At 42.5% G+C, this 243,793-nt stretch overlaps 2 protein-coding genes across 5 annotated transcripts; one reads left to right on the top strand and one right to left on the bottom strand.

Annotated features, from left to right (window-relative positions):
- Nucleotides 1-3,156: 3,156 nt before the first annotated feature.
- Nucleotides 3,157-170,440, top strand: fbxo11b (F-box protein 11b). Of its 4 annotated transcripts, none has more exons than XM_048535720.2 (23): nt 3,157-3,696; nt 68,665-68,792; nt 90,556-90,637; nt 108,017-108,161; nt 110,115-110,244; nt 115,307-115,390; nt 115,476-115,608; nt 116,883-116,989; nt 117,086-117,197; nt 119,290-119,396; nt 119,484-119,621; nt 134,423-134,640; nt 134,728-134,813; nt 134,898-134,992; nt 135,822-135,944; nt 136,032-136,117; nt 137,149-137,225; nt 137,336-137,479; nt 159,068-159,178; nt 161,330-161,437; nt 167,207-167,315; nt 167,413-167,511; nt 169,228-170,440. In XM_048535720.2, the coding sequence occupies exons 1-23, from the start codon at nt 3,615-3,617 to the stop codon at nt 169,355-169,357; spliced, it is 2,634 nt and encodes an 877-aa protein (XP_048391677.1). In that variant the 5' UTR covers nt 3,157-3,614; the 3' UTR covers nt 169,358-170,440. The 4 variants fall into 4 exon arrangements, with proteins under 4 accessions (XP_048391677.1, XP_048391679.1, XP_048391678.1 ...); XM_048535721.2 differs by lacking the exon at nt 3,157-3,696 and adding an exon at nt 4,275-4,425; XM_048535722.2 differs by lacking the exon at nt 137,336-137,479.
- Nucleotides 170,441-170,459: 19 nt separating this feature from the next.
- On the bottom strand, nt 170,460-188,233 carry msh6 (mutS homolog 6 (E. coli)). Its single transcript, XM_048535719.2, has 10 exons — nt 187,937-188,233; nt 186,970-187,172; nt 184,464-184,651; nt 178,011-180,552; nt 174,699-174,979; nt 173,981-174,098; nt 173,256-173,345; nt 171,601-171,755; nt 171,149-171,348; nt 170,460-170,625 (listed from the first exon to the last, which is right to left on the bottom strand). Exons 1-10 carry the CDS (start codon nt 188,170-188,172, stop codon nt 170,544-170,546), a joined length of 4,095 nt encoding a protein of 1,364 aa, XP_048391676.1. The 5' UTR covers nt 188,173-188,233; the 3' UTR covers nt 170,460-170,543.
- Between the last annotated feature and the right edge of the window lie 55,560 nt (nt 188,234-243,793).

Genomic DNA, 243,793 nt, shown 5'->3' with positions numbered 1-243,793 from the left:
AATCAATCTGGTAAACCTCCAGTGGACTCCCTCTATAGCCTTCCTTGGAAAAGGAGACCAATATGGCACGCAGTGTTCCAGGTGCGGCCTTATCAATGCCCTGTCTAATTGAAGCAAGACATCCTTGTTCCTGTACTCGAATCCCCTCACTATGAAGACCAACACACCGTTTGCCTTCTTTACTACTTGTTGCACCTACATGTTTACTTGCAATGACTGTTGAACGAGGACATGCAGGTCTCATTGAACATTTCCCTTTTGAAATTTACAGCCATTCAAATAGTAATCTGCCTTCCTATTTTTGCTGCCAAAGTAAATAATCTCATTTGTTCTCATAACTCAGCATCTGCCATGTGTTTGCCCACTTACTCAGCCTGTTCAAATTACACTGCATCATCTTTGCATCCTCCTCACAGCTCGCCCTTCCAACCAGCTTTGAGTCATTTGCAAATTTTGAGAAATTAAATTTAGTTCCCTCATCTAAATCAGAAACATATAATGGGTATAGCTGGGGACACATTACCAATCCCAGCAATAACCCACCTGTCAGTGCCTGCCATTCTGAAAAAGACCCACTTATTCCTCCTCTATTCTTCTAGTCTGCTAACCAATTTTCTATCCATCTCAATACATTACTTCCAATCCATGACATTTTGTATCTTTAAATTAGCATGGAGGGCCAGGGCAGGCAAAACCACATAGGTTCTGTAGCAGAGATAATGGGAACTGCAGATGCTGGAGAATTCCAAGATAATAAAATGTGAGGCTGGATGAACACAGCAGGCCAAGCAGCATCTCAGGAGCACAAAAGCTGACGTTTCGGGCCTAGACCCTTCATCAGAGAGGGGGATGGGGGGAGGGAACTGGAATAAATAGGGAGAGAGGGGGAGGCGGACCGAAGATGGAGAGTAAAGAAGATAGGTGGAGAGAGTGTAGGTGGGGAGGTAGGGAGGGGATAGGTCAGTCCAGGGAAGACGGACAGGTCAAGGAGGTGGGATGAGGTTAGTAGGTAGCTGGGGGTGCGGCTTGGGGTGGGAGGAAGGGATGGGTGAGAGGAAGAACCGGTTGGGGATCTGTAGCACACTGAATATCTGTTTCCTTCTAAAATTGACAGATTAGGGTACAGAATTGGCACTTTAGTAGGGCACCTCCCACCTTGCCTGGCCTAAAAGCAGTCATTTGGAGCTGCATTTTCTTTCCCATTGTGCTTACAGAAGAATTTCAAAACATCTGAATCAATGTTGATCTCAGACACTTGAGGTCAGGAGCAGAGTTCAATAGCCCTTATTACCTACTTTACATTTCTGCCAGCCGAGCAGTGGGAGATCATCTGGTGATGTCTGATTATGTAAGCTATAGTGGGCATTGCAAACTCCAAATGGGCAAATTCTCCATGAGAGGCATTGTCAACACACGGGGCTCATCCACACAGACTAAACTCACTTTAGAAAATAGGGCACGAGCTGCACTAGAGAAGGTGAACATTCAGGAATCTAAACACATATATTTATAGCCTTTCCAGAAGTGGAAGCGTTTTCTCCTCATGTGCCTCATCAAAGCCTTTCACTGTATCTTAACCATCTCTGTCATGTCCCTCCTCAGGCTGTTTAGTATTTATTGTGATAGTTATCATGTCAGTAATGCAGACGCCATAATACTTGTTTAATATGACTTCCCTGCTTTCAATTTGATATCTCTTGAAATGAAATTAGTTTGTATTGTTTTGAATTAATTAACCCGTATTGTCTCTTCAGAAATGTTGGTATCTATACACTTCTGCTGCTCTTAACCCTTCCCATCTTCTGCTTTGTAACTAGCTCCCTAGCAAACAGCTACCTGTACCCTGACTTCACATGTTGTGACCTAGAATATTCTGACCCCAGTCATGAATATGCCATATCAAGGACCTTTTGAAAATCCAAATATATTAATATTACAGAGATAACAAGGTGTAGAGATGGATGAACACAGCAGGCCAAGCAGCATCAGAGGAGCAGAAAGGCTGACGTTTTGGGCCCAGACCTTTCTTCAGAAAACATATAAATATACACTTGTGGCAACTGTACAAGAACTTCTATGATCTTAAATCTTGGATTGTAATACATTACATGGCAATAATTGATATATTTTCTAAGATTTTTTTATTCACTCATGGTTCATGGGCATCACTGGCTAGCTAGCATTTATTACCTGCTCCTAGTTGTCATAGAGAAGGTGTTGGTGATCAGTGTTCTTGAGTTGCTGCAGTCCAAATGCTTGTTGGTAGACCCACACTGCCCTTAGGGATGGAATTCCAGAATTCTGACCCAACAACAGTGAAGGACTTCTAAGTCAGGATGGAGAGTGGCTTGGAGGGGAAGTCTTGGTACGAATGGGAGATGTAATAATTCATTTTTATCTTAGAAGAAAGATGTTATCCAGACATTCAGCATTGTCAGCTTAACAATAAAACAATTACCATGGACTGACAATTGATGCACTCTTTGATATGGTACAGAAAGGTGAAGGTGGAGTTGTTATACTTTTTATCTTTGTGTAAATCATATTTCTTAAATGTGTCTTTCCCCCTCTTTCACAGTAACCCCATCCCATAATGAGAAGTATTTTAAGACAAACAAATGTAATTTACTGTAAGGCAACTTAACATGTGCAAAGAACCCCGAGAAAATGCTGGCGATACTCAGCTGGTCTGGCAGCATCTGCAGAGAGTAATATTTTGAACCCAATTTGACTTATTCGCGCTTTCCAAAGACTAAAGAAATCTTTGGACTCAAAATGTTAACTCCTGTTTATATCTCCACAAAAGCTGTCAGAGACCTGCAGAGTTTCTCCAGCACATTTCGTTCATATTTCAGATTGTCAACACCAGCAATATTTTGATTTAAAAGTGTTGTTCGGGTACAGTAACCCAGAAAAAGGAGGTGCATGCGTGGGTTTTTGTACTAGATGAACAGTCCACAGACATCCAGAACCTCTTGTTCCCAGTCGCTTAAGAATCTAAACCCTGGACCGCGTCCCTCTCCATACCGCCCCCTGGCGCCAGCAACCTTAGCTTGGCCAACCGCTGGAGAAAGAGAAGCGCGTTTCTATTGGGCGCCGGCTAGCGGAGGTTTTGTAAGGTGGGTTGCGATTGGGTGTGGGCTGGGTTGTGATGCCGGAGCCTCGTTCCCGTGCTCTGGTGGCTGCCTGGTCTCCGGACGCCGAGGGAGAGACATGGCAGCGGTTGGATGCGAGGGCGACCGTGTGGAGCCGGTCTGAAAGCTGCAGGAGGAGCACGAAGAAGTAGCCCCGAAGGACTCGGAAGACCGGCCGGGAAGGCGAGACCACGGCGTCCGATCCCATCGAAGGAGGGTGCGGGTGGATTAGCCGCTGGGTAACGGCCCGACGGAGGCGGATTGTTATTGGGGGAGAGAGCGAGCAAGAGAGAGAGCGGTGCCGGCGGGCGCTTCAAACCAACGTATTTAACTCATAAATATTTCTCCACGTCCAGGCAGGAGGGTGGATGAGGGAGGGGCGGCCGGAATTTTTTTTCTGATATAGTCCCACCGGCAAGAAACCCCCATCCCCCCTCCCTTCCCCCTCCTCCCCGGATCCTCCAAACCGCCTTCCGCAGGATGAACTCGGTCAGGGCAGCCAACAGGCGACCGAGGCGACTATCGAGGCCGCGCCCCGTACAGGAGAGAAACAACGTCGCGGGTAAGGAGGCGAGACCGGGGGCATGGAGGGAGGGAGGGAGGGTGATGCTGGTTTAGTGATCGTGTGTGTGTGTGTTTACCTTCTCCCCCTTTCCCCCTCTTCTCTGCTCCCCAGGAGTGGAGGATTGTGGTGGGGGTGGGCTAGTGAAAATGAACCCCCCCCATTACCCCGTGAAAGGCCTGGCCGCCGCCGCCTCCCCCACCCCCCCCCCCCCCCCCCCCCGCCAGTTCTCCACAAGCGACTAGAGAGACTGAGGCTTCCCCACCACCTCGGGCAGCCCAGGCCGCGCTTTGTTTGTATCTTGGCATAATCCAGTGCTTGGGCGCATGTTTGGTCTTTCCACCACTACCACCTCATCTCTGCGCCTCTCTGTTGGATATAAAATGGAGCCGGTCGATTGACATCTTTTTATTTGTCCGGAGATTGGGAGAGAAGGATAAAGGGGTATTTTGTAAATGGCTCACCGTTTTAAAAAATGTTTCAACTCAAATGTTTGAAGGCTGGCTAGTACAATTCTTTCCCCTTGTTCTCTTTTCTCCCCCCCCCCACCCAAAAAAACCCAACATCGACATGTATTTGAAGAGTGCTGGATTGGATCCTTTTTTTGCCCCTCTCCTTTTGCCACTTTCACTCTAATTGATCTGTGGGTGCCTGATGTTTGCTGCGCAGTTGGACTGAACGCGTGTCGATGATAAGCGACCAACTGTAAGCGTCGACTGTCACTATAACGTATGTCAACTACATATATTATGTCAAATACATAATCTGCGTATGGACTCGAAGTGGGTTTTTTTCGTTGGTTTTTAAAAGCCGATTGTATTGAAGTTTTTATTTGCAAAGTTTCGGTACTTTTTTTCATGACAAGGCCCTTTGCGTAAACCCAAAACATTTTTGGGTTGATCTCGAGGGGCATTGTACGCGTCTGTTACTTTTTAATCTCTACATATCACTTGTATATAAACATGCTTGTATGCATGCAGTGAATTTAAATTTTCTTGGAAACATTTTGGAATGTGTTCCAAAGTGGCTACAACATTCTGAATATCAGCTTGTTAATGATTATCATAATGATTATCATAGAATCATCATAGAATCCCTACAGTGTGGTACAGGCCCTTTGGCCCAATAAGTCCACACCGACATTCAAACCATCCCACCCACACCCTTTCCCCTGTAACACACCTAAGCCACACATCCCTGCACATCTTTGGACTGTGGTAGGAAACCCACATGGGGTGAATGTGCAAACTCCACAGACAATCACCTGAGGCTGGAATTGAACATGGGCCCCTGCTGCTGTGAGGCAGCAATGCTAACCACTGAGTCACCATACCGCCCAGATATGCTAGCATACTATTTTGTCAGGTCTGTATCATGCATGTTTTATAAACTTTCATGGTACTGGAGAACTAAAGGTTCAGGTTTGTCTGTAATAACCAATGCATAACAAATGGTGTTGCTCACCAGATTACAAAATCGTGCCAAGTGCAAAGTTGGAACATATATGAAATAAACTATATAAATTGTTAATTCAGCTAACTCAAAATTATCAAGGGCCCACATACCTAGTTGTTTTATATACAGATACAGAATTAGTGTAAACAATAAAGCTCAATCAAACTTCTATCCTGGAAACATTTAATATTTGGAAGATCTCGCTGAAGAGTGGCAGAGTTTAATTTGGATAAATGTGAGATATTGCATTTCGGTAAAGCACACAAGGGCTGGACCTGCTCAATTAAAAGTAAAGCCTGTGGAAGTTTTCTGAAGGAGGGTCCTGACCTGAAACGTTAACTTGCCTGCTCCTCTGATACTGTCTGGCCCACTGTGCTCCTCCAGCTTCGTACTGTGTTGTATCTGCCTTTGGAAGCGTTCTAGAAGAGACGCCTAGGGATTCGGGAACATTATTCTTTGAAGTTTGCATCACACGTAGATAGGATGGTTAAGGCGTTTAGTATGTTTATGTTTCTCACTTCATTAAGCACAGGCGTTTGGATGTGATGTTAAGATTGTATAAGATGTTGATGGGGCCTCTTCTGTACAGTGTCTGGCTCTGGTTGCCCTGCTGTAGGAAGGATATTATTAAGCTGGAGAGGGTTCAGAAGAGATTTACCAGAATGTTGCCAGGAATAGAGGGTTTGAGTTATAGGAGGGACTGGATTGGCTGGGCCGCCTTGCAGTGGAGTGTAGGTGGTTGAGGAATGACCATAATGGGATTGATTAAAATCATGAGAGGTATAGGTAAGGTGAATGGCAGTTGTCTTTTACATGGGTGGGGGATTTTGAGACTGGAGGGCATATTTTTAAGGTGGGGGGGTTCTAAAAAACATGAGGGGCAATTTATTTACACAGTGGTTCATCTATGGAATGAACTTCCAAAGGAAGTGATGAATGTGGGTATAATGTTTAAAAGATATTTAGATAAGTACGTGAATAAGAAATGCTTGGAGGAATATCGGCCAAGCACAGGCAGGTGGGACTAGTTTATTTATGGTCAGCATAGACTGGTTGGAACAATTAGTTTGTTGCAGTGCAGTATAACTCCATCTTCAATTATGTGGATGGATTCAAGAAACTGGGATTGCACTTGGTGGACAAGGGAAGATGAGAGGAGATCTGGTAGTGATTCTTGGAATCATGAGTATGGGCATAATGGCTAGAAACTTAGAATTGGTGGAAAGGTTGAGAATCTGATGACACTGATTTAGTGATTGGTAAAGGAAAATGCTTTTACACATCTGAAATGCTTTGCATGAGTGTCGTGGAGGCAGGTTTGATTTATAGCTTGCCAAAGGGAATTGGATAAACCTGTGAAGAGAGAATATTTATAGGACTATGAGAGATGGGGTGTGGGGTTAGCTAAATTATTCTTGCGCAGAGCAGGGTGGGCTGAATGGACTGCTGTGCTATAACTGTTTTGATGCTGCATCATGTTTTTCACATGAGCGGATGACAAGTTAGGCAGAAGTTTTGAGTTGTTTTCCTGGAGGTGTCAAACTAAATGACAGCTTTCAAATGCTGATTGCTATATTTCTTAATGCTTTACATAAGGAACACTTTGAAAAGTTAGTGTGTATAGTATATTTAGGAAATCACATGGTATAAGGGTTAAATGGTTGTTATTATTGTGCACCGTATATATGATTTAGTAGGTTTATCCATTGAACAGTACCCAAACCAAGCAATCAAGTTACATCACAGGACTGCATTGTTAGTTTGTCTCCTTTCCAGCCAAAGCAGGGTAATGTTTTTGGTTTTGTTTTTCCTGCGGGTAAAATTAAATGGAGTTTGATTCACTAACTAGTGACACTCTGGAATTAGCTTGGTCCTGGCACTATGCATGTTTTGCTGCTGAAATGAACGATGCATGTATAAAAGGCCTTTCATACAAATTCATCAGTATCCTTCCATTTATGAAGGATGATGGAGGCAGCAAGCAATTTAATTCAGTTGAGATTGTTTCGTTTGGTTTTGGGCAGAGAGAAGAGAATTTTTGATGGCTGAAGAAGCTAATTCTTAAGAAGCAGCTCCTGCCATCAATGCAGCACATAAAGCTATCAGGTGTTGTGGGTTGTTTTTCAGCATTGATGTCTGTTGCCAAGCTGCTGTAGCTATTGGCCATGGAGGTGCTGCACACCAGTCTGGAGGTGTTTGCATTTTTCTGTTTAATCAGACACTCCCAAATGAGATAATTGATACTTATGGTCTCCTTGTCCTGTTTGTAACCATCCTTGAAGCAAAACATTTGAGCCAGCTGGCCAGCAGGATACCCAGTCATATTGCTGTACAGTAGGTCCTTAGATATCTGACCGTCTTCTATCTTGCTAATGTGTTGGAGCCATTGAAGTGGCCTCTGTTTGAGTGGTTAAAGATTTAGGAACTCTGCCTGAGAGAGGACTTTGTATTTGTGATTTGGTTCTGTCAGGCTTTACTGATAATGCACTGTACACCATAAAGATGGTAATTATTGAGCTGCTTGTCTTGAATTGTGAATTAGAGCTATCATAGCCATATTACAAGCTGCTGAGAACCAAGCTTTGTAAACTAGCAGCTTGGTCCCAAGGATCAGCATATTGTTCCATGTGTCTTTCGTGAGTTAGCCAAAGTAAAAGGGGGGGGGGGGGGGTTCTTTTTAAGCTTCTGTCAAATTATGCATCAAGGGGTAGGTTGTCTGTAGCCGTGAACGTGCCGTAGCTGTTTGCATGTGGTTGACTAGCACAGTCAGCATAGAGATGTTCCTTCATCAGGATGCGCTAGATAATTGTCTGTTTTCAGTCTGATAGGTTGTAGAACCTGTCTTTTGATCTAATGTGCAAGTAAACCCATCTGCTAGGATGGCAGACGTCAGGTGCATGGAGATGATGTCAAACAGAAAAGGAGTTAGGACGTAACCTGTTGCAATCTGATGCTCCCTTTTGAAATGGTTGACAGTAGAGCCATCAACCTGTAGAGTGAATGCTGTCATGGAAAGAGCAGATGAAACAGGACCTTCGGATAGCCAACTTTCCACAAAACTCTGGCAGAGCCTTGTCCTACTGACTTTATTGAATGACTTTACTGAGGTGATCCATGAAAGTAAAGAAATACACCTTGATCCCTACACTAGTTCCAAGAGGTCATAAGCCACTGTAGACTATCAGCAAAGAAACCAAATACTGCTTTTTGGTGTGAGTCGGCAGGGTGGCTCAATGATTAGCACTACTGCCCCATAGCACCAGGGTCTCAGGTTTGAGTTCAACCATGGCTGACTGTGTAAAGTTTGCATGTTCTCCCCCTGTCTGCGTGACTTTCCGCTAGGTGATCAGGTTTTCTCCTACAATGCAGGTTGGCGGATTAGCAATCATAAATTGATCCATGTGTGACCGGGGCTGTTCAAGCTGGGTGGATTAGTCATGGTTAAAAAGTGGGGATTGGTTGGGATGTTCTTTGAATCTGTACTAACCCTGGATGGGCCAAATGACCTTTTTTCGCACTGTAGGAAGTCTTGATTCTTTGTCTGAAACTGGAAGTCTTCAGTGTGACCCCCGCAGTGTCGTTCTCTGTAATGCTGAAGAGTGAGATATGCTTGTAATTGTTGCAGTCTCCTCTCTAATCTTTGTTTTTGTATAGTTTTATTTTCATATTTTTGCATTACTCATTGATTCTGGCCTTTGCTGACACAAGGAATTTGTATGTTGCCTCACTGTCTCGTGGTTTTCCTCTGGGTGCTCCGGTTTCCTTCCACGGTCCAAAAATGTGCAGTTTGTGATTGGCCATGCTAAATTATCTGTAGCGTCCAGGGTTGTGTCGGCTAGATGCATTAGCCGTGGAAAGTGCAGGGTTACAGGGATAGGGTAGGGGTCAGAGTCTGGGTTGGATGCTGTTTAGAGAGTTGGTACAGACTTCACGGGCCAAATGGCCCCTCTCTGCACTCCAGGGTTTTTGTGATCTTGTGGAATTGCTAGTCTGCTTCCAGTGATGAAGATCACAAAGATACATTTGGAGCTGGATAGGGTAGAACTATCCACCACTTGAAACCTTTACATGGAGATTGTAGATGGAGATTTCCATTGTTATGGACAGTTTGAATTTTAGGTGTAAGTAGATCCAATGTACTTCTGTACAGGCTCCCCATTTTCTGCACAGCCGTCTTGGCTATGTGCATTGTACAGCTATTTGGGTTTACGTTGTGCATCTGGTAGGCTTTTGTTTTATTTTGATGGCAGATATAATGTTAGCTGAGTAGGTCTGAAACCAGTCTTGTTTTTACAGGTGCTGACTTTACCAATTGATGCTTCTGCTGTTTCGTAGATGGTGCTTAGTGGGGTTCAAGCTTCATTGTTACTCCCTGGTAAACTTTGGGTAGCAATAATTCTAGCAATAACACTGCATAGTGCTTTTGTTTAGTGAAAGGTATGGTGGGCTGTCATGTTAATGGTTCTGAAACTTTGGGGTATGCCGTTGCTCTGACTTGTCTTTAGCAGTGCTTTCTGCGCTGTGGTGGGAGTGTGGAGACTACTTGGTTGATTATGCTTTCTTCCAATGATAATGTTGAGGTGGTGCAATATTCAGACCTTGTGTGATGCCATGATAATCTATTGTAAAGTCTGCCTTGGAAAAGGTGGTGTTGATGCAGAGTTGATTTAGGTCATAAGGCTTTAGCCAAAATGGATTTTTTTTTAATGTTGCCCACCCCATAATGACCAAAAAAGTTTAGCCATGAATTGCCAACTTCAGCACATGCTCTGAAGTTACTCAGACTGAAATTGAAATGTTGTCCAAATATTGCCTCGGAAGTTGTAAAGATGCTCTTTATTTAAGGAACTGGGATATGGAGTTAATATGAGGGCACAATGATGTAAATTGCATCTCTATTAAACAGTACCTGCAAGGAGGTGAGGTGCTGTGAAGTTAATATAGTCAGTTGACTGGATGTGAGTTTGCTCGCTGAGCTGGAAGGTTAGTTTTCAGATGTTTCGTCACCATTCTAGGTAACATCATCAGTGAGCCGCTGACAAAGCGCTGGTGTTATGTCCTGCTTTCTATTTATCTGTTTTGGTTTCCTAGAGTTGGTGATGTCATTTCCTGTGTTGTCATTTCCTGTTCTTTTTCTCAGGGGATAACTGTTAGCCAGTTGCTCCCACAAAACCTGTGCCAAACTGTTGGTCTTCAGTGCTCATTTAATGGTAGTTGAAGGTGTGATTAGCCTTTGGAAAGAGCGTGTGCTGGTGTTATGGTTTATTATAGAAGAGTAATGTCAACAGGAAGGTAGTGTAGCTCAGTCAGTTAGATCTTGTGCTCACTGTGGAATGTGGTTGCTCGTGCAAGGGGCACATTCTCCATGCTCAGGCTTTCAAGCTAAATGATTATCTTTCTCTGTGTAGCATAGACATGGCTTTAGATGGTGTAGACTCGCCTTTGATCTCTCCCCCTCCCAGCCTGTAGGATGGTATCTCAAAGAAAGCCAATATGTCTTGAGGCCTAATTGGTCACGAGAATAGCTAGAAAATATTAACTTAAGGGAAATGCTATCGCCTGTTGTAGTGACTTGGATGTTTTCTGCTACTCCATTAGACATTATATGCATGATCCATGGACTAACATATGAGTTAATGGTTGTGGGTGATTTCACCATCTTTTTAATTATTTAAAATATCTATTGAGTTCTTCGCTGCACTTCAGCCCCATGCTCCTGATCTTTGGATATCCAGCGCAGTGGGGTGTAGGCAAGTGGGAGAACCTCTTTGTGGGTCTGCTTCTGGGCCTGGCCAAGTTGGCAATTAATAGGTCCAGGCAGTAGGTTGCGATGGAGATCATTTCTGTTGACTGTCTGCCCTTCTTCAGTTGTGTCTGGGTGCTGTTAGAGAGGGAGCAGTTCATCAATACTTCAGAGAGGTGGGCACTGCAGGATGTGGGGTGCTTCTTTTCCCATTTGTTCCATTTTGATTTAGCTGCTTTCCACACTCCCTATCTTCATCTCGCCTGTTGATGGTCAGCAATACTCTCAGTGGGCTTTGCATGTAAATATTCAGTTGGCTATGTGAATGATTTCTTGGTGGCAGTAATAGATTAAAGGAAAAATATTGTGATTTGGTAGGGGGGAAAACATTCAGTTGTGTGTAAGAGCACCTCTGGATTTTAAAAACTAAGTCTTAATGTTGAGAAGCATCAGCCAGCAAGATTCAGGTTGCCACAGTCATAGATCAGATCTTGTCCGCTGGGTGTGTCATTCCCAGCTCCTCCGCAGGTGGACAGGGCATTGTCCATCATCTCCCCGTGTGCCCACCTCCAAGTCATTGCCAGCTAGTGAAACCCACTGTAGCTTCTAATTTACCAGAGTGTCCCACTTCAGTTGACATGAAATTAAAAACAAAAACAGAATTTGCTGGAAAATCTCAGCAGGTCTGGCAGCATCTGTGGAGGGAAATCAGACTCAACGCTTTGGCCCTGGTGACCCCCCCCTTCAGAACTAATGGTTGCTGGGACAAAATTACTGCAAGTGCTGGAATCTGTACTGAAAACCAACAAATACTGGAGATCACAGCGGTCCGGCAGCATCCATAAAGAGAAAGCAAGCTAATGTTTCAAATCTAGATGACTTTTCATTAGAGTTTCAGCTTTGCTGAGTTATCTAGAATCAGCAGTAGCTTGTCTTCTCCATGGATGCTGCTGGACCAGCTGTGATCTCCAGCATTTGTTGCTTTCAGTAGCTTGGAAAAGTTTTTCTGCAGAAGATGGGTGGGTGGTGGCGTTAGGGTTAAGGAGTAAATGAAAGTTGGGGATAGAGCCCTGATGAAGAGGAGAACAGTTGGACAGGTAAGGTAATCGATAATGGTTGGCCTCTGCAAATAAATAGCTCCTAATGTGTTCTATTAGTGGCTTAGAATGGGTAGTGTGAAATAGCAGTTTGTGTTAACAAGGCCTGGTGTATGGGGGTGGGGGTAAGGACATGGGAGAATGTGCCTCAAGCCCTAAAATTATCTGTCAAGTCCAGAAGGCAGTAGAGTTTCCAAAAGGAAAATGAGATGTTGTTCTTCCAGCTTGCTCTGAGCTTCACTGGAGCATTGCAGGGAGCCTGAGACAGATGTGGGCCAGGAAACAAGCTGATGTGTTGAAATGGTAGGCACCTGGAAGCTCAGGGTATTTTTTGTGGACAGAACATAGGCAATGTGTGAAGCAGTCAACAGTCTGTGCTTCATTTCCCCAGTGCACAGGAGACGACATTGTGAGCAGCAAGTGAAGTAGACTAAATTGAGTAAAGCGCAGGTAAAGCACTGCTTCACTTGGAAGGTGTGTTCGGGCCCTTGGCTACTGAGGATGGAGGAAGTAGACAGGCAGATAGTGCACATTCTGCAGTTGCAGGGGAAAGTACCATGGAAGTCTTGGGAGCGGGGAGGAGTGGATTGCGGTGTCCTGAGGCGACAGTCCTTGCAGAAAGTTGACAATGGAGGGGAGGGGAATAGGTGTCTGGAGGTGGTGGAATAGGTGTCTGGAGGTGGTGGAAACAGTGGCTAATGATCCTCTGGACGTGATTGCTGGTGAGGTGATTGCTGAAGACAAGGGGTGCCCTACCACTGTTGTGGGAGGGAAGAGAGGGGGTAAGGGCTGATATGTGGGAGATTGGCCAGACCTGGCTGAGGGCCCTGTCACCAGTGGTGATGGAGAATCCTCGGTTGAGGAAGATGATGGACATCTCTGAGGTCCCTTACCGAAGTTGGTATCAGCAAATTGGTTGTTGCAAGATGGTGGCGGAGTAGGCACTCCAGCAGGAGCTTGTCTACTTCGCCTGTTCTATTCTTTCTCATCCATTTAATGCTTCTTTTTCCCTTTTATTTTCTTGATGACTCCCAGCCAGGACCATGTGCTTCCTCCCATGGGGGTCTTCTGGCATGGTGTGGTGACCAATCAGCCTCCTGGCATGGCTTGTTGCTGGGCTGGGATGGTGTGGGAGCTAGTGCCTGGTGCAGACTAGAAGTTAAGTGCCATTGTGGTCTGTTGTACTGAACTTTCTTCTGTAATGCTCGACGTTATTTCTCTAAGATCTTGTAACTAAAGAAGCCGTGCCCAGTACTTTTGTATCTAAATTGGCACAGTAATTGGTGATGTAAAGACATATACTCATTGAGTATAAGTGGCAATAAAGGCTATTCTATTCAGAACAGATGTGACTGAGACAGAAGAACTGGGAGAATGGAATAGAATCTTTGCGGGAAGTCGGGAGAGAGGATGTATTGTCAAGGTAACTGTGGCAGTCAGTTGGTTTCTCGTGGATATTGGTGGCCAGCCTATCCACAGTGATGGAAACAGGAAGGAGTCGGGTGAAGGTCAGAGCAGGGTGGAAATTGGGTGCAAAACGGATAAATGTTTTCAATTCTGGATGAGAAGGTAGCAGCACCAATGATATCATTGATATACTGGAGAAAGGAGTTGTGGGTAGGGGTCTGAATAGGACTGGAACAAGAAATCTTTCGTGTACCTCACAAAGAGACAGCCATGACTGGGACCCATGCGGGTACCCGTGGCCACCCCTTTGACCTGAAGTGAAATTAAACCCCTCTTACAAAACCGTATAACACTGAGTAACACATGGCCCCCAACATAGCAGCAATTTATAAGGTCCAGCACACTAAATCTCCAGAAAAAAACTCCTTTGCAAAATCCTGCCAAATTAAATGACCTCTTACTGATGCCCTTCAGTTGCTGTTAAAAGCAGCCTGGAAAGCGAATGCCCGTTTGGTTGAACAGTGAGACCTCCCGCAGGGTAGCTACCCCAGGTGCTGGAGGAAAGGACACACCCTCATTCTGCACAGGCGCCAATTCCCAATGCATTCAATCAGGCCTTGTTTCAGACCTTTGGCCGCGCCAAGTCTTAGGCTCCCTCCTGCATCCACGTTGCATAAATAAAACATAAAAATGAAAGAAAATAGCATTGGAATGGAGAGCAGACTACACAGCCTTTTTGAGCCTCCCCTGCTATGATCATGGCTGATCTTCTGCTTTGAAGTTCATTGATAAGTTTTGTGGAAATGCAGCCAAAGGGCAGGAGATCATTAATTAGGCTAGCTCAGAGCACTGAAGTACAGATGGGAGAGAGCTGAAGTGTGCGAGGATAATACAAGAGATCTAGCTGGCTGGGGAAGCAGCACAATGGTTTCAACCTACATGATGAAGTTTGTGAACTCTCAGTTATTTGGTGAGAATGGAAGAGGTCTTTCAAGAGTTGGATGGTGTTACAGAAATAAGGCCAACACTGTCCCTTTCCAACAAGACGCAACTGGTGGAACCTGTTCAGTCCTGACAGTTGGCAAAACCAGTTGTGGCAGATGTGCTGAAATTGCAGTTGGATGCAAATCTGGAGAACATACAGCTTGAAACAGTTCTTTTGGGGACTGGAATGTAGGTGAGAGATCTGTGAATGAGTAGCTGCAGAGATTGCAAACTTGAGAGCGAAAGGTACCCAATTATAGGCTTGCAAATGCAGATCTTTGTAATGGGGAAAAGTCATTATTGGGATGGTTGAAAAAAAGTAGTTGGATTCTTAGGGCTTGGACTGTTTGGCTAGGCATTCTGCGGCAATAACTTACCGCCTGTCTTGAACAAGTCACAAATGAGCAGTGTGGCGGAATATTTTCTATACTCCTGAATGAGTGCAGCTCCAATAACATTAAAGAAGTTTGATGCTATCCAAGACAAAGCAACCTGCTTCATTGTTGCCCCATTCATCATCATTGAATGAATTCCTTTCAACATCAGTGCACAGTGGTAGCTGTGTATGCCACTTACATGGTGCACTGCAGCAACTAACCAAGCTGCCTTTGACAGCATCTTCCAAGTTAATGACCTTTGTCACCTAGAAGGACAAATAAAACAGATGCAGTGAAAACAACACAACTTGTAGATTTCCCTCTGAATTGCAGGTGGTCTTGACAGTAAATTGTCTTTTTTGTTCACTGTTTTAAAATCTGGAATTCTCTAATGGTGCTGTTGGTACTCTTACACTACAGCAACTGCAGCAAGACGATAGCTTACCTTTACCTTCTCCAGAGCAATTAAGAATGAGCAATAAATATGGGTTTGATTAAATAGATTTCAAAAAAATCCAAATTGTCATAAACAGGGAAATTAAGGTTGACTTAGGTGATGACAATTTCAATACTTTAATATTGTTTCTGGAGGATTCATGTTTCAACAAAGCATTCGTGTTCCTCTGATTGGAATGGTGATTATTTTGGAATAATTGTGCAGACATTGAACCTGTGCAAGCGTATTGAGGGAACCTTTTCACCTAAACATAATCAGTCATAGGATTAATACTTGGGAACTATTGAAGACTGTGTTTTCACAACAATGAATATAATTGCAGCAAGACATGCTTTTAGCCCTTGTATGATTCTGGTGAATATACACTTAGTCATCCAAGGCTATTGGGTGCAATTTCAAGAAATTAACGTTAAAGTTCAGATAAAGACTGACCAAAGTTTTGGACAACGAGGCCTAATTTGCTCACGTCTTGATTTCAACCTAAGTGATCGATTTAGTTCCTCCACAACTCCTAATCCCACAAATAAAGATAATATTTGAATATCATGCCTGTCACTTGGTAATTTAGCTATGCACTTAACTGTGCATCACGGGTGTCATTTGCAAACTTGAATATGTAACTCTACTCATTCAAAATCATTTCATTTCTTCTTTTTCTTCGTTATTAAGTTACTGTCCCTCATACATGGTCCTAAAGATGCACCGTCGGCATCCTCTAATTGTAACGGTTGCACAGCCAGTCTGAACTTGCCCTCACATGCAGTTTCCAGCAGGCAGTTTACTGGAGCTTTCAGGAGTAAACATCTGGGTGTGTTTTTAATCCCCCAAGTAGTTTGGGCATGTAAGCGTTGGAATTTAGACGAATGTGGCGTAATCTTACAGGGAACTTGACAGGATAAGTGCAGAGAGGTTGTTTCCCCTTGTGGGACAGCCCATGACCAGAGGGCGTGATGTCTGAACAGGTGGCTACTATTTAAGAAAGAGATCAAGAGGAATTTCTTTGTTCAGAGGATGGTGAATTTGTTGACTTCTTGACTGTAGGGGCTTGTCGAGGCTAGATCATTAAGCATATTCAGGGCTGAGATAAACACGTTTTAATCAGTAAGTGAAGCAAGGGTTATGGGAAAAAGGCAGGAAATTGGAATTGAGGATCATCAGATCAACCACAATCTAATTGAATGGCAAAGCAGACTGTATGGGCCGAAAGGCCTACTTCTGTTCCATTGTCTTAAGCTCAGTGGCACTGAGGCTAAACTGAAGCTTCGCTGTCAGTTGGCAACAGAGTTTGACATTCAATGATATAACCTTCGTGGTCAGAGATCTCAGTCACAATCTAGAAACAATGTTTAACCAGAACTAAAAAGAAACCAAAGAACATGAAGTTTAAAAACCTATGCTTATCCTTCACACAAGCAATCAACCTTGGCCATGTGCTTGTCCTGTTCCTATTTCTCTTCACACCAATCACCATGGAACTACTTATTTATATCAGCAAACACTTGTTTTGTTCCAGTACCCAAAGTGCAGAGGAGGCCATCGTGGTCTTGTGAGGAAAGGTTGAGAGAGCTAGGGCTTTTCTCTTTAGAATGACAAAGGATGAGAGATGACTTGGTAGAGGTGTAGATAGTATGAACAGCCAGCGACTTTTTCCTAGCGTGGAGGTAGCAGTTATGAGGGGGCATAGTTTTAATGTGAGTGGAGGTAGATAGGCTCTTTACTCAGAGTGGTAGGGGCGTGGAATGCATTGCCAGAGGGGGTAGTGGAGTCGTCCTCATTTGGAGCATTTAAGCAGCTGCGAGATAGGCATATGGATGGTGGTATAAGGTAGGGTTGGAGGTTAGATAGACCTTAGGATTAGGGTAAAAGTTCAGCACAATGTCGTGGGCTGAAGGGCCTATACTGTGCAATACTGTTCTGTATTGCTTTCTGCTTGTCTTTACCTTCTTTGTCCTGTATTAGTCACAACTTATTCCAATAAAGAGTTGTCTCCACTCCTGTCCCTATGCGATGCGCTTGATTTAGTTTTTTCTGTAAATGTAATAGCTGGCCTAGCCCCAAATTTGAAATGTAAAATGTAATTTAGTTTTGATTCTGTTGTGATTGTAGAATACATTGAAATTAAAGTTGTGTGTCGTTAATGTTCCAATAACAGCACAGAATTTACCTTGAACTAACTAACTAGCTAACTCAGCAATATAGAATTAGGGACTGCCATTGGTATAATTGCACAATATACTTTTGTCAATTACTGTAAGTTACCTATGCATGAATGCTGTTTAACTTCGGAAACCTGGCTTGCCACCAAGTTTTGAATATATGTGCAAGAAGATTTATGGAAGCAGGCTTTAATACATATAATTTTATGTTGGAAGTTGCTGAACTGAAATACTTTGTTGCAAAAATGCCAGACATTTGTGCATTGTTTATGGAGATTTACAGTACATCTTGATTGAAGAATAAGAAAAATATGAGGATGATTTCATTTTGGATTTGTGTGTGAGAAGAGATTCTTTGCAGTTATATTTTGATAAGTGTTTCTTAGAAACAAGCTGATTTTGAGTTTGATTCTGATCATTCATCAGAAGGATGTTTGGCCTGCTAGAGGGCTCTCTACTTTCACACCAAATAAGTGAAAAATCTGTTATAACTAAAGGTTTGTTGTTTGAAAGAATTTGAGAACTTGTTTCACAGGTACCAGCGCAGTTCTGTGTTGGAATAGGATATTTCTGCGTTCTGGCAGATGTTAATAGAACAAATGATAATTTGAATCTAGCACTTCACTGAAGATAAAACTATGTTCATAATGGTAGATGCGCTGTGTTGTTAATATCATGGGAATTCAGTGCAGCCATCTTCTGATGGTGTTGTGGAAATACTAATGCAGATGAGAACTCTGGAACTCGACCAAGGATAGTTTTTCTTTTAATGTTTTTGATAACAATGGCTGATTTAAGTCGGTGAAACGTAACCCTGCAAGGATTTCATGCTTAGCTGTATCTGGTGTAAACTTAGCAGCCATTCTTCAATTCGATTTACTTCCCACAGTGTGCTAGTGATACCTTATCAAATGTTGCATTTCAATATATGTAGTGTTGCTGAGGGGTGAAGAGGGTCAATTATTTCACCGAGACAGTGGAAACATTTTGAAGAGAATTATGGAACAGCAATGGATGCAAGGCCCTGATACCTGTGTTCCAGTTATGGTGATGAACCATGAAAATAACATTAGCTTTCTGCTTACTGTCAGATTTTAATTTTAGTTCACAATTTGATCATGAAAGTAAGTCTTACAAGTCATGACCATCCTATTATTGGATTTGATATTAGGTTTAAGATAGAGAAGACAGAGTTTACTGCTAAACTATTAGATTTAAGGTAAGTTTTAAAGCAGGGAGAAAGGAATTGATCACAGTAAACTGTGCTGAAAAGAAAATAGACAAATTTACCAAGTCAGTTTAAATGTATTAGAAATATTTAATACAGTACAAAACTGATATTTACTGAGACAATAAAGGCTCTGTTTGTACAGTTAACTGTGGCCTACAAATGAGTTGAAGCACTATCAGGAAAAGAAATGGCTAACACGGAGAGTGTTATATATTTATAGAAAGTTGCTAAGACATTCAAAAGAAAAGTAATGATGCAAAAACGATAATGAAACAAATTTTTGAGAGGTACTAAAGCCAAAAGCATTTTAATCTTAATAAATGGAAGTGTGGTAAAAAATGTTGGTGGGCCTGCTAAAACAAAGATGCAGACTGGACTAACGTGGAAAATAAAGAAATGGCAGACTTATTAATTGAATGCTGGCCTGTTCTCACTGTGGAGAATGGATGTAATAGCAGTGAGACAAAGCCTAATAAAATAATGCAAGGAATGGAAACTTGGTAGATTTTTTTTCAACAGATGGCACTAAACCTATATGGACTTCGCTAAGGTGCTCGACAGGGTTCCTCATGGTAGACTGGTTAGCAAGGTTAGATCACTTGCTAACCTTAAGTAATTGAGAGGTCTCAAGTTCTAGCCATATGGAACGGTCTCGAAGGTAGAAGACAGTGATGGTGGAGAGTTGCTTTTCAGATTGGAGGCCACTGACCAGAGGTGTTCCACAAGGGTTGGTGCTGGATCCACTGCTCTTCTTCATTTATATAAATGATTTGGATGTGAACATGGGAGGTCTGGTTAGTAAGTTCACATGTGACACCAAAATTCGAGGTTCAGTGGATAGCGAACAACTTTGATTACAATGAGATCTTGGTCAGGTGGGCCTACGGGCTGAGGAGTGGCAGATGGAGTTTAATTTACGTAAGTGTGAGGTGCAGCATTTTGGAAAGGCCAATTAGGTTGGTCTTACATGCTTAATTGTAAGATCCTCGGGACAGCCGCTGAACAAAGAGACGTTGGAGTGCAGGTGCATAGTTTCTTGAAAATGGAGTTGCAGGAAGACAGTATAGTGAAGAAGACATTTGGTACACTTTTCTTTATTGGTCAGAGCATTGACTGTAGGAGTTGGAAGGTCATGATGTGGCTGTGTTGGATATTCGGTTAGGGCACATTTGGAATACTGTGTGCAGTTCAGGTGTCCCTCCTATAGGAACGTTGTTGTGAAACTTGAAAGGGTTCAGAAAAGATTTACAAGGAAGTTGTCATTCGGCTTGAGCTATAGGGAAAGGCTCGGTAGGCTGCGGCTATTTTCCCTGGAATGTCAGAGGCTGAGGGCTGACTTTTTAGATGTTTATAAAATCATGAAGGGCATGGATAGGGTGAACAGACAACACCTTTTCCCTGGGGGTGGGGAAGTCGAAAAGCAGAGGGCATAGATTTAAGGTAAGAAGGGAAAGATTTAACAGGGACCTGAGGGGCAACGTTTTCAAGCTGAGCGTGGTGTGTGTATGAAATGAGCTGTCAGAGGAAGTGGTAGAAGCTGATACAATTACAACATTTAAAAGGCATCTGGATAGGTGAGTAGGAAGGGTTTAGAGGAATGTGGGCCAGCTGTTGGCAAGTGGGGCTAGATTTATTTAGGATATCTGGTCAGCATGGATGAGTTGGACTGAAGTGCCTGTTTCTGTGCTGTATGACTTGATGACTTTAAGAAAGCACTTTGAAGGGCCTGACCGTTTTCATTCCAAAGTCTATTTTAAAAAAAAGTGAATAAATTGAGTGTGTTGTGTAGAATCCAAAGTGTTTTGGAATCAGAGATTTTGCATTTGGATTGAAAAACTGCAAATGTCCTTTAATTAAGAAGTGAACATGAGAAAACCAGTTAAATTTGGGCCCACCATTGAGTATGGGAAGTTCCTGTTCATCTTAAACTCATCTTGAATAGACATGAGCTGATTAGGAAGTTTGCTTGAATTTTTTTTTGAGCTCACCAGATTGAAGGATGTTGTCTGTCATTGTTTTGTCATGGATTGTCAGAAGGTTTTCCTGATTGCACACCAGGTTATTAGCAAATACTTTTTTTTAAATCAAACTGTGCAGACATGTCATGACACACCGCTGTAATAGGTAGGACTTGAGCCCAGCCTTCTGGCTCAGAGGTAGGGGCACGAACAACTTAGAAGTGTTAGTAAATAAATGAAAATACAGTGAATTGGAAGCAGTCCTGTTATGTAATTGATGGAAAGTGAGATAGGTGAAGAGATTGCAGATGGAAGCAGGAAATTACATTAATAGATTGGATGATAAGTCAAAAAATTACAATTTGATGATTCAGATTTTAATAATTAGTTAATTTTCCTGATCAATATTTCAAGACTTAAGTATTTTTAAGCCACTCAATAAAGTGCAATAAAATATAAACAGAGGAACTGCAGTTGCTGGAAATCTGAAACAAAAACAGAAATTGTTGATTCAGTTCTGAAGAAGAGTCATTGGACCAGAAACATTAACTCTGCTTTTTTTCCGCAGATGCTGCCAGACCTATCGGTTTCTCTATCACTTTTTTTGTTTTAATAAAGTTTGATGCTTGATATGAATTAGCTCGTCATGTATTTTACTTTCTGATCAAGATATACAAAAGTTAAATCCTGTGGTGTCCTAATGGCTAGTGGTTGCTATTTTCCTGTCCTCTAAAATTCTCCAGGAAAGGAGATTAAGCTTTGTGCATATCTGAGACAACAAGATGTAGAGCTGGATGAACAGAGCAGGCCTGACAGCATCAGAGGAGCAGGAAGGCTGACGTTTCAGGCCTAGACCCTTTTTCAGTCTGGTCCCGAAACATCAGCCTTCCTGCTCCTCTGTTGCTTGGCCTACTGCGTTCATCCAGCTTTACATCTTGTTATCTCAGGATCTGCAGATGCTGGAGAATCTACTATCTTTGTGCATATCTGTTCAGTTTTGTGCTTCTGCAGGTAGAAATACATTGCATAGAAAAGCAGCAAATTTACCTTTTGTCCTGAATGATAACTTGCACTAAGCTTAAACCTTTCATATCATCCATTTATACAGCACAAAAGCAGACCCCTTGGTCTAACTCAACCGTGCTGACCAGGTATCCTAATCTGACCTAGTTCCAATGGCCAGCATTTGGCCCATATCCTTCTAGCCCTTCCTATTCATTTACTCATCCACATACCTTTTAAGTGTTGTAATTATTTCTCGCATGCACTACTTCCTTTGGCAACTTGTTACGTGCGCCGCCCTCTGCGTGGAAAAAGTCACCCCTCTGGTTTCGACTCCTCCAGCCTGGGAAAAAGACCATGGCTATTTACCCTGTCCATGCCCCTCATGATTTTGTAAATCTCTAAGGTCACTGTTCTGCCTCTGCACTCCAGTGAAAAAAGCCCCAGCCTATTTAACCCCTCCCTATAACTCAAACCCTCCAGTCCTGTCAAATCCTTTGAATCTTCTCTGCACCCTCAAGTTTAGCAACATCCTTCCTATGTAAGGGTGTTTAAGTGCAGACCAGTTTAGAAAGTTATTATTGGGACACTTTTCTTGCCTTGTGCTGATGCTGCTGATCCGTTTATGGCGTACAAATAACAGTACTGAAAATGTAGGCCTGCTTCTTTGACAAATTGATGCTTCAACTTGCTCATATGTTCCTCAATGCTTTTCCAGTGGTATAAAGTTTAGGAGAGTGTTGTTGTCAGTTTAGTGTGCTTATGTCCCCTTCTCACAATTTTCTCCCAAAAGGAATGTTTCCTGTAGAGGTTTGATTAAGGGTGTTTTTTAGTTAGTTTTTTTTAAAAAGGAGATCATGCATGATAAATCTAATGACAATTTTCAAGGAGGTGACCGAGTGGGTAGATGAGCACAGGGCAGTTGATGTAGTTTTATATGGATTTCAGCAAGGCCTTTGGAAAGTTTTCATACGGGGAAAATGATAAAAAAGAGAAAAGTTCATAGGATCGAGAGTAACTTGGCAATTGGATCCAAAATTACTTCAGTGGCAGGAGACTGAGGGTGCTGGTAAAAGGCTTATTGTCCCCCTGGAGCCCACTGTGCAGTGCCGTGCCACAGGGATCAGTTCTGAGTCCCTTATTAGTTTTGATTTTCATAAATATTGTAGATGATAATGTGGAAGGGATGATGTATAAGTTTGTGGATGATGCAAAGATTCTCTGGGTGGTTGACAGTGCGGAAGAAGGTTTTAGGTTACAAAAGGATGTAAAAGAATTGATCACATGGGCAGATGGAACGTAATCCTGGTAAATGTGAAGTGATGTATTTTGGAACAAGGCACAAGACAAGGAAGTAATTAGTGAATGGGAGGACACAAGGAAGTTCAGAAGAGCATAGGGGTCTCTGCTTGTCCTGCAATATTGTGGATCTGTGAACATGTTAATATGGTGTTAAGGCATGGGGGCACTTGCCTTTGTCTATGGCATGGATTATAACAGCAGGGAGGTCATGTTGAAGCTGTACAGAACTTTGGATGAGACATAGCTGAAGTACATTGTGCAGTTCTGGTCATCACACTGTGGGAAGGATGTGATTGCACTGCAGGGTGTGCAAAAAGAGATTCACCTGGATGTTGGCTGGGATAGAACACTTCGGCTGTGTAGGTAGACTGGATAAGCTCAATTTTTGTTTTCTTTGGTGCAGGGAAGGCTGAAGGGGAACATCAGGGGTGTATATAATTAAGGAGCGTGTACAGGGTGAATCAGAGCAGTTGTTCGCCTTAGTTGAAGGATCATTGAGAAGGGGTTATAATTTTAAAGTGAAAGGCAAGAGGTTCGGACTGGTTTTAAGCAAAAATCTTTTTCTCCCAAAGGGTGATGGGGATCTGGAGAGACCCGCCTGGGGAGTCTAATTGAGGTGGGTAACCTCACAGCCTTTAAAAAGTACTTGGATGAGCATTTAAAGTGTTATAACGTTCAAGGCTTATGGCCTAGTGTGAGAAAATGGGATGAATGTAGATTGATTCTATGCCACCAAAAATACATAATGGGCTAGAGGGTCACTTCTGTGCTGTACGACTCTATGACATGAAATGTCATCCAGTATGGTCAGAAGTTTTTGTGATGATAACGTTCACCCTTTTAATGAGAATCAAGGGCGTCTGAGGTAATGCCAAAAGTTATTTTTTCTGCTGTGCACCATTTGATGACATGAGGGCTTATTTTACCCTCCCTGAACTGTTGTACCTTTGCTCCTTTCAAGCACTCATACAAACCTACCTTTGCTCATTGGTCCTAATATTCCCTTATGTAACATAATGACAAATTTGGTTTGATAATATTTCTGTGAAGTGCCTTGGGGCATATTAGCATCTCATAGAATTGAAATTTAAAATGCCAAAGTCACTGTGCATGTGCACATTATTCTGATGCTTTTCCTATTGACTCATTTGTCCTTTTTCTCTGGCATGGGGTACTCTGCAGATTTGTAGACATTGTGGTATTTCAGCTCAAATAAGGTTATTAAATTGATAATGCGGCTAGACATCAAGTGCCTGCATCCATAGGGGTATTGTGACTTTTTTTTTCTCGTCAGCGCGCGTCCCACATCTCCCCTCCCGAGTCCTTGCCCCTTCTCACCCTTTCCTTAGTTGAAGTGTCCTATCCAAATGAGATTAAAATAGGTTTTGATTCAAGCCTAGAATTGTATGCTTTTAATAATGTATAGAATGACACTATATCTGTTGGCCATTTGGCAATGACTTGCTCCTTCTTGATTCAGTATTTTATAGAATCATGAGTTTTGATCAGCAATACTGCAATATTAATTCTGTTGCTAGTTGTAAGAAGAATCTTATGGTTCGTCTGAGTGGAGTTCATTTTGGACAATAATGAAAGATTTTTGAGCTCTGTTAGCAATTTTTTTTGTTTTCTTTCTCTCCAAAGGTAGCGGGTAAGTTGAAAAGTAAATCGAGGCTTTATCCAGATACTCCTTTTTTTATTCAAGTCAAACCCTGTAGTATATTCATTCCTTTAGAATAACTTAATAGGTCTTAAATATCTTAAATCATAAATTTGTTGAAATAATAGGTGCCGAGTCTGTAATCATTTGGAAAAAAGTATGATTATGATACGTGTACTAGTCATAAGTACATGAACAAGGTATTAGTACTGTTAAATTGAAGCAATTATCAATATTTCTAATCAGCTGTTTATATGCACGGTATATATTGAATCTAATATGCTTTAATCTTTTAATACAATAATCCTCCATTGATGTATTAACTCCAGATTTTTAATGCACTTGTCTTTCTGATGTCATGTGTTCTATTCACGATAAGCCTTCTACTGAAACACATCTTGGTTTGACTTCTAATAATTCATCACCACCATCCTTGAAAACTCACTGGTTTCCTCCTTTTCTTTCTGCATCACATTAAAACTCAATGTTCTCATCTTTAGATTCCTGCAACCTTTACTTATTAATTTTTGCCTTAATGATTTACTATCCTTTATACAGCTTTCTCCCTCTTATCTTCGGCTATTTTCTTTTCTGTCTCTAAACATGATCTTGAAATTCAGTGTTAATAATTTGTTCTTGGCTCAAAAGGCATTTCATAGAAGGCCATTTATAGTTCATCCTTAGTTCTTGAAGGAAGTCATGAGCTTCCAAAATGCACTTAAGTATGGAGTTCCAGGGTTTTGACTTAGTACGACAAAATGTGAATACTATTTGTAATTTATGATGGCATGTGATTTGGAAATAATTGAATTATCATGTTTTTGCAGCCTTTTTCCTCCCAGGTTAGGTTAGGTTAGGTTAGGTTAGATTCCCTACAGTGTGAAAACAGGCCCTTCGGCCCAACAGGTCCACACCGCCCCTTGGAGCATCCCACCCAGATCCGTTCCCTGTATAACCCACACACCACTGAACACTATGGGCAATTTAGCATGGCCGATACACGTAGGCTGCACATCTTTGGACTGTGGGAGGAAACCGGAGCACCTGGAGACGGTGGGAATGTGCAAACTCCACACAGACAGTTACCCAAGGCTGGAATCGAACCCAGGTCCCTGGTGCTGTGAGGCTGCAGTGCTAAGAACTGAACCACCTTGCCGCCCTCCATCATGCTGCCCTAAGGTGATCAAAGTTGCATGTTTAGGAAATGGGTTGAAGAATGTTTGGCAAACTTAATTCTTCCTGTGGATGGGATATAGTTGCAGCAAAAATATGACAGTGGTGAAGGGGGTGGATTAATTGCCATTCATTTGGTTTGTTTTGGCATGAAGATGTTAAGCATCTTGAGAGGTCTATGAAATCTTCACTCCTGCCTTGTCGAGAGACATGGGAAAACTGAGGGTGATACATTTGCCACACGTTATCCAGCATGCATTTGTTGTTACAGTATCTATGTGGTGAATCTTGTTGCGTTTCTGGATAATGGCAACTTGCAAGAAATTAATAATATAGCACTGGCAATGCCACTGAATGTCCAAGGCACATGAATAAACCTGTTAGATGCCGATGCAGTGCAAATATTACATTTTAATGATGAACCTGAATGTTGTGTAGGAATTACTGCCAGTAGCTCGGGCTGCTTCATCAGTTGAAGAATTGTCAATGGAACCGAACCCTGTAATTTTCAGAACATCTCCACTTTTGACCTTCAGATAGAGCACAAGTTATTAATGAAGCAGCTGAACATGCTGGAACCAAGATTTTTGGTCTCCATACAGCAGCATATAGATAGACTGGAGAGTTGGGCAGATAAATGGCAGATGGAGTTCAATCCGGGCAAACGCGAGGTGATGCATTTTGGAAGATCAAATTCAAGGGTGAACTATACAGTAAATGAAAAAGTCCTAGGGAAAATTGATGAACGGAGAGATCTGGGTGTTCAGGTCCATTGTTCCCTGAAGGTGACAACGCAGGTCAATAGGGTGGTCAAGAAGGCATATGGCATGCTTTCCTTCATTGGGCGGGGTATTGAGTACAAGAGTTGGCAGGTCACGTTGCAGTTGTATAGGACTTTGGTTCGGCCACATTTGGAGTATTGTATACAGTTCTGGTTGCCACATTACCAAAAGGATGTGGATGCTTTGGAGAGGGTGCCAAGGAGGTTCACTAGGATGTTGCCTGGTACTGAGGGTGCTAGCTATGAAGAGAGGTTGAGTAGGTTAGGATTATTTTCATTAGAAAGACAGAGATTGAGGGGGGAACCTGATTGAGGTCTACAAAATCATGAGGGGCATAGACAGGGTGGATAGCAAAAATCTTTTTCCCAGAGTGGGGGACTCAATTACTAGGGGCCATGAGTTCAAAGTGAGAGGAGGAAAGTTTAAGGGAGATATGCGTGGAAAGTTCTTTACACAGAGGGTGGTGGGCGCCTGGAACGTGTTGCCGGCGGAGGTGGTAGACGCAGACACATTAGTATCTTTTAAGATATATTTGGACAGGTACATGGATGGGCAGGGAGCAAATGGACACAGACCGTTAGAAAATAGATGACAGGTTAGACAGAGGATCTTGATCGGCGCAGGCTTGGAGGGCCGAAGGGCCTGTTCCTGTCCTGTAGGTTTCTTAGTTTCTTTGCATACCACAGCAAATATTGCCATATGAGTTGGATTCTGCTGATTGGGTGTTCCCTCTTTGAACAGTGGACAGCCCCCACTTTTTATACTCTATGTATGAATTGTCTAATACAAAAAAAATTACTACATTCAGAACATAGAGAACAGGATACAGTATTGATGATTCGTGAAGTGACTCACGGCAGGATGTGTCTTCAAGTCGCCGAAGTGATAGAATGCGATTTCAAGCCATCGAAGTGTCTGGCTTAACAAAAGGTCACTGACCTGGCTGCTTTAGTGTAAACAGAAGTTTCATTCCTTTACAGAAGTTTTACCTTCTTACCGAAGTTTCATCCCTTTACAAAATCACAGATGTCTCACGCCTTTAGAAACGTTTCCCACCCAATCCTATTCAGGCCGGAAGTTTAAGACAGTTTCCACATACCCCTGTGTAGGAAGATAAGGAGCATAAATATTAATGGCATGTTATCCCATTAACATCTCTGTAGGTAGCGTGTAAACAAAACCTTTTAAAGGAAAAAATGTTTTACGTAGTTTTGATTTGCGGGCTCGGTCCGCGGTTTGCTGTAGTCACTGGCTCACGTGGAGACAAATGTGGAAACTTGTTTCAGTATGTATTAATACCGTTGATGTCAACGTGTGATAGTAGTCGTGCCCAGAGAAATGCCAGAAGAATGCACTGTCCGAGTGTCCCCCAAGTACCAACAACAATACTGTGAATTGCCAGTTTGAAAACATCTATGCCAATCCTGTATTGGACTCCTGAAAATCTGGAAATGATGATAATGATGATTATCATATAGCTTTAGCATACTTCAACAAGGAATCTACCCTGAGAGATGTCTAGTTAACGCAGAGGTGTTTACTGAAAATGTATGTTGGGGAAATGAGCTAAGCAAATCCATACTGATCAAAGAGAAGGTGAGTTACCTCTGGCGTTTTGAACAATATTTATCCCACAATGAGCATTCATCAAAAAACTACCTGGTCATTTGACAGTGTTGTGTGGCTAACATGTCTGTCCATTCTGTAACACAGAACATGAATCTGCTCTGAAACAAGTTGTGATATCTAATCAGGAAGGTACTTCTATGAGCGATAACAAGGTGTAGAGCTGGATGAAGACAGCAGGCCAGGCAGCATCAGAGGAGCAGGAAAGCTGATGTTTCAGGCCTAGACCCTTCTTCAGAAAATGGTTTTATTACTCAGATTTTTTTGCTGAAATAAAGCTTAAAATGGAGAGGCACTACTTGGCAGAAAGATGAATGAGGCCTTACAATGGGTTGACTGTCAAGTTCATGAGTCGGCAAGAGCAGAGAAAGTGAAGTTAAAAATACTGAGGGAAGTGTGTATGGAAATTATAGAGGAGTTGGCCATAATCTTGCATCTTTTTTCATGGGGTGATGTCAGAAGATTGAAGAATTGCAAAAGGCCCACCTTTGTTCACAATCAGGTGCATGGATAATCCCCAACCAAGTGTCTACAACTGTATAGCAATTAGTTTAACTTAGAGGCTTTTAAAATTGGTTGTTTTGGGCTCAATAAAAAGTCAGGTGAACAAATACGGATTAAGTAAGGAAAACCAAGATGGGTTTAAGGGCAAGTTGCATTTAACTTTTTCTCTGTTAGGAGAGGGTCATTGAGGGTAAGACAGTTTATGTGAAATATGGGTTTAAGATATATTTGGAAAATACCTCACATAACAGGCTTGCCAACAAAATATGGAGTCTGTAGCAGAACAGTTCCATAATTATCAGAGAGATGGGTCTTATAACCTCGTAGAGACCAATAACTAAAAAAGAAAGGTAACCTTGTGACACCAAAGCAAATGCATGGACAAGGTTGAAGGATATTTCAAATAAAGCATTAAGTTTACTTTTTGATGCAACAAATATATGCCTCATACTTTAAGCAATCACGTTGCTTTCTACGCAAATGTAGCACAAGGTTTTTCCAACTCTGCATCTGTTACTCAAGACCTTTGCTTGCGCCTCAATTGTTTTGGCTCTTGTTGCATTCATCAGCAGTTTTGTTCCATCTAATGTCTGGATATAGTTGCCACTGACACGGTGTACACTTATGAATGTTTTCTCACTTAAACCAACACAATCCTGATGAACAAGATTATCTGGCAGTTTGTCAACTTTGTTTGACAATGGGTGATGTGTACTATGTTTTGAAATGGACAGAAATATATCTGCGAAAGTAATACATCCGTTTTAAAACAAGTTGTGATATCTGATCGTAGAAGGTGCTTTCCTTAATCAAGCTTTATTAATTCTTCACTGTTCTTACTGTCGTCTTCTTGCCACTCAAATCAATTATGTAACAATCTCTGCTCTGTTTTTACAGACTTGCTTTAAACACCAGAATCAGGACGTAAGTTTGCTCGCTGAGCTGGAAGGTTCGTTTTCAGATGTTTCGTCACCATTCTAGGTAACATCATGAGTGAGCCTCTGGTGAAGCGCTGGTGTTATGTTCCACTTTCTATTTGTGTGTTTAGGTTTCCTTGGGTTGGCGATGTCATTTCCTGTGATGTCATTTCCGGTTCTTTTTCTCAGAGGGTGATAGATGGGCTCCAAGTTAGTGTGTTTGTTGATGGAGTTCCGGTTGGAATGCCATGCTTCTAGGAATGACATCACCAACCCAAGGAAACCTAAACACATAAATAGAAATCGGAACATAACACCAGTGCTTCACCGGAGGCTCACTGATGATCTTACCTAGAATGGTGACGAAACGTCTGAAAACGAACCTTCGAGCTCAGCGAGCAAACTTACATCCAGAACCTCAATCTGAGCTAGAAATCTTCTCAAAACTTGCTAACACCAGAATCTGCTTGCTTAACCCACTGCGATTGACTCTTGACACACCTGTTGCTTTTTAACCCTTCATTCCTGTGGTAATATTTGAAACCAAATAATGTAATCTCAAAATCAGTTAACTTCATTCAGAATTCTCCCCATCCCACTTTTTAAAGGAGCATTGCATGAAACAAAATACATGTGTTTCCTAAAACTAATAATTTTCCAAAGCACATTGGTTATCACAGTGAAGGGTAGTGGTGAGCATGATAACCACCTTTTTATTTTGACTGGTGGGAGGATTAAAATAGGCGTCCCTACTGCTTGGTGTTAAGGCCTCTAAATATGTATTGATGAGTTAAATGTTTGTGTGAGACAACTTGGAAGTGCTGTATATAATGAGATGGTTAGTTATAGACTTCATAAGGATTTAAACAGACTGAAGCAATGGGTGAACGTATTGCCAATTGAACTTAATGCAGAGAAGAATGAAATAAGTAATTTTAATGGCAAGAACCAAGAGAGGCAAAACAGAAAGGATATTAATGGTGCAAGAGCAGAGGCACTTACGTCCTTAAGTGTATAATCATTGAATGTAGTCAGGCAAGTTGAGAAAGCAATCAGTAGGACACAGGATCAGCAAAGCAAGAAAGCTGTCAACATGCCCCATGTTTTGGCCACACCTGGAATACTGTCTACTTCTATACACTGTACTTCAGAAAAGATGGGAAGGAATTGGAAGGTACAGGGATGATTACAGGTTTGGGAATCTGGACCCATACTTGGGGAAGAAAGGAAGATTCAACAGTAAGTTTGATTTCTGTATATAGTAACTGGGGAGAAACCTATAGTTGGTGGGGAATCAAGCTGAGCATTGATTTGAGAGGATTGATAGAAGAAGTACTTGCAAAATGAGAGGAACTTTATTATGAAGTAGGATTTGAAATGCACTGCATGAAATTGTGGAGGCAGACTCACTTGAAGTCTTCAGAAGAGAATTAAATAACTATCTAGTGAGAGAAAACATGTAGATCTGAGGTGAGAGCAAGTGAAATTGGATGAGATTCATTGCTTTGCAGAGTTGGTATAGAAACCATGTGCTGAATGTCCTTTGTACTTGCATTTCAACCATAATGGAACTGGTTAAAAGGGAGGAAGGAACATACTAGTGTTTTCCAGGAGTCTTTCATTTATAGTCATTAATAATTTGGTTGTATAGCACAGTATTGGAATTGGTTGGTGACAGTTTTCAAATGAAACCAATAAATAGTCTTACAGCCACAGATCTACAGCCTTTGGACCATTGTCTCTGCCTGTCAAAAACAACCATCTGACTATTCTTATCCCATTTTCCATAACTTGGCCCTTCGCCTTCTATGCCTTGACATCACAAGTACACATCTAAGTATTACTCAAATGTGATGAAGGTTTTTTTGCCACTACCATTTTTGCAGCTGCTGAGTTTCACGTTCCCGCCACTCCTGATGTGGGAAAGAAAAATTCCGCATCTCTTCTAAACCTTTTAAATCTATGCTATGAACAATAATTGGCCATGTGTAATTTTAAAATGAAAATACTGTAAAAACTAAACATCCAAGGATCCTGTCTTTAACATTTCCAATGAGTATCAAATGTCCAGTCACTTGGGGGTTAATGAATTTGTGTGGAGTGGATCTTCTAGATTATAAAAATGGGAATTGGAACTGATTAAGCAGCATGTAGGATGGTAGGAAGGCAAAGATAATAGAGATTTGCTATGGATCCACTGTCCAGTATGACCTGTGTATTGTAATGGACATATTGAGTCCCTGAAATGTGTTTCATTAAATTCAAACCCATCAGTCAATAATGTGCTCCCTCAGATACGGAAACACTGCTTTTGAAAATTGCGATGTGGTTAAATGATGAGCACACTTTGTTGCCAAAGACTAGATGCTTATTTCTTTTGACCAACATCCCATTTTAACAGATGAACAAATCCTACGAATTGCAGGGTAAGAATATTTCTGATTTTGAATGAAATGGTAGTAAGGTGCAAAAAAATTACTGAGAGGCATGTGGGGAGCTGGTCTGCTGTAGTTCGCATAATTAACAGTTGAGTCTGCGATATTTTCTAATCATCCAGTTCGAAGATGAAATTGCACACCTTTGAAGCAGGTGGGACTTGAATCTCAACCTGCTCCAGAAGTGGGGCAATACCACTGTCACAAGAGCCTTAATTGATGCTATCCCAAATAATGTCGAAATGTTTCAGCTGGTGTATCGGAGTTGCTGAATGCAGACTTCCCTGACCCAACAAACTCTTCAGCTATGTGGCATTTCACTTGTAAAGTTCAGCTGTTCTTCCAGTGCGCGCACAAATGTTGAGCTGTTTTGCAGCCTTCTGAAGCTGTAATAAGCTGAGCAGATTGCTGAGTGTGGAAATTACAAATGGATATGCGGGTTGATAATTGGTAACGAATTGGGAGATATAGGAAAGATACAAAGAATGGATCCTGGCAGGATGTTGCTTGTGTTTTGCAGACATCTAGGGGCACAACTTTATACTTGATATGTTAATGAGTTGAACAAAGATTTGTTGGAAAATGCAGTTTACTTAGTGTGGGTTCAGAACCACTTGTACAGGAGAGCTTTGTAGTTTTGTTGTTAAAAATTTTGGTATGCAGGAACTTAGTTCAACATTGCCTCCAATGTTTCACTTGGGGTCTAACCTTCACTAGGTATGTTGATATCAGTTACTTGGAAATGACTTTTTTTGCATCGGACAGGAAAATGGAAGGAAGGGAAGAAAGAACAGTTAAATATCATTAACTTAAAATAACAACCTTGATTTTTTTTTAATTAGAGGACACTGGGCAGTGGTTTGTCTTGTTTGGCATTGTGCATTCTCTTCAAGGGGCAAGAGACCTGTTTAAACTGTGGCATCAAATGCCTTCTGCCCAATTCCATCCATTAGAGGTCTGTATAAATTCAAAAGCAATCTTGGTTTGCTTGAGTTCTCATTGTGGAGAGGCACATAAATTGTAACTTATAGTCCTGCAGCCCCAAGTAAAGTTTAGTTTACGATGTGGACTTAAAACAACATCATATTTAAAACAGATGGGGTGTTAAACAGCCTATGTTGTAAAGGCATCTTTTTGAGGCTTAGTATCTGCCAAATTTGTAAAATATCATACTTCCTTTTGAAAATGTAACTAAAACCTTTACTCTGAGAAGAGGAATTAGCATAAGAAGTAGGAACAGAAGTAGGCCATTTGGCTTATTGAATCTGCTGTATCATCAATTGAGATCATGCCTGACCTGATCCTCAAGTCCATTTCCCCATGATTCTGGATTGCTTCACTATTTAAAAATTTGACAGCCTTGCCTTTGAATATACTTAACAACTTAGCTGTGTGGTAGAGTACTCCATAGACTTGCTACCCTTTGAGAGAATAAATTCATCTATTTCTTAAATGGATGATCCCATGTTTTGGGATTATGCTCTCTGGTCTCTTTCAAAAAGGGAAATGATTTGTGTGAACTCCTTAAGTCCCGGAAGAATGTTGCATGTTTCAATATGGTTGCTTCTTCAAGCTCCTAACATGCAGGTCCCACCTACTAAACCTCTTCCTGTAAGACAGTCCCTCTGCACGTGGTCAACCTAGTGAACCTCCTTTGGACTGCCTTCAATGCCATTATATCTTTCCTTGGAGACTAGAGCTATTCACAGTATTCCAACTGTAGTCTAATTAGAGCCACCCTACATTTATTCTCTATTTCCTTTGAAATAAAGACCAACATTCCATTTGCCTTCCCTATTATCCACTGAACTTAGTATACTAAATTTTTGTGATTTAAATATGAGTACTAGCAGTGCTGTAACTTTCTGCGAATCTCTTCCAATTAAAATATTATTCAGCATCTCCAATTCTTCCTGCTAAAGTGCATATTTTTCATTTTCCCACTCTTTGTTCCATCTGCCAAGTTTTTGCTCCCTTACATAACTGTTTTAATATTCCTCTACGTACTGTAACCCTCACCACTTGCCTACCCTCTATTTCATCTCTTCCCCAAACTTGGTGATAGTACATTCACCCTCCCCATCCAAGTCTTTAATATCTATTCTAAATAATTGTGGCCACAGCACTGATTCTAGTGACATGCCACTAATTATAGATCACCATCGTGAGAATGCGACCCCCCCCATCCCAATTATAGTTTCTTTTTAGCTGTTCCTACATCCAATGCCCAGAGGCTACTTAATAAGATGACCCAAGTCTAGCCTTATCAAGCACCTCCGGAAACCCAAATATATTACATCTGCTTCCCCTTTATCTTGCTTGTTACTTCTTTAAAGAATTCGAATGAATTTGTGACATTATTTCTTCTTCATGAGCCATTTTGACTCTCCGTGATTATATTATGCATTTCTAATTGTGCTGTTACTGCATTTGTAAGACTGATCTTTTCTCAGGAATGCCTTGAGCTAACTTCCCTATGGTTAACTGTTCTTTGTCTCCTTTCTATTTTAATAAATGTGTTATATTGGCTGTTTTTCAATCCCCAGGCATTTTTCCAGAATCCTAGGATTCTTGGACAATTACTAGCAGTACATCCACAGTCTCTGCTGCTACTTCAAGGTCATTTCTTGCTGTCAGTTATTCTGTCCTGTACAAACATGGTGCACCACTGCACTTTTTTCAGTTTGAAAAACCACGTGCCTGAATATTTAGTACCCAACTTAGATTACCTTATAGCTTTTATGGAGATGTGGCTACAAGATTATATCCATTAACCTTGCTTTGTCCTGTTAATTAATTTATTTTGTTTCAAATGCTGTGTTCAAGTTAAGAGTCAGAAGTGTTTTCTCCTGTTGGACCCTATTTAGTCCTCCTTTTCTGTTTATGTATACTGTCCATTCCTGTCACACCCTGGGTGATGTTATCCAAATAACTATCCGATAATGCTGGTGCATATTTTACTTTGTAACTCTACATTTTCCCTCCCAAAAATTTCCCCCTCAATTTGCCAAAATTAGTTTAAAGCCCTCTCCAAAGTCTCAGTTTATGGATGCGCCATAGCACTGATCCCAGCATGAGGGACAATGTTTTCACACAGAGTAGTTTGTATGTGGAATGAACTGCCAGGGGAAGTGGTAGATGCAGGTATAGACATTTGAATAGGTACATGAATAGTAAAAGGTTACAAGGATATGGCGTTAGTTTTGTTTGGACAACTTGGTGTGGATGAGATGGACCAAAGGGCCTGTTTCCCAGTGATTGACTCTCTGAGCAGTTAGGAGCTTTCGGCAGAATCTTTTTTATTAGTCCTTTCAGTGTCCTCTGTACCATTGTGGATGATGACTACTAGATCCCTCCTCTCCTCCCAAGTTCTTTTCTAACTCTGTTAAGATGTTCTAAATGATGATGCTGGGGAAATAACACAGCCTTTGGACTTCATGGCTGCAGAGGGCATTATCTGTCCCTCTGATTATACTGTCGCTGTCACTACTGCTTACCTACTTCTCCCCGGCCTCTCCCAAACTGGATGCCTCCCTGCAGTCCCCACTCTTTTCTATGCAGCTTCCAAGAACATTGTATTTGGTCATTTGTGGGGCCAAGGCACTTCAAATGCAAGCTCCTGTGTCCCCAGAACTGCATCACCTGCAGTCTCCCTAATCACAGGCCAGATTTGAATTACCTGGTCTGAATGGTGTAACCCCCTCTGGAATAAGGTGTGTAGGAAACCTTTACCTTCCCTGATGTGGGCAGTGTCTGCAGCTGAGACTCTGCCTCCTTAACTTGGATCCCAAGTTCCTGAAGCTGCAAGCAGTTACTAGAGATGTGTTCACTCTGAATCACCTTGATGCCTTGCAGCATTCACATGTTGCAGCACCACATCACTCATCCTGCCATTACTATCATTTAATTTAATTTGTAAATTAATTACTCTGGATTCCCTACTCATTACACTTGCTTTCATAGAAAAAAAATGCAGTAAAATCACTAGCATTCATCTTACTATTAGCCAGCTATTTTTAAGAAAAGAAAGTTCAAAAACACTGGGGAACTTCTTTTTACTTAAAGATTAGAAATATTCATGACTTCTTGCCAGTTGGCTTCTTTCCTTTCACTCATGTAACATTGTGGTTTGTGATGTTGCTGTGCCACTGATCTTACTGCAAGTAGGTGCCTTAATCTACGTTTTTTGACTTCTCCCAGTTACCCCTCATTCTGGAGCATTTACTCCAGTAAATCTTAGTTAAGGCACCTCTCTGTCTCTCTTTTGCATTGAATTTCCACTTGAATCAAATTTCCAATTCACTCACTCAGTCGTTCATATTCAGCTGAAGTTTCCTTCATACTGAACATGAACTTTTTTTTGCCCTGTTTCTAATTTTGTGTATAACAAAGTTTATCTAGAGAGAGCTATTTCAGGGAAAAAGCCTTCCAATCATTTATTTCTGTGCGTAGCGTTTAAATTTTGCACTCCTGTGGAAATAGTTTCATCTTCAGAATCACTTAATGCTCAGTTGTCAAATGTTTTGTGGGATTGACTTGGATAAAAGTAAATAAATCATTTTCAAGACGCACTAACAGATTGTTCTTAGGGGTGGCATGTTGGCTTAGTGGTTACCATTGCTGCCTCACAATGCCAAAGATCCGGATTGAATTTCACCCTTGGGCAACTGTCTGTGGTGAGTTTGCCCACACTCCCTTTGTCTGTGTGGGTTTTCTCTTTCTCTAGGTGCTCTAGTTTCCTCCCATAGTCCAAAGATGTACAGGATAGGTGCATATCTTCAGAGGGTCACTGTGCACTCAATGGGCCAAATGGCCTGCTTCCAAACTGTAGGGATTCTGTGCTGCATTTTAAAAAAGTTAAGGTGGCACAGCAGCTTGGTTGTTAGCACTGCTGCCTCATTGTGCCAGGACCCCAAGTTCGATTCCGCCGTTGGGCAACTCTGGTTGGAGTTTGCATGTTCTCCCCATGTCTGCGTGGGTTTACTCCCATGGTCCACAGATGTGCAGGCTAGATGGATCAGCCATGCTAAATTGCCCATTACATTCAGGAATGTGTAGATTGTGGGTTACAGGGGAATAGGTCTGGGTGGGATGCTTTGAGGGTCACTGTGAACTTGTTGGGTGAAGGGCCTGTTTCCACGCTCTTTAGGGATTCAATGATATAAGCTATTCAGTCTGTGGATATACAAGAATTTAATTAAGTTGTCGTTATTTCAACTCTTAGCAGAGAATCACTTTTGCAGAACCAAGCTTCCTGTAAGTTTCACAATAGCTGGTAAATTTCGTATTATCAGAATGTTAGCAACACATGAAGAAGAAGAAGATAAATCATCTCAAATCAGTTTTCTCAGTCATAGAATCATAGAATTGTTACTATGCAAAGGGAAGCCTTTTGGCCCATCACACTTGCTCTGGTTCAGTTACCTAGTGCCATTTTTCCATACCTCTGCTCACCATTTCTTTCCAGATTATTATCCAGTGTCCTCTTGAATGCCTCAGTTGAACCTGCCTCCACCATATTTCCTGTGATTCATTCAACAGCCTTTTCTCTCGTCACCCTTGCTTTCTTTGCGCATCCCTTTAAAATCTGTCTTTTATTATCAGGAACAGCATCTATCTTTTCTGTTGATCCCACTCATGATTTGAAAAACTTTATCAAATTTTCTCTCAACTTTCTCCCCAAGGAGAGCAGTCCAACTTCAATCTATCCTTATAACTGAAGTTTCTCATTGCTAGAGCCATTCTTGTAAATCACTTCTGTACTCTTCCCCAATGCATTCACACCCTTCCTATGGTACTCAATTATACACAGTACCCCAGCTGAGGTTTTACAAGTATCTTTTAAAAGTTTTAAAAGTTCAACATTGCCTATTTGCTGTTGTACACTATACTTCTGTTAATAAAGCATTTAATGTCTTCAGCTTTACCAACTGCTGTTTCCACCTGTTTGCCCCCTTCAGTGATCTGTTTCACTTAGGTGCCTCACTTCCTGAACCCTCTTAAGACTTGTATCCTCTATTTTATATTGTCTTTCAACGTTCTGACCAAATTGCAAAACCCCCCACTTTTGTGCATTGAGCCTCATGGCACTGAGTTTGTAAACTTTGGGCCTAACTTCCTGGCTTAAGTTAGCAGTAAGATCTATTTTGATCCAAGTTTTACAGACAAAACAGCAAAGATCAGTGCATTCATTTTAATTAATTTGTAGCTTGTGCAAAAATTTTGTGTGAAAAGGTATCGTTTGTGCAAAAAAAAATTGAGGTGAAGTCAGCATGACTTTAAACTTCAGGTGGCATACTTGAATCATAGATAAATTCAAGTCATTTGAAATCAGGGAAGGGGATTTGGGGAATTGGCAAGGGGAACAATCTGTGCAATGACTAGACCAACCTAGCACACAGGATCATGGTTGTTGTTGGAACCAAATCATCTCAGCCCTTTTTGGTGTTCCTCAGGGCAACATCATTGTCCAAGTTAAGCTCAGCTACTCAACGAGTCACCTTGCTTCTATCCTAACTTCAGAAGTGCAGAATTTAGGCTTATGCTGATGAGTGACAATTAGTATTGCTATATTTGGCAGGTGATAATTTACAACAAGAATCTAACTATCTCCCCTTGACATTTATCAGCATTATCACTGCAGTCCGTCATCAACATCCTGGGGTTGCTGTTGATCAAAAACTCAACTGTTAGGGGATTAGCAAGGATGGCAGTGCAGGTAGAGGAATGTTCCTCCTGCATGATGTATGAGGTGAGGGACGCTATTAGTGTCCCATCCAAATAAGTCTGCAGGAAGTGCACCCAACTCTTGCTCCTCCAAGGCCTTGTTAGGGAACTGGAACTGGAGCGGCAGCTGGATGAACTTTGGATCATTTGGGAGGCAGAGTCAGTGATAGACAAAAGTTACAGGGAAGTAGTTACTCCTAAGCGTGAAGGAAGCTGGGTAACTGTTAGAAGAGGGGGAAAGCAATCAGTGCAGGGATCCCCTGTGGTCGTTGCCCTGGAAAACAAGTATACCGTTTTGGATACTGTTGGGGGGGGACGACTTAGCAGGAGCATGCAGTACGGTGCAGATCTCTGGCACAGAGTCTGTGCCTCTTGCACAGAAGGGAAGGGGGGATAGGAAGACAGTGATAGTCATTGGGGACTCAATAGTTAGAGGGACTGATAGAAGGTTTGCCGGGAGCGAAAGAGATGAAAGGTGTGTTGCCTCCCAGGTGCCAGGATCCGTGATGTCTCGGATCGTGTCTTTGGGGTCCTGAAGGGAGAGGGCGACCAGCCCCAAGTCGTGATCCACGTAGGCATCAACAACATAGGTAGAAAGAGGGATAGGGATGCCAGGCAGGATTTCGGGGAGCTAGGGTGGAAGCTGAGAGCTCAAACAAAGAGTAGTTGTCTCTGGTTTATTACCCATGCCATGTGATAGTGAGGCAAAGAACAGGGAGAGATTTCAGCTGAACACATGGCTGCAGGGATGGTGCAGGAGGGAGGTCTTCAGGTACATGGACAATTGGGGCTCATTCTGGGGAAGGTGGGACCTCTACAAACAGGATGGTCTCCACTTGAACCAGAGGGGCACTGATACCCTGGGTGGGAAATTTGTTAGTGCTATTCAAGTGGATTTAAACTAGCTCAGAAGGGGGATGGGAAACTGAGGTGTAGTTCTAGTGCACAGGAGCATGAGCATAGGGAGGACATGGACAGGACCTCACTGTCACAGGAGTGTGCTGGCAGACAGCAAGCAAGTGTGTCTACTTTTACGCCAGGAGTATCCGGAATAAGGTAGGTGAACTTGCAGCTTGGATAGGTACCTGGGACTTGGATGTTGTGGTCATTTTGGAGACATGGATAGAGCAGGGTCAGAAATGGATGTTGCAGGTTCCAGGGTTTAGATCTTTCATTAAGGTCAGGGAAGGTGGTGAAAGAGAGGGAGGTGTGGCTTTGTTAGTCAAGGACAGTTTAACGGTGGCTGAAAGAACTTGTCATGAGGACTCGTCTACTGAGGTGGTATGGGCTGAGGTCAGAAACAGGAGAGGAGAGATAACACTGCTGGGAGTTTTTTTATAGGCCCCTGCAAAGTTCCAGGGATGTGGAGGAGAGGATCGGCAAAACTATTCTGGGCAGGAGTGAAACGAACAGGGTGGTCGTTATGGGAGACTTTAACTTACCTAACATTGACTGGAAATGCTATAACTCTAGTAGTCAGATGGTTCAGTTTTTGTCCAGTGTGTGCAGGAGGGTTTCTTGACTCAGTGTGTCAAAGGACCAACAAGAGGGGAGGCCACACTGGATCTGGTACTTGGTAATGAACCAGGCCAGGTGTTTGATTTAGTGGTAGGTGAGCACTTTGGAGAGAGTGACCATAATTCAGTTATGCTTACTTTAGCAATGGAAAGGGATAGGAACATTCCACAGGGCAAGAGTTATAAATGGGGGAAGGGCAATAATAATGCGATTAGGCAAGACTTAAGAGGCATAGAATGGGTTAGCAAAATGCTGGGGATGGGGACAATTGAAATGTGGACCTGGTTTAAGGAACAGATATTGCGTGTCCTTGATAGGTATGTCCCTGTCAGGCAAAGAGGAAGCGATAAGGCAAGGGAACCGTGGTTTACTAAAGAAATTGTCTCTTGCTGAGCGGAAGAGGAAGGCTTATGAGACGAGATGGTTCAGATGAGGCGATGGAGAGTTACAGATTAGCGAGGAAGGATTTAAAGAAAGAGTTAAGAAGAGCAAGGAGGGGACATGAACTGACTTTGGCAGGTACAATAAAGAAGAACCCTAAAGCTTTCTATAGGTTTGTGAGGAATAAGAGGACGACTAGGGTAGGAATAGGGCCAGTCAGAGACAGAGAGGGAAATTGTGTGTGGACCCTGTGGAGATTGGAGAGGTGCTAAATGATTTCTCATCTGTTTCCACTGAGGAACAGGAGAATGTCATAGAAGAGATGACTGAGTTATGGGCTACTAGAATTGAAAGGATTAAGGTTAGTAAGGAGGAGGTGTTATCAATTCCAGAAGGTGTGAAGGTAGATAAATCCCCTGGGCCAGATGGGATTTTTCCAAGGATTGTCTGGGAAGCTAGGGAGGAGGTGGCGGAGCCTTTGACCTTGATCTTTGAGCCCTCATTGTCTACAGGTTTAGTACCAGAGGATTGAAGGATTGCAAATGTTGTGCCCATGTTCACAAAGTAGGGATGACCCAGGTAATTGTAGACCTGTGAGCCTTACGTCTGTTGTAGGAAAAATTTTGGAAAGGATTATAAGAGATAGGATTTATAATCATCTAGCAAGCAACAATTTGATTGGAGATAGTCAGCATGGATTGATCAAGGGCAGGTTGTGTCTCACAAACCTCATTGAGTTTTTTGAGAAGGTGACCAAGCATGTGGATAAGGGAAGGGCAGTTGATGTGGTGTATATGGACTTCAGTAAAGCCTTTGATAAGGTTCCACATGGTAGGCTGTTGGAGAAAATAGAGGCACAGGATTGAGGGAGGTTTAGCAGTTTGGATTAGAAACTGGTTTTCTGTAAGAAGGCAACGAGTGGTGGTTGATGGAAAATATTCAGCCTGGAGTCAGATCACTAGTGGTGTGCCTCAAGGATCTGTTTTGGGACCACTTCTGTTTGTCATTTTTATAAATGACTGGGACACAGGCATAGGTGGATGGGTTAGTAAGTTTGCAGATGACACTAAAGTCGGTGGAGTGGTGGACTGTGTGGAAGAATGTTGCAGGAAGACTTGGATAAACTGCAGAATTGGGCTGAAAGGTGGCAAACGGAGTTTAATATGGATAAATGTGAGGTGATTCACTTTGGGAGGAATAATAGGAACGCAAAATAATGGGTCAGTGGAAAGATTCTGGGTAGTGTAGATGTGCAGAGGGATCTTGGTGTCCATGTACATAGGTCCCTGAAAGTTGCCACCCAGGTTGATAGTACTGTTAAGAAGGCTTTACGGTGTGTTAGATTTTATTGGTAGAGGGATTGAGTTCCGGAGCTGCTGTGTCATGCTGCAACTGTACAAAACGCTAGTGCGGCCTCATGTGGAATATTGCATGCGGTTGTGGTCGCCCCATTACAGGAAGGATGTGGAAGCATTGGAAAAGGTGCAGAGGAGATTTCCAGGATGTTGCCTGGTCTGGAGCGCAGGCCCTATGAAAAAAGGCTGAGGGACTTGGGTCTGTTCTCATTGGAGAGAAGGAGGCTAAGAGGGGATTTAATAGAGACATACAAGATGATCAGAGGATTAGATAGGGTGGACAGTGAGAGTCTTTTTCCTAGGTTGATGACTTCAGCTTGTATAGGGGGGCATAGCTACAAATTGAGGGGTGATAGATTTAAGACAGATGTGAGAGGCAGGTTCTTTACTCAGGGCGTTCTACGCCCTTACCACTATGTGCCATTGTAGTTAACACAGCCCCATTAGGGGCATTTAAACAGTCCTTGGATATGCATATGGATGATGATGGTATAGTGTAGGGGAAGGGCTTAGATTAGTTCATAGGTCAGCGCAACATCGAGGGCCAAAGGGCCTGTTCTGCGCTGTATTGTTCTATGTTCTATGTATCAGTCACACACATACTGTGGTTACGAGAGTGGGTCAGAGACTGGTATTCTGCCATGATTTACTTTCTCGTGTGCCCCAGAACGATTTCTACGATCATTGAGATAGAGGTTAGGTCTGTAGTGGATATATTCCTGTCTTGCTTGGCATAGCATTCAACTTGCCACCTTCCATAACAAATCAGCCTTGCTGATTGACATTCCATCCACCATGTCAAATAAATACTTTCTCCTCCACGATGTGCCATAGCACTACAGGATGCAGTGGATTAACTCAGCAAAACTTCAATAGCACCTTCCAAATCCCAGCTCTCCAGAAAAGGTCAAGCTGAGCAGACAGACGGGAACATCATTTCTTAGTTTCCCTTCGAGTTGGATGCTGTCCTAATTTAGAAATACTATATTGCTGTTATTTCATTCACACTCCGAAACCTTGAATCCCTTTTGCAGTAAGGTACTGTGTGAGTACCTTCACTGTGCAGACAGCACAAGTTCAAGAAAGTGGCTCAACAACCGCCTCTCCAGGGTTTTTAAGGAATAGATAGTGCATGTAGGCTGGCTACGTTGTTTTTAAAAAACAGTAAAAGAAACACCTGTGAATTTTGAATTTCTCCCTGTTGGTGGAAGAATCGCACCCCTCTGCCATTGTTAACCATGTGAAAGTGACAGGCTGGCCTCAGTCTCCCATACATTCAAAGAATTGGCATGGTTGTATATAAATACCTAACTTGTACTTTGTGCACAAAGATAGGCCTGGTAAAATGTAGTATAAGGACCTTTTAGTGAGATTCTTGTATTCCTAAAATGCTGCTCACTTCTCTAGTCTAACAAGGAAAATGTGAAATGAACATTTGTGCATGTAATAGTAAATTAATCAGAATGCGGTAAATTTTTGTTTTCCTTTTGTCTCCACTTCTGCCACTTTTTCCTTTCTGTATATTATTTGACTAATAGAGTCAAAGTCCTACAGCATGGAGACAGACCCTTCGGCCCAATCTTGGTCTGTGCCAACCAAAATGTCTGTCCACGCTAATCTCATTTTCCTGCACTTGGCCTATATCCTTCGAAACCTTTCCTATCTATGTATTCATCGAAATGCCTTTTAAATGTTGTTAATGTACCCATCTCAACTATTTCTGCTGGCAACTCATTCCATATGTGTACCAAAAAATGTTGGCCCTCAGGTTCCCATGTATTCTTTCCCTTCTTCGCTTAAACTGAAGCCCTCCAGTCCTCGATTCCCCAACCCTGGGAAAAGATTGAGTGCATTCATTCATCCTATCTATGCCACTTATGATCTTATACACTTGTACGAGATTGCCCCTCAGTTTCCTACACTCAAAAGAAAGTAGTCCTGGCTCATCCAACGTCTCCCTGTAACTCCATCCCTTTTGTCCTGGCAATATCTTTGTAAATTTCCTCTGCACTTGTTCCATTTTAATAACACCCTTCGTATAGCAAGGTGAACAAAACTGAACACAATACTCCAAATGCATCCGCATCAACATGTACAACTGCAACGTAACTTTCCATGTCTGGACTATCTCCAACACATCCCTCACCTTCCTGGACCTTTCTCTCTCCATCTCGGGCAACCGCCTGCAAACCGAAGTCCGTTTCAAGCCCACCGACTCCCACAGCTACCTGGAATACACCACCTCACGCCTACCTTCCTGCAAAAATTCCATCCCCTATTCCCAATTTCTTCGCCTCCGCTGCATCTGCTCCCAGGATGAGGCATTCCACCCCTGTACATCCCAGATGTCCTCGTTCTTCAAGGACCGCAGCTACCCCCCTGCAGCGGTCGAGAACGCCCTTGACCGTGTCTTCCGCATTTCCCGCATCTCATCCCTCACACCCCGCCCCCGCAATAACAGCCAAAAGAGAATCCCCTTCATCCTCACATACCACCCCATCAACCTCCGGATACAACGCATCATCCTCCCACACTTCTGCCATCTACAATCCGACCTCACCACTAAAGGCATTTTTCCTACCCCACCCTTGTCTGCCTTCTGGAGAGACCACTGTCTCCATGATTCCCTTGTCTGCTCCACGCTCCCCTCCAACCCCACCACACCCAGCACTTACCCCTGCAACCACAGAAAGTGCTACACCTGCCTCCACACCATCTCCCTCACCCCTGTCCCAGGCCCCAAGATGACTTTCCACATCAAGCAGATGTTCACCTCTACATCCGCTAATGTAGTATACTGCATCCGCTGTACCCAGTGTGGCTTCCTCTACATTGGGGAAACTAAACAGAGACTTGGGGACCGCTTTGTAGCGAATCTACACTCGGTTCGCAATCAACAACTGCACCTCCCAGTCGCGAACCTGTAGGTTGCAGGAACAACAATTCATTCTGCTTGGGAACCTTTCAGCCCAATGGTATCAGTGTGGATTTCACCAGCTTCGAAATCTCCTCTACCCCCACTGCATCCCAAAACCAGCTCAGCTCGTCCCCTCCTCCCTAACGTGTTCTTCCCCTCACCTGTAACCTCCTCCCACCTCAAGCTGCAGCTCCATTTCCTACCTACCAACCTCATCCCGCCCTCTTGACTTGTCCGTCCTCCCTGGACTGACCTATCCCCTCCCCACCTCCCAACCCGTAGTCTCCTCTCCACCTATCTTCTCCTCTCTCCATCTTCAGTCCATCTCCCCCGTCTTCCTATTTATTTCAGAATCCTCTCCCCATCCCCCTTTTCTGATGAAGTGTCCATGCCCGAAATGTCAGCTTTTGTGCTCTTAAGATGCTACTTGGCCTGCTGTGTTCATCCAGCTCCACACTTTGTTATCTCGGATTCTTCCCCATCGGCAGTTCCCATTATCTCTAGACTGTATACTGTCCTGCCCTCACCAACCTTCCTAATTACTTCATCAGAGAACTTGAACAAATTTGTGAGGCATGATTTCCCATGAAAACATGCTGACTACCCTTCATCAAACCCTGTCTTTCTAAATGCAAGTATATCTTAACCCTCAGAATCTTCTCAAATAACTAGGCTACCGCAAATGTTAGGCTTACTGGACTATGATTTCCAGGTTTTTCTTTGCAGCCCTTCTTGAATAATGGCACAATGTTCACTACCTCCAAGTCTTCTTGGACCTCACCCCATACCTTATGATGTAAATATATCAGCCAGTGACCCCGCAATTTCTTCTGCAGCCTCTTGCAGAGTTCTTAGATATTTCTGATCAGGACCAGGAGATTTATTCACCTTTATACATTTCTAATACACCACCTCTACCATGATGTGGACTGTCCTGAAGATATCACCACATTGGCAAGATGTCTTGTCTTTGTCCACGATAAATACAGGAGTAGTATTCATTGATGATCTCGTCCATCCCCTGTAGTTCCACATATACGTGTCCACTTTGGCTCTTGAGGGGTCCTATTCTCTCTCTAGTTCTTTTTCTTTTAATATACTTGAATCTCTTTGGGTTCACCCTAATCTTCTCAGCCAAAGCTATCTTGTGCTCCCTTTTCATCCTCCTGATTTCCTCCTTCACGAACCAGTGTATCCCCTGTATATATCCAGGGATTCCCGTGATCCCAGCTGCCTGTTCTTGAGCCATGCCTCATTTTTTCTGGTCAACGCCTGAATATCTCCTGACATCCAGGGTTCCTTACTCCTACCAGTGTTGCCCTTCACCCTCCCAGGAACATATAGACATTGAACTCTAGCTGTCGCTTTGAAAGGCCTCCCACTTGCCAGAGGTCCCTTTGCCTGCAAACAAACTACTCCAATCAATGCCTGCAAGCTCCTGTCTAATTGCATCAAAATTTGCCTTGTCCCAATTTGGAACTTGAACCTGTGGACCAGTTTTGTCCTTCTCTGTTACTATCTTAAAATTAATAGAACTATGGTCACCGGTCCCGAACTGCTCTCCCACTGTCATCTCTTGTCCTGCCCCATTTCTTAACAGTAGGTCGAATTTTGCCTCTTCGTGAGTTGGACCCTCTATAGGAGCTTGAGGAAACTATACTGAACACATTGAATAAATTCCACTCCATCTGAGCCCTTAACACTATGGCCAACCCAGTCTGTGTTTGGAAGATTTACTCTGACAACCCTATTTCTCCTGCAAGTCTCTGCAATCTCACTGCATATTTGTTCCTCTCATTCCTGTTGACTCTTTAGGGGTATATAGTACAACCCTAATAGCATTACCATCCCCTCCTTATCTCTCCGCTCCACCAGTGAAGCCTCACTGGATGATCTTACAGTTATTTCATCTCCAACTACTGCTGTAATACTCCCCATAATCAAAAATGCAACTCCCTTCTGCTCTTTTCTCCATATCTGTGCTGCCTAAAAGCACCTGTACCCTGGCGCGTTAAGCTGCCAGTCCAGTCTCTCCCTTAGCTGTATTTCTGTAATGGCTGTAATATCCCAGACCCATTTACCTATCCATGCCATGAGTTCATCAGCCTTACCTGTCAGCCCTCTTGCATTGAAATAGATGCAATTTAATGCAGTAGGCATTTCTTGCTCCCTGTCCTGTTCCAGCCTAACCTGCCTCTTGAGTTTGCTGTTTCTGATTACAGTATCTTCTTCTAGCCTCTCACTTGCCTCCTTGCTGTTGAGGATCATCCCCCCACCCCCCCCACTCTTGCCAATCTAGTTTAAACCCTCCCTTGCAGCACCAGCAAATCTGTGCACCAGGATATTGGTCTTCGTCCAGTACAGGCACAACCTGTTACCCTCAAAAAGGACACCTCTGCCCCAGAAAAGATCCCAATGATCCAGAAATCTGATTCCCTGCCCCCGCACCGATTCTTTAATCATACATTCATCTACCATATCCTCCTGTTCTTACTGTCACAAGCATGTGGCACCGGAAGTAATCCGGAGATTACAACTGTCAATGTCCTCGTTTTTAACTTATTTCCTCGCTTTCTGTAATGACTCGCGGGATCTCATCCCTATTTCTACTTCTGTCATTTTGTGCCAACATGCACGATGACTTCTGGCTGCTCATCCTTCCCCTTGAGAGCATTCTGCAGCTGCTCCCTGGCACCCAGGAAGTAACACACCATCTTCGATTCCTGTCTGTGGCTACAGAATCTCCTGTCTGTCCCCCTAACTATTGAGCCTCCTTTCACTAAAGCCCTATTTACCATTACCCTTTCCCACTGTGCCCCAGAGTCAGTCATAGTGCCGCCAACCTGGCTACTACTGCTTTCCCCGATACGTCATTTACGCGCCCCCCCCCCCCCAAAAAAATATCCAAAATGGTATAATTGTTTAAGGGACATGGCTAGGAGGGATTCCTGCGTGCTCTGCCGACTCCCTTTTTTCTTTTTTGCTGGTCACTCAGCTACTCTGTCTGCACCTTAGGTGTGACCACCCTACTAAAACTCTGATCTGTGATGCGCTTTGTATCCTTGGATGATCCTGTGTGCATCCAGCTCCCTAGTCTCCCAGGAGCTGCAGCTAGATGCACTCCCCCCAGGTGAAGTCATCAGAGACAATGAAAGTCTCTCAGGGCTTTCACCTCCTTCAGGAGGAGCAGACCACTGCCCTAACTACCATTGGAAATGCTCTTAAGACTAAAGAAGAAAGTTAGAAGGACTTGACCTGACTTTTGCTGAGCTGCTGCTCGCCAATGCCTTACTCAGCTATCAACAAATTTTTAATAACATGTCTCTCTTTTCCCCTTAATAACAAAGTGTGGAGCTGATGAACACAGCAGGCCAAGCAGCATCTCAGGAGCACAAAAGCTGACGTTTTGGGCCTAGACCCTCCTTCATCTCTGATCTCTCACCCAGCTCCACACTTTATTGTCTTGGATTCTCCAGCATCTACAGTTCCCATTATCACTCTCTCTTTCCCCCTTATTTTGGTTTTGTTTATTGGGGGTAGGAAGGAAGAAAACACTATAATGATGTAATGCTTGGGGTTTAAGTACTCTTTTGATACCAGGCCCACAACAATCCACTCCTCAATGCAGGTGACTGCTTCCAGGTTCGAATGTATGCGCCAAAGTGATGCTTCTCTCTCCTCCTCCCCCCCCCCCCCCCCCCCCCCCCTCTCAGTTCTCTGCTGGGTGCTCTTCCTCCTGCTCATCACAGGGATTTTTGCCAGACAGTCCACTCAGTGCACGTGATTACTTCCAGGCTCTGATATATGCGCCAAAGTGATGCCTGTCCTCCTCAGTTGCCCTCTGCTGGACTTGCTCCATCTTTTAAATCCTACTAGTTTAGGAGGGAGTGTTTACCCTGTTTGCCAAGATCCCATTGATCTCTCTCTGCTATTATTAGTCCCCTTCCAGATGTAGGGTAAAATGTTTTCAAGCTTAAGGATGAAAACAGAATTCCTAACTGACTGGACACGTTTATATGTTCCTCTATAGCAGATTGTGGACATTTGTTTTCAGCTTGCAGCTCCAGCATTCCTTTAGACTAGGATTGTATAATACACAACTGTAGTACTATATTTTAGGGAAAAATCTGTCTGTTGATTATCCTGATCTTGAAATTAATGTTCAGAGTTTGGAATTATTCTGTCTAGACCAGAGATATAACAGTTCCATCAATGAAAAAGACCTCTTTCTCAAGGGCAGAGCTTAACAGCGCATAAGGTTAATACCTCAAGAACGTGGATGCGTTGACATGACTTCGGCAAATAGGTTGCACTGTTGACCAATGAGTTAGAGACAGGGGGTGGTCCTGCAGGATTCTTGATAAACTTCTTAGTTTTATGAGCAAGCAAAGTCCATTAAAGCAGGAGTTAATTAAAATGCTCACTATCAGATTGTGCACAGATCCTATTTAGAGTCTCAATGAGCACTGCAATATATCAGAACGGTGATTTCTCTAACAAAGTGCTCTGAGTGAAAAGTATTTATACAGTATTTGAATAAAATTAATTCTAATCACTTGAAACAGTAGTTATTAGTGAATTACTCAATCATTGGGGCGGCACGGTGGCTCAGTGGTTAGCACTGCAGCCTCACAGCGCCAGGGACTCGGGTTCAATTCCAGCCTCGGCTAACTGTCTGTGTGGAGTTTGCACATTCTCCGCGTGTCTGCATGGGCTTTCTCTGGGTGCTCTGGTTTCCCCCCACATTCCAAAGATGTGCAGGCTGGGTGGATTGGCCATGCTAAATTGCCTGTAGTGTTCAGGGGTGTGGGGGTTTAGGGGGATGGGTCTGGGTGGGATGCTTCAAGGGGCAGTGTGGACTTGCTGGGCCGAAGGGCCTGTGTCTATTCTGGTCAGGGATAGTGGTGTCTTTAAGTGCTTTGTTAAAGAGTGGAGTGCTACCACCTTTCCTGTAACCGACAATGTAAGACTATTAATGCTATAGTCAGACCATGGAAATAGACCATTCAGTCCAACCAGTCCACGCTCATCAAGTTCCAAAACTAAACTAGTCCACCTGCCTGCGCTTGACCAATATTCCTCTAAACCTTTCTTATTCATGAACTTAGCCAAATGTCTTTTAAATGTTGTAACTGTACCTGCATCCACCACTTTCTCTGGCAGTTCATTCCACATACGAACCACATTGTGTAATAGTCGCCCTTCATGTCCCCTTTTTCTCCTCCCACCTTAAAAATATTCACCCTAGTTTTGAACTCCCCCACCCTAGGGAAAAGACTCCAGCTATTCACCTTATCTAAGTCCCTTGTGATTTTATAAACGTCAATAAGGTTATACCTCAACTTAAATGCTCCAGTGAAAAAAAGTCCCAGTCTATTTTTATATCTGAAACCCTTCATTCCTGGCAACATCCTGGTAAATCTTTGCTGAACCCTCTCCAATTTAATAATATCCTTCGTATAACAGGGTGACCTGAGCTGCGCACAGTACTGCAGAAAGAGGCCGCCTCATTGTCCTGGAAAAGCTCAACATGATGTCGCAACTCATATGCTCAAAAGTCAAAATAAATGACTGCATTTTAGCGAGACCTTTTCATTGCTGCATGACAACTCTGGTTTGTATTTTAATAGTATTCATTTGCCAGAAAGGAAAAGGAGGAAAAGCCTGAAGTTTGTGTTTGTGTTTGTCAATGCATTATGTGGTTAACCATGAGCAATGTCCAGGCTCATTGAGCAACATATTGGCTGAAGGCTGCAAAGTCTATAAGTGGCCCATACTTGTTTATTGTTGTTTTTATTTTTCTTGTTATTTTCTGTTTCTAGCCCCTGAACAACAAAGCTTTTAAAATTCTATTCCATGTGTCATGGTGAAAATTAAACTTGGGAGTCTATTAGTTAGCAATTTAGGATCATAAGCCATGTAGCTTCTGTAAATAGTTACATGGGTGGCCTTACATGGATGATCGTTCTTGCTATTTGTGCTGGCAGGCTATACAACCGTAGGGCAATACAATCAACTTGTTCCAGCTTGTGCCTAACATCCACAAGTATGAATACTCATGAATTAGGAGACCAGTTAATGCACCCTAGTTACTTCCATAATTGAGACTTGCTGAATCAACGAAGGTGTTCTTGATTGTGTAACTGTCTGCTGTGACATTCTTACATGGTAGACTTCTTAGTGTCCAGCGCCTAGTGTGATGTATTGCAATCAGTGTCTAGTTTATGAAGTGCACTTAATGTTGTGGCTGCTATTTTTGTCACGCTGAAAAGTAAACTTGGTTATATTTCCCTAGCATTTGCAACTAGACTTAAATATTTGGTTTCTAGTGTTAACTTGACTCTTCAGTAAAGATTTACAAAGCCAAGATCTGATTGTATCTTCAAATCAACCTGTTCAGAAATAGTATTACAACCTTGGGATCAGGTGAGACATGAAACCCAGGCTCACTGCCTCAAAGGTCAGGATGCTACCACTGTGCCACAAAGCCCATTGCTGCAGCTTTAAGCATAATTTTTAGGCTCGTATTTAAGTGCAGAATTAGGTGAGGGCTCTTGTATTTTTTAACTGTGATGTTAGGCAGTAATTGCATGTATGTAATCAAATGGGCACTTAGAATCTCACAGCATTATTTGAAGAGGAATGCAGAGTTCTCTCAATATTTCTGATGAAGTCATTCCTTGGGCAAAAATGGATCAACTGGGTTTTAGTTGATTGCCATTCATTGGCCAAGGTGTGACCACAAGGTCCTATGTAATTGGTCCTCAAATTGATTGCAGAGCACTTTAGATGTGCTGTAGGCCCAATGAGGTGTTGTATAAGTCCACTTGTACTACTGAGTCCAATGTTTCCTTAGTGTTACGTCTTTCAAAACAGTTTTTCGAAATCTTCAGCTAACAACTTGGAAACGTATTGTGGTTTCAAAACTGCAAATTAAATTTCCTGTGGCATCAACAGCTGTTGAGATGCTTAACACATAATTTTACATGATCTTTCAGAAATGACACTGCTTGATCATAGGTGATATCTTATCAGCTGTAAAATGTGGATTTCTAGCTATCAAATTGCTATTGCAAGAGCCTTGTCAGAAAATGTGTTGCGATTAGATCACCCCAGAAATTCAGTTGCCGGATAGTTTCTTGGGAGAACTACTTGAACTAAACCATTGTGTAGTTTTGGAAATGTGTGTATTGCATTTGTTTGTTTGCAAGTTAGCTATTTGAAAACTAGGCTAAATTGAAATTAATTCTTTAGTCCTGACTTTATAATGAATTATATGTTGTTGAAATTCCATAAACTTAGATAAATTAACATTTTTGACTAGTTTTCCTTATCAGTTACAATTTTTTATGATTGTGATGTTAATGGTGTCTGTGCTTTGCCAAAATGACGTATCCTGTTCATTTGGCTGTGTTTAGTGCATAAAACTAGCTTTTCAAAGATGCTGTTGTTAAAAAGCCAAGGAGAGCAATTGACAATACACTTAACTGTCTTGACAGACTTAATACAAGAAGCTTGGTAATCAGTTTGAGAATCCCTTCCTGGAAATTACAGATATTCTGGAAACTAGTGTTTCCTGTGGCACTTGATGTAACCTTCAGATGTTGAAAAGCTTATACTGAACTGTTTTAGAGAGCAAGATAACAAAGTGTGTAGCTGGATGAACACAGCAGGCCAGGCAGCATCTCAGGAGCCCTCTCTGAAGGGTCCAGGCCCGAAACGTCAGCTTTTGTTCTCCTGAGATGCTGCCTGGCCTGCTGTGTTCATCCAGCTACACACTTTGTTATCTTGGATTCTCCAGCATCTGCAGTTCCCATTATCTCTGTTTTAGAGAGCAAGTTGAATTTAGTAGTCTTTGTAGAGCCCACGTTCTTCTAGGCTAGTAAATTGGGCTGTTCAATCCCTTTAGCTAACTCTACCATTCAGTAAGGTACTTGATACCTTCCATTCCTACCTGCTGCCAATTTTATCAGGTTCTTGACTAATAAGTAATCTTATCTACTTCTGCTTTAAAGGTATTTAATGCCACCTCCGTGGCTGTCTGGGGAAGTGTTTCAAAGACTCATAACCCTCAGTAAACTCATTTGCCTTAAATGGGGAACCTCTTTATTTAACTGTCTTCCCAGATTGAGAACCATCCTTTTAGCATCCACAGCGGCAACATATTACAAGATCATGTGTTCAATTTGATCATCTGTTACTGTCCTAACCTCTGAAGCTTAGATGCGGTATGTCTGACCTGGCCTCAAGATACGTAAGCCCCTCCCCATTCTAGGTACCAGCCATGTATACATTTGAACTGAATTTAACATACGTCTATCCTTTTAAATAAAGAAACTGTGATTTGGAAAAGGACTCTAGATATAGCCTTGGCAATACTCAATATAACTGCAGCAAAACCTCTGCTTCTATTTTCTTCTGAATACTTGGAAGTGTATATGAACCTTTTGAGTAATATACCAGGACACCCTCATCGCTTGTACCTTTAGAGCTTTGCAGTGTTTTTGTTTAAATAGCATACACTTCTATTCTTTGTGCCAGAGTGTGCAAGTTTTGCCATATTATTCTCTATCTGGCAAATCTTTGCCCCTTACTTTACCTACTAACTTTGTGAACAACTTATGCTCCTATCTAGCTTCATATCATCAGTAAATTTAGCAAATATGCACTTGACCCATTCATCCAAGTTATGGATTTAAAAAAAAAACTCGTGCCAATATTTCTGTAGTACAACACACACGCATACAGACACTTATCAACCGTTAAGACATGTCATGACACAGCTCTTGACCAAATGGGACTTAAAAACTTGGCCTACCTTGGCTGGATTAGTGAACATACAGGATGTGAGTGTTGATGCTCTGACAACTTAATGGTTCAGATGCTACTATGGAACAACCTGTTCTTGACTCCTGGGCCCAGAGATTTTTTTTGGGTTATATGCTCCTAGTACATGGATGCAAAGCTATATCAAAAGTCGCATATACATTTTCATTTACTGCATATGGCAGAATCGGTCTGAGACTGCTGACGATAGCCAGTGCTTTGTTGTTAGGCAACAGATCAAGAATGCTTGCAGCAAAGTTGGAAGGGGAAAATTGATGAAACCATTTCATTTTATCACCCTTCAGGGCCTGTATTCCCAAAGGCCTGAAGATTTGAAGCGGTAGAATAAGCGTACTCGAAGGTCTCCTCGCTGAAATAAACTGGAATTTGTGTTGATTCCAAAGGGTAAAGTGTGTTTGAGTCCTAATTTAATCAGGCTGTTTCACTGCAGGTGAATGTATATGAGTAACATTTGTGATTGCCCCTGCCCACAGTGTCCATCATTCTTCACTATTTGAGGTAAGAATATCCCTAAAGTGCCAATTTAAAAGAAAAACCTGGCACATTGGAAAAGGAATTGGAACTGATGTGAAATAAAAATCCTAATTTTTCTGTTTCAAAAATTACATTCGACTTGTTTCATAACTGCAGTTTCAAACATTTGTGTATCAGCACAGGTAGTGGTTATTACCCGTTTATTGTTGCCTTCAAAACACAGCGGACCGTTGCCTCTTTGAATTGCTGCACCCCAAACTGTTGTAGAGTCATCGAGTCACACAGCATGAAAACAGACCCTTCGTCTCAACTAGTCCATGCCAACCATGTACCCAAATTAAACTAGTCCCACTTGCCTGCATTTGGCCTGTATCCCTCAACCTTTCCTATTCACGAACTTATCCAAATGTCTTTTAAATGTTGTAACTGTACTTGCATCCACTTCCTCGGCAGTTCATTCCACACACAAACTACTCTGTTTAAAAACAAAAGTTACCCCTCGTCCTTTTGAAATCTCTTTCCTGTCAACTTCTGCCCACACCCTGGGGAAAAGATCTTTCCTACTCGCCTTATCTATACCTTTTATGACCTTCAATCTGTGTAAGGTGACCCCTCAACCTCCTATGGTCTAGTGGGGAAAAAAAACCCAACCAACCCAACCTCTCCTTTTAATTCAAACTCTCCAGTTCAGGCAATCATCTTGTATATCTTTTCTGAATCTTCCAATTTAATCATAAGCTTTCTATAGCAGCGTGACCAGAACTGCACGCAGTACTCCACAAGAGACTTCAACATCCCATACAACTTCAACATGACATCCCAACTCCTATACTCGATGGTCTGAGCAGTGAAGGCAAGCATGTTAAACAGTGCCTTAACCATCCTGTCTACCTGTGATGCAAATTTCAAAGGAACACGTAGCTGAAACCCTAGGTGTGTCTGTTCTACGGCATTACGCAGGGCCCTACTATTACCTGTGTAAGTTTTACCAATGTTTGTTTGGTTTGAGCTTTGTTTACAAGTGATACAGATAGATATCAGCGAGCAAAAGATGTATAGATCAAAAAAACCTTAGAGGCTTGCAGGTTACATTATTTGAGGCTAGAATCCATTCAATAGTATGATAATGGTCAGAAAGAAGCTGTTCCTGAATCTGCTTGTGCATGTGTTCAGGCTTCTGTATCTTCTGCCTGACCGAAGAGGTTATGAGGGATCATTACCAGGGTGCAATGGATTTTTGATGATGAAGGCCACCTTTCTGTGTCAGCGAGCCATGTAAGCAGAGTAGATGGGTGGAAAGTTGGCTTTCATGACGGTTGGACTCTGCACACCGCCTTCAGTAGCTTCTTCCAGTCCTGGGAAGAGCAGTTGCCATACCAGGCCGTTATGCACCTGGACAGTACACTTTCAGTGCTGCATCTGTAGAAGTTGGTGAGGGACCTTATGGACATGCTAATTTTTCTGAACCACCTGAGGAAGAAGTGTTGTGCTGCCTTGGCTGTCGCATATACGTGGGAGGTCCAGGACAGTAGTTGCTTATCATTCACCCCGAGGAACTTGATGCTTGTTAATTTTTTAACCTCAGTTCTGTTGGTGTAGATTGAGGCGTTCTCCTCCTTTCTTTCCGAAGTCAATGATCGGACCTTTAGCTGATGTTGAGAGATTTTTTTGTTGCACCACATCACCTAACCCTCTATCTCCCTTCTGAATTTTAATTTGTTATTAGGTATCCGTTCCACTATAGTGTCATTTGCAAACTTGCAGATAGCACTCGTTCAGAATTTGTTTGTTTGTAATACCTTGCATTTATCCAAATTAAGCTCCAATTAATCAAGATCTCTTTGAAATCTTAGGTAACCTTCCTCACTGATTATAGCACCAATTTTGGTATCATTCACAAACTTACTAACCGTGCTTACTGTATTCTTAGCCAAAATCGTTTGTATGAATGACAGACACAGGTGGACCCAAACACTGGTGGTCACAGGCCTCTAATTGGAAAAACAAACCTCTGCTAACCCACTCTTTCTCTGACCATCAAGCCAATTTTGTATTTTTTTGGCAAGCCCACCCTGAATTCCATATAATCGTAAGTTTCCCAAATAGTCTACCATTCAGAACTGTCAAAGGCTTTACTTAAGGTCGATGTAAACAGCGTCTATTGCTCTGCTCTTGTCTTAAACGTATCTTTCAAACAACCTGTTGGCTTTATACACTGCTTCTGAAGGCAAAAATAAACCAGCCACGTGGCTGTGAGTATAGTACGAGTATTCAACTTGTTTTCGAACCTTTGTTAGCTCTTGGCCACTTGCTGCTGCCAGATTATTTCAGATTTCAGTTTTTTTTTTCATTCAAGGATGTTGGCCTTTCTGGCTTGGCCAGTATTTATTGCCTGTCTCCTTGCCCTAGAGATGGTGGTGGTGACCAATTGACTTGAACTGTTGATGTCCACTGGCAGAAGTATGCCCTCAATGCTGTCAAGGAAGTTGACATGATGGGATTTCTGATTATTTCAGATGTCTGAATTATTCATCCCGTATATAACCTGTATGCAACTGTACCCCAAAATTGCTGTTTTTTTTTTATTTTTGAGTGATAAATCATTTCTTTAAGAAGTAGTAAAACAGATTTTTAATAGGTGTAAGTCTACTTACCAGTAGGTGCTTTGGTGAGGCCACACCTCTTTAGTTGTGTGCTATCTAAAAGAATACACTTGGCATGGAATGGAGCTCTCCAGCCTGATAGTGGGAATGACTAGACGATCCAGTGAGGGGAGATTGGTTTGACTGGGCCTGTATTCGCTTGAGTTTAGGGATGAGAAGGGTTCTCATTGAAACGTATAAAACTTTAATGGGCCTGGACAGACTAGGTGCAAGGAGGATGTTTTCTTGCCTGGGGAGTTTACAATCAAGGACTGCAGTCTCTAGCACTAAATGGTCTATTCTGTAGCTAAGTTTCTTCACTCAGAGTAGTGAACCTTTTGACTGAATACATTGAAGAAGGAGAAATTTTAAAAGCATAAAGGGATATGTGGAGTTATCAGCAGTGTGGCAATGAGATAGACAATCAGACATGATCTTATTGGGTGGTTAAGCAGGCTTGAAAGGCCAAAAATTCAGTCCAGTTTTTATGCTTTTTGCCAGCGTACATGACACAGCTAATCTTGTTCTCAAGTAGGCTACTGTTTAGTCCATTTTGTAATTATGGAGATGGGCCACAGTTGTACCATGGTTTATACGTGCAGTTTCAGAAAGGGGCTCTGCAATGGTTTCCTGTGGTTGATCTGCCTCAATGCTAGGCAACAGCTGACATTGCATGCAGATCAGCATTGCATATACCTGCTGGTGGAAATTGAACAATTTAGAGTCCTTTTCTTCAACAGACAATCTCAGTAAGGGTGTGCACTAGAAGACTTCAAGGAACCTGCCAAAAATTACTGTGAAATATGCAGAAGAAAAAGTTCACCTGGGGCATAGACCAATCAGATATCAGTGTTGTGCAAAGAGCTAAGGTGCTTTGTTAACGAAGGATGCTGTGGACGACAATCAGAAATCCAGAGGCAAATCAGAGCAAGACTCTGTGTATGCAAGTTGTTGTTTAAATGTGTATAAATGTTCAAAAAAATTGGAAAGTTGGGATGGAGGCCTAAAAGATGAGTTGAGCATCAGTTCCTTGGAACTATTTGAAGTTTTCAAGGCATTAATGGGAATAGGGCAAGAAAAATGCTGCTTATGTTGATCGGGGATGATAGGAATATGGGGCATGCTTAATGCGAGACAGAGTGAAATTAGGCATTGTCTGAATAAAAGAGTAGAGAGCTTGGAATTGTTACAGACTATGCTTAATTCTAGACTAATTATTTTAAATCTGAGATTTAACATTGAAGAATGTGGGACCAATGTGAGTTGAAGTCCCATGATCTCATTGGCTGAACAGACTGTAAGGAGTAAATTGGCCTTACCACTTTCACTGTGGATGAGAGTCTTGAGCAGAGATGATCAGCAATGATTTAAAGGCTTACATTTCATTCCCCAATGATGATGGTGGACATCACAGCGCAGTTCTTCATATGTTTGCAATTTTGGTTTTGCTACGTTGGAAAAATGCAATCATCTATCTGTGACATGAAGTGCCTGTCTACTGTGCCATTGGAAGTTAGAATTGTGTTCGGGTCCTTATTTCTATCAAAATAAATCCTTCAAAAGAAAAAGAAAGCTTGCTTAAGGGAGAAAGTAGTAAAATGTGCGGTAACTATGCAGTGTATCTCCAGATGGCCGGAGTGGAGGAAAGGGAACAATTGAGGAAAAAGTCAAATGGTGTCAAAATAGCGTTTGATAAGCAGTTTCTGTACTTTGTTGTGGCCCCTGGCGATCTTTTATGATATGTGAGTGAAAGTATAAGCAAAAATGCTTGGAAGTGTGTTCTATAATCAAGTTGCCGTATCCCTGCTGGAGTGCAGAGCTGTGCTGTCACTCGAGGGATGACGAGTGGTGGTTTATTTTGAAAGCCATCCCTCAAGTGAAGAGAAAGATTGAGGAAAATCCTTCGTGCTGGTGTGGGAATTGAACCCATGCTATTAGCATTACTGTGCAATACAAACCAGCTGTCCAGCCAGCTGAATTAATTTCAGGGTAACTGAAACTGACAGCACTTGGTCAGAGTATAGTGAAGGTCTCTTGAAGAAAATGAAATAAATGGCAAAAATTCTTATTTTAGAAATGTGGAAATTTATTAACCGTATCAAGAGAGACCAACTTGTTTTTATACATTTTTGGGTATAAATCTACACTAGTATGTTGTTATTCTAGGTAACTCTGTTTTGCTTCTCCATTTTGCATAGTTAGTAAGCTATTCAAATGTGTACTTGTGTTTCACTGGTGCTGTTGTCAGTGGAGCAAGTGAGCTAGGGAATTTTCACATTGTGATCAGATTTTATGCTTCAGTAGTTTCCCATAGCACTTTTTCATAAAATGATAGCTAGATGCATTTCGGTAGAGTCATACCTTACATTTGCTTGCTCCCTCTCTCCTTCCCCATCCTCTTCCTCTTTTGCATTTCTATATGAACCATTGACCTCATGGTCCACTGATGCAACCAACCTAGTGTAGCGTTTCATTAAGGAAACTGTAAGGTGTGGATCAAAACTATTTGCAAGTGTGCCCATGTTTCACCTTTCAGGGGATATTTTCAGTCAAGATAGAAACCAAGAAAATTGAAGCAGAGAAGTCTGAGTCTGCTGAGCCATTTGGTATGATGATTGAACATCTAACCCGGTGCCCTGTATCTAATTTCCTTAATCTGGACTCTTTGTCACTGGGAAAGTCCTGTGTTAACCCTGTTTAGCCCTATTAGAATTAAGTTTTGGAGGCCAAGATTCCCCACCATCCTATTTTTAAAAAATCTCTAGTGAATATTGTCCAATCCAGTCTCCCTCTGTATGTCAGTTCTGCAATCTCAGGAATCAGTCTGGTAAATCTCCAGTGCACTCCCTGCATAGCCAGAACATTATCTCTCATAAAGAGACTAAAACTGCGCGCAGCACTCCCAGGTGTGGTCTCGTCAAGGCTTTGTCATTGCAGCAAGACATCCCTGCACTTGTACACAAACCCTATTACAATGAAAGCCAGCTTATCATTTGCTGCCTGCTGTACGTGGGTGCTTTCACCGATTTACTTTGAGGATACCCAGGTTTCATTGCACCTTGTCTTTTCCCAGTCTCACTATTCATGTAATCTGCTTTCCTGTTTTTTTACTACCAAAAGCATTTATCTACATTATACTACATCTGCCATGCATTTATCTGCATTGCATTGCGCTATGCATTTGCCCACTCAACTTTTCCATTCTGCATCCCCCTCAGAGCTGGCTTTCCCATCAGCTTTGTTCGTCTACAGGCTTGGAGATATTATATGTAGTTCCTTTTGTCTAAATCATTGATATATTTTGTGACTAACTAGGGTTCAGGCACTAGTCCCTGCTGTACTGCACTGTTCATTGGTTGCCACTCAGAAAATGACACATTATACCTCCTGTTTATGTCCTGTCTGCTTACCAGTTCTCTATCCATGTCCATCCATTACATCCCGTCAAAATTCTGGTGGATTTATCGAGCATGATTTCATGTATTGTAAATTCATGTTGACTCAGTCTAATTCTGTTACTATTTTGCAATTGCTTCGCTAGTGAGTCTTCTATGTCTGTCAATATCAGGCTAGCCCGTATATAATTGTGAAATCTTTTTTTAAAACGGTGAGGTTATGTTACCTACTCTCCAATTTGTAAGTCTATAGAATGCACCAATGCATCAGGTATTTTGGGGTGTAGCTGTAGCTGGAGCTGGAAATCAGCCTTGAATCTCATCAATTTCCCTAGCGGTTTCCTACTAATAGGTTTATTTCAGATCCTCCCTCCCTCTCTTGATCTTGTGTTCCTCAATTTTGCACTTTTGCGTCCTCCTTTGTGAAGACAGGACCAAAGTATGTCTTTAACTGATCTGCCATCTCTTTCTTCCCCATTATATTCCCTTGCTTGATTGCAAAGGACCTGTATATGCCATCGCATGCCTACAGAAGCTTTTATGATTAGTTTATATATTCTCGGTAAGCTGACTTTCATGCTCCGACTTCATCCCTTTGTCCTGTCCTGAAATCTAGACTGTTCCCAGTACTCTGTTTTGTTGTTTTTGCCAAATTTGTAGGATCTAATTTCTCTTGTTTATCATGTGGCCAGGTCACCTTTCCCATTTGAATTTTGCAAGGTGGAAATCAGTAATTATTGCTGTTGTTCCATATTGTATTTAAATGTTTACATTGCCTTTCCACTGTCATCCCTTTGAAGTAATATTCCCTGATTTATCATAGGCAGCTTGCATCTCATATGTTTCATCGTTGTTTACTTTATTTAGGTACAATACCGTAGTTTCAGAATTTGCTGTTATTCTTCATATTCACAAAGATTTCTATTATTGTGGTCACTGTTAAGGGTCAATTGTTCATTCTTCTGTTTTTGTTACAACGTGCCCAGTATAGCAGGACCTCGTCTCCAGTTGGTTCCTCGATTATATTGATCCAGTAAACCATCTCCTGTGCAGTCAGAATAAGTCTTCTATGGCTTCGTTATGTTTGATTTTCTAAATCGTATGCAGATTAAAGTCGCATAATTGCAGTGTGCTGAATTTATTGCTTGCGTCTCTCACTTCCTGTTTATTACATTCCCTAATAATAGTATGACATTTAGGGGTCAATATACAAACCGCACTACCATTTTTTGCCCCTTGGTGTTTCTAAGATCTGTGCATACAGATTCTACTTCACTGGAGCTAATGTCCTTCCTCACTGTTGTCTGGCTGATTTCTTTAGTCAGCAATGCTACCTGACCTCATGTTTTCCCTTTGTCCTTTCTAAAAACTGAACAAGTACCTCTGGATATTCTCTGAATAGTCAGCCTACAACCACACCTCCATGATCCCAAACATAGAACATAGAACATTACAGCACAGCACAAGCCCTTCGGCCCTCAATGTTGTGCTGACCTGTCATACCGATCTCAAGCCCATCTAACCTACACTATTCCATGTATGTCCATATGCTCATCCAATGACGACTTAAATGTACCTAAAGTTGGTGAATCTACAACCTTTGCGGGCAAAGCGTTCCATTCCCTTACTACTCTCTGAGTAAAGAAACTACCTCTGACATCTGACCTATATCTTTCACCCCTCAATTTAAAGCTATGCCCCCTCGTGCTCGCAATCACCATCCTAGGAAAAAGGCTCTCCCTATCCACCCTATCTAACCCTCTGATTATTTTATATGTTTCAATTAAGTCACCTCTCAACCACCTTCTCTCTAATGAAAACAGCCTCAAGTCCCACAGCCTTTCCTCGTAAGACCTTCCCTCCATACCAGGCGACATCCTAGTAAATCTCCTCTGCACCCTTTCCAAAGCTTCCACATCCTTCTCATATTGCGGTGACCAGAATTGTACGCAATACTCCAAGTGCAGCCGCACCAGAGTTTTGTACAGCAGCTGCATAACCTCTTGGTTCCGGAACTCGACCCCTCTATTAATAAAAGCTAAAACACTATATTCCACCTTAACAGCCCTGTCAACCTGGGTGGCAACTTTCAGTGATCTGGGTACATGGACACCAAGATCTCACTGCTCATCTGCACTACTAAGAATCTTACCATTAGCCCAGTACTCTGCCTTCCGGTTACTCCTACCAAAGTGCATCACCTCACACTTGTCTGCATTAAACTTCATTTGCCACCTCTCAGCCCAGCTCTGCAGCTTATCTATGTCTCTCTGCAACCTACAGCATCCTTGGTCACTATCCACAACTCCACTGACCTTAGTGTTGTCTGCAAATTTACTAACCCATCCTTCTACACCCTCATCCAGGTCATTTATAAAAATGACAAATAGCAGTGGACCCAACACCGACCCTTGGGGTACACCACTAGTAACATGTCATTATCTGTTTATAAGATTTGTGTGACTAATTCTTCTACTTCATTGTGAATGTTCCACTAAGACACCAAGCCTTAAGGCCTATCTTTTTAACATTCTTAGTCCTGTTTGCATTATTTTGCACTGTGACCCCGTTTGATTCTCTGCCTCTCACTTGTCATCTTTCCAATTCTGTCTTGTGTAACTGGTCCCAGTGTTCCTAGAATAAAACTGTTCACATTTGCAACAGCTGTCCATCACCTTTTGGTCTGAGATGTTCTTCTATTTCTACTCTGACTCACAGGATTACTACCAGCATAATGTGCAAGTACTACCTTTTGAGATCCTACTTTTTAACGTGCAGTCGCATTCCTTGTATTATACTTTTAGGACCTCCTCCCTTTTTTTGTTAACCTGTGATGTTGGCACGAATGCACACCATGACCACCTGAATGCTTATCACCTGAATGCAAAATGTCCTGAAGTTGCTCCAAGATATCCTTGAGCTGAGTATCTGGAAGTAATATGCCGTCCTGGAGTCCCATTTGCCACTACTGGACTCTGCTGTATGGTCCATTCCCTGGAGTGCGCAGAGTCAAACATCAGCTGCACCCGGAGGATATCAACTTGATGACAGATGTTCTTTGGTCCATTCCCCTTACAATTAAATCCCCTGTTACACAATTGGCTTTGCGACGGTTATTCTTCCTTTCTCATGTAGCAGAGCTAGTTGTGGTGTAATGACTATGGCTGTTGCTACTTTGCTTTGAGAGGCCATTTCCTCTATCAGTATCCAAAGTGATCCATCTGTTTTTCAGGAGAATAACCGCAGTGAATTTCAGCATGGCCTGCTTAGTCGTTTTGCATTGCCTATTGGACATCTGTTCTCTGCCTGCCAATGGAGTGACCACCTCTCTGTATATAATGCCCTTAATACACTCAGCCCCTGTTTCCAGCCACTGCTCCTGCTCTGAAATTCTGGCTTCCAGGTGTTACATCTAGAGAAAGTTCATGCTGTGGCCTTTGAGCTCTCCTCCTGTGAATTTAGCCTTTGAATGAGATACTTAGATTGCCTTTAAAATGAAATTAATCATCCTGGACATCTGCACTATTGCCCTTCCAAACTACAAATCCCAAGATAAAGAAGGTACAATCTATAAGTGATGAAAATAGTGTAAATACTTATCTGATATTATTCTCCCAATTGGCTGCTTCCTGTCTCCCTTCATCACTTTTTGATACTCTTCCCAGAGTGCTTCACTGTGATGCTGTTGTATAACATCGTTCTTTGACTGTTTCGTTGTGGTGTTCACTATGGGACACACTTCCTGCCCGGTTTCATTTGTGAGTTGGAAAAAAAAAACAAATTGGAGAAACTCATCAGGACTGGCAACATATACAGAAAGAAAGCAATGTTAACTTGTTTCCATTTTACAAATATGCTTTTCATGAAAAAACTTTATATACATATGTCGTCACTATAGCACTTTGATTTTTTACAGCCTTTACATGTGCAGAACAAATAAAACCAAGGCATTTCTTTCTTGTACCAGACTGTGTTTACACAGGTTTGAGGCACTGCGAGGGCTCAGTAACTGAATGCACCTACGTTTAACTTCGACAGAAAGTCCTTAGATGGTGATCTTTTTTCCTTGGCAGCGGTCCCTCAGTGTGTAGTCCTGGATCTTAGAATGTGCCAGTCTGCAACGTTCGGAAAAGGTCAACTCCTTGCATTGGTAGACTAACACGTTTTGGACAGAGCAAAGAATGTCTTTCACTGAGTTGATATTCTCCAGGTGCAGCTGATGTTTGACTCTGCGCATTCCAGGGAACAGATGGTAGCGCACAGAGTCCAGCTTTACACATTTGCTCAGGAAGAACCTGACAAAAGCCACTGCATCTCTCTTAAGACTTCTATTTCAAAGGCACATTCCAGGATGAACAGTATTATAGCCTGTTTCAGTCCCACACCCCGAGGGCAGTGTGTAGTGACAGTGTGTCCAGGAGTACATGAATGATTTCAAAGATCCCTTCTCACCACCAGCCGAGCGATGTCTTGATTTGATGTTCTAATGATGAGATGTTCTGCCAAATGATGTTGACCGTCTGCTCTGAGAAAAACCTGACATGATCCACCCCCTCCTTTTCCTGCAGCGTCTTGAGGGTACTACATGCTGACCACTTCCTGATGGATTTATTGTCAAAGGTGTTTCTCTTTGCAAAATTCTGCATGCAGGACAGGTACTGTGGAATAGCCCAACTACTTGGAGTGTATCACAGCATAGTGGCCAGACCCCCCCATCCTTCGCAACACCAGTGACAGGTACAACCTCAGTACGTCGGGATGCTTGATGCAGCCACGTACAAAGGTGGCCATTACATTGCAGGTGGCATTGGATGGATTACTCCATCCCCACAAAAAAAACCAAGAGTTTTGTACATGGTTTCCCTGCGGACACTGTCCATTTTAGACCTCCAAATGAAGTGGGCGTTGTCTTGGATGACTGCAAGTATGCACGTTCTGGGAATGGCCCAGCCCTGTGCAACTTACATCAACCATGCATGTATCTCTGACCTCATGATCAGATTTTGAATCTATAATGGAGAGGGAGCAGCGCTCCCAAAAGCTCAATTTCTGCGTCGCCCTGACAATATGCTGCTCCCACATTTTTGAGCCTGCTCCAGCCCTTCTGAACCATATTCCCAGTAGCCTCAGGTAATCTGTCTTGACGGTGAAGGAAATGAAGGATCAGTTGGCCTAGTTCCCAAAGAACACGGCATCACTCCTGCCTTGGTTTTTTTGGTGCTCGCCTTGGTTTATTTTGGTGCCCGCATTGGTCATAGTTGCTCATGAGTCTGTGCACTGACAGTGGATCTGGACAAAAAATGGTGGTCATCCATGTCAAGGGAAGCTTTGACCTGCAGGCCTCCACTGCCTGGAATAGTCACCCCTTGAGCTGACATGGAGCTCTGCAAAAGACTCTATCCAATGCACAAGCAAGGCAGGAGAGTGTGGGGAGCTCTGCCTGGCTCTGGATCTGATCGGCAAGCCATCTGATTCTGTTGATGGAGACTGCACTATTGATGTTGATTAGAGCAGTCCGATCCAATTCTCGATTCCGTCTCCAAAACCTGTTTTGGAAGCGCATCCCAAATGTAGGTATGTGGTATCCTGACAAAGGCCTTCTCCTGATCCACCTTGACGTACTGCATGTAGGCAATCGTAGCATCACTCTTCCCTGCCTGCTAGGCTGCAGTACTGTTGTGGGAGACTCTTCCCACAGTGCTTCTTTGGGATCCTGCTACAAGACAGTTGTTTTCAAGAGAAGGAATGCCATTTTATTGATGTTCGAAGCACATGCATATTCTAGTAAAATCACTCTTAAGGCTTTGCTACACACTTAACTGGGATGAACTGTAACTTTTCCTACAATTTTGTAAACACAGGACAATAAATGATTAAAATAAAGGCATACTTATAATAGTTTGTTTATAATTTGCAGATTTGGAGAGCTGCATGGTCGCCTTTCGTTAAGGGGTTATTTGCCTTTTGACAATTGGAATGTCTTACTGTGTTAAAAGCAATACATTTTTTGCGTGGTTTTCTGTGTATTTTCAAAAGTTAGATTTCCAAAATGCCTTGATTAATATACTGGTGCAGTGCTTTTTCCAAGTCTCTGCTGAGGTTGCTCATTACTGCCTTTGTGTCCCCAGCAGGAGTGCAGAATAGATGCTCCTCTTTCCTTGATATCAAACTTGTTCCCAATGGCAAGTTTCGCTGGAAAATTTCCTTGAATCATCATCATTTGTTATTGCTGAGCAAAAACTTGCATTCTCGTTTGTACTTAGAGGAAGGATGTGCTCGTTTTCAAATTTGGTAGTTGTGGAAGGCACAAATACACTCTGTCAAATTGTAATATATATCTGGGAAGATAAGAACGTCATTTTATTGGATATAGTTCTCTCTGGAATTTAAGCTGAGCAGTGGTGCTTTCCAACAAGCTAATGTTTTGTCAATGTTACATTTCAGTTAGAGAGAACCCCACATTTGGGACTGGCAGATTTTGGCTTTTTGATTTAGTAAACTTTGTTATAAATTGCTTTTTAAAAAAATTGTCTTTTGGACTCATCCTTTTTGTTCAAAATTTGTAATCGTTAATGCATTTATTACCGCAATACCATTGCAAGCACATTTAATAGTATAAGGTATCCTTCATTACTGCTGGATTATTTGAAAAATGCTTGAAAAACATTTGCATTTATACAGTGCCTTCAATGAAACAAAGTGTCTCAAATACCATTTAATTATGACTGATATTTCTGATTATTGCTGTCTATTCCAGTGGTTCACCAACCAGCATCCCATGTTCTACCCACCATAAACCTGAACTTGGCCAAAACTTTGCTGGCTGTATCATTTTTCGAACGAAATTTCATTCACCTATCACCCTTCTGAGAATTGTCCTGCTGCAAGTTTTGCTTGTTCTTTGAAATATTTCATTATGTTAGAAGTAATATATTAATAAGCTAAGTTAATGAAGTTTTTTCAAATATTCTGCTAGATACTGTGGAGGTATTAGTGCAGGATAAATGAAGCCTTTTGTGGATTAATGCAGTCAAAATGATACAGCCATGGTATGATGCACTTCTACAAGGGTGTGCTTTGTACTCAGGTTTTCTTCAAATCTTTGACAAATCTCTCCTGTCTGAGATCCTCAATATGCGCCCCTGCTCCCCATCCCCACCACGTTTTAGCCCAATTCATCAGCATTTCTTTATTGACCTTTTCAGGTGCTACAATTGGTTTGAATCCTACTTGGGTAAGTGTGAGGCAACAGAGGATAGCTCTACAATGTTATCCAAAGGCCTTTCCAAAGCACCCATTTAGGTTCTGTCTAAAACCCACCTTAAGTCATATTTCTGGTCAATCCCCATCCACTCCTCAACAATTTCATATGTTACAGCTTTTTTTCGTTTTGGTTATCTTAGAAAAGTACCATGGAACTTTTTCATTCACCTTTTAACAGCAATGAAGCTAGCATAATGCGTTCAGCGCAAAATCCCATAAGAACCATTTTAAAGCGTTAATAGCTTTCTATTCTTCCTGCCTCCTTTTCTCCCTACATTCCGAAAAGAATATTGTGAATAAGCACAATAGACTTCCTTCATTGTACTTAGCAAAAATTAGATAAGAATATGATTGTGTCTAGTCATGATTAATGCCAATTGAAATGATTTAATGTGAAGTAAATTACTTAGCTGCTGAAATCATTGCTAAGTATCACGTGATGGAAGGCTATTGTTCAGGAATCAAAATTGCTATTTGTGATGTTGGATGGTATTCATCAACTCCTAGAATACTACAAAATGACAGGAGTTTGTGCCAGTCCTTTTGAAGAATTAGTCAGTCCCATTCTCTGGCTCTTTTGCCATGCCCTTTCCCCCCCACCCAACCTTTCCATTTTTTCTAATTCTTTAGCTAAAGCTACCATCAAACTAGTACCCACATGTTTTCAGGCTGTACATTTCAGATCTTAATTCTTGTTGTGTTGAAAGGTTTTACTTGTTACCCTGGTTCTTTTAGGAGTGACCTTTAAATTTGTACCTTCTGGCTTTGACCTATGAGCCATTGGAAACAGTTGTTTCTAAGTTACACTGGTGAAAACCTTCATTATTTTAAACAAATCAAAACTTAGTAATCTCTGCTACAGAGAGAACAACCATTTTTATGCAATTGTAATCTCCCTACTTGGAACCTTTTCAGTACATCTTCCTGTGCTGTCTTCAAAGTTTTCATGGTCTCCCTAAAGGGTGATGCCTGGAACCAGGCATACTGTTCCAGATAAGGCCATGTTGAAGGGTGGGCTTTTGAAAGAGGTTCTGAGAATCTTTGCTCAAGAGACGGCATGGTTTTGTTGAATTGTTATTGAACAGATTGACTCCTTGCATGGTGCAAATCCCCTTGAACGGCATAAAACACATTCCTATATGATTTGCCTAAGACTCAACTATTTTTTTCCTCTTTGCTAATAGATGAGGATGTCCCTGCAGACATGATTGCGGAAGAATCAGGACCTGGTGCACAAAACAGCCCGTACCAGCTGCGGAGAAAATCACTACTCTCGAAACGAACAGCCTATCCTACAAAGAATAGCATGGAGGTGAATCACATTGTCACAGATTTAGAAAAATATTTTTTGTCTTCTCTACCACGCTTTTAAAAAAAAGACTTGACGTTATTTATATTCTATCTATGGAAGTATGGTCAGTGCAGTGACTATATTAAATGTTGCTGTTTTGGTATTGGCCAGAAAGGAGTTCTAGTAGGGTGAGATCAGCATTGTGTCTCTTATTTATAATATATTTTGTTTAATTTTTTTGTAGGAGAATTATTGGAGGTTTGCAGAAATGAGTGTTGGCTGTTCATTCATACACGTTTTATTTTGAGCTCTGCTTGAAATTCACTTGGGACATCTGGTGAAATTGACGCAGGGGGAAACCAAGCGGAGGCTTGGAGACCGCTTTGCAGAACACCTCCGCTCAGTTCGCAACAAACAACTGCACCTCCCAGTCGCAGACCATTTCCACTCCCCCTCCCATTCTCTTGATGACATGTCCATCATGGGCCTCCTGCACTGCCACAATGATGCCACCCGAAGGTTGCAGGAACAGCAACTCATATTCCGCCTGGGAACCCTGCAGCCATATGGTATCAATGTGGGCTTCACCAGTTTCAAAATCTCCCCTTCCCCTACTGCATCCCTAAACCAGCCTAGTTCGTCCCCTCCCCCCACTGCACCACACAACCAGCCCAGCTCTTCCCCCCCCACCCACTGCATCCCAAAACCGGTCCAACCTGTCTCTGCCTCCCTAACCGGTTCTTCCTCTCACCCATCCCTTCCTCCCACACCAAGCCGCACCCCCAGCTACCTACTAACCTCATCCCACCTCCTTGACCTGTCCGTCTTCCCTGGACTGACCTATCCCCTCCCTACCTCCCCACCTATACTCTCTCCACCTATCTTCTTTTCTCTCCATCTTCGGTCCGCCTCCCCCTCTCTCCCTATTTATTCCAGCTCCCTCTCCCCATCCCCCTCTCTGATGAAGGGTCTAGGCCCGAAACGTCAGCTTTTGTGCTCCTGAGATGCTGCTTGGCCTGCTGTGTTCATCCAGCCTCACATTTTGTTATCTTGGTGAAATTGACGCAGCAGTTAACCAATTGCCTGCGAAAAGTGAATTATGTGTATCATGAATTAGCATTTACCCATGTGCATTGAACTGAGAGATTTGAAAAAGAGCTGCTCCTCCAATTAGGGAGCATAGCTGCTGCCAAGTTGGTGTTGAGCAATTCCTGCTGGGGAATCTGGGGATGGGATTGTGACATCAGTGACAGAAAAGGGGATAGGAGAGTCATTGGCTGCAAAGGTGTGGGAGTGGTGGGGACTTGTGGCTGTATGGGGAGAAATGTGTGGCTGCAAAGAGGTGGTAGATAAATGTGATTCCAAATTGGGCATGGGACATTAGGAGAGAAGTGTGTGACTCCAAAGGTAAGAGGGAGGGTTGCTGCTAAGGTCAGTCTGTCAGCAAAGGAATACTTAACTAACTGTAAGCCAGGAAGACCTGAACTTGCAATAATGATTCTTTGCAAATTAATGTGCATTTTATACAGTGTCAGTTATTGCAAAAAATACTCTTGCTAACTTACAGCTGTCATCTTGTACAAATTTCAATTTTGTTGTAGCTGAGAAATTGAAGCTTTTGTTGTGTTTGGCTGTACATTGAATGGAAAGTTGATCATTATTCACGATGGTGAATTCTCCTAAGAGTTCTGAGAGTCCAAATATCCCACGTGTCATTACAAATAAACAAAATAATGTTATGTTATAATTGCATCTCTTGTCTAATCGTGTTAGTGAGGATGAAAATTTTCTCACCTGAAAAGAAGTTATTTTGACCTCCAGTATTACCTTCTGTTGCCATGAAACAATCTTGAATTTTCACCGCATTAATGAAGATGGTTATGGAATCACATTGGAAATATGTTATATTTGTAGAGTAGACTTAATCTTAAGAGGTTATAATAACCTTGAAACTAACTTCAAAGGTTTTAACTTAAATCATAATCACTAAACAAAATCCCATATTTAGAATGTGCATGTTTTGGAACTTGCCAACTATTTATTTTGGATTTCAGCATGGGCTTGGGTAGTAGAGTGGAGTTGAAGCTCAAGATCAGCTGTGATCACATTGATGGAGTAGGCTGAACTGGCTGTAGGATTTGCTCTCGTCCTCTTTTGTTCTTGACCAAAAATTCTCTATTGAAGACCTGAGGATTTTGTGTATAATATTTTGGTACTTGCAGCATCATATTTATGAAATGAATTTCGGATGTTCGAATCAGAGTTGCAGGTGTTGCATTGAATTGAGGTAAATTAACTACTCTGCTTATATTTTAAGTTTAAGCTGGCATGGTGGCTCAGTGGTTCGCACTGCTGTGTCACAGTGCCAGGAACCCAGTTTCGATTCCATCTTAAGGTGAATTTCTGCATGGAAATTCTCTCATTCTCCCTGTCCCTGTGTATTTCCTCCAGTTTTCCCCCTCAGTCCAATGATGTGCAGGTGAGTTGGCCATGCTAAATTGCCCGTAGTGTTCAAGGATGTACGGGCTAGGTGGATGAGCCAAGGGAAATGCAAGTGGATGGGGTGGGGGTTGGATCTGGCTCTGGTTGGAATCCTCTTTAGAGAGTTAGTGTGAACCCGATGGACTGAATGGTCAGTTTCTACACTGGTGATTCTATGATTCTAATCTTTAAAATGCTTAACTTTTGTGAACACCTTGTTAGATGTCACAGTGCCTTAATATAATCCAGCCATATGAATAAAGTGCTGTGCATCTGTGCAAGATGTTTAACCTTTCTAGTTATTTGAGACTGGACTAATTTTGTCTATTTTGGGCCCTGGCTGTAACTCTCTGCTTATGAAAATCCTTTGTTTTCTCATGGTTTCCTGAATATTCTGTATAATGCTGATTATTTAAATGGTTCTCTGTCGTATACTCTGTGTAATCCTTTGTGATTGTGACCAGTTATGGATGCTTCACTTAAGTGAGGTTATTTAGGGTTAGGTTTAGGGTTATTTAGGCCATAGAGAGGGTGCAGAAATGATTCACTGTAATAACAAGGATGAGGGACTTCAGTAATACAATAAGACCAGCGAAGATAAGGCTGTTTTCAGAGTCTTGTGAAGAAATTTAGTAGAGGTGTTCAAAATCTTGTTTTGATTTAGTAATGAAAAACTGTTTTGAATAGTAGCAGACCACATCAAAGGACACCACGTTCAAGAGATTGTTAGGAGAATCAAACATGATGTGATGGGAATAATTTTTACATAGTGAGTTGTTACTTAAGATCACTACTGCTGAAATCGGACTTAACAAGTTATCAAGCTGAAGCTGGAGAAGCTGTTGGACAAGTTTGTAAGCCAATCGGAGAGAGCAGAGGAGTGTCCCTAATTGGGTAGAGCTTTTTAAGAGCCACCATGTGCACGATAGGTGACGTGTTCGTATGATGTTACAGAACTGAGATTAAGGCTGCTAAATTGGCATTCCTCTGTATCTTGTTCTCCAATAGAAGACTAATGGTTAATGCATGCTTTGATGACTGGACCTTTTGGGATTCTTGGTGTACAGGTCTTTAGTGAATCTCAACATTGTTGTAAAAATAATTAAATACTGCAGAACTCAGTGGAACTTGAGTCTGTGATGTGTTTTAAAGTTGTGGTTTGAAATTTGCAATTCTTGTGTTTTCCCTGTCTACAAGATGAAAAGCTTCGACAGCATGCCTCTCCTCTCAGCAAGTTTGGAATTGGGCTTTGGTGTTATACTAAGATTCCATTTCAATTCAGGTGGTTTTGCTTTGTACATGTTTGTTGCTCAGTACCACCACCTAGCTTTTAAAAGATGAATGGCAGCAATCCTTTCCAGTGAGTAACACAACTGGTGCTCATGTTTCAATGTTGAGTCATGCTGTACAATTGACTTTCATATATTCCAAAGCACTTCACAGCAGTGTTGTCGAACAACATTTGAGAGTCAAATAAAAATAATAGGATTTAAAATCCACTTAAGGAAACAGGAGAGCCGGTCGTGGCATTCAAGGGATGTCAAAGGAAAAGAGGGAATTAGCGCGACCAAGACCAAGAATAGAATGCTAGAGTTTAGAGACTATGCAATTGTAGGCAATGACTGCCATTCCAAATATGATAAATTGGAAATGTACAAAGAGGCCTGAATTGGGTGAGTACAGATGTATTTTCATCATGCTATGTAATTGTACACTTTTGTCTGATAGTACGTGCAGCACTTTAAGTCACTTCATTCTTTTAAGATGCAGTATAAACACTTTACTGCAAGGGTAGAAACAATAATGGAGTTATGATGGAGATAGCAAGGACAGCAGATGCAAGAAGCGAGAGTCAATAAATGTGTAGCTGGAAAAACACAGCTGGTCAGACAGCATCCGAGGAGCAAGAAAGTCAGTGTTTCGGCCTGAAACATTGACTTTCCTACTGATCGTATGTTATCTGTATGGCTGGCTGTGCTTTTCCAGCTCCACATTTCATCTCAGATAACAAAGTGTGAAGCTGGATGAACACAGCAGGCCAAGCAGCATCTTAGGAGCACAAAAGCTGACATTTCAGGCCTAGACCCCCTCTGATGAAGGTTCTAGGCCTGAAACATCAGCTTTTGTGCTCCTGAGATGCTGCCTGGTCTGCTGTGTTCATCCAGCTTCACACTTTGTTATCTCGGATTCTCCAGTATCTGCAGTTCCCATCATCTCTGACCACATTTCATCTCAGAGTTATGATGCGTTATTGTTGATAGGGGAATTGCATACATATGACTGTTTTCGAGTTCTGGGACATGAATGGAGAGATGGTCATTGTAAGACTTGAGGGTATTGAGTAATCAATAATGAATACTGGCTTTGATCTATCAAATGTACGGATGGGGGATCTTATGACTCAACCCGAGTTGAATACTTAACTAAAAGGCTAACAGTCCAAGTAGCAGAGATGTCAAGTAATAGAACTGGATATTGCCATCTTAAATGTGAAACCTGTTATCATAGAACTGTAGCAAGTAGATACAATATAGAGGGCGATGGTTAGATCTAGAAGTAAACATGTGTGAACAGGAGGCAAGTCATTGAGCTAGAAGACCACTTAGCAAAAACTGGTTAGCAAGAATAGTAATGGGTCTGAACAGTGGAGTGGATAATGCAGAGACTCGTCTGAGGAGGATGATCTCAAAGGCTACGAAGAGAGGAGGAAGGGTAAGGAGGTACTGAAAATGTAATTTTATGAATTTTGAGATTCAAGTGTTATGACGCGGACAGAAATGTGGTTGGGGAGTTCAAACTTGGAAGTTACCAAAAAAAAGTTTTGAGCGGAGACATTTGCCCAGGGATTTTACAGAGGAACAGAGGTTTGAGATGAGTTGGTGTTTGCAAGGACAGAAAGGTCAAGGTTCCTTTTTCAAAGGGACAATAGTGATGAATTTGCAAGTGATGCAGTGCCTGAAGAGAAGAAGTTCACAGTGTCAATTAGAATGGGATTAAAGGTGGTGCGAGTGGGTTTGTGGCAGTGGGCTTGAGAGCATGAGTTGGGTGGCTTAGAAAAGACAGGTTGGGGAGATGAGCGAAAAGAAAATAAAAGCACTAATGCACATGATTAAGGGGACTTTGGAAATATCAGTTTCACGAACACAGAACTGAGATATGAGCTGTTTCATTGAAGAACATGAACAACTTCCATTTAGAAGATGGAAGAGGAGGGGGGAAAAAATAGTTGGAAGGCAAAGCAAAACGTTATATTCACATGCTAGTGGCTGAGTTCTGACACAAGAGAACAGGACCAGAAGACACTCACTGTGACCCAGTCATGAATTTGTCATTTTTAATTTGTTTGGAAATAGCTTTCATTCCTTATTCTTGTGATTCTGCACACTCGATGCATTTTTAAAAATTGTTACATTTAAGTCATTTTACAGGATGAATTACTTAGAAGTAGCAAGGTCATGACTGTTATAGAATCTCACAGCATGGGAACAGGCCCTTCGGTCCAACCCGTCCATGCTGACCATAATCCCAAACTAAACTAGTCTCACTTGCCTGCACTTAGCCCATATACCTGCAAAAAATTCTTATTTATTACCTATCCAAATGTCTTTTAAATGTTGTATCTGCATCCACTGCTTCCCCTGGAAGTTCATTCCACAAAAAATCAGTCTCTGTGTGAAAAAAGAGTGCCCCTTGTGTCCTTTTTAAGTCATTCTGCTCTTGCCTTTAAATGTGTCCTTTGTCCGGAAATCCCCCAGCCTAGGGAAAGGGCACTTGCAATTCACCTTATCTATATCCTGTCATGATTTTATAATCCTCCTAAGTCTTGAACCTTATATTCTGACAAAATTCTTAGTGTTTGACTGGAACAGGTATTTCCTTCAACCTTTAAAACCTTTGGACAGTATACAGTGCTATTTGACAAATAAACTAACATTTTCACTTAAGTTTTAGAAGTATGTAATTTGCCCATGTAAATGGAAGATATATATTGCATATACCTGTCTGTTTTATCTTGGCCTTTTCATGATGTTACTGCCTTCTGAAGAATCGCAGTGTTATTACATTATGTGGCCTATAGTGTGGATTGATCACGTAATTTCTCTGAACCAAGGAGATGCTCTTTAAAAGGGAGTGCCCTGTAATTTTGAGTAGCAACACCCATTTGTTGCCTTTTGGAAGTTGAACTAGATGCAGATAGGAGCTGACTTGATAAAAAGGCTAAAGGTATTATTGTATTATGGCATGTTATTAATGTAACATTCATTCAAATAGGTGTTTTTTTAATTGATGTGACCCTGTCTCTCTTACCCTAAGACACTACAGTTACTTTGAGGGCTTACTTTAGGGAAAATACTGGAAATAATGTCTTGGCTAATAATGATTGAAGAGGAGAGACTTTTACAAAGGTTTTTAAATTGTGAAAAAATGACTCCTCTAAACACAGCTGTGAACCCGAAATGAAACTGTACCCGAGTCTGAAGGGGAAACAGTATCTTTGCGGGGAAATTGCTGTGGGTTTGGGGCCCAAAGGAGGAGTGAGAAAAGCAACAAGTCTGAAGCTGGTACATTTGAGAAGAGGAACAAATCAAATAGGGCAGGCAGGAGCAAAACAGAGAATATGGGGAAACTGATAAATTAAACTGTATTTATTTCATTGCAAGAGCTGTGATAGGTAAGGCACATGAACTGCGTGATTGGGAACATGGCATTGGGATATCATAGCTATTAGAGAATATTATAGAATAGCTATTATAGGCTTAGCAAGTGCCAGGATTGGCAGCTTGAGGTTTCAGGCTATAGATTCCCTAGTGAGGATAGAAATTGGGGAGCAAGAGAAGAGGGTAAGTGTTGTTTTTGGTTTAGGATAACATTCTGACTGTTCTTAAGAGGATATTCGAGGGAAGTTGTTTGGGTGAAACCGAGAAGTAAGAAAAAATGAACATCCTATTGGGTTTGTATAATAGGCGGGAAGTTTAGAGGCAAATATATAAAAAGCTTGCCGATTATTTTTAAAAACTAGTAGGGTGGTTATCGTAGGGGATGTTAACTTTCTGAACATAGACTAGAATTGTAATTTTGTTAAGGGCTTGGATGGGGAGGAATTTCTGAAGTATGTACAAAACTTTCTTATTCAGTAGGTACTTCATAGAGAAGGAGCAGTGCTTGAGCTTCTGTTGGAAAATAAGGCAGGGCAGATGACTAAGGTGTTAGTGGGGGAACAGTTTTTCTTTCTCACTTCTTTTTCTTCCCTTTCTTACTTGGTGTTTCTTCCTGGCATCCGTGAGCGCCCAGTGAGGTGCCTGTGTTGGTGTCTCAGCCTGGCATGGTGATATCTCAGCTTGTGAGTGGGTGATGTCCGGTCATATGCTGGAGGTATCAGATTCAGAAGCAGTGTTGGTGGCATTGTGGCCCAATGTAGGAAGAGCAAGGAGGAGTACCCCCAGTATCTGTGGCAGTGGCTTCAAGAGCAGGCACCTGAGGTCTCCTAGAGCATAAGCTGAGCAGAGGACTCATCGAAGACTGCCAAACTTTTAACTTATTCCTTCACTTTCCTAGTTTAAATTAAGGGGGACTTTTGAACTGTTGTCTTATTTCTTTATTTCTCTACTTATTCTATGAAAGTAATGTTTAACTTTTAACTTTGTCTTACTACTTTGTACCTTAATTTTTGTACTTAGGTTCCCTTGTACCTAAGATGGTGCCATGTGTGGTGACCGTCTGTACTTTCCACTCTACTTCTGTCTTTACATATGAGTGATAATAAAACCTGAATCTTAAAAAGAAATCTAGAGAGGAGCTTGATTGTTAATTGGGGGAGACTATTTGCAGGTAAAGGGATGGTTGAGAAGTTATAAGCCTTGAAGAAAGAGATGAGAGTTTAGAGAAGTATGTTCCTGGTAGTGTGAAGAGCAAGTTTGGTAGTTGTGGGCATGTTGGATGGCTGTAGGAATTGAGACTCTGGTCAAGAAAAAGAATGAGGCATATATCAGGTATAGAAGGCTAGGATTGAAGGAATCCCTGTAAGAGTATACTGAAGAGGGAAATCAGGAGGGTTACTTGACAAGGTAGATGCGGAAAGGTTGTTTCCTGTTGTGGGAGAATTTAGGATGAGAGGGCATAGTCTCAGAATAACAGATGACCCATTTACGACAGATGAGTTTCTTCTGAGAGTTGTCAATCTGTGGAATTATCCACTACAGAGGGTTTTGAGGCTGGGTTATTAAGCACATTCAAGACTGAGAGGCAGCTTTTTAGTCAGTAAGGGAATCGAGTGTTATGAGGAGGAAATCAGGAATGTGGCGTCTCGGATTATCAGATCAGCCATGATTTCATTGAATGGAGAAGCAGACCCAATAGGCAGAATGGTTGATATGGCCCCTGTGTCTTATGGCCTTAACCAATGTCTGTCTTAGTTCCAGTGTTAATTCCCTGTCCATATCTTACCTAATAAAGGAAAGAACCCCTTATGTCCTCTTTGTCATTGTATCTGCCTGTCCTGCCACCTTCATGGATCTGTAGATGTGCACTTCATGGTCTCAGACCTCATCTTTAGTTCTCAATCCATTTATTGTGTGTTCCCTTTCTCTGTTTACCCTCCCTGAGTACATAACTCGTCACTTGTAATTTCGAGTGTTCCACGTACTGCACTAAATAGTTGATACTTTCCTGCATCTGATGCCAATCATCTTCATTGTCATTTATCCAGCAGCGTCTTGTTGGCTGCAAATTTCCCAGTCATACCTCCCATATTTTAAGCCTAAATGGTTAAATCTATCTCAGGCAGCAAGAGGCTTAAAACTGTTAACTGTAGAACACTACTGGAAACTTACCCTTTCACAAAAACGTCCAGTGTCCATTATCCTTTGCTTCCTGTCACTGAGCTAATTTCAGATCCAATTCACCACCTGCCTCTGTATTCCACAGGCTTCAATTATTCTGACCAGTCACCCGTGTTGGACCTTATCTAAGATCTTAATTCAGGTAGACATCATCCACTCTACTGCCCTTATTAATGTTTGTAACTTCTGGGGAAAAAAGCTGCCAATTTAATGAATAAGATGTGGAAAAACCATGCTGACTATCCCTGCACTACTAAGTAACACACAATCATATCTCTCAACATTGAATCCAGTAATTTGTCCGCCACCAAGATTGATCGCCTGCTCTAATTATTTGACCAATCCCTAGCATTGTTCTTGAATAATGCTGTGATTTTTGCAGAGCTATAGTCCCCAGGTGCAGTTTTTGTACCTGATTAGGGTTGGGAAAGTTATTGAGGATCTGCTACTTCTCTGTGGCTTCCTTAAACAACCTAGGATATGTTTCATCTAAGCCTGATGATTAATCCACCTTGAAGATGGTCAGTCTTCCATATTCTCCCCGTCCTCATTTTTCTTATTTTTATAATATGTCCCATTCCTGCTCCTCAACTGGATTGTCTGCAGCATCTTTCTCTTTTGTGAAGATAGACTAAATAATAATTTAGAACCAACACACTAGTACTTATCCATGCACATTTCTGACAGACCAAACCTGAAATGTTAATGGGGTAACATCCCATGAATTTTTATGCTCCTTCTCTCACACAGGGGTATGTGAATGCTGTCTCAACTTCCTGCCTGAGTAGGATTGGGTGTGAAACATCTGTAAAAACAAATGGCATTAAGTTCTGTAATCTTTATGGCTGTACCCACACTGCTGCCTACTCTTGTTCCTGCTGAGATGGCCAGGTCAGTGACCTTTTGACCAAGCCGGGCAGTTGTCACCACTTACAATCGCATCCTGTCGTTATCATACACTTCGTGGCGATCAAAGCTGTATCCTGTTCTCGGATGTAGTACTTGTTTTATGTATCTGCCAATTCCTAGGGTCTCGAAGTGGGAACTGTCCCCTGTTTGGAGAGAATCGCTTACAGATCTCAGTATTCTGTGCCAGGTTGAGTACAGCCCTCCTCCGCAGCTTGTACTTGCTTAACAATAAAGGATTGTGTTTTTGTAGCCAGGTCAGTGTCTTGCTATTGCATCAAGTCTGTGAGGTCTCCGAAAAACGAACCTAACAAAACCATTTGCTTAGTTTTCCTCTTGTTGTTAATGTACTGATGAAAACCATCCAATATTTTTCCTCTTCTCTCCTTGCTTTCCTAATTTCCTTTCTCACTTCTCCCCTGCACTTTCTGTACTTCTCTAAGCTTCGTAAATTATTATTTTTGAGATTATGAAGTCTTGTTTGTCTGCTTTATCTTAAACTGTCTGCTTCCGCACAACTACAGGGCTGTAAGCAGCAACTTTCTAGGGTTCTATCTACATTGTAACTTTTTTATTGATTTGTCACAAACGTTCTCACAAATAGCTGTATGTTGTCCACTTTCGCCAGTTCATTTCCCAACTTGGTATATTTTGTCTTGTCCTAATTTGGATCTTTTCTATCTTTGTCCCTTTCCACGTGATGCTAAATTTAACATAATTCTGATCACTCGATCCAGACTGGTCACTTACTGTTACTACTTCATGCCTGGCTTCATTTCCTAAGATTAAACCTAGCATGTTGTTCTCTCATAGTGCTCATGGCTGTCTCGAGAGCAGTTTGACAATTTTACGCTATTTGCACCTTTTTGTATCCTGTTGGTTGATAATTGTGTAGTTCAAGTCCCCAACTACTGTTGCCTTTTTTTCTGCCCTCCAGTTTGTCTATACATCTGCTATACTAGCTGTCAGTATTCTGAGGTCTCGTACACGGCTAGCATTGTGGCTGTCCCTTTTTTATTTATGGACTCCTTTGATGCTTTGTTTAGCATATCATCCCTCCTCAGTTTTGATTCATTCAAGCATCATGTTACACTTAAAACTATTCTCTAGTCCTCCTAAAGTTTCTATATTGAGATGTTGAATTGCCATCTTAGTTTCTATTGAAATCAAATTTCCATAATAGCAATGATTTTTTTGTCCCCACTTGTGGGATCTGGGGATTGCTGGCTGGGTCAGCATTTATGGTCAGTCCTGAGTTACCCCTGAGAAGGTGGTTGTGAGCTACCTTGAACAATTGCAGTCCATGTGCTATAGGTAAATTCACATTGCTAAGGGAGAGGAAATTCCAGGATTTTGACCCAAAAGCGCTGAAGGAATGGCAATATTCACAGCATACATTAACAATCTGAAGGAGTGGAGGGCTTTGTTGCCACGTTTGTAGATGAGACAGGTTGATAGAGGAACAGCTAGTGTTGGGAAAGAGTGGGGAGGCTGCAGAAGGTCTTGGACAGGCTAGGAGATTGGGCAGCAAAGTGGCAGATGGAAGAATAGAGGCATAGAGTATTTTCTTGAAAGGGAAAGGCTTTAGAAATATGAAGCGCGAAGAAACTTGGGAGACCTAGTTCAGGATTCTGTCAAGGCTAGCATGTCAGTTCAGCAGAAATATACTACTGAGGCTACAGAAGGCTGTGGTCAGACTGCATTTGGGATATTGGGAGCAGTTTTGGGCTGTGCATCTAAGGAAAGATGTGCTGGCATTGGAGAGGCTCCAGAGGAGATTTTGGAAAATTCTTCCAGGGAAGATGGGCTCCTCGAGTGTAGACTCTAAGTCTGTATTCATGGAATTTAGGAGGATGACAGGGAATCTGATTGAAACTTGCAGAATACTGGGGGCCCTGGACAGAGTGTGCGTGTAGATGATTTTTCCACTAGTACGAGAGACTAGGACCCAAGGTCACAGCCTCGGAGCGAAAGAATGACCCTTTAGAACTGAGATAAGGAGGAATTTATTCAGCCAGAGGGTGGAGAGTCTGTGGAACTCATGGCCGCAGAAGGTTGTGGAGCCCAAGTCATTGGAAGGCTCTTGATTAGTAAGTGGATTAGGGTCACAAGGAGAAGTCAAAGGGATACATCAATTGTTAAGGAATGGTGTAGCAGACTAATGGGCTAAATAGTCTATTTCTTCTCCCATTGCTTACGGTTTTAAAAATTTCCAATTCCAGGAAGGTGAGTGGCTCGGAGGAGAACTTGCTGATGTGGTATTCCCATTTATCTGCCGTCCTTGTCTCTCTAGATGGAAATGATTATATGTTTGGAAGGCTCTGTCTAAGGAGCCTTGGTGAGTTTCTGCGGTACATCTTCTAGATAGCATACACTGATGTTATTGATTGGTGGTGAGGGAAATGAATGTCAGTGGATATGGTGCCAGTCAAATAGTGTCTGTCGAGCAGGCTGCTTTGTTTGGATTGTGTCAAGTTTCTTGAGTGCAGCTGGAGCTGCATTTATCCAGGTAAGTGGGAGAGTATTTCATCACACTCCTGACTTGTGCGTTGTAGATGGTGGACAGGCTCTGGGGAGTCAGGCAGTGAATTACTTGGTGCAAGATTCCTCATCTCTGCCTGCACTTCCTGCCGTTGTATTTGTATTGCTGGACTTGTTCAGTGGTAACCCGTAGAATTCTGACAGTGGGAGATTCAGTTCTGGTAATGCCATTGAATATCATTGGGGGAATGGCCAGGTTGTCTTAATAAAGATGGTCATTGCCTGACAATTGTATGACACGAATGTTACTTCCCACTTGTCAATCCAAGCCAGGATATTCTCCAGCTTCTGCTCCATTTGAACGTGGACTGCTTTGGTATGAGGAGTCGTGAATGGCGCTGAACATTGCGCAGCCATTGACAAACTTGTGTACTTTTGACTTTTATGATGGAGGAAAAGGCATTGAAGTAGCTGAAGGTGTTTGGCCGATGACACAACTCTGAGGAACTGCTCTGGAGATGAGATGATTGACCTCCGATAGCTGCAGCCATCTTCCTACGTACTGGATATGGCTCTAACCAGTGGAAACCCTGATTCCCCTTTTGTTATGGCTCCTTTATGCAACATTCAGTTAAATGCAGCCTCGATGTCAAAGGCAGCTATTCTCACTACACTTTAGGAATTCAGGTCTCTTATTCATGTTTGAACCAAGGCTGTAATGAGATCAGGGGCTGAGTAGCCTTTGTGACCCAAATTCAGTGTCTGAGCAGGTGTTGTTTGATTACACTGTTGATGATGCCTGCCATCACTTGACTCATTGTAGACCCAGTTTAGCAGTAACATCCTTTAACATGTGACCAGCTCGATCAGTAGTGCTGCTGCTGATTCACTCTTGGTAGTTGACGTTGAAATCTCCTACTCAGAACATTCTGTACCAATGCTACCCTCAGCATTTCCTCTGTGTTGCACAAAACGAGTACTGATTCAACAGCCGAGGTACGTGGTGCTAGTCAAGCTTCGTGAGTGAAGATGGACCTGAACTCGTCGAGGCAAGTGGGTAGTATGTGTTAATTAGGAGATTTCCTTGCCAATGTCTAACCTGATTTCATGAGAGCTCTTGGTATCGCGAGTCCATGTTGGGGTCTCCCAAGGCACCTCCCTTCCAATGATATGCCGCAGTTCTGCCTCTTCTGTTGGTGAGACAGGACATGTCCAGGCATATTGATACCAATCACATTGTCTGGGACATTCTGTAAGCTATTCTGCAAGTATGCCAGCCTGTACTTTGACTTGTGTGTGAGACAGCTTTCCCCAATTTAGCATTAGCCCCTGTGTGGTAGAATTTGCGGGGATGACAGGGCTGATTTTGACTTTGTATTTTCATTTCTGGTGCATGGGTTGATACCAGAAACCATCCGGTTTCATTTCTTTGTCCAGATTTTGTAGCAGTTGTTAGAACTGAATTGCTGGCTAGGCCGTTTTTAGAGGTGAGTTAAAAATCAACCACATTGCTGGGGGTCTGAAGTTAGTTATAGGCCAGACCAGGTAAGGGCAATAGGTTTCCTTCTGTAAAGGACATCAAGGAAACCAGACAGGTATTTCTGACAGTGGTTTCACTGTATCCATTTACTACTATCTCTATAGATTCTCTCCTATGTTTTGCTGCCTTGTGTTTTACCTTTGTTATAATACTTATATTTGTATCTATGACATAGTGCTGCCAATTGCCTGAGTTGTTCAACTATTTTTAACCTGCTTCCTATGTTTTTCGGTGTCACTCATTAGGTTTCTGTGACCTGTTCTCTGCTCTGAATTTCCCCTCTACTTCCCATCTCCATGCCAATCCAGTTTAAACCTCCCCAGCAGTAGGAATAAATCTCCCTGCAAGGGCCCTGTTCAGGTGTCCTGCAGGTCTCATCTTCCACAAAACCAGCGCTAATGCCCACCCTATTCGATCACTGCATACCTTGTACTCAGTCACTCATTTCCCTATTTCTGTGTCACCAGCACATGGAACATGGAGTAATCCTGACATGACTGCTTTAGAGAACCTGACTTTCAATCTCTGATTTATCTCTGCAGAATCTTTCAGGACCTTATGCCTTTTTATACCAATTGGACCATACCCTCTGGCTGATGATTGCCTTGAGGAATATTCTTTAGCCACTTTTTAGCATTCTGTACTCTCGTAATGACTTACGATCTCAAATGATGGTACTGGCTAGCTTCCAGAATGAGCCCTGGCATGATGGATCATTTTTAAGTTTTAGTAAATATGAAGGTCGTTGAATTAGTTAAATAAGTCTATGGAGTTTTTTAAACAAAATGTTATCATACAAGATGAAAATGAGAAAAGACAGACCAAGCTATCTAAGTAAATATAGATCACCATTTGAAAGATGGTAATAATCGCTTTTCCCGACCCTCCCTGCCCCTGCCCTCTGCTGACCTTCCTCTGTCCTTCCCCTCCCCGCCATGTTCTCACTAGCGAGTGCTCTTGTCTCACCGTAACCCTATGCCCTGGCACTCGTCCCATAACCACCACATTCCCTCTCCCAACCAGCACCCTGTTCTTACGTTTGCTTTATGTACGTACTTTGAACAATAAATCTTTATTATTTTGAACCATAAGTAAGCTGATGGCCTTCAGTACTAAGCCAGTACAGTACAAACAACTTCCAATTAACAGTTCTGGGGTCCATTCTGCCGCACAGTGGACTAGGTTATTGTTTGAGTTGTAGTTTGTCATGTGTCACTATTTCTAAATCCAAACACTCAAAGTAATATTTGTATCTGACTCGTATCTTTTGTCATAAATGAAACCAAAGCTAGGTTTGGAAAGGACGATTGTGTCATGGAGAAATTCAGCACACAAAAGCAATAAATCTGCTAAAGGTCAGGTGGATGAAGAGCATGCAAGAAAATAAGGGAGTGAAGTAAAATGACCAAAAGACGTATGGAGAAATCGTTCAGGCTGCTCACTCTGATGTACTTTTTAAAAAACAATTAATTCATGCGATGTGTGTGTTTCACTGGTTAAGTCAGAACGTATTGTGCATCCTGCATTACCCCGGCGCGGTGCTGTGTTTCTGGATTCAAATGTATATCAGGTCAGTTAAGAACAGCAGTATGTTTTTACTGGTTTCTCTCACATAAAGCACATGTACCAGTAAAAACTATTCTTTAAGTTTCACACCTTGATTGGGAAGAATATTGACACAGGGTGCCAGATGTCCCAATGTAAATACCTTGCAACTGTTTCAACTCTGCGTGTTCAGACTTGAAATTTGTAAGCCTTAGAGTAGGCAAAGCGTTAATTTTATGTAGCTTTCCCACCCACAGAATTACAGGAAATGGGTTCTTTGTCAGATGAGTGTAAACCAGTCCAGACAAAGTGGCAAGTTTGAGAAATGTCTGGTAAGGGTTAGGCAATCTTGAGCTTGCACTTGAAAATTTTTGAGTTCCTGAATTTGAAGTTTTATCAGTTTCATGCTCTAGGTAGTTTGTAGGCCCAAAGGAAAAAGAAGCTTTTGCCAGTCAGTTACATGTAACAAACACAGGATTTGTCCTGTTCTGTGTCTGTTGCACTCCGACATTGAAGGTGAGTTTGAAAACTGTCTTTTTGGGAAAAAAAAGGAAACTGCAATGTGCAGGTTTATTCTTGGGTTACTTTTATCTTGTATTTTTTTTGTCTTCCTTTGCCATCTTTCCTCAAGCCATTGCTTGCAGTAGGAGTAGACTTGGACAGGGAGCATTCGGAGGCCCTTTGGTTCTCTGACCACAGCATTATTATTTATGCCTTAAGTCTGGACTGAAAATTTTGATAGGCTATTTAAATTTATTATCCACCAATCTAGTTTTTAGTCGTTGCGGAAGATTTGTGTGCTAAATGCATTGAGATTGTAGACATCTTATAAGTGTATTTGAAATTTCACACTTAATAACTGGTCGTGCAGCTGCAGTTGCTGAACAGCCATCAACAGTAGTTCATATACAGCACTTTCCCATGTAACTCTGGTTTATTTTGTAAAGGCAAATTGGTGCACTTTTTTTTTATAGCAAATGAAAATAATAATATTTGAAGTGAAGCAAAGTTAGCTGTGTGAATATTACTTAAAACTCCTAGACAAGGCATCTAAAACACATTGCCTGTTTTACGACCCCAGATGAAATGATCTAGCTCAGTACTGAAGTATACCTTTCCTGTAGATCTGGTTTATAAACAGGCAAATCTTGACCCAACAAGATCATGATAGGAGCTGCTTAGATACCTTTTAATGGAGAGTTGCAGTGCACAACATGTGATGGTGAGGGGAATTGCTGAGGCGAGAGGAGAGTAACTGCCCTTGACATCAAGGCCGCATTTCCATCAAGTGCAGCGTCAACTAGAGTCAGTGGGAATCAGAAAAATCTCTCTGCTGGTTAGTCAGTCCTGGCATGAAGAAAGATGGTTGTGGCAATTAGAGGCTAGTCATCTTCGCACCAGGGCATCTCTGCAGGGGTTTCTTTAGAGTAGCATCCTTGTCCCAACCATTTTCAACTGCTTCATCAGTGACCTTCACTCCATCGTAAGGTCAGTGACCACGTTTGAAGCGCTGAGTGTGGTTTTGGTCCTTTAAGGAAGCCTGTAAAGAAAGAAAACCAAAAAGATGGCAGATGTTCCGAATGAGGGTCACCAGACCCGAAACGTTGTGTTTTTTTTTCCATCACACATGCTGCCAGACCTGCTGGGCTTTTCCAGCAACTTTGTTTTTGCCTCTAAGAAAAGATATTATTTCATTGGAGGCAGTTTAGAGAAAGTTGATTAGGGGGATGATTCCTGCTATGGGAGGAATTGTCTAATGCATAAAGGCTAAACAGGTTGGAACTCTACTCACTTGTGTTTAGAAGAATGAGAGATAATCTCATTGAATCATTTAAGATTCTCTAGGGGCTTGACAAGGTAAATGCCATGAAGATGTTACCCCACATAGTAGAGCCTAGGACCAGAGGGCATAGTATAAGAATAAAGTGGTGCCAATTTAAGACTGAGGTGAGGGGGAATTTCTTCTCTGAGGGTTGAGAGTCTTAGGAGCTGCTTACTTGAGAGTTGTGGGGGCAGAGTCCTTGTATATAATGAAGGTAATGATAAGATTCTTGATCAGCAAGGGAATCAACAGTTCTGGGGGAAAATGCAAGAAAGTGAACGTGAGGAGTGTTGGATAAGCAGTGATCCTGTTGAATGGTGGAGCAAACCTAAGGGGTCAAACCATGCCTTCATGTTCCTGTTTCTTATGATCTTACAAAAGTGTCATTTTCTTCGGTGACTACACAGTGTTTCACATTTGTGACATATTAGATACTGAAGCAGCCATACTAAAACACGGCAAGATCTGGACCTTATCCGAGTTTGGGCTGACAAGTCGCAAGGCACATTCATGCCAAAAAATGCCAGGCAATAACCAGTTCTGACGAGAGGATCTAAACCTTGCCCTTGACATTCAATGGCATCATCATCATTGAATCTCCAGTATCAACACCCTGGGGTTACCACTGATCAGAACCAGAACTGGACTAGTCATGTAAGTACTGTGGCCATAGGAACAGGTCAGAGGTGAAGAATTCCTGCAACGAGTAACACACTCCTAGCTCCCTTTTGCCTGTCCACTATGTAGAAGGCACAAGTCAGGATATTCCCTTCTTGCCTGGATGATTGCAGCTACAACACTCAAGCTTGACACTATCCAGGGTAAAACAGCCTGTGTAATTGATGCCACATTAACAAGCATTCGCTCACTTCACCCCTGGCGCCCAGTCACAGCACTGTGTACTAAATACAAGATGCACAGCAGAAACTTACCAATGCTCATTAGTCAGTACCTTCCAAACCCATCCATAAAGACGAGGACAACAGATGCATAGGAATGCCACCAGCTGCAAGTTCCCATCCAAGCCATTCACTAGCGTGGACTTGGAAATATATTGCCATTTCTTCAGTGTTGCTGGGTTAGAGTCCTGGAATTCACTTTCTAATAACACTGTGGGTTTTTTAAATTGATTTTGTGGGATGTGGACTGAGGCAGCATTTATTGCCTGGCCTGAATTGCCCTTCAGAAGGTGGCATTGAGTTGCTGCCTTGAACCACAATAGTGTGCACTTAATGGAACTGCAGTGGTTCATGGAGGCAGCTCATTATCTTTTAGAGGCCAGCAACATCCATGTCCCATGAATGAATAAAAAGACTATAACATTTTGACATTTCTTCTCTGCCTTTCAATGCATCAGTTCATGTAAGGCATTCATAACATACCCTTTCACCCTTTTTGTAGATATTTTCTAATTTCTGTTCAGTGATTACGTTATGCACCGATGGAGCAGGTAGGACTTGAATGCAGGCCTCCTCGTCCAGAGGTAGGCATACTACCACAGTGCCACTAAAGCCCATTCAGCCTTAATGTGTGATGATGCTTTTTTAATATTCATACAAAGTGGATGTTACTGGCTAAGGCAGCATTATTGCCCATCCCTAATTGTTCAGAGGACAGTTAAGAGTCAACTGTACATGAGTCATGAGTCTGGAATCCAGGCTAGTAGCGATTGTAGATTTTATTCTCGAAAGGTGGACATTAGTGAGCCAAATATAATTAAATGATTACATTAATCGCCTATTAACAAGCCTTTTATTCCATATTTTTGTGAAATTGAAATTTTACCATCTGCTGTCATGAGCTTTGAACCATGTCACAGATAATTACCTTGGAGTTCTCTTTCACTGTTTAGTGACATTGCCATTATGTCACCACCTCTCTTGAAGCCTCCTTACCATAGGCTGTTAAAAAGGAAGTTTTCCGTTGGTTTCCTTGATTTTGTTTTTGGTCAACTTCCTTTTACAATTACACCTTTTATGTTTTGAAAATGGAAAACATAGAAGCAAACATTTGAATACAGTCTGACGTGGTTATTAAAAAATCATTTCTCTAAATTCGAATTGGAATGATATTGTCAGCAAAATCCTGTTTAATCTTACAGATGCAAAAAGCAGGTGCCCCAAATCTAGATAGCATGACATTTGTCATCAAAACGTTATTTCTTGTTACGTTTCATACTCCTTCAGACGTCGTTTTAATTCTTGTGAAATATGGAGGTGAGCCAAAATACTCAGGTTTTTTTTAATATTTAAAAATGAGTTCATTCCATGATGTCTCTGTAAATCAGATATACTGATCTGCCATTAAATAAGAACAAGTGGTTCATGCACTTGTTGACAAACCCTTTTGAAAGTGAACTGTTTCCTCGCCCTTTTAAATTATGATACTGTATGATTCTTAGTGCCAGATGTGGTGTTTTCATAATGTTTTTAAGGAAACAGTTATCTGTTTCTCAGTGAGATGTATATATTTGTTAGTGCAGAATCTGGCTGTCCTTGATCTGGTATTTGACTTTGTGTAAATCATTGTTTTCTTCCAGGAGGGAACTATATGATTAAAGCTTGCAAAACCAGCAGGTACTGAAATATGCTGTCCAAGGATCTCTTGCATAAGACTAATTACTACTTTACAGAGGATCAGCAACTGTTAGCTTTATTTTTGCATTACTTACTCATATCAGTTTAAGACAAATGCTCACAACTCTAAATTAGACTAGTGACCCTGTTTGACTTGTGTAGGTATTTTATGTTAGTGTACTGTTCTCTTAGCTCAGTTGCAGAGTAGTTTATTTCTGTCCAAAAGCACACAGGAAAATTAGGTTTAATTGAAAGAGAAGGAAGAAAAAGAAAAACATGATTTAGTTCAAGGAGTAGTTATGTATAACAAATGGCACTTGCTCGCTCTTCAGCCATTGGCATTTGTGAGCAATTAGTGTTTAGGAATGAGGAGGCATTAATGAAAGTGTTGGCTAAGACCATCAAGAATAATGTAATGGTCCCATGAGCCTGACACTAATGACTAGTATGTTCTTCATCAAGCTAATACAATGTCTCACTGCCCATTATTTATGTTTATTTTGTGAATCCTCGTGAAGTCTCTACAAGCTCTAGTTTGACAAATAGACATCTGGTTTTGTATGTTTCAACAAGAATTAGCATTTTCTAATTTTTTGATAAACCTTTATAGGAAAAAAAGTTAACCTGTCTACATCTGGGTAAGAAATTAAAAACATGGCTGCTGTAATCACCTGACAATACTACATCCTGTTCAGTTTGGATCATGGAGGCACATGCAGATATGGGAAAACTATTGTTTAGGACTGAGTAAAGTTCCGTGACAACTACAGATGGAGCTGAGTTGTCGCCGAAATTCCACTGCCTTACATGGAACAAGATTTATTGTGCAGGCCACATGTTAACACTGACCAAATTTAGCTTGGTAGATAGGTTTATTCAAAGGCAAAGCAGGAGTCGGACCTCTCCACTTTTCCGTGCTCCTGCTGTCATGTCTCTCACCACACCCCCCTCACCCCTGTGCCCCTCTCACTCTCCCTGTCTTGTTCACCTCCGTGTCTCTCTTGCCCACAGCCCCCTCTCTCACAAACCCCCACCACCACACCCCACCCTCAACTGTCACTGCCTGAGCTCCTAACTCTCTGGCCGCCTGCCCCTCTGAGCTCTCCTGCTCCACTGCAGCCTTATCCCTCAACACCCTCCCTCTCTGTCTCACTCGCCTCCTCACTCTCTCACTCCCCCACCCCATTGTGTCATCTTCCCTAATTCCATACTTTCTCTTGTAATTGCTTATTTTATACATTTGAAATCCATATAAATTAGAAAGGATTACAAGAACTGTTGTTTTATATTCACTAACTTTATGGCGATCATGGCTGGTGATGTTCGTTCATAACATTGAGTGATGTTTGGCTTTTTCTGTTTTCCCACTCAGTCGTGCAAAATTGAGAATCCTGACATGCCTTTTAACTCTTTCAGCTGCAAACGTTAATGTAGTTTGGAGATTTTGGTTTGCAAATACACAGGCCTTGTGGCTAATGTAATACCATACAGAGTGCTATTCTCTTTGTGGAAGTAGAATATGGATTGAATTTCGACATGCTAGATCTTTATATAATCGCTGCAACTGAGTTATTGCCTTTTTACCATTTCTTAGGGTGCTTCCACTTCAAGTTCAGAGCATTTTGGTCATAGAGCTAAGCGTGCAAGGCTGTCAGGAAAGTTACAAGACCTTCCTGGTAAGCACATTTTATATCATTAACAAATATTTGTTCTTTTGATTTGACAAGAGGTTTAAAAATGTGTTTTCATAATTGCTTTATTATACTTTTTTATCTATCTTTCTTGGAATGAGATTGTGTAGCAGGTTTTTTATGGTCCTGTAATCCATTTTTAAAAAAAACACTAAAAGAAGGAGATAAAGCAGAACACGAGTTTAGAGCATAGAACATAGAACATAGAACAGTACAGCACAGAACAGGCCCTTCAGCCCACAATATTGTGCCGACCATTGATCCTCATGTATGCACCCTCAAATTTCTGTGACCATATACAAGTCCAGCAGTCTCTTAAACGACCCCAATGACCTTGCTTCCACAACTGCTGCCGGCAACGCATTCCATGCTCTCACAACTCTCTGCGTAAAGAACCTGCCTCTGACATCCCGTCTATACTTTCCACCAACCAGCTTAAAACTATGACCCCTCGTGCTAGCCATTTCTGCCCTGGGAAATAGTCTCTGGCTATCAACTCTATCTATGCCTCTCATTATCTTGTATACCTCAATTAGATCCCCAGTTGATCTTTAACAGGCCCCATTCTCTCCCTAGTTACTCTTTTGCCCATAATATATGTGTACAATCTCTTTGGATTCTCCTTAACCTTATCTACCAAAGCTATGTCCCATCTTGCCCTCTTGCTTACCCTCTTAAGTGTACTCCTACACCCTCCTAGTCCTCAAGGGGTTCACTTAATACTAACTGTCTAGAGGTGACATATGCCTCCTTCTTTGTCTTGATCAGAGCCTCGACATCTCTCGCGATCCAGTTTCCCTACTACTGCCAGCTTTGCCCTTCATATTAACCAAGTCCTAAGTAGGCCTCCTGTGGTTTTAACATATTAAATATTTATATTGCTGAGTTAATGACAGATGGAGAAAAACAGTTCAGAGGCCACTAGCTTAGCTTTGGCTTAGGACAGAAAAATCACGTCAAGTCTGAAGAGAGTTTTCACCCACTACAAAAAGAATTTAGTTTGTGAGGCCTTCAAACGATGAGATTTTGTCTAGAAGCTTGCAAGTTGCCAGAACCGTAGAGAGGTTAGGTCACAAGATTAGAAAGGCCTCATGCCAGCACAAAGAAATTGTAAAACTACTTAAGCAGTCCAAGAAGGGAGCTGAAAAAGCTTCTTTTAAGAAAGAAATTAAGGAGTTGAGATAAAAGCTAGTTGAACGTTTGGCTTTTTTGCAGTGATGTGGAATTTGAAGACCCTTGGCTCAGTAGATATTATTGGCAAATACCTGTTGATACATTGATGTTTAGGTTTATAGGGTTCCGAGCCTCGAGACTAGACTTGGGAGCTATTAGGTGGAAAGTTCAGTTTCTGTTGTCCAATTATCATTGCCGAGAAGTTGCATGCTTGTCATCTCTTCAGGCCACCCATTAATCGAGTAGGACATGGGTGCTCAAAATCCAACCAATTAAGGAAGTTAGCATTAGGGAATGGTAGATTGATCCAATTAATTACTTCTGTGGGTTAACACATTGGCAATAGAAATGCAGTAGATGTTGGAAACGCGGTTGAAATTGAAAATTGTATGAAAGATTATCTGATTAATAAGTGTGAATTTTGAATTAGGAAACAATTCTTCTGTGTTAAGTTTCTCAAAAATGAACTGCACACTGTTGTTTGCCATTAACTGCATTGGCAAGTTGCTTCTCTTGTCTGAATAATTTCTGGCCTCAAAATTCAAATTATCTTTTGGCTTTCAGTCCAAAATGTATTTCGTGTATTGCAAAAAGAAATTTCTCTTGGCAACGCAGTGTCTCAGTGGTTAGCACTGCAGCCTCACAGTGCCAGGGACCTGGGTTCGATTCCAGCTGTGGGTGACTGTGTGGAGTTTGCACATTCTCCCCGTGTCTGCGTAGGTTTCCTCCCACAGTCCAAAGATGTGCTGGCTGGGTGGATTGGCCATGCTAAATTGCCTGTAGCGTTCAGGAGTATGTGGGTTATCGGGGGATGCTGCAAGGGTCAATGTGGACTTGTTCGACCGAAGTGCCTGTTTCCACCCTGTAGCTATTCTTAAAAAAAAATTCTTCTCTTGCATTATTTTCGATCCTAAGTTAGAAGCTTTTAATACATGTACCCTTTTTTGTTTCATTTTCACCCAGTAGTTGAAATATATTTTCCCTCCTTTCCTCTGTTGAGCCGCTTCCTAATTTTTAAAGTTGCTTTTTTCTTTTCTAGAGAAAACCATTCCAACTTGCTTGAAACCTCTTTACAGTTGAATGCTTCCCATTCTGATAACATGTTAGACCAGGAGTTTGTAACAGAATACTTTTTCTCAACATTTGATCTCCCAAAGAACATTGATGTTCTCTTCTGTTATTCCTTTCAAACAACAACTTCTGGAACCTGTATTTATGCACAATTAAATGGTTGAAGTCAGAAACTGCTGACAGTAATTCCATCCTTCTCCAGAGCATGTGTTGTTAAGGTGCCACCTCCAGTATAAATGGATTCCGGAAATAGTTGACTCCACGTGTATGTGCACTCATACTATTAGTCTCACTGTAGGAACCTTTGATAAAGTGAGGTATAACTGGGTTTTTAGTATCTGCAAAATTCTTCATTACTGCTGAACATTTTTCGTTGACATTTATATTGGTTGAATCTCATGATCTTATAATTAACAAATTTGAGATGTAGGAGCAGAAGTAGGCCATTTGGCCCACTGAGTCTAGTCCACCATTAAGGGGTCATGGCGAATCTGGTAATCCTCAAATCCATGTACCTGCCTGTTCCCCAAAACGCTTGATTCCCATCAGGATTAGAAATCTGTTTCTTTCAGCTTTGAATGTGTTTAATAACCCAGCTTTGACGGCCCTCTACAGTAAAGAAATTCCTTTTTACTGCTGTCTTCAGTGGGTGACCCCCTTACTCTGAGATTATGCTGTCCGAACATTGACTTTCACTCAAGGAGAAATTATCTCCCCACAGCTACCATGTCAAGGCTCCTGAGTATCTACTTCATGAAGGTTGGTTTACATTCTGAACTCCGGAGAGCACAGGGCCAAATCTACTCAACTTTTCTTCATCAGAGAATCCTTCCGTACGTAGGATTAACTGAATGAACTTTCTTTTGGACTACCTTTGATGCCAGTATCTTTCCTTCAGAATGGGGCTCCCACCAACCATTGGTGGCATTCCAGCAGTGGTTTGACTTTACGTAGTTTTAGCCCATTTCCTTTGGATAAAAGACAAAAATATGTTTACCTTGAATAGCAACAAAGAACTGCAAATGCTAGAAATCTGAAGCAAAAGCAGAAACTCAACAGGCCTGGCACATCTGTAACAACACAAGCTTGTTGTCAGCAGAATTCATAGCAAGCCATATGACCCTCTTCATTTTTCACTCTGATCTCTCTGCACCTCAGGGCTCTGCAAGCGTTCTCAATTTCGATAGTGTGCCTGTTTTTATTCTTTCTGCTTAAATGGACAATTTCACACTTTTCCACACTGTTTTTGTAAGATCTTTGCCCACACATGTAGTCTATCGATAGTCCTTTTGTACATCCCCTGTCCTCCTTACAACTCTCTTTCCTACTTATCTTTGTCTCATCAGCAAATTTAGCTATTGCAGCTTCGGTTCTTTCATGCAAATAAATTGTAAAGAGTTGAGGCTCCAGCACTGAGTCTTGTGGCATTCACTCAGGATGTGCTGCCAGCCTGAAAAAAAACCCACTTATCCCCCTCTGCTTCCTGTTAACAATCCTTTGCACAATGAGTTTTTGTTTTCTGTAATAACCTCTGATATGCCTTATCAAGTGCCTACTTGAAATTTAAACACAATACATCCATTAGTCCTGCTTTACCTACAGCACATGTATAAAGATAGGTTGAGTACAAAAGTAGGCAAGTGTTTCTACAACTGTACAAAGCACTATTGAGGTGGCACGTACAGTTTTGGTCCTCTTTCTAGAGGAGGAGTGTAGTTGTATTGAAAGCTGTTCAGAAGAGATTTGCTAGATTGATTCCAGAAATCAGGTGTTTATCTTAAAACCTAGAACAGTACACAACAGGAATGGGCCCTTTGTGCTGACCATGCTGCCAAATTAAACCAGTGCCTTCTGCCTGCCCTTGATCCATATCCCTCCATACCTTGCATACTCATGTGCTTATTTAAAAGTCCCTTAAATGCCCCTTTCGTATCTGCCTCAACCATCACTCCAACAGCACGTTCCAAACTCCTACCACTTTTTTTAAAAAAAACTTGCTCCTTCCATCTCCTTTGAACCTTCCCTAGTATTAGACATTTCGACTCTGGGGCAAAGATTCTGACTGTCAACCTTATCCATGCAACTCAATTTTATAGACTTCCCTCAGCATTTTATAGTCTCCCCTCAGCCTCCACTGCTTCAGAGAAAACAACCAGGGTTTCTCTAGCCTCACCTTTAAAATTCATGCCCTCTAATCCAGGCTGCATCCTGGTAAACCTCTTTTGCACTCTCTCAAAAGCCGTCACACCCATCCTGTAATGTGGCAACCAGAATTGAATACCATACTCTAAATGTGGCTGAACCAAAGCCTTATAAAACTGCAGCTTGACATCCTGACTCTGTTACTCAATTCACTGACGAATAAAGCCAAACGTGCCATATGCTGCCTTTCCCCCTGTTTCCTTGCGTTGCCACTTGCAGCAAGCTGTGGACTTGAACCCTAAGGTCCTTCTGTATATCAGTGCAGTTCAAGATCCTGCCATTAACTGTATACTTTTTCTCAACATTTGATCTCCCAAAGAACAGCATCTCACACTTTGCTGGATTAAACATCATCTGCCATTTCTCTGCCTCTGTCTGCGACTAATCTGTATCCTGCTGTATCTTTTGACAACCTTCTACACTATCCACAACTCCATCAATCTTTGTATCATCTGCAAACATACTAATCCACTCATCTACGTTTTCATCCAAGTGATTTATCAGCAGTAGTCTCAGTATTGATCCCTGCGCACCTTCAGCCAGAGAAACAGCCTTCCACCATCATTCTCTACCTTCTATGGGCAAGCCAATTCTAAACCCATGTGGCCAAGTCACCATGGGTATCTTGCATCCTAATCTTCTGGATGAGTCTACCGTGAGGGCTCTTGTCAAAGGCCATACTAAAATCTATATAGATAATATCCACTGCTCTACTCTCTCCTGTCACCTTTGTCACCTCTTTGAAAAATTGAATCAAGACGTGACCTGTCATCCTCAAAGCCATGCTGACTGTTCCTAACTAGACAGTGCTTTTCCAAATGACCTAAACCCTATCCCTATTCTGTACAGTTGCTTTCCAACTACTGATCTGAGACTCACTGGTCTGTATTTTCCTAGATTATCCCTATTTCCCTCCTTGAACGGAGGAACAATATTAGCTGCTCCCTAGTCCACTGGGACCCCTCCAATGGCTAGCGATGATAGAACGATCTTCGTCAAGACCCCGCCAACTCTTATGCACCTGAATGCTCTTGGAGACCCAACACCACTTCTTTTTTGATGTCAGAATGCGCTAGCATACCAGCATGTCTCAGACTAATCTCTCTGTTCTCCCTGCCCTTTTCAGTGAATACTGACACAAAATATTCAGTTAGGATCTTGCCCAAGCACATGTTCCCTTTTTTATCCTTAAGTGCTTCTACCTTGCTCGAGTTATCCTCTTTTTTTTTAATGTGTATATATAGAATGCCTTGTTTGCCAAGGTCATTTCATGATCCCTTCCTGCTTTCCTAATTCTGTGCTTTAGTTCTTACCTACTTTCTTTATGTTCCTCACAGATATTGTCCAATTTGAGATTCCTAAACCTTTATAAATACTTCTTTATTCCTTTTGACTAAATTCACAACGTCCCTTGTTATCCACTGGCCCCTTATCTTGCCATCTTTGTCCTTCCTCCTTACTGGAACATGCCGGTCCTGAACTCTGATCACTAGGACTTCAAACAACTCCCACATATCAAATACGGACTTGCTTGATTATAGCTCCTCCCAATTAATACTCCCTAGCCCCTGCTCATTACTAATGTAATTTGCCATCCCCCCAATTTAGTACCTTGCCACAGGGTCCTGACTTTTCCTTAATCATAGCTTATCTTAAAACTTAAGGAGTTGTGATCACTGTTTTCAGATTGCACTCTGACTGAAAGGTCAGTCACCTGGGCAGGCACATGAGCCAATAAAATAGCATCCAAAATGGTAACAAAGTGCGAAGCTGGATGAACGCAGCAGGCCAAGCAACATCTCGGGAGCACAAAAGCTGATGTTTCGGGCCTTTCTGTTAGAATACCACAAAGCTATCAGGCCTAGTGGTATTATTGCTAGACTGTTAGTCCAGAAACCCAGCTGATGTTCTGGGAAATCGGGCTTGAATCCCAGATGGTGGAATTTGAATTTAGAAATAGTGTGGAATTAAGAGTCTACTGATCACCATGAAATCATTACCAATTGTCGGAAAAGCCCATCTGGTTCACTAATGTCCTTCAGGGGAAAAAATGTGCCACCCTCACTTGTTCTGATGTACATGTGACTCCAGACCCACAGCAATGTGGTTGACTCTATACTGCCCTCTGATATGGCCTGGCAAGCCGCTCAGTTGTGTCAATTGCTACAAAGTTTCAAAGAAATGAAACTGGATCAGCTGGCGTCAACCTAGGCACCAGACAAGACAACGGCAGAAACAGCCCTGTCGACCCTGCAAAGCCGCCCTCACTAATATCTGGGGGTTAGTGCCAAAATTGGGAGAGCTGTCTCACAGACTACTTAAGCAACACATTGCCTGTATGATATGATTCTGAGAGTATGACAATGTCCTGGACACCACCATCACCATCCCTGGATATGTCCTGTCCCACCGGCTGGCTAGACCCAGCAGACGTGGCGGCACAGTGGTGTACAGTCGGGAGGGTGTTGCTGTAGGGGTCTGCAATATTGACACCGGACGACATGAACTCTCATGGTTTCAGGTTAAATATGCGCAAAGAACCCTGTTGCTGTTTACCGCGTACTATCCTCCCTCAGCTCGTCAATTACTACTCCTCGTGTACCGAGCCATGATGGCTCTGCAGTCCTGCCGCATCCAGTCGTGGCTGGTGGTGGTCAGTTAAACAACTCGGTGGAGGTTGAGGCTTCACACCTATCCCCATCCTCAATGATGGAAGAGCCCAGCACATCAGTGCAAAAGATAAGACTAAAGCATTCGCAGCAGCCAGAAGTGCTGAGCGGGTGATTCATATCAGTCTCCTTCAGTGGCCCCCAGCATTACAGATACTGGGCTTCAGCCAATTCGATTCACTCCATGTGATATTAAGGAACGGCAAGAGACACTGGATACTGCAAAGGCTAAGGGCCCTGACAATATTCTGGCAATAGTACTGAAGACTTGTGCTCCAAAGCTTGCTGCTCCCTGAGTCAAGCTATTCCAGTTCAGTTACAACACTGATATCTACCTGACAGTGTGGAAAATTTCCCAAGCATATCCTGTACACAAAAAGCAGAATAAATCCATCTTGGCCAATTACTGTCCCATCAGTCTACTCTCGATCATGAGTAAGTGATGGAAGGTGTCATCAACAGTGCTGTCAAGCTGCACCTGCTCAGTGACCCCCTTTGGGTTCTGCCAGGGCTACTCAGCTGCTGATCTCATTACAGCCTTGGTTCAAACATGGACAAAAGAGCTGAATTCCAGAGGGGAGAGTGAGTGTGACAGCCCTTCATATCAAGGCAGCATTCGACCGAGTGTGGCATCAAGGAGCCCTGGCAAAACTGGAATCGATGCACATCAGGGGACAAACACACTGGTGGTTGGAGTCATAGCTAACACATAGGAAGATGGTTGTGGTTATTGGCAGTCGATCATCTCGGCTGGGCTGACAGTTGGCAAGTGACATTTGTGCCACAGAAATGCCAGGCTATAATGATCACCAATGAGCGAGAATCTAATCACCGTACCTTGACATTCAATGGTGTTACCATCACTGAATACCCCACTCTCAACATCCTGGGAGCTATTGACCAGAAACTGAATTGGACTCACCACATTAACACAGTGACTACAAGAGCAGGCCAGAAGCTGCGAATACTGCAGTGAGTAACTCATGTCCTGACTCCTCAAAACCTGCCCACCATCTGCAAGGTACAAGTCAGAAGCATGATGGAATACTCCCCACTTGCCTGGATGAGTGCTGCCCCAGCAACGTTCAAGAAGCTTGACACAATCCATGACAAAGCAGCCTGCTTGGCACTACATCCACCAGCATCCACTCCCTCCACCACCAATGCTTAGTAGTAGCTGTGTGTACTAGCTGCAAGACCGTGTCGGTTGTTTGGAGCAGGAGTTGAACATACTCGGGAACATATAGGGGTCAGAGTGTGTGTGGTCAACACTAGTTACGGGAGTGGGTCACACCATGAGTTCAGCCAGGAGAGGCAGGCAGGTACTGCAAAAGCCTACTGTGGATATTCGCACTGCAGAAATTCACCAAAGATCCTCAGACAGCACCTACCCAACTCTCAACCACTTCCACGTGGAGGGACAAGGGCAACAGATATATGGGAACACCACCGCCTCCAACTTCCCCTCCAAGTCACTCACTATCCCGACTTAGAAATATTTCACAGTTCCTTCATGTTGTTGGGTCACAGTCCTGGAATTCCCTCCCGAAAGGCACTGTGGGTCAACCCACAGCAGGAGGACTGCAGCACTTCAAGAACGCAGCTCACCATCGCCTTCTCAAGGGCAACTCGAGATGGGCAAGAAATGCTAGTCAGCCAGTGATGCCCACATCCCACAAATGATTAGAGAAAATAAAGAAAAGCGAATATCCACAGTAGGCTTTTGCAGTACCTGGCTGAACTCATGGTGTGACCCACTCCCGTAACTAGTGTTGATCACACACACTGACCCCTATATGTTCCCGAGTATGTTCAACTCCTGCTCCAAACAACCGACACGGTCTGTGAGGAGCTGCAGCTGGACACACTTCATGCAGACTTATTTGTCAGGTACACTTGGCTGCTCATTGATCTCTCTCATGTGTTAGGAGGAGCCCACCACTGCACTAACTGCCATTTCTGCCTCTTTTACAGTAAGATAAAAGAATCTTAATTTGCCTTTGCCATGTGCCTTTCTCACTGGAGCCCCAGTATTGACCTAAGGCTGCACTTATACCAACCAACAGCACTTCGTCCACACAGCAGCCCCTCAAACTATTTTGTTGGCAATTTCTAATTAACCGGTTACTTAAATTACAATGCAGTCTTTACAAACAGACAGAATACCTTCTGGGTTACAACAAACTTGCTAACAGCCTCCCTAATTTTTTTTTTTGGTTAGACAAGGAGGGAAGGATGGAAAAGCTATAGGAGCGTAATGTTTGGAGTTTACTGTTCCTTGACTCTGGGTTCTCCAGTGATCTTCTGTTCAGTGGTGGTGTCTAGGCTGACTTCTCCAGAATGCTCCTCAGTGGACCCCCTCTGCCGCCCTCTATCAGATGTCTAACAAAGAGAGATTGAGCAGTTTAGACCTAGATTCTTTGAAATTCACCACTCCAGAGTGTGCAGTATGCTGGAACATTGAGTAAAATTAGGGAGGTGATATGGAGATTTTTAATAGTTGTGATTGTCTTGGATGATAGAGCAGGCTTGAGGGGCTTTAAAGAAACAAACTAAATTAGTTAAACATGCTGTGATGTTTGGTGTGGACTTCTTGGGCCGAAGGGCCTGTTGTGGACCTGTGGATGTTTCCTTGACAAAACTGTATTGGCTGTGCCTTGAACTTGTCTAAGTGCTCTGTTATAACACCTTAAATAATGGCTTATAACGTTTTACCCGTCTCAAATGTTAAACAAACTGGCCTGTGGTTTCCTCCTTTCTGCTTTTGTTTTTGAAACAAGTTGCACTAGTTATTGTTCAATTTCAAGAAATCTTTCCTAGATCTAATGGAGTTTGGAAAATTAAAACCAATGCAGCAACTATTTGACTGGCTACTTCTTTTAAGACCCAAGGTGAAATCCGTCAAGACCTGGGTCTTGTCGACTCACTACATCAATGTACTCTGTAAAACTTCAACAAAAACAAAGTGCTGTAGAAGCCCAGGTCTGGTAGCATCTGTAGAGAGACAAACAGTTTACATTTGGAGACCCTTTGTCAGAACTAAAAATATCTGAGGTAGGGTAGCATTTATTCTGATAGGTGAATGGGGAATGTGGGAAGTTTGAATAGAGTATGACAAGGATGTAGGAGATACAATCAGTTACATGTCCCCTCATCCTTCTAAATTCCAGAGAATGTAGGCCTAAACTATTTAATCTGTCTTCATAAGGCAAACACTTCATGTCTGGAATCAATTTAATGAACCTCCTCTGACGGTCTCCAAGACAGCCATGTCCCTCCTTAAGTAAGAGGAATAAAACTGCATGTTTCTCACAAATGCAAACAAAGAGGTTACCGATAGGCTGAAAGGCAGATAAACTCTGGCTAGGATGTTAGTGAAAAGTGTAAATGATTGAAAATGGGTTGGCTGTGCAGGGATCAAGCCATACTAAACAGAAATTCTGGATGTTGGATTGAGGGGTATGGGGGGCAGTGCTGTGGTCTGGGCAGTGAACATATTGGAGGGTATTCACATTCTGAAATTGTTAAATTCAATATTTAGTCCTGAAGGCTGCAAGATACCTCAGCAGAACATGAAAGTTCATTCATTTTTCATTGAGCCTTGCTGGAGCTCTGCAACAGGCCCAAGATAAGTGTTAGCATGAGTACATGGTAGTGTGTTGAAGTGGCAGGCACCTGGAACCTTGGGGTAAGGAGCATAGATATTCTGCATAGTGGTCACACACAGTTTTGTTTTCTTAAACTGAGTTACCAGTTCATTTCGCTAGCTCTGCCTTCACTTCTTCACAATTGCCTGTGTTAAAATTCAAAATAGTAGCCTTGGACCCACATTTCTCTCCCTTTAAAATTCAGCAGGATTCTGATACACAGGAGTGCTATCAATCACGTTAGTAATTAATCCTATCTCAGTAGTCAAAAGCAGGTCTAGTCTAGTCTAGTCTAGCCTGCTGTCAGGCTGATCCAAGAATTTGTCCTGAAACCGTTCAGTGAATTTCTTATCTAGACTAATTCTTTCAGCTGATTTGGTTTTCTGTCTTTTATGTTGGTGAAAACCCCTTGTGATAAATGCTGTATCCTTTTGAGAAGCTTCCATGATTTTTTTTCCCGCTTGATTCCTTTTTCTGAGATTGTTGCTGAGGTTGCAGGAAACACAAAGCCTGAGGGTAGTGATTCTGTGGAACTCATTGCCACAGAAAGCTGTAGAGGCCAAATCGTCAACTGTCCTTAAGGTAGTGATTAGCTCTTGATTGATAGGGGAATCAAGAGTTATGGCAGAAGGCAGGAGAATGGGGTTGCCATATCTGTCATTGTCAAATGGTGGAGCAGACTCCTTGACCAAATGATCTAATTCTTCTCCATTATTTTGTGTTTATGGTTACTGTTCGGGTGTCTGTATACAACTCCCATAAGTAATGACTGACCATGTGATGGCTGCTGACACGGCCAATCACGTGATGATCACTGACCAAGTCGTTACTTCCGCTTCCACCCACGTAACTGCTGCTGTACACACACCCAATCCTGCTCTTAGATTCAGCTCAACACTTAACCCCAGTCCCATGCCCTCCCGGGTATTCGCCATCCACGTCCCAGACTTCCCCCTCACGGAGGCTGAACGGTCAGTTCTTTGCAAAGGACTCACCTCATTCCCCTGTGCCGACACATGAACAAATTCCGCATACGCCTGAATGTCAAACTCTTTTTCCGCTGCCTATTTCTTTGAACCAGAATCCACCCCACTTTCTGATGACTCCTTCTGCCTCCAAACTCCATCATCGTGGATACCCCCTCCTGGCCTTCCAACCTCCTTCAATCACTTCATCCCCAACTTCTGCCACTATGTCAGTTGCCAGAATCTCTACCACTTGTCACTTACTCCAACCTCTTCCCATCGGAATGCTCAGCCTTCTGCTTCCTTCACTCTAACCCTGAATGCTCTATTAAGCCAGCTGATGGGGATTTGTGGTGGTAGTTTGGCAAATTGAGCTGTACGCCACTGAGGCCAACTCTGACACCTCTTCCACCCGCCCCCTCAATCATGATCCCACCTCTGATCACCAAGCCATCATCTCCCAGACCTTAAAGAACCTCAACATCTCGGGAGATCATCCGTCCACAGCCTCCAACCTGAGTTCCTTAACCCCGCACTGCCAGGTTTCTAATTCCTACCCAAAATCCATAAACCCAACTGCCCTGGTCAACCCATTGACCCTGTCTGCTCCTGCCCCACTGAGCTCATCTCCTCCTACCTCGCCTCCATTCTTTTACTTTTATGGTCCAAGAACTCCCCACTTACTTTTGGTACACAACACACGCCCTTCACCTTTTCCAAAATTTTCAATTGCCTGGTCCCCACCACCCCATCCTGACCGTGGATGTTCAGTTCCTGTACGCCTCTATTCCCTACGAGGATGACGTAAAAGCCCTCCACTTCTTCCATTCCCATAGGACCAACCAGACCTCCTCCACAGACATGCTTGTTTGCTTGGTGGAACTGGTCCTTGCCCTCAACAGCTTTTCCTTTGGTTTATAGGAAGTGGGAGGAATCAGAGTAGTGGCCACAGGCACCTGCATGAGCCTGAGCTATGCCTGCTTTTTAGGATTCATGGAACAGTCCCACTTCAACAACTACACTGGCACCATACCTTGCTTCCTCTGCTACATTGATTGCATCAGTGTGGCCTTGTGCTCCCGCAAGAAGATAGTACAGTTCACCAACTTTGCCAACACCTTCCAATATGTCCTCAAATTCACCTGGACCATTTCTGACACTCCCCTCCCCTTCCTGGACCTTTCCGTCTCCGTCTCTGGTAATCAGCTCACCGCTGACATCCATTTCCAACCCACTGACTCCCATAATTACCTCGACTACACCTCCTCTCGCCCACCCTCCCTGCAGAAGTGCTATCCTATACTCTCAACTCCTTCTGCCTACACCGTATCTGCTCCTAGGATGAGGTGTCGTACTCTAGGACTTCCCAGTCATCCTCCTACTTTAGTGATCATAGTTTCCCCTCCTATGTTAGTAAGGATATCTTCATCTGCATTGCCTCATTTCCCACACTTCTGTCTTCAAACCCTCCTTCCCCAACTCTCCCCCCCGCCCACCCCCCCCCAACCACCACCACCACCACCGGCAATAAGGATAAAGTCCTCTTAGTCCTCACATATCACCTATCATCGCCAGACATTTCTGCCACCTTTAATCAGACCCCAGCACCAAAAAGATATTTCCCTCCCCACCTCAGTCTACTTTCTGCAAGGACCGTTCAATCTGCGATTCCCTCATCAGCGCCACGTTCCTCACCAACCCCTCTCCAGCGCCTGGTATCTTTCCCTGCACCCGCAAGAGGTGCTGCATCTGCATTTACACCCCTCTTCTCAGCTCCATCCAAGGCCCCAAACATTCCTTCCAAATCCAGCAGAGATTCACCTGCGTTTTATCTGACCTCATTTATTGTGTCCATTGCTGCCGATGTGGTCTCCTGTATACCGGGGAGACCCAACGCAGACTCGGGGACTGGTTTGCAGTCTGCACACCAACTAACCTGACCTTCCAGTTGCTATTTTAATTACCCTGGTGACATGTCCGTCCTTGTCCTCCTCCACTGTCAGAGTGTGGCCAGATGTAAATTGGAGGAACAATGCCTTATATTTTGCCTTGGAAGTTTACAGCCCAATGGCCTGAATATTGATTTCAGCTTCAAAATGTCTCCACTCCCAACCTGTCCATCTTCCTACTCACCTCCATCCTTCCACTGACCAACCACAATAACCTCCTACCTGCATCCATCTATCTTCATCCCACCTACCCTGCTCCCCCAGCCCCATCCCACCCACCCCATTTATTTCTGGGCTCCTCTCCCCAGCCCTCTTGAAGGGTTTCGGCCTGAAACATTGACTTCCTTGCTCCTTGGATGCAGTCTGACCTGCTGTGCTTTTCCAGCTCCATATTTATTGACTCCCATAAGTAACCTCTTGCTTTTGTGATTCCTCATCACTACCTAGACTGCTTCTACGTCCTGGTTTCCTGAATCACAGTAATTCCCCCTCTCTTGTCTTAATGAGATCCATTAATTAAAGGAGCTGCACACCTACCCTTTCCTAGCTTCCTGTTCTCCTTAAATGTCTCGCACTCTTCAATGTCAGGTCCCAATCTAGGCCATCTTACAGGCAAGTCTCAAGAATGGCTATTAGATTGTACTTAGTTATCTTAATTTATGCTATCAGTTCATCTATTTTGCCTCAAATGCAACATGCATACAAATAACAGTGCCTTAAGTTTTTTCATTTTATTTATTCTTGTAACTTGTTGTTGTGATTTGCATTCTCTCTCCCTTCCTGTCATCATCTGTAACATTTCCCACATTAATTCCTCCCTCTGTTGCATTTTCCCCACTGTTTGATTTTTTTTACACCTTCCCGCATTGGGGCCCCTTTCCCCATTACTTCATTTCACATGCACATTGCTTCCTTACTTATGAGGTTTGCAAGGAGCCAATCCCAATACAGTTCAGGTGTATCCTACAGAAATGTCACCTTCCCCGCTATTGGTACCAGTGCCCCACAAACTGGAACCCATTCTGCCCAAGACGGTCTTTCAGCCACACAGTTATCTCTAATCTTGTTTTACTGTATGCTAACTTGCACATGGCTCAAGTAATAATTCAGAGATTATTTCCTTCAAGATTTTGCTGAATTTGATGCCTAGCTCCTTGTATTGGCTTAGCAGAACCTCTTTTCTAGTTTTATTTATGTCATTGCTGCCTAAATTCTAAACTGTCTCAAAGCATAAAAACCTCTTAAGCTGTATGTTTATAATATGCTTGTTGTATCCATCTCTTATTCCCTGATTAGTACTCCCCATCACAAACAACTACTTGTTCAGACCCTATAATTCTCAAGCCCCGATCAATATCTTCTGCCCCTTTTACTTCCTTATCTTCATCCAAACCTATTCTACATGCTATTTTTTCAAGCTGGGGTGATACTTTTTACTGTTTCATGTCATTCTTGGCATGAAATCAACCCCATCATTCTGGAGGAGGATTTAATGAGTTGAATATTCAATAACTGTGACCCACTTTCCATTTTGCGTACCTCTTCTAAATGTCAAGAACTGTGGAAAATTTAATTCTTGACTTGGTTTCTGTGCTACTGCATTTCCAGAGTAGCTGTTTGATCAACCCCATTAATTTGTGTCTGTGCTCTTAATTAACTTAATTTTGTTATGAATGCTTTATACATTTAAATGTTGTGCCTTGAACCTTAAACCAGTTGATACTTTTCCCTTGCACAATAACAGTTGCTTATGCTACATTATCTTTAAATGCTTTTTCCTATTCTAATCTACTCTACTGAATTTTAGCCAAATTGCCAGTCTTTTCCACAATTTGACATTTCTCTTACTGGTTTATCTTTTCTTAAATCCTTCCAAGACCCTTTCTTTGCCCTCGAATACTAGCCATAAATTTTTTCAGCCTTATTTACTACCTGTTACAATATGGAGACAAGCAGCTGAATCAAATCAGCCTCCATACTTATGTATTTGCAACACAGTTTAAAAAAAATTAAAGCTTCAAAGACCCTAAAAATAGAATGGTGCTAAAACAGACTTTTGAATAACCAGTACCAGACATTGTGAATGATTGATGCTGGACACCGAGTTTACAGCTCAAACAAAAGACGTAAAAATTTATTAGCTCTGCTGAAGTTACTGCATTGTCAAGTTAAACCACAATGTAATCGAATTCAAGTCTAAGATTTAAACCTAATCCTCTCGGCTCTATTCTGACGCAAAGACGGACAGACAGACATGGTTAAGGAACAAATCAAAGGGGAAAAATAAATGTGATGTAACAGGCCAGTTCACTTTAGTCTCCGTAATGAGTAGCATCACAGCGTATGGGATTATGTTTTAAGATGAACACAGCAGGCCAAGCATCAGGGGAGCAGGAAAGCTGACGTTTCGGGTCTCGACCCTTCTTCACCCATTTTCTGAAGAAGGGTCTAGACTCAAGGTCAGCCTTCCTGTGCTCCTGTGATGCTGGTTGGCCTGCTGTGTTTGTCAGTCCAGCTCTGCACCTTGTTATCTCAGATACTCCAGCATCTGTAGTTTCTGCTAGCTCTGGGATTATGTTTTGCTTTGTTCATGATGACATTGATGCATGCAGCAAGCTTCCAATATGGTCTCAGGAATATTCATTTAAGTCTTATAACTGTGATTCTATTCTGTGAGTTTTGAATAAGTTGATGAGAGAACAACCAGGGAGCAGTCAAACCTGTGTCTTCTAGCTTTTGCAGAGACAATCCTTCTAATTCAAGCACAGTCCAAAAACCAGTTTGTATCTGGCCTCTCCCTGCCAGAGTAATCCTCACATATGAGGTCCTCGTTAACATTTAAAATCTGCTATTTCCTTGAGTGTAAGGCCTGTAGGGTGTCGAACCATCTGTAGAGCAATTTTGAAATAGAAACAACTTGCAATTAACATTTGGACCCGGCCTTATGAACAAAAACCTGTTTGCCCTTCTTTTGCGCAAAGACCAAAGTTCATCATTTCTCTTCTCACAGTTCCAAACCAAAAATTGATTTTAAAGTAAAAATGGACAATCAGCTCAGGCCCTAGCAACCCTGGATATTCTAGTTTTCTGTCTTTCCTGACGTAGTAATTCCAAATGAGAAATAGACCCCCTTATTTTTAAGCTTATAGAACTGGCAGTTAGTGATATCTTCCTTTAAAGTGGGCTAGGGCCCAATTTGTTAGACTGATCCTGCTTTCCAACAATTAATGTAATTAACAGTATTTTAGAGGATGCTGTAAAAATGTTTTCATAAACAAGCACTTAATGCATAGCTATTAATCTTGGATTTAGTTAGTTTTAAAAGTCTAGGAAATGGGGAGGTTTTGTGGTGAAGGCTATGTATTTGATATACCCTCTTTAAAAATCTTCTGCAGGTTTTTAAATTCAGGAATGAAAGTGAGCACCACAGCAAAACAAAAAAAAAAGCAAGATTTTATTAAATGATGGAATTAACTGTAGGGCTAAAAGTCCTATGCTAGCTCTATGTTACTATGAACTTTGTAAGCAATACCTTGGATTGGTTATCCTAACAGCAGAATTATGCAAAATAAAGTTGATACATATAAAGAAGTCATTAAAATAGAAAATTACACTTGCTGATCAAGAGCAAGCACTTCAGCTGTAGAATGATACCAAAATAAGTCTTCTGCATTTCACTTTTTAATAGCATCACCAGCAGAGCAATATCTCCAAGTAAAATTACCAGACGAGGTCGTTATGAATATCTTCTCATATCTACTTGAACAGGACCTTTGCAGAGCAGCTTGTGTGTGTAAACGCTTCAGCGAATTAGCTAATGATCCAATTTTATGGTAAGTAGGCTTTGATCTTTCTGCAGTCAATCTCCACTTTGTTAAACCTTTTAAGCTGCTGAAGAATGGTGTTGTCTTATTTCTTCATTTTGGTTGTTCTTCCAGCCATTTATTTCTCAAGTGGATAAACCTGTCATAAATGCCATTGGCTTTTATGGTCAAGGTACCAGGTTGTACCTAATCCAGAGTGCCCATTTTAAGAAGAACAAGTAAAAGCTAATGAAAAGATCTAATTTATTTGGCTAGCAAATATGTTAATATCAAGATTTCTTTTATTCTTAGAAAATTTTATGCAATTATAGAACATAGAACAATACAGCGCAGAACAGGCCCTCGATTTTGCGCCGACCTGTGAACTAATCTAAGCCCTTCCCCCTATGCTATCGCATCATCATCCATATGCATATCCAAGGACTGTTTAAATGCCCCTAATGTGGCTGAGTTAACTACATTGGCAGGCAGGGCGTACCATGCCCTTACCACTCTGAGTAAAGAACCTGCCTCTGACATCTGTCTTAAATCTATCACCCCTCAGTTTGCAGCTATGCCCCCTCGTACAAGCCGACGTCATCATCCTCGGAAAAAGACTCTCGCTGTCCACCCTATCTAATCCTGATCATCTTGTATGTCTCTATTAAATCCCCTCTTAGCTGCCTTCCCTCCAATGAGAACAGACCCAAGCCCCTCAGCCTTTCTTCATAAGACCTTCACTCCAGACCAGGCAACATCCTGGTAAATCTCCTCTGCACCTTTTCCAATGCTTCTACATCCATCCTGTAATGGGGCGACCACAACTGTATGCAATATTCCAAGTGAGGCTGCAGCATGACATCATGGCTCCAGCATGACATCATGGCTCCAGCATGACATCATGGCTCCAGAACTCAATCCCTCTACCAATAAAACCTAACACACCGTATGCTGCCTTAACAGCACTATCAACCTGGGTGGCAACTTTCAGGGATCTATGTTCATGGGCACCAAGACCCCTCTGTACATCCACACTACCAAGAATCTTTCCATTGACCCAGTACTCTGGCTTCCTATTATTCTTTCCAAAGTGAATCACCTCACATTTATCTGCTTTGAACTGTATTTGCCACCTTTCAGCCCATTTCTGCAGTTCATGCAAGTCTCCCTGCAACATGCAACATTCTTCCACACTGACCACCACTCCTCCAACTTTGGTGTTATCTGCAAACTTACTAACCCATCCACCTAAGCAAACCCAATTCATTAATAAAAATGACAAACAGCAGTGGTCCCAAAATAGATCCTTGGGGCACACCACTAGTAACCGGACTCCAGGCTGAATGGTTTATTTTCCATCAACCATCACGTGCTGCCTTCTTACAGAAAGCCACTTTTCTAATCCACACTGCTAAACCTCCCTCAATCCCATGCCTCCGCATTTTCTCCAATAGCCAATTCATCTTTAATTTTAAAAATAAGTGGATCAATAAAAGTTTGATTTTGTTTAGAGACCTGGTCCAAATGTACTTGGAATTGTGAACGTTTTGGGTGGAACTTGGTGAACGATAGCTTTGAGCTGTGCATAATTAACATTAAAACCCATGTTGACAGGGAAGGCCCCCTTCCATCATGTTCGAAGACACATTTACTGCTAAATAAGATCCAAAACAGACCTAAAAGTTCAAAACTGGGCAACCAAAAGGCATTATGGATTAGTAACTGAGATGGAACAGTAATCACTCCTGAAACAATACTTAGCTTTTAAACACGCTCTCAAGCTGCAATAATTATGTGGCTAGTCCACTTGCATTACATGTAAATGGCAACCTACAATTGTTTTTGTTGGAGGGGTGTCCAGGAGAGGATGTTTACGAAACCTCATGCTGAAGGTCTTCATTGCCCAGGACTTGGTGTGGTGCAAATGTTGCTTGATATATAGCAGTTCAAACCTGAATTTTGATCATGATTTAATCTTTCCAGGAAAAGATTGTATATGGAAGTGTTTGAGTACACTCGACCAATGATGCATCCGGAGCCAGGCAGATTTTACCAGATTAATCCAGAAGATTGTGAACATCCAAATCCTTGGAAGGAAAGCTTTCAACAACTGGTATGGCATTGTTAATTGCTGTCCAATTCAGAGTTTTTTCCAAAATTAAACTCTTGAAGGTATGGTTTTAGTTGATGAAGTACTTTTCCCTGAAGGAAGGCATAACTAATTGAGGGCAGAACATCAGTTGCCTGAGTTTAATTCTCAATAGTTGTACATAGCAAATATGATGAGGCTGTGATGTTGAGGGACAAATTAAACAGTTGCTGGCTGTCCTTAGGGAGGCAAGGAGAAGATACTTCAAGTTAGGCAACAGTGAATTAATTGGGAATGCAAAAGGTTCCTAGAAAGCAGGACTGGGCCATTCTGGTGTTCAAGCCCACTCCAACATTCATAATGATAATGGCTAATTATCCATTTCAGCAACCTGTTCCGCTTTCTCCCCAGACCCTTTTGATCTCCTTAACTCTAAGTGCTATATTTAACTCATTGAAAATATTTAACGTTTTGGCCTCAACCACTTTGTATGGCAGAGAATTCCGTAGGTTTACCACTCTGGGTCAGGAAATTTCTCCTCCGCTCAGCCCTAAATGGCGTACTTTTTATCCTTAGTCTGTGACCCATAGTTCTGGACTCCCAAGTTGTTAGAAGTATTTTTCCGTCGTTTACCATGTTGAAATATATTATAATTTTATAGGCTTCTACCAGATTCTTCATTTATTACTGCTGCTATCTGAGGAATCAGTCTGGTAAACCTTTGTTGCACTGCCTCCATAGCTAGGGCACCCTTCCTCAGATAAGGAAACACAAACTGCACTCCCTATACAACTGCAGCAAACATGAATCTGTACTTGAATCCTCTTGCTATGAAGGCTAGTATGTCATTTGCCTCCTTTACTGTCACCTGTTGCACCTGCATCATTACTTTCAGCAATTGGTGTACAAGAACACCACTTCTTTCACACCGGTATTAAGCAGATTTTCAGAAATTTTTGTTCTGAATTACCTTCTCCGGAACTGTTTTGTATTTGCTGTCATCGGATGAAAAAGAACAATTCAGGCAGTGAACTTGTGTTCTAATGAAAGATCATTGACATGTAATTGTCCCCTGACTTTGGATCCTGCCTTACCTGAAATGTTTCCTCTATTTTTGTTTTTGTTTGGATTTTCAGCACCCACTATGTTTGTTTTTGTGACAGTTGGAGAGTGGCTAAAGCTAGGATTCACTTAGATAGTAAAATGTGAGGCTGGATGAACACAGCAGGCCCAGCAGCATCTCAGGAGCACAAAAGGATTCTCTTATACTTCTTTAGGTTCCAGAGGTCTAGACAGGGAGAAAAGGGAGCTATTTCATAAAATAGCCTGGTTACATCTATACCATTCAGCATTTTAGCATTCTTGGATCGTGTTTCTTTTATCCTCCCAATCTTCTGTTGCCAGCTTAGTTTAGTTGAAGAGCAGGTTCAGTTTTGAAATTTGGGACAGCGAGCTCAGAATTTAACGCTTTTTGAGGATGTTACTTGTTGCACTGGTGAAGAACCAGTACTTGTGTATTTGGATTTTCAGAAGGTGCCACTTTTAAATAAGAGAGCTTTAGATTGGAAGGAGTAGAATGGATTAAGAATTGGTTAAGAGACACAAATCTCTTCTCAGTTGTTAATCTTTTGGAGTTTTCTGTTGAAGAGGACTGTAGATGTTCTGTTATGCATCCATTGAAATTGAGATCATTCGATTTGTGTAATAATTGAATAAATGGTATAAAATGTAGCAAGCTTTGTTTTAGCTGGTGCTGTTCATAAAATGGCAAAAATTATATATCTCAAATACTGTGAAGTTTACTGTATCATTCTGTCCAATTATAATTTGTTTATTTGCCTCAATGTAAATACACATTTTGTTAACTTAATGGCCACACAAAATATCAGCTGTAGATTCGATTTTGAGCCAATTTCTCCTCAAATACCTACTTGCGATGTCTATAAGGTCAGTTGAGGGTCCAAGTGAGAAGGCTCTTTACCAGTAAGTTTTATTTAAAGTAAAGTTGTATTGTTACTTCAGAGATCTTTGTAAATTAAAATATAAGTGGTTGTGTTTCTATTCCTTAGTGTGTTTTTACATTATGTGAACTGCTTGATGATATGGAATGTTTGAGCAATTGGCACATCCCCCTTTCCATAGGTTCCAGTGAATAAAAAGTTTGCTGTAGGATGAGAAAGTGGTTTTGATATAGAAGGTCAGCTATGGTCTTGTTGAACAGTACCATACACTCCATGTACCTTAATATCTGATGATCCAATTCAAGCACAGAGCACTTGAAAGGTTTGCTAATGTGATCCTAAGGCAGAGCTAGACAGAAAGCAGGGAGTAAAAATGAGCACATCACTCTTTGGATGATCAGCTGTTACTCATGAGGTACTGTGAGCATCAGTGTTAGATCCACATTTACTGACCATCAATGTAATTTATATGGATATGAGGATCAAATTATCTGATGACACCAAATTTAGTGAATGAAAGTTATGTGGAAGGCTTGAGGGGGTGCACGGAGGCTGTAAGAAGATTTAGATAGGCTAAATGAATGGATTGCTACATGATGTAATCTAATGTAAATGAGTATTCATCTTTTGTCTAAACACATGCAGAATATTGCTTAAATGATGAGATGTTGGGAAGTGCAAGTGTCCAAGGGGATCTGAGTGCCCTCGTACATGGGTACTAAAAGTTAATTTAGGTACAAGTAGGCAGTTTGCAAATAAACGGCATATTGGCATTCATTTCCATGGGATTTGAGTACAGAAATGAAGCCGTTTTCTGTTATATGGGACCTTCGTGAAACCTCACCTGGAGTATTGTGTTCAGGTTGGGTCTCCTAAAGAATAGTATACTTTTCATAGAAGGAAGCAACAGCGAATATGATTGTGGGATTATCTTGAATGTCAGAGGAAAGTGTGTCTTTATCTTCTAGAGAATGAGACGTGATTCCATTGATGTAATTTTCATTCTTGGAGCGCATGATGAGTTGGATATAAATAGAATGCTTCCCTTGGCTGGTAACACTAGTACACAATCTCAGGATAAGGTGCAGGCCATTTAAGATTGAGTGGAGAAATTTATTCACCCAAGCTCATCACTCTTTAGCATCCTCTACCCCTGAGGTGTGTGGAAGCTCAATCATTAAACATTTAAAACAGAGAAATAGGTTTCTGCAGATTAATGACATTAAACAATATGGGAATAGTACAGGTAAATGGTATCAAGGAGACCATTAAATGGTATCAAGGAGACCATCAGCCATGATCTGGAAAGACAGGACTGGCTGAATGAGCTGAGTGGCCTTTTTGTGTTGGTCCGCCGCTATGCTTTCAATGGCGATGGCATCTAAAGAGGGAGACCCTGGTGTTTATATGTAATTAATTAAAGAACCAGAATTGCACTGTTTTGAATTTGAAATTTGTTGCATAACAGAAAATTGGAAATAGTTTGAATAGTTTCTTCAGAAGAAAACTGTACTTATTTGAAGGAAGAAAAATTATTTAGGAAGTGAATGCGGTTAACAGATTCTTTAAAAGAGTCTGTGGTCTGAATAGACTTCTGTACTGTTATTCTGTGATTTGTTGCACAGAAGGAAAGTCGAAACTAAGCAGCAAAAAAACTCAGCTGGTAACTGACCTTTAACAGTTTTTGTCTCTGTCTGCTCCTGCCCCACCAAATTTATCTCCACCTAACCGCAACTTATCCCTCACACCCACTCCCTGCAATAACAGCCAAAACAGAATCCCCCTCGTCCTCACGTACCTCCCCACCAACCTCCGGAATTAACGCATCATTCTCTGACACTTCTGCCATCTGCAATCCATCCCCACCCCCAAAGACATTTTTCCCTCCCCACCCTTAATCTGCTTTCTGGAGGGACCACTCTCTCTGGGACTCGCTTGTCCACTCCGTACTCCCCTCTAGTCCCACCACACCCTGCACTTTTCTCTGCAACTGCATGAAGTGCTACGTCTCCCCCATCATCCCCATCCCAAGCCCCAAGAAAACTTTGCACATCAAGCAGATGTTCACCTGCACATCTGCTAATGTGGTATACTGCATCCACTGTACCCATCGTGGCCTCCACTACATTGGGGAAATCAAGTGGAGGCTTGGGGATGGCTTTGTGGAACATCTACGTTAGGTTTGCACTAAACAGCTGTACCTCTGAGTTGCAAACCATTTCAACTCCCCATCCCATTCCTCAGATGACATGTCCATCCTGGGCCTCCTGTAGTGCCACGATGATGCCACCCAAAGGTTGCAGGAACAGCACCTCATAGTCTGCTTGGGAACCCTGCAGCCTAATGGTATCAATGTGGACTTCACAAGCTTCAAAATCTCCCCTCCCCGTACCACATTCCAAAACCAGCCCAGCTTGTCCCCGCCTGCCTAACCTGTCCTTCCTCCCACCTATCCCCTCCTCCCACCTCAAGCCCCCCACCCCCACCTCCTACCTACTAACCTCATCCTGCCCCTCAACCTGTCTGCCCTCCCTGGACTGACCTACCAAATCCCTACCTACACTCTCACTCACTGGCTCCACCCCCGCCTCTTTGACCTGTCCATCTCTTCTCCAACCATCTTCTCCTTTATCAATCTTCTATCTGCCTCCACTCCCCCCATTTATTTCAGAACCCCCTTCCCCTCCCCCATTTCTGAAGAAGGGTCTAGGCCCGAAACATCAGTGTTTCTGCTGCTTGGCCTGCTCTGTTCATCCAGTTCTACACCTTGTTACCTTTGTTATTTTTGATCATTTTTATCTACCAAAGTTCTCCTTTGGTGCATAAAAACACACCAGTCAAGAGCAGAGGTAATCCATTTGGCACCTCAGTCCATTCAATAATGTCATGACTGATGTGACTGGAAACTCAAATTCATATTCCTGCCTTACCTGATAACCTTGCATCTCCTCGCTTAAGAATCTAGATGCCTCTGCCATACTGAACATTTTGAGACTCTAGTTGATTTTTTCCCCTCTGCCATAAGTGTCACATCTATAATACATGACAGAATTCCATAATGAATGATCAGAATTTGTAGCAAATGCCTGGTAATATATTTCATTTCTTGAATGTTTGAATTTTAGTATAAAGGAGCGCATGTAAAGCCTGGATTTGCAGAGCACTTTTACAGTAGCCCAGCAAGGTATAAAGGAAGAGAAAATATGTTGGTAAGAATCTTATTATATTTTGAATTCTGTTTACAAAATTGTAAGTCTTAATCTTTGGTCTAAACAGTGTTCATTTTCTCTATAGTATTATGATACAATTGAAGATGCCTTGGGAGGTGTTCAGGAAGCTCACTTTGATGGTCTTATCTTTGTACATTCTGGTACCTACACTGATGAGTGGATTTATATTGAATCCCCTATTACTATGATTGGTGCAGGTAAATATATTGAAAAATTATGATTTGCGTTTTTTTTTGTGGCAGTGCTGTTGGCAGTACAATAGTGCAGAACATTAATTCTGCAAAGCAGCATTCTGTGGAGCTGCAGAATGTCAATTTATGCTGATTTCTCCCATCCCATTCTAAACGATAAAGTCATTTCTTGCAATGCAATTTAATGCACAATACTTTTGAATTTCTTAACAGTGAACATACAACGCAAGTTAATATTTTAACCTTGGTTCTAATTTTTTTTTCTCTGGTTGTTATTTCTCCTTTCTCATCCCCAAGCTTTTGACTGTCCAGATCTATCTCAGGATGTTGTTAGCAAGCTGTTCCGGCCATCCGTGTTTGAGTCAGATTGTCAGATAGGGCCAGTAGAGGCTCTTCTAGTATTCAATAAGGTCATAGCTGACCACCTTCATCAACCTCACAAACGTGTTGATCCCAAACCTGCAGTAGATGCATCAACTGAGTATCCACATTACTTTTGGGTAGAGGATTCTAAAAATTAACAACTGAATAAATATGTTTCTCTCTTCCCTGTCAGACCTAAAAAGCTCACCATTTGTTCTGAGATTATGATCCTTAACTCTAGACATTTTAATCAGGGGTCAGGTCGCTTAGCGTCAACCCTGTTGAACTTAGAATTAATTTTACATGTTTTGATGTACTCCCTTCTCATTTTTGTAAACTCTACTTCTAGGACAATTGTGTTCTGAATCTGTCATCAATTGACAGCCGTATCATCCCAGGAATCAGTCTGGTAGATTTTGCTGCAGCTGGGCAAGATCTACAGATACTATCTCACCAAAGTCCTGCATAATTTTTCTGGTATTCACTTGCATTTACAATGAGCACTCTTGCAATAAAGGTTGACATTACATTTATCTTCCTATTGGTTGTATGCTCATGCATGTTAACTTCCCATGATCTCTGTACTAGAAAGGACACTAAATCCTATGGAATACCAATATTTCCCAGTATCTCAACTCAGTACAAAAATGGGCTTTTCCATTTTTTTTCTACCAATATTGAAGAAAACCTTTTAAAAAGGTAGAAAGAGGTAGTAAACTGTTCTACTGTTCTTTTTAAAAACGTTGCCTTCAGATCTCAAAACCTAGTTGAACATTCATATTTAGCCTAGTTATAGTGAAATTGTTTGTTTCTGTAATTGTCTGTGTAGTTTGTGCCTAAAAGGTCAATGCTAATTTAACAGTAGTACTGAGCTAATTTGAATAGTTCTATTAAAAATATTTTCATTATACTTTCAGCACCAGGAAAAGTTGCAGATAAGGTCATAATTGAAAACACTAGGGATTCTACCTTTGTATTTATGGAGGGTTCTGAGGATGCCTATGTTGGATATATGACAATCAGGGTAAGTTTTAACAGCCATAGTATACATCATTCAATAATGTATAATAATGTGTAATCTGTAAGCAATCTCTTTATAATGTGTGCTTCTTATTTCTAGTTTAACCCTGATGATAAGTCCGCCCAGCACCATAATGCACACCACTGCTTGGAGATCACAGTGAACTGCAGTCCAATTATAGATCATTGTATCATTCGTAGTACTTGCACAGGTCAGTGTCATCTTTGATAGTATGGTGTAACTTGGGGAGATTGAGTGCTTGACTTTTTATAACCATTGGCTGTTTTGTACAGGAATATTCATGACCAGCTGCTTTGCCTTGACTAAAGATATATTACTGTTAAAGGTGCTGTTAATGAGTGCAAATACTTGTAAATGATTGGATGATATTGATTTTAACATAATGTTAACACATGGTGATTTGGGGGATATGATGTGCCTCTTGCCTGCTTTATCAGCTTTGCGTTCCTATTGTAGTCTTTTCATTTTGTCTCTTCCCCTGGTGTGCATAATTCTCCTTGTCCACGTTTTTTGTTTTTTTTGCCCCCTTTTCATTCAATTCGAGTGGACGGTGACGTTTGGAGAAGAGAGTTGACGTTAGCTTACGGTTTTGTGCTCTTGGGCCGTGAATGGAGAAAAATCAAGACTGCTTTTCCATTTCCCCACGGAAGCTGTAATCCACTCTTGTCCTCATCCATATTTGTGCCAGGCCTTATTTTTGTGTTGTGCTGCAAAGAGGGGAGTGAGATGAGGAGAAATAGGCAGGATATTTGCCTTATTCTAAAATGTATAACTGTCTTCAAAAATTAGCAAAAGAATGGAATTTTCTGAAGTCAGCTTTCAATCTGCCAAATATAGTTGAGGATGGAGAGCGGTATTGAAATGAAAGTCTGCTTTTGTCCATCATTCCTGTTCGTGACTAGTTCTCTCTAGTTGAGAACTTCATGTCTCTGCTGGCCTGGGGGTGCATCATTTTATCTGCAAAGTTTTTAAAATGCCTGCTGTGCAAGATATATGGAAGTTAGGCTGATTGATCTTGAGTAATTATCCTGACTCTCTTTCCTTTTACAATGGGCCAAATGCTCAACAACTTGATTATTGCCTGCCTTCAATGGCACCTTAATTTGATAGATTTATGATTTTCTCTTCCTCTAATTCTGTCTCTTTCATCAGCCAACCACTGAAGCTCCTTTTTTTAGAATAGGCTTGATCCTTAGTTTGTGGTGTGCTTCGTGGATGCATTAGGAATCTCAGATGTTGGAAGCTGATCCTGAGTGATTTTCCTGACTTTATTTCCTTTTGCACAGGCCAAACACACAGCTTCTTGATTGTTGCCTTCCTTTTAAGAGTACATTTGAAGAACAAAGTATTTATGATTATATACTTTGAGACCTGTTGTTATTGCGACTGTACTTTTTGAAAAACATAACATTCATGGGGATATAAACAAACTGGAATTCTGAATTGCATGTTCCGAAGACATTCTTTGATAAATTATCACAGCTATCACCTGTAGCTGTTGTTTTGGATAGTGTGCTTATCAGGTCAAAATAGCACTGACTTTATTTTAATTATTGTACTCAGGATGTCCAGATTTTCTGGCTTCTACACTGAACTTTATAGATCGATTGAACCAAGCAGCAACTGTACTTAGAACTGAACCCTTTAGTCACTGAGTAGTCACCATGAACCTGAGTATTCCAGTACATTCCTGAGCTTTCTCCCACCATTTCTCTCCACAGAAATTCAACCAAAACTTCGGTGCCAACATTCTGCCCCACTCATCTATCACCCCTTACCTATATTGTCTTGAGGACCCCAGTACCTCAGATTTAACATGTACAACCTGTTTTACAGCCCTTCAGGGCTTTCTCCTGTCCATCTCATTAATACCCATGCCCCATTCCTTTGTGCCCCTCAGGGTTCATTCCTCTGACTCTTGCCTATTGTGCCTTTCCACTTGTCCCCATCTGACCATTAGTGGCCAAGCCTTGAACAGGATAAAACCCTTCTCTTCCTTCTTTGTGACAGTCCTTAAAAGTCACCTCTTCGGCCTAGCTTTTGGTCATCCATCTAATATCTCAAAAGTTAAGTATCTTGGGATATTTTTGTATTTTCAACGTTATATTCAAATGCAAGTTGTTGATCATAAAGCATACATGTATTTTCAGGGAGTTGAAAGGAATGAATAGTGCTATGGGTCTGAATTGGAATCAGTGTCTTCAGTCATATCTCATTTTAATTCCAAAAATCATTTCATTGAAATCGTTACAGTTGATTTATTGTACAATTCTTTGTTGCAGTTGGCTCAGCTGTGTGTGTCAGTGGCCAGGGAGCTTCTCCTACGATCAAACACTGCAATATTAGTGATTGTGAAAATGTTGGGCTATATATAACAGATCATGCACAGGTATGATAAACTAAAATGCAAGTTACCTTATTTTAATAATGTTGTTTTCACTTATAGTGTAGTTAGTGTAATCTTTTTATTTCATAGGGAATTTATGAGGACAATGAGATTTCAAACAATGCTCTTGCTGGAATCTGGGTAAAAAACCATGGAAATCCTATCATCAGGAGAAATCAAATTCATCATGGGCGTGATGTTGGGGTCTTCACATTTGATCATGGCATGGTAACTCTTATTACTTTCCATAAGAATTTGGGAATTTACGAGTTGGGTAATTACTGCGTTATGGTTTCATTCATAACAGGTGTTTGGGCTGGGATGTGACAATTCATCAGTTTAACTAAGGTAGATTGCCATAAATGTTGGCTACTGCTACCAACGTTCCAAATCTTTTGCGCTATTATTTATTTACTAACTAATTGTTTGATGTATTTCAGCTAAAAATGGAGCACCGAGAATTTCATTCTTCTAGAAAGATATACAGATATGTTGAATGAGCGGGTATAAACTTTACAGACGGAGTTTAATGTAGACAGCGAGAGGTCATACACTTTGGTGCACAGAATCAAAAGCCATGCTGTTATTTAAGTAGTGCAACACAGGGATTTGGCCATTCTTGTCCATGAAACGCAAAAAATTAACTTGCACATGCAACAAGTAATTAAGGCAATTCGAATTTTGGCTTTTATTGCTTGGGGACTGAAGATAAGGATGTCTTGTTACAACTGTTCAGGGTGTTGATGGCATCATAGCTGGAGATTAGATCCAGTTTTGGTCCCTGCCTTTAAGAAAGGATGTGCTGCGTTGAAGACTGTTCAGAAGCAATTCTCTATGATTCCTGAGGGGAAGGGGTTGACTTACCAAGAATACTAAAACAGGTTATTCTCTAGAGTTGACAAAATATGAAGGGTGATCTTATTGAATTGTGCAAGATTCCAAAGAGCTTGATAGGATAGATGTTGACAAGGCGTCTCCATTCTTCAACAAAAACGTAATTGCAGAATAAACCATGCTAATTTAAAGCTGATTTGCAAAGGAATTTCTTGTGCCAGAAAGTGGTGAATGTCTGGAATTCTTTACCCGAGAGAGTTGCGAAAGCTAGATCGCTGAAAGTATTTACACTATTGAAGTTTCAGGGATTTGAACATTCTAATGAACTACAAAAGAAAAGTTGAGATCAACAGGTTGAATGATCAGCTCCCCTTATTTCTTACATATCTGTTTTACAACATAATATATCATCACTAAGATAATAAAATGTGAGGCTGGATGAACACAGCAGGCCAAGCAGCATCTCAGGAGCACAAAAGCTGACGTTTCGGGCCTAGACCCTTCATCTGATGAAGGGTCTAGGCCCGAAACGTCAGCTTTTGTGCTCCTGAGATGCTGCTTGGCCTGCTGTGTTCATCCAGCCTCACATTTTATTATCTTGGAATTCTCCAGCATCTGCAGTTCCCATTATCTCATGTATCATCACTAAAGTCACTTCTGGTACACAATTTGAAAATTTTGGTGGGTTATTGTTTCTTGTCATAATGGACAGGTTTCATTTTTTAAATTTTCTAATCAACCGGTTTAGAGATGTTTTCACATTCCTGTGGAGTAGGTAGACCTTTTTTAATCAATCTGTTTAATGATGCCATTGCATACTTATGGAGCAGATAGTTTGTGTTTAAGTGATCAGAAGCAAGTTTCTGGATCTGATCTACTCACAGTTGATGTTGATAGTGGTAAGTGAAGTCTTCACTAGATGACTTGTTTGTCCTGCCACTGCGAACCTTCTGAGTTTTCAGTTCTTAATACATCTCAAGTGAATTTTCCAGAGCAATCCTTTACATGGAGTGAAGAATGGCTGTGTTCTGCTGTTGAAACAAGGAACTTGTTTGTTAAGAACGCAACTGTTAATTCTTATTGTTTACATAATCCTTTAAGCTGTAGCTTGGCCATTCATTTTGTGTAATCCCTTGAAGAATTATCATAGTTCTAATTTTCTAAATCCCCTCTAATCCTTAACCAAGTGTTCAATTTGATAGTGGCAGTGCTCCTGCCATGCTCAGCATCAAGTTTTCGCTGGAACCATTTACACATGTGGCTTATAGCTAGGTATTATCAAGATTATAAAAGTTCTGGAAATGTTTTACAAGAACCTAACGGTTTGGAGCAGGAGTCAGCTACTGTCAAGCTTGCATAACCATTTGATAAGATCGTGACTAATCTGGTTATAGTCTCAACCTGCTTTCCTTACTACCCAATTTATCCTTTGATTTCCTTGGTAGTCAAGAATGTAATCTCCCTCTGCCTTTAAAAAGATTGAAAGAAAAATTACAGCACAGGAACAGGCCCGTTGGCCCTCCAAGCCTGATTCCTTGACCCTGCTTCTGTTGCTGTCTGAAGAGAAGTTCATAGACTGACCCTTCAAAAGAAAGCAGTTCAGCTTAGCTCTGTCTTAAGTTTCACTTTTAAATAAGATCTCTTATTTTTAGACTCTGTCCCTAATTCTAGACTATCCTAAAATGGGAAACACTCAGCATCTAACCTGTTAAGTTGCTTCGTCGTTTTGTTTTTGTAAGATCACTTCTCACACTTTTAAATTCCAACTGGTAAAGGCCTAAGCTGTCCAATTTTTCCTTATGAGCTAACACTGTCACCCTGGGAATTCGTTGCATGCACTTTTGCTGAGCTGTTTTAATCGAAATATGTCTTTTAACAAGACCAAAATGGTAATCTAAACATGGCCTCATGAATGTTGTATATGACTGCCGCAAAACTACCCGACTTTAATGTTTCATTCCTGATGCAAGAAACAATGAGGCCATGAGTCTGTGAAATTCTCTTCTCCAGACAGTAATAGAGGCAGTGTCAGTTGATATTTTTAATGCATTTGAGAGATTTAACACCATTCAGGACAATGCAGCCTGGTTGGTTGGCACCCTTTTCATCACCTTCAACTTTTATAACCTTTATCATCAACACACAGTAGTAACAATGTGTAAGGTCAACACAATACATTTCATCAAGCCTCCAGCAGCACCTTCTAGACACATGGCCAGGGCCACCTAGAAGTGCAGAGGCCGTGGATATACGGGAACATCACTGCCTGCAACTTGCTAGCTAATCCAAAAAAACAGCATTCTAACTTAGAACGTTCCTTCACAGGATCAGAATCCTAGAATTCCCTCCTTAACATCACAGTAGGTATCCCTACATCTCAAGGATTGCAGTATTTTTTAGAAGACAGCTTACTACCACTTTGAGGGCAAGTATGGATAGACAATAAATGTGGACCGCACCAGTGTTATTCACATCCCATGATCAAAATAAATCTCTTGAACTTCTAACATTTTGAGATTCATTTACGAGGGCACCTGGATTCCATTGTACTCATTCTGCAATCTCTCTCCATTTAAATAATTGTCTTTTTTTAAGATTCTTCCTGTAACTATGGATCAGTTCACAATTACCATATCATATACCATCTGCCAAATTTTTGCCCAGTCACTTAACTTATCTAAGATAATAAAATGTGAGGCTGGATGAACACAGCAGGCCAAGCAGCATCTCAGGAGCACAAAAGCTGACGTTTCGGGCCTAGACCCTTCTTCAGAGAGGGGGATGGGGTGAGGGCTCTGGAATAAATAGGGAGAGAGGGGGAGGCGGACCGAAGATGGAGAGAAAAGAAGATAGGTAGGGAGGGGATAGGTCAGTCCAGGGAAGACGGACAGGTCAAGGAGGTGGGATGAGGTTAATAGGTAGGAGATGAGGGTGCGGCTTGGGGTGGGAGGAAGGGATGGGTGAGAGGAAGAACAGGTTAGGGAGGCAGAGACAGGTTGGACTGGTTTTGGGATGCAGTGGGTGGAGGGGAAGAGCTGGGCTGGTTGTGTGGTGCAGTGGGGGGAGGGGACGAACTGGGCTGGTTTAGGGATGCGGTGGGGGAAGGGGAGATTTTGAAGCTGGTGAAGTCCACATTGATACCATTGGGCTGCAGGGTTCCCAAGGGGAATATGAGTTGCTGTTCCTGCAACCTTCGGGTGGCATCATTGTGGCACTGCAGGAGGTCCAGGATGGACATGTCATCTAAAGAATGGGAGGGGGATTGGAAATGGTTTGCGACTGGGAGGTGCAGTTGTTTGTTGCGAACCGAGCGGAGGTGTTCTGCAAAGCGGTCCCCAAGCCTCCGCTTGGTTTCCCCAATGTAGAGGAAGCCACACTGGGTACAGTGGATGCAGTATATCACATTGGCAGATGTGTAGGTGAACCTCTGCTTAATGTGGAGTGTCATCTTGGGGCCTGGGATAGGGGTGAGGGAGGAGGTGTGGGGGCAAGTGTAGCATTTCCTGCGGTTGCAGGGGAAGGTGCCGGGTGTGGTGGGGGTGGAGGGTTTGGACTCTCCTTGTATCATAACCTACTTTCCTACCTATCTTTGTGTCATTAGCAAATTTAACAATAACGCATTCAGTCCCTCCATCCACTTTATTGAATCAGGTTGGAAATAGTTGAGGCTCCACAGCACTGATACATACTCCACTCATTAGATCTTTGCCAACCTGAAAGTTACTGACTTATGCCTGCTCTGGTTTGCTGTTAGCTAAACAACCCTCCTTCCATGATAATATGTTAACTCTTATTCTTTGTTTAGTAACCTTCCGTGTGGCACTTTGTGAAGTGCCTTTTTGAGATGGCAAGGTGTAATGAGTGGACTGCCACAGGGATTGGTGCTTGGACCTTAACTGTTTTCGACCTAGATCAGTGACTAGGATGACGATGCTGAATGTACAACTGCTAAGTTTGCTAATGACAGAATGGATTGTGTTTGCAGGACCCTCATCCATGTTGCTTGTTACTTTTTTGAAAAAGTAATAAATTAGTTAAATTTGATCTCCCTTTCAGAAAACCATGTTGCTTCTGCCTGCTTTCATTCAGGTTTTAAGTGCCCTACTATATTTTTTTTTGTCTTATCACCCTGTTCAGATATGTTACTACACATCTCTGAAGCAGATGGAACTGGACCCCAGTCCTCAAAATGCCCTATTCATTGCATCCTCAGTAATAGATTCCAGCAATTTCCCTTGGACAGTTTTAAGATCTCGATTATAGATTTACTGCCTGTCTCCTTCCTTTCTTGAATAAAAGAGTTAATTCGCACTTTTCTGTTCTGATGGGATATTTCTTCAATTTAGTGAATTCAGAAAATTAAAACCAATGTATCAGTAATTCAACTACATCTTTTAAGACTCTATGAAGTCCATCAGGATCTCAAGACTTGCCATGCCTTGAGTTTGTAGATCATTTGAGCAAGATTGCTAGTTGTTGTTTTCCATCTTCCCAAAGTGCCGCAATACCGAGCCTATCTCTGTGTTGTTTTTAATAGTTGTCTTAAAGGTCCCCAAACCGATGTCTTACCTTTCAACATTATCCATAACTTGCTTCTGCAACTGCGACTGCTTTTTGTGCAGCATTTTTAAAAGATTCTGATCTGTAAGATTTGCCTGTAACAGTTGCAGTTCACCACTATTAACATTCCACAACATTACAGCTTTCTTTTCCCTTTATATTTCTGTACTGACTGAATTCTTGTTCAATTCTGGTCTCCTAAATTGAATGCATTGAATACACTTAAATGCTTATTGTTATTGGTGTTCTGATTTGTCAATGTGATTACACTCAGTTAAATGCTTTGATGTTTTGGATATGATAAGACAGCATGTAAATGCAGGTCTGTCTTTATCTGTTTCTTGCTCTGAGCACATGTTTAGTCTGCTGTGTTCCTGCTGAACAGTTCACTAGATGTTGTTTGTGACAATGTTAACTACATCCCTGTCGCTGCATGGAAGATGGAGTTCGCTAAATCTTCAGAGTACACATTGATGTTCACAGGTGCAAATTGGCAAGTTTGAAGTGTATTTGCCAAAACACATTGGATGCATTCAATTTAGTAAAAGCTTCAATTTGTAGCAAATTGAATTCTTTCTTACCTAAGTAGTTCCTTCGCACTACAAGAGTCAAGGCAAACTGGTTTTTGCCCCATCCTGGAGAAGTTAGTCAGCTATTCAATTTTTGTAATCGTACCAATTGCTAATTTGTTGCATTGCCTTACTAATTTAAGGCAAGCAGCCAAACTTTGAAACAGAGCATACATTAATTCCCTCTGGAGACTTCTCATCCACATCTGCAGTCTACGTTTACTTAGCAGTTAGCATTGTTTGACAAACCTGAAGTTCTGATAATAGAGGACAAGGAAGGAACTCGCATGGTACAGTGGTAGTGACTCTACCCCAAGAGACCCAGCTTTAAGTCTTACATGCTCCGTGGTGTGTAATAAAATCTCTGAACAGGTTGATTAGAAAAATAGGATAAAAGAAGGACAAGGAGCAAAGTGCCTAAACTTCACTATCATGCAATATCCCCCATAATTGTGCCACTACTAGGATATGCCTGATTTAAATCAGAATTGTCGTTCCCCATGGAAATTCTTATTTGGAGTGATGCAAAGATCGAGGGATTTTCCTTGGCTGATATTGAGGAAACTGTGCCTTGTTAACACTATTTATTCAGTATTGATGTTCTCCTTTGTCATTAGTGATTATTTTGTCATTGTGAATAAATAGTTTTTCAGTGAGCATTGACGGTTACTTTTACCCCTTTATGCATTTTTTTAAATGAATCACTTAATTCCATAATTTAGTACTTGATGGCTTCCCAACAAATTCATCACCGCCCCTTTGATTTTAATTACCTTTCATCTGTTACTTGTATATCTTTGCAATTTTAAATCACTGCATATGGGGCAATATTGATTCTGCTACAATTGAGTATTGTGCTGTTCATTTACAACGTTGATTCTAACTGGAATTGAGTATTAGCAATGTGATGAACAAAATACAATAATCTAGGGAACAGCTATGCTAATATTTTCAAGTTGTTCTTTCCTACTGCTGAAGGCAAATTTTGACTGTGACCTTGGTGGTTTAAGCGAAGATAGTGAGCTGAATGTTTAAATCTTAACCATTGTTCAAGAAAATTTGAATTCCCAATTACTTGGGGGAACTTCTCTCTGAAGTCTGGAAATGCAAGAGACAGATTATTCTTATTCTGTGGAAAGCGTCTTGAAATGGTCCCACATTTTAGGCCTCAGTTAGAAAGGCTACAATTAACTTGAGCATTCAATTATTTTAGTTTCCATTCTTATTTTTTTTCAAATATTTCGCTGTGTAGTAATTTGACACTCGAGCCCTGGCTTGCACCACAAGCAATGTTTGACAATATAACAGAAACTGAAGTAGCATTAATTGATAACATGGTTAACCAAGAATTCTTGAATTCTCCATTGGCTTAACAATTTCTCCAAGTGATATTGCTCATGAATAAGATAGTAAAATTCAGAGTTTTTATCCTGATGTATTTATCATGTACTTTTGGCTTCTGAAACCAGTCCTTTGCCATTTCTGTTATGCTAGTAAAATTGCAGTTTGTAACCTAGGCCAGGACCCCCAATAGGAGGGGCAGGAATAGTGACCACAACCACTGCCAAACTGATTGACACTTCCTTTACCTTCTCTGTCCCAACTGACAAGATATTTAAAACCAGGTTTTGGATATCATAGCTCCTGTCCAAAATTAAATCTGGGTAATGAAAAGTATGGAAAAAAAGTTTTTAAAAAAACTGTGCATGCACCTTTTTTTAAAACTTTTTTGTACTTTTTATTCCCTCAGATTTAAACAGTTTGGTACAGCAACTACATTGCAGGTAAGTGGATTTAAAAAGAACACTTAGTTTTGCTTTTAGGAAAAACAGATGAGCAAGAGATGCCTTTTTTGGGCAGTTGCTGAGTTTCTCGCAGATCATAATGTATGTAACAGTGCTTGTAATGTAGACAGTGCCTTCAGATGGCATTAGAAGTAGTCAGGGTACATAATTGCCAGTGTTTCAAGTATTTTTTTCAAAAGAGGAGTTTTTGAAACTGGATAAAATGTAGCAATGCAGATTTTTAGAAGAAATTTAAATATAATCTTAGGATGGTGTAAGATTTTAATATTTCTGGGGATGTGTGGCGCTCAGTAAGAGTGATAGGTGCTTAATAGGACATAGTTGATAGTGATAATTTTGCACGTAACTTTCAAGGGATTTGAAAGCAAACTTTAAACTTTTAAAGTCCCTATACCAGGGACTCCTAATTGCAGTGATGAGTGATCAGAAGCAAATGTTAAATTCTGGAAAAGGTCGAAGTTTTTGTAAAGCAAAAAGGAGGCGGCGGCTCATCCAGAGGCCTGACATTGTCATTAGCCATTTGGGCCAAATGAGTTTTCTCTATATTTGTCTCCTCTAGTTGCATTGATCATTGGAGAAGTGTAGACTGAACATGATGAGGATTAAAGTGGTGATTGTGGTTAGTGAATGTTAAAGTCGGCTGTTTTGTGAAAGACACTAATTTAAGTGGCCGTTCTCATTCAGCCATTCAATCAATTGGACATTTTAAATAAGTGAGTTGATTTCAGCTCTTTTAAAATAAGTTAAATAACTTTCCATCACCTTTGAATAGGTGCTATAATCGTCCACATTAATCCTTGGCTTTGCCAGTTTTTTTTCCTTGGGTCCACAGGATTCTTGACTTTAACCACTGCAGATAACCCTACTTCACAACATGATTTCCCAACTCCTCAATAAACTTAATAACAAAAAGAGGGATTTTCTTCCAAGGTAGCTCTGCCTAGAAACAAGGGAAAGTTGACTTCTTTGTACTGTCTGAGGTTCATAAAGTCTGTACTTAGGCTAAAAATTACAGCTATTTTGAGCTAAAGGAGCTTCAGCTTACTCATCCACAAGTTTGAAATATTCAAAAATTAGTTTTCAGAACCCGTTTCAAGTTTCGTGAAGGACATCCTGAAAAATTCTAAGGGTTCCAGGTGTTTGCCATAAATTCATGATAACACTGGAAATGTCTCAGTGCCATCTTACCAATGTTGTGTTTAAGGAAAAGTAGCATCAAGAACCCACAGCAAATTCAGGCCATGTTAGTGATCTACTAGCACCTGAAGAGATGTTAAAATGACCAGCATTCATACTGCATTTGGAAAAAAGTTAGCAAGATCCAAAAAACCACATTGACTTAGACCAAAGCTCTTTGAGACATTGCTATACCTGTCAAGGGTTAAGTCCAGAGATAATGGGAACTGCAGATGCTGGAGAATCCAAAATAACAAAGTGTGAAGCTGGATGAACACAGCAGGCCAAGCAGCATCTCAGGAGCACAAAAGCTGACGTTTCGGGCCTAGACCTTTCTGAAGGGTCTAGGCCTGAAACGTCAGCTTTTGTGCTCCTGAGATGCTGCTTGGCCTACTGTGTTCATCCAGCGTCACATGCTGTTATAAAGGGTTAATTCCAGGTTGGACGCTAAGGCAATTGCACTTAATCTGGCTCAGTCTGAATGAGCAGCTGAGAAAGATGATAAAGTTGGTGACTGAGATGGTTTTGATCCAGGTAATGTACAGGTGAAAAACGTTTAATGCATATGGGACTTGGTTAGTTGATTGTCAGATTGAGGGTGGTGATGGCATGTTATTGACTGCTGCCAGTCTACCCAAGAAATGATAACCTATGCGTTTCTATAATAGTACTGAGAAGCAGTCTGTAGATGACTATAAGGACTCAATGGAAGTGGAACATTGGAGCTCACTAATGCAGAATGAGCCATTACAGGTGATGTAACAGTTACGTTGAAACAGCTTGAATTAGTACCAGGTAAAAGAGCATTGACATCAAGTGGAGTAATCAACCACCTTGAAATATGCAGAGACATTAGAGGAATAACACAATGTGTTGTAGTTGCATCGATATTTTTTGAGTGACAAATGCTATTGGGCAGAATTTATCCTGAATTGTGAAGGCATTTAAACATTGAACGCTGGAAAGAGTAGGCTGACATTTGGATAAAAATGCATATAGAATGTTGAACAAAAACAGAAGTTGCTGGAAACGCTCAGCAGGTCTGGCAGCATATGTGAGAAAAAAAACAGATTTAACGTTTCGGTTTCTTTTTTAAATGTTTGTTGGAGAAGGGGAAAGAAATTTGTATTTTTGGCAGCACTTTTATGACCCCAAAATGTTCCCGAGTGCTTTTGTTACCAATGAGCTACACTTCAAGTGTACTCAGTTGTAATGTGGGAAGTATGACCACTGATTAATGCACAAGAAGCTCCCACAAACAACAGTGTGATAAACATAGAACATTACAGCGCAGTACAGGCCCTTCAGCCCTCGATGTTGCCCTGACCTGCGAAACCAATCTGAAGCCCATCTAACCTAAACTATTCTGTTATCATCCATGTACTTATCCAACGACCATTTAAATGCCCTTAAAATTGTTGAATCAACTCCTGTTGCAGGCAGGGCATTCCATGCCCTTACTACTCTGAGTAAAGAATCTACCTCTGACATCTGTCCTATATATATCACCCCTCAATTTAAAGCTATGTCCCCTTGTGCTAGCCATCACCATTGGAGGAAAAAGGCTCTCACTGTCCACCCTATCTAATCCTCTGAACATCTTGTATGCTTCTATTAAGTCATAATGACCAAATAATCTGCTTTGGTGATCTTGACTTGGGGGGAGTATTGTGTGGATTCTGAAAGAGAACTCCCCTACTCTTTGAAGTAGTCTCTTGTGATGATTCGCATCCACATTAATGGCATACATGCCCTTTGATAATAACTGGTCTGCAAGTCAGTATCCAATAAGATATGGTCAAAAATCTCAACAACAGGTTTATTTGAAAATGCTAGCGTTTGGAGCTCTGCACAAAGGTAACAACCCTAAAACTGGCTGCCTCTTGTTGAATCTTCTAATCAGTTAAGAAGGAGACTACTGATTGAAATGCAAAACTTGGATTCTTTTCACATCATTGTCCTGAGATAATTATTGTTTTTATCAATGTATACAAGAGGTGACATCTCAGGTCAGCATTTTAGGTGTGAGGTCTTGCTTGGAATCTGTCTGTGTTCTAAGCTGGAGTCAGGTTTTTCTCAAAACAACCTATGTATTTGCAGCTCCTCAAACATCTTGGATGGAATAATGCATGTGTGTCTGCCTGTGCTCATGAGAAAGAGAGTGTGCGCGCTTGGGAGAGTGAGGTTGAGAGGGGGTGTGTGTGTGTGTGTGTGTGTGTGTGTGTGTGTGCGCGCCAGCTTGACTCCAACTTAAAACACAGATCCTAAATAAGGCCTCACACCAAAAATGCCTTGACCGACTTGAGGTGTTGACTCTTGTTTATACTGATGAAACCTTTAATTATCTCCAGGCAATGACTTGAATGAAATTCGTTTTAATGGAAGCCTGTGTCTCCTTTCTAACTGATTTAAAGATTCAACAGGAGGTGATCAGTGAGCCCTTTTTAGGTTTGTTACCTTTCTGCTTATACATTCTGTATCGGTAAACCACCTATTCCACACTACATCTGAGGAAGGACCAAGGCCCCGAAAGCTAGTGTATTTGACCAAACCTGTCAGGCCAGAATCTGGTGTTGTGTGATTTTTGACCTTGTCCACTCCAGTCCAACATCAGCACCACCACCTCATCCAATAAAGTAGTACTCCACTGAAGTGACAGCCAGTGTCTTTTGCCCAGGTTAATGAATTGGTTTTGTTTAATGGTGAACACTTGTGAAGAGATGGGTAATGGCTTTCAAGAAATGGGTACTGTTCTTTATGTAGTGCGACTATTGTTGAGTATTGTACCAATCAGTTAATTAATGACGTGAAAATTGGTGGAATTGTGGATAGTGAGGTATCAAGAGTTGTAGCAAGATATAGATTACTTGGAAAGCTGGGTGGAGATATGGCATTTGTCCAGATTGAACTCCAAGTGTGAGGTGATGCATTTTGGGAGGAAAAATCCGAGATGAAAGTATACAATAAATGGCAAGACCTTTAGGAGCGTTGAGACACAGAGGGATCTTGGGATGCAAGTCCATAGCTCCCAGAAGGTGGCAACACAAGTGAATAAGGTTGTAAAGGAGACTTATTGGCATGTTTGCCTTCAACAGTCAGGGCATTGTGTATAAAAATTAGCACGTCATGTCGCAGCTGTATAAAACTTTAGTTAGGCCACATTTGAAGGATGTGCAACTTTGGTTGCTATAGTATAGCAAGGATACAGAACTTTGGGGAGGGTGTAAAGAGTTTAACCAGATGTTGCCTGTCCAGGAGCCTATTTACTTTAAGGAGATGTTGGACAAACTTTGGATTGTTTCCACTAGAGTGTTGGAGGCTGAGGGGCAATGTGATAGAAATGTATTAAATTGAGGAGTATGGAGAGCGTGGATAGTTGGAATCTTTATTCTAAGGTGGAAATGTCAAAGCCTCAGGGATGTAGGTTTAAATGTGAGAGGAGGAACATTTACAGGAGATATGAGGCAAGTATTTTTTTACACAGAGGGTGGTAGTTACCTGGAAGGTGTTGCCGGGGAGGCGGTAGAAGCGGATGTGATAAGTGTTTTAAGAGACATTTAAACAGACACGTGACCAAGCAGGGAGTAGAAAGATTTGGACTGTGTGCCAGTGGATAAAATTAGTTTAGAATTGCATCTTGTTTGGCACAGGCATGATGGACTGAGGGGCCTGTTCCTGTGCAGTGTTCTTAATTGCATGGCAAGGAGATGGGTAAGTAGAACAGGTGCTTGGTCTCAGGAAGCAAAGGAGTTTGAGTTAGAGGATGATGGGAGTTGGTTTTGGGGGGAAAAAAGAGATCTAGTGATTGGACGCACCCCAGGGAAGCTAGGTAGATGAATGAATAGCCTAACTTTTGAATTCCATTGGGGCATGTCATTTCAGGATTGGGAGCATAGGGAAGAATGTTGAAGGGGGCAGAAGAGGAATCTAAATTGGCATCTTGGGTTTCTTAACTTGGTCCAGTGTAGTTTTTGTCTACTCGTAATTTGTAAGTTTATTGTAAACATGAAGTGGTTAACTCGTTAGCACTTTTATAAGTGAAATTTAATTACTTTTATTTTAGCTGCATTTTAAATATGGTTTTGTTGGCTCTTCTCAATACATTTGTTCAGCCATCTAGAGGAAGGAAGAATTGTTCTCTGCTTTAATTTAGGTTTACATGCCAGATAGGAATTTGAATAAATCAACACTGAGCAAGTTTGAGATAATGGGAACTGCAGATGCTGGAGAATCCAAGATAACAAAGTGTGAAGCTGGTTGAAGCAGCATCTCAGGAGCACAGAAGCTGACGTTTCGGGCCTAGACCCTTCATCAGAGATGGGGATGGGGAGAGGGTTCTGGAATAAATAGGGAGGGGGGGGGGAGAGGCGGACCGAAGATGGAGAGAAAAGAAGATAGGTGGAGAGGACATTATAGTTGGGGAGGTAGGGAGGGGATAGGTCAGTCCAGGGAAGACGGACAGGTCAAGGAGATGGGATCAGGTTAGTAGGTAGGAAATGGAGGTGCGGCTTGAGGTGGGAGGAAGGGATGGGGTGAGAGGAAGAACAGGTTAGGGAGGCAGAGACAGGCTGGCCTGGTTTTGGGATGCAGTGGGGGGAGGGGAGATTTTGAAGCTGGTGAAGTCCACATTGATACCATTGGGCTGCAGGGTTCCTGAGCGGAATATGAGTTGCTGTTCCTGCAACCTTCGGGTGGCATCATGTTTACATCCTTAGGGCGAATGCCGTTTTTAATGGAAATCAGGGTGGAGTTTATATCTTTGGAGATGGAAGGGGTCTCATAGAGGGAAATGACATTTATGGTAAGATGAATATAAACATTTTAGTAACTTTTATATTTTAATCAATGTACATATCAATGTTCGTACATTTCCCCAATGTAGAGGAAACCACACTGAGTACAATGGATACAGTATACCACATTGGCAGATGTGCAGGTGAACCTCTGCTTGATATGGAAAATCATCTTGGGGCCTGGGATGGGGGTGAGGGAGGAGGGAGTTTTGGGGCCAAGTGTAGCACTTCCTGCGGTTGCAGGGGAAGGTGTCGGGTGTGGTGGGGTTGAAGGTTGGAGGGGAGTGTGGAGCGAACCAGGGGAATGGTATCAATGTGGACTTCACCAGCTTCAAAATCACCCCTTCCCCCAAAGCATCCCAAAACCAGCCCAGCTCATCCCATCCCCCCACTGCATCCCAAAACCAGCCCAGCCTGTCTCTGCCTCCCTAACCTGTTCTTCCTCTCACCCATCCCTTCCTCCCACCTCAAGCCGCACCTACTAACCTCATCCCACCTCCTTGACCTGTCCGTCTTCCCTGGACTGACCTATCTCCTCCCTACCTCCCCGCCTATACTGTCCTCTCCACCTGTGTTCTTTTCTCTCCATCTTTGGTCCGCCTCCCCCTCTCTCCCTATTTATCCCAGAACCCCCTCCCCATCCCCCTCTCTGATGATTGGTCTAGGCCCGAAATTTTAGCTTTTGTACTCCTGAGATGCTGCTTGGCCTGCTGTGTTCATCCAGCTTCACACTTTATTACTGAGCAAGGCTGAACTGTTTTCAAGCTATTAGGGTCTGTCAACAATCGAATATTAATGGGGTTATATAGCATGATTGCACAAATGGTTTTGGATTTAATTAGTTAATCCTTCATTCAGCAGAGTAAATATTGATGTTGAATGAGGGCACTCAAGTTTAAGCTCTGATCAGAGTAAAACTTAGTGCCTGATGAGAAACTAGAGGAAGCTTGTCCAACTTCTTTGTCAGTATGAAGAGCTTGGGTGTGTCCAGTGGAATTTCAGTGGGTGTATTAAAATTAAATCATTGTGCACAAATTGTATTCTCCAAACTTTAATAAATATAGTATTGAGAGGGAAGGTGGAGGTGATTTCAAAATAACCTTTTTTACATTATTTGGGGGTGGATTGGAGAGTTCAGGTTTCTTAGTTTCCTCTAGCTTAAACTTAAAGATGTCAGAGATAGAAATATTGATATTGTCTATAATGTGTATGGCTCCCAATTTTCATTATTGAATTTTCATTTGAGCTAATTTTGAATGTGAATAATTAAATTTTGATTTTATTTATTTCAGGGTTACTTTGAAAGCTGTAACATTCATCGTAATCGAATAGCTGGTTTTGAAGTGAAGGCCTATGCGAATCCTACAGTAGTGAGATGTGAAATTCACCATGGGCAAACAGGAGGAATTTATGTCCACGAGAAAGGACGAGGCCAATTCATAGAGAACAAAATCTATGCAAACAATTTTGCTGGTGTGTGGATTACATCCAACAGTGATCCAACTATCAGGTAAGCTTTTGGACATTGTCAGAGTTATTGAGTTAAATGTGTATTTGCTAGGTATTTTCATATGTTTTCTCTGTTTACATCCTTTAGGGCGAATGCCATTTTTAATGGAAATCAGGGTGGAGTTTATATCTTTGGAGATGGAAGGGGCCTCATAGAGGGAAATGACATTTATGGTAAGATGAATATAAACATTTCAGTATCTTTTATATTTTAATCAATGTACATAATTCTTAAAAAATGTGTATCTTGTATCCTAGGAAATGCATTAGCTGGAATACAGATTAGAACAAATAGTTGTCCAATTGTGCGTCACAACAAAATTCATGATGGTCAACATGGCGGTATCTACGTGGTAAGTCTGTGATTTGTGTACTTTTTGGTATGATTGGGTAAAAGAGGCCGAAGGTGTGTGGCTGTATTGAATTTGGGAAAAGAAATTAAGGTCATAATATTGCTTGGTTGTTCTTAAAAAGCTTTGTAACTGGTGGCTAAATTTATGATCGTTTGTTAAACTAATTTGAATTCTTTAGCTTGGCTAAAGTGATAGCCTGAGTCTTGTCTTTAATAGATTGTAGCTAACCTGGTCTCAGCTAGATTGTTATCTGTTAAGTAGACCCTTGGAATCTATGTTTTATGTTACTGTTTAAGTGTATGTTCATGAAAGTATGAGATAAAAGCTGCGTGGTGGAATTCTGAAATAAAATACAAAATGCTGGAAATATAAAAATAATAAACAATTATACAGCTGAAATTTCTGTAAACTGGATGACTCCTCCCTATGTTTCTAATTGATTTTGTATTAGGATTTTCTTTTAGGTTTCCAGCCTGTAACGGTTGCACATAATTTTTAGATTAGCTGGTAATATTGTCCTGAGTATGATTTTTGTTGGAATTGCAGCTACTGGTGCTGGAAAATGATCTACCTGTTACCATGGTGTCTGATACTCTTTTAAGGATTTCTGAAAGCTGAGAAGACAACAAAAAATTGCCATTTGGAAAACTCATATCATTTTAGAGGAGGAAGACTGTAAAGAGAAAACATTTGTATTCAACACAAATTGAAATATAGGTCATGTGTAACATCTGAGGAGAAATTGTATTTACCTATTTATAGATTTTGAAATGGTAAGAAGAGAACCCATGTTGATCTGTGTTTTAAATGTTTAACATTTGTTGTTTAGCATGAAAAGGGACAGGGTGTAATTGAAGAAAATGAAGTATACAGCAATACCCTGGCAGGTGTGTGGGTAACAACAGGAAGTACACCAGTGCTACGGAGAAACCGAATACATAGTGGCAAGCAGGTATGTATCCATTCATATACGTGTTTTATTAAATCTCGAGGTTCAACAGTATTGACAATATTCATGACAGAGTGTTTGTTTCATAAGGTGGGTGTTTACTTCTATGACAATGGCCATGGAGTGCTTGAAGACAATGATATCTACAATCATATGTATTCAGGGGTTCAGATTAGGTAAGAAAAAGTTCACCTTCATCGGGTTGTAGCTTCAATATCTAACTTTGTCTTCTGTCTTGGTGCCTTCTTAAATTGTGACAGAGCATGCTGGCTGTCCTCTTGCATTGTCCAAATAGCCTGGACAGTGAATGTGTAGAGTAAATCAGTTCAGTCCTGCCCCCTTCATGTCTGTATGTTGGGTTAAAATCCTGGTGCTCTCTTCCTAACAGAATTATGGTGGTTCTTTCATACTGCTATGGTTTAAGAAGACAGTGTCCCACTCACCCCTTCGAGGGCAGTTGGGGACGGACAGTAAAGCTGACCTTGCCACTGATGCCCACAACCCACGAATGGATAAAAGAAAATCTTTTACACACAAATGCAAGATCTGTGTCTGGGCATTTTTCTTTCTGTAATCCATGGATGCCTACGTCATTTTGTGCTGTGACTAGCAAACATGGTATATGTTATGGATAGAATTGAAGACACTGTTACGTGGAAGCATTTATTTTATACGTGATTAATTGTATGCAAGTCAAAAGAATGATTTGGTTAGAGCACAGAAAATGGCAGGTTTTTTAACTCTAGTTTTGTATTGAGTGCTGTCATTAGTTGTATAAGGCATCATTTTATTCTTTGGTAGTTGTAGCTTGTCATCTTTATCTTCTAAAGATCCGTTCTGTTCTGCGTTCTGCAATAACTGGTAGATTAGCTCAAATGGTAATGTTTTGAGAAGAGGCAGAAGTCCTTCTAAGCCCGATGCCATGAGTAGCATACTAAATGAGAGAAATTTCCAGGCAAGAAGTGAAGGTGTGGATTTTTGCTTGCCCGCACTGTACATGGTGTACTAACGGTCCAGAATTCTGCTTTTGAAAGTTTAGAATCATCAGTGAGGTACTTTGTCAAAACAAACTCAAAAAGGATGCAGTTATTACCCAGTGCTCGACCCAGTCAGAAAATGAGCACTAATTGGGAGTTTGATTCTTTCACGTATTTCATGGCATTGTAAGACATTAATCTTAGGATCACTTATAATTTATGATCCACAGAACTGGAAGCAACCCTAAGATTCGACGCAATAAAATATGGGGAGGGCAGAATGGTGGCATTCTTGTTTACAATTCTGGTAAGTGTCCGTTTTGGCTGCTGGTCTCTTGATTATTGTTTTTCTGTTTTTTTTATTTTCTCCTCAACTTCAGATCCAAGTGAAATTATTTTTGATGTCAATTAATACAGGTCTTGGGTTTATAGAAGATAATGAAATATTTGACAATGCAATGGCCGGTGTTTGGATTAAAACAGACAGTAATCCCACACTCAGACGGAACAAAATCCATGATGGCCGAGACGGGGGTATCTGCATATTTAACGGAGGCAGGGGTAAGGATTTATAGCTTAAGATTAAAATAACTTGTACAGTTTAGATTCCCAAAGACTAAATGGGGAAATGGACAGTCTGTGTGGAATAAGCCAAAAGGACCATGGTCCTGGTTTCATCCCTGGTGATGTGTTAGCTAATATCAGCTGGGCAAATGAAAAGATGCTAAAATTTACTTCCATATCTTTGGACCAAACAAAATCATAAAGGATTTTTGTTGGTCATGATCCCATGATCTTACTGTATGAATGCATCAGTTGAGGACAAATTGGGTGTAAATTTGCCCTCACAATTGAGTTCCCTGCTAATTCTGTCTAGATCACTTGAGTATTGGCCATTTGGGTGAGGAGACAAGGACTGTTGGCTGACATGGAGCCATATATGACTGAGAGAAGCAAACCTCTAATCTACATACTATAACATTTCTGAATAATTGGTAGCTTTTCATTTAATTTTAGTTAGTGTTATGGATTTAAAATAATATTCAGTGAAGAGAAGTATATGATCTTTAAAGCAAAAGATACTGATGCGAAGGAAAAAAGAATATTTTATGAACGTAGTTAAATTATAGTATGGTTAGATCCATTGTAGAGTAGTCGTCTATTGGAATGGACTAACTTTGAATGCAGATCCTAGCATTAAAAAGGGATTCATTATATTGTGAAGATTTATTTATGTGAAATGTATGTTTTTTACAGGTTTCTTAGTCCTAAGTATTGTTTCTTCTGCCTGTAGTCTGGCTAACTTGTTTGATAAATCCTGGTAGTACTGTCAAAGTGAACATATAACTTGCCTCTTGGGATGATATTACATGGTAATCTTCTCATCTGCTTGATCAAGTAGATATAAAATATTCTATCATGCTATTCAGGAAAGTAGTGAGTTCTGTCTCTTGGTATCACTGAAACAGATTATCTATACATTAACTTGCTTATATTTGCTACTTGTGGAACCATAGACTCTGCATAGTTACCTACGTATTGGTGATTATCATAATTCAACAATCAAATTTATGGTGTGGTTATGCACTTCAGTGTCTTTATGATTGCTGTATGAATGCATGATAGATTTTTTAAACAAAGATGAAAGAAGGATAATTTTATGCTCAGGATGAAGATCAATGGTTAAAGCACACCGATGTAGACGACACTAAAATGATCATTGTTTTAAACAGGCATTCTCTGATCAAATAAACAGTATTTATTACCAGTTTGTATTGTAGACATTGGTGCTTTACTTTCGACAGAAATAGCTGTACTTATTACTCACTTGTATACCATCGAAGATACGATCGATGCTATGAACATGATATTCATGATGCTACTGAAGGATATCTTGAACAAAAATCTTTCAGTAGTCTTGCCCATTTGATATATTGTGTTTGTGATTCTTGAGCAGAGAAAGATATTTCAGTCAGGAGAAACTAAATGCTTCTCCATTCATTTTTGTATCTATTGTTTATCCACATTCCAAGGTCAGATATCAGCAAGTAACTTTGAGGTGTATTTCAATAATAACGCTTGTTAAAAACATCCCCAAGTTCTTCACCAGGGTATCTAAGTGAAATTTGATCTGAGTGCAATGAACAAAAACTTAATCCAAGAAATATGATGGACCATCTTCAGAGAGGTAGTGCGTCTTCAGGAGCAAAATAGGTTTTTTTGCCTTTTTCAGCCAAAGATAGGACCGCCTGTGGTGGTGCAATTAAAATTGAATACGTGGGCCAGAATCGGAAGGTGCAAAGATCTTAGAGTAGTGGTGCTGAAGGAGACTACAGAAATAAGGAGGGAAGAGAACATGGCAGTATTTTTCTCTTTAAAATTGAGACATGCTGGGCTACAGGTCAGTATAGGTCATTGAACACAGTGGTAATTTGTGAATCCCATCTTGTATTACTACTGGGCAAATTAGATCCCAGAATAAAATCTGACTTATTAGATGAAATTGTTGCTGTTTCAGTGAAACCCTGTCATATTAAATCAGAAATAAAACATACAAAGCATCAGATTTAACTGTAACAATAAAAAGAATTCTATGTCACTAGACAAATAATGAAAATAAAACAAACTGTCTTAATATGACAGTTGGAAAGATTTCAAGGGCATGTCATACAAATTCCCATCTACTCCCCAAGTCATAAATGTAAAGTTACTCAAAAAACCAGAGAAGATTTCCCTTCCTGTCCAACACCACCTCCCTCCCCCGGCCCCCCAAACATATCCTGCCCCGGAGAGTTGTAAAGTGTTTTCCTCAAATCATCTCACCGCTGAGATCTTAGACTTCTTCACCTTTGACCAACCAGTGTCAATTACTGACCAAACACTGTCAGTCTGGAAATTTTCACAAACCAAGCTCTGGGGCAGGTGGGAGTATTACAAATCAGATGGTCGACATCTGGGGAGGACTGGGACCAATGTCCTAGGGGGTGCTTTTGCTAACGCTGTTGATGAGGGTTTAAACTAATGTGCAGGGGGATGGGAACCAAATGAGGAGGTTAGTGGATAGTAGGGATGTAGTAACTAAAGCCTGTAAGGAACTAGATAATAACGGCAGTGTGAGTAAGGGGAAGAGTAGGCAGAGAGCAGATGATGAACTTGAAGTGACAGGTGGTCTGAGGTGCACTTGTTTTAATGTGAGAAGTGTAGTAGGTAAGGCAGATGAACTTAAGGCTTGAATTAGTATCTGAGAGCATGATGCTATTGCTACTACTGAGACTTGGTTGAGGGAAAGGCAAGATTGGCAACTAAATATCCCAGGATATAGATGCTTCAGGCAGGATCGAGAGGGAGATGTAAGGGGTGGAGGAGTTGCATTACTGGTCAGTGAGGATATCACGGTTGTGCTGAAGGAGGGCACAGTGGAAGACTCGAGCAGTGAGGCAATATGGGCAGAGGTCAGAAATAGGAAGGGTGCGGTAACAATATTGGGCCTGTACTACAGGCCTCCCAACAGCGAGTGTGAGATAGAGGCACAAATATCTAGACAGATTGTGGAAAGATGCAAGAGTAACAGGGTGGTGGTGATGGGAGATTTTAATTTTTCCAACATTGGCTGGGAATCAGAGTGTTATGGGTTTAGATGGAACAGAATTTGTAAGGAGAATCCAGGAGGGTTTTCTAGAGCAGTTTGTAAATAGTCTAACTCGGGAAGGGGCCATACTGGACCTGGTGTTGGGGAATGAGCCCAGCCAGGTGGTTGAAGTTTCAGTAGGGGATTACTTCGGGAAAAGTGATCACTGTTCTGTAAGTTTTCGAATACTGATGGACAAAGACGAGAGTGGTCCTAAAGGAAGAGTGCTGAATTGGGGGAAGGCTGACTATTGCAAAATTCGGCAGGAACTAGGGAATGTGGATTGGGAGTGGCTGTTTTGAGGGTAAATCCACATTTTGATATGTGGGAGGTTCTTAGAGAGGTTGATTAGAGAGTGTAGAACAGACATGCCCCTTTATGAAAATGAGAGATAGAAAGGGCAAGATTAGGGAACCATGGATGACGGGTGAAGCTGTGAGACTAGCAGAGAGGATAAAGGAAGCATACATAAGGTCTAGGCGACTGAAAACAGACAAAGCTTTGGAAGAATATCGGGAAAGTAGGACCAAACTGAAATAAGGAATTAAGAGGGCTAAAAGGGGTCATGAAATATCTTTAGCAAACCGGGTTGAGGAAAATCCCAAAGCCTTTTATTCATACATAAGGAGCAAGAGGATAACTAGAGAAAGGGTTGGCCTACTCAAAGACAAAGGAGGGAAGTAATGCAAGGAGTCAGAGAAAATAAGTGAGAATCTTAATGAGTATTCACGAAGGAAAGGGACATGACGGATGTTGAAGTTAGGGATAGATGTTTGATTACTCTAGGTCAAGTTGACACAAGGTGGGGGGTGCTAAGTGTTGGGTATTCTAACAGGCATTAGGGGTGGACAAGTCCCCAGGTCCAGATGGGATGTATTCCAGGTCACCAAGGGACGTGAGAGAGGATATAGCTGGGGCCTTTAACAATATCTTTGCAACATCCTTGAGCATGGGTGAGGTCCTGGAGGACTGGAGAATTGCTAATGTTGTCCCCTTCTTTAAGAAGTGTAGCAAGGATAATCCAGGTAACTATAGACCGGTAAGCCTGATGTCAGTGGTGGGGAAGCTGCTGGAGAAAATAGAGGGATAGGTTCTATTTACATTTAGAAGAAAATGGGCTTATTAGTGATAGGCAGCATGGTTTTGTGCAGGGAAGGTCCTGTTTTACCAACTTGATATAATTCTTTGAGGAAGTAACAAAGTTGATAGATGAGGGAAGGGCCGTGGATGTCATATACATTGACTTCACTAAGGTGTTTGATAAGGTTCCCCATGGTAAGCTGATGGAGCAAGTGAAGTTGCATGGGGTCCAGGGTGTACCAGCTAGATGGATAGAGAACTGGCTGGGCAACAGGAGACGGAGCTATAGTAGAACGGGGTTTTTCAAAATGAAGAACCATGACCATTGGTGTTCCACAGGGATCCGTGTTGGGACCACTGTTGTTTGTGACGTACATAAATGATCTGGAGAAAGGTATAGATGGTCTGATTAGCAAGTTTGCAGGTGACACGAAGATTGGTGGAGTAGCAGATAATGAAGGGGACTGTCGGAGAATGCCGCAGAATAGAGATGGATTGGAGAGTTGGGCAGAGAAATGGCAGATGGAGTTCAATCCAGGCAAATGTGGGGTGATGCATTTTGGAAGATTCAATTCTAGAGCGAACTATACAGTAAATGGAAAAGCCCTGGGGAAAATTGATGCAGAGAGAGATCTGGGTGTTCAGGTCCATTATACCCTGAAGGTGGCAACGCAGGTCAGTAGTGGTCAAGAACGCACACGGCATGCTTTCATTCATCGGATGGGGTATTGAGTGCAAGAGTTGGCAGCTCATGTTACAGTTGTATAGGACTTTGGTTTGGTCACATTTAGAGTACTGCATACAGTTCTGGTCGCCATATTACCAAAAGGATGTGGATGCTTTGGAGAGGGTGCGGAGGAGTTCACCAGGATGTTGCCTGGTATGGAGAGCGCTAGCTCTGAAGAAAGGTTGAGTAGATTAGGACTCCTTTCATTAGAAAGACTGAGATTGAAGGGGGACCTGATTGAGGTCTACAAAATCATGAGGGGTATAGACAAGGTGGATAGCAAGAAGCTTTTTCCCCCAGAGTGGGGGACTCAATTACTAGGGGCCATGAGTTCAAAGTGAGAGGAGGAAAGTTTAAGGGAGATATGCATGGAAAATTCTTTATGCAGAGGGTGGTAGGTGCCTGGAACGCGTTGCCAGGGGAGGTGGTAGACGCAGACACAATAGTGTCTTTTAAGATGTATCTGTACAGGTACATGGATGGGCAGGGAGCAAATGGACACAGACCCTTAAAAAATATGATAATAAAATGTGAGGCTGGATGAACACAGCAGGCCCAGCAGCATCTCAGGAGCACAAAAGCTGACGTTTCGGGTAGAAGGGTCTAGGCCTGAAACGTCAGCTTTTGTGCTCCTGAGATGCTGCTGGGCCTGCTGTGTTCATCCAGCCTCACATTTTATTATCTTGGATTCTCCAGCATCTGCAGTTCCCATTATCACTTAAAAAATATATGACCAGTTTACACAGAGGATCTCGATCAGCGCAGGCTCGGAGGGCCGAAGGGCCTGTTCCTGTGCTGTAATTTTCTTTGTTCTTTGTCTTCATACAAAAGAATATCCAGATGCCACTAGTTTGACAACCAAGTTAATTAGCCAAGTTTGTGCTCACAGAACCTGTTAACTCGCCTGTGGAGTATAAGAATAAAGTCTGTAGGAAACATAGACTTTTGAAGAATATTTCAAAAGTTGGTAAATTGAACCTTTGGATTTGTATATTATTGGAGATGAATACAGGTGGTCTTAGTGATGGAATAGATATGACTTGATGTTCATATTTTAATCATGTGTGATACTTGGCAAACTCACTGTTGACTGACTTCATGGTTTATAAATCATGGCTTGTTGGATTGCAGCTCAAATCAGTGACAGCAATTGCTGGTATTTTCGATGTGTCTTTCTGGTTACATTCGTAGCAGCATTCCCTTCTTTTGAGTGATTGGGTGATTTATTCTAAAAATGTGACAAAGGACACACATTGATCATTAGGTCAGGCTCATCTGTTCTTGTTCGCTCCACACTGCCCTCCAACCCCACCACACCTGGCACTTTCCCCTGCAACCGCAGGAAATGCTACACTTGCCCCCACACCACCTCCCTCACCCCTATCCCAGGCCCCAAGATGACTTTCCATATTAAGCAGAGGTTCACCTGCACATCTGCCAATGTGGTATACTGCATCCACTGTACCCGGTGTGGCTACCTCTACATTGGGGAAACCAAGCGGAGGCTTGGGGACCGCTTTGCAGAACACCTCCGCTCGGTTCGCAATAAACAACTGCACCTCCCAGTCGCAAACCATTTCCACTCCCCCTCCCATTCTTCAGATGACATGTCCATCATGGGCCTCCTGCACTGCCACAATGATGCCACCGGAAGGTTGCAGGAACAGCAACTCATATTCTGCTTGGGAACCCTGCAGCCCAATGGTATCAATGTGGACTTCACCAGCTTCAAAATCTCCCCTTCCCCCACCGCATCCCAAAACCAGCCGAGTTTGTTCCCCTCCCCCCACTGCACCACACAACCAGCCCAGCTCTTCCCCTCCACCCACTGCATCCCAAAACCAGCCCAACCTGCCTCTGCCTCCCTAACCTGTTCTTCCTCTCACCCATCCCTTCCTCCCACCCCAAGCTGCACCTCCATCTCCTACCTACTAACCTCATCCCACCTCCTTGACCTGTCCGTCTTCCCTGGACTGACCTATCCCCCCCTACCTCCCCACCTATACTCTCCTCTCTACCTATCTTCTTTTCTCTCCATCTTCGGTCCGCCTCCCCCTCTCTCCCTATTTATTCCAGAACCCTCACCCCATCCCCCTCTCTGATGAAGGGTCTAGGCCTGAAACGTCAGCTTTTGTGCTCCTGAGATGCTGCTGAGCCTGCTGTGTTCATCCAGCCCCACATTTCATTATCTTGGATCCTCCAGCATCTGCAGTTCCCATTATCACTTCTTAGCTTGAATGAATGCTGAGGCTTACTCTGCTCAGCTCTATTTTACTGTGGCTCAGATATCCAAGTTGCCTCTAATAAGCGAGAATCTAATCACCATCCCTTGATATTGTCATGTTACGAACACTGAATCCCCTATTATCAACATCCTGGGGGGTGTCTTTGACCAGAAACTCAACTGGACTCGCCACATTAACAGAGTGGCTTCAAGGGCAGGCCAGAAGCTGGGAATACTGCGGCGAGTAACTCATCTCCTGTCTCCTCAAGGCCTGTTCGCCATCTGCAAAGCACAAGTCAGAAGCATGATAGAATGCTCCCCACTTGTTTGGATGAGTGGAGCCTCAACAATGTTCAAGAAGCTTAACACCATCCAGGACAAAGCAGCCTGCTTAATTAGCACAACATCCACAAGCATCCACACGCTCCACCATCGGCGCTCAGTAGCAGTAGTGATACTACCTACAAGATGCACTACAGAAATTCACCAAAGATCTTCAAGACAGCACCTTCCAAACCCTCAACCACTTACACCTGGAAGGACAAGGGCATCAGACGTATGGTAACACCACCATCTCCAAGTCACTTTGAGTGGGCCAACCCTTTCTCTAGTTATCCTCTTGCTCCTTATGTATGAATAAAATGCTTTGGGATTTTCCTCAACCCGGTTTACTAAAGATATTTCATGACCCCTTTTAGCCCTCTTAATTCCTTATTTCAGTTTGGTCCTACTTTCCCGATATTCTTCCAAAGCTTTGTCTGTTTTCAGTCGCCTAGACCTTATGTATGCTTCCTTTATCCTCTCTGCTAGTCTCACAGCTTCACCCGTCATCCATGGTTCCCTAATCTTGCCCTTTCTATCTCTCATTTTCATAAAGGGGCATGTCTGTTCTACACTCTCTAATCAACCTCTCTAAGAACCTCCCACATATCAAAATGTGGATTTACCCTCAAAACAGCCACTCCCAATCCACATTCCCTAGTTCCTGCCGAATTTTGCAATAGTCAGCCTTTCCCAATTCAGCACTCTTCCTTTAGGACCACTGTCGTCTTTGTCCATCAGTATTCGAAAACTTACAGAACAGTGATCACTTTTCCCGAAGTAATCCCCTACTGAAACTTCAACCACCTGGCTGGGCTCATTCCCCAACACCAGGTCCAGTATGGCCCCTTCCTGAGTTAGACTATTTACAAACTGTTCTAGAAAACCCTCCTGGATTCTCCTTACAAATTCTGTTCCATCTAAACCTATAACACTCAGTGATTCCCAGCCAATGTTGGGAAAATTAAAATCTCCCATCACCACCACCCTGTTACTCTTGCATCTTTCCACAATCTGTCTAGATATTTGTGCCTCTATCTCACACTCGCTGTTGGGAGGCCTGTAGTACAGGCCCAATATTGTTACCGCACTTACACCTGGAAGGACAAGGGCATCAGACGTATGGTAACACCACCATCTCCAAGTCACTCAATCCTAACTTGGAAATATATCGCTGCTCCTTCACTGTTGCTGGTTCAAACTCCTGGAATTCCCTCTAATGGCATTGTGGCTCACCTCTCAGCAGGAGGAATGCAGCGGTTCCAGAAGTCAGCTCACCACCACCTTCTCAAGGGCAACTAGGGATGGGCAAGAAATGTGAGCCGGTCAGCGACACCTGCATCCCACAAATGAATATAAAGAAAGAGAGTCAAAGCAATGATGTGAAAAAAATCCAGAAGGATGTCTGTTGTTGCACTGCTTCCTGCAATTGAAGATTTAGGAAGCTGTTTCTTGTAGTTCAGTAACTCCCTTCACAATTTTTCATTGTCATTTTTTAAAAATAATGAATTAATGTTTAAAGTATTGTTTTCTTCTAAACTGTGTTCATTTGGCTTCTTGTCAAGTTATGACTGGAGAGTGAGGAACTTGCTGCCCCGAAGAGTTTCTCATGCAAGTTTAATTTGATTTGGAATTTATGATACTTCTGGTAAAGGTCCCACGTAGAATGTTACAGGTCACTTGTATAACTAGTTAACTTCATCCTGAAAACAAACTAACGAGAAGCACGCAGCAAGGCAGCAGCTCATCTTAAAGGCTGTTGGTAATGTATACTCAGCAGAATCTTTGAAAAAGAAAGTTTACCCTAAGACACATTTCAGTTGGCGATTTCAAGATAGAAGTCCCAAGACACTCTAATTGGAGGGGAAGAGTGAGTGATGCAAAGGCTGAAATACTTCATAGATGGTTTTGCAGTGGTTAAACTCCTGGTGAAAATATAATATTTGAAGTATTCATCAGAAGCCCATTCATACCTTATCAGTTGTGTTGAGCTCGAGTTCCTCTCCATGTCTCTCTTGGTGTTATCCTGCTTTACAGAATTTTAAAAAAATGATATTGCTCTCTAAATTTCATTTTAACCAGCGATGTTCTACCATGCTAATCTGGACATTGCAAGCAAATTGTGTTTGTGTATGCACCTATCATGTGTGGAATTGAGATTCCTGAAGTTGTCAGAATCTCGCACCTCAATTTGAGTAAAGTGATTAGTTCTGAGATATGATGTAGCATTTTTGCTTTGCTGATTCCTAAGGTACATCTATACTATCCTGATGGTTAGTCAATAATTGCCGTTCAATGATACAATCATAATGGAATCAGTTTTTCCTGTGTTTGATCTGTTATTGTCTAAATGTGATGAGGAAAATGCACCACTGGAGGATTTTTTTTGGAATAATAGGTCCAAAGTAAAATTCTCTCCCAGATTGCTATTCAGTCTCAATTTGGTCATAAGTTTATATCCCAGTACTGTATGTTTTCTAAAAGTAATTTGTCTGCATTGCACTTGAATGAATCATCACTTTCTTTTGTTGTCTTCCAAGGAAGCTATTTCTTTAGAGATGCCACTCGCCAAATGATGTGTTGGCCCACATGGAAACTTCGGAGCATGCGCATTTATTTTACATTTTAATTTGTCCTGGAATTTATTTTGCCATGAAACACAATGGATGAGAGTCTGTAGTAAATGATGAAGCTAACTATGTATGTCATTAACAGTGAGATTTAAGGATTGCAAAAGAGGAATGAGTGCAAATTTGCTGGAAAAGCTCAGCAGGTCTCGCAGCATCTATGAAGAGAAATCAGAGTTGTTGACATTTTGGGTCCGGCAACCCTTCCTCAGAACTGATGGTAGCTAGGAAAGTATCAGTTTATATGCAGACGATAGGGTGGGTGGAGGTAAGGAGTAAATGATAGGTGAGAATAGAGTCCAAAGAGAGAAGAACAGTTGAACAGACAAAGGAGTTGATAATGATCTGGCTAGGAGGGTGAATAGCTGTTAATAGACACTGCTACTGGCTAAAAGTCAGTAGTGTGTAGTTGCAGGCCATGTGATAACAAAGCCTGGTGTGTGGGGTAGGGGGCTAGGACATGGGAGAGTTCAGACCCTAAAATTATTGAAGTCGTTATCGAGCCTGGAGGGCTGCAGGGTCCCCAAGAAGAAAATGCTTGCACTGAGTTTTGTTGGAACACTGCAGCAAATGAGACACACAGATGTTGGCTCGGGAACAAAGTGGTGTGTTAGAGTGGCCAGCAACTGGAAGCTCCGGATCTTTTTTGTGAGCAGAACCCATGCTTCATTTCCCTGATATAGAGGAGACCCCATTGTGAGTAGAGAATACAGTAGACTAGATTTTGTGAAGTACATATAAAGTGCTGCTTCACCTGGAAGGTATGTTTGGGCCTTTTGGATGCCGGGCAGGTATTGCATCTTTGGTGGTTGCAGGAGAAGGTGCCGTGGGGCTGTTGGGAGTGAAGAAAGAGGGGACCAAGGTGCCCTGCAGCGACCATTCCCTCCAGAAGGCGTACAAGGGAGAGGCGGGGTAATATGTGTCTAGTGGCAGCATCTCGCTGGAGGTGGCAGCACTGCTGGCTGATGATCTTCTGGATGTGGATGGTGGTGGGATGGTTGTTAAGAACAAGGGGACCTCGATGGCTGTTGCGGGAGGGAAGAAAAGGACTGAGGGTGGAATTGCGGGAGATGCGGTTGAGGGCCCTGTCAACAACAGTGCTGGGGAATCTTTGGTTGAGGAAGAAGGTGGAAATTTCAGATTCCCTAGTCGAAGTTGGCCTCTTCACAACACGTGCAATGGAGACAGAGCAACTTAGAGAATGGGATGGAGTCTTTACAGGAAGCCGGGTGCGAGAATGCATAGTCTAGGTAACTGCGGGAGTCAGTGAGTTTGTGGATATTAATGGCCAGTCTGTCCCCAGAAATGGAAACAGATGTTGAAGAAGGGAAAGGAGGAGTCGGAGACAGACCGGGTAAAAGCGAGGGCAGGATGGAGATTGAAAACAAAATCAAGAACTCTTCCGATTCCAGACAATAGAGGAAGCAGCACCTCCAATTGGTTGAGCTTGTCCTAACCCTCAACAGTTCCTCTTTGAGCACTACTTGTTTTATTCAGATCAGAGGGTTGGCTGTGGATACCCACATGGGCCCCAGTTATGCCTGTCTGTCCATGGGGTAGGTGGAACATTCTTTGTTCCAATCCTCTTCTGGCCCCCACCCACAACTCTTTCTCCAGTATCATCATGATATCATGGGTGCTGGTTTCTCCTCTCGTCCAAAATAGTAAAACTTTCAATTTCCACGGTGCCCTTACTTTCATCTGGTCTACCTCTTGACTCCTCTCTTCCCTTCCTTAACATCTGTGTTTCCATTTCTGGGGATAGATTGGCCACTAATATTCATCATAAACCCGCTAACTCCCTCAGCTACGTGGACTATACATCTTCACACCCTGCTTTCTGTAGAAACTTCATCCCATTCTCTTAGTTCCTCCATCTCCGTCGCATATGTTCTGATGAAGTCCACTTCATCAAAGGGTGTTTCTGATACATCCACCTTCTTCCTCAACTGAGGATTCCTCAGCACCATTGTCAACAGGACCTTCAACTGGGTCTGAACCATCTTTCACATTCCTACCCTCAACCCCTCTTTTCCCTCCCGCTACAGCGATCGGGATCCACTTGTCCTTAACTTGCATCCCACCAGCATCCACGTCCAGATGATTGTCAGCCGCCATTTCTGCCACCTCCAGCGAGATGCTGCTTTTAGAGACACATCCTCTGCCCCTCCCTTGTCTGCCTTCCATAGGGACCATTCTCTCGAGGACACCTGATCCTTCCTTTATTCTCAGCGGCCCCCCCCCACAGCACCTTCTGCAACCGCCGAAGATGTAATATCTGCCCATTTACCTCTTCCTTCCCCAGTGTATAAGCGCCCAAACATACATTCCAGGTGAAGCAGCATTTTATCCAAGCTTCATACAATGTAGTCTACTGAACTTACTGCTCACAATGTCATCGTCTTTAGATTGGGGAAATGAAGCATTGACTGGGTGACCACTTCGCAGAACATTTACGTTCTGTCCGCAAAAATGACTCGAACCTTACAGTTGCCTGTCGCTTCAACATACTTGCGAGTTCCCTGGCCAATATCTCTGTCTCAGGCTTGCTATAATGCTCCAGCGAGGCTCAGCGCAAGCTGGAAAAATAACACCTCATTTTCCACATGGGGACCTTCTCAGAGTTCAATAACATTGGGACTTGAATTCTTCCATGTCTTTGCCCCTATCCCCGCAAACTAGGCCTTGTTGAAACATAGTCTGCTATTATACGCAATCCATTGTTAGCTTCTAACAGTCCACATTAATAGCTATTCACCCTTCCAGCCAGATTGTTATCTATTCCTTTGCCCAACTGGTGTTCCTGCTCTCTCTGGGCTCTATCCCCACCAAGTTTTTATTTCTTAACTCCCCTTTCTTCTCTTGCATATAAACTGATGTTTTCCCAGCCACCATTGGTGCTGAGAATGAGTCGCTAGACCAGAAGTGTTAATTCTGATTTTGGTCCACAGTTGCTGCCAGAATTGCTGAACTTTTCCAGCAATTTCTGTTTTTGGTTGTTATAAAGTGAAGGTTGACCTTTCTGTGGTAACTAAAACTGAAACGTGCAGAGAAGAGCGCCGTGCCCTATCATCTGTTAAAAATAGTGAGAGAAGGGATATAACCAGTTTTTTTTCAGCAACTTCTAATGGTTAACTAAAATAAAGCCCTGATACTCCTTTACAATCAACAAGGAACGGTTTATTTATCTGAATCTAGCAGTGAACAAATTAACTAAATTGTAAACAAATCAAATAAACCCTCTTCCAACTACTAGCTATTCCCAAATAAAACAAGATTCTAATGCTTTCCTGTTCCAACAAATACAAGTCCCACTTATATAGAACAAAAATAATAGAAATAGAATTTAGTCTCTCAACATTACAGCCAGGTTGTGTGTCTTCCAGAGTGTTCTGTGCCTTCTCTGTGGAATGTTTGATCAGGAACACCTTCTCTGCTGAATTCACTTCTCAGAAATATTAACTGGTTGTGCCATAGGTACTTTTTTATTTAGATGGTACCTTCTCCAAAACTTCGAGAAGACTGTGAGAGCTTGTGATTCTCTCTTGGGAGCTCAGAGCTGTTATCTCTTGCAGATGGCAGCTTGGTCTCCTGTCTCTGCCCAGCTGCACCTTCTTTTATCCCTTGATGACATATCGATATTCCTTAGGATAGGATCAGTCCTCTGTTGTCAAAACAATCAGATTGAAATTTAATTGGGTTTTGGTATCTGGATGCCTGGTTCAAATTAATTGGCTAAATTCAAAACTTATTGTCCTGATAACAACAAAACAAAACTGCTGCTTGGCCTGCTGACTGTACAACCTTTTGATACAAATGTTTAAATGCAGGAGCTCTGCACCTGCAAACCCACAAGTTGCTGCCCACAGACATCCGTTTTGAATTTCTAAGCATAGAAGAAGCACATCATCTTTTAAGGGGACCACACACTGCACTCTCCACCTCCCCCCCCCCCCCCCCCCCCCCTAGCATTTTATAAACAGTAATATTTTACAAACACTAAATTCTAACCTCCTGCCTTCCAATTCACACATACTCTACCCAGCAATGTGGTTCATTATAAAACCATGGTTACTCTTAGTTAATCCCTGTATCTCCAAATGCAGTCTAATTCTGTCTCTCCAGATTGCTTCGAATAGTTGCCCCAGTGCAGCCTTGAATAAGTGTACTACATTGGCTGTCCGTTTATCCTCTGGCACCTCTCTTGTGGCCAGAGAGGAATTGAAAGTTTTTGCAACTGTTCTTGCTATTTCTACCATTGACTCGCTCAATAATCTGGGGCACATTTTATCCAACCCTTGAGATTTATCTACATTTAAGTCTGCCGGGCCGCTCAAAATTTCCACTTTGTCGATGTTACTTCCTTTAGGTGGATCACAAACTGCCTCCCTGATTTCTATAACCCTATCATCCCTTCCACAGATGAATACAAATGCAAATATCCATTTAGGAACCTACCTACATCCTCTGCTTCCACATCAAAATTAACATTAGACTGCTTAATGGGCCTGACTCTTACCCTCATTATCCTTTTACTCCTAATTTACCTGTAAAATAATTTGGGATACTGGCAGGTAAGATAAAGGAAAATCCTTCCATGTCCCCTTTTAGCTCTCCTAATCTCCCTTTTAAGTTCCCTCTTGCACATTCTGTATGCTTCTCGTGCTTCTGCTATTTTGAGTCCTCGGTATCTACTATTAGCCTTTTTCTCTTAATCCAGTGCTGTGTATCCGGGGTTCACAGGATCACTTGTTTTCCTTCTAATGTCTGATTGCATAGACTCAATCTGCTCAAAATTTCCTCCAAGATAGCCCCGTGATCTCGGACATCAACCTAGTGAAATAAAACAAAGAACTGTGGATTATGGCAATCTGAAACAAATAAAACAACAATTCTTTGGTTTAGTTCTCAGGATAATGGCTTGAGGAGTCAGAGTACAGCTGCCGTATTTAAAACAAATCCGTACCCTCTGGTCCATTAGTAGAATTGTTGCCTTGAACAAACAGCCCACTCCCCTCATATAGTACAAATGCTGCTGCTCTTTTATGTTGGTTTTTTTGCAAATTGCACGGTGTGAAACTTTGAGAAAATGTCTTTTTCAGCAATAGTCATTCGTATAAGTAGTTGGCAATCCCACTGGCACCGCACTAGTTAAATTTGTCAGCTTGATAATTATTTTATCCTTGAATCTGTTTTCTCTTAGTTGACCAATCCTCAATTTATGCATCATTGTCTCTGGTACCATGATCTCTGTGTGGTAACCTTTTTTGTTTGTGACAAATTATCAGATGTCTTTTTGGAAAACCAAATATATATTATCTAGTGGTTCATTTTTATCCATAAAAGTTGTAACATTCTTTTCTTAAAAAAAACCTTGTTTTAACCTCAAGAAATTTGCCAAACAATATTTTAGTTTTATGCAATGAGTCATCTAGATTTCATACAATTTTCTAAACTTTCTGCTAATTCCAATGGATTCCAGCATTTTCCCAATGATATATTTTTGGTTAATTTGCCTGTAGGTACCTCCTTTCTGTTTTCCTCCTTGCTTGAACACAATCACACAACATGGAAACAGATCCTTCAGCTTATCTAGCTCATGCCAACCATGATCCCAAACTAAACTAAGATAATAAAATGTGAGGCTGGATGAACACAGCAGGCCAAGCAGCATCTCAGGAGCACAAAAGCTGACGTTTCGGGCCTAGACCCTTCATCAGAGAGGGGCATGGGGGGAGGGAACTGGAATAAATAGGGAGAGAGGGGGAGGCGGACCGAAGATGGAGAGTAAAGAAGATAGGTGGAGAGGGTGTAGGTGGGGAGGTAGGGAGGGGATAGGTCAGTCCAGGGAAGACGGACAGGTCATCCCAAACTAAACTAATCTGTTCTTGATCCGTATTCCTCCATCTTATTCATGTACTTATCTAAATGCCTTTTAAACGTAACTTACCCGTGTCTATCACTTCCTCTGAAAGTTTCCACCCACGAATCACTGTGTAAAGGGAAAATGCCCCTTGTCTTTTTTTAAAATCTTTCTCGTCTCACCTTGAAAATATGCCTCCCAGGAATTGAAATCCCTGACCCTAGGGAAAAGGCATTTGCCATTCACCTCATCCATACCCCTTATGATTTTAAAGCCTCTGTAAGGCCACCCCTCAACTTCCTATGTACCAGTAAAAGAAATATCAACCTATCCAGCCTCTCCTTACTAAGTTAAACCACACCCCCTCCCCAAAAAAAAATTCTTGGCAACATCCTCGTAAATCTTTTCTGAGCCATCTTTGTCTTAATAATAGTTTTTCTATCACAGGGAGGCCAGAACTAGGCAAAGTACAGGAGACGAGGCCTCACCACTGTCCTGTAAACATCAACATAATGTTCCAATTTTCATATTCAAAAGTCCGAGCAATAATAGCAAGTGAGCTAAACTCCCCTTTAACTCCACTCCACTATATGTGACGCAAACTTCAAAGAATTATGTACCTGAACCCTTAGACTTCGCTGTTCTACAGCACTACCAGAAGGCCCTATTTTTAATTGTGTAATTCTTGCCTTTGTTTTACTAAAATATAATACCTCACATTTATCCAAATTAAACTCCATCTGCTAGTCTTCGGTCCATTGACCCAGTTGATTAAGATCACCGTAATCTTGGATAACCTTCTTCACAGTCCACTAGACCACCAATTTTGGTGCCATCCAAGATTGATGTCTTAGTAGAAATGCCTTCTCTATCCTTGTCTGAATCACTCTTATTTGCCATTTATATGAATGGACTGAGCACTTATCCCTGTTGAACACTGCGGGTCCCATATTTATTGATTTTTATTTTTTGTTTTTCATTTGCCAAGACCTCTATAGAATTCAGGAAATTTTGCAAGTTTGCAACCTCATTTCTACAACTGTTTTAAAGTCCTAGTATACAGACCATCAGGTACAGAGGACTTGCCAAAGTTTGCAGAAGTGTTTTTTCTCTAGTCTTATCTTTTTAGATGACTACTTTCAGCTCATGATTTTCACACTATAATTGGGATGCTTTTGTGTTGACAGAAAATATTTACAGAAAGTGTCTATTTTTTGTTTCCTATTAATTCCCCACACACATGCTTTGAGAGACCGATGTTTATTTAACTCCTCTTCATTTTAAGCACTTGCCGAAGCTCTTGCCGTTTTATAATTGCTGATTTATGCTTGTCTTTTTAGTTCTCCTTTAGTTTCTAGAATGTTTCCAATTTTCTGGCTTAACAATCATCTTTCAGTTTGATACCATTATACTTTAAATAACCATGGATGGACCGCTTTGCAGAACACCTCTGCTTGGTTCGCAATAAACAACTGCACCTTCCAGTAGCGAACCATTTTAACTCCCCCCTCCCATTCCTCGGACGACATGTCCGTCCTGGGCCTCCTGCAGTGCCACAATAATGCCACCCGAAGGTTGCAGGAACAGCAACTCGTATTCCGCTTGGGAACCCTGCAGCCCAATGGTATCAACGTGGACTTCACAAGCTTCAAAATATCCCCGTCCCCCAGTGCATCCCAAAACCAGCCCAGCTCATCCCCGCCTCCCTAACCTGTTCTTCCTCTCACCTATACCCTCCTCCCATGTCAAGCCGCACCTCCGTTTCCCACCTACTAACCTCATCCCGCCTCCTTGATATGTCCGTCCTCCCCGGACTGACCTATCCCCTCCCCACCTATACTCTCCTCTCCACCTATCTTCTCTTCTATCCATCTTCGGTCTGCCTCCCCCTCTGTCCCTATTTATTTCAGAACCCTCTCCCCATTCCCCTATCTGATGAAGAGTCTAGGCCCGAAATGTCAGTTTTTGTGCTCCTGAAATGCTGCTTGGCCTGCTGTGTTCATCCAGCTTCACACTTTGTTATCTTGGATTCTCCAGCATCTGCAGTTCCCATTGTCTCTGGTGCATCTTTCTTGAGTCTTTTTCTTCCTCAGTAGGTTATATCTTTAAGAATGATGAAATATCACTGAAACATCTGCTTATTAACCAGCATACCATTTTAATCTGTTTTTCCCCCATCCACTTTAGCCACCTCTGCCTTGATACCCTTATAATTGCCTTTGTTTCAGTTTAAGACACTACTTTCACACTTCGTTACACAGTACATGATAACGAGGTGGAAGCCTGTACCTTTGAGGGTGATTGCAGTGGATAATTAATGGTTTAAGAAGGGAACTGGATGTCCACTTCTTGCAGAACTTTTGGGATAAAATAGGGAATAGGATCTTTAGGATCTTCAGGATCACCCCAGCGAGCTAGCTTGGACTTCATTGGCCAGGGGTTGTTTTTTTGTAATTGTGACTCAATGACCCTCAAACTGAATGTGAAATTCATTGTTTTGATGACTCTTCTCTAGAATATTCTTTTTATATGAGGTCATTAATTTGTCTAACTACATATTACGTGATTTTAATAGCCTGTTCCATGGATGATTTCACAATGTATTGTTCTAAGAAACTGGCCTGAAATAGCTCCATTCACTCGTACTCAAAGTTGCTATTGCAAATTTTATTTGTTCAGTCTGAAAGCTTAAAATCACCCATGACTATTGCTATACCCTTATTTACAATCTTCCATTTTTTTTAAAATTCAATCTCCATCCGGCAAAGTAACTACTGTTTGGGGATGGATGAACTGTTTCACGAGTGACTTCTTTCTTTTGCTATTTCTTTCTACCCAAACTGATTGTGTATCTTGATCTTCTGAGCAAAGATACTTTGTCATGACTGTAGTGGTCTCGTCCTTTATTAACAAAGCTGGTCAACCTATTTTCTGCCTGCCCTTCTGAACTTTGGGAATCCCTGAATCCTGTTTCCGTTCTTGATCACTTTGCAACTGTGTCTTTGTAATGGCTATCAGATAATACACATTCATTTCTATTTATGTCTTTAGTTCATCTGTCTCATGAAAAATTTTCCGTACGTTCAGATGAAGAACATTTAGTGTTGTTGCTTTACTGTTTTAGACCTAATCTGACCCTATTTGCTGTTGCAATCTTATTTTTGTACACTTTGCTGCTTCTTGTCCTTAAGTTTATCATAGCCTGTATTTTTACCTGTACTGTTGTCTCGTCCTTTCTTTAACTTTCTAAAATGCTCCTCTCACTTGAGAGCGGTATGCTTGGAGGGTTCAAGAACAGTCCTTTGACAGCTCTACCTACTTGATTTGCCATGACATTGTTCTCATCAGAGTTCAAGTGAAATCCATCCCAATGGAGTAGCATCCTCTTTCCTCTAGTAATGGTGCCAGTGGCCCGTGAATGAAACCCTCCAGTAATGGTGCCAGTGGCCCATGAATGAAACCACACTAATCTTTGAGCCAAGCACTGAATGCTCCATTTTATAGAATGTATGGCAGTGTGCTTGTGACTTTTATCTTTGTGATTTTGTTTTTTATCTTAAACCCTAGCTGCTCATACAATTCTGTGCAGAACCTTTTTCTTGGATATCTGTGAGAGGTGGATGACATGGATCAAAATAACATGATTTTCTACTCTAAGATAATAAAGTGTGAAGCTGGATGAACACAGCAGGCCAAGCAGCATCTCATCAGGAGCACAAAAGCTGACGTTTCGGGCCTAGACCCTTCATCTCTGATGGGGGGTCTAGGCCCGAAACGTCAGCTTTTGTGCTCCTGAGATGCTGCTTGGCCTGCTGTGCTCATCCAGCTTCACACTTTATTATCTTGGATTCTCCAGCATCTGCAGTTCCCATTATCTCTGATTTTCTACTGTCTTTCTTGCTCCTCCTCAGGTCTGAGGAGGTACCTAGGGTAGCACTGCAGCCCTCGAGATTCAGTTCTTTGCAGTCAAGAGTAAGACTCTATCCTTCTAATTATACACCTCTGACCATTATTAAAGTCCTTCTGATTTTCCTGACTTGAATGCCCTTCATTCCATGGTTATTGTGCTCGTTGTCCCTACTGAAGCCCCCACAGATTGCAAGGTGAAGTGCAAAATGGAAATTCTTCCTCCTGGATTCCCATACCTGTCTCAGTTATGATCACACTATCCTCTGATCACAAACAACATTTGAAGTATTTTACTTTGAATGCCTCTGCTTCATGGAATGAAGTGATGCAGATACCACTCCCCTCTCTTCATTAGTATTTGAAGTCCAACTGCAGAGTGGCACAAATAGTCCCAACAACTTGTGAAGTTTGTATTTCTCAGGATACTACTTTCTTGCTGCTGGCCATTGGATGATTTGCACTTTATGCAAAAATAGTACCATTATAGTTTTGTTATTTGTTTTTGTTAGAAATTCACCCCTCAGTTGCAGGTCACGCCTCTGGTCCTGTTGTTCTGGAGAAAATGAAACACTTCATCATTATCTATGTGCTTACAACTCAATTTCCTCTAGCTACTCAAATCACTTGAAGAATTCTCTCCTGGATTTGCTCAATACTTGCATATTCTAATACTGCATGTAGTGTTGAGTGATGTTGCAGCCATTATTCATAAATTAGAAAGGTTACCCCACTATTATCATGATTGATCTTGTAATATTTGCAAAGATTTGCTTCAGTTGCTGCCAGTGGGCATTGTTGCAGCACGTTCTGTTTGTTGTTCAGGAACCTAAGTGTCATTGATGTTGCAATTCTGTACATTAAATTAACATTAAAGGAGGGTGGACAGCAGCAGTTCAAGAAGGTACCTTGCTACTTTTCAAGAGCAATAAATCCTGATATCGAAACTGATATCCCTTGAACCTCTAGTGCTCGTCATTTATGAAACTGGATGTATAACTAGGTCTTGGATTTTAGCTTGATTTAACTTTGGGGATCATGTATTTTGAAGAAATAAATTCTTCGAAGAATTTCCTCTCCACTACTCTAAAATAGGTGTAGAGGTGGTGAGATTTCATTGCACGTTATAGGTGTAGATGCTAATTTCTTGGGTGAGCGATAAGTAGTATTCTGCAATTAATATGAATACAAATAGAATTGCTTTGCATAATGGATGGATTTGGCTTTGAATTTCAAACTGCAGCTGAGCTTGTATGAAATGCAATTACTGTTTACTTCATATATTTTGCTGCACCAAAAAAGAACCATGGATACTGGAAATCTGAAACAAAAACAGAAGTTGCTGAAGAACTGTGGAGAAAAAGCAGAATCAATGTTTTGGGCCCAGATCTGAAAAAGGGTCACTGGACCTAAAATGTTGACTCCGACTCTGATCCTATTTTCTCTCCACAGATGCTACTAGACCTGCTGGGATTCTCCAGCAATTTCTGTTTTTGCTTTTATATATTTTGTTATCTACTCAAATGGATTATGGAGGAATATATTCTACTGAAAATACACATCCACTAGTGATACTTCCTCACTAGTATTGCTTGGTGTTTTTCTTCCTGTGTGAAGAATTTTTTACCTTATGTTGTACTTTTGAAAAGAGCTCAGAAGATTAAATATGGGATTGTTTAATGCCAAGTAGTTTGACAATTTATTGCTGCTGATAGATTTTTGTGTTTTAATCCTTTTGTTATATTACTTTCTCTTTTTCAACTTTTTATGTAGGACTCCTTGAAGAAAATGATATCTTCAGGAATGCCCAAGCTGGTGTTCTCATTAGCACAAACAGCCATCCAGTATTGCGAAAGAACAGGATATTTGATGGGTTTGCAGCAGGTTTGTAATGTTTAATCAAAGCCTGTGTGCAAATGAAACTTATTGATAAATGTTCTTGTAAATGTGACAAATGGAATGGTTAGTGTTGAATGGGAGAAAGGCAATGCGATTATTGATATAGAATCCGTACAGGAGTGAAAATTGCCATTTGGCCCATTGACTCTACACTGACCCTCTGAAAAGCATCCCACACACTACCCTGTCCCTATAACCCTGCGTTTTCCATGGTCAACCCACCCTGCCTGCACAACACTGGACACTATCGGTAATTTAGCTAATAGCCAGTCCACCTAACCCGCACATTCCAGGACCATGGGAGGAAACTGGAGAACCCAGATAAGGGAGAACGTGCAAAATCCACACAGTCACCAGAGGGTGGAACCCATGTCTGTGGCTTTGTTAGGCAGCAGTGCTAACCACTAAGCCATCGTACCGCCCAATACAGTTCTAAAAGTGATATGTGGTTTCGTGTACAAAGACTCTGATTTTGATTGTCATTACTGGCATTTGCTAATTGCAGACATTATATAGAAATTCTTTCCTCTTAGTTTTAATAGTACTTTCGTTTTTGACTTGTATGTAGAACAGTCGATGTGAAAACTGTTCATTGCTGACAGCTAGCAATGTGGTTCTAATGCTATTTGTGATGTGAAACAAGCCTTTTTATTTAATTCAAACATTAAATTTATGTCACTAATCCTGATCTATTAAAATTAATACAACTCAATTATAAATTTTAAAAATTCCTGCTTACCCTACCTTCTGCCTAATATCGTTACCCAATTGCACCCACATTTTAATATTTAAATTTTACGTAAACATTTGAAATGCCAAAAATATAAAATTATACTTAGACCATAAGACGCAGGAGTGGAAGTAAGGCCGTTCGGCCCATCAAGTCCACTCCGCATACTTGAAGTTTTATTGTATGGTTGGAGTCATCTATTGTCACTTTTTTGTGTGAAATGCACTTGTAGATGTTGCTGCTGCTGGGTATCTTTAGTTTTTAAGTTTTTTTGTATAACAAAGAGAATATACTTCACAGAACAAGCAGGAATTTAGGTGGTTGTGAAAGTAACCATCGATACCAATCGATGTAAAATTGATCCAAGTGAGTGTAATTTGCACTACGGATTCAAACTTGTCAGTACAGTGCTGCTTTACCCATTGTATTTTTTTAAAAAAATAGGTTGAAATATTCTAGCAGGATGGTGTTTTATTCGCATGGTCACTCATTTTCCTTGGCCACATGAGAGAGTAAGAAATACTTTGCATGCTAATCATTCAGTTGATGCAGAGCTAGCTGTGTTGTGGGGTGAGTCACCATGACCTTTGCTAATCTCACAGCACCTCTGGGATGATGGAGATAGATTAATCTATTTATCATATGAATATGTTTAATCATGTAGATTGTTTTGTGGCCTGAGTTTTACAGAACAAAGTTTGTTTTATTGAATACCATGGTCTTGAATTTGTAGAGCTCTGTAAGGGGGTTCTTGTGTAAAATGGTTGGAGCAGCTGGCAACTGCAGAAAACTGGACAGAATCAGTGGATCTGCACCACAAAGTGTAATATGTGGCAATTCCTGTGGCCCTGGGGCATTAGTAGAAGTGGGCTACCTGATGTCAAAAAGGAAACAAGCTAACTGGGAGGTTGAAATGCCGACTGCTTCTGCCTTGTTATCCTAAATGACTGGAATACCAATGTTCAGATCCATGGACGCAGGAGTCCAGGCCTGGATCAGGATGCCTGAAGGCAGCAGACATCAATGAAAATGACTTCTTTATAAATCCAGGGGGATCCAGTTCCACAATTAGTATTTTCAGTTGTTCTGCCAAATCTTGGGTTCTGTTTTTTACCCTGACCATCACAAATGTGCACTTATACTGCCTTGGCTCCCTGATGTTTATTATTTTTCTACCTCTGCTACTCCAGTGGTTGGGGTGGCGGGGGGGGGGGGGGGGGGGGGGGGCGGCGTCAGGCTGTACCTGTGGCATAATTAATGGGAGTGGTGCTAGATCAAGTAATTTTACCCCAACTATGTTTAACTGGTTTAAGTCCTAAACTTGTCTAAATGGTGGCTTGAAGATCCAAAATAGCTGCATAATGTTACACATCCAGCTGTATATAATCGTTGTCCTTCTTTCATAGGCATTGAGATAACAAATCATGCTACAGCTACTCTAGAAAACAATCAGATATTCAACAACCGGTTTGGAGGGTTATTTCTGGCATCTGGCGTGAATGTTTCAATGAAAGGTATAACAACATATTATTAAACTTTGCTAGTGGAAAAACATTTGATCTTACTAATGGTACAATGTGGATGATTCAATATTTATTATCCACGTATGATTTTCCGTAAAGAAAGAATAAAGAAAAACTTGCAACCATAATTACATGATTGAAGGAGAGTAGCAGTCTCCCATCAATTGTCTACTTTCCCAGCTATCTCTCTGTCCCTGTAACTATTTGAAAACTATGATTCTGAATGGTATAAAATGAGGTATTGCTGTCTTGATGATGTAGTAGTTGCCATCTTCTTCCTTGTTTTATTCATAACTTTTTAAATGCATCCTTGGAATAGGCTCCATAGGAGACTGAACCTTATGGCAAGTCATAACCCCCCCCCCAAAAAAAAAAAGCTGAACAGAAGTACAGTATCCATTCACTGAACTTTCTTTGTGGTAATTGAGGCCATGTCTGAACCACTTGATTGACACCAGGCTGCCTTGAGTGTGTCTTTGAAGCAGAAGGCATGTAACTGAGTGAAACACCATTCGTTTGTTTTTGATGCTTATGCTTAATATACATGTTCATAGGGATTCTCTGCAAAAGCAAAGCAGCCAGTGCCACACCCTACCTTTTCCCCATAACCCCTAAGTTTTCTGTTCAGATAATTATCCCGTTCTCTTTTGGAGGTGGTGATTAAATCAGCATCCGTTGCACACTCTGCATTCTGGATTCTCATGGCTCAGTGTGAAAGAATGAGGTTTTTCTCAATTTGCCTATTGTTCTACTAATCTTTTGACATAGGTGTCCTCTATTATTCTGTTATTTTCTGAATATTTGGAAGTTTTTAAGCTTTGACTGTGCAAACCTGTATTCTCAGTCTAGTCTGGAATGCTTAATATACCCCCATGGAGTGAGTGTGTACCCTTGGACAAACACCCTTTGGGAATGTATAGATTCAACAGCAGCTTCCATGTTTAGGCATACATGCATGAACTCTAGAAGTTGCTGTCAGTTTAGAGTAGTAAACAACAAATGCAGAGAGTTTTCACCATTATTATCACTACATTCTGTTTTGTTTTCTGATTCAGACCTAAACTGAAATGACCGCTGTATCAAACTGTATGTTTACTGTCTCCACAAAGCTGCTGTAAGACATGTTAATCATGAACTGTTCGGATTGGAAGTTCAGATGAAGCAAGCTTTCTTAAAAAGACTTTGGGTAATGTCAGTTGAGCTGTATGAGTTGAGTTTGAGCTACAGTATGTAGGTTAAAGTAAGAAAAGTGGCTTGAAGGGATTAATTTGGCAGGTTACCACATTCCTGTCAAACTAGGAGATTGTCATCAAGCGGAATCCTTCTGAAGCTACCTACCATTGAGATTATTCTATATTATTATTGATTATTATGAATCATTATTCTATGATTCTGAGACATAGAAGACTCTTCATGAATGATAAAGCAGTAGTGCTTGTACATGCAATCATGTTGCGTTTGAATAAGTTGTGGTTAATGATCTTGTATGAATGTAGTGACTTTGTCTGAATAGGGTTTCTGTTGATTGCTTTGAGGTATAAATTAGGCTTTCTGTGAAACTCTAATTGGCTAATCTTTGGGCCGTTGTTCAAATTCATGAACCTGTGTAATCTAAGATTGGATATACAACAGCTGCTATATTTTAATAAGTTAATCGATTCAACTACTTTCTGTAACAATGCTTGACTAGCTCCTGTCCTGGCCATAAAACATGGGATTGTATTAGATTATGGGCATGTGTTCACCATCTGTAAACTTGCATGTAGCTTTGGTGACTCAGTGAACATATCTAGCATTGGTTGTAAACAACCACAGGTATTTAAATGCATGACATCCACCATCCCCAATCCTCCTCCCTTTACAAAATTTCTGCTGACCTAAATTCCCACCTGTTCCTAAGTAGATCATCTTGTAAATGATTCTCCAGCCGTGCTGGGTCATGACCGTTTCGCAAGACCTTACTCTCATTGAGGACGAACAGTCAATCCTCGGTTAAAGGACTCCCCTTTATCCCCCTCCAAACGTCAATGAATACTGCTCACACCTAGATGTTGAGCGGTTTTAATGCCACCTCCATACTTATTTCTCCTCCTCCCCCCACCCCCCCCCCCCACCCAGTCCCCTCCCTGTGCATACTACTCCTGCTCCAACATGCGCGATCCTCCTACCCTCCCTCGACTTCTTCATCTCTAACTGTTGTCATGACATTTATTGCCTCAACCTCTCTATCCCCTTACTCACTCCAGCCTCTCCCTCCCCCCCCCAAAAAAAAACGTGCAGCCCTCCACTCCCTCTGCTGCAACCCTTACCTCTTTATCAAACCTGCAGACAAGGGAGGCGCAGTTGTGTTATGGCGCACTGAGCTTTACATCGCCGAGGCCAGGTGCCGATTCTCTGATGCTATCTCCTACCGCCCCCTTGATCATGACTCCACCCGTGACCACCAAAACATCATCTCCCAGACTATCCATAACCTCATCACCTCAAGTGACCTCCCACCCACTGCCTTCAACCTCATCGTTCCTCAACACCACACCATCTGTTTCTATCTCCTTCGCAAAATCCATAAACCCGACTGCCCTAGCTGACCAGCGGAGACTCGGAGACCGCTTTGTGGAGCACTATGCTCGGTTTGCAACAAATGTCAACAGCTCCCAGTCACAAACCACTTCAAATCCCCCTCCCACTCTGGATGATATGTCCATCCTGGGCATCCTCCAGTGCCACAACAATGCCACCCGGAAACTGGAGGAGCAGCACTTCATGTTCCGCCTTGGAACCCTACAACCCAATGGTCTCAATGTGAACTTTACGAGCTTCAATATTTTCCCATCCCCAACCTCATCCCAAGACTAGCCCCCGACCTCATCCCTGCCTCCTTGACCTGTCAGTCTTCTCTCCCACTTATTTGCTCTTCCCAACTCACCGACTAACCCCCCCACCCCCACTTCCTACCTACACTCACCTTTACTAGCTTCATCCCACCTCCTTGACCTGTCCATCTTCTCTCCCATCTATCTGCTCCACGATCCACCTTTTGTCACTGCTCTAGCCCCCGCCCCCCATTTCTGAAGAAGGGTCCAGGCCAAAACATCAGCTTTCCTGCTCCTGTAATGCTGCCTCACCTGCCATGTTCCTCCAGCTCCATGCCTTGTTATCTCAGAATCCAGCATCTCCAGATATTCTTGCAGTTTTAGAGCTGCTATCACTCACCCTTGGCCCACCCACTCTTGCAAGTTAGTGCTCCATCTCCAACCTCCCTTTCTTCTCCAAAATTGGTTTTCATGTTGTTCCCTCCCTGAAACTTCTCAGAACACCATGTTTGAATCTTCCCTAGTTGCGCTTCTAACCTGCCATTGCAACAAAATAGTTCTTAATGAAGTCACATCTGACCTCCTTAGTTGATTGATAACAGGTAATGATCCCTCTTCATAACATGTCTGCAGCTTTGGTCAGGGTATGCTTCTACAATATTTTCCTTCACCTTTCTGTTTTCATCCAGCTGGGATGTAAATTGGTTCCAGTTTCAACTGTCTTAATTGCAGCCAGGCAATCACTTGCAAGAGCCTCTCGGGCTCCTGCAGCACTTTTGCCAGTGTTCCCCAACCCATCGTTTGCTCCTTCCTATTTATCACTCACGTGCTGCTATTCAGCAATATGGAATTAGTTTTCATGTGTCGGCTGACACCTAGGTCTACCTTCATCCGTACTGGACAGGCTGAAATATATGCAAACTAAATATTGGGAAGACAAACTATTGATTTTTGGTTCCCATTCAAAATTCTGTTCCCTAGGTAGTGAAATCTTTGTGGAGATAATGAGCAAATTAGACAAAGGAGAGCCAGTGGACGTGACTTGTTTCTGTTTCCAGGCCTGTACAAGAGGCTGCTAAATAAGACCAGAGCCCATGGTGATGGGGACAAGGTACCAGCATGGATAGAGGATTGGCTGACTGGCAGAAGGCAGAGTGGAAATAAAGGGATTGATTTCAGCATAGCAGCTGGTGACTTGTCTGGAAGCAACACAAACAGCTAGAGTTCCAAAGGGTCAGTCTTACCAATGTTAATAATCTGGACAAAGGAACTGAATGCACGATTGCTAACTTTCCATATCACTCAAAAATAGGTGGAAAGACTGATAATGTTGATTAAGCAAGGAGGTTGCAGAAGTATTTGGACAGGCTGCGAAAGTGGGTAAAGAAGTGGCAGATGAGAATACAAGATGGGAAAAAGAGAATGAATGAATAGCCAAGGTCTTTTTCTCTATGTGGGGGGAGTCCAGAACTAGAGGGGCATAGATTTAAGGCTAGATTTCAAGGGATTTAAGGGGCAGCTTTTTCAAGAAGGTGGTGCATGTATGGAATGAACTGCCAGAGGAAGTGGTGGAGGCTTGTACAATTACAACATTTAAAAGGCACTTGAATGCGTACAGGAGTAGGAAGACTTTGTAGAGATATGGGCTAAATGCTAGCAAATGGGACTCAATTAATTTAGGATATCTGGCTGGCACGGACACTTCAGAGTGAAGCGTCTGTTTCCGTGCTCTGTGACTGTATAATTAAGCACTGATCCTTTGTTGTAACACAGTTGATTTGATCATCCTGTAAGCAACACGGCTAACAAACAGTTGGCATAGACCAGTTTGTTTCCATGCTGTACAGCTGTATGACTAGGTGTAGATTTTTTTTTAGAACAGGGAATGGCTTCAGAAATCTGAAATACAAAGGGCCTTGAGAATCCTAGTGAAGATTTTAGATTAAGATTAAGATTCAGATTCAGTTGGTGGTGAAGAAAACAAATACAATGGTTGGTATTCATTTCAAGAGGGCTAGAATACAGGAGCAGAGATGGAGGCTGTAGAAGGCTCTGGTCAGATCTCATTTGGAATCTAGGGAAATATGTACTTTGGGGGCATTTTACTAGAATGATACTAGGGAAGAAGGGCTTGTAGTATGAGGAGGAATACTGGATTCAGTCTGTACTTAATGGAGTTTAGAAGAGTGAGTGGGCGTGGGGAGGAGGAAGGAATCTTGATGAAACTTACAGAATACCAAGGGGCCTGAATAGAGTGGTCATGGGAAATGTTTTCACTAGTAGAATAGACTAAGAGCCAAGGGACAATTCTTTAGAACTGAGTTGAGGTATTTCTTCAGCCAAAGGGTGTTTAATCTGCAAAATTCATTGCTGTACCAGGCTGTGGAAGCCAAGTCATTGAGTATATTTGAGACAGACAGATTCTTGAGTGGTAAGGTTTTCAGGAGTTACAGGGATAAAGTAGGAGAATAGGGTTGAGAAACATCAATTATGATTAAATGGTAGACTCACTGGGCTGAACAGTGTAATTCTGCTCCTCTATCTTATGGTGACTCCAGCTCACTCCCTGCCCATGTCTTGACTTACACCGTGCTCAAATGTGATAGAGGCATGGCACTTGGGGTAAGAACAATATTCCCACAGAACAATAAAGGGCTTCAACTTAGCATCATCTATAGAACCAAGACAAAAGGTAGGGGGAAGGATTGTTCAACTGTGGAATATCTAGCTAAAAAGTGGGGAACCCCGTATTTCCTATATTTCTTAAGTTTCTTAAATCCTATTATTGACTTGATGTCATGTTTAGAGAAATGAAAGCTTTAGTTCTTTCCAGTATTAAATAAGTGGAAATCTGCCCATGTGGGTGAAGGAAGAGCTAGCATGCACTTTGTAAAATTCTACTTCAGCCACTCAATCATGTAAACACAGTGCTTTTTCTTCCTTTAAGACAACAAAATAATGAACAATCAAGATGCAATTGAAAAGGCTGTTAATAGGGGCCAGTGCCTGTACAAGATATCAAGTTACACCAGCTACCCAATGCATGATTTTTACAGGTAAAGTGCATGGCTCTTGCACATCTATTTATCTAACAAAAGTGGAAAGCAGCTTGTTTTAAGTAACTTCTAATGTCAACTGTCTTTCAATCGCTAGGTGTCACACCTGCAACACAACAGATCGTAATGCAATCTGTGTAAACTGCATTAAGAAGTGCCACCAAGGACATGATGTGGAATTCATTAGACATGATAGGTCAGTACTGTATAGGAAATACTGAATAATTACAGACATGAGCATCATCCATCATTTTCTGTCTGGGTTTTGAGGTCCTCCAGATCATTCTGTATCATGTCAATCGCTATATAACACATTCTGCCACAGCTGTACTCCTGAACTTGTAGTTGAAATGTCCTTTGGGACTGAGCACAGACGGTCGCCAATATATGTTTGAAACTTGATATTCAGCTAGCCTGTTATTTCTCTTAAGAGAACTGACATTACCTCCTAAAATTAGCAACGGTATGGTGGAATACAATATGTCCAATAGGATACATTTAGTTTTCTTAACTACTACACAAGTTTAAATTAAGCTCACTTTCAAATGTGAAACCATAACTGGACTTCTGATGTGTTAATTGCTAAACATCATCAGTTGCGGGAGAAAATTGTGCGTTGCAAACATGCTGTTAACAAACTAAATAACCAAAACATTTCTAGTGGTACCACCATTATCAGCTGGTAATTGTACACTAATACCTAAGCCACATGGTCTGTTGCACCTTCTGTCTCAGGCGGCACGGTGGCTCAGTGGTTAGCACTGCAGCCTCACAGCGCCAGGGAACCAGGTTCAATTCCAGCCTCAGGTAACTGTCTGTGTGGAGTTTGCACATTCTCCCCATGTGTGCATGGGTTTCCTCCCGCAGTCCAAAGATGTGCTGGCTAGGTGGATAGGCCTTGCTAAATTGCCTGTACTGTTTGGGGTGTGTGGGTTACGGGGTTGCTCCAAGGGGCAGTGTGGACTTGTTGGGCTGAAGGGCCTGTTTCCACACTGTAGGGAATCTAATCTTTAAAACAAAATGTGCAAGCTTTATTAGATGTCACTTCTGCATTTCCTGCTATGAACACATTGCTGAATTAGTTGAAATCCTAAGGCTGTAATCATTTGCTCAGTACCATAGTTACAGCATGATGAGCCAAGTCTTGCTGAATTTTCTTCTCTGTGTAAAAGTAATGTTTAAAAAAGTGGATATGTAGCCTACTTCAATAGTCTTCTACTCTTTTCTCCATGACTGAAGACGGTGTGTGTGCAGCTAGAATAAAAATGAGCAGATTAAAAATACTAAAAGTAGATATGGTTCGTAGCTTAGAACAAACACAAAGGTGTGGCCAATGTTTGTTATTATCTGTTTAATCCAAAACTATGTGACCACTCCATTTCTTGACGTCTTTCTCTGCTACAAATATTTACTTTTCCCTGATGGATCCATTGGTCTCTATCTCAGCACTCTTGTCATTCCAACTTTTATCTGTGCAGAGATTGCTGCTAAACCTATGATAATTTGAAATTGATCTCATTGCTAATTCTCCAGTCATACCGAAATCTCTCCCCTCTATCATATCCGTACTGACCTTGAAGTAGACTGAATGTCTTCATTCAACAGCCTGTCTGCTTGTGAACTACTTAGTGTCTTCTTCATGGAGAACATGTGGTTGTCACTTCAAACCCATGATCAACTGAAATGAATTGGTGATTGTACAAATTGTTAAAACATCAAAACGGACACAACTCCTCAAAACTGCATTTTGTCTCTCATTTTCACTGTAGTAACAGTATTTCTGAAGTCAGTTTGTTGTGCAATACTGAGATTATAAAACAAATTTAAGCATAAGTTCATGGTTTTTTTGGTCATACACTTGAAATGGGAGATTTCAACATAAAAGAATTTATTTTCTCCCCTCTCGTTTCAGATTTTTCTGTGACTGTGGTGCTGGAACACTTTCAAATCCTTGCACGTTAGCTGGAGAACCCACACATGATACAGACACTCTGTATGACTCTGCACCACCAATAGAGTCCAATACTTTGCAACATAACTGAAAGTTTGTTTTTCCTGTCGTTCTAATCAACAGTAACTCCATTTGTATCAAACAAAAAAACTAGGGGAAAATAACATTTTACCCAAATCTTCAGGAAGAATGTCCGAATTTGTACAGCTGTTGTGCACGTGTGGATAGCACTAGAGTCTGAACTCTGGTGTTCTGACAGTGAAGGAGTAATCTGCTAACTCAGGATCAAGAGAAGGTGCTGGGCATGAATAGCATTATGACAGATTAAACAGCCAGCAGTGGTCTACCCAAGGGACAAAATGCTAACACTGATACTGTACCCTAAATGCCAGCTTGTGAAGCTGTCTTCTTTGGACAAGTAGCATTGGAAGACTGTTGCTGTTGGAAACAGCAGACAATATAACAAAGGTGTTCTGTAGCACCTATGGACACTGGGTACTGATTGGGTTGGTGTATGTAAGAAAATGTGATCTAGCACTTCTGCATTTGATTTTTAAAGAAAACATTTATTCAATGGAGATAACTGATTTTAATGCTTTTCTCATGTAGCTTTTTTGTAATTTCAAGCAAAACCTTATTGTACTTGAATGTGTCCTGTTTTGTTAGCAGAACTAGAGACTTGCTGTAACTATACTCATGTCCCAGTATCTTATTCTTTCTATGAAAGAGAAAAGGTAACACTAATCGATTGTATCCCACAACTATTGATTTCAATTACAGAACATTGTTCTTTTTAAAGTTATTTCCAGAAGTCAACATAAGTGCTTTCATGAGACTGTACAGGGATTAAGGGAAAGTAAATATCTGAAGTGGTACCTGTATTTTAGATGCCACCTCATTAAGACGTGCATATTGTTACAAAAGTAACTTCTGGACAGTGCCATTTTGGTAATGCTTCTTCTCCCTGTAATGAAGCAGCTAGTATATATGTACATATATACTCAGTCTCCCTTTACTAGCTTTTCATTAATGCGTATTGGTGACAGTGGGTAAAATCAACAGCTTGAAAGTGTATGCATGTACCATAACATCCTAGACTTAATATATTGTGGAGCATTCAATAACCATTATGTAGATGATAGGTAACAATAAAAAGGGTTTAATTTCCTAGGAAGAGACAGAGTCTTATCATTTTAAAATAAACTTTATTAGAACATTATTAGAACATAATTTCAACAATCATGTCTTTGAATTAAACCATATGCTTGATACTGTTTTCAGAGTTCAGCAATCTTCTGCAGTACTGGCTGTAGGGTAAGGAAGTTAATATTTGGGTCTTCAACCAAAAAAAGCATCTCTCTGGAAGGGGGAAAAAAAACTTAAATTTAATGTTTTACAGACATTAAAACTTCAGAAGTAGTAACTACACTGCACCATGATCCACCCATTCACTAAGGTGAGCTAAAAGATAGTTACTTTGTTAATCTGTTTTTCTTTTTATGATCAGCCTGCCCCTTGATACTTTTGAAAGGGAGATAAAGTGGAAATGTTTTTTAGCATGTTATGCTAATTGTGTAGAAACTTAATATTACTTGCTTTGAATTCTTGCACATTCTATCCCCAGCAGTGAAGAGAACATGGTCACTACTGCATCTTAAAATAAAACAGCTTGCATTAACCCTAGGAAAAAGGATATCAACCCTGGAGGTTGGGCTGTTTCCTGACTAATAAAGTCAATTAATCCATTAGGAAACTAGTTTTACTACTTGCGGCTTGAGGAAATTCACTCATACTTATGCCATACTTCAAGTAAGTGTACATAAAACTGCCATTATTTGCTAATCAAAAGTTAAAGCAAGGTTTAATTATTTTCTATACTTACTTGAAAAGTCGGAAGGAAACTGTGGTCTTCTCAAATTCTTTAGCTTTCTTGTGACCTTTCTGAATAATTTCCTCAGGAATGTTTGCAAGTCTTGCTGCATTAAATCCATAACTCTTCGGACAGGCTCCTTTGACAAACTTATATAAAAATGTGATAGTTTCCTGACTTGGATCCTCACACTCATTCTCAACCATACAGGCCTACAAACAGTCCACAGAGAATATTATGGAGATGGGCACAAACTTAAATAACAGTATCATTTATTTCAGGCTTAAAATATTTGTTTCACTGTACTTAAAACCCAACCATTTAGAAATCAAATGTCTCTGCTCGGCCTGCAGGTTTTCATGCTTTTGTTTTTGGTCAGTAACCAGTTTAACTTTTCTAGTACGTACTGATTTTTCCACAAAATTATGAAACATTTAAAACAGTACCGAGGGCCATGCACTTACCATATGTCCTAAACTGACTGCTGTGGCATGAGAAAAATCTTCCACAAGAGAATGGTAGTGTGTAGAAAACAAAGTGCGGCACTTAATGTTTTCAGCAAGCTCCTTCACCACTGCACTAGCAATTGCTGTGCCATCATATGTTGCTGTGCCACGGCCTAGAATAATAATTCAATATTAAACAGAATCCTGCTCGGCTCTTCACAGCCCTATCTTACAAGTGAGTTGACTGTAGTTTGAAAAAGTAACATGAAACAAATTTCTGGTCTGATTATCCTATAAGTGTGTCAAACCTAGAGATTTATTCTATTTTACTCAGGTCATCTGCAATAGCAATAGGGTTTAATATTTATGTGGTTACCCTCCAGATCACTTGTGTAAATACACCAACTGGTACCGACCCAAACTATCCCAATTCAGTAGTGAGAGGGGCTAGCAAAACAGCACTAGGATGCAGATGTTAGATTGGGGGAAGAAGCAGTTTCACTGCCCTATTGTCTAACTGGTTATTCATAAATGTATTTCCCCTGTTGGAATCAGGCTGAATGTGCTCTCCATCCCTCCCCACCAACCATTGATGGTGTACAGCTATTTTCCGAACGTGAAGAGCCTTAAGAAAATTGCCAAAAATTAACACTAGCATTATCAAATGCTGTCTCATTTCTTACTTTATAGTTCTATAAAAGTCAGTAAAACCAGTATAAATGTTTGCCCAACAAAGGCAACTTTCTAGACCAGATCAAATTTAAACTTAAAACCTTAACTATAACCAATGTGTAGACATGAGTTTTATTTAGAGCTCACTGCTGTTTTTTTTTCATTAAAATCATTTGAAACTGCAAAATTTTAAAAGTTGATTCTTGCTGTACTAGGTATTTCAGATTTTTGCCCCTTACCAAAACAACAGGTGAAGGTTGGACCCTGTCTTACATGTGAATGATGGTCTTCAAGTATATTTCAAATGGCAACTAATTCATCCTAATCTCCCCAACAGAGAAAGAACATGTTGCCCATCCCAAAACAGCAGCCAATTTATACAAGTGATCCAATAATTGTTTCAGTATTGCCAGACTGCATGCTTAAAAGTCTTTGGAATAGGGCTCAAAAGGATACCATGTATCTAGATTCCTACACTTATCCATTTTATGCTGCTTACTGATAGCTGTGAAATATTTGTTTCAAACAGCTTCAGTGTTGTTATATACAGTTCCAAGATACAGACCACAGCCACATTTTCAGATCAGAAGTGTCAGCTCCCTAACAGTCTACAAAAAATTAACAGGAACAATATCTGATACTTTTGTAAAGAAACTAAACAGATTTTTTGACAAGTCGATTTGGAATGGTGATGAATGGATGAGTGATCACAAAAATAAACTCCCTTGCTAATGCATTCTCATTAGTGTTTATTCTTATTTCCCCACACCACCCTTATTTAAACTGCACACAATCTACGAGTAGTGACCACAACCCCCCAAGCTGGTGACTTTTGGGAAAAGCTGCCTGCTCAATTCTTGATTTGTTATGACAGCTCACTGGAAAATTCACTAATCAAACTCAAAAACAAAGTGGCACCAGCTCCTTAAACATGCTAGAAAGCCATCATGGATTCAGATTCTTGAAATCAATACATCATTGTGATTACATGCAAACAGTACCTAATTCATCAAGAAGCACAAGGGAATATGGAGTTGCATGTTGCAAGATACTGGATGTCTCGCTGAGTTCCACAAAGAAGGTGCTTTCACCTATAAGAATGAAAAGTTTAATGTTATTTCAGATGTTAATACGCATGGCCTAGTAATAGCTTGCTACATGCACTTCACTGTTTTCCACACAGCTTTCCTCCAGCAGCTATTTGTGCCAATAAGCTAACCAATCACCATCCCACACACTGTGGAGGCCCTAATTAAAGTTAGCCTTCGGCAACTACATCCAAGTCAATTTTAAAGAGATCAAGCTTCTATGGAGGAGCTGACAATTAACAGCAATAACCTCACTGTCCAGTAATGCCCATTTTTCCCCAAGTAAAAAATGTTTCAAAAAAACCTTGTGGCTGAAAATTCAGCCATTGTTTCAATCAACATACACCCTTCAAAGAAGTCAAAGTATGGTTCTTAGTTGCAGATTTTTTATTATTTACTGTCATAGCAACAGAATTCAGCAGAACAGTAATGCAAGTGGACATCCAAGTCCTTTCTTAGCATTTCTATTTAATAATGGATTTATCTTTCCAGAAGCTTTCTAAGTATTTTTTTAAAAAAATAAACTGATGAACTGCAAACATTTGATAGCAATTTGGGGGGCGGGGGGGGGGGGGGGGGGGGGGAACAACCCTACACCCTTTTGACAGGAATAAATCAATCTCAAAACATCATCTTACCTGACATGATTCTATCAGATGCACCTAGACGTGTGAAAACTCTGTCAACTGGATTAAATTTGCAGCTTTCTGCAGGCACATAGCAGCCCAGTTGTGCCAGGATGACCAGGAGGCCAACCTATTTAGGAGGGGGAAAAGAGAGTCAGGTCCCTGATGCACAGATTAGAAAATTTGTTTCACATCACTCACCTACATTCTACACCTCAAACATTCCCTTCTGCTTGTCATCTATTCCGCTATTATTCTAAGAACACTCCTCAAACCATAGGAAAGGATAAAAACAACTTCTAGCTCAAAATTCTGCCACTCTGTCTATACACACACCTGCGAATTAGAAAAGCGTGGATTCAAATCTCTAGATATTTGAGTACGTGCTTCAGAGTTGACAGAATGCTGTGCGTTACCAGAGGGTAAGTCTTGGAGTTAGAAGTTAAATCACAGCTCCATTTGCCTCCTTGTTTTGCATGTTAAAAGATCATATGACAATATTTTGGAGAACAGCTGGGGAGTTACCCTTTTTTTTCAGCCAGTGTTTAGCTTCCAACTAACTCAAACACATTTGCTGGTCCCTACACAGTGGGAGCTTGCAGTGGTCCAGTTGATAGGATAAACACTAAAAAGTGACCACAGTTTGAAAAGGTACTTCATTAGCCGTAACCGGGCTCTTTGTTCTGCATTCAAATGGAGCTGGATAATGACAGACTACACTGGTTCGCACCTGTCTCATAAGTGTGGATTTGCCTCCCATATTTGGGCCTGTTACAAGCAGGCAGGAAGCCTGCTTCTTTCTGACACCATCTTCCAAATCTTCCGCGTCCATGCAACCAATGAACACATCATTCGGGATGAAGTCCCCAAAAAAGGTCTTTAAGACACAAGGGTGGCGTGAAGCTCGAAGCTCCAAGAATGGCTGTGTGTCATCCTCAGTAAACATTACGACAGGTCTGCACATCGGCCCATCTCCGCTCTGACTGTAGTGTGTTAGGCTCAACAAAACATCTGTAACAGTAAAACCAGAGTTGAAAGGCAAATTCTGAAAAACCACATAAAAGCTCCTGACAATGGAATGAACTCGAAGAATCAAACTGTCGCATCTTTTCTGGAGATGGTAACTGGTTAGCTTCGCAGTGCTGAGGGCGGAGGAGATTTATATTAACAAATGTGAAGAGCGTCAACAGAAGACATTGTGGAAGTAAGCTGTTCAGTCTGCCATTCCACTCCACTTTTCCACCTTTTCTCTCATTCAACCTTTATTCCCTTATTTGGGCAGAAGACTGCCGTGAACATATTTAATGACTCAGCCTCTACAGTGAAGAATTTCACAGGTTCAGTATCCTCCAAGAAGTTCCTCCCCATCTGTTTTACATGCACACTAGCTTACTGGAGATTATGCCAATTACGACATTTAAAAGATATTTCTATTTATCTATCTATCAAAAGGTTGGGAGGGATATGGGCCATCTGCAGGCAGGTGGGACTATCTTAGTTTGGGATTATGTTCAGCACGGACTGGCTGGATCGAAGGGTCTGGCTCTGCGCCGTATGACACTGCGGTCCTAGATTCTCCCACAATGGGAAACAACATTTCTGCATCTATTCTGTCAAACAGTCACTTAAGAATCTTGTATCTGTAAGGTCACCTCTCATTAGTCTATATCCCAATAAGATCTGGCTCACTTTCTATACCTTTCCTCAAAAAGGAGTCTGTCCATATTTGGTATTAGGTCCAGAGAAGGCACACTAGGCTAATTAAAATGCATCAACTGCAGAGAACGAGAAGGTTCTATTCCACTTGGAAAGGCCAGGCTTTGTTAAGGGGCTTACAGGAGATCCAAGGGAAGCTCTGCACAGAGGTGGCATGGAGCTCACTCCAGAGGGTGGTGGTGGTATGCTCAGAGACACCATTGTGACAATTTAAAAATAGTTAGGAATGCAGCTGCAGCTCTGTAACTAGAGGTTCCAGCCCAACAGCTGTAAGGCACCACACGCGCAAACCTTCCTTCCACGCAAATCCATACGTACCCCGTCTTTACTTCAGCTCTTAGTCTGACTGAACCTCAAACCCACAGGCGCGCCACCTCTCCCTGGGGTGGGGGTGATCGCACCAGCACCTGGCGGTTCTCTGTACTGCTCCCTGGCCAGGGGCAGTCAAACCGGTGCCTGGGGCGTTGGTCATGCCACCCATTGGCCAGGATGCACATGTACAGCCTCCTCGTGTCTGCGTGGATACCCCCCCCGACCCCGGTTTCCTCCCACAGCCCAAGAACTGTGTAGGTTCAGCGAGTTGGCCGTGCTAATTGCCGTTAGTGTTCAGGGATGTGCAGGTTATGTGGGTTAGACATGGGAAATGCAAGGGGAGGAGAACAAGTCACGGTGAGATGCCCTTCAGAGAGAGGCATGGACTTGTTGGGCTGAATGGCCAGTGTCCACACTGCAGGAATTCTGTGACTCTTTGAAAGTGGAATCAGGCAGCTGGAGTCCAGGAGGTGGAATGACCCCATAGCATACAGTAAACTTCAATCATTGTACAGCCATCTACAAGCACACTCCCGTCGGACCTCGGGATGGGGTTGGGGGGGGGGGGGGGGGGAGAAGAAGGGGAGGTGATGACAGAGGGATTTTTTTGGGTGGGGTTGGGAATTTAGAAGGAAGTGGGAGAAGAGCAGATGACCAAGTGGACCAGAGTAACCAATTCAATCACAAAATGGTGGTTTGTGGGCCAATATTTAGCAGATTATAATTGACATAAAAGGAACACGTGTCATCTGGTCAGAAATTACAAAGCAATACAGTTTGAGCACAAATTGAAAGCACTTAAATTGAACATTTCACTTTGGGAGGGGGTGGGGAAGGACAGCAGCAATTCAACCCAGACATTTTCAATTGGTTTCACAACTTTCTAAAAAAAGTTAAATAATACATTAAAACAAGCTCAGCAAGTCATCTCTCTTGGAAACTATCTGGAAGTGGCCAATTCAAAAGGGAACTTGTACATAGCCTCCAAACAGCCTGCAACGCAGCCAAGCTGGAGAGATTCTGCTGTGCTCACTGACCCCTGCACCAGCGAGCACATCGGAGCATCAGTGCTGACAGCCTGCACTGGCCTCCTTTTCTAAAAAAAATCAGATGCATAATCGCTCCGAGATGTCATGTTTCAGCAGTCAGCTTCCCAATGTGACAAAGCCAACAAAACATGGCGAAATAACTTTCTGAACAGAAAGCAGTTCCTTGGAGGAGCCCCATGAATATCCAAAAATATTTACAGCATGTTACAAACAGAAGACATAGCAAATTTACCAGGTGGGAAGCATTCCCTTTAGATCAGTATTAGCATAAATTACCAACTGAAACATCAAATTAGACACAAATCGCACCTTTTAACTTACTACTGCTTCAGTCCGGTGTGAATTCAAGCAAAAAACAAAATAAAAGCTGACTTTCCACAATTATACACAAACTAAAAACAAGAGAACACGCAGTCTAAACACTGAGCCAGGCCTGGGGCATAGAGAGGGCTGGAAGAGTTTGACATATTTGCAATAGGACCATGAGAAGGCCGGGACAGAAATGGAGAGAGGAAGACATGTTGGATTGTAACTGCTGTATCCTGTCAGGGAGGCCTTCTTCCCCCTTCCCTCCCCACTGTGTTTAGCTTGTCCTGTTAAGTAGTGAGGAGACTGTAACCCCAAGCTACGAGAGGTCACCAATGCCAATGTGGGAATATAGTGGCAAAGGGAGGGGTGGGAGGCGGGTTGTTTGAAAACAGTCAAATTCAACAGTAATATCTCCGTAAGTTATTTAAGATCTTTTCTAGGATGAAAACAACCGATTCAGCACAAACCTGTTCCAGATCAGTCCTTGGGAGGAGAAAGAGGCTGGCAGGTGGGGGCTATTTAACCAAGGGGCAGCTAACTAGACACTAGGGCCTTTTTCCTATTGAGCTTGACCTGTGAGATTTATTCTTCAGTCAAGTGAAGATTTACACAAGGAAAGATTAAAAACAGCCAGCACAAAGAGACCAACCACTCACCAAGGACAGCAATGCAGTCCACAGCTGCCTGCCAGTTTTTATAGTTCTTGTCGAAGTTGTAGAAAAGCCTCCTCATGCAGTCCTGAAGAGCACTGTCGCGCCTCTCCTCAGCATTGTTCATCGCGTCCAACAGCTGCTCAATCACTTTAGTCCAGTACCGTTTGTAACCTTTTTTGGTTGACTTCAGCTCATATTCCTCCGGCACGCGGCGATCAGCGACATTTTCGGGAACCTCCAGCTGGTAGCGATTGCGGCCCGAGCCCCAGTAAACGACGCTGCGGCAGCCGAGCCGCTTGCGCTGGGTCTCCAGGTACTCCTGGAGGTTCCGCTCCGTCTCCTTGATGTCGGTGAGGGCCTGGTCGTAATCCGGGTCGAAACCAGCTTTGGGAGTAATGACTCCAGTGTTCCTGGCCTTCTGGTGGTCGAAAGCCGTGTCCCACCTCGTCAGTTCAGCGGAGAGATCGGGGAAGAGGCCGTCGGCGGTGCTTCCTTTCAGGCTGACGATCTGCCTAAGTAAGAGAGACTGGAAGGCAGCCACAGACGGCTCGATGACCTGCAGCACCACCTGGAAGACTTTGAAGCCTTCCAGGGCAGACAGGAAGTCAGCAATTTTCTTTTTGCTGTAGCTGGTCTCTTCATAGAGCACAGCGCGGCTGTCGGGGTGCTCCTTGCTTTTCAGCGGTGATCCAATGCTGTGGATCCGGCTCAGGAGCCGCTCGAGGTCAGGCACTTTGTTCAGCAGCTCAACCAGCTCCGAGACCTTGCCGGGCACAGCCATGAGATCCTCGATGGCATTCAGCCGGTCCTCAATGGCAAGGGGCTGGCACAGCGGGGCACACAGCCACTGTTTCAGCAGCCGCTTGCCAAAGTAGGTGCAGCAGTGGTCCAGCTGCTCCAGCAGCGTGCCCTCGCGGGTGCCAGTGGTGGCGTTCTGCAGCAGCTCCAGGTTGGTCAGGGTTACGCCGTCCAGCACCAGGCGCCGTCGCCCGATGGCTGGAGACGCCTTCGCCCGGTCAGCAGCCACATCCACGGGCATGTACTCCTCAAAGTTGGCCATCGACAGCAGCTCCTGGTCAACGAGGCACCGCTGGAGGTAGAACACACAGGCACCAAGGGAGGATAAGGCCAGGTCATAGCCTTCAGCCGGGGTGAGGGCGAGGGAGTCGGTCTCGGACACCATTGGCCGCAGAGCGGCTGGCAGAGGGACCCCTGGGTCTGTGGCGTCCCTCATTTCAGTGAAGTAGCCCTCCTCGGCGAGCACCCGGAGGGCTTTGGAGGCATCCCAGAACTGGGAGGTAGGCTGCAGGCCCTCCTGCAAGGCCGAGATGAGGCAGCCTTTCAAAATCTTCCTGCTCTCAGCCGACAGGTTCCCCCTCTCAAACAACACCTGCACCGGAGGGTGATGCGCCAACAGGGTGCGGAAACGGGAGCAGTGCCGGTCATCCGCAAACTGGCCCACGTGAAACCTGCCGACGGAGGTGTCGACAAAGCAGACTCCGTAGGAGCGTGCCTGGCCTGCCTGCTCTGTGCCCGCCGCCTCTTTCAGGCACAGCAGGTACTTGCTGCGGCTCTCGGCTGCACTGCCATCCAGGACGCTGTACGTCTGCGTGCCCTTGGTAATGACCCGGCAGACCTCGCGCCGGACCACCCGGTCAAACTTGGTCGGGTGGCGCAGCGACTTGCAGCGGGCCTCCATCATCTCGGGCGTCTCCGTCTGCTCCACCCTCGCCACCTTGTACCCTTTCTGAACCAGCGCATCCGAGAAACGGCCAAAAGCGATCTCGGGAAAACCCGAGTGCGCCCAGCTGCCCTTCATGTACGACAGCCCCAGTTCGGTGACACCAGTGACAGCGTCCATGTGGTACAGCTCGTAGAACTTGCCAACTTTGTAGAAAATCACGGTGTCGAACATCTGCGATTTCAGCTCCCACCATCTCCGCATGCCCGGAGTGCACTTGCACAGGAAGTCGTCGGGGACGTGCAGCGTAGCACAGTCGTAGTCAGGCTCACTCTCCTTTCGTCTCCTGGTGTCCTTCCTCTTGCCTGGTTTTAACCACTCCAGCTTCTCGTGATCCCAGGCGGTGCCCGGAGAGGGGCTACCCGCTCCACCACCATTAGACTGGCATTCGAACGCCTCCGGGGCAGAGAACGCCGACAGCCTGGACTTGGTGCTCAAAGACACTGCCGCTGGTCTCTTGGGCATTTCAGAAGGGGAGCTGGAAGCTCTTTTCGCTCTGGCCGTGCCTGCCCGTTTCCGCTTGAACGGCGTCTTGATGGGACTGTCAGGGTCCGTCTCTGTATCAGGCTCACTGAGCTCCCTCTCGTCGAGCCCACTGCTGCACTCCTCACTGCTGCCGTCGTTCTGCTCTGGCCTGAACTCCTCCTCGGAGCTCTCTGCGTCACTATCCGACTCCACCACCAGCCGCCTCCTCTTGGTCTTGGCGCTGGCTGAGCGCGTGGCCCTCGACTTCTGGCCTTTCACCTTCTCATCTTCGCTGTTATTTTCTTTATCCTCCTCGCTCGCCGCCGATCGGTCAGCCACCTAGAGGGGAACATTCCGGATTCACTCACTGCTCATCTTGACCCCCCAACCCTCCGCCCGGTTCAAGCCGGTCCCTCACCAACAGACTTGCACGAGTGGTCAGCTAAACAGGAATTGGGCAGGCAAGGGGTCCAGCCCAGACTGACAGGATAGAAACTGTCAGATGGGCAGAACTGCCTGATTGAAAAAGGGGGTCTGAGCAGTACAAAGCAGCCAGAGGCCATGGTCATATTGGCACCGATGACTGAGGTAGGAATGTGGAGGAAGTCCTGAAAGAATATTGTGGAGAGCTCGAAAGGCAGGCTCTCTAACGCAATAAGCTAAAGAATCGAATACAGCTGGCAGAAAGCGGGATATGGCCTCATTTAGTATCTGGGTTCAGCTCTGGTACAAAAAAATGGTGCAGTCACATTGGGAGGTGTGTACTATAGATCCCCAAATAGCAAGAGGAATAGAGGAGCAAATGTATTGACAAATTTCTGAGTGCAAACAAAAGGCAAGAACAGCAGGGTCTTCAGCGACATAAATACCAACTGTGAGACCGAAAGGCGTAAAATTCTTGCAGCATGCTCAAGAGCTTTTTTTTTTAAAAACAGTTTCCACATGACAAAAAGAAATGAATGTTAGATTTAGTGTCAGGAACTGAGCTGGGCAGGAAGCAGCAGCGAGACCCCATTTGAGATAATAGTCATAATACACAGTTAGGGTTTAGCATTAGGAAAAGTGATAAAGAGAAGCGTCAAAATTCCAAGTTGAGGGAAGGCAAACTTTGGAAAGCTGAGAAGTGAGCTAGCAAAAGTCAACTGGGTACAGCTACTTCAAGCAAAGAGTGGCAAATCACTGAGAACAGCCAAAAGTGAGATTCAATGAGTAGTGTAGACATAACCTCACAAAAGGTGCTGCTAAATCTAGAGCTCTGTGGTTAGCCTAAAGCGTACAGAGCAAGATAAAGCTGAAAAAAAAGTTTATGATGATCTCAAAAGTAATATTTTAGGAAACTTACAGGAAATACTGGGTGAAGCGACAGAAGAAGTTACAGGAACAAAGTGAACAGGGAAAATAATATTAGCTGGTAAAATTAAGCAAAATACAAAGATCTTTCATAAGTACATTAAGAGCAAGTGGATGACTAAGGAAAGGGCTGGGCCCATGAAACTGTACACACGGCTAAGAGGAAGTGGGTAGGTTCTAAATTATTTTGTTTGTCTTCACAAAAGAGAAAGATGCTGCAGACAATCTAGTCGAGGTGCAGGAATGGGACATATTAGAAAAATAAAGAAAAATGAGGACAAGGCAGAACATGGAGGACTGACCATCTTCAAGGTGGTTTAATCATCAGGGTTAGATCAAACGTATCCTAGGTTGTTTAAAGGAAGCCACAGAGAAGTAGCAGACCCTCAAAATCATTTTCCCAACCCTAATCAGGTACACTGTAGCAGGAACTAAATAACTGAAAATGTCACAGTAGTATGCAGGAACAATGCCCACTATAATTGAAGAAGCAAGAAGGGTCGAGTGCTGGATGTTGTCTATGGAGATTGTAGTAATCCAGTTGACAAGTTCCCACATGACAAACTAGCTCAACCTGGGTTTAATTCCATCCTCCAGCGACTGCCTGTGTGGAGTTTGCACATTCTCCCCATGTCTGCGTGGGTTTCCTCCCACAGTCCAAAGATGTGCAGGTTAGGTGGATTAGCCATGCTAAATTGCCCATAGTGTACATGGGTGTGTAGATTAGGTGCATTATAGGGGGATGGGTCCGGGTGGGATGTTCCAACTGTTTGTATGGACTTGTTGGGCCGAAGGGCCCGTTTCCACACTGTAGGGATTCTACGAACAAGAACAAAGTTGCTGGAAAAGCTCAGCACGTCTGGCAGCATCTGTGGAGGAGAAAACAGAGTTAACGTCTTGGGTCTAGTGACCCTTCCTCAGAACTTCTGAGGAAGGGTCACCGGTCCTGAACCGTTAACTCTGTTTTCTCCACCACAGATGCTGCCAGACGTGCTGAGCTTTTCCAGCAACTTTGTTCTTGTTCCTGATTTACAGCATCCACAGTTCTTTTAGTTTCTTAGAATCCCTAAATAAAAACCAGTCTGAAAAATTAAAACTCATGGGATACAGGAGAATGAGGCAAATTAGATTCAAAATTCACTCGGACAAGAAACAAAGGGTAAAGGTGAGTGTTGGCTGCCTTGCTTTTTGCAGCATATATGAATGATTCAGCCTTAAATATGGGAGGCATGATTGAAAAAATAGAAAGATGACAAACATTAGGTGTGTAGATGATTCTGAAGGGGATGCATGCTGGTTGCAGGATGATAATGGTTTGGTTGAGTAGTTGGACAGTGACAAATTGGATTTAATACAGGAGACAGGGGTCATGCATTTGAGGACAGTAAACAAGGAAATACACAGTAAACAGGAGGGCATTGAGAAGGGTAGAGGAAGTGAGAGACCATGGAATACATGTTGTGCTCCTAAGCGCTGCTTGGCCTGCTGTGTTCATGCAGCCCCACACTTTGTTATCATGGAATACACATCCACAGGTCCCTGCAAGTGTCCGGATAGGTAAATAGATAAAGCAATAAAGGCAGTCTACGGGATCCTTTTGTTCATTGGGTGAGGTATTAAATACCCGAGCAGGGATGTACTGCTGGAACTAAAGAAGATACTGGTGAGGACACAGCTGGGGATTCTGTACTGTTCCGGTCACTTTATACGGGAAGGACCTAACTGCTCAAGACAGTGTACACAAGAGGTTTACATGAATGTTGCCAGAGCTTGAAAATTGCAGCTACGACGATACATTGGAGATGCTCGGGCTGTTGCCTTTAGAACAGGGGAGGCTGAGGGTAGTTTAATGGAGGCATATAAAACAATGGGGAGTTTGGACAGAGAGGAGAGAGTACACCAGATTCCCCTGGAGAGATCAGTTACCTGGAGCAGAGATTTAACGTGATCAGGAAAGGGATTCGAGGGGACATGAGGAACAGCTTTTTCAGCCAGAGAACGGGGTGTCTGGAATCACTGCCCAGTCTGGTGCTTGAGCAACTTAAAAGGATCTGTATCCAGAGCCTGAAGTGCTTTAACCTGCAAAGCTACAGCCCAAGGTGCCAGGAAATGGGTGGCCAGGTTAGTCTAACCAGCACAGATACAGTGGGCTGAATGGCCTTTCTGTGCCATAGCTTTGCTGTTGGGCCAATCGAGTTCAGCTCCTCGTTGTGCAGAGCACCGCAACCTCCATGTGACCTTCCAAGGCAGAAGGGTGAGAGAGTGAACAGCAAAAACATCCAGCGTTGGGAACTGGAGGACATTCACTGGAAAGGGTTAGGCTTATTGTTTTGGGGAGGTTACAGTTTGATTAAAGTAAACTTTACAAGTTGCTGTGCTGTAGCCTACCCTTGGTCACTGATACAAAGTGATGCAGGCATCGGGAGGGCCGGTGTAGGGAACGTTCAGTGGTATTCCCATGAGTGGAAGGCGAGGATTGGGTTAAAGGCAGATTACAATTAAAAAGATCAGATAACTTCAGGATCAGTGACTGACAAACAATAGCTGTGTTGCTGATTCTGAAGGGGATGCATGCTGGTTGCAGGATGATAATGGTTTGGTTGAGTGGTTGGACGGTGACAAATAGGATTTAACAGGAGAGAAAGGTCATGCAGTAGAGGACGATAAACAAGGGGATACACCGTAAACAGGTGACGGAGCTGCTGCAAGCAATATAATCAAACCCTCAGGGCCAGGAATTCTAACCCTTTCATATCCCATGAACTTTATGACACTGCTGTCTGGCTCATATCAGCTCACTTTAGTACAGGCTAGAGGAACTAAATTTGGTGATGCTCCTGATTTGAGGAGCTGGCTTCTTTCATTCTGATTAAGTTTGATCAAAACCATTGCTCATTTACCTCCATGTCTTCCTCCTCTTCCTCCTCCTCCTCTTCCTCTGGTTCAGAAAGTTCTTTGCACACAGCCAATTCCAAGCGCTTCTCTCTGGATTTTGGAAAAGCAGCATCGGCGAGTTCCACTGCCCTGCGGATTTCAGGTTTCCCACTGAAATAGACACCGCCTCTCTGAGCCTCCTTACACGCCGAACCTGCAAAACCAAAAAGATCATGGCCTTACAGGTCCTAACCTGAGACTCTTACAGCATAGGAACAGGCCCTTCAGCCCACGTCAATGCTGACCAAGAAACACCAATCTTGTCTTCCTGCATTTGGTCCACAGCCTACTATGCCCTAGCCTGTTAGATGCTCGTGTTTCTCTAAGGTTAGGAGAGTACCCATCTCCACCAACCTCTCAGGCAGCATGTTCCCTATTTGTGTCACCCTATGGGTGACCAGTTTTACTCAGATACATTCTAAACCACTTACTCCTCACTTTATGCCCTCTGGGGAAGTTTCTCACCACCTACTCTGTCTATACCTCTCAATTCGGTCAACTTCAAATCAAATCCCACCACCAACGCCCAACACCAGCATCTTCTGCTAGAGAGAAAACAAACACAACCCAATCAGTCTCTCCTCACTACCGCAACTTTCATCCCAAGCAACACCCTGGGATATCTCGCCTACACTCTCTCTCCAGTGCAATCACATCCTTTCAATACGGCAGCAGCCAGAACAGCAGTGTTCCATATATGGCCTAACTAATGCTCTCTAAAGTTACAACAAGACTTAGCTGGGGTGTATGGTACAGGAGCAGCAAACACATTTACTGAATGCCATACTTCTAAAGTAGCAAATCCCTCCCATTCTTCGAGCTGTGTGGGTAAAGTTTGGAAAGCAAACAAACTGACACCCACCGTGCCTGCACGTCAAACTGAGATGCAAAGGGCTTTAGAGACAATGCCCCAGAGGAGAAAGAAAGTGGACCGTTGCCTGGAGAGACTGGACGTGGAAATGGCATCGCACCATGTTTGTTGGGGATGGAATCAGTGGCAGATTGATCTGAACGCTTCTGCTCTTTAGCGATGGTGAGGTGTGAAAACGTCTGGTTCAGTTACAACGTGATCAAATAAGCAAGGGAGATGTGGTAGCATCGCACTCAGGCTGGTGAGATCCAATCCCTCCGAGGAGTTCATTCAGTACCAAAAGCCATTCCTTGAAAACATCCATCACAACCTTCTCAGGCCAACAGGGGACAAACAAAAGAAGGTAACCTTACCAACACCTCGAGAGTAAGTATAAAGGGATGGTGCAGGCAAAGTATCATTGTGAGCATCTGCCATACACTAGAATAACCAACCTCATATTGCAGGAGACAACATTTAAAGGACATTTGGACGGGTGTATGGATTGGAAAGGTTTGAGGACATGGGCAGCATGGTAGCTCAGTGGTTAGCACTGCAGCCTCTCAGTGCCAGGGACCCTTGTTCAATTCCAACCTCGGGCAACTGTCTGTGTGGAATCTGCACATTCTCCCTGTGTCTGCGTGGGTTTCCTCTGGGTGCTCCGGTTTCCTCCCACAGTCCAAAAATATGCAGGTTAGGTGGATTGGCCATGCTAAGTTGCCCGTAGTGTTCAGGGATGTGTGGATTAGGTGGGTTATAGGGGGATGGGTCTGAGTGGGATGCTCCAAGGGGCAGTGTGGACTTGTTGGGCCTAAGGGCCTGTTTCCACACTGTAGGGAACCTAATCTAATAAAAAAAAGTCTGTTTACAAACTGTGTCACTATGACAAAAATGAACAAATTAAACAGTTTGTCAAAAATATCACAAGAACTAAGCTCATGTTAAGATACAATCATATTAGTGGAAATGCTGTGCTGAAACAATGATGCAGCTAATTCTCTTATCACATGACTGGAGTTTATAATTATGGACAATCTCTGCACAACAGAACTAACTAGTAACTAGCTTTCATACCAGGGGCCTCCCAATGTTTGAAAGGATATAAACAAACATTAAATCTGTGTGTTAGGGTCAAAGTCAGTTCAAAGGTCAAACAGAACTCATCCTTTAGAACGTGGTCTGCAAAATCTCTACAACAAAACTGGGGAAAAGGTTTACACAGTTACACCAAAATTATTCTAAACATGAACTGCAGAACTAGTTAAAACCCAAAAGCTAAAAACCTACTAGGTCAGAGGAAATTTGAACCTAGTATAATGGTTGATGCCACAGGATACAGTAGTTTGTATCGCACACCTAAGTACTGCAGTCTTAAACTGGGTTTTTCTTTGCAGAACTTGAAGATTGTGGTTGCCTGGGAAAGAGAGAGAATAGAAAAGACACAAAAAGGCAGAGTAACCAATTTCCAGGGATCCTGTCTCTTGTTGACACTGATGCCACACTCAGGCAAATTGGCTTACTGGTTATTTTTCCCCCAGAGCATCATCTGGTCAAAAAAATGGCAAACAACAAGGCACGCTAAATCCCTACAAAAACTGGAATTCAACATTGTGATCTCTTACCTGTGTACAACTTGACATACTTCACACTAACCCAGCCTCTTGTAGGAGGATCATCAAAGAACTGGACATGAATACGGAGAGATTTCCCTCTGCCCCTGAGATACTCCTCAGCAGTCGGATGGTTATACACTAGACTTGGCCACCATGGATACCCTTCCAGTTTGGCCCACACCAGATCTCCTGGAGCAAATTCACAAGCTTGACTGCAGGGAAATAAAAAAAGGCAGAAAAATTCCTCAGGGTTTCAAACTCTTCTCCTGCACCGTTAACAGTGCTTTGCCCCAATACTAACTCATGTTGTTACATTCACGAGGAACAATCACTGCAGTGAGATCAAAACACAAGTGGACATAAGGGACACCATTAAATGCATTCAAGGCTCCCAAACACTCCATTTCCAACTGGTCAGTTGCAGATGCAGTACAAAGGCTTCCAAAAGAGCAAGTTGCTACAGAAATAAATCTCTGATGAAGGGTCTAGGCCCGAAACGTCAGCTTTTGTGCTCCTGAGATGCTGCTTGGCCTGCTGTGTTCATCCAGCCTCACATTTTATTATCACAGAAATAAAGGTGCGTTTTCGCTACTTTTCCAAAACATTGCCTGTTACAAGCTGAAACACTGCCACTTCAAACCCAAAAAGGGGGAGTTGTTGCCACACGGTACACCCACAGGCAGCGGCAGGGTGGGGGGTGGTGGCAGTGCCACACAGTGCACCCACAGGCGGTGAGGGGGTGGGGGTGGTGCCACACAGTAAACCAACAGGCAGTTGGGGCGGCGCGTTGGTGCCAGCTGCCTGCCTGCTACGGGGCCCGATCGTTCCTGAAATGCGGGTTAACGGGAATTAACCCCACGTTGGTGTGAACTGCTAATCCCGGGCAACGGTAATCCTTCCGGATGGGGTACCGCCGGCGACCCCCGGGTGCTGGGAACACCAGGAGCCCGACTAACAGTACCATTCATTCACTTACCCGAGAGGCGGGGTCCACGAGACCGCCGGCTGCTTGCTGGCCTTCCTCTCCCCGCCAGCGCGGAGCGGGCTGACAGTGGAAGCAGCAGCCGCAGCTCGGGACCTCTTGGGCGGCCGTGTCGCGCTGCCATTCTCCCGGGGGGGAGGGGAAGAGACTTCAGGGGCGGCCTTGGCTGAGGAGGCACTGAGCGGCGGAGATTTAGGGAAGAAGCTGAACAGGGTGCTCTGCCGGGACATTATCCCCGCTCCCGCCGCCGAACCTCCGCTTTGGCGCTGGCGGGAAAATGGAACACGGGGTCACAGGAAGGAATCCCCAATGTCGCCTCGGCCAATAGGAGCCCAGCTCTCCATTCCCGCCAGTGCCTATCTGGTGGAAGGACAAGCTGATTGGTTAGATGGTTGGCCGGGCAGTGTTCACCCAGCTCCACACTTTGTTATCTTAGTTACCCTTATTGCCCAGTGCACTAGATGCGGAAAGGTGGATTACTGCTAACCTGCCTGAAGACTGAGCCATAGAAAAATTACAGCACAGAAAGAGGCAATTCAGCCTACTTTGTTTGGTCCTGCTGAACAAGCTATTAGCCCATTCCAATCCCCTTTTCCAGCACTTGGTCCATAGCCCTGGGGGTTACAGCAGTCAAGATGCAGATCCAGGGTTTCCACCGTGATCACTAAACCAGCCTGGAAATTCCAAATAATAAAGTGTGAGGCTGGATGAACACAGCAGGCTCAGGAGCACAAAAGCTGACGTTTCGGGCCTAGACCCTTCATCAGAGACAGGGATGGGGTGAGGGTTCTGGAATAAATAGGGAGAGAGGGGGAGGCGGACCGAAGATGGAGAGAAAAGAAGATAGGTGGAGAGGAGAGTATAGGTGGGGAGGTATAGAGGGGATAGGTCAGTCCAGGGAAGACGGACAGGTCAAGGAGGTGGGATGAGGTTAGTAGGTAGGAGATGGAGGTGCGGCTTGGAGTGGGAGGAAGGGATGGGTGAGCGGAAGAACAGGTTAGGGAGGCAGAGACAGGTTGGACTGGTTTTGGGATGCAGTGGGTGGAGGGGAAGAGCTGGGCTGGTTGTGTGGTGCAGTGGGGGGAGGGGACGAACTGGGCTGGTTTTGGGATGCGGTGGAGGAAGGGGAGATTTTGAAGCTGGTGAAGTCCTCATTGATACCATTGGGCTGCAGGGTTCCCAAGCGGAATATGAGTTGCTGTTCCTGCAACCTTCGGGTGGCATCATTGTGGCACTGCAGGAGGCCCATGATGGACATGTCATCTAAAGAATGGGAGGGGGAGTTGAAATGGCTTGCGACTGGGAGGTGCAGTTGTTTATTGCGAACCGAGCAGAGGTGTTCTGCAAAGCGGTCCCCAAGCCTCCGCTTGGTTTCCCCAATGTAGAGGAAGCCACACCGGGTACAGTGGATGCAGTATACCACATTGGCAGATGTGCAGGTGAACCTCCGACCCCACCACCCAAGACATTTTTCCATCCCCACCCCTGTCTGCTTTCCGGAGAGACCACACTCTCCGTGACTCCCTTGTTTGCTCCACACTGCCCTCCAACCCCACCACACCCGGCACCTTCCCCTGCAACCGCAGGAAATGCTACACTTGCCCCCACACCTCCTCCCTCACCCCTATCCCAGGCCCCAAGATGACTTTCCACATTAAGCAGAGTTTCACCTGCACATCTGCCAATGTGGTATACTGCATCCACTGTACCCGGTGTGGCTTCCTCTACATTGGGGAAACCAAGCGGAGGCTTGGGGACCGCTTTGCAGAACACCTCCGCTCGGTTCGCAATAAACAACTGCACCTCCCAGTCGCAAACCATTTCCACTCCTCCTCCCATTCTTTAGATGACATGTCCATCATGGGCCTCCTGCAGTGCCACAATGATGCCACCCGAAGGTTGCAGGAACAGCAACTCATATTCCGCTTGGGAACCCTGCAGCCCAATGGTATCAATGTGGACTTCACCAGCTTCAAAATCTCCCCTTCCCCCACCGCATCCCAAAACCAGCCCTGTTCGTCCCCTCCCCCCACCGTACCACACAACCAGCCCAGCTCTTCCCCTCCACCCACTGCATCCCAAAACCAGTCCAACCTGTCTCTGCCTCCCTAACCTGTTCTTCCTCTCACCCATCCCTTCCTCCCACCCCAAGCCGCACCTCCATTTCCTACCTACTAACCTCATCCCACCTCCTTGACCTGTCCGTCTTCCCTGGACTTACCTATCCCCTCCCTACCTCCCCACCTATACTCCCCTCTCCACCTATCTTCTTTTCTCTCCATCTTCGGTCCGCCTCCCCCTCTCTCCCTATTTATTCCAGAACCCTCACCCCATCCCTGTCTCTGATGAAGGGTCTAGGCCCGAAACGTCAGCTTTTGTGCTGCTGGGCCTGCTGTCTTCATCCAGCCTCACATTTTATTATCTTGGATTCTCCAGCATCTGCAGTTCCCATTATCACTGGAAATTCCAAATACCCCTCACTCTCTCATTGAAAGATGTTTTTCCTCATAGATAAGACCAGGAGTAGGTCATTCAACCACTCAAGCCTGCTCTACTCTTCAATTTGATCATCTGACATCGTACCCTGTTCCCACTTCCTATCCAGACTTTTTGATTCCATTAACCCCCACAAGAACATAGCTAACTCTTTCTTGCATCATTTGGCCTCAAACACTTCCTGTGGCAGAGAATTCTGCAGGCTCACCGCTCTGTGAGTGAATACATTTCTCCTCATCTCAGTCCTGCATTTTCCCATTCTAGTCCTGTTAGAATTTTATAGGTTATTCTGCGATCCCCCTCATTCTTCTAGTGATAACTGATTCAGTCTGTCTTCGTACTCTAGCACTGCCGCGAATCAGTCTGGTAAACCTTTGTTGCACTCCCTCATTAGCCAGATTTTCTTTCCTCAGATTAAAAGAATTTACCTGCTCATGGCCCCTCTGATCCTTCTACTGATCATTTTACATTGTGCTCTGTTAATTGACCACCTCACTGGAGGAAACGGGTCTTTCATATCCACTCTATCCAAGCCTGTCATTATTTTGTAGACATTGATTCTTGCCTCTACTAGTCGTGGCATAAATTATAAGAACGGTGAGGTTATGTTGTAGCTGTACAAAATTTTGGTTAGGCCCCTGGTGTATTCTGTACAGTTCTGGTTATAACACTATCGGAAGGATGTGATTTTACTGGAACAGGTGGATAGAAAGCTTAGTTCCCCTCAGTCAACAAGGGGCGTAATTTTCAAGTGAAAGGCAGGGGGTTTAGAGGGGACTTGAAGAAAAATCTTTTCATCCCGAGGATGGTTGGAATCTGGAATGCACTCTGGGAGCATAGTAGAGACAGAAAACCTCATCACCTTTGAAAAAAAATTGGCTCGAAGGTAGGAGACAGGGTAGTGATAGAGGGTTGCCTTTCAGGAGGCCTGTGATGCAAGGATCACTGCTGGGTCTACGGCTTTTTGTCATTTATATAAATGATTTGGATATGAACATAGGAGGAATGCTGAATAATTTTACAAATGACACCTAAATTGGAGCTGTAATGGACAGCGAAGAAGGTTACCTCAGTTTACAATGGGACCTTGAACAAATGAGCAAATGGGCTGAGGAGTGGCAAGCAGAGTTTAATTTAGTTAAATGCAAGGTGCTACATTTTAGAAAGACAAATCAGGGCAGCATTTATACACTTAATGCTAATGTGTATTGCTGAACAAAGTGACCTTGGAGTGTAGGTTCATAATTCCTTGAAAGTGGATTGGCAGGATAACAGTTGTGAAATAGCTGTTTGATATGCTTGCCTTTATTGGTAAGTGCATTGAGTATAGGAGTTGGGAGGTCATTTTGTGGCTTTAGGATACACTGGTTAGGCCACTTTTCAAATACTGCATTCAAATCTGGTCTCACTGTATAGGAAGTGGTGCAGGCTGGTACAATTACAACATCTGAAAGACATCTGGGTGGGTATATGAATAGGGTTTAGAGGGATATGGTCCAAATGCTGGCAAATGTCACTAGATTTATTTAGGATATCTGGTCAGCTTGGACGAGATGGGCCGAGAGGTCTGTTTCCTTGTTATACATCTCTGTGACTCTAAGTAGACTAGATTAGATTAGATTCCCTATAGTGTGGAAACAGGCCCTTTGGCCCAACAAGTCCACACCGCCCCTTGAAGCATCCCACCCAGACTCATCCCCCTATAACGCACACACCCCTGAACACTACAGGCAATTTAGTATGGCCGATCCACCTAGCCTGCACATATTTGGACTGTGGGAGGAAACCGGAGCACCCGGAGGAAACCCATGCAGACACAGGGAGAATTTGCAAACTCCACACAGACAGTCACCCGAGACTGGAATCGAACCGGGGTCCCTGGTGCTGTGAGGCTGCAGTGCTAACCACTGAGCCACCGTGCCGCCCCGTCCATACTTGGATGAGCATTTGAAAAGTTAGAACATTCTGTGCTATGGAGCAAGTGTTTTAAAGTGGAACAAGTGTGGATTTAGAGTGGTTTTGTTTGTGAGGATCAGTGGGCTGAAGGGCCTCTTTTGCACTGTATCATTCCATGATTGATTAAGTTATGCAAATTCCTTGGCTCAATGTCTGTTGAAGCTTCACCTGAGCCATTTCTGTTGGCAGATTATTTCTGTCAGCGGTGGGTTTACCATGGCTTCCCACTCCTGGGGCACATCCTAGATCTCCCCCACACCCAGAAGCAGCATTCTGAACCTCATACTTGTCATCTAGCCAATGAGACTAACTAGCTGATTAATTATAAAAATATATGGGGGACCGGTCAGCTCACTTGATTCTGCGGTTGGCATATGGTTCAGAGTAATGTTCAGTTCCCATTCAAGCTGATGAAGCATTGATTTTTCTTGCTCCTCAGATGTTGTCTGACCTCCTATGCTTTTCCAGCTCCACATTTATTTACTGTAACTTCCAGCATCTGCAGTTCTACTGTCTCCTGTTCGAGCTGAGGTTAAATTGGGATTCTCCTCCTCACTCTGCTGTGGGGTGTCGAAGGTAATAGTAACTCACAGCTGACAGAAACTGCCAAGAAAACAGCAGCAACACTTAATGAACCAAGCTCCAGGCAAAGCACGCGTACCTTTATACATAACGGATGTAAACATGATTTCTGGATCGTGCAATCTTTTCTGAAGAACCCACTTGGTGGAGTTTTGAACCAAAAGGCCCCTCCATGGTTTGCCCCTTTTAATGTTTTGCTCTGGGTTCCCCAGCAACCCTAAAGTGAATCAGTGCCGTGGTTCAAGTTGCCCCTTTTGATGAAGAATGCCAACACAGTATCACATACCACCAAACTCATGCAAAGGGTGCTGAAACTAAAACAACAATGCCCCTTTTCAACAAACATAAAAGAAGGTTCATCAACAAAATTACATTATTCTATGTGTCTGTACACACCTGTAGTGATTGTAACAAAGTCAGCCAGGTGGACCTTATAGAATATGAGTTCCCTGATTGGGGCTGATAACCTGCTCCAATCAAGGAGCCCTGGCTGATGGACAAAAACAGGGCTGTCAGACATTCTGATACTCTGAGAGCTGGCTGTGAGGGAACTAGACAGGTATCAAGGACTTCCTACTCGTAAAGCAAGGGTGACTTGGCAACGGGATTATAGTCTCGGTGAAGTAATTTCAGTGGTGGCTAGACTAAAACATGTTGCTGAAGAAACTGGCACTCCAACTGGCTTTGTCTTTGGAAAATGCAGCAAGTGGACCATATGAGTTAGAGGATATTCCGATGGAAGTGGACACCCTTGCCAGTCCAACTGAGCTTGGGAAACACCAACTGCACAGCCTCTCTCAGTAAATATCCTGAACGGAGGGCCCCTGGGTCAGCCCACAACAGAACTCCAAAACAAAGCCAAACCTTGGCCAAGTAGTTAAACTTTTCTTCAGGATCTGTGCTGGCAAACCATTGTAATTGCTGCTCGTATGTGGACTTGACGTGGGAAAAGAGCCTCCCTCCACATAAATTGAGTGAGAGGACTCATAGATCAAGTATCCAGGAGAGTGCACACCCAGGAAAGTCCACCTACAGTTGGTTTGGAACAGTTAAATTGCTTATCCACATCCAAATCAGAACCAATCAAAATAAACATCTGATTAAAAGGTCACCTAGTTCTAATGGAGGTTAATACCAGTGCAGCAGTGTCAGCGAGTGCAGAACCCGTCATTAACAATATTTGCTTTCGATTCCAACGCTTAGGTTTGTGTAAGGCTTTTACCGGGGAACTTTTACAGATTAAGGGTACAACTTTGGTTCTGTTTTGTTATGAGAAGCAGCTGGTTCAGTTTGTGAGTGATTGCAGTAAAAGGCTTAGGCCCAAGCTTGATGGGGTGAAATTGGTTGAGAGAGATTAATTGAGATTGGCTCAACATTTTTCAGTTAGAAAATGGCTGCCTCAGTGAAGTCCTAATTAAATACCTGGAAATATTTCAGGAAGGTCGAGGGACTCTCAAAGGAGCCAAGGCCACCTTGCGTGTTGACCAGGAAGTAATCCCATGATTCTGCAAGACCCGCCCCGTGACATTTGCCTTCCAGTCAAAAATAGAGGCAGAAATCAGGAGGCTGGAGAGCAAAGGAATCATCAAATCAGCCCAGTTTGTGGAATGGGCATCATTGGCCGATTTTGAAGACTGGTGGGTTGCTCCACCTTTGTGCAAATTTTAAACCAACGGTAAACAGCTTGTATTATTATAGAGAGCAAGAGTGATTGTCCTGACCAAAGGTCGGCACCAGACGCTGGCTGAACTCCACCAGGGTCATTCAGGGCGTCCAAAATGAAGATGTTGGTGGAAGTTATGTCTGGTGGCCAGAATTGGATGCAGACATAGCAGTGTTGGGGCAGTGCCCAGAGTGCCAACCAGGACAAAAAATAACCACCAGCATCTTCCCTGGTAAACCCTGGACTCAGTTACACATTGACTGATATGCCCTTGGGGTGGTACACAATTATATGTTAGAGTGGAGTTGAAGTGGGTACCTCAGGAGGAGGACATTTACACAAGACAGTAACTAAGTGATTATTGGAAGCTGCTAGTCTCTCATTAGAGGCAGCAATGATAAAGGTTAAAGCAAATGAGAGAGGTACAGATCTAATCCATTTATGTAACCAATTGGCAAATGAGACAACTAAGTAGGCAGCTGCCATTGGCCACGAGCACTGGGAGGCGGTAGTGGCAGTTGATTTGGAGGAGGTGAACATGGTGGAGTAATGGGAGAGGTGGAAAAACGATGATGGGGAAAATAGGGAGCAGTGGAAGGCACAAATACCATCTGGCAGAAAGAGTGAAGGATATTAGAAGAACACTACATTCAGCATAAATACACAAAAAGATGCCATGGAAATGCACACCATGTAGGTGCAGCCATGTTGGGGAGGATGGGCAAACGTTGGTGGTGGCATGGTTTAGGAAGAGATGTAACAAGCCCAGTGGGCCAAAGCACCTTGCTCTGTGCTGTTGTTCTCTATGAATTAGACATTGTCAGCAAAGCCCAGCATGTGTCCAACATAATCCAGGAAGACCATTCAAAGTCCCATGCCACATCAGCTCTAACCAAAGGGGCCATGGCAGCAGTTACAAATAGATTGCACAGGGCCTCTCCGACTGAGTCAATAAAGACTTACTGCTTAGTTATTATTGACCTATTTACAAGGTGGGTGGACATGTCTCCAAAAACCAACATGAGATTATTAATCTACAACTATTGCTTGAGCAATGGTAAAAGTGGTACTTCTCTGATAAGGAATACCATTGAAAAATGGATTTACATCTGGAAACACACTTTACAGGGGAGTGACTAATGGAGTTTGTAAGTTGCGAGGAATCAAACAAAAATTTCACTTCCTCTATCTCATGGGGACCTAAAGCCTGGTAGAATGGATGTATAGGAGACTAAAGAGAGTGCTAGTTACAGTCATCCAGCAAACAGGGCAGCAACCTATTTCCTGCTATCTCAATGAAACTCAGAGTTATCTGAAAGTTAACATGAGTCCGTATGAGTTATGACAGGAAGGGTGGTGAGCTTGCCAAGGGATTTTGTGTGGTCGTGAGGAAGTAGCACCTGTAAGAGAGAGAGTGAAACAGTTTTTAAGAGAACTCTGCACGCAACCGCACGGACTGAGACCGGAAGTTAGGTATCGACAAATCCTACATGACAGGGAAATAGAGACCAGAACGGAACAAGCTGAAGTACACAGATTATAGGGATAAGGTAATGGTGAAACCAACAACGGAAAGCTCAGGTTTTGGCTGTTAGTGGATAGGACCAATCCACCTAATCATGATTAGTGATGTTTGTGCCTGTGCGGATGTGAAAGGGAACGGTTGCTGGGAACACTTGTCATAATTGAAGCAAGTCACTAACTGATACATTTTACCCAGTTCACGAGAGCAATTGAGCCATGCTAACCATGGTTATGACATGCATCATGAGGACATTAACTGCCTGTTCTGTAACTCCTGAGGAACTATCAACAAACAGGTCATTAATGTACCTTGGAACTGCTCATTGCCTGGACCAGGGCAACTTAACCTCACAGTGAACCACTTGTCACGTAATACTTTCAACCATTTCCCGAACATTTCACATTGGTTGATAATAGTTCTGACATTCAAAGAGTTCCCACGTTGTGTGAGTCAAAGTTGAGTTAAAAGGATCTAAATAGTTTGTAAGTTTTCAAACATTTGTGACTGTGAGGTTATTTAAATTTTGGGCTGAATTTTCATATTTTTGGGAAAGTATTTATTGTGCGAGATTCATGGTCACAAAGTCCACCCAGGCTGATGGTCAGATGTTGCTGGAATGGTGAGTTTGTCCACTTTTCGCTGTACTAATTCGAATTCTGAATGAAAGGAGAAAGACAGTGGCAAATTCGTTCTCAGATGCTTGTAATTTACTTTGGAAGCACTTCTTGGATAGGCTAATAAATATGACATTGACAATGTGTGTAGATTTGGCAAGAGTGAACTAAAATGCTCAGGACCTTAAATTCTCAATTTATGAAAATTCTGGAAAAAGGACAGGGATCAAGGACAAATAGCTGGGTACAGACCAAGACCTGACGCTGGTAACTCGGAGCTTAGCCACTGTGTTCGAAGGTCACGCATGGACCATTGACAGTTTGATTAATCAAAGTGCAGAAAAATCTCTCAATCAATGCAGCCAAGAATGAGATCTGCAGTACCGAAGGGATAATGGATGCTCAAGCAGCCAAGGGAAAACCTAAGACAAATAAGGGGGTGGGGGCGTGCATGGGCTGATTGGTTGCTCAGGGGTTTAATTCATGGATGTAAAACTGATGTGGAATGTATTATAAGTAATAATATGTTAATTGGAACTCTTATGGCAATCTCAGTTTTACCAAAGTAAACATATAAAACATTATATAGAATATTGGGGTAGTCAGGGAAGATTATTATGCAGGATATCCTAATATTCTGCCATATACAGTGAGGATAGAGGGCTATATATTAAGCATCACTTTAAGCAGTTGCAGTAGAAGACTCCTTGTAAGCGTGTCCACACCAGATGCATGTGATTTAATCAGCAAGGTGCCTGCTTAAAGCAACAGCCTCTGTAAGATGGAAGTGATATGGGCTGCAGTGGAACCAACTTACGTTGCATATCTGCATACAGGAAGGCATTGCATTACCATTTCACCAGAAGAGTACTAATATGGGAATAATCAATCTTGTCCTATAACCACATATGCAATGTGCTTATACCCAAAGGTACTGAGTGGGGTGGGAAAGGTAGAATTGGAGCAATTTTTCAGGAAAGAAACAGCTAATATTCATGTGAAGGTGGATATTAAGCAAAACCTGACAATATCTGAGCTAGGTCTCCTCTGGAGTCCCACTGTTGCCTGAACTCCTTCAAAGACATTTAAGATGAAGCCCAGCAAGTGCATACAACATGCAACACACTGCAGCAATAAGCTGACACATTAACTGATGATGTTGAATAAATAGATACCACCACTAGGTGGGAGGATCTGTTGAACTGGGGATTGAATGTATAGATACACCCATGGGTTATGATCTTCTTCACGTTTTGGTTTTTGCCCAGTTATATTAGTTTTGTACTGAGAGCTATGCTGTTCTAGCTGCAGCCAAATAGGCAAGTGGAGGGTACTGTATCACAATCCTGACTGCTATAATAATCAAACTGAAAGTCCACCAGCAGTCATAGTGGGATTTGAACCTACATTTGCTGAGCTTTAGCTTGGACGTCGGAATTACTAATCTCAAGACATTACCAATAAATCCCCATGTCCCCAAGCTTTATATCTGCGAATTGTTTGTACTGAGGTTATTTGCTGTCTATTACATTTCTTGCTGTAATATTACTTACATATTTTGTCTTTAAAACCAAGAATAAGCGGACAATACAATGATAGGTGAGAAAGCAAGTTGTGAAGAGGACTCAGAGTTTGCAAAAACATATAGATAGGTTAAGGGAATGCATTAATGTTAGTAATGTTGGAAAATATTCAATTATTCACCTTGTTAGGGATAATAACAAAAGAAAATAATATTTCAATGTAGAGACTGCAGGATGCTGCAATATAGATAGAACACAGAACAGTACAGCACAGGAACAGGCCCCTTCGGTCAACCATGTCTGTGCTGGCCATCATGCCATTCTAAACTAGCTCCGGGCACCTGCACCTGGTCAGTATTCTGTCATTCCCTGCCTGTTCATGTGTCAGTCTAAATGCCTCTTAAATATTGCTCTTGTATCTGTTTGTACCAATTCCTCTGGCAGCATGGTCCAGGCATCTGGGTTTACTTGCAATGTAGGTTTGAAGGTTCAACAAATTAGAATAGCAAATTGAACATTGGCCTTTATTTTCAGTGGGACGGAGTATAAAATTAAGGAAGACTTGTTATAACTGTACAGGTTATCGATGAGAACAAACCTAGAATGCTATGATAACAAAGTGTGGAGCTGGATGAACACAGTAGGCCAAACAGCATCTGATGCTGCTTGACCTGCTGTGTTCATCCAGCTCCACACTTTGTTATCTCGGATTCTCCAGCATCTGCAGTTCTCATTATCTCTGATACGATTTTAACCCAGAATACTATGTGCAGTTTTGGTCTCCTTATTTTAAGGAGGGATATACCTACATTTAGGGCAGTTCAAGAGTGGGTGCAGCAGATTTTTGAACTACAGGGCGGTCAATGATTAGGAGGTCAGTTAGTGAGGCCGTACCAAGATCAGGCATGATTTTACTGAATACTGCAGTAGGCTTGAAAGGCCAAATGACTCCTACATCTTGTGTTCTTATTATGTTGTTGTCTGATTCCTCTTTGAACAAGTTGCAGACAACTCTGACCAGAATGTTGTGAATGAATTTGCCCAGGTGTCCCACAGTACCAAAGTGGTCAAATCAATATGAACGCAAGCTGGTACTAAAGCAAAACATTCCCACTTTATGAGGAACAAAATTACAGTAATTTTTAATCCCAAACATACTATCTCTAATCCTACATGGCCGCTTACGGTTACAATACTTCCAGATTCTCTTGTAAATTTACACAGTCGCCATCTCTGTCTCTGGGACTGTGAAGCTGCTTTCTCACTCTCTCTCTGGATGGTCAGTTGGTCACTGCCTCTTGCTCTGCTGGTCTCCTCGGAAGGCCTCAGAAGATTCCATGAACGGTTCCAAAAAGGAGGTCTGCAGGTGAACTCTGTTTTATACCTTTTAAATGGTCTTCTGGAACTTTCTGTAGTTCTGACCAATCTGACCAAACTTAATAGTTTGAAACAAGTCAATCATTTAGATAGCATGCTACTGTCAAGTTTGTTTGTGTAGCAGGGCCCAATGCCTTTCTGCCTGGTCTCCCTGTTGTTTAGTGGATAAGTTGTTGGGGTGTCTACACAGAGATAACTGTTGCCCTTTACATTATGCTAATATCATTAGCACCTGGGCTGCTGTGTTTGCACTGTGTCTGGTGTGTGGGTTTTATGACCTCCGAGGTTCACTTGGCCAGTGTACCCAGCATTCCTTGCGGTTTGGCCAAGTTGGCAGTCTGTGTTTTAGCAGCCAAGAGGCTGCTACTAGGTTCAGACAGGATAGAGAGTTTTCACTCATTATTCTGGTTCACTGGCATGTCAGAAGGTTGGCTTGGGAAATATGAATGGAATGATGTTCCAAATACATTGTGATTGGTGTGCCATCAGCTGCACTTGTTGTTAAAATCATGTTCCAACAATTTAAAAACTTAGAAGTGCTGTCATTATTTAATTGACTATTAAACACCCTAAAAATAAAATTGCTAATTCCTGTCTTCAAAGTAACAAAAATCATTCTCCATTTCTGTCAGAGATAATAGGAACTGCAGATGCTTGAGAATCCAAGATAACAAAGTGTGAAGCTGGACGAACACAGCAGGCCAAGCAGCATCTCAGGAGCACAAAAGCTGACGTTTCGGGCCTAGACCCTTCATCAGAGAGGGGGATGGGGAGAGGGTTCTGAAATAAATAGGGAGACAGAGGGAGGAGGACCGAAGATGGATAGAGGAGAAGATAGGTGGGGAGGTGGGGAGGGGGCGACAGACAGATCAAGGAGGCGGGATGAGGTTAGTAGGTGAGGTGGGAGGAGGGGATAGGTGAGAGGAAGAACAGGTTAGGGAGGTGGGGACGAGCTGGGCTGGTTTTGGGATGCAGTGGGTGGAGGGGATGAGCTGGGCTGGTTTTGAGATGCAGTGGGGGAGAGGGAGATTTTGAAGCTTGTGAAGTCCACATTGATACCATTGGGCTGCAGGGTTCCCAAGCGGAATATGAGTTGCTGTTCCTGCAACCTTCGGGTGGCATCATTGTGGCACTGCAGGAGGCCCATGATGGACATGTTGTCTAAGGAATGGGAGGGGGAGTTAAAATTGTTCGTGACTGGGAGGTGCAGTTGTTTATTGCGAACTGAGCGGAGGTGTTCTGCAAAGCGGTCCCCAAACCTCCGCTTGGTTTTCCGACCTCAAGCCGCACCTCCATTTCCTACCTACTAACCTCATCCCACCTCCTTGACCTGTCCATCTTCCCTGGACTGACCTATCCCCTCCCTACCTCCCCACCTATACTCTCTCCACCTATCTTCTCTCCATCTTCGGTCCGCCTCCCCCTCTCTCCCTATTTATTCCAGAACCCTCACCCCATCCCCCTCTCTGATGAAGGGTCGAGGCCTGAAACGTCAACTTTTGTGCTCCTGAGATGCTGCTCGGCCTGCTGTGTTCATCCAGCTCCACACTTTGTTATCTACATTTCTGTCAGTTTAGTTGACTTTACTAACAGTTCCCTGTAGAGGACGCTACAGTTAAGGAAATTGCCTTTTCCTTTCCAGCAGCATGTTAACAACAATACAAGTTCAGATAGTCAGAGAGTCATTGGGTTGTACAGCACGGAAACAGACTCTTCAGTCCAACTCCATGACGACCAGATATCCTAAATTAATCTTGTCCCGTTTGCCAGCATTTGGCCTTTGTCCCTCTAAACCCTTCCTATTCATGTACCCATCCAGGTCCCTTTTAAATGTTGTAAATGTACAAGCCCACGCTGCTTCCTCTGGCAGCTCATTCCATACACGTACCACCCTCTGCGTGAAAAAGCTGTCCGATTTGGTCTTTGCTTCCTATGCGAATTACTCCTTTAATCCCCTGTTGCAAATTTAAAAGTTATTTACTTTAGATAATTTGTCAACATTTTGTCCAATAGCATTTGCAACTCTGTTTCTGTAATTGAATTCCGGAAGAAACACATCGTGAAGCAGAGCTATAAGTTGCTTAACTCGAAAATATTAGTGGCCATGTTGGTAATACTGGTAAAGGGGATTGGTTAGCTGGTTTGTGATGTGAGTGACACCAGGGGTTCAACTCCCACACTGGCTGATGTTCCTTCTCAAGCTCTCTGCTTGCCTGAGGCATGGTAGTCCTCAGATTAAACCACCACCAGTGATCTCTCTCTAATGACAGAGTAGGAATATGATGACTTTATCATTTAGAACATTAAAACACAGGTGGTTTTGTTTATCCTTTCGCTTCCTTTTATCATCATGAAGACTTCCTGCATTATAAATTTAAATCTACCTCAAAAGATAGGTTCGGGTGAAACTGACTTTTTTGTGTTGCTAATAATGTTGTCAGACAATCCAAATGGCAAGATCTGCATGTCACTTTGTCAATTGTGATGAGGAACTACTTCTGAAATGTTAATTTATCTTTTCTAACCCTGTGATTTTGTAACTGCAGTGCATTCAACATTTCTTACATCTCTAAATTTACAGAATTTAAAATCTAAACTTTTCTTGCCACCTGATCTTGTTTCACAAATCAGTATAAAGTTCTCTGAATGGTGCCCTTTGAAGAAGAGGACCTTAAATTATTTCAATTCCTGTCTTCCTTGACAATCCTTCTCCCGGTGTCAAATCCCTGCCACAACTTCACTATCTATTAGTGGACGACTTATGAGAGATGGCTACCATGCTTAATCTTTGCCACACGTCATATTTTGTGGCATTTTCAACAAAAAATATAAGAAATGGATTTAACATTCACTTTAAAAAATCAGTTGACCGGGAGCTGACTTCAATAGGGTGAGAACGAAGCTGAATAGTATAGTCTGGAAAAAGCAGTCAGAGGAAAACACTGTAATTCAACAGTGGGCTATCTTCAAAGGGGAGAAGGTTTGGCCACAGTTTAGTGACTTCCCTGAAATGGGAGACGTAGGACAAACAAATCCAGAGTTCTTGGATGACAAAAGCAGATTGAAATTAAGTCAAAGAAGTGAAAATGTGCTTATGTGCTGAAGTGAATATGGCATCAAGTAGATAATACAATTCAGAACCAAGAGAAATGCATACAGTTCAGGGGAAAAGTGAAGAAGTTAATGAGGAGCAAAGAGAAATTGTGGGAATATACTGGCAGCCAACATAAAAGGAATGTGCCAAAGGTCGATAAATCGTAAAAGGACAGTAAAAAGGAGGAGTAGGGCTGATTAGAGACCAAAATGGAGATTTACATATGGAGGCAGGGAGCATGGTTGAGATATTGAAAAAGAGGGAACAACTATCCAGTTAATAGTAGCAAAGAGGAGACTCTGTTACTGGAAGAAGTCAAAATTGACAAGGAAGAAGTGTTGGATGCACTGTTGATGCTTAAAGCGATCAAAGCACAGGATGAAAGCATCCAAGGATATTGAAGAAAGTGAGAATGGAGACTGTAGAGGCATTGACCATAATCTTTCAGTTTTCACAAGACTCAGGAATGGTGCCAGATACCTGAAACATTTCAAACATGGCAGTCTTCTTCAAGAAAGTGTGTAAGGATAAGTCCAGCTATTACAGACCAGTCAGTTTAACATCAGCAGTGGGAAAACTTATCAAAACAATTGTTTTGGGAGAATAAGAGTCACATGGAAAATGATAGGTTGATTAAGAAGAGCTAGCATAGATTTCTGAAGGGGAAGTTGTGCTTGACTACCCTGATGGCATTTTTTGAGGAGGTTGACAGAGAGGCTAATGCTGTTGACGTAGTGTACGTTGGTTTCTAGAAGGTGTTTGGCACAATGTCACACAACAGGCTTGGGAGGGAAATTATAGACCATGGAATAAAAGAGACAGTAGCAAAGTGGTTATAAAATTGGCTGAGAGGTCGGAAGCAGAGAATAAGGGTCAATAGATACCTTTTGAACTGAGGTGGATTTGTTGTCAAGTTCTCCAGGGATTGGTATTGGGATGCTTGCTTTTCCTGATATACATTAATAATCTAGATCCTGGCATGCAGGGACAATTCAATGTTTACAAATGACATGAATCCAATAAGAATCATAAACTGTGAGGAGGTAACTCTATGACTCTGTGATAGTGTGGAACTTAAACAGGACATTGACAAGTTGGTGGAGTGGGCAGATAGGTGGCAGATGAGGTTCGATGCAGAGAAGATACTTGTATCATTGATAGCCACAGGTGAGGTGCCAGAAGACTGGAGATTGGTTAATGTCCTGCCACTATTTAAGAAAGGTGGCAAGGAAAAGCCAGGGAACTACAGACTGGTGAGCCTGATATCGGTGGTGGACAAGTTGTTGGAGAGAATCCTGAGGGATAGGATTTACATGTATTTGGAAAGGCAAGGACAGGTAGGAATAGCCAACATGCCTTTATGCGTGGGAAATCATGTCTCACTAACTTGACTGAGTTTTTTGAAGAAGTAACACAGAGGCTTGGTGAAGGTAAAGCAGTGGACGTGATATGTGTGGACTTCAGTAATGCATTCAACAAGGTTCCTCATGGTAGACTGGTTAGCAAAGTTGGATCACATGGAATACAGGGAGAACTAGCCATTTAAACACAGAATTGGCTCGAAGGCAGAAGACTGAAGGTGATGGTGGAGAGTTGCTGTTCTGACTGGAGGCCTGTGTCCAGTGGTGTGCCACAAGGATCGGTGCTGGCTTCACTGCTTTTTATCATTTATACAAATGCTGTGGACGTGAGCATAGGAGGTACAGTTAGTAAGTTTGCATATGATACCAAAATTGAAGGTGTAGTGGACAGCAAGGAAAGTTACCTTGGAGTACAAAAGGATGTTGATCAGTGGGGCCAATGGGCAGAGGAGTGGCAGATGGAGTTTAATTTAGATAAAATGAGGTATGACATTTGGAAAGGCAAATCAGGGCAGGACCAATACACTTAAAGGTAAGGTCCTGTGCAGTGTTGCTGAACAAAGAGACCTTGGAGTGTAGGTTCATAGTTTGTTGAAATTGGAGTTGGAAGTAGATGGGAGAGTGAAGTTGATATCTGGGATTCTTGCCTTTATTGGCATTGCATATTGGAGTTGGGAGGTCATGTTGTGGCTGTACAGGGCATTGGTTTGGCCAGTTTTGGAGTATTGCATGCAATTCTGATCTCCCTGCTATAAGAAGGATGTTGTGAAACTCAAAAAGGTTCAGACAAGATTAACAGGGATGTTATGAGGGTTGGAGGGTTTGAGCTACAGGGAGAAGCTGAATAGAGTGGGGCTATTTTCCATGGATCTTCAGAGGCTTAGGGGTGACCTTATGGAGGTTTTTAAAATCATGAGGGGCATGGATAGGATAAACAGACAGAATCTTTTCCCCAGTGTGCGGGAGTCCTAAACTAGACAGCATAGGTTTCAGGTGAGAGGGGGAAGAAATAAAAGGAACCTAAGGGGCAGCTTTCTCGTGCAGAGGGTTTATGGAGTGAACTGCCAGAGGAAGTGGTAACAGATTTAAAAGGCATCTGGATGGGAATATGAATAGGAAAGATTTAATGGGATATGGGCCAAATGCTGGCAAATGGGACTAGATTTATATAGGTTATCTGGTTGGCACAGACAAGTTGGACTGAAGGGTTTGTTTCAGTGTTGTACATCTCTATGACTCTGCATGTGAGATATTGTGACAGGAAGAACACTGAAAGACAGTGTATAATACGGTGTAAGTCAAAGTCCCGGTCTTGAGGAGGCCCAGCACAGATTCCTAGCCTCAAGGAAGTCCATCAAGGATGGACTCGATGGACTCCCAGCCTTTATGAAGACGAGCACAGACCTTCAGCCTCGAGATGAAGCCCAGTGTGGACTCCTGCTTTAGGAGGAATGTAATACTGGGTGTTTACCTTTATTTCTTAATTTTCAACTGGGTACCTGAGATTTTGTACCAAGGTATCTTTGTAACTAAGATGGCGCTGGAAATAACAACTTTGCACACTTTTCGCTCTACTGATGTATTCCTGTACTTGAGTGCATGTGACAATAAACTTAATTCTAATTTTAATTCTAAGAGTGGTGTAGGAGCAGAAGGACATGAATGTATATGAGCAGTGATCATTGAAGATGGCAGGACAGGAATAGAGAAGAGTTCAGCATACAGTATCCTTAGCTTCATTAGAGTACAAGCTATGAACAAAGAGCAAGGGAGAGATGTTCAACTTGTAAAAGATACTTCTTAGACCTCAGTTAGGGTAAGGTGTACAATAATGGGCACCACGTTATAGGAAGGATGTGAACACATTGGAGAGAGTGAGAACAGATTTACAAGAATGGTTCAAGGAATGAGGAACTTCATTTATCAGGATAGATTTATGACATTAGGACTGTGCTCTTTGGAGAGAAGGCTGAGAGCAGAGAAAAACAGAGCTAACATTTTGAATCCCATAACTTTTAAATGGAATGGAATGCTCTACATTGAAATCTTATCTAGAAAACATTTCAGAACCACTCCCTTTGCTTTGCATCCATTGCTCAGGGGTAACTGTTCATGAAGTCTGCAAGTTTTTTAATATCATAAAATGCAGGTTTCTTTCCTGTTATGTACAAAATAACTGCTGCCTTTGACAAAGGAGCTCTTGAAAGAGTTTAATCACACTGAAAGCATTTCCTCATGTTTCAGAGATATTTGGATAAGATTCTGTCTCAATGCAGTTTGCTTTGTTTCTCCAATTAGATCAAACAGAAGATCAGCGGCCTGCTGCTTATCTTACTCTGCAATTTTTAAGGTTGAAATCACACTGTGCAGTTTGTAATATCTGCCTGAAACTGGTTAATGTAGACATCACAAGCTGCTGCTCAGAATCCTGCAACTGTTAATCAGTTTTCCAATGGCACATGGTGCTTCTGATCCAAGTGAGAAAATTATTCTGATTCATTGAAATCGAAGTGATGTTATTTTGCAATATTTTATAAAAATCTAATCTTCAAAACAACGTTTCCTGTAAGTTCGTACATTAAATATTATAATTGCACACTGAAATGGAAATTGCAAGGAGAACTCCCAATCTCCATTTAAAAGGTTTTTAGAAAGTTTAAAGTACAGAAGGAGACAAATCAGCCTATTGCATTTGTGGAAATTCACCAAGAGAGCTTGCTTAGTTTTGCTTGGTTTAGCTCAGTTGGTGGGAAAGCTGGTCTGTAATACAGATGAGAATATGGAAACCATGGTTAGTAAGTTTGCAGATGACACCAAAATTTGTGGTATGGTGGGCAGTGAAGAAGGTTTTCTAAGATTACAAAGAGATCTTGATCTATTGGGCCAAGGGGCTGAAGAGTGGCAGGTGGGATAGAAGTGAGTTATTGCATTTTGGTAAAACAAACAAAAGCATGACTTATACAATTTAAGTAGGGCCTTGGGCAGTTTGTAGAACAGAAAGACCTAGTGGTTAAGGTAAATAATTCTTTGAAGTTTGCATCGTGTTTAGATAGGCTAGTTAAGAAGGTGTTAAGTGTGCTGGCCTTAATTGCTCAGACCTTTGAGTATGGGAGTTGGGACCTTATGTTGAGTTTGAAGGATGTTGGTGAGGCTTCTCCTGGACTACCATGCCCAGTTCTGGTCTCCCTGTTATAGGAAGGATATAATTAAGCTGTAGAGGGTTCAGAAAAGATTTACTGGGATGTGGTCAGGAATGGAGGGTTTGAGTTAAAGGGAGAGGTTTGGATAGGCTGAGACTTTTTTCACTGGAGTGTGGGAGGTTGTGAGGTGACCTTACAGAGGTTTATGAAATAATGAGGCATACAGATAAGATGAATGGCAGCTATCTTTTCCCAAGGGTGGGGGATTTCAACCCTGGAGGGGGCATATTTTTAAGGTGAAAGGAGAAAGATTAAAAAAAGACATGGGGGCAACTTTTTTTACATAGACTGGTTCATGTGTATGAACTTCCAGAGGAAGTGGTGGATGTGGGTACAGTTGAAACATTTGCACAACAATTAGATAAGTGCATATATATAAGAAATGTTTGGAGGGGTATTGGCCAAGTGCAGGCAGGTGGGGCTAATTTAGTTTGGGATTATGATCAACATGGACTGGTTGGACTGAAGGGTCTGTTTCAATGCTGTTTGACTCTATGGCTATGACTGTGACGAACACCATCAGTCTGGGCTCAATTCCCACACCAGCTGAAGTTATCATAAGGGGTGCTCCCCTCAATTTGAGGCATGGTGATCCTCAGGCCACAAAACATATGCCACAGGGTTCTTGTTGAGACAGATATCTTAAAGCTCATTAACAACAAAGCTACAATATGTCAGACTTATAGGGTGGAATATATGGCTACAATATGTCAGACTTATAGGGTGGAATTTTGTCATTTGAAGTTTAAGTGTTGTGTCGAATGACAGCCTTGGTGCCTGGTCCATCTCAGCTCAGAGTAACATTTCTATTGTAATCTTCTACTCTTTAGCTCCATAATAGGGGAGACAGTGGGAATCCAAGCAAATGCTCAGAAGTATGGATGCAAATCTCACTGTGGTAGCTGATAGAATTTAAATTCAGTTAATAAACCTGAACTATCAAGCCAGTTTCAATGATGGTGATCGCAAAACCATTATCAATTGCTTCAAAAACCCACTTGGTTCATGAAAAACCGAAAGAACTGCGGATGCTGTAAATCAGGAACAAGAACAAAGTTGCTGGAAAAGCTCAGAACATCTAGCAGCACCTGTGAAGGCAAAAACAGAGTTAACGTTTTGGGTCCAGTGACCCTTCCTCAAAACTGTTGGTGGCTGGGAAAACGTCAGTTATATGCAAAAAAAGGGAGGTGGGCGGGGCAGGGAGTAAATGATAGGATAGAGCCCGAAGAGTGAGAAAGACAGTTGGACAGACAAAGGAGTTGCTAATGATCAGGCTTGGAGGGTAAATAGTTGTTAATGGGGACTGTTAGTGATTAACAAAGGTGAGCTTTTAAAGGTGAACGAAGATTCCACCTCATGCTATCCAAATTTAGACACAAACTTATTGTGCTCAAGAGGCCCAAGTAATGCATAGTAGCCAAATCATCATCATTTTGCAGGCTGTGCTTACAACAGAAATAAGTCTTGCTTTGAAAGCACTCAGGGTGGAGATTCCAAGGTTAAAACAATTATTTCACTTCAAAAGTAGTTATCGGTAATTGGTTGTGAAGGGTCCGGGATGTCTTGAAATTGTGACAGGCTGGCTTTCTTCAGTTATGTAAATTCAGGCATTTCTGTAAGGTCAGATGAAGTGAAGGAACATATTGACCTTCTGTGGGTGTGGTGTAATGTGCGTAGGAATTGACCAGCTAGGGTGTCAGCTGAACATTTGCAAAAGGACATGGGCATTGGGTTCCTATGCCCTTACAAGGATCAAATTCACTTCAAAGATCTCGTTATTACATAATTTTAAAACTGTATTTAATCATTATCATCAGTGTACGCCCATCACAACGTTCCCGCGGTTACCATCGACCAGACACTGAACTGGACCAGCTATACGCACACTGTGTCTACAAGAGTAAATAAGAGGCTGAGATGTCTCTGCAGAACTCACCTCCTGACTCCCCAGGGTCAGAGGAAGGTGATGGAATACACTCCAATTGTCTGGAAAAAGTGAAAGATTTCCTCACTATTTTCAGGTGCTACGTTATCATTTATTTGTGGCATATAACTTCTGCTTTCTGTTGTGAAGATGGCACTCAAGAGTCTTGACCATTTTTAGAAAGCACCTTCCAAACCCACGACCACTTCCATCTAGAAGGACAAGGGCAGCAGATATATGACAACACCACCATCTACAAGTTCTCCTCCAAGCCACTCACCATCCTGACTTGGAAGTATGCCATCATGTCCCTGGATCAAAATCCTGGAATTCCCTCTTTAAGGACATTGTTTGTTTAGCTGCAGTGGTTCAAGAAGGCAGCTCCCCATCAGCTTCTCAAGACAAACTGGAAATGGAAAATGTGCTGGCCTAGCCAACAACACCCACACCCCACAAATGTGTACAAGGAAATAAACTGTCACAACAACTACAAATCTTCTTTACCATACTTGCTAATTTGACTTTTCCAGGCAATTTGAAGATTAAAGTCTCCACAATAATTAAATTGCCTTTACTACAAGCTCTGATTATTTCTTGTTAATGTTCCATCCAATAATGTGATTAGGAACCTATAGATGACTCCGATAAACTGTTGAACCTCTGTAGCACTCGGAGTCCTACAGTTATTGCAAAGTTTACACCATATTACACTGGGGACAGACTATTGTTCATAATCAGACATAGAATCCCTATAGCATAGAAGCAGTACATTCAACTCATTGAGTCCACGCAAACTCTCTGGACAGCATCCCACCCTCTAACACCACATTCCCCATGGCCAATCCACCTCACCAGCACATCTCTGGACTGTGGGACGTAACCCGCACAGACAAGGGGGGGTAAGTGTGAAAACTCTTGTGTGAAAACACAGACAGCTGCCCAATGGTGGAATTGGACCTGGGCCCCTGGCTCTGTGGGACAGCCGTGCTGACCACTGAGCCCCTGTGCTGGTTTACTCAACTCATGTGACTTTAAACTAGCTTCGCAAATGGGCTGATAAGATCAAGATGGTGGAGGCAAAGTAGGCAATGTCCAGGCTGCTGTGCCAGGTCTCGTCCCATTCTGTCTGTTTTTGTTTTCTCTTTTCTCATTCTTCTTGTTTCTTTAATTTTAAGATTTTTTTTAGTGCTTATAAAAAACTTAGCTTTGAGCAGCGATGTGGAGCAGGCTGGAGGCTCAAGCGGAGCAGGGCTGGTCAGTGGGATGGAGGCCTGAGCGGAGTGGGGTCGGGGAGTGTATCTGGAACGGGGGTCACTTGTTAGATTGGGGACTGGTGAAGGCAATTAGTGGCTTGTGAGCCCAGTCAGACCACGTATAGAAACCCCCTGCACTGATCTACTGCAGGCCATTTATAGAAAGACTGTGATGTTTATCTTTTTAATTTTATTTCTTCTTTTTCTAGCTGATACTAAGTATAACTGTAAGGTCGTGCAACTTTTTTCCTTTTTCCTCCATTTTGTCTCGAAGATTTGAATGGAGTTATTTTGTGCCTAAGGTGATGCCATGTGGGGCGACATTGTAAACTTTTCACTGTACTCCTGGACTTTCGTACTTGAGTACACGTGACAATAAAAAAAATTGTAGTTCTAAACTAAGTCTTCAAAGTCACAGAAGGAGCGATAGTTCTCGGAGATTGAGTTTCTGTAAATGAGGACGATGGGAAATAGATTGAAATTTTGTTTCAATATTTGTGTTAAGAGCTTTATAACTATAGTATAAAGATCGCTTTATACTATACAGAAGTTTTCTTTCTTTTGTTGTAACAAGGTCATATTCTGTTGTTTAAGAATGGCTGCTGCTGTGTATGAACATATTTCAGCAACTAAGCACCACAGTGACTACCTGAAACTTTCAAATATGATTAGTCAAAGCAATTTCCATTTATAGGGTTAGCTGGGATTATAAAACTTTACAGTAAGATAAAATTGATAGGCAACAGTTGTGATCAGATTTTCTTGGTTCAATTGCTTATATACATGTAATCTTAGAGAAAAAAACGCAAACCACTTTTCCCAACTCTATGAGCTTGAGTTCTTTATTCAAACATCACAATTTTAATCATTGTTCCGTATTTCATTCCTCTTTAACTGAAGGATGGCCCTTACCTTCTTGTTTACTAAAAGTTGCTTTTGTAGCTTTTCTGTTTAGTAGGAAATAAAGCAATTAGCAAAATTCATACTGAGATTCAGGAACAGTTTGACTTATTTACAAAGCAAGCAACCTAATGTGGATTCTGAAGAAGTGTTACACAGGATTTGAAACAGGATCTCTGTTTCTCTCTCCACAGACACTGTTAGGCCTGTTGAATTTCTCCAGCAGTCTCTGTGTTTGTTTCAGATTTCCAGCATCTGCAGTATTTTGCTTTTATTGTACTATGAATTATTGTCTGTTTGAAGGCAAGGTGCAAATGGTTTATGTTTGCCTGTCACAAAGCTAACCTGAGTCTGACCATCATTTTAAAATTATTGACTGAACATGTTGCAAACGTATCATATGTGAAACTGTAACATGTGTAACAGTCAATGTTGCTATTCATGTGTAAATGCTGAAAATAGCAGGATGGGAAGGCAGCAGTATAGAAATGGCCAGCTATCTTAACTGTTTTGTTAGTGGTTCATTGCCTCATTAGTCACTGCTAAAATGTCAGCATTGAAACAGTATGGTAAATGGTATTATAACACATTTAACCTTCTACTGGTGAAGGCAGCACAGAACCCATGTTAGCGTGATATTTAGCTACATTGCTTGGTTTGTGATAACAAGGTGTGGAGCTGGATGAACACAGCAGGCCAAGCAGCCTCATAGGAGCAGGAAAGCTGATGTTTCGGGCCTAGACCCTTCGTCTGAAATGGGGGCGGGGAACAGGGTTCTGAAATAAACAGGGAGCGAGGGGGAGGCGGATCGAAGAAGGATATAGGAGAAGATGGGTGGAGAGGAGACGGACATGTTAAAGAGACGGGGACGGAGCCAGTAAAGGTGAGTGTAGGTGGTGAAATAGGGAGGAGATAGGTCAGCCTAGGGAGGACGGACAGGTCAAGGGGGCGGGATGAGGTTAGTAGGAAGGAAATGGGGGTGCGGCTTGCGGTGGGAGGAGCGGATAGGTGAGAGGAAGAATTCCCAATTCCTTCGCCTCTGCCACATCTGCTCCCAGAATGAAGCATTCCACTCCCGTACATCTCAGATGTCCTTGTTTTTCAAGGACCACAACATCCCCCGTGCAGTGGTCGAGAACACCCTCGACCATGTCTCCCGCATTTCACGCAACCTCACATCCCCCATCCCCGCAGTAATAAACAAATGAGAATCCCCCTTGTTCTCACATACCACTCCATCAGCCTCCGGATCCAACGCATCATCATCTGACACTTCCGCCATCTCCAATCCAACCCCACCACCAAAGACATTTTTCCCTCCCCACCCTTGTCTGCCTTCCGGAGAGACCACTCGGTCCGCGACTCCCTTGTCTGCTCCACATTCCCCTCCAACCCCACCACACCTGACACTTTCCCCTGCAACCACAGGAAGTGCGACACCTGCCCCTATACCTCCTCCCTCACCCCCACCCCAGGCCCCAAGAAGACTTTCCACATCAAACAGAGGTTCATCTGCACATCTGCTAATGTGGTCTAGTGCATCCGCTGTACCAGTTGTGGCCTCCTCTACATCGGGGAAACCAAGCGGAGGCTTGGGGACAGCTTTGCAGAGCACCTATGCTCGGTTCGCAATAATCGACTGCACCTCCCAGTCGCAAACCATTTCAACTCCCCCTCCCATTCTTTAGATGACATGTCCATCATGGGCCTCCTGCTGTGCCACAATGATGCCACCCGAAGGCTGCAGGAACAGCAACTCATATTCTGCTTGGGAACCCTGCAGCCCAATGGTATCAATGTGGACTTCACCAGCTTCAAAATCTCCCCTTCCCCTAACGCATCCCAAAACCAGCCCAGTTCGTCCCCTCCCCCCACGCACCACACAACCAGCCCAGCTCTTCCCCGCCACCCACTGCATCCCAAAACCAGTCCAACCTGTCTCTGCCTCCCTAGCCTGTTCTTCTTCTCACCCATTCCTTCCTCCCACCCCAAGCCGCACCTCCATCTCCTACCTACTAACCTCATCCCACCTCCTTGACCTGTCCGTCTTCCCTGGACTGACCTATCCCCTCCCTACCTCCCCACCTATACTCTACTCTCCACCTATCTTCTTTTCTCTCCATCTTTGGTCCGCCTCCCCCTCTCTCCCTATTTATTCCAGAACCCTCACCCCATCCCCTCTCTGATGAAGGGTCTAGGCCCGAAACGTCAGCTTTTGTGCTCCCGAGATACTGCTTGGCCTGCTGTGTTCATCCAGCCTCACATTTCGTTATCCAGAATTATGGCCTACCTGATCATTTCTCCAGGGTTTCTGCTGATTGGATCAGGGAGCTGCCACAGGGAATCTGACCTCTACATCGCCGAGGCCAGACGCCAACTCTCCGACACCACCTCCTACCGCCTCCTCGATCATGACCCCACACCCGAGCACCAAACCATCATCTCCAACACCATTCATGACCTCATCACCTCAGGGGACCTCCCACCCACAGCCTCCAACCTCATTGTTCCCCAACCCCGCACGGCCCATTTCTATCTCCTTCCCAAAATCCACAAACCTGCCTGCCCTGGTCGACCCATCGTCTCAGCCTGCTCCTGCCCCACCGAACTCATCTCCACCTATCTGGACTCCATTTTCTCCCCTTTGGTCCAGGAACTCCCCACCTATGTCCGTGACACCACCCACGCCCTCCACCTCCTCCAGGACTTCCAATTCCCTGGCCCCCAACACCTCATATTCACCATGGACGTCCAGTCCCTGTACACCTGCATTCCGCATGGAGATGGCCTCAAGGCCCTCCGCTTCTTCCTGTCCCGCAGGCCCGACCAGGCCCCCTCCACCGACACTCTCATCCGCCTAGCGGAACTCGTCCTCACACTCAACAACTTCTCTTTTGACTCCTCCCACTTCCTACAGACTAAGGGGGTGGCCATGGGCACCCGCATGGGCCCCAGCTATGCCTGCCTCTTTGTAGGTTACGTGGAACAGTCCATCTTCCGCACCTGCACAGGCCCCAAACCCCACCTCTTCCTCCGGTACATTGATGACTGTATCGGCGCCGCCTCTTGCTCCCCAGAGGAGCTCGAACAGTTCATCCACTTCACCAACACCTTCCACCCCAACCTTCAGTTCACCTGGGCCATCTCCAGCACATCCCTCACCTTCCTGGACCTCTCAGTCTCCATCTCAGGCAACCAGCTTGTAACTGATGTCCATTTCAAGCCCACCGACTCCCACAGCTACCTAGAATACACCTCCTCCCACCCACCCTCCTGCAAAAATTCCATCCCCTATTCCCAATTCCTCCGCCTCCGCCGCATCTGCTCCCACGATAAGACATTCCACTCCCGCACATCCCAGATGTCCAAGTTCTTTAAGGACCGCAACTTCCCCCCCACGGTGATTGAGAACGCCCTTGACCGCGTCTCCCGCATTTCCCGCGACACATCCCTCACACCCCGCCCCCGCCACAACCGCCCCAAGAGGATCCCCCTCGTTCTCACACACCACCCTACCAACCTCCGGATACAACGCATTATCCTCCGACACTTCCGCCATTTACAATCCGACCCCACCACCCAAGACATTTTTCCATCCCCACCCCTGTCTGCTTTCCGGAGAGACCACTCTCTCCGTGACTCCCTTGTTCGCTCCACACTGCCCTCCAACCCCACCACACCCGGCACCTTCCCCTGCAACCGCAGGAAATGCTACACTTGTCCCCACACCTCCTCCCTCACCCCCATCCCAGGCCCCAAGATGACATTCCACATTAAGCAGAGGTTCACCTGCACATCTGCCAATGTGGTATACTGCATCCACTGTACCCGGTGCGGCTTTCTCTACATTGGGGAAACCAAGCGGAGGCTTGGGGACCGCTTTGCAGAACACCTCCGCTCAGTTCGCAACAAACAACTGCACCTCCCAGTCGCAAACCATTTCCACTCCCCCTCCCATTCTCTTGATGACATGTCCATCATGGGCCTCCTGCACTGCCACAATGATGCCACCCGAAGGTTGCAGGAACAGCAACTCATATTCCGCCTGGGAACCCTGCAGCCCAATGGTATCAATGTGGACTTCACCAGTTTCAAAATCTCCCCTTCCCCCACTGCATCCCTAAACCAGCCCAGTTCATCCCCTCCCCCCACTGCACCACACAACCAGCCCAGCTCTTCCCCCCCACCCACTGCATCCCAAAACCAGTCCAACCTGTCTCTGCCTCCCTAACCGGTTCTTCCTCTCACCCATCCCTTCCTCCCACCCCAAGCCGCACCCCCAGCTACCTACTAACCTCATCCCACCTCCTTGACCTGTCCGTCTTCCCTGGACTGACCTATCCCCTCCCTACCTCCCCACCTACACCCTCTCCACCTATCTTCTTTACTCTCCATCTTCGGTCCGCCTCCCCCTCTCTCCCTATTTATTCCAGTTCCCTCCCCCCATCCCCCTCTCTGATGAAGGGTCTAGGCCCGAAACGTCAGCTTTTGTGCTCCTGAGATGCTGCTTGGCCTGCTGTGTTCATCCAGCCTCACATTTTATTAACAGGGAATCTACTGCCTGGTTTTCAAATTAAAAAGAAATTGTTTTTCTCATTTGTGTTGTAAAATGTGGAACTAGTCAGTGTGAACAGAAGATTGACAGAAAATGTTAATTATTTTTTACTTATTATTCTGTGCTTTGTTTCCCATGCTTAGGATGATAGAATGGCTTACAGCACTGGACTCTCAAGCACACCTTCCATGATCCAAGCCGCTCACTGCACAAAATGGGTTTTCCTTATGTCCCCATTGGCAATGAACCTATATTGGTACCTTTGGGATCTCAACCCAACTACTAATGGGAACTATCTGCCTATCCACCCAGTCCAGATCTTCCATGATATTGAAAACTTCCAACAAATCTCCTCCTAATTTTCTCATCACCAAAGAGACTAGCCCCAGTTTATCCAATCTATCTGTCTAGCTGAAGTTCCTCAACCCTGAAACCATTTTTGAGAGCCTTTTCCACAGGCTTTCAAATGTTCTCACATCCTTCTAAAGTGTGCTGCTCTGATTTAGACATAATACCCCAGGTGAGGCCAAACCAGGGTTTTATACAGGTGCACTATCACTTCCATTAATATGATGGCTAAAAATTAATCAAACAAATTCCTCATTTGAGACAGTTAAAGTCACGCATGGGCATCATGAGCAGGGAGGGAGCCAGAACTGAAATTGAGTTGTAAATTCATATTCCAAGAGGTCGAAAGGATCAAAAAGATTTCAAAACATCAGGCTTTATTAGTTCAACAAAAAAAGGGCATAAATGATGTTTGACAGCAGTTTATTGACATGATGTGTCAGTATTCCAAAACTAAGATTATTGTAATAAAGCAATTATTTGATGTTATTGTTATTAATATTATTTGAATGCAGAGAGACTACAGAGTGTTATTGTATAGCATGTTCTTGTATAGGAGTCACAATAACCAGTGTTAAGGTATGACAGGTAATTTCAAAGGCAAATGGAACAATGGCCTTTCTTACAACAGGGATAGTGTTACAAACAATAATAGTATAAAAGTAGAGAAATATTGCCACAATCGTTTTGGTGAGATCACACTAAGACTGTGCACAGTTTTGGTCACCTTACTGAAGGAAGGACATAATTTTCAACCTTCCAAGAAGACTCGTTAGGTTGAGCCCTGGGAAGTGGAGATGGTCTCATTAAAGAAGGTTGAGACTATACTCTCTGGAGTCTAGGAGAATGAAACATGGTGTTATTAAAACTTGTAGGTTTCTGAATGGGCGGTCAGGGTGAATGCTGGGGAGGGTGTTATCTCTCTTTGGGGATTCTACAACTATGGGGGCATAGTTTCAAAATAAGTTGACTACCATTTATGATTGAGATGAGGAGGAATTTCTTCTATCAGAGGATCATTAGCATGAGGAATTTGCTTACCTAGTGAGTAGTAGAGGCTAGTTTATTGGGTATATTCAGGGCTGGGTGAGACAGATTCTGAATTGACAAGAGAACCAAGCATTAAGTGGGAGCAAACAGGAAAGTGGAGTTAAGGCCATGATCTGCTGATCATAATGAGTGGTGAAACAAGCCTGAAGGGCTGAATGGCCTACTCTAGCCCCTATTTCTTAATATGATAATGTTGCCACCATCTTATCAGATCATAGGGCTGCTCTCTGTTTAGACAGAGACAGCTGGTGATGGTTTAACCTGAGGGTCACCATACCTCAGGCAAGGGGAAAGGTTGAGAAGGAGAGTCCTTCATGGTAACCTCAGCTGGTCCAGCAATTGAACCCACTCTGCATCACACAACAGCCCCCACTATTTCTTATATTCTAAAGTGAGCTGAGGTGGAACAAAAACATTGTGCCTGCAACATTTTGACCACTTGCTTAAAGTTGAATTTGTTAAAACAAGTTGAAACTTGTTGTCTCTGGCAACCTGGCAGCATGAAACCTTGCAACAGAGTTCCGTAATGATGCACATAGAGGAGAAGAAATAATTTGAGACAGTTAGCTGAACATAAATACTTCCCTCATTTGTCTTGAAAACAAGCTACAATATACAACCTTACATGAAAGCTCTCTTTAATGTTTATGATGCTAATTCAATGCTTTGATTCCATATGTTCCCCTCTGCTGCTGAATCAAACCTCCCTACATTAACTAACTGGGAAACAGGTTAATAGTTATAATAGAGTGCTTTTCATTTAATTAAAACAACAGGAGCCTTTCTCCCATTTTCCTCATATTTTGGTGACCACTTTCATAGGTGGCATAATGTTACAAATCAAAAAAAATCCTCACAAATTCATTAAAAGCATAGAACGTGGATTGTCTATCACACATTGCACAAAGATAAAACATATTAATGATACTGGAGTTAGAATAAAAAATCTTTCATTTTTGCTTCACAGCATGCGACAACCCAAAACAAATCCTTGCACAAAAACTCAATTTAAATTAAGTGTAAATAGTCTCACAGGTGGGTATTATTAAAAGAAAATATCCTTATTCCATATATCAATTCTGCTGTCGCTTCAAATTGATCTCTTTTGAGAAATAGATCAATTAAAGAATAAACGGTCAATATAGATTTGTATTTTGGAATGGTGCTGTTTGCATTTTTTACCTTCAATCCATCAAACCAAAGAACCATAAGATATAGGAGCAGAATTAAGCTTTTTGGCCCATAGAGACTGCTCCACCATTTGATCATGGCTGATATGTTTCTTTACCCCATTCTGCCACCTTCCCACTGTAACCCCTAATCCTTTTACTAATCAAGAACCTATCTATCTCTGTCTTAAAGACACTAAATATCTTGGCCTCTACAGCCTTCGGCAGTAGTGAGTTCCACAGATTCACCACTTTCTGGCTGAAGAAATTCCTACTTATCTCATCACTCTGAGGCTGTGTCCTTAGGTTCTAGCCTCTCCTACAATGGAAACATCTTCTCCACATCCACTCTATCCAGGACTCTAAGCATTCTGAAAGTTGCAATCAGATTCCCACCTCATCCTTCTAAATTCCATTGAGTACACACCTAGAGTCCTCAACCATTCCTCATATGACAAGCAATTCTTGTAAACCTCCTCAGGACCCCTTCAAATGTCAGCACTCACTTCCTGAGATATGGGGCCCAAAGTTACTCACAACATTTCAAATGCAGCCTGGCCCCAGCCTTATACAACCTCACCTGTACATCTCTTTTCTTGTATTCCAACCCCCTTGAAAAGAATGCTAACGTTGCATTTGCCTTCCTAGCTGCCAACTGAACCTGCATGTTAATCTTAAGGGAATCCTCAACTAGGATTCTTAAGTCTCATTGTGGTTCAGTTTTCTGAAGCCTTTCCCCATTTAGAAAGTATCAAAGATCATAACCTCACACTGTTCCACATTGCATTCCATCTGCCACTTCTTTTCCCACTCTGCTAACCTATCCATGTCCTTCTGCAGCCTTCTCAATTCTACCTGTCGCTCTGCCTATCGTTTGAAATCTTAGCAACATTCAGTTCTTTCATCCAGATCATTTATGTATAATGTGAATATGTATGGCCCCAACACTGACCCCTGTGGAAATCCATTAGTCACTGGTTGCCATCTTGATAAAGACCTTTGTAGCCCTACTCTACTCTCTGCCTTCTACCAGTCAGCTAACCCTCTATCCATACCAGTACCTTGTCCCTGAAAACATTGCCTCTTACCTTATTTAGTAAGCTGCTCCTCTGCAGCACCTTGTCAAAGGCCTTCTGGAAATCCAAATGAATCACATTGACTGTCTCTCCTTTGTCTAACTTCTTCTAAGAATTCTAATGGACTTGTCAGACATGACTGCCTCTTAATGTAGCCGTACTAACTCAGCCCTATTTTACCTTGCATTTCCCCCAAGCTCTCTGAAATCTCATCCTTAATAATAGACTGTAAAATCTTACTATTGACAGATGTTAAGCTACCAGTCTATAATTCCCTGCCTTCTGCTTATATCCCTTCTTTTCCAGTCCTCAGCGACCCTCCCTGACTCCCTGACAATAACCTTCAGCCAGAAGTGCTAAGTGAATGATCCAATTCCATATCCTCCTGAGGTCCTACCATCACAGGTGCCAGTCTTCAACCAATGAGATTCACTCCATGAACAATCAAGAAATGGTTGAAGACACTGGTTATCGTGAAGTTTTTGGGCCCTGACAACATTTTGAAAGTAGTACTGAAGACTTGCTCCAGAACTAGCCATGCCTCTAGCCAAGTTGTTTCAGTACAGCTACAATGCTGGTATCTTAATGGAAAGCTAGAAAATTGCCTGGACATTTCCCTTCCACAGAATGTAGGTCAAATCCACCCTGACTAACTACTACCCTATCAGCTACTCTTGTTCATCAGCAAGGTGATGCAAGGGGTCATTGAGTGCTATCAAGTGGCACTTGCAAAGGAATAATCTGCTCACTGATGCTCGGTTTTGGTTCCTGACCTCATTACACTCTTGGTCCAAACAATTCTAGAGGTAACTTGATAGTGACTACCATTAACATCAAGGCTATATTTGACTGAGTATAGCATCAAAGAATCTGAGCAAAAATAGAATCAATGGATATTGAGGGGAAAGGTCTACAATGATTGGATTCATGTTTGGTGTAAATGGAGATAGTTATGTTTGCTGGAGGTCAGCCATCTCAGCTTGAAGGCTCCTCTGCAGGAGGTCCTCAGGTTAGTATCTTAGGCCCAACCATCTTTTTTTTTCCCCCTTTATTTATTAATGGGATGAGGACATCACAGCATTTGTTGCCCAGAGGGCAGTTAAGTGTCAACCACTTTGCTGTGGGTCTGGAGTCATATATAGGCCAGACCAGGTAAGGATGGCAGTTTCCTTCCCGAAAGGATATTAGGGAACCAGGTGGGTTTTTCCCCAACAATTGACAATGGATTCATGGTCATCATTAGATATTTTTATTGAATTCAAATTCCACCATCTGCTGTGGCAGGATTTGAACACACATCCCCAGAATGTTATCTGTATCTCTGGATTAACAGCCCGGTGATATTACCACTAGGCCATCACCTCCTCTCAGCTGCTTCATCAATGACACTTCCCTCAACCATAAGGTCACAAGAGGGGATATTTGCTGATGATTGCACAATGTTCAGCACCATTTGTGACTCATCAGATACTGAAGCAGTCCATGTAAGACCTGAGTCGATGCAGACCTAATGGGCCAAATGGCTTCTGTCCACACTGTAGGGATTCTAAAAATCCTTCTCTTCATCACCCTTCATAGTGTTTTGATATTTTGAATTGCTCTTCCTGAGGGATTTCTCCTTACTTATGACAGAACCTCTGATCATGCCAGATTGAGTCTGGAAGTAGGGCCTTAGTTGAACGGCTTGCTGCACGATCCCAATGTCCATCTGATGTAGAGTATCAATTCAACACTAATTGGTATAATTGGCAAGCATGTTGGGCAAAGCTGCTTCAGATGACTGTTCCAATACATTCTTGGTTAGTTTTCATAAAATTAAGGTCACCTAAAGCTTGACTGTCTAAACCTTAACTCTTACCAAGTCCAGTTCACTCATTACCTCTGTGCACATTGATCTAGAATGACTGCTGCCTACATTTTACATTCTCAATTCTGTTTTTGAATTCCTCCATGTTCTTAACTCCCAGCCACCACTTAACTCTGTAACTTCTCCAGCAAGACAACCTGCTAAAATGCCTGCATTCCTCCAATTCTGGCCTATTGATTGCCCCCAGTTTTGCTGGCCTGGTGGTTAGCACTGCTGCCTTACAGTGCTAGGGACCCAGGTTCAATTCTAGCCTTGAACAACTGTCAGTGTGGAGTTTACATGTTCTCCCTGTGTCTGTGAGCTTCCTCCGGGTGCTCCAGTTTCCTCCCACAGTCCAAAGATGTGCATGTTCGGTGGGTTGGCCATGCTAAATTTCCCCATAGGGTGGGGAGTGGGTATGGGTGGAATGCTGTTCAGAGGGTCAGTGCAGATTTGATCATCTTTAACTGTGCAGTAGTGATTCTAATTTTAACTGGTCCACTGTTGGTGTCTTTGTCTTCTGTTCCCAAGGCTCTAAACTGTGTTATTTCTGTCATTTCTTTACATCTTTCTTTCTCCTTGACAATGCTTGTTAGAACCTACAGGTTTGACAAACTTTTTGATTATCCAATCTGATATCTCGTTATGAAACTAATCAAATGTTGTTTTGTGCTGCTCCTGTGAAACAACTCAAAATGCTTACTACCTTAAAGTGCTATATAAAAGCAAATTATTGTTTTTCTTCATTTAAAATAATACATGAGGAAACAGATCAAAAAATATATTGAATTATCATGAAACTGGAGCTTTTTTTTAGTTATTCAGGGAGTGAGTATTTCGTGCACATCCCTAATTACCTAAAGGGCAGTTAAGACTGAACCATGTTATCATTGCTGAGGGCTTCTACACCATTGATATCTCTTTAAAATCCAATATAATCGTTTGTGAAATATTTGAAATTTGAACTCTTTACTGTCATGAATGTGTGGTTAAAATATTATATATTTTATGTTTAAAATTGATCTGACCTTAAAATGGTCCGAAGACATCTTACGAAATTGCTCCAGAAGCCACATTTTTCATCTCGTGAATTCAACTGGTGTTGGAACCTACTGTATTTCTCTCAAGAAGAATGACAACAGGCCTTTAGAAACCCAATGAACATGCCAAGGGTAAAAAGAAGCTCATCAACAATGGCTTCCTTCGCAATGTGAGCATCTCTAATCTCAGCGAAAACCTGACAGATTAAGAGCCACCAAACCTGAGACAGTTACAAAGTTAATTATCTCATCCCCAAACCTGGTAGCACCCAATACGGAAGAATGATTTGGCAGTGTGGGATAGCAGCTATTTTGTTTTAAAGCTTGAAACTGTGTAAAAGCCTGGCTGCAAGCAGTTATTTTGAGGAGAAGCTTCTGAGCCTTGTGAGAGCAGCCTGTACAGCTTCTGTACAGGGAGGCATGGGATCATCCAGGACTGCTGTACTGAATCAGGCTAACAACAGTGACAACCTGCATTCCATTAAAGTGACACAAAGGAGTCTTGGCTCATTTTGATTCTGCTCAGCTCACTTTATCTCATTTTCATTTTCACGTGTGACCTTTTAGCCTTACTTCAAATCTTTGCATCTGTGTTTTAGCTAACAATTCGACCACTTTTTATTTATATGATTTCCACCAATAGTTGAGCAATGAACTAACCTGTTATCTTGAATAAAGCATACAGCTGTGTCACTGGTTATTTTCGAATTGAAACACTTAAAATCTAAAAGGGGGGGCACATAAGAACATATTAAAATTTTTACTTCATGGACCATCTTGAGGACGCACCTGATACAGATATTCATGATTTCAGAAGGAGCAACAGACTAAGGAAATTCACTCCTCGCCCAGTAAGATTAACAAGTAGGCATCAACAAGTGAATAAAAACTGAAAGGACTGCAGATGCTGTAAATCAGGAACAAAAACAGAAGTTGCTGGAAAAGCCCAGCAGGTCTGGCAGGCTCTGTGAAGAAAAAGTCAGAGTTAACATTTCCGGTCCAGTGACACTTTTTCCGAACAGACCTCAAGTGAATCTTCAGCACTGGAGGGTAAAAGCTGGTGGCTCTGGGATCATTGTGAATGCCACATTACTGAGAATTCATTGCTCATAATGTCAGGCTTCGGGAATTAATGCATTATGACATATCACTGGAGCAGATGGGATTTGAACTCTGACCTCCTGGCTCAGAGATAGGGACATTACCACTGTGCTGCAAGTGTCCTTCTTTTGGAATTATTCTTTTTTTACATCTAGAAGAGCCATTATACACAGCTGAATAGCTTTTCCCAGCTCCAAATAACCTGCGGCAATTTTCACCCATGAGCCATCTCCGTTAAATCACTCCTTTTTCCAAATTGTTCAATTAATGTGCAGAGCCCATTCATTGGCATTAATCATAGTGCTAGTACACTTAGCACTGCCCACATCTTTATATGGAATTGTGACTGTAACGCAGACAGAACTCTCACCTTTGATTTGATTTCTAATTGTCACGTGTATCACAATACAGTGAAAAGCATTGCTTTGTGTACTAACCAGACAAATCATACCTTACATTTGTACATCAGGGTAATAGAACAGAGTGCAGAATATAGTGTTACTGCTACAGAGAAGGTACAGAGAAAGATCAACTCTAATATATGAGAGTTCCATTCACAAGTCTGATAACAGCGGAGAAGAAGCTGTTCTTGAATCTGTTGCTATGGGTTTTCAAACTTTGTGTCTTCTGCCCGATAGAAGAGGGGGGACGAGAGTGTAACCAAGGTTAGAAGTGTCTTTGATCATATCGGTTTCTTTCCTGAGGCAGCTGGAAATGTAGATGGAATCAATGGATGAAAGGCTGGTTTTTGTGATGGACTGGGCTGTGTCACAACTCTCTGTTATTTCTTGTGGTCTTGGGCAGAGCAGCTGCCATACCAAACTGTGATACATCTGGATGGAATACTTTCTATGGAGCATCTATAAAAATTGGTAAGAGTCATTGTAGACATACCCAATTTCCTTAGCCTTCTGAGGAAGCAGAGGCTTTGGCGTGCTTTCTTGACCGTAGCATTGATGTGGATAGACCAGGATAGATCATTGGTGATTTTTACTCCTAGGAGTTTGAAGCTCTTTACTATGCCTACCTCCGTGCCGTTGATACAGGCAGGGTGTGTGCCCTCCATGCTGCTTCCTGAAATTGATGCAGTCTTTCTTTGTTTTAATGTGCAGTGAATGTTTGTATTATTCATCGCATTTGAAACGCTGTTTATTATCAGCTACATCGTGAGACTACTGAGAATAATCATTCCTCTCTGAATATGTCTTTAGGTAAACAGAAACCAATTATCTGTGCATTTTCAGTTATACTGGTAAATTGTCAGTATTTTCATGTGTTTATCAACAGTCATTTCCACATTAATCAGTTTCACCCAGTCATCCATATTGTGTACATTAAGCCACAGACTGTCAATATCTGGAGGGTTGTCTGGGCTCTCTGAGTTGGCCGCATTTTCAATATATTAATTTTACAGACTATGAAGCCCTGAAGTTGCACAACTCTGCTGTAAGAAAGCTGTCAAGATATGTTATGAAAAGTAACAATAAATTGCTGTATTATAAAAAATGAATTGCTATGTGAAAAAAAAGCCTCATGCCATTAACAATGCTTCATATGGAGCCCCAGGGCAGTGCCTGGCTGCCCGATTCACTTATCGCGTGCCTTTCCAAAGGGGCATTCAAACAGGCAGAAATAATGTGCCTTCACCTCATTTTAATTCTTCAATCATATTTGAAATGAGCTAACCTTGCATCTCATGGGTTAAATCACAATTTCACCCAGAGTGTTGCCCAATAAACAAAGCCAGTGGGTCTTCACTCAAACAGCCCTCTGAAGGAGAACAGGTAAGCTGTTTAGAAACCATCTTTTTGGGGGTTTTGTATTTTTCTGTATTTTACTGTACGTGTAAATTCATTTTGCTTTTTTTTCTCAATCAACAATTTTATCCTTATTTTGAAGAAGGAGCCGAAATATTAACAGAAGCTACCAGACTTGTTGAGTTTTTCCAGCAATTTCTGCTTTTGTTTCTGATTCCCAGAATCTGCAGTTCTTTCAAGCTTCTCATTATTCTAGGCTTTGTTTAACTTTGAGCACAGGCCATATAGGTCACAAATCATAATTTTACTGTTGCAATGATAATGTTAACTTATATAGAGGTTAACAACTTACATTGATGTAATATTGACAGGAAAATCTAGGCCAGAATTTAAGCTCTGATTTTGTACAGCTATCTTTATTCTTGAAGAAAGACTATGAACTCTAAAATTAACAAAGTGAAACTGAGGTGAAAGTAAACCTGTCAATTTGATTTGGATGAAGAAGAATCATTTCAGAGAGATGCATGAGCTCTGGTGGTTTTCATCGATCCATGAAATTATTTTCACTAAAGCACTTTCTACTGCTATCCTCTGCTGCCCCAGAATCTTCCTCTTAATCTTCTGAAAATGATAATCCTGCTCCTAATATCCAGTTGCACAACACAAATATTGTCCAATCAATGGATGCTAACATGGGCCCAGGATGTTGGGACTTTTAACAACAGAAGGTGACAGATGATCACTGGCACAGGCTAGAAAACCTATTGTATATTTGTATCAATATTTACCATGGAAGAGGATTCTGATAGGTCAGGTGTAGTGGGACTTCTTTCTCTGTTTCGAGCGGATAAATAGCCTGGTCTCGTTGTCAGGTTGTTAAAGAAACTGCAAGGTGACCTAATAGAAAGGCTCGCCGAGATTTTATGAACCTTTCTAGAAATGGGGAGAAGAATTTGAGAGTGACATGTGTGACACCTATATGTGACACCTATATTGAAGAAAAGATGTGTCTGTGAGAGTGTATGGATACAGTCCTCAAGTACAGCTATAAGGTTAACTCTGTTTCGATCACCACAGATACTGTCAGACTTCTTAATTTTTCAACGCTTCCAGTTTTTATTTCAAATTTCCAGCATCTGCAGTACTTTGCTTTTATTCAAGTAGGTAAGGGCATCTTTCTACAGCACTTATCCATGTAATAGATACCATGGGTGGAATTTTTCATGCTGAAGTTAAAATATGGCTTTGAGCATCATATGTGTCAATGTGCAAAGCAAGTTACATTGCATGTTCATGTGCTTCTCAGCTCATTATCTATGCAGGCAAGTTACTTGGTAAATTGTGTGGGGGTGAGCCAGAGGTCCTCTCCACTGGCTGAACTTTCTGGGATTGAAAGCTTGGCCCATATTTAAAGGGTAGCTGGACCCTACTTTAGACCCTTCAAGTCAGGAGGTTCCCCTCAACCTCTGGTGTTCATCTCCAAAACCCTAGAAATGCCTGCCAGATATCTAAGATGGCTCTGAGGTTAACTATTGCTGTCCTCCAGATACAATGGGACAGGAGACTTAGAGAAGGTCCATCCTCTTCCTGGGAAACCTCACTAGGAGGCCCTGCCACATACCCTTCCAGCCTGGGCAGAGATCACAGCGCAGGTCACTCTCTCTCACCTGTCCCCACAGAAGGGGCAACATGAAAGGCCAGAACTAAAATCCATTAGCTCTTTAGCCCTGCTATCTGCCACGTCACACTCATAGGGACACTCAGTCTCACTCTGCCATTGCACACGGATCTTACATAGTCTCAAAGTGATCCATAACGATTTTCAACCACTTGAGTGAAGCCCCATCAAGCTGGGTGGGCCAGACTGGGACTGTTGCTGTGGCGATGGAGAGACATCAATGGGACCCATCCCAGTAAGAATTTCACTCTTCTCTTCTTGAATGTACATGAAGGCAAATGCATTGCTCAACATAAACCACCCTGCATTTTCACAAACTAATTATTTGTCTTCTCTTCTCTTCTGCAGGTACTAGAGGCAACCAGCACTCTGCCCAGTGAGGGACTTCTGAGCACCAGCACTCTGCCCAGTGAGGGACCTCTGAGCACCAGCACTCTGCCCAGTGAGGGACCTCTGAGCACCAGCACTCTGCCCAGTGAGGGACTTCTGAGCACCAGCACTCTGCCCAATGAGGGACCTCTGAGCACCTGCACTCTGCCAGTGAGGGACCTCTGAGCACCAGCACTCTGCCCAGTGAGGGAGCTGTGAGCACCAGCACTCTGCCCAGTGAGGGAGCTGTGAGCACTAGCATTCTGCCCAGTGAGGGAGCTCTGAGCACCAGCACTCTGCCCAGTGAGGGAGCTGTGAGCACCAGCACTCTGCCCAGTGAGGGAGCTGTGAGCACCAGCACTCTGCCCAGTGAGGGAGCTGTGAGCACCAGCACTCTGCCCAGTGAGGGAGCTGTGAGCACTAGCATTCTGCCCAGTGAGGGACCTCTGAGCACCAGCACTCTGCCCAGTGAGGGAGCTGTGAGCACTAGCATTCTGCCCAGTGAGGGACCTCTGAACACCAGCACTCTGTCCAGTGAGGGAGCTGTGAGCACCAGCACTCTGCCCAGTGAGGGAGCTGTGAGCACCAGCACTCTGCCCAGTGAGGGAGCTGTGAGCACCAGCACTCTGCCCAGTGAGGGAGCTGTGAGCACCAGCACTCTGCCCAGTGAGGGAGCTGTGAGCACCAGCACTCTGCCCAGCGAGGGAGCTGTGAGCACCAGCACTCTGCCCAGTGAGGGAGCTGTGAGCACCAGCACTCTGCCCAGTGAGGGACCTCTGAGCACCAGCACTCTGCCCAGTGAGGGACCTCTGAGCACCAGCACTCTGCCCAGTGAGGGAGCTCTGAGCACCTGCACTCTGCCCATTGAGGGAGCTGTGAGCACCAGCACTCTGCCCAGTGAGGGAGCTGTGAGCACTAGCATTCTGCCCAGTGAGGGAGCTGTGAGCACCAGCACTCTGCCCAGTGAGGGACCTCTGAGCACCAGCACTCTGCCCAGTGAGGGAGCTGTGAGCACCAGCACTCTGCCCAGTGAGGGAGCTGTGAGCACCAGCACTCTGCCCAGTGAGGGAGCTGTGAGCACCAGCACTCTGCCCAGTGAGGGACCTCTGAGCACCAGCACTCTGCCCAGTGAGGGACTTCTGAGCACCAGCACTCTGCCCAGTGTGGGACCTCTGAGCACCAGCACTCTGCCAGTGAGGGACCTCTGAGCACTAGCACTCTGCCCAGTGAGGGAGCTGTGAGCACCAGCACTCTGCCCAGTGAGGGAGCTGTGAGCACTAGCATTCTGCCCAGTGAGGGAGCTCTGAGCACCAGCACTCTGCCCAGTGAGGGAGCTCTGAGCACCAGCACTCTGCCCAGTGAGGGAGCTGTGAGCACCAGCACTCTGCCCAGTGAGGGACTTCTGAGCACCAGCACTCTGCCCAGTGTGGGACCTCTGAGCACCTGCACTCTGCCCAGTGAGGGAGCTGTGAGCACTAGCATTCTGCCCAGTGAGGGACCTCTGAGCACCAGCACTCTGCCCAGTGAGGGAGCTGTGAGCACTAGCATTCTGCCCAGTGAGGGACCTCTGAACACCAGCACTCTGTCCAGTGAGGGAGCTGTGAGCACCAGCACTCTGCCCAGTGAGGGAGCTGTGAGCACCAGCACTCTGCCCAGTGAGGGAGCTGTGAGCACCAGCACTCTGCCCAGTGAGGGAGCTGTGAGCACCAGCACTCTGCCCAGTGAGGGAGCTGTGAGCACCAGCACTCTGTCCAGTGAGGGAGCTGTGAGCACCAGCACTCTGCCCAGTGAGGGACCTCTGAGCACCAGCACTCTGCCCAGTGAGGGACCTCTGAGCACCAGCACTCTGCCCAGTGAGGGACCTCTGAGCACCAGCACTCTGCCCAGTGAGGGAGCTCTGAGCACCTGCACTCTGCCCATTGAGGGAGCTGTGAGCACCAGCACTCTGCCCAGTGAGGGAGCTGTGAGCACTAGCATTCTGCCCAGTGAGGGAGCTGTGAGCACCAGCACTCTGCCCAGTGAGGGAGCTGTGAGCACCAGCACTCTGCCCAGTGAGGGAGCTGTGAGCACCAGCACTCTGCCCAGTGAGGGACCTCTGAGCACCAGCACTCTGCCCAGTGAGGGAGCTGTGAGCCCCAACACTACCACTGAGGTAATCGGATGTGAAATCTTAGAGAATGCAGTCTCTATCCAATTATAAACTGCCCTTGTCTCGGCGGGTATGCACATCATTGGCACATCTCTTAAGCAGTCCATCGAGGAAATATAACTAAAAGTATCTCAGAGGGCTGTCGGAGACCAGGCAACTGCTCAGGCCCACATAGAAGAGCCTGCAGAGAGAGGTAGGGGATCATCAGGCCTGTGACAGAAGTAGTCTGGAGTCTAGAACAAAAAAATGGAGGAGTCATCCACTCCCTCATTGTTGTGGCAGTTTCAGCAGGTAAGCACTTCTCCAACATCCATGGAAAAGTAAAGTACCACCTCTCCCCCCATCCTAAGGGTCACCCACCTTCAAAGTCATTGCTTGGTAGTCAGCAGGTTTCCTATAGATCAGCTGTGGATGTTGGGATGGTACTCAGATGTAATGAGAGGGAGAGGAAAAATAAACCTTCAGCAGGCACATCAGCAACATGAAATGTTTAACAATTGTATCAAATCTACCCATTTATAAAGTTAGATTCACTTACACAGTCTAACAGTTGTTGTAGTCTTATTGTCCCAATAAGACCAGATTAAATTATATGAAGTATGAGATCTGGAATATCTTCAGCCAGCTAAAGGATGAGCTGTGTTTTCAATCACCACATCTTTGTATATGTCCCATGATCTGTATAGTCACTGATTGGAGCTAACCTCATCCATCAGGGATCAACACACCAATTGTTTACAATTTACATCGATGATTTTAGATAATTTGGAGTTCGGGACAGTGTGTAGTGTGTCAAAGTTTTCAGATGACACTAAAATGAGTGGTAGACCAAAGTGTGCAGAGGACTCTGGAAGTTTGCAGAGGGCTATAGTTTAAATGAGTGGGCAAAGGCCTGGCAGATGGAGTACTATGTTGATGAATGTCAAGTCATCCATTTTGGTAGGAATAACTGTAAAAAGGACTTTTATTTGAACAGTTAAAAATTGTGATGCACTGCTGTGCAGAGGGTCCTGGGTGACCTTGTGCATGAATTGCAGAAGGCTGGTTTGCAGGTGCAATAGGTAGTTAAGAAGGCAAATGGAATATTGTCCTTCATTGCAAAACGGATAGAGTTCAGCAACAGGGAGATTGTGCTGCAGCTGTATAGGGTGCTGGAGAGGCCACTCCTGGAGTACTGTATACAAGTTTGGTGTCCTTACTTGAGAAAGGACCTACTGGTACTGGAGAGAGTACAGAGAGATTCATTAGATTGATTCTGGAGTTGAGATTATGAGGAGAGACTGAGTATGCTGCGATTATATTGGAATTTAGAAGAATGAGGGATGCTCTTATAGAAACATATAAAAAAATGAAGGGAATAGATAAGATAAAAGCAGGGTGGTTGTTTCCATCGATGAGTGAAACTGGAATAAGAGAGCATAGCATCAAAATTAGGTGGGGGGGGCAGATTTAGGACTGAATTGAGGAGGAACTTCTTCACTCAAACGATTGTGAATCTTTGGAATTCTCTGCCCAGTGAAGTAGTTGAGGCTTCCGCATTGAATGTTTTTAAAGCTAAGATAGATAATTTTTTGAACAGTAAAGGAATTAAGGGTTATGGTGAGAGGGTGGCTAAACGGGACTGAGACCACGGAAAGATCAGCCACAATCTTATTGAATGGCGGAGCAGGCTCAAAGGGCCAGATGGCCTACTCCTGCTCCTGGTTCTCGTGCTTTTTCATTCTTAGTTTCAATCAAGGTGTCACAAATAAATTCCAGGAACACTGTATAGGACTAGTAGGGAAATGGACTTTTCATGATCAATTCAGTTTAATTATAATCACACAAACATTAATCCTGATATCGTGTTGTTCTGTTTCACCACAGCTACGTAGATTTTCATGTTTTAAGATCATGAATCCCTGCTTTGGTCTTACATGTCAAAGAAATGCATTGTGGGATTTTCGAACAGAATGAAAGCAACAGTATTTCAGATGTCCATTTTAGTTTATTTCTAGAATACGAGGACTTGTGACATTCAACATTCGATAAAGCAAGCTAATATCCTCAGAACCCATTAAATCTTTAATGACTGTAGAGGCCTGTTCTGTGCTTCAGGGGTACAGAAGGACAGGGCCTTAAAAAGCCAGCTTTAACTCTGCTGGAGTGCACTATTGGGACTGAACCATTACATGTGTACAAACCTGTGTATGAGCGTTAGTGTGCTGTGAAAGTCAGAGTTGGAGCAAGCAATGAAAAGGAGACCTTCTCTTATTCCGAGTGTTGCGAACCAGTTAAAAAAACAGCAGGGTGATGGAACTTTAATCAGCAAGATGAAGCCAAGAAACTCAAAAAAAGACCAATGTCAATGCTCCCATTAACTCCACTGTACCAGCAACAATGTTAAAATATCAGCTTTTCAAAAGCAATTCAGAGACAGATCCTTTTATCTGCCTCTTTTAAAATGTTTTTTTATTTTTTTCGGCTCTTATTTCTTATTTGTGCATACATGCATGGTATTAATGATTCTTCTCACATTTAATAATTAGCAAAATGACTTTTTTTAGTTAAATCAAGAAAGTCTGGTTAAATTGGCTCCATTTTAAAATCTAGGTTTGTTTATATCTGGGAGAATATCCACATGGGAAGGAATCTTTTTTGAACGAGATAACATAGAGTGGAGCTGGAGGAACACAGCAGGCCAGGCAGCATCAGAGGAGCAGGAAAGTTGACGTTTTGGGTTGGGACCATTCTTCAGAAATGGGGGAGGGGGGCAGGAGTCCAGAAGTAAATAGAGAGAGGAGGGGTGAGGCTTGGGGATGGTGATAGGTGAGTGCAGGTAGGCAGTGGTGGGGATTGGACAGTGAAGGTGGGAGACATGATTAGGTGGGAGAGAAGAAGGATATCTGGAAGGTGGAGGATAACTTCTTCAAGGTGGGCATCCGGAGGGAAGGGGATAAATTTTTCAAGGTAGGCAAACCTTGATGTAACCAACTGAGGGAAATGGATGAGTACAAAAGTGGAGCAAGTTTATCCTCCTCACCTGGGCAACTTAAAAGTTTGGGGTATCATGTGTGGAACCATAAAATATTGGGAGATCTCATCTGGGGCCTAAACATTACTGTATATAGGCTCTTGTCACCTGATGGTGTGAATGTGATCTCACATTCTAAGGATAAAGGACTTATTGTGCTCACCATTGTTCTCACTTCCCTCGAGAGGACAGTACAGGCTTTCCTTAATTTACGAATGTCGGACTTACCTATGCTCATACTCACTAACATGATTCCACACCTGGTTGTAGTCCAACAGGCTTTATTGAAATCACAAGCTTTTGGGAGCACTGCTCCTTCATCCGGGTGACTTCACCTGAAGGGAGGAGTAGTGCTCCAAAAGCTTGTGATTTCAAATAAACCTGTCAGACTATAACCTGGCATCATTTAACTTGTGATTTTGTCCACCCCAATCCCACACTGGCATCTCGATATCTTGATTCCATACAGGAGTGTAGTTGTAAATATCTGGCATGCAAACATTTCCTGTATGTACAGCCAGCTGCTTTACATTGTCCTGCGATGTGTTCCAATTTGCTTACAATTTGATTTGTGACAGATTCAGATGGAACCTGTTCACAACCCAGGCCTTCTTGTCATTGAATGCCATCCTCTGAAATTGCACAAATGGCTGAAAACTGACATCAGTATTGGGGAAAATTCTCAAATCTATTATCAAGGACTTTATAGTGGAACATTTAGAAAGCAGTGGCAGCATCAGACAGAGTCACAATGGATTTATGAAGGGGAAATTGTGCTTGATAAATCTGTTGGAATTCTACAACGATGTAACTAGTACAATTGACAAGGGGGAGCCAGTGAATGTGTTATATTTGGACTTTCAAAATGCATTTGACAAACTCCCACAAAAGAAATTAATGGACAAGATTAAAGCACATGGGATTGGGGGAGATGTTTTGAGTTGGATAAGAAACTGGTCGGCAGAGATGAAATGAAGAGTAGGAATTAATGGGTCCTTTTAAAGTTGGCAGGCAGTAACTAGTGGGGTACCTCAGGGATCAGTGCTGGGATCCCAGCTATTCGCAATACATATTAATGATTTTTGTGAGGGAACAAAACGTAACATCTCCAGGTTTGCAGATGATACCAAGTTGGGTGGGAGAGTAAAATGTGATGAGGATGCAGAGCTCCTTCAACATGACCTGGATAGTTTGGATGAGTCGGCAAATCAATGGCAGATGCAGTATAAATTGGATAAATGTGATGTTACTTACTTTGGAAGCAAAAACAAGAAGGTAGAACACTGCCTGAATGGCTAAATTGGGAGAGGGGAGTGTGCAGCGGGACCTCAGTGTCCTCGTGCACCAGCCTCTGAAGGTAAGCATGCAGGTGCAGCAGGCTGTAAAGAGGGCAAGTGGTATGTTGGCCTTTGTTTCAAGATGTTTTAAATACAGGGGCTGGGATGTGTTGTTGCAGTTGTACAGAGCCTTGGTGAGACTACACCTAGAATACTGTGTGCAGTTTTGGTCTCCTTTTCTGAGGAAGGATGCTTTTGCTCTCAAGGGAGTGTAGTGAAAATTTACCAGGTTTATTCCAGGGATGGTGGATCTGACATATGAGGACAGATTGATTAGGTTAGGATTGTTTTCACTACTGTTCAGATGAATGAGGGAGGATCTCATAGAGACTTATAAAATTCTAACAGGACTGGACTGGATAGATGCAGGGAGGACGTTCCTAATGGTGGGTGTGTCCAGAACCAGGGGTCGCAGTGTGAGGATTCGGGGCAAAGGCCATTTAGTCTAGACGAGGAGATGTTTCATCACCCAAAGAGTGGTGAGCCTGTGGAATTCATTACCACAGGAAGTAGTTGATGCCAAAACATTGAATGTATTCAAAAGGCAACTAGATATAGCAATTGGGTTGAATGGGATGAAAGGTTATGGAGAATAAGCAGGATTAGGCTAATGAGTTGGATGAACAGCTATGATCATGATGAATGGCGGAGGAGGCTCTAAGGGCTGAATGGCCTCCTCCTTGTCCTACCTTCTATGTTTCTATGACAAAAAGACATTCCTTTCAACTAGCCCTAATCCCAGTGAAGACAGGTCAACTTGAGTATCAACCATGGTTTAATTTGACACCTTTTAATGGAATCTGCAATCAGTAAAGTTCACAAAGCAAACATCTGTTGTTGCAGTGAGGCTTAGATTCAGAGGCAGGCTTTGTAATTTAGCCTCTAAACTGGCTACGGTATCTATTCCATTATTTATATGAAAAGATCAATGGTGAATTGGCTGACTCTTGTTTGCAGTCTGGAATGAAGTCATTAGCTATCTTCTGAATTAAAGTTGTGCTACTGCCTGCATCTTTCACATTACAGCTTCTGGCTAATAAGAGCTGTAACTGATAATGGGTTGCAGGGCCTATTGATTTCCTCCCTCAGATGTGCTCTATCAGGCAGCAAAATGTGCAATGCGAGAAATGTTTGTTACTTTAACGCACACATTTTAGATCTTAATTAGTCTGCTCAAACAACAATAATCAGTTTAAAGTTCAATGGTACTGGGGAAGGTTTAACAAAATAAAACAAAAAAACTTGGGTTTGACTGACATTAACTGCTTAAGAACCAAATTCTTTCAAGGTAGGAAATAACGGACCTTTCCCTAGTGTTGATGTGTAATTCGCAGCATGATTTGCAGCTTTCTTACATATAAAAGCATGATGTCTTGAACATGCTGCACAGTGCTGCCGTCATCAGCCTCCTCCTCCTAACTTCAATGCTGAAAGCATTACAGGGGCTCACATGGTATCATGCTAGTATGCTTACTTCTGAACCATCAGCCCTGGGTTCAATTCCTATCTACAGTGTTGAACAATTTGGTTAGAAAAGTATTTAAAAGCACTGGAAGATCTGTAAAAGGAAAATATCAATTTGGACAAGATTTTTTTAAACTCATTCAAAATTGCTGCTCAGATGTACAGGACTGAAGTCTGGCCCATTGGGTCCAACATGTGCATCTGAGAGAACTGCTGATGCTGGAAATCAGAAACAAAAATAGAAATTGTTGGAAAAGCCTAGCAGGTCTGAGAGCAGAGACAGTAAGAAGTCTGCTGGAGTCAGAGATAATACAGGGTGGAGCTGGAGGAGCACAGCAGGCCAGGCAGCATCAGAGGAGCAGGAAAAATCGACATTTCTGGTCAGGACCCTTCTTCAGACCTTTCTTCTTCTCCTTTCCTGTTCCTCCGATCCTGCCTGGCCTGTTGAGTTCCTCCAGCTCCACATTGTGTTATCTCAGGTTTGGGAACATCTGTGGAGAGAAATCTGAGATATTGTTTCAGGTCCAGTGACTCTTCCTCAGAACTGATGGCAGCTAGGAAATTATTGGGGGCCAGGTAAGGAGTAATCGATAGGTGGAGGTAGAGCCAAAGAGACAGAAGAACAATTGGACAAAGGAGAAGATAACATTCAGGCTAGGAAGGTGTATAGCTCTTAATGGAGACTCTTGTATGTAACTTGTGTTGTGTGTAATAGCACACAATGTGATAACAAGGCCTGATGTATGGGTGTTGGGGTAAGGATATCTATCCATACTGATTTGATCTATATTGATTACATATATATTGATTGAATTCAAACTCATCCTGTCAATCCTTTCTGCAAAAATGCTCTTGTTACTTGGCTCAGTTACTTGTCTGTTGAAAAGACCTTACCTAGTAACCTAAGATTAGACTGAGCCTTGTCTAAGTTTTAATTTCTAGGGCTTTCAATTTTATCACAGAAGAATCTATTAATAAGGAGCAATGTCAGTCATCTGACTGCTTCTGTTAAAGAGAACAGGACCGTTGACCCTTTATGTCTGCACTGGTCAATAATAACCACCTGACTATTCTAATCCCATTTTTCAGAACTTGGCCCAGAGTGTTGAACGCCTTGGCTTTGCAACTTCACATCTAATACTTCTTAAGTGTAATGACGGCTTTTGCCTCTATCCCTCACAGTTGCACATTCCTAGTATCTCCTCTAAACCTTCTGTTCTTTGACTTAAATTTATGCCCTTGGTTATTAATGCCTCCATCAAGGGGAAATTTTCCTTTCTGTCTGTTCTGTCTATGCCCCCGATAATTTATAATTTAGCACGTATCAATTCTAATTGCCTTTAGTAACCTGTTTGATTGTTCGCTTCTTCCTCGGAAAGAAAAATTTTCTCCTGTTTCTTTCTCCATATCACTTGGTGTTTCAATTCTCATTTGTGATAAACCATTTACCACAAGGATCAGTACAGGGGCCAGCGCTGTTGAAAATTTGCACTAATGATTTGGACATTTGTGCTGTAATTTTCTTTGTTCTTCGACATTAAAATTGAAAATAACAATTTGTGGCTGACATCAAACTGAGGCCATTGCCAATAATGAGAAAATAACAGGATTGTGTGGATATGATCTAATAGGTTTCCAGAAAAATGAAAGGCTACCATGTTTTTGTGAAAGAGTTAACCTAGCTGTAGCTGAACTCAAGATACTCAAAACATAGCTGGTACAAGTCACCTGACTATAAATCTGGAAGCTGAAGATAGACTGCAGATGATACACCCAAACATGTACAGATTCTTATCCAGGAAATAATGATTTTTCATTGATGACTCATAATGACAATGTAGATTATACATTGACCAGAACAGAAGACCCAAAGATAGAGAAAGCATTGATTCCTTATATGGAATATGACTTGTTTATTTTGCAGTAGTCCTTAGGTAATGGCAGCTATCTTAGATATCCAGATGATTCCATCTTGTGTATAATCTGGAAGAACCCCTAGAAAGAAAGAGAGAGAGAGAGAGATAGAGAGAGATAGAGAGAGACCTCCAAACAGCAAATGGCCGGCTGTAAAGTATGACTGGGCTGATTCCAGGAATTTTCTTTCTCCAAAACCTGCAGTATAATTGAATCTACCTTCACAAAAGAACTATTGAACTATAAAAGCCAACACAGAATTGGGATCTGACTTCAACTGTTAATCTCTCTACTTCAGTAACAAGGAACTCAAGCGACAAACACCAGTGATACGCCACAGAAACTGATTGGGAATTTCTTCTTGTGGGTATTCCTTCATCTTATCTGTACTTGTTTTAACTTCAGAGCATTTTGCTTAGTTAATTTCTCTCTTTATTCTTATGTAACATTTACTAATAGCGTGTACACTTATTACAAGAAAAAAAAGCTTGTGTACTGATCAATTTTAACATGAAATGTTATAAATTAAAAAGAGCACTGGATGAGCTATATTAATTCAGTTCACTGACTACAAGTTTAAGTCTTGTTTCTGATCTTTTGTCGTTTATCTCAAGAGGGTTGGAATATAAAAGCAGCGATGTGCTTCTGAGACTTTATAAAACTCTAGTTAGGCCCCATTTAGAATACTGTGTCCAATTTTGGGCCCCACACCTCAGGAAGGACATACTAGCCCTGGAGCGTGTCCAGCGGAGATTCACACGGATGATCCCTGGAATGGTAGGTTTAGCGTATGATGAACGGCTAAGGATCCTGGGATTGTACTCATTAGAGTTTAGAAGGTTGAGGGGAGATCTAATAGAAACTTACAAGATAATGTATGGCTTAGAAGGGTGGACACTAGGAAGTTGTTTCCATTAGGTGGGGAGACTAGGACCCGTGGGCACAGCCTTAAAATTAGAGGGGGTAAATTTAAAACTGAAATGAGACGACATTTCTTCAGCCGGAGAGTGGTGGGCTTGTGGAATTCATTGCCACTGAGTGCAGTGGAGGCTGGGACGTTGGATACCTTCAAGGCAGAGATCGACAAATTCTTGATCTCAGAAGGAATTAAGGGCTACGGGGAGAGTGCAGGGAAGTGGAGTTGAAATGCCCATCAGCCATGATTTAAATGGCGAAGTGGACTTGATGGGCCGAATGGCCTTACTTCCACGCCTATGTCTTATGGTCTTATGGTCTTATCTTATAACAGAGAGAAGGTCTTTGATTTAGCAGTTGACGATGGTTATGCCTGGAACATTACCCTGAAAAACTCAGGGCCCTTAAACTGATGTATTAAGTCTCTGACAACCACAATCATCTCCCTTTCTGCTCTGACTTCGACCAATGGCGAGATTTTCCTCTGATTCCCACTGACTTCAATTCCTTGATTTTCTACTTAATCAAATGCTGTCTCAATATCAAGTGCAGTCAGTCTAGCCTTACTCTGGAATTCAGTTCTTTTGTCCACATTTTGATCTGGCTGTACTCAAATAGTCCCAATTGATCCAAGTTGATCATTAGTGGGCAGGTAGTTGGTGAGTTCATGCCATTTTGCAGCAGGGTTGAAAAACTTTAATCTCTTTCTGGATGTTTGAGATTAGATTGATGGGCAGAAACTGCATTTGATTTTGTTTACGTGGGCAGAATACTTAGTGTGAGGTTGGTTAGCTTGAACAGCTGGTTTGTAATGCAGAGTGATGCCAACAGTACGGGTTCAATTCCCACACTGGCTGAGACTACCATGAAGGGCTATTCTTCTCAACTTCTCCCTTCACCTGAGATGACCCTCAGGTTAAACCACCAGCAATCATCCCTTGTTCTAATGAGAGATATGTTCTGGTAGGACTACATATTGTGACTTTTTAGTCCTGTGCTATAATTTCACCAGGTTAGCAGCCCATGAGGTAGATCACCTGTTTATTTTTTTCAGTAAAGTTGCTTGACAGATAACTATTAGCCAGGATACCAGGCCCCTCTTTGAATGGAATCATTGGGCCTTTTTCACATTTACCTGAAGCAGCAGAAGAGATCTCAGTTTAACATCACATCCAAAAGGCAGCACCTCCTGTGGTTCTCTCCTAGTACTGTGCTTTAAGGTCAGGCTGCATTATGGCAGCATGTCCTAGACTAGGGCTTGAACCCATAAATTGCAAGCTCAGGGATGAGAGTATTACAATGGAGTCAAGATTGACAGTATGTTTGGAGTGTTGGTCACTCAATTACTTCCTTTCGCAACAATTTGACTATCTAAATTCTAAATATTTGTTCAATTTTGTTTTAGTTTGTGCTTGGTTTATTCAGAAATTCACTTATCGAGAAAGAGTTATTCTTCGCATAGAAATTTTGGCCTGTTTTTTTTAAAACTAGTTCTTGGCATATGAACATTGCTAGCAATTATCACTCATTCCTAATTGCCCTTGTGAAGGTTCTGGTGAATCACCTTGTTGAATTGCTGCAGTTTATGTGTTGTAAGGGTCAAATAGATTGTTTTATCAAAGATGTTGTCAAGGTTTTTGGGTATTTTTGGAGCACACTTTACCTGGTTTCTCTGTTTCTGACTGTTTCTTGTAATTATGTACAAGAACGACAGTCCATTGCTCAGCTCCATTACGTATTTAATAAAATATGCATTGATCCATTTGAACTACTTAGTATAATGATTTGAAAGGACTTGGCTTCCACTTTTGCAACTAAAAATGTGTTAAGAGGTCATTGTAAGTAAAAGAGGAACTGTGTGACTCCACGACAATGAATCCTACAAAAAAAATAATTTGTTAGATGAAAGGGTGAGGAGAAGGATAATGCTATAAAGGGAAAGTATAAGTACAAAATTCATTACACAAGGTACAGGTCCACAATAATTGAATTCTTTCAGTAGCTCATAGTGTAAGATACTTTATGAGTTTTATTCTGATACTTCACTATCAAGCATTCACTACTTAGCAAGGGAGTCACAAGTAATATGACTGTTCTGCCAAATTAGTAAACATTATTTGACACAGTTCATCAACTGACAAGCTTGAATTAGAGCTCAAAAACAACTTAATTGACAAGAAGTAGAGAAGACAACAGAACATGCATCCTTCCTGCCATGTTCAACCAGGTAACAATGACTTGCAAGGCCCAGTTGTAACAATGTATTGTTAAATAAAAACTAAAACAGTGGCTTTCATCCTGTAAACATGTATTATGCAGGTATTATCAAGGTGAAGCTATAACTTACTTTGTGCTGGTTCGGATATTGCTGCATCAGCACTATCATTATCTATCACTGAAACAAAGTAATGATCCAGGATAAAGTGAGCAATGTTTAAGGCATTTCCTATTAATGTTTTGTGGAGTTGCTAAATCCCAGGCTTATCGTACCGTGCAGCTGTGTAGATGACTGAAGTTTTAATGCTGAAAGCACTGAAACCTGTACATTAGGTTCAAATGCTCTAGGTGTTTCACTTCAAAGGTCCCCTGTATTTCTTTACTTTCCTGGTCAGATTATGAACAAATTACAGATACTTAAGTCATATAGACGTTTATTCTAATTATGTAATTGCTGTCTTTGGGACAATAATCCTTTACATTGTGCATGATTCACGTACTGCCGAGAACGTAATTATTAATGTGTAAGACTTTGTTTTCACTGTAGAGAAATGCTTTATTGGAAGATTGCTGTGTGTATTTAAACCACGTCATGTACAAATTACATCAAAATTGAATGTACTCTTTTGAAGTCTCAACTTTAATAAGCACCAAATTATGGAACCCGTTATATAACGGTTTGCAGGGATTATAAGGTTCAGAAATGAGATAGCATGAGGAATTGCGCAGATGTGTGGTTTTTAAATGAGGGTGAGATGCTTGCGTGGCAGAAAAAGGAACAGTACGAATATAAAACTAAAGTTAAAATATTGTAATTGAATTCTCAAAAATGTTCAATTATAATTTATAGACAATTATATTTGTACTCTTGCCATTATAAGCAGGAGTGCATACATATTTAATGAAATGATTGTACAAATTGATTACTTTTGTGAAGTATTGAACATTAATTAAATTATTTGATTCAAATTGATTTATACATACAACTGGTAACCGAATCATGCAGTGACATTTCTCCATCATTTTTTGCAAATTTTACTCATTAAGGTGAGGGGTGTTAGCACTGAGGAAAAGAACAGAACAATTTCTACTCCTGATATTCAGATTTAGCATGAAGCACATTTGGATCTAGCACAGCAGAGCTGAATGTGAAATAATCACTCTTTACTCTCTCCCTATGAAGTGTTTTTGGCTCTAACCGTCGAGTACATTATCAGTTACTGCAGAATGGCCCAAGTCTTTGCCTTTTGGGATCCATAGATGAACAAAGTGGAGCTTTCAGAGTCACATAATTAGTTGGAACATTGATTAAACTTTTTATCTTATTTCTCAAGATGCAGATAATAACAGATCTTGGTTTTCTGACTTATGATTTATCCACCAATAAGCTAGGATCAAAACACATACAGTAGTTCCAAACCTCACAAAATTAGAACATAATTTACGTGGGATGATACACTGTTGCATTGGATTATCTTGGTGTAAAAGACATCACTAATCTGAGTAAGGTACAAGGCCCATACTGAAAAGGAAAATGATGATTTTTCTTCCATTTAAATGGTGGAACAGTGATCTTCCCAGAACGAAAGGTCTCACCTGTACCTCTCACAAAGGGGTGTGAATCTTACTACCCCAGAATGTAATTGATGCTGGGACTTTGAGTAAACTTAACAGTGAGCCAAGCAGGTTTTTAATTAGCAATTGGTTGAAGGTTTATGGACAGCAGGGAGGAAAGTGGATTGAAGCCAAGAGGAGATGAGCCATGATTGCATTGAATAAAGGCAGAGCAGGTTCAAGGGCCTGAGTGGCCAACTCCTACTCCTGGTCCTTATGTTCTTATGCAACCTGCTTGTAACTGTTAGCACAGCATTTAGGAACAACATGGGCTGTCATTTCACAAAAGTTCAGGTTGTACATCACCATTATAACACAGTTGCTGAGGTAGTCTGGAAGTTAGTGCAATGTGTTTGTACCATACAAGGAATTATGCAGTGCTTCGAGAGGTTTGCTCTCAACAAATCTAGCCTCCCAGTCTGCCGCAATCCCTTGCAATTTTCCTACCAGCTCAACAGGTCCACAGCAGATGCTATTTCCCTAACCCTACACTCATCCCTGGAACATTTAGATAACGAGGATACCTGGGTCAGGCTTCTGCTTACTGGCTACAGCTCCACCTTCAACACTATAATCTCAACCAAACTAATCTCCAGACTCCAAGACCGGGGACTCTGTTCAATACTCTACAACTGGATCCTCAACTTCCTGACCCACAGACCACAATCAATGTGGATAGACAACAGCATCTCCTCCACGACAATCCTGAACCACCAGTGCCACACAGGGATACGTACTCAGCCCCTTTCTGCACTCCCTGGACCCTCATCACTCTGTGGCCAAATTCTGTCCAAAATCCATCTACAAGTTTGCTGGTGACTCCACCATTGTAGGTCAGATATCAAACCTGGTGAGCCGAATGCAGGAAAGGGATCGAGTGCTTGGTGACATGATGCAAAGAAAACAAGGTCCCCCTCAATGTCAGCAAACTTCAAAGCTGATCATTGACTTTAGGAAGCAAGAAGGAGGGCACGCCCCTATCTATATCAACAAAACTAAGGTGGAGATGGTCGAGAGCATCAAGCTCCTAGGAGTGACAATCACTAATAATCCGTCCTGGTCCACCCACATTGATGTGAGGGTCAAGAAGGCACAATGATGTCTCTTCTTCCTCAGGAGGCTACAGAAATTCAGCATGTCCAAAAGAACCCTCACCACCTTTTATGGATGCACCATAGAAAACATTCTATCTGGATGCATTACAGCTTGGTATGGCAGCTGCTCTCGGACCAGGACCGTAAGAAACTACAGAACAGTTGCAAAACAGCCCAGGCCATCACACAAGCCAGCCTACCAACCATTGACTCCATCAATGCTTCTCATTGCCACAGAAAGACAGCCAATATCATCAAAGGCCCCTCCTACCCTGGTTATAATCTCTTCCTACCTCTTCTGTCAGGCAGATAATACAAAAGCTTAAATAGGTGCAACAACAGGTTCAAGACCAACTCCTTCCATGCTGTTATTTCAGATCTTATGTTGATCTTGTTTTCTGTGCATCTTCTTTGCAGCCACACAAAACAAAACTTTTCACTGTGCTTCGGTACATGTGACAATAATATTTCAAATCAAATCAAATCAGCTAACAGTTTCACCATTATTCTCAAGCAGTTCTGCCCTAAGTAGATGTAATTGGGGAGACTCAGCAATTCTCCTGGAACCCCTGGCTGGTCAGATTCGTGGGAGTTTCTGCAATAGTAGTTTGACAAAAATGTAACAAAACATTTGTCTCTGCAAGTATATCTGCAGCTGAGGTTACACTAAAACAAAA

The sequence above is a fragment of the Stegostoma tigrinum genome, chromosome 9 (genome assembly GCF_030684315.1).
Source record: "Stegostoma tigrinum isolate sSteTig4 chromosome 9, sSteTig4.hap1, whole genome shotgun sequence".
In the NCBI taxonomy this organism is placed as follows: domain Eukaryota; kingdom Metazoa; phylum Chordata; class Chondrichthyes; order Orectolobiformes; family Stegostomatidae; genus Stegostoma; species Stegostoma tigrinum.
The sequence above is the reverse complement of the archived record's forward strand: the minus strand, read 5'-3'. Positions and strand labels throughout refer to the sequence as shown.

Coding starts and splice junctions, on each gene's coding strand:
- fbxo11b (XM_048535720.2), top strand. CDS start 3,615: ATGAACTCGGTCAGGGCAGCCAACAGGCGACCGAGGCGACTATCGAGG. Junction 135,945..136,031: donor GAATACATAGTGGCAAGCAG/GTATGTATCCAT, acceptor TTGTTTCATAAG/GTGGGTGTTTACTTCTATGA. Junction 161,438..167,206: donor CGTGAATGTTTCAATGAAAG/GTATAACAACAT, acceptor TCTTCCTTTAAG/ACAACAAAATAATGAACAAT.
- msh6 (XM_048535719.2), bottom strand. CDS start 188,172: ATGTCCCGGCAGAGCACCCTGTTCAGCTTCTTCCCTAAATCTCCGCCG. Junction 174,099..174,698: donor AATCCACACTTATGAGACAG/GTGCGAACCAGT, acceptor CCTCCTAAATAG/GTTGGCCTCCTGGTCATCCT. Junction 171,756..173,255: donor TGTGCTTCTTGATGAATTAG/GTACTGTTTGCA, acceptor TTATTATTCTAG/GCCGTGGCACAGCAACATAT.